A 288358-nucleotide genomic window follows, 5' to 3' on the forward strand; every position below is an offset into this window, starting at 1 on the left:
ATCTATGCTAGATCTGTGACTTCAGTGTTTGATGTTGGCATCTGTGGCATTACACACCTGTTGAGTGTAGCTGGCGGTCACAGTAGAATGTTGTTGGTAATGCATGTGGTGATTAAGATCTTTGCTTTTCAGTATTGTTGCTGCTGCAGGACTAGCAGGAGTTAAAAGCGGTAATGCTTCATTAGAGCCACTTAAGTGAGCAACATGGCTGTGATACATAGTGAGTAGACTTTAGTGGTTAGGAACCATTTTTACAATATTTATTATCATCTACTATGTTTTAAGGACTTCTGCATTTGTGCTGATTTCTAATACTGTTTGGCTTAACCCGTACAGGTCAGTCAGCTCACATTTTGTTGTGTTATAGTTGGGGGATTCATCTGTCCCCACCAGGCATGAGTCTTATGTAAACATATGGTGAGAGACAGCTACTGCCTCAAGGCTCCTTATCCTGTAAAGGGAATGTGAACATGAGTGTTTGTAGGATTCATACCTAAACTAAAAATGAGGCGAAGTGAAAAAATTGAACAGTTGCAGCAGCAGAGTGGCAGGCTTATTGATGTGAGGTCTCCATTACAGGTTTTTGTCCCTGAGACAGTTGGCGTCCAAAGCAGCAGGGAGGAGTTAATGTGAAAATTCATTTATTTCCCTTCTGGCTGCTTTGTACCACTTAGTGTTAGGAATCAGGAGATGCTGCAGTTCTTTCTGGTTTAGGGAAGTTCCTAAACAGCGTGAAACCAGCATAGCCAGCTCATGCAGCTGGGGTTTGCCTTTAGCATATGTTGGGGGCAGCATTTGGGTAAACAATCCCCATGTACATCTGCAGCATTTCATGCTCCAGTAATTCCTACCCCGGGGTGATGATCTTTAAGATTTTTTTTTTTTGTGTGTGTGTGTTTTTTACTGATTGTAGAAGCTGGAGTAGCCTAAGGTCTCAGGATTCACTGAGTCACCTTCTTCCACCAGCATACAAAATTCAGACTTGCTTAGATGTGACCTCATGCACGTATACACTGGTGTCTAGGCTGACCTCTGTCAGGAAGTGTAGGCTAGATGGATTGTCATTCTGTGTGTCAGCCCTCTCACATTTGTAGAATAGACCCTGTATTCCCATTATATTTGTTCCTCATATTTTAGCATTGTCTTATTTTAATTATTTGTACCTTGAAAATTAAGCGCTATTGTTGTTTCAAACCTGGAATTGTTTTTATTTTTGCTTTTTCAGTTATGTCCTGTCTTGGTAGCTCTCTAGTTTAATCAGGAAATACAGTATATTTGACAGATGAACTGTGTCAGCAGGCTGTAAGTTAAATGCCAAGGGGGACTTGAGCCTTCAAGGATGCACCAGTATATTTTCTGGGAGACTATAGATCTTCTTGAAACCTTCACATTTTATGTAAGCAGAAAAGCATAACTCTTCTAAACAAAAGCCTTTTTGGAGACAATGGCAATGTTGTTATGCCTGTGATCTTACCCTATGTTAGTGATAGACATACCACAGATACAGAGTAGCTAGGCAAGCTGTTTTTGTGATGCATTTTCAGAAGCAACTGTGTTTTGAGTCCTTTAGGTTATAACATTTAAGATAATCTAGGTGTAGCCTAGATTACCCCTGTAGGGTGCAGGTATTTGTAGAGTTTAGCCAGAGCTTGCCCATTTTTCAACTGTGCTAGAAGCCTGGCTAAGTGCTGGCACGTCACGTTTGCCTCCAGATTGCACGTCATCCAGTGTCCTCGAGCTGACAATAATATAGAAATGTAGAGTCAAGCCATTGGATGGTATGATAGGTCCTTCTGAAATACTTGCAGGTGATACATATTAGAATTTGTCTGAAGATGATACTGCCCTGTAAACTGTATTTTCTATTTATGAAATAGAAATGGTGATGTGCTAGAAAAACTTGTGGGCTGTGAAAAGCATGTCATGTGGCTGTATTTGCCATGTTTTAATTTCAGTGCTAAAAAAAGAGCATGCGCAGTTAGTTTATGTAATGAATCAAAACAATATTCTCCACAATGCAGGTCAGGATTTTTTTTTTTTCAGAGGATTATTCAAAAATTACTTAGGTTTCTTCTTGCAGGAAAAGGATGAGCTTTTGTACAGTGCAGTCCCACAGCTGTAATCCACCTTGTTGCTGTGCCCAGTTTACATCTCCCTTTCTGTTGGGCTCTGCAACCTTCCCTGCTGATTTCTGCGTGCATGGTTGGCTTCATCACTGCTCATCTGCTGAAGATTGACTGACATGCTTTACAGTCCTGTATGCCGGGAGAGTTGCTAGCTTAATTTGGTGACAAATCACCCTCAACAGAAAGATCTATTCAGACGTCATTCCTAGGACTAACCCCTAACAATATCTTTGATCTTTAAAGTTCCAAGTGACTGGATTCCTAATTCACCCAGTTACACATTCATTGCCAGATGGAGCAGTGTACTTCCTGAAAGCGTTATGTGCTGCACAGCAGGAGGTGCATGCAAGCGGAACTGCTATAACAATACTAATGATGATCATTCTAGTGATGGGCTGTGTCTGCACTCCAGTGATTTATACTGTTGTTGTAAAGGAAAAAAGTCTGGTCCACAATGTTCAGGAAAAACTCTGCTGGAATGCCCCTAACAATCAGCTTCTAGTGAAAAATGCAGAACAGATTTTAGTCTATCATCCCAGTAAATACAGTCTTCTCTTTTTTTGTATCCCTTATCCTTTACAGTTTCATGAGAATATGGAGTTGCATCTGGTTCATGCTAGGGATTAGCTAGAGCTGTGAATGTGAACTGCTTAGGTGTAACAAGTTACCTAGAATTAGGATAAACTTTCATGGTTGCTCTACTTCTAACGCTTTTTGTTCCAAGTACTGTTATAAAACAGTTGTGAAAAATAGGTAGTAGTTCTGGCTGTAGTTAACAGCTGTCTCTTCAGGCTGTGAGTTAAGTAGCATCATCAGGGTTTAATGAAGTGAGCTTCAAGATTGCTTAAAGGTTACTGGAAGAATGTAGGACAAAGGCACAGTATAACAGCTTTGGAAATCCAGAATCGGTGCATGCCATAAGTAGATGTTTGTCTGTGTTGTCTCTCAGCTGAGTAAGGTTCAGTGGCTGATTTCCATCTCCTTGGAGTTGAGTAACAGTATTTATTTCTGCAGGAATACCATTGGGATACCAACTTCTGAATTCTCTGGAAAAAAAAAAAAAGTGTGCTATGGGGGAAACCTTGCATTATGCCCCTGGGACAGAGTTTGCCTGTGGTGCAACAGTGGCGAGCTGTGATCACTTCGCAATCATCTTGGAAAAGGTGCAGACCAGAGGCCCTGCATTCGATCCCTTGGCTCACTGCTATGAGGACCAACTCACATGAAGATGAGGATGGCATGAGGATACTGATAATAATTTTTTTTTTTTTTTTTTTTTTTTTTTGTACCAAGTTAAAACCCACAGGAGGCTGAAGGGAGGTAAGACTCTACCCTGAGAAGTTCTGGCAGGAGGCTGCTGCTTTCTGTAACTGTCTCAGAAATACAAGTGGGGAATTCAAAGTACAAGACAGATGAACAAAGAAAGCAACAGAGTGGAACTAGTAACAGCCCCAGGGAAAACCAGAACAGACAGGGAAGAGTGTTACAAAGTGCTCATCAAATTTACATGCAAATAGTAATGCTAACATTGTCCATGATTAACTCCTCACTTGACTGAATCCTGTCTGGATGAAAATGTATAGATTTAAAGTTATGTTTATGTCACCTGACACTGAGGGGACAGACAGGTTCTTCTAGGGATCCTTGGCAGAATGATGATGACACTAAGTTGTAGTTACAATTAAAGCTTTATTTTCGTAACAGGATTTTATGATTAGTATAGCACAGAATGTGTGATTAGAATGGCACAGGATTTCTCCAAGCAGAATCAATGTAGTACAATTTATAAGTGGCATAATACAGAATTTCTAATACAACTTAACTTACCATTTCTAATCACGTGGTCCCTCTGCAGATCGGGTTGGATCTTAATATCTGGTTTGCTGTATCAACATAACAATCATAACCTAGAGTCAAAAATCGTATAAAAGAATACGAGTCACTCCGTCCATCCTCAGAGGAAGCAGATGATGGTGGAGGTGTCCCTGGCCACTGCAGGGTCCTGGTCTCACTGTCCAGCAGCAGTTCTGGTCCAAGTTTCCCCTTAGGACTTGTAACTGCTTGGTTTTACAGACAGTGCTCTGGGTGCTGTTACGCTTTCCTGTTCTGTGGCAGGGTCATCGACAACACCGGCTTGGCCGGGTGCCTGGAACCTTGAAGGCGGTGGGGAGGGGTTGAAGAAATCTGTTTGGTTTGTCTACTTGGTGCACAGGACCTTCAGGGCCTGAAAATGGGGAGAAAGGGAACAAATACGTGACCTGCTTGGTCCCAGAGAATGACTGCTGGCCTTAAAAATGGCATTATGCTAACATTAGTTATGCTAATGACATTACCAGGGTTTGGGAGCAGGAGGTACTGGTCACAGTTCCTTTAGGAATTGCTTTACAAACGGCATCTTAACTTCTAATCAAATATTAACAATCTATTTATCGTTACTCTTCACTCTCTTTGTTGGTTCAGTTTCTATCTCAGCCATTGCCTAACTGTGAGAAAGCAGAATTTCTCTGAGCAATTATAAAGTGGATATGTAATATCTTGTTTTCTCCTTGGTAGAATTATTTCACACCTATATTATTGCCCTCTATGGACAGAGCTGCCTGCTGCTTTAGCTTTCTTTTACCTCCCTGCCAGACAGAAAGCCTGTCTGTCTTGCACTGTAAGGCTTCTACACTGTTGCAGCCAGTAGTAGCTGTAAATGAATGTTAATTCGTTGTACCCACTGCACTGCAGACTATTCATTTGTTGTGTACTCCCTCTGTTAAATAGATCAGAATACCCTGCAAAGTCAAACATGAATGAATGAAACAAAGACTTAGTGCAGCTCTGAAGCATTTGGCTGTTACTACTCCATGAAACTCTGCTAGGCAGTCTTTGTGAGGCAGAGTTCATGACATCTGTGATTACATGCTCCACATTTGAGTTTGGCAAAAATAATTTAATTGGGAAAAGCAACTTGTTTGCCAACACTCTGAAATACAGTATGCTGTCATTCAAGTTCAAATGTAAAATATTTTATTAACATTCCCATAAGAAATTACATTGGCAAGAGCTTTTGGTACAAAGTTTGGAGAGAATAAACTTGGAGTTAAGATTTTCGCTGCAGAATTTTCAAACTCTTTTGGTCTTGTGAATGCCATGGCAAGGAAACACTGCTGCCTGCAGACCTGTGGGTGTTGTTCAAAGGCAACTCCTAGCGTCTTCTCCCTGCCATCAGAGGCTACAAAAATCGTTCACTAAAAATCAGCTGGCTGACATTTCAAAACACTTATCCTTGCTGAATCAGGGGCTTTACAATTTTTACCACTATAAACAAAGAAAACTGAATACTGAGAAATATTTACACCAAGAGAAACAAAAATTCATTGTTGTGCCTCAGAGAAACACAAAGTATGTGGAGTGAAGCATGCTGTTAATATTGCATAATCAACAGTTGTCTGTGCTTTCTTGACAGTGATTTTTTTTCCAGTGAGTAAAGATTTTTTTTTTGCATAGATTCCCCCCCCTGCCAGTTTGCTAACTCTGGCTAAGTTTTCCTCAGGGTGTCTGAATCATAGTTTATGAAATACTGCTGGCTGTTCCCTGCAGGGCCCTTCACAAGAGCCACAGAAAACTTCATGTTCATTGCCTTAGCAGCATAACGTTGTGCTATGGAAAGGGCTCTTAATGTAGGAAAGAGCTTCTGAAAGCTGACCATCCTCACCTTTGTACTTGCTTTTGTGGGATGTGTGGTAATGACTATCTGACAATTGCTTGAAATTCTACAGCAAAACGATGGAAGAAATTTTACATTTTGCTGTCTTAATCTATGTTCCTCTATTTCAGTATCTTCCCATATAATCAAAAAATGCATTTTCTAGAATACATTTTCAGGCAATAGTTAATAATTAGTCAGTTTATTTCCTATATATTAACTCAGTGCTGACTGAAGTTCAAGACAAAATACAAAGCAGATATTGAAGGTTCATAATTTAGAACAAGTACTTTCCTGCAACACAGATGATAAAGGAAATTCTGTTCCTTATGCGTACTTATATAGCATGTCTATACATAAGATGTCTTAAAAATTAATCAGAAATGGCTCAGGTTATGATATTTAATGAAAACCTTTCAGAGGTTAATTCTGACCTGATTTATACCTTCTATACACCACAGAAGTTTTCAGTACAGTTAGAGGGAAATTTGTCCGGAAATTCAGATTTAATCCATGTATGTTTGCATTTTTTTTTTTTTCATACCATTTTCCCCTGTTGTATATTGAGTCACTTTGAAATAACAAAGTTAGCATTTTGAACTTCTGATTTCTCTGGCTCTGACTCAAAGAACCAGACTGGATTATTCCCCAGTCTTCTAGTACCTTTTGTCAGGATCAGAGTGCATGTACTTTGTGTATGGAACGACTGTCAAATAGAAAAACTAAACACGGTGGAGACGCTATGCTAGGAATACAGTAACTTACCTGTCTCCACTCATGTCTTGTGCACTCGAGGTGCAGAGTAAATCGGAGGTTGCGCTCGCTACCCAAGGACTGGGGGAGAAAGGCGGGCACTGGGGTTGTACGTACGTGAATGGAGGCGAGACCTCTAGTGGACACAAGGGAGAAATGCTTAATGGCAACACCTGAACACCGCGGCGGGGATCCATCCACAGGTCCTGTGCAGGAAAAGCTGCTGCAGTCTCTTTCCAACTGTCATGTGCCCCATCACTCCGTATAGTTTTGATTAAGTGCAGGGGTCCCAGAAAATCAGTTAACCTTACCTGATTTTTCAATTAATTTCAAAATCATAATTGCTTCTCTAGCTGAACAGCTACACTGGAACATTCCCCCAACTGGGGGATGAGAGGCTGGAGAGCAGCCCCCTGGAAAGAGATCTGGGGGTTCGGGTTGATGGCAAGTTGAACACGAGTCACCAGTGTGCCCCGGCAGCCAAAAGGGCCAACCGTGTCCTGGGGTGCATGGAGCACAGCATCGCTAGCCGGTCGAGGGAGGTGATTGTCCCACTTGACACTGCGCTGGTGCAGCCCCACCTCCAGTACTGTGGGCAGTTCTGGGTGCCTCAGTATAAGAAGGACATCAAATTGTTAGAGCCTGTCTAGAGGAGGGTGACCTAGATGGTGAAAGGTCTCAAGAGCAAGACTCAGGAGGAACAGCTGAGGTCACTTGGTTTGCTCAGCTTGGAGAAGAGAAGGCTGAGAGGTGACCCCATCGCAGCCTACAGTTTCCTCATGGGGGGGCAGTGGAGGGGAAGGTGCTGGTCTCCTCTTTCTGGTGACCAGCGATAGGACACAAGGAGACGGAATGAAGCTGCATCAGGGGAAGTTCAGACTGGGCATTAGGAAAAAGGTTCTTCACTGAATGGGTGGTTGGTCACTGGAACAGGCTCCCCAGGGAAGTGGTCAAGGCACCGACCCTGTCAGAGTTCAAGGAGCATCTGGATGATGCTCCTAGTCATGTGGTTTAGTGTTCGGTAGTCCTGTGAGGAGCAGGGAGTTGGGCATGATGATCCTTATGGGTCCCTTCCAACTTGAGATACTCTGTGATTCTGTGATCCAAAGGACCATGCTTTGGCTGAAGGAGGCTCTGGCTTCTCTTCCCATACAGCTGACATCTGCTTTCAGCCACTGCAGGGAAGCTATTTAGGAGCTAGAATTCTGCACTTGGAATGAGGCTTCCTTACAGCAGAGAAATTTCTACCTAGGACACTCTGGCCTAGTTGTTTCAGGACTACAACTGGAAGACAGAGGTAGGTGGAAAGAAATCAGGTAGGAATTAAACTACTATCATCAAAGTCCTTCAGTTTATTACCAACCTCTTAAAAACTGGACAAAGCCAAAAGCTGACAGTAATATTAACTGGGGATCTTGAAAACAATCACACATGGTGCACATTTTGGTATAATTAACAGTAAAGACATCCATCTTCCATAGTGACATACCTCAATATCTAAACAAATTTCTTCCTGTGACTATGTATCAATGATGTGATGAAGTAGGACACTTGGCACAGTGCCACCCACTGCACTCAGGATAAACATTTAGATGGTCAAAACTGGTTTTATTTACAAAGTTTTTCATGCACAACAGCTGACTTTTTCTAAAATTATATAAAATATCTAGGAAAAGGATGACATCGCATACTTGTGTGAACAATGAAAGAAGAGGAAGAATATTAAAAAGCTTAACTAAAAACAGCAAATAGTTGGACTGAGGTTAAAGTTACAAAACAACGAAGCCTTGTCACTGATTACAGGGCTAAAAAGTAGTTCAAATCTCCAAGCCAAGAACTGACACCTGCAGAAGAGCCAACCATTACTCCTTGATATTTTGAAGTAGCCTTAATAAGTGAGACTCAATAACCTGTTGAACTAAAGCAGAGAAAAAAAATCAGGTTAATCAGTGTTCAACATTTTTTCACATTTTTAGGGTTGTACTATTTTTTCCTGGCAGATGCTGCTTGTCCTGTACAATCATTTAATAAAAACCAGACAGGAATAAATTCACTCTGGGAAGAGAGTTTGCATCCCTTCAGAAAATGAAAGCCTCATATAATGCAAAACCAATACACCCAGTAAGGCAGATGATGGTTTTTGGAGGTGATGATCTGTTTGCTGGTTTGAATAGGCAGATAGATAGCATATGGAAAGCAAATTTTTAGGCCTGTAAGTGCAAAGCAGGCAAAAACGCTTATTAGAAGCTACTTTTGTGGAATGTTTTGAGATTGAACTCTTGAAGTAGTCCTACATCTAGACACTTGTGAAGTTACTGGCCCCACCCATAAGCACAGGGCTCTGCTTGGAGAAGCTACACGTGCAGTGCTGGGCTTATCTTTTGATTCAGTTCATTTCTGTAAAGGCAGACATTTCACAGCTTTCAAAATGAAGGCAGCATGAGGGAAAACCAATGAAGAGTCCCTCCTTTGCCTCTGTTTGCCAGAGCCAAGTAAGGTAGCCTAATTCACTCATCTTGGCACTACTATTGTCTGCCTCCAAGACAAACTAGAGTTAGAGCTAGTCTGACAGGGAAGAAGGTTTTGCAAACTGCATCACATCATGCCAATCAACAAAGCGCCAAGGTGAGGAGTTCAGGAGGGCTGCAGGCCTCTTATCATTGTCCAGTGCAACACACACTCCTTTGTACAGGGTGGGGGAGCAGCTCAGCTCCCCTTATCTGGATCATGGCTGCATCAGCATGACACACCATTATTTGTGCCCACACACGCAGATTCAGGTCAGTAACACTTTCTTACCACATACCTGGCTTTCTGAGACAGGGACGGAAACTACTACCCATTTTGGGCTGATAAATTTAGGTGTATTAAGACTCGTACGATAGTGTTCTTCTTACAGCTGCAAAACCTCTACTAGGCCATTACAGCAGCTACATAAACAAGGAGCAGTAAAAACAAAAATAAAAAAAACTTATATTTGCAATACTCACCACTCCGATAGCCCAAGGCTACAGCCAAATCCATGGAATTATAGCCAGCATCTGTTTCGATAGTTGGATCAGCACCACTTTCTATGTAAAACAGGAGAAGAAACTCGTATGTCTGACAGTGAGAACTAATAGTACATTATTACTGATAATTCAGTTTGGACAGTCTGCTTACCAAGGAGAATTTTTACACATTTCACATGGTTCCCATGTACCGCATATAGTAGAGGTGTGCCTCCATTCTGCAAAAGTGGAGAACAGCCTTAGACACTTAATGATTGAGCAGTCTGCTTAACACACTAGTATACTTCTATGTATCAGTAAGAGACTTCACAGGTTTTATAAAAATGAGGTTCCGTTTTGGTTCTTCACAACTGCCATCTTGTTTTGTCTACTGTTTAGACTGTAAGCTCACCCTTCTACAAGGACTCAGCATTAGTCTCATTCTCTTACCAGGAAGTCAGAACTAGTAGGGCCAACTTCTCTTATCCTATGGAAGTTTTGAAAGTCTCAGATATTTCAGAAAAGGTAGAACAACTTTCAAACCCAAGCCAGTGCTGTGCCTTGTTTCAAATTTCTGACCAAAGTACCCTCTGACATAAATTCAAGCTAGAGTCTTACCCAGTCATACTCGTTGACATCAACTCCACAGTCAAGCAGCATTTTGACAATATCTGTGTATCCTTTACTGCAAGCCAGTGAGAGGGCACTTTCTCGCCCCTTCCCCAAAATCTGAGGATCTGCACCCTGAAATAGTAATAAAAAATGAAATTAACCATGCTTTTTTTTTTTTTTAATGTGAGGTTTTATGCAGGACTTAACTTTAAAACTTTTAAGTGTATAGCAGCATTGACAAATTTAGGAAGGTAAATTGAACTAAAAAGTAAATCAATTTAAAACGAAGTGTGTTTTTTTTCCTTACGTTCTGGAGGAGAAATTCCACTACTGCTATCTGCCCATGAGCCGCAGCCCACATCAGAGGGGTAAATCCTTCTTCATCTTTATGATTGATTACGTTTTCTGTTTAAAGAAAAGTATGCAACTTAGTAATCTCTTTCACTAATGCACTGTATGAGCTGGAAATGTGCTGACATATCCATGGTGAATGGACTGAGGTACCAGTGTGTCCTAACAGTCATTCTCAACTTTAAAAAAATTCTATCCCAATGGTGGTGCAAATATCTTTGTCCAAGAAAGAAAAACACATCCAACTCACCAAAGTAAAATCTAAGATTTGTTTTTTTTTTTTTTTTTTTTTTTTTTTTAGCGCTATAAATCAAGCTCTGTTTTTACTCAGAAATGTTACAAGTTGTCTGTAATCTGGGCTTTATCTCTGGAAAGAAGAGAAGGGCTGCATGAAAAATAAAGATGTACAGTATAATACAGAATGTACCAAGTGGGTGGTTTTGTTTTTTTTTTTTTCAACCAAGTGAGCCACACAGTCTTGTAAAGAATTAGCTTGTAAAGCAATATATATAGTATAACTCTGTTCTCCCCAAAGTTCATGTAATCAATAGGGTGTTTTGTGTAAACAATTAAGGTTTACTGATAGCGCAGCTGGAAGGAAAAAGAACTTTTTAAACAATTGGCTGACTGAAATAATTGAGTTGGAATTTTTTTTTAATATCTAAGCACTTAAAAAAATCGCATGCTTATCATAGCACCACAATATGCATTTTTAACTGTTACTGACACTCCAGAACCAATTTGCTTTCCATCTACATGGCTCATTACAAAGTATGTAGACTCAGCAACTCATTACCTGCCTTCCAGTAAGCATTTCAACAAAGATGCACTGAAAGCATGGCTGATTACTCATAGTACAGTAAGAATATACTATTAACGGTAGTCAATTCAGTACATTATGTGGAGTTGAAATTTTGTATATGTATTATGGACACACAAATATCACACTAAAGACTACGACGCAACTCAGAATGAGTAGCACTATTATTTTGCAGGTGTGAGCTATGGCTTAAATTACCAGCATATAGCTCTATATGTTGATTGATTAAATAGAATTGGAAAGCCACCATTAACAGAAATGTGTTTTAAATTAAAAAGATAATTAAAAAAAAAAATTAATTCTTCTGATAAAACTAACTGGTTCTCCCTTCTCATTTCCATGGATTACCTATACAGCTGGGGAGCAGGGGGAGGAAGGGATTTACCTACAACTCCCAGTAACACTAATGTTTAATTTAAAACCCAAATCATAACAATGGTGAATAAAACACTCATGTGAAACAATAGTCCACATCTGCAAAGAACAGATACTTCAAATATCCTTCAATCTGTACCAGAATCAAGGATTTCTTTTTTAATACAGCTTTGGGGAAAAAGTCAAGCACAACAGGGTATAAATGCCCCAAAGAAAAAAGGAAGGCATTTTACCTCCATCTGTCTCACCTTGTTCAATACGTGTGGCCAGATATAACATTTCTCCCTGAGCAGCCAGCTGATGAACTGATAAAGCTGCAAAAAGGGAAGCAAAATGTGTTAAGACACTGCAGTTTTCATTCTGGTCTATTTGGAGCTGGGCATAACATGTCCATTGGCTTGAGCAGTACAGAACCTGGATTTGAGAGTGTAGATAGGTTTCATCTTACACTCTGAACAGGAATCACTATCTTAAAAATGGAAAAGTTTCCAAAGCTTTTCATAGGTTTAGGCAATTTTTTAACCAATGTAGAAAGCAAAGATACTTCCTGAAGTGGCTTTTTACAAGGCAACATGCTCTCTTCTCTGATGCTTGGTCAGCACCCCAAGATCACATTAAGAACATTTATCAAATGAAAGTAAGCATCTTTTGATAAATTAAGGCTGTGTAGTTTAAAAATGACATCTAAGAGATCACATGCCATGAGGAGACCTGTCATGCTGCTCAATAAAGCCCATAGCATGACTCTCACTCGCTACAATGTGGAATAGATCAGACATTACAAAACTATACACAACATGACATCTACAGGGGAAGAAAGAGATTGTGTTTGTTTTTTATTTTTACTAAAAAGTAGCAAGCATTAAAACCAGAATAATTCTTAAGAGATTATGAAGGAAAAAAATCTCTGATCCCACAGTAAACTCTGCACAGGTGCATGGTTTTGATAATTACAACTTGGAGCAGGTCTGAAAGGTGCTCGGGAGGGAATATATAACAAATTATCCACATTATATAATAACAAAATTAGCTAATGATTACCTAATATATAAATTTCATTGTCCTTTTCCTATACACTACATGAAAGCTTGATTTTCTTTTCAGAAAGACTGTGTATTTTGTTCAGAGGCCTATGCTGCAGCTCCAGATTAATTTTTCCCATGCAAGTGGCCTTTTTTTTTAAGCATTGGACTTATGATTTATTAAGGAAATAATTTATAGATGAATTAAATTACAGAGAATTAATTTATAAAGAAAATACTTTACAATTAAGAAAAACAAAACCCCATAAATAATACTGCCTTCTTGACTTTGAAGATCTGTGACAATCATGACATTTGCAGTAGTCTGTAGCACTTACCAATCATCTAATTTTAATAAATTTTACAAGATACACAAATTCTGAAAACAAATACATGAAGTATATTAACTTAAAGCTTAGAAATTATTAGAAAAATCTTTACCTATATTTTTTAAATCAAGAATTGGATCCTCTATGGAAAATACACTTCAGTTATGAATTCAATACAGCAGGTGGATTACTGTTTTATGGCTGGAACCATGTGAAATTAGACAAGACCACCTCAGTGTTTTCTTCCTATATTAAAGTTCATTACAACACCAAAGAAAAAATCCGAAAAATCTTCCAAGCATCTAACATACAGTTCACAAAATAATTATTAACAGTAAGACAGAAGGATACTTACAGTTTACAAGCAGAGGTGTTGTAGAGACTTCGTTTCCCCTGTGTTTGTTAGTTAGGGTAGTTGATTGTTTTATTGGTGAGAAATGCTTAGTAGTTGATGGAGTATAAACATGTCTTACTTGGATACCAGGGGAAGGAGAAGTGTGGATGTTGCATTCAGCTACATTGAACAGAGAAAAAAGACAGGATTTTAGCACTAGTAAGAGCATTAAAAGCAAGCCACAGATTCTAAGTCGAACTAGAAAGCTCCAGTATCACAAGATCTTTAAAATCCACGTTAAGTAAGCTTTGTGACATGTGCTTTTTCTACTGTGTATTGTGAGAGTTGAATAAAGGTCTGTATTCATTTCTAGCATAAAACAATGCTGCTATCTTACACATTCAGTATGGCGTAATGTCACCCAGAGACAAGCTGGTGTCTAAATGAGGTAAGGCTTTGTCTAGATTTTCAACACGCCTGGCATGGATTTATCAGGCAGGACAGCTCCATTTAGCCTGTCATATCCTTAACAACACTCTCCAGCACAGTAACATGATGCAGCTCTGGTCAGCCATGCAGTCAGGTAACTGCTCAGCTGATCCTTTTGCCTACTCCCTAACCAGTCCACTGCATGGGTGGAGATGACCTTCACTAATTTTCTTCACCAGGACTTTTTCCACTCCGTTGGATAAAATTGTAACTGCATTATGAATGCCTTAAGAATACGTATCCAGGAGGAAGAGAGCTATTCCACACTAACTTACATAAAATGCGAAGCAGGTCACCAGTTAGAATTCAAGAAGTCATTCAGTGCTGCTGTGTTTGTTTGTACTAACTTTTCTACCTATCAGAATCTAATGGCATTTTATTACAGAACAGGTATATGTTATCTTTGCTTCTAATTCTCAAAAGTAGCTTTTGGTTTTGAGAAGTAGCTGAGAAGCCAAGTAATTTTTAAGAAGCTAACTGATTAAATGCTGGAAAGACATACTGAAGGATTAAACTCCATTACCGACTAAATTGATTTGACACCAGCGTGCGCTAGTAGTTAATAACTGGAAGCTAATTAACATGTACACCGAATTTACACTGCACAAATTCAAGGAGAGAATCAATTAAAAAAAGCAGAGGGTAATCGGATGAAAATGAAATTACATTTTGTTGCCAATCAAATAGCTACAGCGGACTTGATTAAATTAAGACACCCACCAGGGACTTTTTACCTGCGGTCCCTTGATCCACATGACTACTTCTAAAGGGTTCACAAATGCTACCTAAGAAAAACAACCCTATCGCTGATGGGTCTAAATTTGCTGTTCAGGTCTGCAGCTCCACTAGTAAGCACTTAGGGCCTGCAAATCAAAAAAGTTTGAAAAATTACAATGGCTGAACTGCAGCCAAACAGTACAAATCAGAGAAACCATCAAAATCCATAATAGGTCTGTGTTTATATTTGTTACAGGAAACGGGTCAAATTTAACCTCATGAAAAGGTACATCACTAACAGTCTGAAATATGACGGGGAGCACTGGAAACCACAATTGTTAAGGGAAAACAGATGGAAGTCCTAATTCTGTTCTCTATCGATATGCTCAACCATAAAAAAAGCACACATCAATTCTGATGAAGCTGCCCAATAATGGCTGGAGATTAGCTGCAGGGATGCAAAAAATGGAGCAACGTTCACTTTCAAGCAGCGTGAAGCTGAATTGGCAAGCCAATCCCTACAACAACTACAGGCTTTGTACAGCCATATTGATAAAACAAAGTCAACTGCATGACTCATGTTATTTTGTCATCATACTAGTGAAAAGCTAAAACATGCTGCAGAAAGCTACTGAAGTTGAAATGATCATATAGTGCTTTCAGCAGTGTTTTGTAAAGATACATACATTCAACAGCGCGTAGCATGTTGTAGGACATGCTATGCAAAAGAAGTAAGCTTGTTTTCATAATCAGCATCAGCTCTTATTAAATTAGAGACTTTTTGTGCTGTTACTTTTTCAGTTAAAAACCCCATAATTGAAAATGTGATTTAAAAAATAATCTTGGGGGAAACTAATTTCACATTAATAATTCTTTAAGCATATAATAAAAATGTTAAGAGGAACAAATCTTAGAAAACTATTAATGATTAACACACATGTAAGGCAGAGGCTTTTTTTTAAAAACAGAACAGCTTAACAGGATGACACAGTCCACACGTAACAATTTGTACCATAAAGTTCAACCTTTAAATAAGACAGATGCCACTTCAAGGTCAGAGTTAACTTGGTCTTGAATATTTTTACTGTCCTCCTCATTCAAAGATTTCACAAATCGCGAGCAGACGTTCATATCAAATCTATTGGGCAAAATGAATTTCATTCCCATGGCGACACTCTGAGCTGGGCCTTCCTCTGTGCTAGAGTCAAGCTGATGCTCCACTTTAATGTCCACCATGGGTGGAAGGCTGTAGCTAGTGGTACATTCTTCCACAATTAACTGGGCCCCAACATCTAAGTTTGTTGAAGATGCCATGGCTTCAGTCATGTAAAACTTTTACGCAGAATGTTTCTTCATAGTTTCTAGCCACGAGCAGTCCTGGCCAACCACGCTGTATCTAAAGAGATCCGGATGTTTGAACAACCTGCAACTGAACACATGTAACATATGTTAGCAACATTCTGGTGAAGCAATGCATAAAAATACACCAAACTTGGCTTCCTTTAAGCTTAAGGCATTTGGTTTTGATAGTCAAAACCTTGGTGAAATACCAGTCTTACTGCTGTCACAAGCTATTGGCCAAATGCTCTGTTTAAGTTTTACCACAGGGATACTTGAGCCAAATTCCCTAATGAAGCCACTAGGAGTTTCATCTAAAGGACGTTTCAGAATATTAGGTGGGTTTCAGCAAAAAAACCACCGCAATGAACCATGTGCATACCGAGCCAGGAACAAGCTATAAGAAGAAGGTGACTTTATTTTCTAAAAACATTAGACTTCAAGAAAACGTTAAAGTGACTTTATGTCCTTTTACGATTCTAAGTCCTTTCGTGACCCGAGTAAAATCAATGGCTTCTACCATACGCGTAGGAAAACGACAACTCCCTTTTAGACCGGTGACAGTACAGCATCCCAGAACACCCCGGGCTTTCTGACAGCACCGCGGGAAGCCCAACGTCCGGCCGGGCCGGGCCCCGCGGCCGCGCCTGGCGGGCGGAGCGGCGCGGCGCGGCCCGGCAGCCCCGGGCGCCCCTGGAGCCCTCCCCCCGCCCCGCAGGCCGCCGACTCCGGGACGAAAGGCCCGAAGGCAGGCTGCGGCGGCCATGCCGCCCTACCACCGGCGCCGGAGAGCATCCGCCGCCCGGCAACCCCTCCGGCAGCGTGGGCCGGCGGCGCGGCTCGGCTCCGCCGCCGCCTCCAGCTCACCTCAGCGCCGCCGCTCTGTCCGCTGGCGAGGAGGGGGAAGTGACGCCCTACCGCCCCGCCGCGGCGGCGATTGGCTGGGGAGGGTCGCCGCCCGATGACGTATGCCCACCCGCGCACCTGGAGGAAGGCGTGGGGCTCGCCATAGCGGTGGTGGGGTCCCACGTGGTCCCGGCTCCTCGGAGGCGGCGGCGACCGGCCAGGCCCTCCCCGAGCTCCTTCCGCAGAGCCCCTCGCCTGGTCAGGCCCGGAGGCGGGAGCACGACTAGGCGGCGGCGGCGGCGGCGGCCCGGTCCGGTCCTTCGCCTCGGCCGGCGGCCCCTACCGCTGGTGGGCCATGGCAACCTACAAACCGGTGGTGGTCCAGGCGTTCCCCAAGCTCGGGGAGAGGATCACGAAGGACACGGCGTACTGGCGGGGCTACAAGGTAGGCGGCAGCCCTGCGCGGCGCGGGGGGCTTGGGTCCCACCAGCCCGCGCGGGTCTCGGCTAGAAGCGGTTCCTCAAGGGCGCCCCGAGACCCGTTGGGCGGCTTGCTGGGACAGGAGGCTGGCTCGGGCCCCAGATTGGCCCAGCAGGCGTAGTTACTGTCCTGGAGTGTGGTTTTGGTGTTTGGTTGTTTGCGTTTGGTTTGGTTTTTTTTTTTTTTTTTTCCTCCTCCGTGCGACTAATCAAAGTATTTTTAAACGTGCGTGAGTGAGTAAGGTGGCTTTTTTTACTCAAAACACATAATTAATGGGCCGATTACGATGGGTGAATTGGAAAAAGAAAATCGTAAGAGCAGAAGTAGCCTGGCAGAAGAGAAACTCAGTAGGATGTAGTTAAAAAGTGATTTGGTTCTAAATGGAGAAAATGGTGAGCTCTCTGTAGGAGGAATAGGTTTTGTTTGCTGTGTTCCATTTTTGATGGTGTGGTTAGGTGTATTTAATGGTCTTTATCACAATTGTTTTAGACACCTGTTCAGATAAAGGAATTTGGTGCAATAAATACAATCGACTTCTCCCCGGTTCCTCCATATAACTATGCTGTCACAGCCTCCTCAAGGGTAAGTGGCTTTTCTGAGCTTTTTATGTTCTTGTCCCTCAGCTGGTATCATATGAGCGAACTTGATGTCTTCTTGTTTTGCTAGATCCACATTTATGGTCGTTACTCCCAGGAACCAATCAAAACGTTTTCTCGCTTCAAAGATGCTGCTTATTGTGCCACATACCGAGATGATGGCAACCTGCTTGTTGCTGGCAGTGAGGAAGGTAGCATTCACCTCTTTGATGTTAGTGGAAGAGCACCTCTGAGACAATTTGATGGCCATACTAAGTAAGACAGTGTTGGTTTTTTCTTTGCAGGCTTAAGCTTGTTTGCTGTATTTATATATGTCTGCTTTGCATGTTGCTGAAAATCTGAATGATACTGGTCTATGTTGCTTGCCACTGTCTCATGTAGATCTTACAGAAAAGTAGATTTTTAAATTGAATTCAAAGGTGGAGTGATTTTTAAAAAAAGTTCTAAATATGAATTGAGTACATGGAAGAATAAATACGTCTTCTAATTCAGGTAGGTGTCTGTTAATATGTTGTGTAGACATAGTCTTGTGACTGCATGGCACTGATAAGCACATTTTATTTGGTGCTGGCAGGAAAAGAGTTCTAAAAAGTGGCTAAACAAAAACAGTGAAGAAATACGCTAGGAAGAGCAGGCATCCATTAAAAAAGCAAGACAGAAAAAGTGCATGGTGGTGGGGCTAGGCTGGGGAAGGAGTTAGAAGAAGAGTTCTGATGGTGACGATGAGGAGAAGACAATGATAATGCTTAGATTAAACAGGTTGCTGTGCTATGAAAGACCAGTAAGTGTTTTATTGATCCAGAACAGCAACAAACCCTCCTTCACTGGAAAGCATACCGGCAGGACTTCAGAGTGTTGAGGTCTGTGTTCGTAGATCGGGTGTTATCTTATGTCCTAACCACTAGGTGAACCGTAATAAGATTTATGGTATCTCTTTTCTGTCAAAGTCATTCTTTGTTGGGGTGTTACGATGATAATACAGATTTAAGTAGTGATTTTAAAGGACATGAAGAATATCCCATCCAGGCGTACTTAAAATTCACTATTATAAATTTTTTCTAATGGACAGTGCTAGTATACAGACCTCTAAGTAACAAATGCAGAATTTATAGCTTTTGAATGAGAATCTAGTAGACCTGTAAACCCTTTAAGGCAGATCATATCAGTGCTTAGGTAAGCGTCTGGCAGCATGACCCCTTTCTGGCTGGAAATACAAAAACTAAAGTGTTTTTAACCTCTAAATTGAGGCTTTGTAACTTCCAACAGTAAATGCTTTGAACTTCTAAGTTAGAGAGAATACTTTAATAAGCTTTTCATACAGACTAACTCTTCTGGAAACAAGTATATGTTTTGACTTTGGATATTGTGGACTTTGGTTTCTAGACCTGTTCATGTAGTGGGCTTCCTGTCTGATAAATACCGAGTATTTTCTGGTGGTGATGATTATTCATCAAATTTGTGGGATATTGCGAGTGCTACAGAAATCGTCTCATACAGTGAACATACTGACTATGTGAGATGTGGCTGTGCAAGTAAAGTGAACGCGGATGTCTTTATAACAGGTTTGATTTTATTTTTTATATATGCTTCTTTTGGATTGAATTGAAGAAATATGCAGAAAGATAGTTTTTGATAGATTAGGATCTTGTTTCTTATGTTTTAAACATGGAGGATCTGTCTTCCTACTCAGTGCCTGTTTTGTTGTTTCCTTTTTGCTTGCTTTTTAAGCTTAACACTGATGTTTGCAGGGAAACTCGTGAGTGAACTAATTTTTAACATCTTTTTGCTTTAGCCTGTTAGGGTTAATAGGACTGTTCTTACTGGCCTTTGAAAGTTTTAAGAAAATCCTGTGAATGTAGCCTTTAGTTGAGATTGACTGAAGTGTTTTATCAGGTTTCTGGAGGAGGACACTAGTGTTCCATTGTGGTTTGTACAGCCCAAAACTGGCAGACTCAGAAATGAAAGGTTGTGTGAGAAGTTACCTGAAACCAGTTGCTTTTGGTTTTCCTAGCAGTAGCTTTCTATTAAGCTGTGGTAGATTCCTATGAAAAACCTAGTATTTCTTCAGGGGGCGCAAGAGACTAGGTTTCATCAGGTTGCCTGATATTTATTGTTATAAACACACTTGATTAATGGAAGGGAAATAAAATTAAGACAAATTACTTTTAAGGCCTGGCTTGTTGCTAGGGCCAGGATTAGAAGACTTAGGCTGCCTGAAGGCTGTAAATTAACCAAGGTAAACCACAAGGGGTTCTAAGTGTATTGTTTAAAACTGTTTCTGTTTAGCAGCAGCTCCTTTAGATTGTAGGACGTGGCTGTTTTAGTTCTTGAAATAATTGGCATTATGAAACTGAAAATATATACGGTTGTGTTTGCAGGTTCCTATGATCACACTGTGAAACTGTTCGATGCACGGACAAAAAGTAGTGTCATGACAATAGAACATGGCCAGCCCGTGGAGAGTGTGCTTCTGTTCCCTTCTGGTGGGCTTCTAGTATCTGCAGGTACTTCAATAAAATGAAATTTCTGTGGCTCTAATTTGTGAAATACTTCGGCTGCTTCTTTCTTGTCTGGTGTTTTCATTTGGTAATGAAGTGGTGAGTGATGTAACAGCTGGATTTCTCAAAGATCTTCTTTAGGAATCTGTGTTGATCTGGAGGGTGAAGGTAGGGGTCTTTTTGTCTCTGATTTGATTTTCTCGTAGTTGGTCCAAAGAAAAAAAAAGACATTTTTAGTGTCAAGATACAGATTTTAATTAGACCAGTGCTAAAGTGAAGGAATGAACCTACTTAAGTTTTGAAGAGATGGGACTGTACCATTTTTTTTTTTTTTTTTTAATGACAAGGTTTTTTTAGTCTCTTCTTGCCATTTCATCAGAAGTCCTGTAACCCAGTGGTATTTAGATTTTTTTTTTTTTTTTGGTAAGGACTATGTTGAATCATTCAGCTGTGTCTGCAGAAAGGCCTAAAAAAGAGCAGGCCTGTAATGTGTCTTGTCACAGGAGATAGTCCTAATGAATGGGGATGGTGAGTAGGTACAGAAAACTGTGTTGCAAAGGAGGCACTGTATCACTCTGAAAAATTCTCCAGAGAAGTGTGAATGTGTACGTATGTCAAGCTGTTTTGTGTGCTTCCTTCTTACAGGAGGTCGATATGTCAAAGTTTGGGACGTACTAAAAGGCGGACAATTACTAGTTTCACTTAAAAATCACCATAAAACCGTAACTTGTTTATGCCTGAACAGCTCTGGACAGAGGTTACTGTCAGGATCCCTGGACAGGTTAGTATATTTTGAGGCTTTGTTGTGATTTAAATTTTTTAGGACTTTTTTCTCTTGAAAGTTATTATACATCACTGTGAATCTGTGCATGTTTTTTAGGCTTAAACAGTTCTAACTGTTAGCGATATAACTTACTTGAAAACATGTTTTGTGGCCAAGGTACATTCTGCAATACGCATTAACCTTTTCCTCTTACTAGCCTGAATGTCAGTAAGGGTTGCATGTGCCATTTGGGAATGCGTATGGGGAACTTCTGAATAAGCATTCATTTTTCTGAATCTCTAAACTGACCTTTACAGTCTCCATAAAGTAGCTATTCTTAAGTTTACATTAATACAGTTTAAATAACTGAAAGTGTATTAGTAGTCGCCTTTAGAAAGCCTGGTTTTTGTGTCTCTGTGCTGTTGCTTTTTGTACCCAAGCTGCAATATGTCCTCCTTGCTTTTTTGTTTGGGTTGAGTTGCTGAGTTCTGATTCTCAATCTGTTGTCTCTGAGACATTAGAAATATGAAGTGGTCTGAAATGACAGTGGTCTGTTTTCTTGCTCCTTCCCTCCCTTCTGTACTTTCTAGGCTTCCTCAGGCTTTATGATTACAAAGTATAAGCTGAAGGATCACACTAGCTGTGCAGCTGTTTGTCAGTCAGTGCTCACAAAACTAAAGTTCATACTTGTAAGATAATGTTTTGTTTTCCTGTTTGTTAAGTATTTTGTACCTTCAGCCAAATCATTAAAGAGCAGCCGGATACAAGAATGTCTATGGATTTACTTCCAGAAATTGCCAATAGATCTTACATTTAAAATTTAAGGACAAATTTGAAGAAATGCTGTCTTAGTTTTTCCTAATAAGCATTGCTGAAGGCAGAAAGTCACTACATCTGCCTTCAGTTTCTTCTTCTGTCCTTGCCCCATTTTCATCTTTTTTGGGTAAGGGTAATCCTTCCTTGACTTTTGTGTACCTTTTAACAGAACTTTTCTCTTGCAGGAGAGGTAATAACTAAGAAGCTCAGTGGTAGTCTGAAGAATGCTTTGTATAAATGCCCAGTTTCCTTAAATGATCCATAGAAGTTGAGGGTGATGAAATTCCTGTAAAGTGTCTACAGTAGGGCATTTGTAATGAGATTTTAATCATTACTCTTCTGTATAGGCATGTGAAGATTTACAGTACTACATCCTACAAAGTAGTCCACAGCTTTAACTATGCAACATCCATCCTCAGTCTTGCATTGTCGGTAAGTACATTAGAAATCTTTCTAGGCAAGGTAATTACTGGTACCTTTTTATATAAGTCACTGAAGTAATTAATTTTTTATTTCATTGCTATTGGATGTTTCAGAAGAACGCTGTACAGAGTAGGATGACTGAATATATTCTTTCTGAGTAAAAAATTGTCATGGTTTATTCCAGCAACTAAGCACCACACAGCTGCTCACTCACTGCCCCCCACCCAGTGGGATGGGGGGAAAGAATCGGAAGGAAAAAGGTAAAACTCATGGGTTGAGATAAGAACAGTTTAATAGAACAGAAAGGAAGAAACTAATAATAATAACAATAATGAAATTACAACGCTAATAAAAGGATTGGAATATACAAAACAAGTCATGCACAATGCAATTGCTCACTGCTTGCTGAATGATGCCCAGTTAGTTCCCAAGCAGTGATCCCCTGCTCCCGCCGATTCCAGTTTATACAGTAGGCATGACATCACATTATATGGAATACCCCTCTGGCCAGTTTGGGTTGGCTGTCCTGGCTGTGTCCCCTCCCAGCCTTCTTGCTGGCTGGGCATGAGAAGCTGGAAAATCCTTGACTTGTAAGTCAAGTTAAGTAGTATAAACACTACTTAGCAACAACTGATAACGTCAGTGTTATCAACATTCTTATACTGAATCCAAACCCTAACACTATACCAGCTACTAGAAAGAAAATTAACTCTACCCCAGCCAAAACCAGGACAAAAATGCATTAAGAGGTTTTAAGCATAATACATTTAGATACCAGATGTTACCTGATTAGATCTGTACAAAATCATGTGTTTATCAAGGACAGTCTATATGGCAGGGAAAGTATTCAGTTTAGAAGGGAAGTTTTGACTTTAAGAAGATTGTACTCATCTTTTGCCTTTCGGGAACCTTGTGACTCCTCTTGTGTGGCAGTGATAAAAAAAAGTAGTTCATTTGTTGAGAAATTTAGAATAGGGTGAACTTGTCGTAAAGGTTGTTGGTGACAGGTTGGTCTGAGGAAGAAAAGAGGAGAGGGCATGAGGTATGAGCATAAACAGATTTGTTTGCCAAGGCATGTGTCTTACTGTCTTGGAAACAGAAAACAAAGACTCTCATTTCTGTGAAACATTTGAGTTCCAATGGATAAGCTGAAACCAGGACAAGAAGTTAACTCATCAGAGTGTAGTTTCTGTGTAATTCAAAGAACTTCTCTACATAAACATGCTCAGTCTCTCCTTGACCTTGGACAAACTTTTAACCTTCACTAGATTGCTTGACAAGGAGTTCTACATTTCTGCTGCTTTTTTTGTGAAGAATTGCCTCCTTTTGTTCCATTGGAACCTTCATTACCTTCATTTGGTGCCCCAAAACGAGACATTGACCAGCTGATCTCCATCCATACCTGTCATAATTCTGTAGGCTTTTATCATATCCCTCCTCCGTTGTCTTTTTTTCCCGTGCTGAAGGGTTGTGTCTCAAATCAAGTCTATCTTTGATTGTCTTTTGGGTTTTTTGATTCTTTTATTCTGAATCTGCTACTGTTTTTTGAGAATAACTCAAATAGGATTTAAGATGTGGGTAGACAATGGATTTATTGAGTGGCATAATGACTTTCTAGTTTTCATCTCTTCTGTAGTAATTCCTGACGCTTTTTATTTATTTATTTTTTCTTACCAACAGTTGAGCATTCAGATAATGTTTAATGTTTTCATAGAATTATCTTTTAATAGTAACAGGTCACAACTCACTATTTTATATGTGAAGTCAGTGTTTTTCTCCGGGGCATTATTTAAAATTATAACCTTTAGTATCAAATACATGCAACGTTTGTTATGTACATGAAATTTATATCAGTGACTGGTATTTTGAGCAACCTTCATTTGTTTCTCAAAATTCTGCTGTTCCACGATAGCTTTCTCGTAGGTGGTGTTCGTGACTGCTGTATGGCATGTAATAGCCAAAGGCACTTGTACACCATTGAAAAAACCAAAACCTGTCATAGATTATACTTGCAGAAGGATGTTAATGCGTATTTGAGCTTGCTTCACTAGTCAGGCTGTAGTCCCTCTAGGTATTTCTTAAAGGTTTATTAGATGGATAATGTTGCTTACGATCATAGCCTTGACGCTGTCCCTGTTTTGAACAAGGTATTTTACCATGGGACCTTGTAGAGATGCCTTCCAACTTAAGTTATTCTATAATGCTGTGATTAGAGCCATATCATGAAGCATAAAAATTTAAAAATCTGCATGGTAGGAGCATGCATCATCAAATAAATCACTAGATTCCTAACTCTGTGATTTCTTCATTTTAGCCTGAAGATGAAACCATAGTTGTAGGCATGACCAATGGGGTGCTAAGTGTTAAACACAAAAAACCTGAAGAAAGGAAAGAAAAGTCTCAAAAGAAGAGACAACCAGCATATAGAACCTATGTGAAAGGAAGAACTTACATGCCAAAACAGGTATAGCATGGTGAGAAAATGTATACTGAAGCACTCCTCAAAATTTGGGGTTTTTTTTGAGTGTGCTAAGTTGAAGAAAGGGAAGGGAGGGAAGGTAGAAAGACATATAAGCTTGTTCATGGTAGTACATCTAAGCCACTGTGTGTGTGTGTGTGTCTGTCTGATTCTGAACTTGTCTTTCAATTCTAGGAAGATTTCTGTGTCAGTAAACCTGTAAAACGTGTTTTGAGGAAATACGACAAGCTGCTGAAGAGCTTTCAGTCTTCCAAGGCCCTTGATGCGGTACTGGAGGTAAGGCATTGTTTTTTGTCTCATCTGAGTTGTGTGCTGTCGTGTGATGTGGGTTTTTTCTGTATGTCAAACCAATTTTATTTCAGTGTATAGCTAGAAAGGAATCAAACTTGTGTGGGTTCCGTTTTGATTTTGCTGGTAGCAGGCCTGTTTTGTGTGTAAAGATGTTGCTTTGGTACTAAACTCTTCTTACATATGTCCAGCCACCCATCAGGCTTTATACTCCTGAAGTTACGGTTGCAGTCATGCAGGAACTACATCGCAGAGGAACACTGAGGAGTGCGCTTGCTGGCCGAGACGAGAAGCAAATTAATCTCCTTCTTACCTTTGTGGCAAGGTATTATTTTAACCTGAGTTCTCTCTGACTGTTTTGAGACCTGTATTTCTTAATAGCTTTTGCCAGAGTCTCAACAGATCACACGTGGAACACTGGTACTCTTGAATCACGTGCCTTCTGCTTTCTGATATCAAAGTCTGGGATAGTACTGAAAGCGTTTACTTGATAGTGCAGAACAATTTTGCTGGTAGTATGAGAGAGTATATTTTACTTCTTTGCCAGACATTCTACCCTTAGTTTATTATTTTCTGTCTCCTTGATTAAACTCGTGTCTTCATGTACCTGCTGCTTTTGCCAGTTCTCCAACCCCCTCCCTCCCTCCCTGAAAGGAGGAGGGTAAATACCACATATGTAGCTTTTTTTGACTTGCATCTCTGCTGTTCTGTGATGTCTTTTCATGAAGAAACAATTGTCTGTACACCTGTATGAGAAAGCTGCTTGTTGGTGGGAGGAGTGCAGTTAGCAAAACCAGTAAAATTGGGATGTCTTCTAATTTTGCAGGCGTGTGATTGAGCCTAGATTTACTCCTGTACTGGTGACTGTTGCAGATATGATCACTGGTAAGTACAACACAAAGAAAGATTCTCAAAGCCATATAACTAGCTTGGAAGTAAGGTAAAAAGTGTTACAATTTTAAGAAACTAAACCTTTATGGGTTGGTTTGTAAGTATGAACTCAGTGTCAAGGGAATGATCCAAAAAGAGATATTGCCAGATAACTTTGACCGCAGACAGTATCTGATTTGTACTAGCTGCAGGAAGCTCCTCATGGTCTCTTAAGTTTCTTGACACTTCATGTTTCTATACTTATATAGTACAAGTAACTTCTGCTTCTCCAGTGAGGTAAAAATAGTATTTGAGGTCATAAAAACTGCTTCTGTTAGTTTGACTTACTGTTACTATGAGTACATACCAATAATTAACAGTTTTCAGAACACTGTTAAAGTTGTCTTATTTGTCCACAGTGTTGGACTTGTACCAGACTCCTTAAATGGATCTCTAACTAGCTAATATAATTTTCATGTTTTTATAGATATGTGGATTCTTAAGTGACTTTTTTTCTTTACAGACATTTATCAGCCTGTGGTTGGGCAGTCAGCGATTGTTGATAGACAATTCTTGAGACTTCAGGAAGCCATAGGAAAAGAGATTGACTATCAAGAGGAACTACTAGAAGTTTTGGGAATGATGGATACACTGTTTGCTACTTTCACCGAGAGAAGAGCTACTTACCTAGAAGAGAACAAAAGTAATGGTCTTACAGAGACCATTGAAACAAATATAAATAACTGACTGACAACCATCGCAACAAATTGTCACAAAAATAGTGTGGACTTGAAATACACGGCCTGTTTTCCTGGTAACTTGTTATAATAGTGACTTCTAAAATAAGCCCCTCTGTGTTGAAGTTCTGTCTTCCAAACTGTGTTTCTGAATAGGCTGAATTGCTGAAGATAGAGGAAGAAGGATGTTCTCCAAGATTTTTCCATGCCATATTTTTCAAACAATTGAATTTTAAAGTTTTATTCCAAAGCTATGTAACTTTTAAAGAGTGTTTTGTGCATCCAGTACTAAGTCATTACTTGAATTACAGAAACAGTCAAAAATTTCCAGTTTTTGTTTACCAGAACACGTACTTGGACATCGGAATAGTACTACATATGCATTTGATAAAACTTGACTACATTGTGTTTTCTCTCCCTGCTTCATCTCCATTTCAGATTTCTATGAATGCATAGGAAACAGCAAAATGACTCAAGAAAACAAGTGCATGCTTATGTATATTGAAAAATTTGTTACTTTCATTTTTTAAATGGTGCATATACATTTATGAATTATAATTCTCTGGAAAATAGATAATTCTTACTTCTAAATGGAAATGAATTCAAATCATATTAATGTAATGAGTAAGTAAACTGTACTCCAGTGAGAAAATCCTCAGTTAAGTGTAACAACTCAATTTTTGTGTAATTCTATCACTTTCAATGTACAGTCTGCATTGTTACAAGTATGTATTTGAATGCTGGGGTAATGGTTTATTTTAACTTCAAGCAGTGCTGGAGAAGGATGGTATACTTTGGAAAGATGGGTGTACCTATCATGGTTTAAGCCCAGCTGGCAACAAAGCACCACGAAGCTGCTCACTCCTCCCTTGTCGAATGAGGAGGAAATACAAAGAAAAGCTCGTGGGTCGAGACAAGGACACGGCGGGATCACTCACCACTTACGGTTATGGGCAAAAGACAGGCTCAACTGGGGGGGAAAAATACAAAGTCAATTTAATTTACTACCAATCAAATCAAAACAAGGATAATGACAAATAAAACCAAATCTTAAAAACACCTTCTCCTCACCCCTCCTTTCTTGCCCAGGCTCAACTCCACTCCTGATTTTCTCTGCCTCCTCCCCGCAGCAGCGCAGGGGGATGGGGAATGGGGGTTGTGGTCAGTTTGTCACACGTTCTCTCTGCTGCTCCTTCCTCAGGGGCAGGACTGCTCACTCGTTCCCTGCTCTACCGTGGGGTCACTCCCACAGGAGACAGTTCTGTGTGAACTTCTCTGGCATGGGTTCTTTCTGTGGGCTGCAGTCCTTCAGTCACAGACTGCTTCAGTGCAGGCTTTCCCACGGATTCATGGCCATCTTCAGGGACATCCCCCTGCTCTGGGGTGGGCTCCTCCCCAGGCTGCAGGTGGGCATCTCTTCTCCCTCTGCCCTCCATGGGCTGGGGGGGACAGCCTGCTGTCTCACCACGGGCTGCAGGGGCATCCCCTCCTCTGATGCATCTCCTCCCCTCCTTCCTCACTGAGCTTGCTGTCTGCAGAGGGGTTTCTCTCACATCCCACTCCCCTCTCTGCTGCAGGTTTCCCTTCTTAAATCTGTTGTACCAGAGGCGTTACTGTAGTCATGTTTGAGTTACAGCCTCGCCATGGTGATACTGATCAATTCAGGGTTAAACATGATAACGTTGTCCTTTAAGGAGGACCCGTACTTGATAGCTTCACTATGCAAGCCTGATTATTTTGTATAAACTAGGCATGTGTGAGAGACTGAGAGTTAATGTCTCAAACATTGTGGTGGGGCAAGTTCTGCTTAAAGACAAACCCTGCACAACAAGGAACCAAGGTGAAAAGCCCATCAGCTCAGACGTCAGCAACAGGAGGGGGAGGGCGTGCTGGAGGGTGCGCAGCTCCCTGTTCTGATAAGCTGTTCTGATACAAAGATCAAGCAATGGCCACATCTGCAGGGAAGGAGAAGTTACTCCACAAATGACCCCCAAGCCAAAAGGCTCACAAACTGCTCATTAGCCTGACGGGTTCGGGTGCCCGCCCGAAGGAGGGGCAAGGATGATAAAAGGACACAAACTGAAGCCCTGGGCGTGCAAGCGCACCGGGAACTGGACCCCTCGGCTGACTGAACCAACGCTGGACCCAGGACTGGTGAAATCTTTCTCTCTTCCTTTTTCTCTCTCTGTCTTCTTCTCTCTTTCCTTTTCCACAATCCCTACACCTCATCCGTTTCAAGATATAAACCATTGACCAAGTCTGAGACTAAGAGTAGATCCAGCCGCCCCTAGACCCTTCTCTGAGGAGGAGTCTGGAAAGCAAGGGGGTCTGCTCTGAACCTCGTGACTCAACGGGAGGGATCTCCTTATTCCCTGAATTGATGTATATGGTTACCCTGGGTTACACGGTTTACAGAAGTAGTCTTACGCCAATTCCTGTTGTGAGAAACCCTGCCACCTACTACCACACCTCCCCAGTTCAGCTTGGTTCTCTCATGAATAAAATCTTTAACTGATTGTTTGGTGTCGTTTGACCTTAATTTAGCCGGAGGGAATTTTGAATTAAACACGACTCCCTGGTCTGTCCAGTCTGGGTCGTGACAGCATGCTTTGCTAACTATTGTGCCATTGAAGAGGGAACTAAAGACTGATAAAAGGAAACATCCTGCTCCAGAAGGCACTGAAGGCTGGATGACTGCTAAAGAAGCAGGAACTAAGGAAAAGAGAAAGGTGGCAGGTGGAGATCGTGACCTCCAACTTAATTCAAGGTTGGAAGAATTTGACCCCCACACCTGCAAGGAGTATGTGTGCTAATTTACACAGCAAGCGAGGGTAATTTAAATGTAACTGGCCAACAGTAGATGAGATGGTGGCTACTAACCGACGAATGTAAAGTTAGGCGGGATTTTACTGATCATGTAACAGAATAAACACATTATTCTTTAGTGGTGTGTGCCAGCTTTGTGGCATTACCACTTGGCACCCATATATATGCAGACACGAACAAATACCTCAGCTCTGTGTGTAAGATTGGCTTGTTGCACACACCGGGTATTGAGCCCCAGTTGTGGGACAACACTACCGCCGTCGCTGATGGGCTCGGCCTTGGCCAGAGGCGGGTCCGACTTGGAGCTGGGGAAGCTTCTAGCAGCTTCTCACAGGAGCCACCCCTGCAGCACCTCCACCACTACCAAAACCCCGCCACACAAACCCAAAATAGTGCCAAAGGCTGCTCAGTGCATGTAGGATGACAGTAGGGTAGAACTTTGTCCTTAACCTGTTTTCTGTGACTTGCATTTTCACCAGGCCTGGAATTTATTTGAGATACAATAGGAATTTCCTGCAAAAGGAATTTGCTCAATGTGGCAGTGAAAGATGGGTATCAGTGGTAAAAATAACTTGAGCTATTTTGCAAGTTCTACCTAAAATCTTAATCTTTGACTGAAAAGTGTGGAGCAGTATCTGGTCTGCCCTTAACTTAATATGTGAGCAATATATGTTCCTGGCTACAGGGATTTGCTGGATTTGAAGACTTAGGATGATAATAGGTAATAATGAGGAGCATGTTCATGCAAACTCTAAACCTTTAGTTTCCTTGCTGCTTACTTTACTATTTTTATTTTATTTCTGCTAATAGACCTGAACTTTCTTTTATGTTTTAGGACATCTGTGTGCTACTTCTAATTGTGTGACTTAATCAGGCAATATCTCTTAGGAGGCTTCACACAAAATGAGTTTTCGGGGCAGGTGAGGCTCTTCCTACAGCCTCTTTTTTCCATGACCCTTCAGTAGTGCTTGGAGTTGAAGGTGGACATTTCTCTTGGCAGCCTAGTGTTGTATGGCTTGAGAACCACTGACCTTGACATCAAACATATTCTTAGTTCTTACTGACAATATTCATGTCTAAAGTACGTATCTGTTGTAGTGCCTCAAAGTTTGTTGTGTGGCTAGCAGAACCATAGGAAGAAGTTAGATTAAAATAGCAGAATAGTTTGATCTAAATTGGAGAGGTATGGATTTGATGGATGGGCTGTTTGGTGGATGAGGAATTGGTTGTATGGTTGCATCCAGAGGGTAGTGGTCAATGGCTCAATGTCAGATGGAGATTGGTGACAAGTGGTGTCCCTCAGGGGTCAGTATTGGGACCAGCACTGTTTAATATCTTCATCAGTGACAGACAGTGGGATCGAGTGCACCCTGAGCAAATTTCCAGATGACACCAAGCTGAGTGGTGTGGTGGACATGCCTGAGGGATGGGATGCCATTCAGAGGGACCTGGACAAGTTCGAGAAGTGGGCTTATATGAACTTCATGAGGTTCAACAAGGCCAAGTGCAAGGTCCTGCACATGGGTCGGGGCAATCCCAAGCACAAATACAGGCTGGGCAATGAGTGGATTGAGAGAAGCCTGCAGAGGACTTGGGGGTGTTGGCTGACGAGCTCAACATGACCCAGCAATGTGTGCTTGCAGCCCAGAAAGCCAACTGTATCCTGGGCTGCATCAAAAGAAGCATGGCCAGCAGGTCGAGGGAAGTGATTCTGCCCCTCTGCTCCGCTCTGGTGAGACCCCACCTGGAGTACTGTGTCCAGCTCTGGAGTCTTCAGCACAGGAAAGACATGGACCTGTTGGAGCAGGTCCAGAGAAGGGCCACAAAGATGATCAGAGGGATGGAACACCTCTCCTGCGAAGACAGGCTGCGAGAGTTGGGGTTGTTCAGCCTGGAGAAGAGAAGGCTCTGGGGAGACCTTATTACAGCCTTCCAGTACTTAAAGGGGGCATATAAGAAAGATGGGGACAGACTTTTCAACAGGTCCTGTTGTGATAGGAAAGGGGTAATGGTTTTAAGCTGAAAGAGGGTAGATTCAGACTAGATATAAGGAAGAAATTTTCTATGATGAGGGTGGTGTTTCACTGGAAAAGGTTGCCCAGAGAGGTGGTAGAAGCTCCATCCCTGGAAACATTCAAGGTCAGGTTGGATGGGGCTCTGAGCAACCTGATCTAGTTGAAGATGTCCCTGCTCTTTGCAGAGGGGGTTGGACTAGATGACCTTTAAAGGTCCCTACCAACCCAAACCATTCTATGATTCTGTGATCTTACGGTAATTTGATTTATGATGACATTTACCATTCATGTTATTCTACCAAGTGAATTTGCCAAGGTAGAGCTGGAAGCAGGTGTGGGATATCTACACAAATGGAAATCTGGTCAAAATGTGGAAAAACAAATGCTATTTCAGATCTGAATTTCTAACAAGACTACTAAAATGAAATTTTGAAGACTTTTGTCTGACTGGCCAACTGATTTTCTGCTACTTGAGTAGAAGCAACCAGTTGTATTATGAGTTCTACTGATTCACTGCCTCTGTGTTGAAAGATAGTATTTGTTCAGGTGACACCTAGTTTGCTTGCCAGACTTGTCTGTTCTTTGTGTCTCTGCGCTTGTCTGTTATGAGAATTAATATTGTTTCTTTTTTTTCCATTTAGTAAGATTTTTTTCATTATTGCAAGTTTTTCTTCAGTACCTACATAATGAAGTTACAGAGGAGCCAGAATAAGATACTGTTGTTACCACTGTGGTGCCTGTTGTTCATGTAATGATTGTATTTAATTCTAATATTAACATAAAACTTCAAATTTTGGCTTTTTAATAGGCTGCTGGTTCAATAAAATAGTAGGAAAAAAAGTTCTTTCTGGTAACAGTCTGCAGTGGTTTCTCTGTGCTGGTGAATGTTTAAAATGCATTACCGCAGTGCCAAACATGCATATTTTTGTTTTACAGGTGAAGATTGAATTTGTTTATATGAAAATGTAACTATTTTTCCAGCAGTGCATTACCTTATGCCCCAGAATCTAATATTTTGAAGCATTAAAATGGGATATTGTGAACTAAAATAGTTAAAATAGTGCATTCGGTTGGAGGGAATGTAATGCTGGGTGTCCTGTTTGGGGAGATGATATTCTTTATTCTATATTTTCTGCTTATATAGACAAGTGGGGATTTATTGCACGCAGCATCTTCCTTGACTCCTAGATCATTTGGGAATTACTAGGTTGATTTGTCTTTGAAATATAGTTGTTAAATTACCTTTTCCCAGAGCAGATAGTTACAGACAAAAAGCATGTCTGTTACTTTTTTGATGTTGTTTTTATAGGAAGCATTTTTGCAGCTGTTTACTGGAAAGAGGGAACACCTCCCCACCCCTGAATATTGTTTTGCACCAGGAACACAGTTAACATGGAGGGTTTCCAGAAAAGAGGCTTCTCTAATCAAATGCAACCAGAAATAGACTGGATTTCAAAAAGAATAGTAAATTTAGCACTTCTCTTTCCTGTGTCCAGCCACCCAAATTACATGGGAGGAAGGGATAGAAGAGCTGGTTGGTCACTTGGTTGATTTTACCAAGCCTTCAACTGAACTTTCCTCAGGAAACGCACTGATCTTTTTTCCCTGGACTAATTCTGCTAATGAGTGAAACTTTTATTGCTAGATAAAAGCATTGTTTCAAAAATGACAAACTCAAACAAACATAAAAAGGAGAATCAGAGATAACAGTGGTCCATTGGTTGATGAGATTGGTCACCTCACAATGGGGATGTAGACAAAGTGGAGGCGTTTAATGCCTTCGTCTCTGTCGTCAACACTGATGATGGGCACTGGGATCCCTGGAGCCCTGTGTTGGAAGACTGTGACTAGGGGGATACTAAATTCTCAGCTGACCCTGAGCTTCTTTGAGGCTTGCTTCTCCAGCTGGATGTGTATAAATCTATGGGGCCTAATGAGCTTCATCCCAGGGTACTGAAAGAACTGGTGGATGTCATCATGGGACCTCTCTCCATTATTTTTCAATGGTCTTGGGAGTCTGGAGACATCCTGGTCAACCGGAAACTGGCAAATGTCCCAATTTCAAGAAGGGAAAGAAGGAAGACCCTGGTAATTACAGGCCAGTCAGTCTCGCTTCAGTGCCAGGTAAAATTATGGAGAAGGTTATTCTGGGAGTTACTGAGAAACACTTGAGATAAACACAGTCATTGGTCATAGCTAGCACAGATTCACAAGGGGAAAGTTTAGCTTAACCATCTTAATCTCCTTTTATGACAAGGTCATCCATCTAGTTGACCAAAGGAAGCCAGTAGCTGTGGTATTTTTGGATTTTAGCGAAGCTTTTGATACTGTCTCTCACAGTATCCTTCTGCATAAACTGTCCAGCACACAGCTAGGCAAGTCCATAATACATTGGGTAAGCAACTGGCTGATGGGTCAGGCTCAAAGAGTTATAGTAAATGGGGTTACCTCAGGCCAGTCAGCAGGGGGGTTCCCCAGGGCTCAGTTTTAGGGCCAGTTCTCTTCAATGTTTTTATAAATGATCTGGACACAGGAATTGAATGTACATTAAGTAAGTTTGCTGACGATACTAAACTAGGAGGAGCTGTGGACTCCCTTGAGGGCAGAGAGGCCTTACAGAGAGATCTGGATAGACTAGAGAGTTGGGCAATCACCAGCCATATGAAATTTAACAAGAGAAAATGCCAGATTCTCCACCTGGGATGGGGTAATCCTGGTTATTCGTACTAATTGGGGGATGAGAGGCTGGAGAGCAGCCCCCTGGAAAGAGATCTGGGGGTTCGGGTTGATGGCAAGTTGAACACGAGTCACCAGTGTGCCCCGGCAGCCAAAAGGGCCAACCGTGTCCTGGGGTGCATGGAGCACAGCATCGCTAGCCAGTTGAGGGAGGTGATTGTCCCACTTGACACTGCGCTGGTGCAGCCCCACCTCAAGTACTGTGGGCAGTTCTGGGTGCCTCAGTATAAGAAGGACATCAAATTGTTAGAGCCTGTCTAGAGGAGGGTGACCTAGATGGTGAAAGGTCTCAAGAGCAAGACTCAGGAGGAACAGCTGAGGTCACTTGGTTTGCTCAGCTTGGAGAAGAGAAGGCTGAGAGGTGACCCCATCGCAGCCTACAGTTTCCTCACGGGGGGGGCAGTGGAGGGGAAGGTGCTGGTCTCCTCTTTCTGGTGACCAGCGATAGGACACAAGGAGACGGAATGAAGCTGCATCAGGGGAAGTTCAGACTGGGCATTAGGAAAAAGGTTCTTCACTGAATGGATGGTTGGTCACTGGAACAGGCTCCCCAGGGAAGTGGTCGTGGCACTGACCCTGTCAGAGTTCAAGGAGCATCTGGATGATGCTCCTAGTCGTGTGGTTTAGTGTTAGGTAGTCCTGCGAGGAGCAGGGAGTTGGATGCGATGATCCTTATGGGACCCTTCCAACTTGAGATATTCTATGATCCTACGAAAAAAATCTGCAGTTTGAGTGCAACCATGTATTGTGTGTGTGTGTGTACTTCATATTTGGATTCAGAAAACCAATGTTACCTCCATTACCTTGTTAAGGATTACTGAAGACAAAGAACATGTGATCAGACCGTGGCTCTGAAGATGACTCCCTCAGATTTAACTAGCTGGACGAGAACAAGGTCTGTAATGGAGTTCTGGAGAACTCACTTCCTTGCATGCTCTCTCTGGGAAGTTGTTCTGACCCTTTCTGTTCTTTGGAAGGCAAAATGTGGTCTCATCAGCAGTTGCACCCAGCTGATTTTGTTCCTCTCTGCATGAGTAATTCTTGGGTTTCTGTCACTAATATACATTGAGAAAAAGAGGATGCTCCCTTCAGTGTGAGTGAGAGGCAGTAGTTCCACATTACATTTGGCAGAAGTGGAGTGCTAACATAACCACAGGGGCATTAAATTGTCAACCCGGTCTTTGCCTTCCTGCTCAGGGATTTGGATGTGTGGGAGTGGAGGGGAAGGATGGCTACTAGATGAGCTCCCAAACCTCAAGTATTTTGTGAATTATGATGCTGTTTCCCCAGCTGAAGGGGAACTTAGGATCTGGTAGGTTTGTTGCATCACCATCTGAATTTACAAAAAGATGTTAAAGCTGCTTTTATGAGAAACTGTTATACACACCTCTATTTTTTCCTGCATATCTTTCACTATCAAATGAACTGAAAATAGACGATGATTAGCTCTGGCTCTTGGAGATGTGGATTGGTCAGGTATTGGGTTTCAGCTAGTATTGCTGGCTTTCTCTGTACTTCTGACTAAAAATTGTTTTGTCCCTTATTACACCTTAGACATGTTCTTTTTGTTGCACTGTAGTTGAAGCGGTTCCATTTAAAGACTTGGTGTTTGGTAATGAAAGGCTTCTGAAACTGAAACAGTTTTATTTAATAGACACAGTTGTTCTTAGATGTTTACAAAATTTACTACAGTCTTCCGTGTAAATTAAAATAATGGGATATACTTTTTTCCGTCCTGAATAGAACACTTTCTCGTTGTTTGCCATCATTATCTGCCACTTGTACAATGTCATAAAGTGCATTTGCTTGCTCTCAAGTAATGCAGGGCTATTGAGTGACCACTTGATAAGTAATTTCACAACCCTATGTTTGTTTCACCATTTATAAAATAGCAGAAGTTTGTAATTTTAATGCAGTAAGTTTTGACACCTGCATACAGAAAGACAAGCAGGACAGGGAATGGAGTGTGCTTGTTCTCCTATTTAGCATTATTAGCTGCACCTAGTGTTTGATAACCCATTCAGAATTTCAGTGATGAAGTCATACGTAGCATCTCTGAGGTGGCTTTTTTATAGATTGTGTATGTTCACTTTCTAACACAATTTAAAGACTAACTTCCAGGTGAGTGAGGACATGACTCATTGCAAAGGAAACTTTTTGGTGATCACATGGAAAGGGGCAGTTACCTGGAGCCCAAACTTAGGTGTGTGTCATGACCTGAAAAGTCTACGTGTCCTGCGGGTGCACAGAGATCGCAACGGTGGGTTTGCAGGATTTCTTAACACCCAAGCACATGGAGGCTAAATTTCTTTACTGTTTTACAGATTACTACAAACCACCAGCAATAAAGCAAGTATACTTGTGGTTAGTAAAGTAAGTAGATACCTATTACAAGTTCCTACAAAATTACTACCAGGAAAGCGAATAAACATTACATCAGTCACAGCCATCAATATTAATAGCAATCAATAACAAAGCAAGTATATATTTCAGTATTACAGGCTATTGCAAAATTACCACTAGTAAAGCAGCACATACACTTAAGATTAATTACTTACATGCACAAATATAAACTGATCACAGGGTTGGGGCCAATGAAACAGATCCCAAAAGTGCGACCAGTCGACAACGGACAATGTCTTGCTTCAAAGATAATCTGTGTCACGGAGTTTGGAGGCAGTCAGACATCCCCAGTGAGGGTCTGATCTGTCTAGGAGATCTCATAGAAAAGAGTGCGTGCATGGGAAGTTATCATAGAGAGAGGCTTCATTTTGGGTAAAAAGCAAGTCATTTTTGTATTGCAGAGGCATAAGGGGGCGTAGGACACCACCACATGGGACAGCCAATAGATAATGATATTTTCTGTTTTCTCGGACCAATTTTTATTTTTGCAGCTTGTTTTCCTGGTCTTTCAGTTAGAAGATCCAACTGCATTTACCAATTCCTACTTTCGCAGGATTCTTTCCTGTTTTTTCCAGATTATTTTTCACCTTTGCAGATGATAAGTTGCTGTTACATTTCCTTGTTTTTGTGCATATTGAGAGTATCTCAGGATGTCTCCAGTTTCTTGGTGCCCAGCTGCACTTCAAATATGTGTGCCTCAAGGATGCTCTGGTTCCCAGGCTGGCAGGCACTTCCTTGGTCAGTATTTTAGCAGTATCTTCTTCTGTTCTGTGTTTTTCTCCTTCTAACTGGGTCATTGTCGCTGCTCCCATCGGGGTGCCAACAGCATATGAAATAAGGCAGCTTGGGTTAGGTTTTTGAAGTTTACTTGATATAATAAATATAGATATTTTAAATAAACTTGTCTTGCCAAATAAGAGAAAATACGATATTTGAATGCAAAATTTGTGCTCAATTTTTTTTTGTCGCAGAAAATATTCAAGTTCCTGAGTAGTTTTGCTAGTGTGCATTGCTACCCTTTAGTGGAAGGGGCTGAATGATATTATTTGTGAAGATGCACTGATAATGGCAGTTGCTAAAAGGATGCTATACAAAACATAAAGAATTTGACAGAGAAAACAGTAAAATGTGAAGAGAATGAGCAATGCTGTGGAAGTGTAATACTGAAGTGACTAATAAAGCAAGCAATTTCTGATTGATTGATTGATTGATTGATGTGGCAGGAAGTGCTGGGAAAAGGAAGGATATAAAAGAAGATGGAAATATTCTTCCTGTGTATGTACCAGACTGAGTTCTCCCATCACTTAGTGCATGAGCCGTCACAAGAGAGTTGTTCCAATTCTATCACTGTCTCAAGGTATGTGCTTACTCCAGCCTTCCTCAAGTGAAGTAGGTTCCTACTTACAGATTGGTCACTTTTATTTAATCACTTATGGAATTCTGGAGTGGACACTACATAAATCAGTTCATGTGCTTGCAACAGTAAACAGAAACATTACATGCCTAAAATCTGAAGTTTTGATGCAGAATAGGTTTCTTGGTGCTTTCTGATCATTTAGCCTTCTGCCAAAGATTTCTGATTTGGGTTTCAATTCTCATGAGTTGACTAAGTGTGAGTGGGCTGTGTTAGGAAAAATTTTAAACATTAAAGCAGGCTGGAGACATCACTTACTTAAAAAACCCAAGCAAACAAAGAAATAAAACATACCCCTTCATAGATTCAAAAATTTTTTCTGACCCTGCCCAGACAAAGCAACCTCCTTATATTGTGGAAGTCCGTCTGTGTGGTGAATTTGGCATTGCTATTGCCAGCAAAAAGCCATTGTTAGTCTTCAGACTTTCACGTCTCTGCATTTAAAAGCAAAAAAAAAAAAAGGGGGGGGGGTTGTAATGGTTCTACCAACGCTTGTGCAACAGAAGAAAATCTTGCCAGATATTTGATTTTGATTTGTGTACCTAGTTGAGCTCAGAGTTTGTGCGAAGGTTACAGTTGCAACACTGAGCTGAAACATTTTCAGTGGCTCTGGATAACCGCAGTCTACTTTGCACTGACATTCCATGGTTGGAGCCTGTAATCTAAACTACTGAAATACTGCAACACAAAGACATCAGAGGTTTTAAGGGAAAACATCAGATTTTATAGATACTGCAGTTTATGATTTAAATGACATATTTTGTAGCTACAGAGCAAATTTTCAGCAAAGATCAGACACATTTTACACTTGAAAAACAGGCAAAACCAAAGAAATAAAAAACCCGCCCATATGTAGTTTTCAGTACTTCTCCATTTACAATCCCCTTTAAAAATGAAGGAAAAGACATATAGAAAATGTCAAAACATTGTGTTGTAAAAAGTTTTGAGCATAAGTTGTGATTTTAATCCTTACCTATGTAGCTATTTGTAGCTGCGATGACATATTCTGATGGAAGATGATTTAAAGTGGCTTGTCTTTGGTTTTTTTAATGTCTTCAATGAGAGTTACTTTGCTTTCTGGAGCTTACTGTACCATGACTTCTAACACCACTTTTGGTCTTCAGGCAAGGATTATTTCAGTGTTTTTCTTATTTTAGTAAGCATTTATTAAAACTGTAATTTCAGAAGTTCACTTGGAGAAATTTATCCAAGCTGTGTCACTTGGGGGGCAGAGGGCATGAGAAGAAGAGGAGTAGGAGGGGTAGTAATAAGTAAGTACTAAGAAAGTAGTAGTCATAGAATCATAGAATCATTTAGGTTGGAAAAGACCTTCAAGATCATCAAGTCCACCCATCATCCATGCCTGCTAAACCATGTTCTGGAGTACCTTGTGTACGCACTTTTTTAATACCTCCAGGGATGGTGACTCAACCACTTCCCTGGGCAGCCTACTCCAATGCCTGACAACCCTCTCAGTAAAGAAATTTTTCCTTATATCTAACCTAAATCTCCCTTGCCGCAACTTGAGGCCATTTCCTCTTGTCCTATCTCCAGCCACCTGACAGAAGAGACCAGCACCCACCTCACTACAACCCCCCTTCAGGCAGTTGTACAGAGCGATAAGGTCTCCCCTCAGCCTCCTTTTCTCCAAGGCTAAACAGCCCCAGTTCCCTCAGCCGCTCCTCATAAGACTTGTGCTCCAGGCCCCTCACCAGCTCTGTTGCCCTTCTCTGGACACGCTCCAGCACCTCAGTTTCTTTCCTGTAGTGAGGGGCCCAAAACTGAACACAGTACTCGAGGTGCAACCTCACCAGTGCTGAGTATAGGGGGACAATCACCTCCCTGCTCCTGCTGGCCACCCTATTTCTGATGCAGGCCAGGATGCCGTTGGCCTTCTTGGCCACCTGGGCACACTGCTGGCTCCTATTCAGCCGGCTGTCGACCAGCACCCCCAGGTCCTTTTCTGCCGGGCAGCTTTCCAGCCACTCTTCCCCAAGCCTGTAGTGTTGCATTGGGTTGTTGTGACCCAAGTGCAGGACCTGGCACTTGGCCATGTTGAACTTCATACAATTGGCCTTGGACCATCGATTCAGCCTGTCCAGATCTCTCTGTAGATCCTTCCTACCCTCAGGCAGATCGACCCTGCCTCCCAACTTGGTGTCGTCTGTGAACTTGCTGAGGGTGCACTCAATCCCCTCGTCCAAACCATTGATAAAGATATTAAACAGAACGGGACCCAACACCGAGCCCTGGGGAACACCACTTGTGACCCACCACCAACTGGATTTCACCCCATTCACCACAACCCTCTGGGCTCGTCCATCCAGCCAGTTTTTCACTCAGTGAAGAGTACACTTGTCCAAGCCATAAGATGCCAGCTTCTCAAGGAGTATGCCGTGAGAGACAGTGTCAAAGGCCTTGCTGAAGTCCAGGTAGACAACATCCACAGCCTTTCCCTCATCCACTAGGGGGGTCAACTGGTCATAGAAGGAGATCAGGTTGGTCAAGCAGGACCTGCCTTTCGTAAACCCATCCTGACTCGGCCTGATCCCCTGCTTGTCCTGGACTTGCCATGTGAGTGCTCTCAAGACAAACTGTTCCATCATCTTTGATGCCAGGATGTCCTATGCAATCTGAAGACAGACTCTGAAACCTATGTGGTTTTTTTTTCCTTTGATATTTGAATGTGGTCTAGCGAAACTCACTTGTCATATTGCATGCATAGACCCAACACGTACAAAAAGCTTACCTAAATCCTTGTTTGCATGATAGAAATGCAGGAGGTGGTTTCCTCTGGAATTGAGGTCTCAGTCAGCATCTTAGGGTCATACTACATAGTGTTGGAAATTATATAAATTAAATTACAACCTTTAACTAGTTATTTTCATAACTCTTTCAATTAGGAAAATCTGGAATTTAAATCCTGAGGGTCTATAGCTGCTGCAGATGCACTTAGGCTTGTCTTTTTTTTTCTTGGGTAATATGCAGTTGGATAGCTTGCTATATTAAGTGGTAAGTGAATAGAGCAACTGAAGTAAAGCAATCGCTATGTCTGCTTCCAGTGAAGCATGGCGGGGTTGGGTGTAGAGGAAAGGTCCTGTAAGATTGTTGCAAGCCACCCCTAACCTGGCTGCACCCCAACAACCTATATCTCTTATTTTTCCTCCTTGCAAATTTAACTTTCCAACGTCCGATTGCACACAATACACAAAGGTGTATTACCTTTGCAATTGCAGAATTGTGGCCTTGTTCTGACAAGTACAGCACAGAAAGTCCCTGCTTCCTTGTACTCTGCGCAGATGTTTGCCTGTTTGATAAGCCGCCCAAAGCAAACCAATGAAAAGTTTCCAATTTTAGAGACGGGCACACACCATGTGAAAACATGAAACTCTTGCTGAAGCACAAGGGTTGGTGATGGTGTTTTACCAGCTTTTCTCTCCTTCAAGGTGTACCTTAATGACCTGTGCTCTATTGCAGCAGTCTAATAGACTTCCTTTTTAAAAGTGCTGGTGAAACTATCATGTGTTTAGATGGGTAAAGGTAAGTGAACTAGAGTTTATTTGTGTTAAGAACATCTGGTAAGAAGACAATAACTGAGAAGATTGAATTTTTGATTATGAAGCATGAGTCAGGTTGTGATCTTGTGCTTTTAACTAGGAGCTTTCAGTGTATTTACCAGCTCGGTTACAGCTTTTCTATTAGATGAATATGCAACACGTAGGCCTTCGAATATCAGCTAAGGAAAATGTCAGTCTGAATTGTGTTGCTGTTTCCTATGGACAATTTTTTTAAACTATCAGCATGGATTATTAAAGTTAATGTGTTTACTATTCTCATTGTAGGTGGTTTTCAGTTTAAAAGTCAGGACCTGCAAGTAGAATCATAGAATCGTAGAATCACTTAGGTTGGAAAAGACCTTTAAGATCATCGAGTCCAACCATCAACCATGCCCACTAAACCATGTCCTGAAGCACTCCATCTACTCTTTTTTCGAATACCTCCAGAGATGGTGACTCAACCACTTCCCTGGGCAGCCTATTCCAATGTCTGACAACCCTAAGTATCCTTGTGTGTATGGGAAAAGAGCACAGGATGAAAAAGAGATATGGGAACAGGGCATGCTTTCATCTCAGATGATACTCTTGGAGGACTTGGATAACATTTTTTCCTATTTGCTTAGTCAGTTTTAAGCTGGTAGCAATGCTCAATAAGCTGATACTTAGACCCTGCTTAAGCTCTAATTCTGGACTGAACTGATCCAGCTCTCTTATGTTTTCTCTTCCTCTGATTATCTTTATTCTCCTCTGTTTCCCAGATATTTGGGATACTAAGGAAGTACATGCCTTCCTAGTGTTCCAGCCACTGCTTCACAGTAAAACACTAATTCTTCTGTGCCTTGCTTACAGCACTTGGGTAAACTTTTTTCAGGCCCTCAGCATTGTGCTAAAATGCTGCTGTTACAGAGAGACTATGCTGTTCATCTACAGCAAACAGGACGTGAATTAGGTTCCAGTGCAGCGAGAGGGAGCTTGGTCAGTGTTCCTGCCCCCACTCTGGTCCTCAGCGCTACATCTTCAGTGCTCCACCGTCCTTACTAGTGAACCAGGTTGTCAGAACAGGCTTAGGGAGTCATAACACCGTTACAGGGTGATTTTAAGAATAGCTCATGTGTGGTGTACGTGTAGCAGCTGAAAAGGCAAAACATGGTGTGGTCTGTCGGCGTCCAGCGACTGGGCAGCAGCGTGATCAACCAGCCCCCGGCGCGGCCAGCGCCCTGCTGGCTGCTGCGGGCTCCGGCACCGCGGCCGGACGGGCGGGGGAGGAGGGGAGCCCTCCGGCTGCGGTGCGGGAGTGCCGGGGGGCTGCCCAGGCCCCGCCCGCCCCGCCGGCGGGCTCGCCCCTGCCGCCTGCAGCCGCGCTCCGGCCGGGAGAGGGCAGCGCTCACCTCCGAAAGGCGCTGGGGGCCGGTGCTCCCCCTCTCGGGGCCGGGGCGCCTCGGCGGCCGCGCAGGGCTCCCCGCGCGGGTCCCGCCTTCCCTCCCTGCCCCGTCGAGAAAGCGCCGGCTACCGCGGCCGCTGGGCCGGGCCTGCCACCCGCGGCTGCCTCGTCCCCGGCGGGGACGGGCTGCCGCCCCCGGGCCTCTCCCCGGGAGCCGGGCACCCGCCCGCCCCCGCCGCGCCCGGGGCCATCACAGCGCGGCTTTGTCCGTTCCCTGGTGCCGCGGGCTGCCGGGGCCCGGGGGCGGCGCATCCGCGGGGCCGGGCGCGCCCCGCCGGCGGCTGGGCAGCGCCGCCTCCTCCCCCGGCAGCGCGGGCGGCGGCGAGCCTCGGCCGGGACGCCCCGCTTAGGTAGGTAGGTAGGTAAGGCGGCCGCTGCCCTCGGGGCGGAGGGGGGGGAGCCCGGCCCGCGGCACCTGCTGCCCGGCAGCCCCGCGGGGCGGGTGGGCGCCGGGGCCGCTGGGCTGGGCGGGGGGCGGCGGCGGCGGCGGCGGGTCGCCGGCTCCCTTCTCCGGGGCGCGACGTGAAGTCCCGGGGAGCGGCGGCGGCGTTCTGCCGGCTGAGACGCGGTCCCGGCGCCGCCGTGCGAGGTGCGCTCGGGCGGGCTCCGCTCGTGTCCGCGGGAAACGTTTCCCGTGGGCTGTCAGTTACCTTCCGAAGTCCCAGAAGTGGGGAGAGGGAGGATTTTTTTTTCTTTTGCATATATATATATATATATATGTCCGTGTCGTGTCCCCCCCCCCGCGGTTGTTCATTATTTTGCCATAAGAGCCGCTCGTAGTTTTTTCAGTTCTTGGCCCTAAGTGGACAAGGAGTGTGGTTTTAATCATGAAAGTGCTTGCCTTTCTCAGCCGGAGCAAAAGAAGTTTTTAACTTATTTAAACTCCTTTAACAACCGAAGAATTTAAAGGAAATGAAAACTTTTCTAATGGTCAAATTCTGAGAAACAGCTTTCGGAGCAGTTCTTGGTAGCGTTTTGTTGGGACACTGGTGTGTGCAGCTTAGCGTTGCGCCTGTTTTCAACCTGCACGGTGATTCTTATACAGAAAAAAAGCTTCTAAAATCCTTCTTCGTTTTTATGGACTTACTTCTGCCTCTGTATTTGGTCCTATACATAAATGGAGGTAGTTCTTCTCATAAGTCACTATAAGGCACGTGAATGTGATGAAAAGCCTGACAGACAACAGAAGCTTTTTCCTTTGTAGAGATAATTTGCTCTCTACCACACTTGGTGGAAATAGGATTTGAGGAGGCATTTGAGTAAGAGGGATTTTTCCACGTAGGTAAAAAATGAACTGTATTCTATGACTTCGGCCTGAAAAATTGGCAGGACAAAATCTGGTGAAAAGATTTGAGAACTTAAGTGCTGTTCTTTTTCCAAAGTGGTGTTTGAATATTGAGTGCAACAAAGGAAGTGATGGTGTAGATGTATCTTAATAATAATCTACCAGGAAACTCATCTGGCCTTCTCAGTTGACTTGTAAATTAGACATTTCTGCCAGCGTTTTATTACGTAATATCAGGGAGGAGTATTCTTTTTCTTGATCTAAAACTGCTGCTGTTATTCAGAAGTTCCCATTGTCTCCCCTGAGAATAGTTCCGTTGTGGGGCCGTTTCAGAAGGGTATGGTGTGTGAAATGGCCCGACATTGTTATGATCTGAGTAACACCTTGAACGAGAATTTGCACCAGGATATAGGAAGGATAGCCTATGACTAATACAGTGACTCAGAAGATCCAGTTCCAGTTTTTGACTTTGCCAGCCAAGAAACAGCTCTCTGCATGGCCACACATCAGTCATTCGGCACCTGCATATCTCGATTTCCCATTTATAGATGGGGCATATTGTAATCTCAGGACAGGAGCATACATTCTGTGTGTCTTCTACAAAAAAGTCTTTTAGGTTCTAAGGTGCTACCTAGAACAGCAAGCAGAATTTGTATTGCCATGCATATTTGTGCCCAAGTATTGAAGCTACAGAAGTCTTCATTTGCACCAGGAGTTTTCACAGTTTTTGACTGGAGCACTCCTTTTTTTCTTTTCTGAATTGGCTTGGCTATTACTACATCTCTAGCTTCTTCTCACCCCCTGTCTCAGGAATATTTTTGGAATTTTCCTCAATGTCTGCTGAAATTCTTAAAAAAGACAGAATTTTCAAAAATTTACAGATTTTCCTACTGACTAACCGAGCTGTGTGAGTTGTACCTTTCTGGCTCGGCATCACTAAGACAAGCGGGTACCGCTAGACTACATTAATAATTCGAAGAGGGTTGTGAGGTGGAATAGTTGCCCTTCTCAATGGAAGCTGCGTCTATCAATATCAGAATTAGATATAATGACTTTTGGTATCAAAAATTTGTTGCTCTTAATGGCTGTAGAGTTTGTTGTGCTGTTCTAGCTGTTCGTGAAGGTGGAATGCAAATTGCAAAAGTGTTTTTAAACACACAGTATATTCCCTAACTTTGCTCGTTAGTTATAGCAGTTTGGTGGATGGCCAAGCCTGAGTAATGATGAAGCGTTACAGGTAGCACTGGAGCATGCATTTGCATGCATTTGTAGAACCAAATGTTTCCAGTCCACTTCTTTGCTACCTTGTCAGTAAACTGTATACAATTATGCTGTATGAACTCTTTAAAGAGTTTGCTTTTGCTCTGGTCTCATGGCTTCATAGTGCCTAAACTAGGGAGTAGTAAATTCTAAAACCCATTAAAAAAATTCTTCATTAGAAAGCTACTATCTCTGTCAAAATGGGCATTAAAAGGAGTAGGGGAGGTGAGACAACTCTCTGGCAATGGTATTAAACAGATTTTATTTTGTTTTAGTGACCTTACATATACATCTGCTTTTATTTTTGTCCTTCAGTAGTGTATAACCCACATTTCACATTTCTAAGGTTTCTAAAATCTAGAGCCCCATTTTATTTTTAGTTGAAATGAAAATGCTACGTTAAAAATGATAATACAGGAATGCATAAAGAATACATGTTGCCAGCCTCAGGAGCAGGCTTCCGTCTAAGAGACATTTTTCTAGAGTTGTTTTTGTGTTTTAAAACCCAAATCTATTTTTAAAAGGTTAAAAAATGTGACACTTTTTTGGAGATTCTTTAAATATTTTCCCTGCTAAGGAGCACAAAATGGCTGTGGCTTCAACAAATTAAAGAGATATTGATAGCCATGAATGGGGTGATGTTTTCTGGAGGAAGATTTAAGTTTCTTTTTGTCTCAAATTGTTGAAAAGAGAGCTATTTTAAAAGGCATTTAGCTGCATTGCTTCTGTTCACTTGCTTCAAGAGCAACTACTGTGTGGTGAAGTAATCAACACTAGTGCAAGCCGCTTCATTATAAATTTAATAGGCAAGGGTTTATTTTACGTCTCAGTTTGAATATTGTTAGAAGGCGGTAAACGGATGTGCTTGCGAAGCTGCTAGCTGAGGGTTTTGCTGTGTCTTCTCCCTATCCCCCATCCTCTAGATGTTCAGGAGAGGCATATGTGAAAATGAAAGATCATGTCAAAAACCTTGGTTGTAAAGGTGTAAAACTCTGACTTTGGGAATGTAGTCTTTATTACGTGTGTATTTTCAGCTTGCTACTTTTCTCCTTTCATTTATTTCTTCCAAGGTCTTTGAATCAGATCCACAGCAAGGATCTGCATGTAAAAGAATATTCTGTACCATATTAGACCTGATCGCTGTTCAGCGTGGTTCCTGGTGCTTGAGAAGCTGTGAGTGAGCCTTTACGCATACATACGTAACGTAACTCAGATGGAATCTGTAAATTCAAAAATATGGTTTGGTTCAGTTGCTGTGCTTGTTGAGAGGAAGCAGTGGGATGAACATTATTAATGGAAGCTGGCTGGTCTGTGAGCACCACACTGGAATCTCACTGTTTTTGAAGACTATTAAGATCTGAGAAATATAAACACAGTATGTACAATAATTCATATCCATCTTGGAGGCTGTCCTGTGGGCTGATGTAGCACCTACCTCCCATAGACTATTGCATGATAAGAAGTAATAAAACGGTGATAATGATGACGTGTAACACAGTCACCCAGTGGATGAGAGCTCGGTAGAAGACCTCTTAATGTGCAAGTGCTGCCAGACTTTCACAATGCACAAGACATTTTGCTTAGACAAAGATGTTAGATTTTAAAGCATCACAAATGATGCTCTGGGGATTCCTGCCTACCTTCCAGTGGCCTCTGGGTGAGAGGCACCCTTGCTTTCCTGTTGCTCCAGTTGATCAGAAATAAAGATTTAATGTGCTTGTCTTGATGGTGGTAATACAACTGTAATTTTCCGTGTTTTATAGACGTGAGTTTCAATGTGACCATCACCAAAAAGAAACAGAATTAAAAAAGGAAGAATTTCATTCCAAGGCATCTGCAAAGCATCATTAGGGGTTTATTTACATAGCTTGACAGTTTTGACATTCAGTCAGTTGCTTTACAATTCATGAAACAGCAGTAGTGATATGTGGCACAGAGGTGTGGGGTTATGGTCTGAAAGGAGGATGTAGGGGGACAGAGTCCAAAGACCTCATGTTTTGTTATCTTTGAACTGATAGATGGAAGAGAAGCATGATATATATATTTTATACCACTGCTTATACTTTGCAGCCATTTGCAAGGCTTGCACAGACTGTGGTCTGGTGCTGCTTAGTGAGCCATGGAGGCTCATTATGGCACAGTGGAGCCCTGAGTTAAGTGAAGTCCATACGAGCGGCTGCTGGATCACAGTGCAGCATCAAAGCCAGAGTCCTGTCTTCACCTTCACTATGTCTTTCTCCCACAGTTATATGCTTTATTTACAGGTAAGAGGAAAAAGTCAAGTTGTGAGTTGTAAGCCAGGTTGCTGTAGGATCAGGAAGTGTCCTTTTGTGTTTAGGAAAATGCTGATGATACACAGTAGGTGCTAGGACAGACAAATAGTAGTCACAGTGTTGGCTGAAGGGTCACCTTGTCAACCAGTAGAAATGCCTTTCTGCTGAGATTTAGATAATGCTTTCCCTTATCTAACTTCTTTGGTGTGTACAGAGTAAAAAATTTTGATAACTGATGTCTTTTCCATTGAAATGCAGTTAAGTCAATACCCAATGGTTTTTATTTTCCATCGGTTTATTTCCTTATTGTGGTCCTTCTAACAATACGTCTTGATAACTGGGGAAACCATGCTATAAAATGCTAAAATTTGTAATGTTGAAAGAAACTGGATATATGAGAGTCCCATAATTGGCAACCAATAAATAAAATACTGGGTGAGGAAAAGTGTTGGAGGGATTATTGAAATGTCTTGCATCTTTGATGAAATGCAAAATACTTGTTGATGTTCCTCTCAATAACTTGAGCTGGTCAGGAGTCTGGCAATAGCATTTGACACTAGATTTAAGGGGAGATTGTAGATTAAAAAAAAGTTAATTTTACAATTTTTTTCAAGATTTTTTGTTCTTTTTTTGTATGTTTACCTCTACTTGACTGAAACATATGCTGCAAGTTTCTCCAGTTTGCAGCACATCACACTAAATGCTTCTAGTAAATTAACTGCTAAACTGGATGCTGAGAAGGGTTTTTTTCTGTGTATAGATGAATCCTGCTACTGCTGACCTTGGCGTGAGCTCAGTATTTGTGGGCAGTGCCTGAAACTGGACCTGTTTGTCTGTTAGATGCCCGTCCTGCTGGTTTCTGTATCAGAGGCACAGATGTCGGAGGAAGAGATCAGGTGTTGCTCTGTGAAATGATGTGTATTCATGATGTCAGGCAGCTTGACCCTCCCCTTGCTGTGCAGGGTAGGACTGCTCCTCAGCACCCCAGAGCGGTTGTCTACATGGCATCTCTTGGGCGCTGGGGACCCTGCTTTCTGCGGAGCTGAGCAGCAGTTTGCTGCACAGAGGAGGTGAGTGGTGGGGTGCATGTGATAGTGTCTCCTTCAGCCCCTCACTCTGAAACGGAGGTTGCACAAGACCTGTCCCGTAGCCAGAGCTGAGTATTTCCTCCCTACGTGCATCCTCTTCTTCCTGCCCCTCCCAGCCACTTCCAGCAGCTAAGCTGAGTTACTGTAAGCCCCAGATGGAGGAAAGACGTGAGCCATTCACGTAAACCTTTATTCTAAACAAGCAGCACTCTTGAGAGTGTGAGAAAAGCAGGAGAGGTCACTTACTGCTGTGGGTTGACATTTATGGGTTCTTCTGCAGGAAGCAAAAAGAGTACCATTGGGCACACCTTTGTATCCAGGAAACACCAGTATAAGCTGGTTTGTCAGGGGAGTGTATGTTGAAAGTACTGATGGTATTTCAACAAGGGTCTAGTCAGTGCTGCATGGAAAACATTGATTGTTTCTGATGAGCTAAATCTTCAGGTTATTTATCCACTCAGGATCCATTTTGAGTTAGGTACTTAGTATTTCCAAATTCCCAGGGGATCCACGGTGTGACACAAGCAAAGGGTGAAGGGAGATGAAGTCAGGATGGCATCATCTCTCCAATAAATTGTGTTTGTATTATCCAATACCAAAGGGGGTTGTTGTATTGGTGGCGCAATGATAATCCCCCAAAGGAAGGGCTAAATTATGCCTTCGTGTGCACGCTTGCAGTAGAATAGGTAGACTAGACTGGATACCTCACTTTCTCATCCTTACCACGGAGGAAGATGTTGAGATATGTCTCTTGAGGCTCTGGAGGTCAAGATAGTCATGTGAAAGAAGTAACCAGGAGTAGGTCTTACTCTGTTGGCATGGCATAATGATTTGAATATACTCATATTTTCTTGCAGAGGAGATGGTGGAGTTTAGTTTGGATGTGTTTCTTTAAAGAGGGAAAACCATTGCAGGTGAAGGGATTTTATACAGCAGAATAGAGCAATGTTGTAAAACAGCTGGCTGGCATGTCTCTCATTTCAGCCAGCCATGAAGAGATGCCCTGTATATATATGTAATCTGTGTGTGGCAGTAATTGTGAGTTGGTGACAGGTCTGGGATAGAAGTTAACGTGCTTCATCTGTTCTCTAAGGTGACACTTGTGAAAAGCTCCACCTTAAAATACTCCTTGTGGAATTAGTGTTTTAGTTTCTTAATTTCTCTTGTAACCCTGTTTTCTTCTGTACAAACAGCACTGTGCTTCCCATGCTGCTGCTCTTAAGGTTGGGTTTGGGATGCTGCTGCTGGAAACTGCAGAGCTTTGTCTCTGTCAAAGCGAGATGCCTTGGAGTCAGCTGCGGGATACCTCCTCCCTCCACCCCCTCTGTCTGAGTCTCGCTGCTGACTAGCCTGGCTGGATTAGTGTTTGCCTTGATACTCTTTTCTTACAATATGAAAGGGTTTTGGTTAGTTTTTTTTTTGGCTGAACATTTGTGGCCAGTGATTTTGTAAAGGGTTTTACCTTCTGTTTTAAAGTTATACTGAAGTCAAACCGCAAGAATGTAGGTAGTCGTGAATGTAGGTGAATTGACAGGCACCAGGAGATGAGTATTAACAAACTCGTGATTTAAAAGGAGTGTGTGCTGGGGTGGTGGGTGGGTGGGTCATTTTTGGTTTTGATTGAAGCTGTGCATTTAATTTCTGCAGTTTGTAGGCAGGGAACTTCTCAAATCCTATCTGACTCATAGCAGGCTGTACCTATGCATTAACAAGCAGTGGGCTGCACACTGTGTTGTTCTTGGAAACTGTTCAGCTGTAAAAACAAGGCCACATCTCAGCTGAGACAGCCTGCTCTTAAGAAAGACTCTCTTTTTACATAGCCTGTTTCAGCAAGTAGAAGACTTGTGTGTAGTTGTTGAGCCCACCTTATTGTTTTAAAGATGTGCAGTTGCTTCTGGTATGCTTCTATTAGTTGACAGGAATATTATGTTTACAGTACGAATTTTGAGGATGTAGTGAGTTTGAAATATAATAATAGAAATCAGAGTTGCTGTGATGACTGTAATTATAGTAATTCCAGTGATGACTTGTATCAGTAGCTTGCTGTTTAGGGTATCTAAGGCAGCCTGCCTTGGGGATATCTTCCATGAAGTTGCTAAACAGCCAGCACCAGACACTTGGGATATTGGTGTGGAGTAAAAGTTGCTACAACTATACCTCAAGGTCAAATTCTGTTTTTTGCCTCTAGAGGTAAGAAATGCTGCAATTCCCACTACTTCATTTGCTGCAACTACAAATGTCTTAGTGGCTAGGCTCAGCCTGACCTGTTTTGTTTACTGTGTATATTGTGTAAAAAGCACATAGCATGTTAACTAGGACGAGCTACCCCTTCTCCAGCCTTACATGGGCATCATTACACCAGCATTTCCTCATTCTGGGGAAATTTGGGGCAACTGGATAGCTGATAAGATTAATATCCTTTTTTTTCCCTAATTCTGGAAGATGTCACTTAGTTTGCAGACATGAATGGGGTATAATGATATCAATGCCTCCTGATGGGTATGTAATAATGCCACTGGTTTATTTTGTTTCTAGATGCTGTGACAATGGAGTTGAGCTGCACTGAAGTACCTCTTTATGTAAGTTCTACACCACCAGGCTTCTGCCTGGAGAGTTTCTTTCTTTTGGGTAACAGCTCATTCAGAAGCAGGGTGAATGAAACCAAAACCCATTCTCTGGTTGTCTTGAGGCTGTTGAATGTTGCTATCTGATGCAGGCATGTGTGCGGATGATGGTTTTCAGTACTGTGGCTCAGTTCTCCGAAGTAAGTTTAAAATTATTGCCCTTTATAATCATTATTTTCTTCTCCTTCAGTAGTCTCAATTGAGTTTTCAAAAGCAGAGTTAGCGCCTGTGAAGAGACACCGCTCACTCTCTCTTTCACACAGTTTATGGCTGTTTTTTCCCTATAAGATTCCAAATTACCATTCTCTCCACTTCCTCAAAGCAGGAAATTGTATGTTCTGTCAAAAAATGACTAAGTTGAAGTTTGTCATCAAATGGAATTTTTCCTTCAAAACCTGAAGTGATTGCTTAAAATAGGTGAACTCAGAGTTCAAAACCAGGTGGTAACAGGAGTGAGGACATGCATTAGATAAACTTAATTTACTTGGTGCCTTTACTGGGTTGCAAGTATGAGGACTAAAACTTGGGCAGTCTAGTCATTATTATTAATAAACTATGGTTGTCTTTTTTGACTTGTTCTGCTGTGGTTTGCAATGAGAATGACAGTAGCAGGGGTACGTGAATGTTGATGTCTAGGAGGGTAGTGGGTGGACAATGAGTGGTTTTCAAAAGGGTGGTAAAAGGTGAAACAAAGACAGAAACAAAACAATTATCTGCTTATTGTGAAGAGACAGGGATGGAAATGGAGTACAAATAATCTGTATCCTGGAGTATTAAAGGAACATAGCATTGCTAATGCACCAGCACAAGTTTTCATTGTATTGGTCAGTTTGGGAGTGGGAACCTCAGGCTCGCAAAAATCAGATGCAGTATCTTTAAAGGCAGTGTGGGGGGGGAGGGATTTGTGAGGTGTGCTCATGTGATATTGGTTGTGTTGTGCAAGGTTTTAAAAACAAATTTTTACAGAAAGAATAATCAAGGACATGGTGCTAATAGATAAAATTCAACATGGTTTTATCATAGGTGGCTGTGTCGGACTGATCTGGCATCTTTGCATGATAAGATAACTAACCACTTAGAGAAGGACAGTGCAATGGGTTTAATCCAAGTTGTTAAAAATGAGACATTTGATGCTGTGTCTCACAGGAAATTCTTATGGAAGATAAAGAAGGTGGAGATGAATATAAGGAGATAAGGATATATGGAGACTGCAAGTACAGTTATTAGTGTAGAGAGAAAGATATTACAAGTGATACCTCTTAAGGATCATACTTAGGGCCGGTTCTGTTTAATATTTTGATTATAACCCTGCGAGCCAGATGTAGGCTTGTGAAATTTGTGTAAATCTGTGGACATCATAATATTGGGAGATGTTGGTTAGTACTGAGGAGAATTCAGTTATTACGTGGGAAGATTGCATTTTCCCACCTTTTATTTACTCCAGTGTATTGGTTTTGTTGGCAAGGTTTTGGTAGCGGGGGGGGTTACAGGGGTGGCTTCTGTAAGAAGCTGCTAGAAGCTTCCCCTGTGTTCAAGAGAAAGCCAATACCAGCTCTGAGACGGACCCGCCGCCGGCCAAGGCCGAGCCAATCAGCGATAGCGGTAACGCCTCTGTGATAACATTTTTAAGAAGGAAAAAAAAGTTGGGACAGGCAGATTCGGCAGCCGGAGAGAGGAGTGAGAACATGTAAGAGAAACAACTCTGCGGACACCAAGGTCAGTGAAGAAGGAGGGGGAGGAGATGCTCCAGGTGCCGGAGCAGAGATTCCCCTGCGGCCCGTGGTGAAGACCATGGTGAGGCAGGCTGTCCCCCTGCAGCCCATGGAGGTCTGTAGTGTAGCAGATATCCACCTGTAGCCCGTGGAGGACCCCACGCCGGAGCAGGTGGGTGCCCGAAGGAGGCTGTGACCCCGTGGGAACCCTGCGCTGGAGCAGGTTCCTGGCAGGACCTGCGGATCTGTGGAGAGAGGAGCCCACGGAGCAGGTTTTCTGGCAGGACTTGTGACCCCGTGGGGGACCCACGCTGGAGCAGTGTGCTCCTGAAGGACTGCACACCGTGGAAAGGACCCATGCTGGAGCAGTTCGTGAAGAACTGCAGCCCATGGGAAGGGCCCACGTTGGAGAAGTTTGTGGAGGACTGTCTCCCGTGGGTGGGACCCCACGTTGGAGCAGGGAAGAGTGTGATGAGTCCTGCCCCTGAGGAGGATGAAGCGGCAGAAAACAACGTGTGATGAACTGACCGTAAACCCCATTCCCCGTCCCCCTGTGCCGCTGGGGGGGGTTGGTAGAGAATCCGGGAGTGAAGTTGTGCCCGGGAAGAAGGGAGGGGTGGAGGGAAGGTGTTCTGAGATTTGGTTTTATTTCTCATTACCCTACTCTGGTTGATTTGTAATAAAGTGAGTTAATTTCCCCAAGTTGAGTCTGTTTTGCCCGTGAGGGTAAGTGATGAGTGATATCTCTCCTGTCCTTATCTCGACCCACAAGCTCTTTGTTATATTTTCTCTCCCCTATCCAGCTGAGGAGGGGGAGTGATAGAACGGCTTTGGTGGGTACCTGGCAACCAGCCAGGGTCAACCCATCTCATCCAGTTAATAAGAGCATGGTACAAAGCATTTGGGGACTAACAGTGATACATCTGTTATGAACTAGGGGCTCATCAGATGGAGGCAGAGAGGGCTTGGGGTGTGTTAGTCACTTGTACAGTGGTGGTTGTGAGAACGTGATTTTAGTTGGGAACATTTGCCCTAAGCTTTGCACAAGTGAAAGCCTGTACCGGACCTGAGCGTTGGAAACTTGCTGGTTGTGGTCCGCAGCGTCTCACCAACCCAAATGGGTAAGTCCCAGAGGGGTCTCCTAACTTGCTAACAACCCGATGAGAGTGGTTTGGATTGCCCTTAGGCGGTCAACAACTTGTTTTCTTATGGGTGGAGCTGGTGGGGGTGGTGTCTTTCTTCTGGGTCTCCTGTGTCCTAGCAAGCCTGAGGATAGTGGTGAAACATGGACTTCCAGAGACTTGGCAGCTGGAGTACCTGGGGTGAGTTTCCCAGAAACTGGGACTGTAGTAAGTAATATTTTAACAGCGTCTTGTATTTTGTGTAGGTGAGTGTGTGTGTTTGTGGGAATGAGGGTATGTAAAGTTTTCAGGGCTTCTGCAGGGAATGGGAAGGGGCTATGTGAACACCCTAAGGTGAGTGAGAAAGGTTCAAATTTGTCTCTCAACTCCCATCAAAAACTTCGGAAGGTCTTGGCAGACCTTATACTGATCATCTGAGGTTGATGTAGTTGCTCTGGTGAGTTACTGTCTGAAGTGTTGCAGCTTCACAATCTTGCCCGGCACAGTATTGTTCCTAATCTGGGTACTTCTCAGTGCATCTGGGAAGATCAAAGAGGTCTGTCCATCTTGAAAAAGTCCTTGAGTCAAGGCATTTCTTTTCTCTTAGTTGGTTCCAATTACTTCATCAGTTCTGGAAATTCTTTCCAACTGCTCCTGCTTTATTTGCATGACTTTGCTGGAGAGCACAATCAAATCAGCATTTAAATTAGATGTGAGAGTCCTTTCGGATTGTGCAGTTCCTGAGACTGTTTTCATTAAGCAGTTCTCTGGCTAGCTGAGCTTATCTAAAATCTGTTGAATCTTCATCCATAAGCAGGGATAGAGAAAGCATCTCTTGGGAAGACTGAGGGAACATGACAAATATTTGCATTGCAGTGAATTCAGGTATTTCTCTGATGTGTTCTAGTCCCTTTTAAAGGGCACAATGGAACTATGGAATATCGTGTCATGGCAATTGCATATGGTTCACATGCAACTTTAAAAATGTCAGCATACGGTCATAACACATTATTTTCCGCAGGAAAAGTGGAAGTTGTCAAAAGATAGGAAGTAGTCCCTTCTTTCCAGCCTCTATAAAAGCATAGGTTTTTGTTCTTTGAGGGGGAGATCTACTGTATGCTGGGTCCAAAATTAGGATGCTTTTCATACTGTATTTAAACACGCTTAGCATCTATATTGAGTGGATTTTACACTCTTCTTTATTCCAAGAATGTCTGTCTGAGAGGCTTGTACTTCACATCAAATTATCTGAGAATAACTGCAGTTCTGTGTTTATAATTTTTAAAGATTATATGCAAGGTACTTTGTTGACTTGCTGTACGTGAGCAGCTGTAACACAGCTGGAGGATGCATCCATAAAGTGCTGTTACTTCAACTGCCACACTTCGTCAGTTACTGAATTTCTTTGCAAATCTAAAATAGTATGTGTAATCTGGTCGGCCGAGTGACAGCTGTTTCTTTTTTGTTACAGAAGAGGGAATGCATTCAGAAAGCTCAAGGACCTTGCTGGGTAATATAATTTTTTTTGTGAAATATAATTTAAAAATACTCTATGAAATTACTCCATTTAAAAAATACATTATTTTGATACACTTCTCTTTATATGTAATTTTTGTGGCAGCAGTACATTAAAATCTAATTACAACAGACATAAATGTCATGGTTTAAAAAATAAATGGTAATGAAACAGAAAATTAAGTATTTGATGCAGATGCTTTTCAGTTAATTTGAGGAGCCTGTTTCCGCCTTCTAGACAGCAAAATACTGTTAACCACATCATAAAATTACTCCATATAAGCCATTCTAATTTTCAGAATTGACTAGCCAAGGATAAACTGAAACATCATACATGTTGTCTCTTCTTTCAGTGCTAATAATACATTGTTTAAGTAAATAGAACTTGAATTTAATTAGCTTTTGCCGTCCTAAATTATGCTTTTTTAACTGATACAAATAAAATTATATTTATCCAGTTCTTTCTGTAAGGAGAGTGGCAAGCTGAGCCTTTTCATTTCACAGTGTACGAAGCACAGTATATGGAATAAGACCATGCTGTCTTCAGGAAGCCACTGGCTTCATTGTACATGGAAAAAAGACTATCCATGAAAGATAAAAAGCAAAATACTTGATGAAGCACTCTTCAGATATTAAAGAATTTATGTATGGCAGTTGTTTTCTCCTATTGAAAGCAGTTTCTAGTGTGGAAAAACCAATCTCTGTCATGGAAAATCCTTCTTTTTTAATGGTAGGTGACTGTTTTTTGTTTTTTAGTTTTAAATAAATGTTATTGATTACCAACATTGACCTTTAACATTGGCAAAGAAGTATCTCGCTGCCCTGGGACAAACATACTGTGGGAGTAGTCAAATCTCAAGAGCAGAAAATAAGTGATCTCAGAAGTTTGTAAATTATTCTCTGCTGAGAGCCTGATGAATGTTTCCTGTGGGAGCAGCAGAGAGAAGTAAAGAGATGCTGAGCCACGGAGGACATCCAGAGCAGTTCCCTGTAGACATCAGAGGGGCTGTATCTCCTAAGGAGATGATGCTGGAGGTTGCGTGTCAATTTTGTCTTTCCAAAGGAGTATTTGGGTATTAATTCTCCAGGAAGAGGGACAAACATGGGCTCCCAGCTTCGACACTCAGGATCTCCTGGAAAATAAAACTTTCACTTGGTCCTACACTGTATGTTGCTTACTATTCTCAAAATGCACTTTCCTAAGATACCACATGCTCCTGCCTACAACCACTGGAGTTGGCTAAAAGTGCTTGAGGTCAAAGCTTAATTAACTTCTCTTGTATTCTGCTACACCAGGTCTTTCCCTCTTAAGTGTCTCTGCTGGTTTGTTCTTGTTTGGGGTTGGGTTTTGTTTCTGACACTGTTACAGCTTCTTTGGTGAAGTGTAGGTGTGAAGGAGGAGGGATGCTTATGTATTCACTGTTTAATACCAGTGTACTGAAGTATTCCTACAAGTGGTGAGGGTTCAGCAGACTTTCCTCTGACTGGGTTGGGAAGAGCTGAGAGCAAGATGTAGCACAGGGCTGCTCACAGCCACAGAGCATCTGAGTGTCTGGAGACTCTCCCATCTTGGATAAGCTTGGTGATAGTCTTTGCCTGGGCTGGGTCTGCAGAGTGCCAAGCATGTCAAGTTTTCTAGGGTTTCTTTTTCCTGGACTTTTTTCTGTCCAGTATGTTTCCTCCTGGTGGTCTTTATGGAGTTTGCACGGTCATGCCTGTTCTTTGCTTGTCTGGCTGTTTGTTTGTTTGGGTTGGTGATTTGCTCTGGGCGATGTGATATTGGCTTAATGCTTTCTATTTTAGGCGCCTGTGTTTTCCATCACTGCAATAATGTCAGTGCCTGGTGATCTTTGTGTGCACCATTCCTTGCAATGCTCTTTTGTAGTCAGGAGATGTTGTTTAACTTCATTTACAAAGAAGGTCTGAAGTGACATAAGTGCAGCAATGTGCCGAAAATGTTAGAAAGGTGTGGTGAAACACACTCCTGTCCAGGTTTCTCAGATCCTAACATAGGATGCTAGGATGGGGCAGCATCCTTCCTCTGTAACCTGTTTAGAAGTTAAATATGTCTGTAGTGGAAGTGGAAACTGCTTCTAATGCAGCTTGCTCATGGCATGTCCCATCAGGGGATGTGCATCCCATGGGATGCAGGTGCATCCCATCTCATGGTTCCAAAGAAAGGAGTGCAGCTGCTTTAGATGGAGGTGCACTGAGTCTGCATTCACAGCCATCTCCCCTCCGAGAATAAATGGAAGGCAGAGGAACCACGTCTCAACCTTTGTCCCCTCATCCTGCAGAGAAGCGAGAGGTACTGAGGCTAAGGGCTGTTCCCATGAGGGTTTGGAGCACTCGAGGCAGCGTGTCCTGAATTCATATGCTAGTTCACATGCATGTACAAACCTGGGCCACATCTGCGCCAGCATTTCCCTTCACCGTTACACTGCTGGAACTCAGCCTTGGTAGCAGTGAAGGAGGAGGAGCAAATGCAGCCCGGTGGCCGTGGCTGGCCTTCCAGGTGGACTTACTCTGAGCAAGATGAGATGACAGTGTAGCTTCCCCGCTGCCTCCACATTAACTGCTGGCCCAAGAGGTTGACTCTCTTAATAGAGAGTAGGCATCCAAAAGTGGAAATAAATGCTGGTGTGTGCAAGACAGTCTGGCAGCTTTTTTATCATGTGCAATATACCTGTACCCTGTCCCTACAAAGGCATGTCTGTATTACAGCCTCAGTTAATTATCCCTTGGATCCATGCTGTTTTATTTCCTTCTGTCCGTAAGTAACAATTTTGAAGTTCTTTTGAGCTTTTGTTACTTTTTCAGAGGATATACCCTCCCTCCAGGAGTTTTTGGGCAAACACCTGGGCTACAGCCAGGTTCATTAGCATCTTCACTGTTTTCTTAATCTGTGATCTTGTGGTTCCTCAAGGATGACCTGGCATAATTCCTTGGGACCCAGTTGAAAACACAACTGCTTATTCACAGGTACCTTGGCCATAGAAGGTATGTGAGTAGGGGGAACAGAGAGGAGAAAGTGGAATAAAGGACATATTTCATACCCAAGGGGTGCAGACAACAAGAGCAAATTCCTGGACTGATTTTTAAGGTTCTTCAAACCAAAGCCTGCTGTACTAATGGACAATTTAACTACCTGTATTTCTATAGGTGAGAAATGTGATGAAACAGAATTAATTCTAAAATGTTTTAGTTCACAAATAAGCTCACTTCATTATTCAGTAAAATAAAGGACAAGCCAGTAGGCACTGCCACAGGAGTGAAGCAAGGGAGCTCTGTCCAGCCAGCTGCCAAGGGCTGTCCTGCCTTGCCCCATTGCTGGCTTTCATGCTCCTGCATTGAATTAGCCGTGGTACTGTTGTACCGTCTGCACACCCGACAGCAGTGGCATGGAAGGGGAAAAATAATTAAAGAGGTTCGTAATGGACATTTGCACAAACTACTTCCAGGCCAGTTTCAGAATATGCATGCAGTTCTACAGTGGAGGAAATTAAAGACCAAAATTTCACATTAGGAGTCAAAGTCCTGTTGAAAAGATCAGAAAGCAAAGGGTGGCAGAAAGTTCAATCTGAAAAGAGGATTTTAATTCATATCCAGGGATTGGATTAATTTGGTACTCTGTCAGCAACTTCTAGTTGTCTGGTCTGGTTTTACCTCAAATGTGGGAGTTTTCCAAAGTGCACTGTGTTGGTTGATGTTGCTCCAGCTGAAGGCAATGGTGCGCTCTGATATTCACACAATCCTCAACACTTCTGAAATTTTCAGTTCTGCGATGAGGCCCATGCAAAAGGTGACTAAATAAACAGGGTTTAATTTGTACTCTGGCAGTGTGTCCGGGAATAATTTGAGCACGTATGCTGGAAAATGTTCAGAAGTACATAGGCAGAGGGACTCTGAAACTACTTGGTGAGACAGTTAAAAAGTCATGAATCACCTTGTTTGGCAGGAAGAAATTCCAAATTTTTTTTTCTAAAGTATGTTATTTGTATGGCTAGTTAGATCTAGAGGGACAAATGAGCTGCAATTGTTACCTTCAATGCATGGGTTTCATGTGCATGAGAAGTGGGAAACGGAACTAACAGAAATAATTCAACAATGTAATTCTATTTTCTAAATGGTTGAAGTGAATTTCAAACTGGTACATGATTCCACAGTGCTTTTGCATGATATGAGCAGGAAGTGGCAGTAGGACTTACATATTGATACCGAAGTGAGTAGTTGATCGTCTACCTTGCCAAGCTGTGTGCCTTCCCAGTTCCTCCATGCTGAACTAAGAAGAGTTGAGGTAGGAGGAGGGGTAGAAAGGGTTAGAGATTTCCATGGTGGGATACAACTTTTGGGTTTTCCGCTCTTGCCATGTGTTCGGTGTCTTCTAGCCAGCACTATGTGGAAAAAAGCCAGTTTCTAGCCCATCTTGCCCATCCTGTGTTTCCATGTTCTTTGCTGTTACGGTAGAGTTGGCCATATCCTGGGCTTGTCTGTGTGTTTGGCTAGGCTGGTACCACTGTCTTGTTTAGATGGTGATTTCAAAACACAAAAGAGAAATGTGGTTTAAAATGTAAATGTGTACTGGGCTTCCAGCATTTGCTAATGCATGGAGCTGTGTTCACTGGCCTGATCCAGCGCTGGCTGGAGTCATGAGTGTTTTGTTGTTGACACCCTGTGGGATCCTGGTCAGGTCTGTCATGGGTGGCTTGCATGGGGGCTCACAGAAGAGTGTGCACAGGCTGGCCTGTGTTTGGGTGCAAAGTTGCTGTCAGAATGAGACTGAGGAAATACATGTGAAAGAATGGGATCTATTTTAAAAGATAGGAAGGAAAAGAGTGGGTACTTCAAAGCATGTCCATCAGCAGTGAGATCATTTTTTGTTCCTATGGTGTATTATTTTTCCTCCATTTTTTGTTTTCCTGTTCACTCCTTAGACTGGGATTTTTCTGGGCAGGGACTTTGCGCTTACATGTATTTGTGTAGTGTCTGCAACAGTAGAGTTGTGACTGATGTCACATAGGACATGAGAAAATAAGTAATCTGATTTGTATATTGTAAATCAAGTCAACTGAAAGAGGTAACTCCTTTTTTTTAGTTAACAGTTACATGTCAGAATGGATGTTCATTTTCTATGAATATGCCTTATTGCAGAAGTTTTCTGACCTGTGTATGTGAACAGTTCATTCCCAAGCTTCTTAATTCCTCTGTATGATTTTATGCACCAACATAAATTGTGTTGCCATTGACAGCAAAACACTGAATGATATTTTTAACGACAGACTGGCAAGAATGTTAATACGTGTTTTGGCACTGTGTAATGCTTGAAAAGATTTGTTTTTTTCCTTCTTCTTCTTCCTTCTCCCCGGCCCCCCTTCTTTCTGATAAAGGCACCCAGGATATATTTATGTCTATCCAGCAGTTCAAGAGTTAGAAGATATCCCATTCTCCACAAGTATTGATTACTTTGCCGTATGGGAGACTGAAAACTTTTCTCTACCTTATCTGTTGTCACAGTTCGGTTGTGCACTAAACACAGCTTTAAGACAGCTGGTGACAAGTTAAAGAAAAGAGTGACCATGTGATGCAAAGTGCTGATGTGCTATAAACTTGCTCTTTGGTTCAGATTGTTTAAAAACATTGGTAGATTAATTCTGCACTAGCAGCCAGATCAGGTATCATCACTTTTCCTTCTGCTGACATACAGCAGGCATAAAAAGCACAAAGCCAGCATAAGCTCTGTATTGTGTGCTCTCATTAATTCAACAAAAATGAGATTGTGTGCCCAGGTCTGGTGTGGGTCAGGTTAGTGTGGCTGGGTGTTGTTCATGGTGACGCGTAAATGGTCTTGCTGCCAGCTGTACCTTTAAATGAGAGATCAGTGTTGCCAGCCTGTGCTGAGGAAGAAATTAGTGGATGCTTTCATTCTGTTCATCTTTATGATTTGTGGAGTCATTGCGGGGTTTATTGCTCTTGGCTGAGTTCCTGCGGCCACCTACTTGTGATCATATAAAGTGTCTGAGCTTCTGCATTTGGCACTAGAATATATTTCTGAAATGGCTAGTTGTTCAAGGTATACTGTATTTGTGTGCCTTTTGTTCTCCCATTATGAGTTAATCCCTTCAGTACCGTAGTTGTTCCTTTGCCCTGCCATCACCGTGTATACCAGTACAGCAGTGCAGCGTGAAAGCTTTATGTGACAGCTGCATGGCAGCATTATGCTTTTTTGACCGCCTCCTTGCTGCATGCCATGATGTTTGTTTGTGGCCTAAAATTGTGCCAGGCTTCCCTTGCAGCCTTGGTGAACCATAAGCTCCTGCTGTCTTTGTGCTTGACATCTTTTTGGGGATAGTGCTTTGCAGCAGGGATGAAAGCAATGCAAGCTGGAAGAGCTGACAGAAGCTAAATGAAGAGCAAAGGGCTGACTGAGAGGGTGCAACAGTAGAAACAGGACTGAGGAAGGTAATCTTCTGTGGTAAGATGATGCTGTAGAAAATAAGGACCTGGAAAGCATCTGGGCATATTGCATGTGCACTGAATGAAATGCATCAATATGTCTAATATGTGTTTCTTTTTGAAGTGGATAACATTAGAGGCAACTTAGCAGTGCAGAGCACCAGAGACTTGCAGACATATCTATGTCATTACCTGTTACTGGGTTCCTTCTTTTTAGTGGAATTCTGTTTGGTTTTGCAGCAAATAAGCAGTATTTTAGATGCCTGCTTTTTTTTTTTTTCCTAGTTCTGTTGGATTCTAATTCTTTTTCCTGGGGCCAAATCTCGCAGTTCTCAACAAGAAGCTTGTTCTTCTGCCTGTGCCTGTGAAGAGAGTGAGCCTGTGTTGAGGCTAGCGAGGAGGCAGAAGGTGTAGCTTATTTTGAGGCATCAGCTTTGGGAAAATGCCAGTGTATGCAATTTGAGAAACACCCAATACAGCAGATGTCCTTCACTTTGTCACCAAGGGAGGAGTATTGCAATAAGCTTGACTGAAAACCCACAAGGTTTAAGGCTGATCTGATATTAAAACCCAACAAAATAAAACACAACCCTTCAACTGTCCTCCTCTTCAAAACAAACAAACAAAAATAATCCAGCTCCAAAGTCATCAACAGGCTAGAGCTCAGCTTGTGCATGAAAACAGCTGTACAGAAATGGAGGCTGTGCTGAATTATTTAGTGTGGCCTTCTGGCACGTTGCTGGCCATTCTGTATCACTCAGCTACAGTGTTATCAAGGCCAAAGACTTGTTAGGCCCTTAAAAAAGCCAAAATATGTACTAGCTGCGGAAGGTGGCAGAGGGCAGGCAGGGAATTGTTTGGGTGGGAAGAAGTTCCCAGCACTGTGGGTTAGGTGACTGTGCAGGGGGTGCTTTCAGAACAGGGTGGACAAACCCTGTCTTTGAGGAAGAACTTGGGCAGCATTGATCCTGCCTTGAGCCAGGGGAGTCAGCTAGTTAACGTCGCAGGATCTCTTCCGTTCGTCTTGTTCTTTTTCGCTTGGAGTGTACTTTTGTCATTGGTTTGGATGTAACAGAATGCTTAATTTTTTTCCAGTTTATTTGGGCTACTTAGCAGTCAAAAATGGTGGCAATAGCTTCCACCAACACTTACGCTTCCTTTTAAAAAGGCACTGCATCTAAACCAAAATGATGAACTTGCTGATATTTCCTATCAAAAGAGGGCTGCTTGTCAGTCTTCATTAGGAAATTTCTCTGTTAGTGCTTTTCTCTTCAAGCTTGTGCTGGGACCTTGCTAGAAGCATCCTTCAGATTATATTCTGGGACGTGAGTGGTCACTGAACCCTTTTTTCTCACTCTTTTGACAAGAACGGAGAGCTGCCTCAGCTGCTAGTTGTCGGGCTTCCCTTGTGCTGTCTTGCCTTAAGCAAATGTGGGGGAGATGCTTCTTACTTGTGCCCAGAGGTGTCTGCTCAAACGGTTCCTCTGCATTTCTCACAAAGCTGCCTCACTCTGAAGAAGTACCTACAAATACTTGGTGCGTAAAGCTGATGTTGTTTGGAGAATCTGCCATGGCACGTTTCCTGCATGCAGGCAGTGTCTTGGGCACAGGCGTAGAGGCTGAAGACTGGCATTTTACCTGGTGCGCATGAGTGAGGTTCTTGGGGTCCTGGCGGACTTTTGCAGTGTAAACCGGCAGAGGACCAGCTCTTGTCAAAGCAACCGTACGTGCATATTTAATTTTTATAAAAATCTACATGTAGGCTTTTGGGCATGACCATATCATCACATACCTTGTCTCCCGTCTGTACATGGAATTATGGTTGTTCTGTTACCCTGAATAGAAAAGAAATTAATTCTACTCAGTTGCTTCTTCTCTTAAGTTATTAATTGGGGACCCCCCCTCCCCATTTTTGTTTAAGATGTATATAGTTAGAAAATTAATGTTACAGAGAAATGTTGATCTTTTATCTCCTATTTTGTTTTTCAGTTTATTACTCCTTTCCTTCCCTGGGTTTAATTGCTGTTTCATTGTGTGTTTAGCCTTGAATCCCATTGCATTCCATTGTTAAACAAGTCCATGACAACGCTTACTGCAATGTGTCGACAAGAACTGTCTGGTGGATGTTATAAAAATATCACTGAACATTAGAAAGGCATATTTATATCTTTGTCCTTGTTATTAATGATTTGAGTATGGTTGTTTTGTGTTTATTTACAGTTTTCCTAGTGCTTTTTTAGCATCTTTTGAGTAGGATTGTTCGTAGCTGCAGCTAAGTTGCAGCAAAGGTCATTGAAACTGTATGGCTGCTCAGGGAGAGTATCTTGCCACTGTTCTTGTCTAAGCACAAGTAAAATATGTTTAAACAATTCAACTTAAAATATAAAGATTTTCTGAAGTGCGTCTTTTGAACAGTGAAGAAATAATTATGTTAAATTGTAGTGGCTAGTGGCAGCTAGAGGAAACATAGCAGTGGCACCATAGAGGAAAAAAAGCCCCGTTATTGCCAGCAATACTTGGGGATTCGCATTTACTTTGAGATGTTGGGACTTGCATTTTGGGAACACCGAAGCCTTTTTTTTTACCCCTGCACATAGATATTTTTCTTAGAGCATGTAATTACAAACATGATGTCTGTTTGTACCATTATATTTACAGATGGTATCTTTGAAAACGCTGGATAAAACATTCTTTCTCAAGCTATTGTGTTGTTTATACAGTTTGGTAAAGACATTTTTAGTGTACTTTAGAATGCATTATTTTTATGGTAAAAGGCTGTTGGGAAAATAGATTTATCCAGGCTGCGTATGCAAGGATAGGGACCAATCGTTGAAGTTTGAGTGTTAGTCAGCGTAATGGCCTGGATCTGGAAGCCCACTAAAGGTCTTTTTGTGTTGCAGCTGTTTTGCTGGGGCAGGTTGCTGGTGAAATAGATGGTGTTACCTAAATGAATCCAAAGTGGAAGAAGCTCGGTTCAGATTGAGGGCCAGTTATTTATTAGGGCTCAGGGTGACTTGCAGCAGAGTAGGCATCAGGCACACTGGAAGTGCCATGGTCGCTCCTTCAGCCTGTCCTGCCTGCCTGGATGCCGCTGTGCGTCAGCTGTGAGGGTTTGCTACCTCCCTTCCCCTCTTCTGGTGGGGACCCTGCCCCAGTCCCTCGCTGGCATGCAGAAGGGGGTCAGACCGTGGCTGGAGGTGGGAGCTCTTCTCCTGAGGCTGTGGGGAGTCTGGTCTTTGCTGCTCCCTACCTGGGATGTGGGGCTCAGGGGACCCTGCTGCTCCGTGCCTGACCTGGTCAACAATCAAGCACCCTAGAGAAACCAGAGGAAAACATACATCTGAAAAACCTGTTTGGTTACACTGAAGGAGTGCGTAGACCTATAAATCCTGTTAAAAACACAAACCTTCCTCATGCCCTTCTTGGTGCCGGAGCCAGGGCAGTGTTTTCACTGGTAGTAAAAGCTGTGCTTTCCTTTATGGATCCCAGAGAGGTCAAAGCTGCCAAGCACTTGTTCAGCTACAGGTTTAATGCGTTTAAGGTTGGTGTCTTTCTTAATGCCCCTGTAGCTGCAGCCTTCTCTCCCTAGTCCTCCTGCATGCTCTTTTGTTTTTTATTTCAAGGATTGCAGTGATAATCCTGGCTGTCATTAAATCAGTGGCAAAACTCCTCCTGGCTTCGATGGACTGAGGGTTTCTCCCATGCTCATCTGTACAATTTCTGGTATCTTTCTGCAGTCAAAGGTGCTCATATGGCTGCCTGAAGTTCTCTGCTGTTACAGGTCTGGATGGTGTTTAAGGGATCTCCAGTTCCCATGTGTCCCTGTGGTGGTTCGATAGAGTTGAGTACTTGTTTTGAGCCACTCAGGTCTAAGTCTAAGTAAGATAATGGCTGGCTGGTCTCACTAAGTGTCCTTTGACTTTAAAATTTGCTTCCACTCCAAGTCCATCAGAATCAACCCTGTGAACTTGAGGGCAAGGACTTCCCCAGCATCTACCTGAGAAACCAGCTGTGACCAGGGGCTGTGTTGACTTGCCAAGACAGTGAAGTGGCACATCCTTCCCCATGCTTTGGTTGAATGGGGATTGAACTATCTGAGGTCCACAGAGACCCTGAGAAGCATGCTTCAGCATACCTACACATAGAAATAAACCTGTAAATCCTTGTTACGTTTTTCCAAGTTCATGAGGATATAAGTAAGCTTGTTAGGGAGAGGAAGGAGTGGGAGAGAGGTTGAACTGTCATTAGACAAATGAACTTGTGAAAATAGTGTCAAAGACACCTAGCAACTGGTGGATTGTCAGGAATCTGGCCCGGCAAAGTCCTCTCGCAGCTGCCCTGTATTCAGGCCACTTGGCTGGTTTTCCAAAGATGAGGCGCCTGTGTGACTTATCTAGTTTGGGTTTTGGTACCTAGAGGATAAGTGTTAAGCCTAAATTGGTTCTGTATTTAGAAATGCAGAAGAAATAAGCCAGTTGGGATGTGTTTCCAGCTTCAGTGTCTGGAATGAGCTCAGAACAAACATTGCTCTGTAGGAGCACGATGTCCCCATTTCAGGTAGTGCGTATATCATAAATTATTTCTGTTGTTTTTGCTCTTTTGTACTGATATGTGAATTACGGCTTAATTACCTACTTTTAAATGCTGATAACTGTAATTGTAGTCTCTTCATGCTTTAGTGATAGACCAGCGTCAGAGGTTTTTTGCAGATTTGAGAAGGTGCTTTGGTTGTGCCTTGCAGAATGGGGTGGGAAGCAGTGGAGAAGTGCTTTTCTCAGATGTGGTGAGAGTGATGCTGCAAAAATGTTTCCTGTGAGTATAAATTTCTCATGGAACTCCTGGAAATGTGTTTCACTGTTGTTTACCTACACTATTTAATTGTTGTGGTAGTCTAGTGGATATATGTTTTGACTGAGAGACTGGATTGAGCACTTGGACTCTGCCAAGAAGAAGCTCTGTTACAAAAGAGGTAGCATATCCCCAAAATCTCTGGCAAGGCCTTGTGAAGCAGAGGGGCATTGCTTTGGTGGACGAATACATCGCTGAGGCTCATAGCAAGATCCAGCCCAATTCTTTCCTTTCTGTGTGTCTTGCTAGGAAAGGAGGAAGAGGATGGAGCTGGAATTGTTGCCACTTCTGTCGCTCTCTGAGTTCATTTGTTTGCAGAAGAAAGATCTGTTCAGGTAGTTCCTGCTGCAACCTGCTCTCTGGGCTGGGCTGGGCTTGCTTGAGGGAGCCAGGAAATAAATGCCTCTGCAGGGAATGGGTATAATGGAAAGATATAAATTATCCCTCAGATTTAAGCTAATAAAATAAACCCTTTTCTTAAAGGGCTAATGTACGGCTTCTGCGTTTCTGCCTAAGTGAGCTTATTTTGTGTGTGCAAAGAAGCTGATAGAGATCAAGTTCGTGCATATTTCTGAAGCTCTGTTGCACTTTTCTGACACTGAGCTTTAACAATTGCTACCACACATAGTAATCCAAAGTAGAATAGAACAGAATAGAATGGAATAGAATAGGATAGAATAGAATAGAATATTTCAGTTGGAAGGGACCTACAACAATCATCTAGTCCAACTGCCCAGCCACTTCAGGGCTAACCAAAAGTTAAAGCATGTTATTAAGGGCATTGTCCCAATGCCTCTTAAACACTGACAGGCCTGGGGCATTGACCACCTTTCTAGGAAGCCTGTTCCAGTGTTTGGCCAAAGTAGTTGTGGCACTGAAATTTTGTTTTATTTACAAGGTATATATTTTTCAACACTTTGTATATTAATCTTTCCAGGCTGTTCTTATATGGCCTGGGAGGCCCTAAATTTTTTTTTGGTTTTGCCTCTAATAAGGTTCTCTGCATCAGTCTTTTCCCCAGACCTTCATGTGACAAATGCTGGGGTGTATCATCCTTGTGAGAAATTTTTGGCCCAAAGCTCTTCAATGTCTTGATCAAAGTTGTGGAAGAAATGTACAGTCATTGCTAGTAAGGTTGGCAGCTCTCAGTAAAATGGTGGATTGCGTGTGTGCAGCGCTGATAGCATGATAAAGTCAATGCCCTTGAGTGATCTGCATTCAAATGCAGCTAAAGGCAAGGTCATACATTCAAAAACAGAGTGCAAAGAACTCTGCAAAGAACTAAATAAGCTGGCAGACTTTTCTCTCATCTCCTCTTCCTCTTCTCCACCCTGAAAGGCTGCATTTTCGTCCGGCTTGGGAGCTGGATGAATCCTTCTGCCTTTTCTAGCTGCAGAGTCTGGAAGAGGCTCACAACATGCATCCCTTTCTCCAAGTATTTTTCTACCTAGGAGTTTTCTAGAATGGACTGCAAGGTGATCTTTGTTTGAAGAAAAAAAAAAATCAAATAGTTCCGATAACAAAGTTGGCTTCACACAGAGGAAATGAACAGTGTGCTAATTACAGTGCTGTCTCACTGCAGCTTGCTTCACAGCTGTGAAAAGGAATGGGAAAGGTCCCTTGATGTGTGCATAGACATACACAGGGACACCTCTTGTGGCAACAATAAAAGCATCCTCAGAGTTCAGTGGTATTTTTGTTTTCATGTGTGTAATGAACAGGCCTCTGCCAGCAATGTTTGGAGGGAAGTGCAAGTGGTCATAAGAGTGGGAAAGACTGGTCTGCCAAATACAGACATTTGTGCCAGCAGTGCAAATGGATTGTGGGTGCAGCCATCTCCATCAGTCACATTTGTTTGTGATATTGTCTAGCTGCATTACAGTATCTTTTTTTTATTAGTGCATATATATGTATAAGGATGTAGATTGTATGTGTGCTACATATGCAACATATTGTCTAATAATTATATTAACTGTATGATAACTATATTAAAATGTAAAAAAAAGATTTTGCAAATGTAGGAAAGGAATTGATGAAACATAGTATAAGGTTCTTCTTTCTAGTTTCACTCTGTCCTATGAACTCCATTTCTTTAGCAGCCTATAGATCCCTAATGCTTTTATTGGAAGTGCTGCTTTACATTCAAACCTGGCATTAAATAGATGTAATTCTGTGCTAAGGGAACACTGTGCTGAAGGAAGAGGTACTTAAATAATCGGGTTTAAATGTAGTATTAGATACATTGTGAACAGTCATGGTGTTCCCTTCAGTACAAATGATTTTATTTTTTTCATGTCTTTTCCAAAGGGTGGCTAGCATATCTTACCTTATAAAGATCAAAGTTTCCATGCAGGTTGGTATTAAAATGTCTCTGAAGTACAGTAAGTATGCCTTCCAAAACACAGGCTAAGATAGGCTCTGCCATGTGTAGATCTGAAGCCAGGGAGAAGGCTGTAGCTCCGAGGAGAGGATGAGGGGGGCAGAAGGGCTAATGTGTGGTGGAAGAGGAGTTGTTGTGTGAGAGGGCAGGCAGCAGTGCGGCTGGCACGGGGCATGGCCGCATGGGACAAGTGTTGTGCAAAGCAGTGGAGGGACTGGAAGGGATGAAAGTGGAGGGGTGAACTCCAGCAGTAGTAGGACGCAATTGTAAAAGATTTTCAGGTGGTGAGAAGGGGAGATGACATAAGTGCAGCAAGGGTATTTTGAAGAGGAGTAGGTGAGAAAAGACACTTTGAAGCTAGAGCAAAAGGCATTTGTGGTGGCCCGAACAGCAAACTGATGCATGTTTTAGTAGTGGCAGCAAGGAAGGTGATGACGGAATTGAGCAACATGAAATGAGAACATCTGAAGACAGGATGGATGGTGAGGGCAAATGGGAAGTGCTAGAGGTGATGATAGGAGCTTGTCCTTTGTGAAAGGACATGTGCTTCTCATGCCAAGTGTGGTAACCATCCAGCACCAAAAGTGTAGCTTAATATTCCCCTGTGAAAGTTACTTACTCTGTTATCTTTGATTCCTCTCTAGTAATATAGCATTTAACCCTCTTTTTGGATCACATGGGATTTTCCAAATCAATCACTTAATTGTTCAGCCAGATATAAGCGAGCTGCCATTTTGCCTTCCTTCTGCAAAATCTTTGCTTAAGTTACCAGCAATTTCTTATTCTGGAGGGTTGTAAGGAGTGGGTTATGAAAAACCTGCTCTTATCATATACACATGAGCTTTCCACTCCATCTCTTCCCCTCTTGTTTTTTTCCTTCACTCATTATAAGACAAGGAGTTGTGAAATTCTCCCCCATGCCTGCACGTTATGCAGTGTGATCAGTTTAAGATATTCCTCTGTCCTTACTGAGTCTAAATTAACATCTTTAAAAAAGGAGCAGTATAAGCCAACGGCTACAATTTGAGCTTGATTTTTTTTTTATTCCCCAAGAGTAGGCCTTTGAAATGGGAAATGTTGGTAGAAAATATCTCCCTTGTTTCACGTAGTTAGTGCAACAAAACCATGAAAGCTGGCTAGCTATGTAGTCCCTCAGCCTTAGGGGTCCAGAGGCTATACAGGTGGTTTGGGAGTTGTGGCCACAAGTGCCCATGTGGAAGAAATTCTGCTGTGCTCCTGTGCACCAGGCTGCTGTCAGCTAAGCACCTACTGGAGCAGTCTGTGGAGTGTCTTCAGGGATTTATCCTGTTCCTATCTCTACAAAATAGCCATCCATAGTATTACTCAACAGACAAAAAGGGCTATTCACAACTAACATAGAAAGATTTTTTAAAAAAGGAGATTAATAACAACAATAACAATAATAATAAATTTAGGATGTAACCATGCACAGCACAAACAGAAATAGGAGAAAACTCTTGGCCGTTATAATAACACTTCAGGCTACTAAAAAGAGGTGCGTTATCAGTTTCTGGGGATGACGGGCATGTTTGCTTTCGATACTGGACTCCTAATGTTGTTTACATCTATCCTTAGAGGAACAATCCTGTCTAAGGAAGATTTTGTGCCTGAAACTAGCCTTTGCCTCTTCACCCCTAGTTCAGTAGACCCGTCTGTATTTAAGAGGAAAACAAACGCAGGATTCACATCGTTACGAGTGATGAGAAAGATGTCCTTGGGGAAGGCAGGTGACGATGTGATATTGTGGCGTGCGGCAAGAGTCTCACTGCAGTAAAGTGTATGTTTGCCATATAATGAACAAGGGAAAGAGCAAGGTCCTTGTCAGGACAGTCAGGGACATAACTGTGGCTTTCAACCATGGAAATTTCTGTGCTACCGTGTTGTGCTTTGGTGCAGGTTTTTACCAGACTTGTTTATGGAGCCGGTGGAGTTAGTGCTGTGGTAACTGTTTTGAATAGAGGCAGGGCAGGCATCGTTTGGAAGCGTGAATGGCTGAGATATTCTTCTGCAGTGTGTTTTCCAGAAAACACCATTTCTGCCAGATATTGGGGCAATTCTGTCTTATTTAGAACAACTCTGGCAGCCAGGGACTGTGGTGGAGCATGCTGTCCTCCTCTTTGAGGAAATGCAACTTCATCTAAATTTCCTCCCTCAGACATGTCAGACATTTGTTATTGTTTGCTGCTTCTCAGATCCCTTTCCTGTTGTTCTTTGAAGCTATTGTATGACAGATTTTTCTTGGCTAGTTGCTTTCTATTTACTATAAAGAAATCCATGATCAGATATCTGAGAACTAGTATTCTTTGAAACCAGCATAGGCAGTTGTAGAGTTACATCAGTGCTTTTGTTTTGTAAACCGAGTCTAAGATAATTTCAATCACTTTTGAATTTTTAGATTTTTCTAACACAAAGCATGCTTTTGTAAATAGCAAAATACTCAGGTTCACTGACTTGCTTATTCTGAAGCATTTTAAACAAAAAGTCAGTTATATTTGTGTGGGTCAGAATGAAAGGAATTCGTTGAAAGACATTATTTAAAAGGCAGTTTTTTAAATCACCTTTGCTTGTGCAGGCATAAAACCAGTGTTACTTTCTAAGTGGAAGTAGAAAACTGCAGATTTGTCATTGGATCATAGCCTCTGTATAGTAGAGTTGAAAAGGTTATAATAAACTTGCATCTGAAGTAAGTATCAGTGGGTTTGTTGGAGATGAGAAACTTACTGGATGTTTCTGAAAGCACCTTCATTTTTCAGGGACAGGTGACTATACATGCAAAATTTGACAAAGACATTTACCTCCCAGAGGACGCCGAGTTTTACGTTGTTTATGATGGATCCCTGAAGAGGCACATAATGTTTGCTGAGCGAGTTAGTGACAATGCTCTTCAGTCCCTTGTTCCAGGTGAGCGTTAACTCCTGTTTACATTTGTCATCTCTTTGCTATACCCCACCCCCATTTCAAAGCTGGGCTCAACTGGACGTTTTGGTATAACTCTGTTTTATGGCTCTGTAATGGAGGAAAAGCAGGAATTGAATGATGACCTTTAGAATCCAGGCTGAGTTTGACTGACCATAGGTGATCCTGCTTTTCGTAGCAATCCACAGCAGCACAGTATCAGGCGCAGACAGTGTTACTGGGCTTGCATAGTTGGGTGTGCATTAAAGTGCAATCTTCAGGGATGGCATAATATTTAATGTGAATTAATTCTATGCCACAACTGTTTGCCTCCAGGCATCCTAACACCTCAGAAGTCATGTTTTTTTGTCTGAGCTCTCCCTGGGTGCAGCAGTCAGCGTGGCATGCAAGGCCCTCCTGGTGGAGATGTGTGATGCTTGGAGCTCTGCTGGAGGAGCGCACGGTGCAGAAGTGTCAGGGGTTCAAGGGGTGCCTCGCTGCAGACGGGGGATTTGTGTTGCCTCCCAGCCGGCTCTCTGCCTTGGCATTGTTGCCCTCGTGGATGTAAGATAAACCCTGGTTGTCACCTCTATTGTGTGCTTTGTGACCTTTTCATTTGTGTGAGTAGGTGGCTATAGACACGATGTACCTGTGCAATAGGATCTGCTTGTTATTTGTGCTTGTTTTCTAAAAGGGATTTAAAGTCTGAAAATAGCTGCTGAGTATAAAAAGGGAAAGTTCGCTGCTGTTACATGGTGACTCCTTTGATCCTGTAAATGGTAAATGATTGTCATGGATTACAACTGGAGAAAATGCAGTTTTGAGGCCTGAAATTACACTGTTAAATGATTGCTTCTGGGCTAGGAATAAAAACAGGAGGCTATAGGCAACATTTAATCCTCTGCCTGTTCCTAACAGAAGCCATGAACAAATGAAAATGAAGTGTGAGGTTAAAATATAGCCCTGCTGATGTTAGTGTTGTTTTGTAATGGCCAAATTAAACATGAGGGAATGCAGAGCACTTTAAAAACAACTGCAGATGTGGTAGGTACATGCTTTCTTCTGCAGTTACTAGACTGCATATATACTTGTATTTCTTAAGCGATATTTTGGAAAATTTAGATTTGCATCCATAGTACGTCATGGTTAACTCTCCATTGAGAGGGACAGCTTACACCTGTTTTAGATGTATGACATCCACCCTCACTTAGATCGCAAAGGAGGAGGAGGAGGAATGCACAAAGTACTTAAGAGGTTTGAGAGACAAACTCCCTTGGACTTTGAGGGTCCCAGCTGTAAGTTAGAGAATTGATACTGCATTTAATCAAGTCTGTCAAAAGCATGAAGCATGCATTAGTTAAAAGCTTCTGGGTTTTGGCCTACATGGAGACAATGGGTAAGTACAAAATGGGTGTTAATACATAGATATATTACTAGAGTTTGTGTTGCAGGCCACTCTACCACTCTTTTCATGAGCATCTCATTTTTCTTAGTTCTTATCCAAGAACCTTCAGGCTTTTGATTTGTGGGATTTCATCCTGATGTGGCTACCTCTTCTTTCCATTGTGGTTAAAGAACCTTGACCTAGAAAGACTGGTTGTTGAATTAATTGTGTTAGTATAATTGGAAGGACTAGCAGTTCACAGTCTGGCTGAATCCAAGTTCATCACCAGAAATGGTTGGTGGATGCACTATGACAAATAGATGTAATTAGAGGGAAGAATGAAATAATTCTGGATGAGTAGTCACAGCTTTTAGATGCAGGGGGAGGGAAATGAGGAAAAACTAATGTATTTTCTGAACATAGGTAATGCTAGTGATTAATTTACATTGTAATTATAGGCCATGGATGCCAAGAAACAGTTTCTGTCTCTGTGTTAATGTACACAAGGGGATACTCACCTGTGGTCCTCGGCAGCTGTCCTGTCACTTACAGAGAGAATCTGTCTTGCAAGTTGTCTCGGTTTCTGGTTGATCACGCAAAATGTGTCACTGCCACTAGTCACAAGATGTTGCTGGATAAGTTTGGGCTGAGGATAAAAGATCTGCAGTCCCTGGATAATGATTTGATGATGGCTGTTGCTCATGAAGAATTGCCATCGACCTGGAACATCCTTGGAAGCTCCTCAGAAGGTGGTAAGGTTTTATTTTAAGTTGGAAAGCTTTTAATAGTGGTTTGGTGCACAGTTCAGAGCATAGTACCTCACCGTTTTATCCCAGGTTCTCAACCCTTGCGCTTTATTTTGTGGTTAAGATGAAAAATTGTTCAAGTATGAGAAGCGTAATCCGAGATTTGGTTTGAGCCCAGAGGTTTAAAAAGCATAATAATGGTTATTGTAACTCAGTCTCTCCAGAAGCCTTTTCTGCCTTGACTCACTGTGAATACAGTTCTTTATTTATAAATAGACTCTGTCTTTGCAAGATTAAAGAGCTGTCTGTTTAAAAAAAGCAAGAATTGCAGCAGTGAAGTATTGCTGCCATGATTCCAACCAAGTGAGATATTTCAATTACGCAGACAAAAAGCAGATGGTCATAAAACAGAAGAATGTGTTACTGTAGGCACTCTGATGTATAGAATAAACATAATTTTTATCACGGTTCTGTCAGTGTTTATGCTTTATTTATGACTGTGATCATTCTTTGGGGAGAATATCATTAAACAAGTTTTGTGGCTTTTTTTTATTGTAGAGGAAGTCGGATGAAGATATACATGAAACTTTACATTAGGGTATGCCATTGAAAAATTTTGTAACAAAATCGGGTGAAATTTTCCTGGTTTCATTGCAAACAGAAAACTAGTTGGGTTTTGGTGAAGTGTATAATTTTTTTTGCAGACCCAGCTGATTTATAGCTGAGGTTGGAAATAGTGTTAAACTTGATGGCTTCACATGTTTTTCATTGAAAATTTGGTATTTTTGGCTGTTTTTCTTTTAGTACTTTAAATTGCTAAAAATTGGAGGACAGGCAGTTTCCATATGAGCCAAACTGAAAGAGACATTCAGGCAAGCTTTTGGGAAGTAAAACCACAGCACTTAGCGAATTTCTTTGGGTGAGGGCTTTTTTCCTGTCTTAAATCTTTCTAATTCTTAATGACAGATAGCTTGAAGTCTGCTACTGCCTTGGTCAGGAGAAGGATGGGATGGTTTTTGTCTGTCTGTTGTAAACAGCTCTTTCAAGAGATGTAAAAACAAATACCAAGTATCATTCAAATATTGGCTAGACAGGAGAGAATAAAAAAAAAAAAAGCTGTTACTTGTTTCATTTTGGTGTGTAGTAAATATTTGTTCACATAACTCAACTGCTGGAATGGCTGCTGGATCTTGGCAATGAAGACCTTGATTTAAAGCCTGAAGAAATCAGCTGTAGTTTTGTTCACAGACTTGGCTAAGCCTTTCATCAAAACTGGTTGAAGCCCAACCCAGAAGCCTCAGCAGGATACCAACAGTACTGAGAGATGCTGAGGCAAAGCCAACTGGGTACCTGCTTGCTTAAAACATGGGGAGGTTTGTGCTGGCTGTGTTGTGGGTCCAGAGGGTCAGAGATCAGCTTAGCTGGTACCAGATTAAGCTCTGTCAGGGCAGCTGCTATCCAAATAGCAGAATTACTTCATTTTTTAGTTACGCTCATTGTTAATTTTCAGGTGTACTGCAACATTTATATGGAAGAGAGTATGTTGCCCTATGAGACTTTCATAGGACTTGTATTTTATTGTTTCTGTGTCTTTTTCATACTTTGTTCACTTTTCAGATTTAAATATTACACATAAATGAAATTTGAATACAGCAGAAAAGCAGGGACCTGTGCTCCTGTCACTATACAAAGTCTTTGTGAACGTTTGAAATGTTAGATGAGCATGTCTTGAGCATGCTGCATTAGTGGTTGCCTCATGGGCACTGTTGCACTGAAGAGGTGACATCTACCTTTGTACCCCAGCCATTGCTCTTAAATAAGCCTGGGATTTTTCCCCTTGTTTCTGAATAAAACAAAAGCCGATCTAAATTCCTGGGGCCTGGTAGTTTTGCTCATGCACAGTGAGGAGCTCTCAGTGCAGTCCTGCCTGGGCAGTGCTTACTGGCCATCCTTGTTGAGTGGGGGGCTCCTGAAAGCTTTTCAAGCAACTTCTCCTTCAGCCCAAGGGACATCAGTCATTCCCTTTGTCTCTCTCTGAGGTCCGGGCTTGGGCTGGGCCTAACATCTATTTTGGTATCCTCTAAGCAGTTTGTATAATTTTTCTTTGGCTCCTGTATCCTTTCTCTCTCCTTTCTGAAAATACAGTTTTGATTCTTCTTACAGCCATATTCTCCTTTCACCTGACCCTGAGAAGCACTGACTCATGTTGCTTCCTCGTGCGGTCCCCACCCCTGTGTTTTTGTCCCCAAAGGCAAGAGGCCAAGCACAGCCCAGGATTGCATGTGGCTGAGGGGGCCCTGTGCATGCGGGGGAAGGAGAGGGAGGGAGAAGGGGATGGACTGGGGCAGGAGGGCTTCAGGTCTCAGCATAGGTGAGAAGAGGAGGAGAAGGTTCTTCATCTTCCACCATGAGGTGATAAAGGGTTGTCCCAGCACTCTGTTTCTTCCCCACACTGCAAAAGATCAAAATGGTTGAGAAACAGGGAATTGATGACGATTTAGAAAGAGGACGAGACCTTCTTTCCCTACCTGCTGTCCCTGCAACTCCTTGCCCCAAGGGTCTGAGGGTGTCTTGACCCTTGACAGTGTCAGGATGTTCTTAATAGTATTGGTGTTGTGAAAGGTGTGGGTGCTATCATCTGTCACTAGTTAGGACCTCATGCTTGTGAGATTCTGTCAGTTTTCAGAGCTGCTGGGCTATTTTTACTGGAAAAAAATTACTTTTGAGTGACACGTTGCTGGAGAAGATTATTGCACCATCTGGTGTTTTTGGACCTCATTCATTTTTATGAGGATTTAGAAACATATGGGTTGATGGAAAGATAGAAGAATAATTTATTCGTAGGAGTTTTGGTATTTGGAAAAAGTGTTTGCATTCTCTTTATAAGGTACAAAACCAATTGGGTAAAGAGAGAGCCTGGATTGTTTAGGGAGCATTGCAAATAATTCAGGAATTTAGTGCAGTTGCACAGGTCAGGACTTGTTAACCACATTATTTAAAGTTCAACAAAAGAAACAAGAAAGCAAGAACCTTATGGTAATCCTCACTTGTAATAAGTGCCTGTGTGACAACCACGTCAGGAGCTGCTCACTCACACAAACTGGTCAGATGTTCAGATCACCTGGTCCACAAGCAGTTAGCTGCTAGAGGAAACTGAGGACCCAACAGAGGTGCTATGCTTAGACGTCTGTTTGTTGATGGGTTTGAAGAAAGGGGAAGGAGGGATAGGGAGGAGGGAGAGAGAGAAGCTGATTTTCTTCTTGATTGCACCTTCATAAAGGATATTTTCCGTCTGAAAATTGGATTGTTCAACTTACGGAGATCATCGATATTAAATATAAAGCCAAATACCTTGTTAGAGCTGCTCGAAAAAAAAAAAAAAGGAGAATCTTCCCATAGTTTTTCAGTTTACCAAAAAAAAAGAAAGATGGAGTGGTTTAATCTGGATGAGAAAGATTATTCCAAGTAACATTTCCTCTTTTAGTACCCTCAGATTAGGGCAGTCTTTTAGGACTGGCAGTCCCCAGGCACCATCAGGCATAGGTTCAGTATCTTCACTGCAACTTTTTTGTCCTTGACACACTCAGGCTTACATCCCTTGGCTGTTGGAGGGGGAGTGGGAGCACAGGAGTGTGGACCTTGCAAGGGGTCTGCCTTACATACAGGAGGCTGAGGGCATCTCAGTTTCTGGTTCTTTTAAGGGCATTCCTGGGAGGCTGAGTTCAGGTTGTCTGAGTAACTTAACTGTACTGGTAATCAAACAAGAAGAGTTGCTGCTGGCTTTGCCACTATTTACAGTTATTTTCAAGAGGAAGAGTGCTCTTTTAGGTTTAAGGCTATTAGTAGAAGCAATAAAATTATAGCTGAATTATGAAAATTAATTGTGGATCATAGGGAAGGGAACAGTGTCTATACTTGTTTAATTCCCTTTCATGAAGAAGGAGAATTTCTGTTGTATTTCATAAATGCTTCATAATTGTTTTCTAGGAAAGGGTCTTTTGGAGTGAACCGAATTACCCAACCTTTCTGCTTTATAGTCTGCCTTTGGGGAACACTCTTCTATTTTCTGTGGCACTTTGACTTTATTGCCCTCTCCCTGCCCTTTTCTTTGTAAATCCTGTTACTGTTTCCACTTGGCATTAAGAACATTCCTGCTAAGCTGCACCAGTTCAAACCTGGCTGATGCATGTCATATTTTTGATCTAAATTAAAGAAGATTCTGTCTGTGTCTATTCCTCAGTTGGAATTTTAGATTCCTTTTTTCCTGCAGAAGGAAAGGGAGAGGGAGGGAAAGTGCCTGGTCTCCTTCATGGAATTAGGAGAACACTGGGAACAGCAGATAAATATTTCTAGGTGTGGTGAGATTTGTGAGGAGAGGTAATATTTTTTGGTCAGAGATTTTATAGGGGTTAGAGAAACAGACAGTTCTTTGGCTCTGTAGGGGTTTGCCCCTTTGGAAACTGCACAGGGCAGAGGGAGGAGGATGCTTGCTTGGGTGTCGGGAAGCAGGAGTGTCTTCCAGTGCCCGCTTCTGACCAAGAAACCTGCGGCATGGGGCAAGATATTGGCAAGCATGCTTCAACCTGTGGGTCCCCAGCAAGCGTCTGATCCTCATCTCCTCGTCAGTGGTACTAATAGCAGAGGGGAGATGTTTGAGATCCCCCTGACCATGAAGGGGCTTTTTGGGAAAAGCCCCAAGCACATGGAGGAGATGGTGATATGCAGAGTGACAGTAGAGCAAGTATTGTAAGAGATACAAGAGATTAAGTTTCCTATTTAAGGCAATATATAAGTAGTGGGGCTCAGAAGCCTGCTCTGCTGCTGGAGAGACCAGGTAGGAAGCTATGGTCTGACCCGGACCCCAACCTTGAGTCGCCGCTGGACTGGAGAACCGTTCTCTGCTCCTGGCTGAGAGGGTGTCCCTGCCTGGTGTTGAGCACTCCGGTGGTGCTCAGTAAACAAGTGTCTTAAACCAAACAGCTTGAAGCAGTGTTTGGCTGCAGTACAAAAGGATGAGGAATATTCCTCTGATAATAGAAACCATCTCCTGTAGTGTTTTGCATCTTTGTTGGGGTCACCCATGCAGTAAAGTCAACTGAAGCTTCACCTGACAGCGTAGGTGGTGGCACCATATGCAGCCTTTACCACATGGGGCTGGTGGATGGGATCCTTCTCTAACCCTCCTGCTGCTAAAACTGCTGGGGCGAGGCTCCTTGAAGTCCATCTTTGCAATGGAGCTTAACCTTCCGTCATCTCTTCCTTTTCTTCTGCAGTATTGATGCCAGCCTCTGGGTGTTAGTTGATAAATGTATGATGAATAGGGGAACTAATTAAAGAAAAGGGGGATGTTCCAGATATTCGGTAAGTGGAAAGGGGAGATGTCACCACAGCCCTGCCCGCAGATGGGCTGTCATGTACCTGACTTCGTGCATTGTGACCACTGTCTATTCAGAGAACCACTTGTGTGTATTTTTGCAGCAGTAGGGTGCACTGAAGATGGCTTTATAAACAATCTCATACCTAATGGAAAAATGAAAAAATGAACAGTAATGCATAAAAGTATGAAGCCAGGAAAAACTGGAATTTGTCAGCCAGTTTTGATGTCTCCCCCTGCTTTTCAAGTCACAAGTCTTGAGGTTTTTAGTCTCCTTCCAGGAAATGAATGAGATTCATAGCCCTGAAAGGGCTTAGTCAGTTCTGTCAGAGGGAAGTACTTGTTTTTAGTTTATTGTTTTGGACATAGGAAGGGATTCAGGTGCAAGGAAGAACAAAAGGATTTATTTAATGTTTTAAACAGACTGTGTTTGGCTCAGCTCTGTGTAACTCAGTCTTTTGGCTGCAGAATCGGGATGCAATGCAAAACAACATCCTGATAGTGCATATCTTTTACAGTACCACCTGCCTTGCAGTAGCTGACCCTGTATGAATCAGCCAGCAGTGCGTCTTTCAGATCTTAGGAATTGTCGGTTTTATGTCTTAATGGAAAATGTTACCTTATACCATTTCAATATTAATATGTTGAAGAAGCCTTGTGTTTTTCATTTTTCCCTCATCTTCTTGTTTGCAGCTGAATGCAGTTGAATTAATTATGTTGTTTTTTTCACAACATTTTTTTTATTTCTTGATGGTTTTCTTTTTGTCTTGTTTGTTTGTGTCCTCATGTGTCACCCCCCCCCCCCCCATTTTGCCACATTTGAAACCTTCCGCAAGGGAAAGGGAAAAGAAAGTGAAAAGTGTGGGAAAATACCATTGGTTCTGTCACAGTGAGGAGCTGTAAGAGGAGGTGGTGAAAGAGGAGAACTGAAACTGGAAATAGTTCTTAAGAGAAAAAATGTTAAACCTCATTTGTTTCAGAATTATCCTTTTAGTGCAAATTTTTCTTTTTCGGCAGATCTATTTAAAAAGCTTATTATCAGTCATCGTGTCTTTTTTGTTTTTTTTTTTTTTTTGTTTTGATATTGCTGACCCTGGAATAGAACCACAGCAGAATTTGGATGGAAGGGGTCCCTGGAAGTGGCCTGGTCCTACCCTCCACTTGGAGTTGGGTCAGGTTGCTTAGAGTCAGGTTTTGAGCACCTCCAAGACAGAGAGTTTGTAACCCCTTTGGGTGACCTGTCCCAGTGTTTGACCATCCTCGTGGTGAAAAATAGTTTCCTTGTATTGAAAGAACATATTTACCTTTCCGTTTATCCTTCCAACTTTACAATTTGTATTTCAGATTTTAGTATCATGAGGCTATTAGTAATTGCTTTATGTCATCAGATTCTGCTCACTCCTGGGCAAGCTAGGTGGGACTAGTAAGAGGACAGTAGCCCACCAAACACATAGTCTATAGAGGTGAAGGATGGGGAGGAATGCAAGTGCTGTTTCTAAGTGCATCAGGGGTGAAAAAAAGTGGAGCTGCCGGGTGGTTCTGCTACAATGTGCATTCAGGCTAGCCATGAAGAAATTTAGCTTAAGGTTGGATGAAGGTTGTTAGGTTGGCAGATAAAAATTAGTTACAAGAATATTTGTAGTGAGATAATAAAAGTTACTATTGTAGATGGTATTCTAAGACCACAAAGATTAATTACTGTTTATTAGTTATTTTTAAAACTAGGTTCTTTTGTAGCAGACTTACTCATACTGCATTGTTTTTAAGGTTTGGTCGCCAAAAGAGTAACTTTATTTGCAGCAGTGTTGGAGCAGAGAGAGAAGGCTATCCTCTTGTTCGGGAAGGTTTCCTAAGGGCTCTCTTTTTGCTGAGTGGGAAAGTCCTAATCTTACTTTGCCGAGAGCAAGTTTATCTGGCTTCTTTACAGTGTTACAATATACATTGAAACCCAGTGGCCCTAGGCCAAAGTTTTAATCAGAGGATGGAGTTCAGGGTAAAGTTTGCCTTTTTATTTCTGTGTTTTTAATCTGAGGGTTGGGGTGTGGTTAGTATTTAATCAGATGCTTAGTGTGCTTATGTCCTGGTTTTGGCTGGGATAGGTTAATTTTCTTCCTAGTAGCTGGTGTAGTGCTATGTTTTGGATTTAGTGTGAGAGTAATGTTGATAACACACTGATGTTTTCAGTTGTTGTGAAGCAGTGCTTATACTAAGTCAAGGATTTTCCAGCTTCTCATGCCCAGCCAGCAAGAAGGCTGGGGGAGGCACAAGAAGCTGGGAGGGGACACAGCCAGGGCAGCTGACCCAAACTGGCCAGAGGGGCATTCCATAAAATGTGACGTCATGTCCAGTATATAAACTGGGGGGAGTTGGCCTGGGGGGCGGATTGCTGCTTGGGAACTAATTGGGCATCGGTCAGCGAGTGGTGAACAATTGCATTGTGCATCACTTGTTTTGTATATTCCAATCCTTTTATTAGTAGTATTGTCATTTTATTATTGTTATTATTATCATTATTAGTTTCTTCCTTTCTGTTCTATTAAACTGTTCTTATCTCAACCCACGAGTTTTACTTTTTTTTTCCCCAATTCTTTCACCTGTCCCACTGGGTGGAGGGCAGTGAGTGAGTGGCTGTGTGGTGCTTACTTGCTGGCTCGGGTTAAACCATGACAGCTTAATACTGGTTGATATATTTGCATGTGTTTTAATTAGATGGACTTCTTTGCTGGCTGGTTATTAACACTGTATATAGAAAAAATAGTCTAGTTGGAAACATCCAAAGAATCCACTTTGATGTCTAAACTGGGACTTTAGCAGAATTTAAGTACTCCAGACCAAGGAGCAATTCTGAAAACTAATTTTTTAGTGAACATTTTAACCTGGAAATGCATAATGTTTGTTCAGCGGCTGTGTTTTGGACCACAGCATTTCCTGGGTGTCTAAACTGGAAATCCCTGGCACCAGACAAGGGAGTGCTGGTGCCTGGCATCCAGCAGTGCTCCATTGGGGTCCAGACTGGTGGCATGGCCTTGAGTCTGCCAAAGTCCTTGTGGGGAAGGCTGTCTGAAGTTACAGAAATACCAATGGGGCCAGTGCAAAGCACAGATGATGTTATCAATCTCTATTCATAAACATAGCTAGGGAGAGGGAAGATACAGGCACACATTTTTGTACTGTGTCTGAATGGTTAGGGCATTCTCCAAGCAAGGGAGACACCCGGGCTCTCAGCATCAGTTTTCACATCTGATGACAGTCTAATGAGAAATGCATCCATGTCCAAACAGCAGAGACTTATCCCAGCTGATTTTTGCGTTGTCGTCAGTCTGCTGCTTTCTTGGTCTTCTGCCCAGCATCCCTTGGATTTCCTTCTGCACCATGACCCATTTTCAATTACTCTGCAATGGAGGGGGCAGGGCATGCTCCCACCGGGTGAATGATCAGAGGAAGATTGAAGATGTGTGTGGGTTCAAATCCCATCTGGCTGAGGAGGAAGTTGAACTGAGGTCTCCCATTTTTGAAGTGGCACATCAGCCATTGTTTCCACTGTCTCTGGATGGGTTTTGGGAAGCCTGAGCCCTGCTCATTTAAATGTTCCTTCATAGAAGAAGGTCTCAGATCCAGGCAGACCAAGGTGTTTGATGAATAGTGCTTGGTTGGGCTTTGAATGTGTGGGTTGGAGTCAGATCCTCATGCCTCTGTATTCCCTGTGGGCTGACTTCAGCCAGACACTCACTCACTGTGTTTTGCTCTTGTGAGACCCCACCTGGAGTCCTGCATCCAGCTCTGAAGTCAGCACAAGAAAGACATGGACCTGTTGGACCAGGTCCAGAGGAGGGCCACAAAAATGATCATAGGGATGGAACACCTCTCCTGTGAGCCTGGAAAAGAGAGGGCTCCGGGGAGACCTTATTGTGGCCTTTCAATATATAAAGGGCACTTATAAGAAAGGCAGAGAAAGACTTTTTATCAGGGCCTATAGCAAGAGAACAAGAGGCAACAATTTTAAACTGAAAGAGGGTATATTTGGATTGGATATAAGGAAGAAGTTTTCTATGATGAGGGTGGTGGGACACTGGAACACGTTGCCCAGAGAAGTTGTGGATGTCCCGTTACTGGAAGTGTTCAAAGTCAGGTTGGATGGGGCTTTGAGCAGGCTGATCTAGTGAAAGATGTCCCTGCCTATGGCAGGGGGGTTGAACTAGGTGATCTTTAAAGGTCCCTTCCAACCCAAGCCATTCTATGGTTCCATATCGCTGTTTAGCAAAGCAGTTCTGCAAATGCTTGAGTTGGATTCAGTGGACTTAAAAGTTGCATGTACTTGAAAACTTTGAAACGTATATGCCTTCTCGCTTAATAAGATATGTCAACACTATAATTCATACAAGTAATGATTAATGTTGGTAACTAAAATGCAGCAATGATCATTGTCTCACAGTGACTGAAATTAGAAATATTTTGCAGACCTTTGAGGAAAAAAACCCATAGTTCATTACTTTCCTCTGGAGCCTAGGATCCTGCAGCAGATCCTGTGTCCAGCTGGACACATTTTTGCCTAGAATCTGAAATGGGGAGACCTAGAAACAATTTTATTGCCCAAAACCTGGGGAGAAAATAAGTGTTGCATGGGCAGGTTAATATACCAGGTCACATGTAGGCTAACCACAAGTAAGAGGGAAGTTTGAAGATGAATTTTTTTAAAAATAATGACATGTGACATTTTATAGGTGTGTTCTAGAAATACTTAGGTACATACTGTGTATCTGTTTAATGATATTCTGCTTTAAATAATGCCCCCTGCATCTTGTTAATGTGCCTGCTTCTGTTAGAACTGCAGTGAAATAAAGGTTTCAGATACTACATGCAGGTTTGCTGGCTGTTACAGTGCTAGAGTCTGTGTCCTGAAGCTCCCTTTTACTCTGGTGTCTGGAATTTGTTTCATTTATTGAAGGAAGCTTGACCTGGTTTTCTGGGATTTGACTCTGTCTGAAAGTTTTGGTTCCACTTGAAACAGAAAGGTAAAAAGGCTGGATGTGTTGCCACCAAATACTCAGAGCAAAAACTGGTCACCAGTGGAGATCCCGCAGTAATTTTCCCTGTGGAGCAGTAGAGCAAGTTCCTTAGGTTTCTTGCCATTCTGGCTTTATGAGATGGGGAGATACAGGTTTCTTTAATATTATAACATATCCAAGTCCAACATTTTCAAAGGAGGCTAATGATTTTGGCTGCCAGCTCTCAGGATCTTCCAAAAGGTCCAGCTTTGCAGAAGGCAACTGTTCTGTTAAGATGTCTGGAGAGGATGTACTCAGCTGAGACATGACAGTAGCCTTCAGTTATGGAAAAGGAAGCTGCAAAGGGAAGGGAATGAAGTGGTTTTCGTGCCTGTTTCAGATGGGACAAGAAGAAGCAGTCTTGTACTGAGAAAGGGTGAGCTAGGTTAGGCATTTCAAATCTTTGTAACTGTGAAGGTAAAATTATCCCTTGTGTAGATTGCCTACGGAGGTTATGAAAACCTCTCATCATTGGAAGGTTTTTAGAACAGATGAGACAAACATCTGTCAGGAGCAATTTAGGATGAGCCGATACTAACTTAAGGGAAGGGGTGGATTAGAGACCTCTTGAGGACTCTTCAAGGTTGGGGTTTTTTTGATGATTCTATAAAATAAATATTCCTGAGACTTTCAGAGGGAGTACTTAAACAGAATAGGAGTCAGCCATGAGCCATTGTATTTGCTTGTAACTATATGATACCTTTGCTCAATGCATAAGTGTTTCTGAAAAATGTGTTTATTAGCTTTTTGGCTACATAACTGCTCTCTCTGCTGGGGGATTGCTTTCCAAGCTTTTACAAGACAGTTTTCCAATTGCTTTTACAAGACATTTTTATCTTCTAAATATTGATGCAGACAGGAAATTTGGCAGCAATTTACTGTTGATTTTAACTCTATTATTTACACAAATGTGTGCATGTACCTACATATGCTTCAGGAGCTTCACCTTTCCTTTGCAACTGGAGTGTGTAATTTTCAATAATGTGTTCTGAACTGGTTGGGTAACAGAGAATAAAAGTCCATTGTATCAGGATAATAAATTCCAATGGAATTTCATAAATCACTGGAAACCTAATAGATTTCAGCCAGTTGTTCTGAGAGCTGTAGAGTAACTGCCCTTAAATACTTGACCCTTGTGAAAGTACCCTTATATTTAACTTCATACCAAAATATCAGTGTAAGGAACTGGTTGAGTGGCACTTGAGCTTAATTTTATTTATTGCCTTTAAATTGCAGAGGTTTTGTGTTTAAGAGTGTACGTAGACAGATAAACCCTTCTTTGAATAAAGGCCAGGGAAGGTCTGGAGGGGAGAATCAGCATCTAGTGATTAAGTGATCGTTATGTACTCTTTTATTTTAAGCTTCATCCCGCTGAGCTTGATGATTATGTGCTGAAAAGTGGAGAGGATGTATTGGCAGGTGAGGTCACCTTTCTGAAAAGAGAGACACAAGAATTATCCTCTAAATTTTACCCACATGTGAGTTAGCTGACGGCTCACTGTGCTTCTAAGGATCTCTTACTGTGCTGATAAGTAGCCTGCCTTGAAAAATCACACACTTTTTTTTTTTTTTTTTTTTTTTAAATTTATATACTTGGCCATGCTGCCAGGTGTTTTGTGTTGCTGAGGCAATGCAAAGCAGCTGGAAAATTGCCTCTTAACTACCTTCTGCAGTATAGTGGGGCATCTCTTGTGCTTAATGCTGCTATACCATATATAAAGAGAGAAATACTGAGATTATCTCATTCAAACTGTTTTCTTTGACTGCTGAAATTAGATGGTATTTGGATATCCTAGTTTAGCTCCACAGATGCAAGTAAATAACTCTGTTGATTTCAGTGAAATATGGATTCTGCCAAAGTACTTTTGTAGGTCTGAACCTTAGCTGTGATATTTCTGCAGATGACAACAAGTTTCTTTTGATGCTTCCTAGCCAATAAAATGCTGAGTTTTGTTGCTGATTATTTTGTTTGTTTGCTGTGTTTTTTCAGAGCTGAAACATAAAGAAACTCTTCTCCACCTTGTAATGAAATTGGGGTTGGTTAAGCTTTCCCAGTTCTTAGCAGCCCAGCCTGGAGGGTCATCAGCATTAGCATTACCTAATGAGGATGGAGCAACACCATTAGATTTGGCTTTACAAAACGGGCACTCCAAACTTGTTGAGGTCTTCACAAAGTGAGTATAACGGTTTGTTGCTTCCTCTGAAAAAATTCTATCAGTTAAGGGATATGGGGAGTACTGTCATTTTTCTCAAGAGTTGCATATTTTGTCTTGGTTTCTGTTGCTTTTTGCCATTATTACCATTTTAAGTGGTAAACTTGTATTTACAATTAATGGAAGTTTATGATTTGCATCCTTCATTATATTTGCAAGTCAATTAATAGTCAGTTAAGTGACAGAAGACCAGCTGCACCATCAGGTACCTCTCCCAGCACTATTGCAGCTGAATCCCAACACATTACCAGCAAGTAAAGACATCCCTTGAAATATATATAGAGAAATATTTACTTATAAACAGAACCATAGGACCTGACTTTCACAAAACCTCAGCAGACTTTGTGTCCCCTGTAAAGCTCAGATTTGAATGAATAAGGGAGAGCCAGCACCAAAGCCAGTGCTATGAGCCTATTTTGCTGGAGAGCTGCCACACTGACTTAAAGGGCAAGTGCTTTCTGGCATCTTTTAGCTGTCTGGAGTTTCCTCTGTACGGACCTGAGGAGCTGCGTGGTGTGTATGTGTCTTGGGGTACCAAATGTTTAGCATCAGATGCCCCTTCTCAATGTTGGCTTTTCTTTGCAAATAGAAATAGGCGAGAATTGGGTTACATTTTTATTTTGGCATGTGTCTCTTTCCGTTCTGGCTCCATGCGGTGTATAGTTTATGTGAGACTTATCCGTACTTCAGTTTGAAAAAAAAATACTTACAACACCGGTACGGTACATTATGTTATGAATGTCTCATTTGTTTGTAAAGTCCAAACAATGCTGTATTCCCTTGAGATACTTTCTGTTTTTCACTGTCGTGGGATAACAAACCTGCTAGCTGCCAGTCATGTCCTACTGCTATATATGGCAACATTGACAGGAAAAGGTACTATTGCTAATTTACAGCAATACGGAGAAATAGGTGTTGTCACGGCTTGCTCTTTCTGGCTTATTTTACTAGCGAGTAACCATCTAGAGCTGACATTCTTCCCCCCCCCCCCCCGCCCCCACCATGGCTAGAAGTAGCTGCATGTTCTTAGGCCTGAATGGAGTCATTGGTAAGTATTTGTTTGCCCAGCTGTGTTTTCAGTGGATGTTTCAGATTTTCTGCCTCCGGTTTTTGCAGCGGGTGCATTGGGATCCCGATGGGCCGTGCCGAAGGCGAGCAGGAAGCTCACTACGGCTGTGCTTTTGTTCTACCTGTGTGCGGAGCATCTGCTTTGCTTTAAAGAGCGTGTTGTTCCAGTTTCCAGGGCAGTCGCTCACCTGACATTTCAAGAGCGGAGATCAGCGAGGGTGCTTGTGTGCAGTTTGTTCATTCATCAGGAGCTCTGACTCTGACATTTAGCCACACCGCACAGCACTTGCTGGAGTCGGACATTAAGCTCTTCAGAAAATACTTCTGGGACAGACCTCTTCTTTACCAGGTAGGTACCTATCTAGCTCAGGGCACTGTCACAGATTTTCTTCAATAATTTCCAGCTATAGACTCTTCAGGCTGGATTTGTTTTTCTTGAGTAGCCTTTTAGTTTAAGCTGCCTGCCTCATTAATGGCCAGCGTAATTGCAGGATTACTGTTGTAGGCTTCTACTTTTTGTAAGTGTAGCACATTGTACATGTGAAGCTGGAGGATAAGAGATGTTGAGAACTTTATCAAAGCCTCCTTTACCTCCCAAGTTGTTTTGGAATCACTGGGCACTCTACAGAGAATATCTTTCCCTGAAATCTCTGTCTTTAATTGCACATATTTAATTAACATATTAAATATTTAATTTAGTTCCATTCTTTCATCTAGTAGTGTAATGCCTGGGAGCCTTTATCAAGAGCCAACCCCAGTCTATTATTTATAGCAGAAATACAGAGTACAGACTTTTGCTATAGAGTTTAGTTATGGTGTAGTAGGTCTTATTTTACTATAAGGTGTCTGGAGCACTGCTGTGATTTTCTTCAGGACATCTCTCAATTTCAGTAAAGTAAGGAGGAGAACACTCGAAAGCACAAGTTCTTTAATAGCAATGCAGGTGCTCACTTATGTTTTTAGATTGAGACTGTGTGACTATATAAAACTAGCAAACTAAAGCCACACTGAAAATAGGCTTTTCTCTTTTTCTGGTCTTAAAATTCAGCTTTTCTTTTCCATGCTTAACTTCAGGTTTCCTTATTTGTGCACTGATTTTCCTTGAGTTATCTTTATTGCATTCTTTATGTTTTTTTTAACTTTGAACGTGACCCGTGTGTTATGTTTAACACAAAAACTTAATGTGTGATGTATTGTATAGTCCTTATGTATAATCTCATGTAACTACACTGCCAAGATTTTGATTTGTTCCAATACGAAGAAGTTATTCTGTGTTTGTAGCTTGCAGAATACCTACAATTTCTGTGTGGCTATTCCATGGAAACAATCGTAAACCCAATAGCAAAACCAAGACGGTAGTGAAGAATGCATTGTTATTTACATCACTGGCTTTTTCTTGCACTCATCAAATCCTTGTTCTTCTTTCAGTCTTTGAAATGAAAAAAAGGAAGTGTGGTATGTTAGATGTTTGTATGGCTTTCAGGGACAAAGACTCTTAAAGGCTGCAAAATTCTGCACTTGATATTTTCAGGAAAAAGCCTACTACCCGTCATCTGTGGGTTTCCCTTTTGCTCATTCCTCTGGTTGCAGCAGTCCAGAACCTCCATTGTGGGGACCCGCTGCCCAGTATCAGTGTTGCACTACTTTTAATAAAACAGAAATAAGCCAGAATAACTGGGAAGGTCACATGGTTTAGTTCACTTCCTATACACCAGTTATCATCCTGAAGTGTATGTGGAGGGATGATCAAACTGTCATGTTTAGACTATGTGTTATGTCCAAAAGGTAAGGTACAATTAATTTTCTTTCTGTTGCAAACAAGGACTTGCAGCCATTAGCTGGATCCAAAGCATAAGGTGGGCATTAGAGATTTCACGATACATAGTCTTTTTAAAATAGAGGTAGAATTTATTGCTGTACTGGAGTATTCAGCTCATCTGCAGCAGACTAAGACTGTACATCTAGTTTATTGTATCTTGAGACTGCATAAATGACCACTCTGCTATGTTAGGCTTGGGTCAGAAAGACGTGTACGAAGGAAAAGGAGCTTCTCTCAGTTATGGTGGCATGCAGCATTGGATTTGTGTGTGTGAAATGGATGACTTAGAGAGCAGCACAAACTATTTTTGCATTCATGCAAGAAATCCCTATCTTTCTCAAGTATGTTCTTCAGTCCCTTGTCTGTGGGTTCTTTTAGTCCCTTAACTATTCCTTACAATCCTAAAAGAGTAATGGAAAAATTAAAACAAACAAGTTGTCGGTAAGCTGGAGTTACCCATACAGGAGCCATGCCTTTACTGGAAACCTTCAGGGGCCCTGCAGTTCAAAAAGTTTTTGTGGCTCTGCTAGGCGATACAAAGGACAGATTTCTGAAGATGATGAGGAAAAGCATGGAATTGCTGGAACTCTCTGCAACCTCCTTGGGGCAGAAACTGCTGGGGTGGTAGCAGCACCCATCAGTGAGGCCGCGTAGTTCATTGTGCACTCCCAGCAGAGCCCTAAGCAGTGTGGGGATGTGATCCGTTTGGCTGTCTCAGTTGCTGGAGGCAGCACAGGCGGTGCAGGGGAGAGGTCCTCCGAGAGAGGAAAAGAAATCCAGGAACTAATAGACACATGTGAAGTGGTGTCAGGGTAATAAGGAAAAAGAAAGGCCAAACCAAATAATCCAAAATGAATAAGATAATTTCCAATAATTTAAGTATTTTTGTTGCCTGGTGGTGGACAGATTTAGTGGTTTCCCTGGGAGGAATTGGCTTATTTCTGCCTGATAGATATGGGAGTAGGCAAGTGTCTCGCGCACCAACAGACAAGCAGAGAAAAATGCAGCTAGCCCCACCGAGGCAGGGGATATAGCTAGCTTGACAGCTGCATGGCTTTCAAATCAGTTTGGCTGCAATATTCAGCCCAGAGTCATCTCTGAAGTTTTCTTTCGTATTCAGGTTACCATGCCTTTTCTCTGTTTGCTGCTCTGGTAGGTGGCAAATACACAGGCAACCTAATTAGAGGGAAGGACTAGAAGCAAGCAGTGTTGTGGATGAAACTATGCAAAAGGAGACATTTTCTCCTCCACCCCTTTTGCTTATAATCTTTGAACATAACTGCTAAAATAAGGGACTGGATCTTAGCCTTGTCTTCCTTTTGAACAGGAGTGATATAGTCAGCGAGTGTGTCTGAGCGAGGGGTCAGCTTGGGCCAGGGACCATGGATGTGGAGAGGGAGCGGCTTCTCCCTTCCAGTCTGGGTTTACCATGTAGTCAGTGTTTTGTCCTGGTTTAGGCTCTTTGTATTGCCTATCTGTCAAAATTACTCACTTTATAGGGATGCTTTCAAGGTTAACTAGGCTTCTGAACGGAGCTGTAGGGCAAAGCTGCTGTGCTGCTTTTCTCATAGAGAAGGAGTTTATAAACAATGAAGTAAGAATGTTAAATCTGATCCTTAGATTCCTTATGTAAGGTAAGCAGGAGGTAATTTGTCTCTGTAGTTGAAAATATTTTATCAATTTCCCTCTTGAGGAATTGGTATCAGTTTCCTCTGGAGGGTAACCGATAAAATACTCTGTGGAATTTCTGTCGATCATTTCAGTATTGCTTACAACACATCTGTTTGCTATTCTTTGATATTGTTTTTGAGTTTTCAGGTAAATGTCATGGGCATCAAATACAGTTACTGTCATTTTGATTTTTTTTTTTTTTTATAGAGTATTAATTCAAACCAAGTTGAGACAGTGGAAGGTCCAAAAATGCTCTGCAGTACAGCAAGCTCTGTAGAAGGTACAGTTTTTTATTCCATAATGTTGCAGTCTTAAAAAGCTCTGGAAAGTTGGCACAGATTCATACACTATTTATTTATTCAGGAAGATCACATGTTTCATATGACATTAGAGACGTGTAAGTAGACAACAGTGGAATAGGCAAGTCATACACTACAAGAGTTGTGTAAATTGTGATACTCCCTATAGAGCATCGGTTTTCCAATGTCAGACTGAAATTGTTCACAAAATATGATAGCATTTATAGTGACTGGAAAAGCCTTAATTAATTTTATTGTAAGAGCCAGAAAAATGTCAGAAGATTCCAGGAGAGGGCAGTGTTTAACTGAATGAACACTCCAGCCTGCAAATTCCAGTAAAGCCAAATAACTCAAGCTACAGAAGATAGGAGCAGAGTAACATTTTGTATGAATAGTTTTGGGATCCAGCCCGGAGTTCTTAATGTGGCAAACTTCCCATGTGTTTCAGTTAGACATTCAATATTTTGGTGAGCGGTTTACCTCTGTAAGGGTTGTGGGACTGTGCTTGCTGATGGGAATGCTTTTTCATTACCAAAATACATCCCTGTGTACCTCGGAGCAAGCATCTCTTAGAGCTGAAAAGAAAATCACAGAAAAAGGTCATTCTTCAGTATCAGAAGTATGACACTTTGGGTGTTTACATATGATTGTTAGGAATTTATTAAAAGTTTTCATCAGTTGGCCCTTTGCTTATGTGGCTGGTGCTGTATATTTGGATGAAGCAGCAAGCTGAAGACTGTGACTTCTGCAAGAGGCTTGGTCTTGCTCAGTGGCTGTGCTGGAGGCAGCCCTACTGAGGGCAGCAGAAGTGTGAGCACCTGCATAAACTGCCGACAGGATCAGGACCAGACTGAGAGAGAGGAAAGGGACTGCAGTTCCAGATGGCATCAGCTAGTAACTTTAAGTGAATGGATAAAATGGGGACACAGTCATCGTGTAGCTGGTGTTTAAACATGTAGGCTGCCATTGTTAGTGCTGGAGAAAGAGTTTTATACCCAACTTCTCCAGCAGTGTTCAGGCAACAAGTATTTACATTGGAAGTTAAAATTGCAGAGAAATGATAAGCAGTTGTTAGCAGTTGCAAACTAAGCATCTGTTACTGTAAGTATAAGTGGCAATTCACCATACAAGGTTTGTGCTTGACTTCAGTGACACAGTGTGCAAACGCATTGACTCTGGGTATTCATCTGAGTGCTGTACTCTGACCAGCCTGATCTTTATGCTGCTCCTCAGGGACAGAAAGTGAATATCCTGGATTGGTGGCACTACATGTGGCAGTAGCTTGGGCAATACAACTTCTAGGTGATGATTACTTTGATATTTTTCACTAAAAGCAGTTTTAATTCAGGCTGACTTGGCACAAGCAGATAACAGACATTAGTGGATATTGATTACCCAGAGAGAGAATCACCAGTTTGGGATGTCTAGTCTCATTTTGGATCTGATTGTAAAGCTTCTCGTTCTCTTTTTACACCAAAGATACTTGGCATAGATGTTGGCATAGGCAGACCTACCTATTTGTGTTTTCAGTGAAGCTATACGCTTTTGTGCCTTTATGCATGAGAGTTATTTTATGCCTGTTTTTTTGAAAAAAATCTCATTTCAGTTCAACAGCAAGAAAAGTATGCCATGTTTTGGTAGTATCCAGGACCTATACAAACAAATTGTAGTAATCAAGCTTGCACATTTTACACTCTGTGTTATCTACTTGTAGACATGAGGAGCCTGTAACTATTGTTTGTATGTTGATGGGCAGCAAAGTTTTTTAACCTTCTTGGGTTTTGATAGTGTCATTGGTTACCATATTTCTATAAATGAGACTTTTTTTTTTTTTTTTGGCCTCTTTTGCTAACCCCCACCAAATCTCGATACTGAAAAATCTTGAATGATCATTACTGGTGACTAGTAGCCTGCCTTACACTCTCCATTTGCCAGCATTCAGGAGACCAAAAGAACTTTTTTCAAGACTGAGTTAAAACTGTTGCTGCTAGAAGCAGAAATGGTATGAAATGATTGTCAGAGTACTTTTTACTACATTCTCAGTTCCATTTAGTGAACTCCTTTATAAAGTGACTGCTAAGCTCAGGACGTTAATTTTGTGCATTCATGTCATGAAAGAATCTCCCTCAGATTTTAAAACTGCTGCCATTCCAAGAAGCAGTAACTACACACTTCTGGGTGGGCCTAAAGTCAAGATCAACAGACCTTTAAAACACAATGCTGTAAGAAGCCCTGAGCTGTTATTGAGTAGAGGTTGCTATAGCAGTATGTTGCTTCTTGTGAAATGCAATCATACGAAAGCAGTGGGTCAGTGTAAGGTGATGCTACTATCTTAGCAGTGGATCTCCCATAGCAACTTAATTAAATTCAAATACATGGAGTGATACATTATCCAGTGAGGATGCAGAACAAAAGGTGAAATAGATGGTATTTTGGCTAATTCAGTAGTTTGTGCTTTTTTTCTGTTTTCTGACCTTGAAATTCCATGCCCATGAGTTGACTGAATACTGTTATCTGGAGGATAAACCATGTGCTTCTACAGAATATTAGGTATAGAGCAAGCAGCTTTTTATTTCTGAGAACTGTGAGACTGAATAATAATAACGCCAACTGCATGGCAATACTGTAAAAAATATCTTCCCACTGAAGCTTTTAAAGTAAGTTTCTGCAGTTACAGTTACAGAAGAAATAGTCTGTTCCTTCTAGCTGAAAGATGATGCCTGGGATGCTTTGATGGCACTAGCGATTTTGTGCTCTGTGATTGCACTGTTAGATGCAAGGGGAGGTATACATGTGACTGCTGCAGAAGGTTAATTAAAGAAGGTGGATTAATTAAAAATCAATGATCAAGATACTGATCAGCACGGACCCAGTCCTGACTCCTGCCAGTGTCTGGGGACACTGCTGAGGTCAGGGAGAACAGGTGCACTGATTGCAGTGAGCCCATAATTGCGTCCCAGAACTTCATCTTACAGAGACTGCAGGTTAGGGTTGTCATTGTTGAAGACTGTGCGATTTAGATAATAGGCAGCTGTCTTTGAATTGTTTTTCCAAAGATCTATTGATACAGCTCTTTTTTTAAAAACTTGAGTATAGACTTTGTGCAATGCCAAGAAAGGACAGAGGTCCCAAAACCCCACATTCCTCAAGGCAGTCCCCCAAAGCACCCTGTGCTGGCTGCTGAGTCATACTTAGTTTAACTATTTGCTGGAGCTGGAGAATGGAGGGGGATTTGCGTATCTGAGAAGAGATGTGAAAGATTTAATATAAAATGAAATATATTTACTACCATAACTCTGGCTAAATAATAATTATTATTTAAAATATATTTACTAAATAATAACATTCCTGGAAGCCTGAGTGATGCTGATGTTCATTTGCATTCCTATAGCCAGATTACTCCTCTTTGCTGTTTCACAATAGTCCCTGAGGCTGCATTTGGGCAAAACTTGCAAAGCGTGGTCCTTGTTTTGCATGTGCTGTGTCCTTCCCCACAGCCCTGGGAAGAAACCATAAAAAAGAAAAAAAAAGACTGACAGAATTGAAGTTATTTTTTACTTTTTGGAGTGAAAATGCAAGGTCTAATTTCATAAGATGCACAAAGCCCCTGCAGAAGGAAAGCAGAGCCCAGCTGCTCTGCAGAGTTGGTGTGAGGCACGGTACTAGAACTGTGGATTTTCTGAGCATGTGGGGTTAATCTGCAGCTGGCTGACAAATCGCTGTGCTTGCCTAGCCTGAACATAACTGTGACAATAACATAGCACTTGTTGTGCATCCAGCTCGCACGCTGCCCACGGGAACGCTGCTGTGGGGAGATGCATGGGCTGCCCATGTCCATTGTTCTGGTTTGCCTGCCTGTTTGCCCGCTCCTTGTGTCCCCCCCTCCTATTCGAAAAAGGAGAGAGACCAGCAGCAGTAACCAAAGCAGACCCAAACTGAATTTGCTTGTTATTAAAGGCAGGAATCTTTGTTTTTACAGGTCCTGTGAACTTGGCATCTGATGAATTGTGCCAGGATGATATGAAGGTAAAGATTTCTCCTTATACAAATAGTTAAGCTTCATTTAGGTTGAGAAGCAGCAACCTCTGCTTGGCTATCTGAGTCCCTCCTAGAGCTAACAAGTAAATAAGGTGACTAATGCCTGCCAGACAACATTTCCTGCCTGTTCCTATCCTGGGGGAATAGTTACGTGTATAGATGATTATTATTTGACAGAACTTGTTATGTGGTTGTGGGCTGGAAAGCTGGGTTGGAGAAGCAAGCTCTGCTTTTGAACCAGAAAGCTCCTGTGTTTGTGGTGAACCTTAGTGCCTTCAGGGAGCTTGCAGCTCAGCTGCTAGTTTGGGGGGAGCACAACCTGTCTCGCACAAACTTCATCCTTGAGATGGCATGATTCATTACATCTGAGGAGTTGGTCTCTGAGAGAGACCTTGTGGGTAACTGAGTCCTTAACTGGACTTAACTGGGAAAAATGCTTGATGTAAAAAATAAGGCAGTTCCCATTGTCTTCTACATGGAGGTATCTAACAGCTTTTGGGTGGGACCAATATTTGTGAGAAGTCCCATTACGGATAGTCAGTTCTATTTGATCTCTAGTCTTATATTCTGCTATTTATTTATATGTCTTTGTTTATAAAACCAGAAAATCTGTCTCAGTGGTTTTTTTATCACCTTTTAAAGGAGGAGCTTGATTATTAGCTCAGCTGGGTATGAAGCTAAAATAATGATTTAGGTTGAGAGAAACAAAACCTGGTAAAATCTGGCAAATCTGGTAAAGGTGGTATCTTCTCAATAGTCAATGACTCTTGATTTTTTTTTTTTTTTTAATAACATTCGAATTTAGTGGAATGTTGTTGGACTGCCACTTTTGTTAGGTCATTATTATAAAAGTGATGACCTCTTTAGTTTTGTTTTTTTTAATTGCCAGCTGTGCGGAAGATTGACCATTTGTTTCAGATTCACATGTTGCTATTGTAATCTATGTCATCTCAGAATTATACCTCTGCAATATGCATGCATTTTGGAGTCTATGTTGAAAATATATGTTGGGACAGAGTGTTGCAGCTCACGAGTCTTGCTGGGGGGAAAGGGTTCTGGTACCACATTGACTGTCTCTTGTTTTGATCTAGCAGAAAGGCTGTAGTTGACTATATAAAGAATGAACTGACCTTTGATATTTCTACAGGTGTGAACAGCTCAGGCTTTGGAGAAGGAGGCATCTTAGACATATATTGCTCTTTCCTTCAAAACACTGTATATTGACTAGTCAGGGCACAGTTAAACTTTGTAAGAGAAGAGCAGGCTGAAAACTGGAGTTTTTATGAAAAGTGAGATATGGTTTTGTCATTTCTTTGATTGTGTTTAGAGTTTGAGTCCATAGGGTTCACGTGCATATCTTGGAGCCTGAGTGGCATGCCGTATCTGTTGCATTTATTAAAATGGCTAAAATTAAGTGACTGCTGCTCGATAGTGTTTGAAGTAAATTCTGAAAGCCTATAGCACAGCTTGCAACTAAGCACAAATGCAACTATTTGTCTTCAAAGATATAGCTCAAATTTTCTGTTTCTAGCCTTTCCGAGACTCTGTGGTTCCTTCTAAAGAAAATGAAGATCATGTCCTGTTGAGCATAGGTAAGAAATAATTAATCATTTTGAATTCCCCAAAGCCATTGAGATACACTGTGATGACAAATACACACAAGGTAGTTTCTTTAAAAGAGGTGAAGGTCATTGACATTGCAGCCTAGCTTGGCAGAAGATCAATGTTATATCTGTGTCAGAGAGGGAACCTCTTTCAAAGCGTCTCTCATATAGATAGGTGGTGTATCCAACAGTATCATGATACCCTAGGATTTTTCAGTAGTATGTTAACTGTTGTAGGAGCAACATTCTTGAAAACAATTTCTAATAGAGCCAATATATGTGACTGAAGATGAAATGAAGCATGTAGAAATCTTTAGATACTGCAGCGGTGAGTGAGTTATGGGGCTGTTAGGACAATATAGCAGGTTGCAGTAGACAGTACATTTAGAGACTGAAACTCAAATGGAAAGGTGAGTATTTTCAAGTTCGGGGAAAGCTCCAAGAACAACATGCAAACATGGGCTCAGGCAAAGCACAGCAAGGCGGAAAAAAAGACAACGAGTAACTAAGCTCTGCCAGTGGGAGCTGCTGTGCCAGGCAGAGAGCGCCAGGCTGGCATCACTTGCCTGTGGTCCAGCGATGAGCTCAGAAAGAGCAGCCCAGATGGTGGCATTCAGACAGCCCATATGCAAACTTTGTTGGCTGCAAAATGAAGAGTCACTCTGTGTGTGTGGAAAGGGAGAGGATATACGTGCATGAATGGGCACAGTATATTTTAGAGGGAAATGAGCTGATGTAAACTCAGAGACACAGTTGTAAGATAAGAAGCTGGCAGATGATTTTAATAATCTCTCATTAAAATCATCATCTAGTTATCTATTTTTCTAGTCATTGTTATGCCAAATGCCTGTACTTCAACCATTTAATCATGTTTGTCTCACTCTCCCATCCAAGGAGTATGGTAGCTGCATAAGGGAATTGGGAGTAGTAGCAAAAATACTGGTATTCATAGTTATCCTGACTTTAGTGCTTTTGAGCATAGGATAGTGTAGCAGTCCTTGCCTTGCTGAAAAATGCAGTGCATGTACATGAGATGTTAGTGCCTGTATGATCAAATCTGTTTTGTCAAGCAAGACTGAAGTATTGGAGTGTATGTCAGCGTAGGAGGGTGTGGAGCCATTGGGGAGTGATTATGGTTTGCTGATCTGAAGCCACATCTGCTGCAGTCTCTGCTCCAGTTATACCATCTGGAGGGAACATAAGGTAGCTTAAAAGCTGACAGAATGGAAGTTCTCCACCCTGAAATTATAGCTGATATTTCTTTTTCTGACCCCTGAAATGCCTTTTCCTTCTAAGGCATCATTTGCACAGCGCTGGTTGTGACAGCTGGAATAGGAGCCAGGCGCTCTGGCTTCAGACCAGCTCAGTCTCCTCTAGGATGCTTGGATGGGCAGCTGCAGCAGATCCTGAGTCCTCTGCAGGGAGCAAGCAAGCGACTTTGGCCATAGTTCATACTGTTAGGAGTGGCAGAGTGTATATTCTTAGAGGAGCTTTTGGGTGAAAAAAAAATGGTGAATTTGCATACAATTTCGAACAAGATTTGCTTAAAATTTGATTTGAATGTATTTTCTTAGGCATCTTATGTATGTATAAAGTAAAATTATAAATATTGATATAAATGTGTAGGTGTGCATATATCTGTACATATACAAGTGTATATAAATACTTTTTGTCCTAAGCACAGGCTCAGCTCTTATTAAACCAAGAAAAATTCCCTGTTGTACCTCTTACCTGAAAAAAAACCAGCCCACTTGCTCTTCCCTAAATTCTAATTACCTTGTAGTACATTTAAGAAGTTGACTTGTTTGTGGAGAAGCTGCAGCGAAATCGGGTCTGCTTGTATTAGAAGTATGACACCATAACTGAGAATTTGGTTGCCCTATGTACGGACTGGAGCATGGACTCACTGCCGGCTGCACCGTGGGCTCTCCTTGCCCATCTCCCAGTTACATATTCAAGTTGGCTGAAACGCTCGTAACATAGACATCCAATGGGATTTTGCCATTGACTTCAGCAGGGCCTGGGGGGCTTCCAGTCAGCACTGCATGTGAGATCTGATGGGGCTGAAGTGCAGGCTGGGGAGTGAGTGGGCTATCAGGCGTGCAATAAAAGGTGGAAGTGGGGAGGGATGAGGAAGGATGGAAATAGAGTTTGGTGACAACCAGAAATTTATAAGTTGACTTAAGCTGGTTTTGTTGGTTTATTTTAATGTAAAAATCCGTGTATGTTCTAACCTGACTAATATAACCATATTGCTAACTATTGTAGTTTTATTACCATGGATTCTTTTAAATTACTTTTTAAAAAATTGTTTGCTTGGGAATGTTGTTAAACAGTGATGTTTTTGGCAGTAAAAGCACACAGTGGGGAATAAGGAGAGAAATGGAAATGGTTGTCAGTGGGGGAGAGCAAGAGGGAAAACAGCTAAGGGGGTTGAGTGAAGAAGAATGAATAGAAATGAGCAAACTCTGGAATCTCACTAGGAAGTTGGATGCATAAATCAAAGAGGACTTCTAAGAGCGAGAATGTGAGTGCTCTTTGAATGGGTACAAATTGCCCCACTTCCACATCTCACTTCTTTTTCCATGTGGTTCTTGCTTTTAGACACCTTTACCAAAAATCAGTCTCATCATGGAATGGTTTGCGTTGGAAGGGACCTTTGAAGAAGCGTTGGCTCCTGGAAGGGGTCTGCTGTTCCTGCTCTCTGTTTTATTCCCCAGCCTGCCCTTTCAAGCATATTGAGTATTTTGGCTCTTTCCCCACACCCAACAAAGTTTTGGGAGTATCTTTGCAGGGATGCTCACAACAGTCAGTTGGATGCTAAGAGGGTACCAACTGTCCTTGCTCCCTGTCTTCTTCATCTTTGGGCTGGGACCTGGTTGCCTTAGGCACTGTTTGAGTCTTGTAGTTCAGTTTTGAGAATTCAGTTCAATTTTTTTCTCAAGAGGCTTCTTGTCCTCCAGGATTGCTGGAGAGCCCCTGGGGTCCCACCGCTGTGAGTGTCAGGGTGGGGGTGGCCCGATAAGAAGCCACATAAACTAGAGATGATGGTTCTTGCATTTGCCATATTCAAGAATTGAAGGAATAGAAGTAAACTGTGGGGCACAACAGGATGTTAGACCAGGCTGAATAGGGGGTTGTATGGAGACTCCCAAGTTCAGTGCTAGTCACACCTGCCACTCTTCTTCCCCTTCTCTCTGTCTCCCCTGGAAATTGTTAGAGATCTGTTTTGTGGTTGGGGGCAGGGGAGGGGGGAAGAAAATACTTTTATTTTCACTGAAAGAAAACACACTGGAAAGATTGAGAGACAAAAACAGTATCCAGCTGGGGAGAGTGCATGAAAGAAACAAAATGGAAAGCAACAAAAAAAGAGACTTTTTTTCCTTTCAATATTAAGCATATGTATTATTGCCAGGCATTGTCATCCTCAGAGTCAGCAATGCTGTACATTTTGGGAGGGGGTTTAGGAGGTGACAGCTGAATGCTGTTACTGTTGGGCATGTGACAGTGTTAGCTGGGCATGTGTTTTTAAACATTTATAAATCCTTCCTGTTTTGCATAGCTGGTTTGGAAAGAGGATGTTCACAAGGCCATTTATACAGCTGCAAAAGTTTCTTTTTTCCAATAAGAAAAATCTAACCCCCAGTTTTTCTTCCAAGGAAATATAGCTTTTTTTTCCCTAAACTTCAGGAAGGCAGGATGATGTTAATTTTTCAAAATATTTTCCCTGCTCTCCTAGTTACAGTGCCAATGACCTAGTGGTGTCTGTCTCATCTATTCTGTTTGCTCTGCTGGCAGTGAAAAAGTTCTGCAAGCCACGTTTTGCACTTCAAGAGATAAAAATACTGATGCCAAATTTTTGGCAGTACACTGTATGTGACCAGGCAGCTACAAAACATTTTTAGTAGACTCTGCCCTTTGATTTTCATGGTTCCGCAGAAGTCCCAGTTTAACCACAGATCAGTTTAAGGAACAGAACATAATGATCTTCTTCTCTGTGTAAACCAGTAGGGCTGCACTGTAATCTGCAGAAAAATCTGGTTTCAATGTTTCTGTTTTGTTCTTGTTTGGTAAGACTTAAAAAGGTGGGTTGTTTTAAGATAGAAAATAGCACTGTCCTTCTGTCTGGAGTCCTGCCTTTGCGCAGTTTTTGTTAGGTCTGTAAAATGATTAATTTTTCTACTTATTGCAGTCACACATCTTTCGCTCCTTTTTTAGTGTTCATTTGCTTTTGGTTTTTGGTGGGCAGCATGTTTGCATTTGAAGTGTTTTGACACTGGAACTACAGGAAATAATTTAATGGTTATTGATACATAAAAGTGAAAGTTACATGTTAAGTGTTGCCTATTTGAGACAGTTACAAGAGTCCAGTGATTAAGACTATATAGATCTTTTCTGTTTGTGGTCATTTTTATCTTTTCCTGGCAGCTTTCAATCTTACCTTTTGCTTATGTATGCGTTAAGAGAGGTTGGGTGATCCAGCCGTAGCATTTCTAGTCCAGGAGCTGCAGACCTTTGCTTCAGTGTCTCTCCTTAACGGATTTACAGTAGGACCTTGGGCATGTCACTTATCTTTTCCCCGTGTCTCAGTTTTTCACATGAAACAAGGAACACCATAGAGAGTGAGGTGAGAAAGAGGCACTGCAATACTTGGGTGATTGGAGATGTGCAAATACTCAAACTGGTTGTGCCGAAGAAGTTCTGAAAGGTCAGTTTGTGGTAAAGGAGGCTTTTTTAAAAACTCATTTTTAGTTGAAAGGTAGGTGGTCTGAAAATTGCAGAGAAAAATAATAGCTGAAGAAAACTGCAGCGTTATTGCTGCAGCTAATGACTGTGGCAATTGCACTCTGCCCTTTTTTACTGCAGCTTTCAGAGATCTTTATGTTGCTGCTTCTACTTTTGCAAAACCTTTACAGGGTTCCTTGCACCTTGCAGAAGAGAGACTTAGCTTGGGGTTGATCTGTCAGAGTTCTGCCAGAAACAACCTTTAAACAACAATTAAACATGTCAGTAGTTTATTTCAGTAGATAAAACATATTCTCATTTGTTTGGAGTGTCTATAAACAGCTAAATATCGAAGACTGCAGAATAGTTGAGAGCTACAGAAGATGTAGGAAGTAAAGTCTTCCTGGGATGTGAGTCTGGACTGAGCTTAATTAAAAAGCCATGGACAAATCTGGAAGAAGCAGCGTTAGGCACTAAAACAAGCTTGTTCTTGTTTCTTGGAGTTTCCTCCACTCTTGATTCTCTGAGACATCATAATTCAAGTTAACCTCAAAAGGAAGACAGAAAGAAAAATGAACAAGTTACAAACATGTGCTGTCTGGCTTCCCAGAACTTCTCCTCCTCCTCTGCCTAAAATCCAAAACAAATTTGCTCAACAAAGTAATCCTTCAAAAGAGGCTTTTTTTCCCTGATGTTTAAATAAGCTCTTTTGGCTGTCTTCTGCCTGGTCTCATTTCACGCTAACATAAATAAACAATCTGGGATATATCTGATGTCAAGTTACTCTTTAAATGTGAAATATAATCCAGAAATACATTGTGAAGAAAACAGTCATAGTCTTGCAAGTGCACATATGAACACATTTCTCAGCTTTCTTCCTCCTTGAGAGGCAGCCCTTCCCTTGAAGTCTTCCCTGGAACATGGAAAAATGGATTTTTTAACAAGATGGGTCTTTGGTGAACTTTTTGGCGGTGCAGGCTGCCAGTGTAAGTGTAGACTCAACAACCAAGTCATTGGCGAAACTTCAGTAGAAGCGAGGTCCAAGTCAAACTTGGGTTTGCTTTCATGTGAGGCCATGTGCGCTCTCCGTGTTGCCGGGGCTCACGCAGGCCTCCATGGAACTGAACCCAGGAAGAGATTTTTATTGACTCTAGCCCTTAGTTCTCAAGCTTTTGCAAATAAAATCAAGGGAGCTTTTCATCAGGGTGCGGGACAAAAAGCAATGAGCTTTCTGTCTGCATTTGTACTGCATATTCCAGCTAGTCTTTTGATGTGAATAGATACTGGACAAGGAGAGCATTTAGGCAAATTATCTCTTTATGTACTTTGTTGGAAGTACTTAGTGGTTGTTTCAAGAGTCAGGGCATACCGACCGCTGTCACGTGAAAGTAGTATTAATGGGTTTGTTATCCTAAATTGAGCTTGTTATCCTAAACCACATCAGGTGAATGGTGTGGTGAAAAAAGGAAAAAAAAATACAAATCTGCAATCAGTCATGAACCAGACATCAGAAAGGTCTGAGTCAGAGGAATGCTGTGAAATCCTGACAGCAGGACAGTGAACTGGACAACACGAAGCGTTTGGGACAAAGCCTGAGATAATGCAGTGTGCATGCCCACTGGCTCTTTGGGCCTACGTTGAGTGAGGATTGGGCAGAGGTCATGTTTTTGCCTCAGTTTTGTAAAAACTCTGAGCCCTTCTTCATCCCAGTCTTGTGGGTGTTCTCCAAGGATCTTGCAGTACTAGTATAGTTCATGCAAATCTGTTTCTCTTAAATTTTGAAAGGTACATTGCTTTTTTAGATTATCAGAGAAGCAAGATTTAAGTACCAGCACTTACAAACAGTTGCTTTTCAAAAGAGGTAAGTATTGCTAATAGCTCTTTGAAGGATAATGCCTCATTCATTGACTATCACGAACATGATATTTTAGCATGAAAGTGTTATTCTCATTACAGCTGTTCTAACTGTAGTTGTCACCCTGGTTTCAAAGAAAATATTAAAAGGACAGCATTAAATATTAATTTCATAAATCACATTGTAATTAGGAATATACCTGCAGGGGAATAGTGAGGAGTTAGGCATAAATTCAGACGGCACAGTCACCTCTCAGTTTGGATGGTTTGCAGCAGCACTGTGATTCCATGTGCCCTGTCTGGGGGTGGTAAAAGGATATATCCGTGAGGAAGTAAATGCAGTGGAGCATAAAAACTCTTGGACTGGCAGTCTAGCTTAAAGCAATCCAGAAACTGGTGCACACAAACTGACTCTGCTTCTCTTGCAGCCTGCCATCACTGTGCACTGTTTCAGTAAACTTGAGGGCCTGTAGAATGGCATTTTTGGAGATGGGTAGGGTGGCCTGCTGCTCTCTGTAGTGTGTGTTCATTTCCAGGCTAGTGTCCAAGAAACTGCACAAATAAGTCAATGAAAAATTGACCCCAATTTATAGTACTGTATTGTTCTTTTGTACTTTTCATTAATATTTCTGGTATCTGTCTACACAGCATCTATAAGAGACACTTGTTACAGAAAAGGGGTCTCTAGTGTGAGTGGGTTTCATCATCAGCTGTTTGAATGGAAGAGTGGAGAACACCTGCATGAGGGGAGGCGTGAGTGGGAGGTTTGGGGTCTGGGGGGGGGTCAGGGCCATTTAATCTCATGTCAGAATGGGCCTAGGTTTGACACCTGAATTTACCCAGGACTACGCTTTTCTGGGAGGACAAAATCTGCCGCTTTAAACTGCTAGTGGGAGGAAGAGGCTCCGCGATGCTGAGCACTGATTATCTTTCACCCTGTTGAAATCTGTGGCTTCATTAGAGTTGAAATGGTGGACAGCAGGTATATTTGGAATGGAAACTCTCCGTTCTTGCAGTGCAAGAAACTCTCCGTTCCTCCTTCCCCTGCCCTGCTCCTTGCCCTTCCTAGCCCTGTCCTCCTGGGGGTGATGTGGGATGGGGAGCCTGCCGCAGAGCACTAGTGAGAGAGATGGGATCCACCAAACACTGTCATATGTCGGGCAGTGATGATGGCCTGCCTGGACCTTTTGGGATCCACTGCTGAACAGTTTAAATCCCAAACTGCAGTGTTACTTGTGGGAGGCCTCTGTTCACAAAATATGGAAATAAATGGGCCAGTTCCCTAAACTGAATGCGTGAATGACCCATCAGAAATTTAGCAATAAGGAAGATCATAAAAACAAGGTGGGAGGTCATCTACCAAGATCTTAAGGATCTGGGCTTGGTTCTGTGTTTTTCAATGATTGGTTCATCAATGATTTGGGGAAGGGAGAGTGGGAGAATAGTGATGTGGCAAAGTTTTTCTGACTATTCCAGTATAAACTTTTGTAAGAAAGACCCAGATCTTTGGTAGAGAAGAGAGTTAGTAAAAATAACGTGTGTGACAAGGCATCCTATGAGACCTGTGAGGCTGTTGCCGACATCAGTATGCACAGCCATCATGTCATCATTGTGGGTAGGTGGAAGGTCTTAAGAGTTGGTGGGTACTTGGTGTCTGGGATCTGGTTGGTAGCATTTTGCTTTTAATTGCCTTTAATTCACATTTGCTGAGTTTTCAACACAGTTGTTAAGTCTAATGTAGGGTAATGCAGATATTTTGTCTGTGTACATTGGCTGATCCTCTCTATGGGAAGATGTGCTCTAATTAGTAAAAACAATGGAGTGAAGAAGGTGGGAAAGCCATGTGTGCCTGTGGGTCACAGAGGCTGGTGGAGAAGATCACCTAGCCCTTTCTACTCCATCTTTCCTTGTCAGAGCCTTCTCTGCAGCTTTGGGAAATGATTGCAGGCTCTGCTGGTCCTGGGGCAGAACCAAGCTGGAAGGAATGAACTTCATCCCTAATTTCAGGGGAGACTCTGCCCAGAGCAAACTGGGCAGGGAATTTTTGGCAGAGCCATTGTTCAGGCAGCTCTTCTCTCACCTGTGTCCAACAGTGACCCTCTCCAGCCCTGTTTCTGGAGTCGGTAGCCCTGCTTTCCCTCCTATGTACATCCCTTCTCCATCTAGGGAGGGGGCTGTGGTGGGTTGACCCTGGCTGGACGCCAGGTGCCCACCAAAGCCATTCTATCACTCCCCACCCCCCCAGCTGGACAGGGGAGAGAAAATATAACAAAAGGCTCGTGGGTAGAGATAAGGACAGGGAGAGATCACTTGCCAATTACCGTCACAGGCAAAACAGACTCAACTTGGGGAAAATTAACTCAATTTATTACTGATCAACCAGAGTAGGGTAATGAGAAATAAACCCAAATCTCAGAACACCTTCCCTCCACCGCTCCCTTCTTCCCGGGCACAACTTCACTCCCGGATTCTCTACCTACCCCCCCCCAGCGGCGCAGGGGGACGGGGAATGGGGTTTTTGGTCAGTTCATCACATGTTATCTCTGCCGCTTCATCCTCCTCAGGGGCAGGACTCATCACACTCTTCCTCTGCTCCAGCGTGGGGTCCCTCCCACAGGTGACAGTCCTCCACGAACTTCTCCAACGTGGGTCCTTCCCACGGGCTGCAGTTCTTCATGAACTGCTCCAGCATGGGTCCTTTCCATGGCATGCAGTCTTTCAGGAGCACGCTGCTCCAGCGTGGGTCCCCCGTGGGGTCATAAGTTCTGCCAGAAAACCTGCTCCAGCATGGGCTCCTCTCTCCACAGATCTGCAGGTCCTGCCAGGAGCCTGCTCCAGCGCGGGGTTCCCACGGGGTCACAGCCTCCTTCAGGCATCCACCTGCTCTGGCGTGGGGTCCTCCACGGGCTGCAGGTGGATATCTGCTCCACCGTGGACCTCCATGGGCTGCAGGGGGACAGCCTGCCTCACCATGGTCTTCACCAGGGCTGCAGGGGAATCTCTGCTCCGGCACCTGGAGCACCTCCTCCCCCTCCTTCTTCACTGCCCTGGGTGTCTGTGGGGCTGTTTCTCTTACATGTTCTCACTCCTCTTTCCGGCTGTCGTTTTCTGTCTGTCCCAACTTTTTTTCCCTTCTTAAATATGTTATCCCAGAGGCGCTACCACTATCGCTGATGGGCTCGGCCTTGGCCGGTGGTGGGTCCGTCTTAGAGCCGGCTGGCACTGGCTCTGTCGGACATGGGGGAACGTTCCAGCAGCTTCACACAGAAGCCACCCCTGTAACCACCACCCCCCCCCCCCCCCAAACCTTGCCACACAAACCCAGTACAGGGGCACTGGACCCAGAGGGGTTGTCTCCTGGTCTGCCTGAGAGAGCGAGCTGCCAGCCCATGGTTTAGAGGTGTTTGGGGAGAAGGAGCCCACCCGCTCAGCGCCGTGGGGCTGTGCTGGGGAGGTGACAGTGCCATTCCACAGAGACTGCGGATGCTGGTGACATTCCTCTGCTTCCTTCCGTCTTGCCACGAGCCACGGGAATGGTCAGACAATAGACAATAGACTGTAATATCTCTCAAAAACATATCATACGGATGTGTTTTGGCAAGCACTGGATGAAAGAATTTAAGGTATTACATTATTTATCAAAAGCATTAGCCTTAGGTAATGCACACAAAACCCCCATTTGTTCTTTATCTTCACATCTATACCTTGTTACACATAATTGAAAACAATTTTTCAGTGGAGAGTAAGGTTAATACTTTTCAGCTAGAAAGCACCTTTTATCTCATGAGCTGCCAGATCTCTGTGCCAGCTGCATGCAAATGCCCCACTTTGGAAACAAAGAGTGGCAGGTGAAAAGTGCGTTGGATCATCCCACAAAGTGCAAGGATGGGGAAGAAAAATATTTTTAGCCAGACTTTAAGGCAAGGCCCTTCTTTGTGGCAAAAACCAGCATGAGGTCTTTCATGCCTGCATAAAGGAGTTTTACAAACTAGAAAAAAATAATCTTTCACAAGGCCCGAACACAGCAAATAACGTGAGTGATACTCAATTACCCCTTCAGAAATAAGGGTTAAGGTTGATAATTTATCTGCGCTTTCAGACTGCCATTGACAAATTCCCGTGCAAGATCCTATTCAAGGGGAGATTGCAGCAAGTGGGTGAAAAGCCTAAGAACTTGGCCAAGAAACAGAGGATAAATGGTAGGAGTACATGATCAGGTTTTTATCACAGCAGAAATTTAGTAGCTGGATTCTCCAAATGTTATGTAATAGGGCTGCTGTTGAAAAATTATTTAACAATCCTTAATTACTCATTTGTATTAGAAGGTCTAAATGAAAGCTGCTAGTTTAAAGGAGGGAGCAGGCAATAACTGAGCAGTCAGGGAAAACATTTATGCAGCGTACAGAGGTCATTCAGGACAGTAAATGTCTCGGCATGTAAGGTATTTTAATGCCATTAAATACATTGGCTGCATTTCCGCATTGTGAGTGTTTTGTTCGGTTCTAGTTATTCCTCCCTGGACTAAACAGAAGTCTAGGAAGACCAATGGGAGTGAGTAAGTGTATTTTAGTTGAATGTATAAGTGAAAAAAGCCAGATTTGGTCAATTTACGGAAAAGATGCACAAATGGAGATCTCACAGAAGTAAGCAAAATTTACCGTTTCTCATAAAGTAGAACGAAGGAATAATTGCTAAAATCAGAAGGTGAGAAATTTTAAAGCCAGTGTAAAACAGCTTGCTCTAAATGTAAATTGCTGTTCGCCCATGGAGTGCTGCCTTTTGTACACATCTGAAACTAAGACTTTATGGCGGTTGGCGTTAAATACATCCGCTGAGTGAGAGAGCACACTCGGGTAGGGAAAATTGCTGCACAAAGAGGAAATCTTTTGTGTTGGAGCAGTTGGGAAGACATTTCCTAAGCGAGCAACTTATCCAACAAATATGCTCTGTCCTTTCCTTTTCTTTCAAACCGTGGCCACGATGGGAGACAGGCAAGCGCCCTGGATGGTGTGCAGGTGGGAAGGTGTACGTCAACGCCTGCATTCCCGTATGCCCAGGGGATTTATCAGTGCAATTTGAACCTGACATTCCAGGGAGTGAAGGTATTTTGAAGTGGATGCTTAAAGCATGGATTTATATCCTCTCTGTATTTTCAGTCATCCATTGTCTGTTGTAATTCCCTGGGGCTGTTAATTATATATATAAATCAAACAAAGTCTATGGGAGTGTCTAATATTTAAAGTGAAAGTCTAAGGCTTCCAGCATCTGGGGCAAATTATTCTTTTCAGGCCTAACAAAGCTGGCAGAACTTCAGTTAAGGGAAGGGCAGAACAATGATGTGTTTCAACTGTGTTTTATGTAATTTGTGCACTTTATGAAGTGCTTGTATAATAATTACTTTATCCCTCAAAACCTGATAGATATTTTTCTAATGGGTTTTGAATTAAATTTGCATTTGAATTACATTATTTTCTTTCAACAAATACATTGTTATCTCAGACTGAAACGTGGATTGAGGAATCACTTGAAACATAATACAGAAGTAGCGCTGCAGACCTCAGCAGCCTGAAAAATAATTGAAGTGAAGTAAGGAATGTTAACAAGCTTGTCATCATCTTCCAAAAACTGACATTTAAGCTGATCCACATTCCCTCTCCTCCTTTATGTGGAATACAAAAACACATACATTGTGGGGTAACGAAAACAAATGTTTGGTGGAGTTGGTTAAGAAACGGTGGACATGTTATTTTTGTATTAGCTCTTGTATAGCCACATTCGAGCGTGTTTAAAAAAAATGTAGTTTCTGTAGTGTAAAGATGTTGGGGGAAGGGATAATGAGTTCCTACTGAATACTAATTGCCTACGAGTTGTTCTGGGAGACTGTATAAGAATGGAGGATTTGTTGTAAATTAGTCACTAGCTGTATTGTGCATTGCTGTGAGGTTAGACCAGAGCTGTAAGGGTGCCAGCTTTACAAAACCCTTACGATTCGCTGTCTAACTTGGTGACTGTGTGAAGGAGAAAATACTATTCAGACTAACTATTATTGGAAGGAGAGCTCCTCTAATGACAGTGTAATCTTGCTTTATAACACTTAAGCTTTAAGCTCATTTAGGCTAGAAAGATGGGAGCGACAGATTTTGAGTAGGTTATCGCTGCTTTTCCAGCTGCAACATCCCAAGGTCTGCCAAAGTTGTAAATGCTGAGAGGAGGGGTATTGCTCTGCAGTAATATAGGGTCCAGCAGATTGATTAATGCTCTTAGCTTACTGTCACTCTTTGGCTTCTTTAATTCCAGCATTTTGCCTGTCCTTAATTTGAGAGTCCTTGTAAACCCCACTTTTAACATGGAAACAAAGCTTTGAAAAAGCCTGCAATAGTTTGTTTACTTTTGAGAAGTATTTTCTCATTCCTTACTTGGCTCCTATTGTTCTCATTTACATCAAAATGGAAAGGTGAGTTAATGATTCATTGGCACACAGTGACCTTTCAAATAGCTTTGGACCACGATGCAACAGCTCCACTCGAAGCTCTCATATTTTAACCTCCTTGCTTCTGCCTTAATATTTGCAGCCTGAGCTGTCTACATGCCTGGACGCCTGAAGAGAGCAAACATTTACAGCTTCTCCCTCCCCTGTGTTTAGTGGGCAATTTGATCCTTCTTTGTCCATTCCTTTATTTTACATCACTCTTAGACTTGACTTGCTATTGAGAACAACAAAGTGCAACTTTGGGAATCGACTGTCTGTTTATTTAGCACAAAAATGGACTCAGACTCTGATTCACCTTTTAATTACTCTTGGCCTTCCTTACCTAAAATGAGGATTCGAAGAAGGGCATCCAAACCAGGTAGAAAAAGCTGTCTTCTTTTAAATGACTCTCACTTAATAGCTCTGCCTCCTTTTATTGTCTGGTTGTGTGCAGGTGGCTATAAACAGCTAGCGTGAGGTGGATTTTCTTTCTATCAAAAGTCTACCTCACTGTTAGTTATGCTTTTGTAGATAACGGTGTTGGAATTTGTTAAGTAAGAAGAAAGTGTTTTCTCCAAATGATGTACTGTTCTTTAAAATTGTTTTTATGTCTTTACTCTCTTAGGGCTTTTTTTTTTTCTTCTGGTTGCATGTGTAGCTCTCACTCAGCAGCTCTGACACCCTGGGAGCTGCACGGCACAGCAGTGGCTGCAGAAAGCTCTGCTGGTTACAGTTGTTTTCATTTAGGGACAACTTGGTAGTTCAAATATGCCTCAAAACCTAACAGGATTTTTTTTTTTTTAATTGTGTACAAAAATCTTACCAGAATGAAGAGGGAAATCTTTTGCTTTCTGTAAAACAAAGCGAAAGAGCCAGTTACTCTCTTTGGTGGCAGGATCAGTTACTGTCTTTGCACAGTTAGACATTGTGCTCCTTTGTGGAGAAGTCTTTGGGAGGTAAGCATTATAAATGTTGTCAGTATGATTAAAAGGGTTTTGAGGAGCTTGAAAGGCACTGACCAGCAAGTTTATGTTAGGAAGAATTATCATTGAAAGCTTTAATGAGGGAAGATAAATTTTTACTACATTTAAAAGGAAAGAAATTAAGAGAATGGCAAAAAATGTAATCTGTGCTTCCTTCCATAAAATTGCTTTTTTCTGTTTCAGAAAGGGGAAAAACCAAATAAGGGACCTAAGATCCATCAGTGTCATTAAAGTCAATGAGCCAGGAGAATTGTGTTTACACAGACTGAGACTTTGACCTAGTTTTAGAGTGAAAAATGTGTACAGAATGCACACTTTAACATGCAGAACACTTTATGAACTTTTTACTTTTATTCATGGGGAAATCTAGTATGTCCCAAGCGCTTAGGAGTTTCTGCAATGTGTATGGAGGCACATGCAATTTGCAAAGAAGTTGAAATGGGTTGGAAGTTGCATCGTGTGTGTTCTTTCCATCTCTCATTAGGACTCGTTTTATCTGTAAATGCTGTAAAGCTGCGCATCCATCCTTGATGGCACTTATGTTGTTATTTATTTTACCTTTAGACAGCTTTTTTTTTTTTAATGCTTCACCTGTCGTAAAGAACTGTATACAGATCTGGTGTTTGCACATTATAGTATTGCATCTTGTTTCCCATCCCTGTTAATAGTATACCAAGACATGTGGCTTGTGTGCACAACTGACCATATATGTGGGGTTGTTGCAGCAAGAAGGTGCTCTTGGGTGCATGTGCATGTTTTAGTGGTAAAGTCCAAGGGTTCACTTGTGCTTGGGGAATTGAAATCCTGGCTGCCCACAGGATGGGAGAAGTGCCTCTGCAAGGGGACAGCAGGCTCGTGATCTACGCTCATGATCTGTGTTTTTTTCTGGTAGTATCCGAACACGGCCGGTTGATCCTGGCACGCAGGTGTGGGGTACGTGCCTTGGAGCTGCATCTCCCTCGTGCGGGAGTTCAGGTCTCAGTGAACAAGAGACTTGTAGTGCCCGGCAGGAAGCGGTGCGGGATTCTTCCTCCCCACCCCAAAAGTCTTGAAGTCATTGTTGTGTACCTGCGCTGGGTGCTCCAGCTGATCTGGGCAATGAAATGTCAGCCTCCTCCCTTCCTCTCCGAACCCACAGGCTGTTGGTTTCCTGGTCTGGGGTTGCTCCCCCTGGGAGGCAGGGGAAGATGTGCGGACCTCCAGTGGGAGAGTCCGAAGCGGAAAGTCTCACACCCTACTTTGCACCATATGCATCAGTGTTTTCAGATTCTAAGTTCCCTGCGTGCCCCAAGGTCAGCTTTTGTCCCTGCTTGGGGACCTCTCAGGCTGGGTGGTGGAGCCTCTGCCCTCCCCCTGAACTTCTGGGACTGGCAGAAGCCAAGCTCAGGTTGCGCACCTTTGGGGCCATGCATTGCAGACTCCCTCCCTCCTGCTGAGGCTGCTGTGCATGGCATAATTAGAGGTTAATTAGGCTCAACAGAGAATGTGAACATGACTGTGTCTTAGTGATTGGGCTGGGGAAGGGATCTGAGTTTTGTTCTTTGCTGCAAGACCCCCAATGGTATTTATTTTGCTGTTTAATGTGAAATGGCCATAAAGCAGGTTTCTTCTCCCCTCCTCTTGTGCTGCATAATCGTACCTGTTCAGAGGCAGTGACTCTCAGAGCCTTTTTGGAAGCTTTAACAACCTTCAGGGGTGCTGAGAATATGCCTCCGACAAGACTGTCCCACTGTGCTGGGAGATGGGAGTTATGCGCCGAGTCCACTTGGGCAGAGGTAGGAATTGAAACCGACTGTCCCATATCTTGGGAAAGTACTTTATCTGTTGTGCTGTTGTATAAAATGAGACACTAACCTATTTCTGTTTGTATATTCATTTGTATAGTAGGCAAGGTGCTTGCTTCAGGGAGGGAGGTCAGGGCTGTGAATCCCATGTTGGAAAGGGATGCTTTCTCGCATCTCACATTTAGGTGACAAAGATCAAAGTCAGTGACTGATGTGTGTTTATTCTTAGTGTTTCTTAGTGGCTACTTTAGGACCACATCTTGAACATGATGGTATAATTTCTAGCATCCAGATGCCTGATCCTCACCATGCAGTATGTAGGAACCGCAGTGCTTTGGTTTCCACTCCATAGATTTAGGACAGTTAAATGTTTGTCTTTATGGCAGCAGCACTTCAAAGCCTCATTTTACCCTCCATGTGATGCTGTTATTATGTACTTGCTTAATTTTGCTGTTATGAGTAGTTGCACCATCTGACTGAAGCACTGAGACACCTGAATTAGGGATGCAGATCCCTCACTGAAACTGGTTGTGTGGTCCACGTCTACAGACGTGCATGTCACTTTGGCTGGCCCCTCACCAGGAACGTGTGGTGGTCTTTCTCCATTTCTGGATTTAGAGGAGTATTTCTGCAGTACTGCATGACCCATGCACTTATCTGTCTGCGTTTTTTGCTGACTTCATAGCTCTCTTACTTCAAGTTATACATTAACCCCTGCTCACGTTGCTGGGGGTAAATGTGATGAGCTGTCTGAAGACTATTCATTGTATCTAGAGAAGGGAATTTGTAATTTCTTTCCTGGCTCTCGGCTTGGTCACGTTGATGTATTTCACTTCTCTTCTGCTGTGTGCTCTCTCATAGAACGTTTTAAGTTTTGATTTTTGTGGAAAAACAGTCAGTGTTATGTTCTTGCCATTTTCCAACACAGGTCATTCAAGGCTATACATTTTCTTACAACAACATAAAGCATGTTTTGAATTATTGCTATGATGATCATGTGATTTTTTAAAGTTAACGTATTTTTATAAGCTTTTGTGCCTGGTAAAATGTGCAGCCTTTGCTGTATAACTTTGATGACAACATTACAGAAGATGTAGAGAACTTTTGCCTACTTATTCATTGGTCAAGGTCTTTTATTTTATCCATGTTTGGAGATTATCCTTCCCAGCACTGCGGCTTTTGTTCACCTACATCTAAATAACGCATACATCTTTCTGGACTGTTTGCCAGGCAGATGGCAGAGAGCCACAGGCTCTGCTAAAGCAGACATTTTATTCTTTTTCGGTGGTCATGGCACAGTATACAGTCAGAGAATGTTCAGCTATGACAGGATGATCAGCTTGGTGAGCTATGCTTGCTGGGTTGTTTCAGTAACAAAGCCAATTTTGCTGTGTTGTATTTGGGTCATTTTTACCTTAGTAAGCATCTTGAAGTCCATTATCGACACCTTTCAGAGCTAAAACTCTTTGGGACACCTGTACTCTCACAAGAAGTGCGAGTTTGCCCTGGCAGTCTTACCTGTCTTCCCATAAGCTGTGCTGAAGTTTTTTGCATCTGCAATGAGAATAAGCATTTTGAATGGGTAGGGGAGGTTTTGGACACGCTTTGTTTGAAAATGCATTTTTTAGATACTCCTCATCTTTCAGGCAAGCACAGCCGTACTACCGGTACCCAGTGCAACACGCTATTACCTGCTGCCATGTTAACCTGGAGGAAGGTCCGCTGATGGTCCCCGTAAGACCGAGATGACTTGTAGGCGGCAAAGCAGGCTGGAGTCAATTAGTGGGGCTGTAGGAATGCAGCGTGTGATGTGGACGTTTGCGACGGTTTTGTCACTTGGCAAACTCTGCGGGCCTGGCCAGTGGAAATAAGTTACTAGCACAGTCAATGTGTAATTAATAATGCTCTCCCCTGCATTCAGCGAAGTCTTTAAATACTTCTCTTGTTACAAAGTTAGTTTGATGTAGTTGTCCCTTTACGCATGTTTGAAATTGGGTGGTGGAGTGGGAGTAAGGAGGTACAGTGGGGTCATATTGCAACGTGAAGCCCAAAATAACCTGCTACCTTTTGTCTGATCATTTAAAACCCCAATGAATATTTATTTAGATGCCTCACCTTTAACAACAGACTGGAGCATTGCCAGAAAAACATAACAGCATTTAGCAGTGATAATCAATAAAGATTTACCAATGGAAAGTACTGCAAATAACATATTCTGATATATCTTGTTGTATTTGCAGCAGCTTTCTTCAGAATTTGTTACTTAGGCTGTTACTCTTTTACAGAATTTTAAAATAATGTAAAATGTGGTATTAGAAGTTGCTATATAAATAAAAATGTGAAGTAATAAGGGCATTTTGTTGTTTCTGGCTCGGGACATGTAATTCATAGTGCAGTCCATTAACTGACTGTAGAGGGCCCAGCAGCAGGGACTGGGAATGTGTCTCCATAGGCTCAGGTTTATGCCATGATTGGGGAATCCCCAACGCATGGGCTGCTTTTCAGGTGTATGTATTGAACCTTTGCAGCCTAGCACTGGAGCCAGCTACTGCCCTTGCCAGTTGTACCCAGTGGGTTTATATATGAGAGGGAGCGTGCGCTGGGGAAGGTAATAAGCATACAAGAAGCAATGGAGAGCCTGACTCTTTTTTTTCTTCCTGGTTGTTGGTTTGAGACCACCCCTCGGAAAGCTTTACTTGCCACAAGAAAGTACTGCCAGTTTTGCCAAATCTCATTTCCATATGATTTTAGCTGCCAAAGTCTGATGAACTGCTGTAGAAAACAATGCTTTTATACTATTTATAAACAAAGGCTTTGGGATCTTGGCCGACATAAAGAAATGGCTTGTAGCTTTAGCAATTCTCAAGGTGGCAGTCACTAAAATCATGTTAAAATTCCTGCAGGAGCAAGAAGCAAAATGAGAAGCGTCAGGATGTTTCAATGGTATGAGATCCCGCAAGGCCTGCCAGGACTAGAAACCAAATAATTCATAGTGTGCCTTTTCTAAATGGGAATTTCCAGTTTTCTCTAAGTATAGAGCTTACTGTTCTTGGGCTTTATGAGATAGCATCTTAAAATTAAATAAAAGCTGTGGTGTAGCACTGCAGTTTTGGCAGTCGTCCGGGACTTTTTTTCCAAAGAAACAAATGCCTCAGACCTTGACAAGTGTAGTTTCTAATCCAGTGCCATCTCTTCATTATAACTTTTCTTGCAATCTGATGGTCATAGGCATCTTGAATGGGGCTTTAAGCAACCTGATCTAGTGAAACATGTCCTTGCCCATGGGAGGGGGGTTGGACTAGGTGATCTTTGAAGTTCCCTTCCAACACAAACCATGCTGTATGATTCTGTGATCTTCCAAAAGTAGTTACATTGCTTTAGGAATATAGTGTGGGGAAGGTCTTTAGTGGTATATTTTCCTTTCCACCTTTGAAAAAAAAAATTGCTGATACAGATTAAGAAGGATTTTGTGCATAATTTTCAATAACAGACAAACTGTAATTAAGTTTATTGAGAGTTTTGATTTTGGGTATTTTGCTGGGTATGATACTTTATCACATAATTTTTATGCTAGTTTATCTCAGTTCACTTCCAATGGCACTACTTGACTTATAGCATCTTAAAATAAGGAAAATTACATTACAACTGTGATATTTTTTTTTCAGCCTGTTTTCACACAGTCTAGAACAAGACTGGTTTCCACTTTGTCAAATTTTGCTCCTTTTACAATCAGAAGATAGTATGAGGCCTTGACTGCTGGCTCAAATGCTGGATTGGTGCATGCTCTTCATACTTATAAGCAGCTTTAAGAGAAGTGGGCCTGCAGGATAGACAGTGTTTCTGTAGCACTCGGTTAGGTTTTCTGCTGCTCAAAGCCATGAAATAGTCAGCCCATGCAGCTTTTTGTAATATTTGCAGTCATGAACACACTATTGAAAACTAAACTCTGAACTTCTGTTAATGATTTCTGGTGAAACTGATAATTTCTCATTTCAGTACCAAAAGCAGATCAGATGCAGTCTTCATCCCAAACATCTTGTTCATGGGTCAAATCTTGATTGATTGCTGTGACCCTGTAAAGGCACTATCAGTGGTATTTTATTTATATCCCTCTCACGATTTTGTTACTGTTTTTTGTTTTAAGAACAGTAATCTGCTTTATTGGTTTAAGATTAGTATTTATGTTGCTCCTAGTAGGTAGAATGCTTTAGGAGAGTCATTATTTGACAGCAATTGAACAGTATTCTGTTCATATAATGCATCAGATGGTAGGTATTTAATGTGTAGGCCAGAATCATGCATACTTCATCCCAGCCCATAAATCTTGTCCTATGTACTTCTGCAACCACAGATCTCTGCAAAGTTCTATCTTAGGTGGAAAATAGAAGGTTTTGCTAACAAAGATACAGGAACACTTATTTTTAAGTAATGTGAATGATTCTGTGGTACCTTTTAGAGTCTTGTCAACTATAGGCTTCTTGGAACATATAGCAAATGTTAGGCAATTACAAAATAGGCAGATTTTTGAGTGGCCACACAAATATTACTCAAAAATCCCAAGATTTGGTGCTTAATGTTTAACTTTGCCATTTTTATGACCATATATATACATGAGAAGAAGATGGTTTGAGATTTAATGGCATATTTTCCACAATTTCTTTTTTCCAGAGCCGAGACAGTCTACCCTTGATGTTCTCAGGAAACTCAAGGCTCCACCTACTTTGTTTGCTGCAACCAGACTTTCTGCCATGCTGAGTGGAAGTGGTGAAGTATATGCAAACTGCATGGTAGTAGATCAAGTAAGCTTATGTTTGAACTTTTGGCAAATTTTTCATCGTCTTCTGTTGAAGTAACTTATTTGTGTGATAGTAGGGTCTTCTGGATCTGTCAGCAGTAGTGTGTGGCCAATTAGTAAAGCTTTAAAATAAAAACAGTAATACCTTACTCTTCTCAGCTATATTTTGTAACCCATTTATGAGGTCCCTTTTAATAGATTCAGTTGATGATAGGAATTGTTCTCCCTAGCCTGTAGGGAGAACTCTAAGACAGCTCTTACTCTCTTTTCTGTGTGTTTGTGAGCTAAATGGTATTTGCTTCTTTCTAAGAGACATTAACACAATGTAACTTGCTCATGTGCGTTTCAGATTTTCTGCATTCTATGTACATTCACAAAAGAGCCAAATTTGCTGATGCTGGCTGATTTCAGAAGTTAATTATAAGCTCATAGCTAAGCTTATAGGCTCAATAAAAATGAGATATTGATGAAAAAGTGAAGTTGATGTCCTACAACTGGCATGGAGCATTCTGATACTGGAGATCCTGACTTAATATTCATGTTTCTGATTTATTTGTCACCAGCACTGGAGATGATCCAGAGTGTCCAGGCCAAATTATATTTTACATCACCATGTTGCACCTGAAATCCCTACCCCATGGTCACACTCAGATATCATAATTTGGGCAGGGAGGACTAGCCCAACTCTTGTGTATAGTGGTTGTGTGTAGGTAAACAGTCACCAAATTCTGGTGGCAAGTAGCTATGTTTCAGTGATGGTTGAAGTGATTTATTTATTTGTAACCTGCTGTGGGCTCGGCCTGGGGTGAAAGTTGGAATGTAGGAGTAAGAAATGGTCAGATCATCATGCTAGAAGGCGGCTGAGATTTTACAAGTGTGATTTCTGCCCCGCCCCCCCCCCCCGCCTTTGTTTTTTTTTTCCATTCCCTGAAACACTTCAGCCACTGCATTCACTGCAGATCCAACTCGTTGTGACAGCTGAGATGGAAGTTTCAGTCAGAGGCCAGAATGTTCAAAATGCTCCTAAGGTTACTGAGAGATGCATGAAATAATAACCTAGGAGTGAGCAACTAGCAGGGGACTATATAGGCAACCTGTGAACCCTTGATTTTAACAATATCCGGGTTGGAAGGACAGAGCTGCAGAAGTGCAGCTCCATTACAAATGCAGATGTTAACCTGAGTATATTGCTGAGGGGTCCTTCAGCTTGGATTACTTACCTTTGCTCAGTACGTAGCCACATTCAGCTTTGTTAAATTGCTGATTGGGGCCAAATTCTCCTTAAGCCCCACGCAGCAGGAGCTGGAGCGGCTGCCGGAGGAGGTCCCTCTGGTGCTGAGGGGAGATACTGCCCAGGCAGGAGTAACTTTGAAGGGAGGGACAGCTGCGTAAGACTTGGGAGAAGCATTTTACCTTCATGCATCTCACCTGCACAACACAACAGAAGCACTTCCAGACTTGCATGCGCCAAATCTTTGAATGCAAATATGGGCTGCTGTAAACGTGCCAGCAGTTCTTTCTGTCTTTTACTATGAGAAACATCATTACGATGGGGATGAAAACACATCTCAAGTGGGGCCAGAGAGGAGGAAGTCAGCAATCTGAAAGACCAGGGGAGATGCTTGCAATTCTTCCTTTCTGCTTGCTTTTATACAGGTGCTTTTTGGAGGTTGAGTGTTTTCACTGGCCATGTGACTTTTCAGTATTATTCAGTGTCTAAATAGACGACAGTAGCATCTAACTAAAAGTCTGACAATAAACTGTGTTTTAGTATCTTCTGCAGAGTTGACAGGAGAATTCAACCTCAGTTGCACAAAGAATTATTTGTTTCCAGGGTCTAAATCCTGATCCCTGTACCTCAGAAAATATAATTCCCAACTCCATTCCTGTCTTTGTGCAAGAGAAGGGGTGCTTCATGCCCATAATTGCTTGATGTCTAAAAATAAAGATTCCTTTCCCTTCCTCCCCTGGAGAACCTCTGTTCCAGGTCATATATATTTATCTCAAAGCTTAGGAAATCGGTGCTGGAAAATTAAAAGTGCATGATGTGTAGGCTGATTTTTCCAAATTAAATTGCACAAAGTTTGAATTCTCCTCTGTGTGTCTCCCACACTAATGTGTTATGCATATTTTTTGCTCGACTCAAGGATTTTTTTTTTAATAAAAGCTATAAAGATATGAAGTGATACATTGAACGAAAGGTATAAATACGAGTGAGAAATCCATTAGACTTGCAAATACCAATTCATTGCTACTCTAATTATGGAAAAAAGTAATGCAAGGATTAGAATCTCTTAGCCATATAACTTGCCTTCAATTCATGTGCTGTAAAAAGTAATAGGGGAAAAAAAAGGCAAAACATATAACCATAAATCAAATGGCAAACTAATCTGGTCCTTGTTCCCCTGACAATATATCTTGTTACTGCCTCTTACCAGCATTCATTTTTTCTCTGCAGGCTGGAGATTTAAAGGCTAGCTATGTTCATGGAGATGGAGTCAGCAGTGAAACATGTCTGAATCCCACCAACTCAATCCCGATGTCTAAGAGCTCTTCGTCTCCCTCCCTTGAGGAGAATGACCAATATATATATGATCCAAATGAAGGAAATCAAAGGCCAGTGAAGAATGGAGAAAATGCAGGTTTAATACATACTGCTTCACCTTCTGATCCATATGGAGCAGATTCATACCTTCCATTCAAAAGCCATGGTTTTATTAAGGATCGGGGCCAACTTTATGCTGATGTGAAAAAAAGAAGGTATGGAATTGACCTGATGATAAGGCCAGAATCAGGATTATTTATGATAACCTTTTATTTCAAAAGATGAAGCAGAATCTGGAGTAATAATTATTACTACTGAGGTAAAATCACTGATATTTAAATTGTCCTAATGATCTGTTTTCATAAAATAGTTATGAAGACATTTTTAACAAATAAAAGGTGTCCTCCAAGTAAATTAATTTTTAATGCAAATTTATACTTTTATACCTTTTCTTCTTGTATGTATTCTCTAAAAAAAAAGAATCAGCTGTTCGCCGTAAGAGTTTCCGTTATGGCATTTTTGTCAGGAACAAGAATTTCACCCTAGTTTTCCTCAGTTATATTTTCCCTTAAGAAGATATTCCAAAATCTGTTGAACTCTCTGGGAATCTTTCCATTCTTTGCACTGGCCTGTAGAAAGACCAACTTATTCCTGATGGCATATATTTTTTAACCACAAAAGACGAAGAGTACAGCTCGCATTTCTGATAGGTTCAGACTGTTTTCTGCTCTTTTGCTGGTACACAAGGTTTGCTGCCAGCGGAGCCAGTTGTCTGAGGACCCTCCTCCGGATGGCTTTAGGTTATGCTGGGAACTGGTTGGCTTCAGGAATGCAGAGAGCTTCAAAGATGAAACTATGTATTTTTTTTTAACAATTAGTAAATTTCCTTGATAAAAAGCCTCTGCTGCTTCTATGGATACAAGAGACATGAAATCGTTTCCTTCATGTACAGGAGGAAGTTTGAATCTGTCTCCCACATTTCAAGAGTGTTTGGACTAGTTGGAGGTAGGGCATCAGACCTATGTGAAAACAGTAAGGAAGCAGTAGTGTCTGTCCGTTGTTGATTGAAGTGGGCAATAACATTTTCTCTACCCTAATTTTGAGTTTCTTATGCAACTATAAAGTTCCACTAGGAGGAGTCTTTTAACACAGATAAGACAACAAGCGTCAGACTGAGTTGTTCTTTCCCAAACCTTTTATTTTTGCTAGCTACGGGGATATCATGTAGATTACTATAAACAACCTTCTGCCTCTCTGTTATAAACATTTTTCTCCTATATATTTTTAGATATTTCCACCTTTTTTAAGACCTAGGTCAGGTACCTATATGTGAGCTTTAAGAGCTTATATGATTTTTCAGAGAGATGTGATTGACCTTAATATGTCAACTGTAAGTGATCCAAATATTACACATAAAATAAGACTATCAGTATGTAATTCCATCAGCATCTTCCTTGAAGTATCTGAGGTGATGTGGCAAGTTACTTAGCAGATCTTTAAACCAGCTTTTTATGTCAGAAAAATTCCCCAGGTAAGTTACCCCCAGTAAGACATGTATGCTTGTCTGTTAACATAGACACGTATTGCTTTTCTGATTTTAAAATGTGAGAGTAACTGATAATGCAGTTAAATAACTTGTTTCTGAGATGTCACATGGGCTATTACTAGGAAACATTGCAAAAGATGGTCTCCAGAAGTGTAATGAGGAAGTAGTTTTGGACAGTATCGATAGATTTGGCCTTTGACAAAGTGAATTGTAGTGGTGTGTGAAGGAATTGTTGTGCTATTATTCATGGTAGGAACTCTGCTATTTAGAAATACCACACATAATTTAAAGTTTTATGTTGTAAGGCTGGAATGTTATGGCAAGCAGTCAACCGTTCCTTCCAGTCACTCTGATGAAGAGACCATGAACTTGCTCTTGCAGCTAACGGGACCCATTCTGGGAAACCCTGGTACTGCTGAGAAACCTTACTGCACTCTTCTGCTTGTGAACCCTTGCCAATCAAATAGTCTCTAGGTGTTTGAAATACTGATTTAGCCAGAGTTTTTTCAGTTTATAGTCCTATATGTTTTTTATCTTTTGAAATGAATTTCATGAACTCAGACCCTCCTTCGTCTCTCTTGTTAGTTTTCTCTTCCATCCTCCATCAAGTCACAGATGTAGAAAAAAGATGTCTGTGAATAGCCACATCATGTCTTTCAAATAGACACCCAATATCCATATATACCCACATATCTTAATACTGAAATCTGAGCTAGTTGTCTCAGTTCTCCTTATCATCTGTATAGGGAAGCAGGTACCTGTGTGGAACAAAACATTTCATTTTAAGGGAGATGCTGAACATGGGTCTGAAAATCATCCTGCAGAAGTGGCTGACTGTGGTGGGAGTCTGCATGATCATGGGTGATGCAAATGTCTGTATTGCAGATCCACAAGGTTGGGTCAGATGAGTCCTGTACAGTGTGACTGAGTACCTTGACCAGGTGACTGCAAACCTGAGAGGGGACTCAGAACATGACTTACCTGACATAATCGTGGTGGTTTGTGTTGTCATTGATCAGATGATACAGCAGTATCTTTGCTTGTTGCATTAAGGTTGGGATGGATCGTTACTAGAATTCATGGGAATTAAAGACTTCATTGTCTGCTTCAGTTCAAGTCTCGATGACCTTGAAGTAGACGGTGGAAGTGGAGGTGTTTCGGACAGATCCCACATTCACTACCCTCCCCTCGGCTCTTCAGAGGCCATGACTTGTAGCAGAGATGGATTGGACTTATCTACCAGTCTGCAGCCCAAGGTATTTGATACTATCTTGGTTTGCATTGTTTTCCTTTTAAGTAAATCACTGAAAACATGTGAGAAACATCTGAATCTTAAGGGGAAAAATGAGTTTCCAGTTGGCCATGCTAGTCCCTCTGGAGAGCAACACCCACAGTGCTGTGGTGGACCTGGAGCTCCCCAGTTGTGGCCGGGCTTGGCAGAAGCCATGGGAAGAGTCCATCAGAGATTCGATTCAGCTTTGAAAAAAGCATCGTTTATCAGAAGCGTTTCGAAGGAAATATCTTTCTTGGGTTCAGTGAATCAGCATTTTCTAACCAAGATATGTTTAGTGAGGAAATGTTTAACCAGCTGTAATTATGTGAAAGGGTAAGAGCTTTGTAAAGTATAAAACCAGCCTGCTGCCTGTTTTAAAACAATTGCTAGACTCGGGAAAATTCAGCTGGGTTTTGTGCATTGACCAGTGCAAATCTTTCCTCTTCATTATGGTTTTCTAAATTATCCTGTCTACATTCATTTTCATTAGACCATGGTGCCATTTCTGAATCTTTAGACACATACATAGAGTTATTTTTTGTTTGTAGAGATTCTTTATGTTTTTGTTAGACAGACTTCTTGCCACTGTAGAGCTTTATCTGATCTTCAGCAAATGTTTGCATGAAGGGAGAAAAAGAGTCCAGCACAAACACTGAATTTTGTTAGGGCTACTTTAAAAAACAATAAGGTAAGTTGTTTAGGAGTAGTCTCCTAATGTAAATGTAAATGATGTATCAAAAATCAGGGGGTTTCCTTTCAAGCCTGATCATTGACATATTTGGGGATCAGAAAATCTTTTCACACACAATAAAAAAAATGCAGACAGAAAAGGTAAAGAGGCTAACTCCCTTCTTTGGAAACTCTGACAGGCAGGGCGTTAGTCTCCATGAAATATTCTTGGGGTATTAAAGTACTAAGATTAATGGCTTCCTTGGTAAAGGAAGATAGCTTGGTCATCAGATATAATGGCCAACAACACTGTTTGGATGGTGCTTGCCACCGAACTTGAGAGGAATGTAAGCTTTCTCTTAGTCTAAGTCTCTTGCACCCACAAATTATTTCCTGTAATATACAAAAAATTATCACGGTGGAAGTATGACAGACTTCCTTAGAGTTCATATGAAATTGTCGAAAATTGTACTTCAACTTAAAGGTTTAATGAGGCCAAGACAATGTATGCGTGTGGTCAGCTGTCTTTCTTTCAGGAATTCTGTCACTGATTTATTTTGTTTCTGTTGCTGATGTATTTCAAAAGAACACAAGTTTTCATTTGCTGCAATTTTTTGTAGGAATGCACAGTGTCTGGGATTCGGTCACGCTCCTATTCCTGCTCCTCGCCCAAAGGTTTATTAGGAAGACCTTGCATTCCTCGAGACTTTGCAGTTGGGGATTTCAATGAAGGTCAGTGCTCTGGCTTTGCACCTGCACAGCCTCATGCCATGCCTGCCTGCTTCAGGCCCAGCGCTGATGGCTTTACTCAGGCCTCTCCTGTACACAGACCTCGCCAATGCACGTGAAAGCAGGGTTCGGTTGCCTTCAGGTACCCCTACCATCGTTCCTCGCTCTTCTCCCATCTGCTGCCCTGTTATGCCCTCCCCTGATACAGCAGCTGGTCCTTGGGAGGGCACACAAACTGGGAGAGCGTTAGTCAGGAAAAGTAACATAGGCAAGGGCAGTAATCTTCTTTTTGGAAGATCCTTACTCCAGCCTCCTGCTGGGTGCCTGGCAGAGACCGTGAGGAAGCTCAGGATGACACAGAAGAGGTGTCAGAGGGCGGATAGCCCCGGTTTCCTGTAGATCCCGGGAAATCCCTGAAACATGGATGGGCTATTGTCATCTCCACAGGCTGGGGAGCAGAACCCACCCTCTCCATCAAGTGGAGTCAGAGATGTCTCTGCAAGAAGCTTGTAATTTTTTACGAATTGTTTCTAACGTGCTTTATTTCATAGTTTCATATTTAGAAGACAACCCACACTTTTTGCAATGAAAGTGTGGGTTATATTTGAAAACCATGCAAAGTGTGAAATACATATACTGTGCTTTTCATATAGATCACATAACTTAAAACCCACTTGCATTTCAAGAGACTTGGCCTCTGTCCCTATAACCTTGTCCACTGCCACACTGTTGGCTTGTCTCTCCCTCTAGTATACCTTTAGCTTTCCACTAGTCCTGAGCAAGAGGCAGGACATGCGAGTTACCATGATGCAGATGGGTTGGACACCCAGAGGGGTGGTAGATGCCCCATCCCTGGAAACATTCAAGGTCAGGTTCGACAGGGCTTTGAGCAACCTGATCAAGTGAAAGATGTTTGTGCCCATGGCAGGGCGGTTGGATGGAGTGATCTTGAAGGTTGCTTCCAACCCAAATCATTTTGTGATTCTGTGATACAGAATGTGAAAACACACAAAAGTTGTGGAAATGTTATCGTTAACTTTGAAACCAGCTAACAAATTCAAAAGCTGTTGGGAAGCTGAGATGGGCAAAGCAGATGGGCAGACATGCAGTGACTGCAGACATCTTCTTTCCTTAGGAAACTGTGTTAAGCAGTGCAGCAAATAACTTGTTTGTCATTATTCAAATGCACTTTGTGAATGTCCCCTTGTAAGGACGAGTATGTACTGCAGCCTGCAGTAGGCAGCTGTGCTGTATTTTTCCACATCACTTAATGTATTTGTAACCATTTGTATCCAACTGATTAGGTGGAAAACAAGGCAGAAGAAAAAGATGGCAATGTCACAGAAGTAAAGGGTGGCAGATCAGCAAAGCCGTGAGGCGTGTGCTGAAAGTTGAAACAGAATTCCTTTGACCTTGCAGCTACGGGACTGTTGGTGTCACAGCCCGTTAAGCTTCGTCCAGACACCGTTACCTGCACTGAGCTGGTCTGGACTCGGGCCCATGTCCTGTTCATTCTCTCTCCCCTTCCTCCTGGGACAGTCAGTGCTGGACCTGTACCTGTCTTGTGGAGAAGGTGGAAACCCTTTCCTGTCCCCGCTTTGGAAACAGCTGTTCTGCGGCCTGTACTGCAGATGCGGTGGGCTGCTGGGGTGGGGGGGTGGTCTGCTGAGGTTCCTGCTGGCGCTTCCCTAGCACCTCGTGCCTCGTCCCTTCCTTGCCAGCATTTTGCAAGGATGGGAGCATTGAACAGAGCGTTTGGCAGCTGGCAGTGGTGATGACTCTGTGAGGTAGGCACGGCTGCACTCGCTTTAAGCAATTGCATCTGGGTACAGGACTAGCTCAAGAGCTTGGTCCGAGAAGCTAGGTCAGATAGTTAATCCCGACCTCTGTGGGCTGTAGTGGGATTGTGTCTGGGTCTGTGCAGGTGTCTGTGCACTGAAAACCTGCCCCTTCCCCTCTGCCTAGCTGCCACCACTTTGGACATCTTGCTCAGGGCTTAGCTATGCAAGAGGGGGGCACAGCTGACCTGGTACGTTGCAACGGTTGTAAGCCAAAGCAGCTGAATGCAGGATGGCAACAGGATGGTCTTTTTTGCACAAAGTACGAGAGAAAAATGGGAGATTGCCATCCATTTCTGGTGGAAGCTTTTCAGTACGCTCAGGTTTAAAACAACTACCTGGTTTTATTCGAGAAGGCATTACCAGGCTGTAACAGTAAAGGATTTGTCCCTGCTCTGTAGATGGTGTGCTCACGAACAGTGGTCGATCCCTCCTTCAGGCTCTTTCACTCTCTAAGTCAGTGTCTCTGCTCCACCCTTGTAGTAAGTACCTCAATGCCAACCCCACGCTGCTGTTTTGCATGAGGCTGTCTTCATCTCCCATGGGTACCTGGCCTTCGTTTCTTCCGAAAGCATCCTGCGGCACAAGTTGTGCCTGGAAACTAACGGAAATGCCCTTTTAGTCTTGCTGCTGCTTTGGTAAATATTCTAGCTCTCACTAACTTGAAGTCTATGTTTGTCTGAAGATATGCTGATTCAGCGAAGTGTGTTTACGTTTGCATCTAACTTTAAAGAAGGCATAGTCTGATGCTTTGACTTAGGCAGGTGTTTTAAGTATCTTTCTGAACCATACCTGTGGTAGCTTTGCAAAAAAATGTCTGGAAAATGGACAAATGCCTGCAAAATGGCTTCTAATTTGGAAATGGTAGAGTGGTCTTTATTGTTTGTTGGGTTTTTTTTGTTTGTTTGTTTGTTTGGTTTTTTTATAAAACAGCCCAACTGAATGATTTATCTTTTATTTTGCTTTTTAGACAGTTTGTTGAAGAGTATCTCCTTGAGTCCTCTCTACTGTTTCTAGGATGTAAACTTGTAACATTACACATCCTGTGCAGTACTTAGGCTAGTAATATTCTTCCTTATGTAGAGGGATTTAAAATTTTTTAATACTATAGATAAAGCTGCGTAAGATGGGTAATTGCAAATGTTAGAAGAATGTCATTAAGATATTTTACAACAAATTATGTAAAAAGCAAAATGAAGTGTGAATCATTCAAGTCGGGATTGTTAAGAAAAACAAAATAAATATTTTCTGTTATTCTTAAAAATAGACTGTTTGCAGAGACTGGCATTCACTGATACCTATCTCCATTCTGGCGGATTCTGTCAACTAAACAAAGCTTAGTAGGCAGTGGTCTTACCCTAGGAAAAGCTGCTTCTAATGTATATATGTTTTGGCTTTCCTAAATTTCAAACGACGTTGCAAGCCCGTAATGACAAGCTTATGGCCTGGTGGAGGTGCTGCGTTTCAAATAAACCTGACAACCTTGCAGTCTGAGTGCCTGATAACTGTTTATGTCTTGCAGAGCGAGCGTACAGTCTGCCTGAGCAGTCCCGAGAGAAAAGGTATGGGTACTTGCGGCACCCGCGCTTTGGGGTGCCGGGAGCAGGTCTGTGCAAGAATGCCATCTAGGGAGCAGAGCGGGGAAGAGGCCTGGGCACCCCTGGCAGCGGGATTTTTAGCAGCAGTTTAGGGGAGCGCACCCTGCCCAGGGGATCTGTAAGCCCACACTTAAACCTTGTGCTGAGCTCAGCCCAGCTTGCTCTGTGCTGCAGCGGGGATTTGCTGTGCACCATTGCGGGACGTGCGCGGTAGGGGCGTGCTCCTATCCACTGTAGGAACGTCCAAAACACCATAATAAAAGCAAGGAGGCTTTTGATATCAACAGTGACCTAGGCAAGCTTGTAACACGTTGCACGTTCGGAGAAGCCCACAGGCTAGTGTTACTCCTTTTACGTAAAGAGGGATTGCAGTCTTTTTAATAACATTGGCTAAACCCACAATAAAACAGGTAATTGTAAATGTTAGGTGAAACAAGCACCATCCAGATTCTGCTCTGTCTTAAGGGGCTGTTCACACCGGAATGAGGGTTTTTCACGGGTCTCTGTTTTAGGATTCAGGAGGAGGAATGGAATAAATATACTGTACCCTCAAAAAATGAGTCTGAAAAATGTAAAGTGAGTCGGACTTTCAGCTTTCTGATGAACAGAATGACCAGCACACGGAATAAGTGCAAGGTAATTTGGGATTTATGTCTATATTATTATGTATAATTATGTCACTGTAATTAAATGAGTTATAGATGAGGATCTAAATTTTTATGTAAAGATAAGTTCTTGTTTTTTACAAACCCACATAAGTAATAGGAAGAAACTTTTATCTTTATTTTTTAATTTTAAAACATATGCAGGATACCCTGAAATGGCCTTCATATTAAAAACCAGCTTTCCTTTTAAACAGTAGCCTTAGCTGAACAATATCAAGTATTTCCCTTGCCATTTTTTTGGATGTTATTAATAGTCTCATTTGGTGATTCAGCCAAAGTTTAAATGTATGACTTGCCTTTAAGAAATAATCTTCTTTGTTAAATAAAATTAAGAGGTATGGGCCTGTTCTTGCAATTACTCTCAATAAGGAATTGAGTCTGTAACTTCTACATTGGCATGTAATCAGTTGAATTTGCCTTATTTGAAGTTAATGGGACTTCTTGCATGATTAAGCACCGCTTAGTGTTACTGAGGCCTGCACAGTCAAACATACATACTATGGAAGGTAGATTAGAACATTTGTGGTTTAATTTTGAAACATCTGAAATTTAGATTAACAGCATCAATTAGCAGCTTGAGAGATGGAATTGGACTACAGGATCTTTCCAGCTGCCTTTTCGGCAGTTTTGCAGGCTTTCTTCACAGTACTACGCACTCCTGTGCCCCAGGATATCCTGACGTACATGGATGTGAAGATGGTTGGCTGAGGCGGTATCTTCAAAAGTGGCAGAACTGGCTGTGAACATGTATGTCTGGTCCAGTAGCCATAGATTAGCCTGTGTCTGTGTGGTCTCCTAAAGAATAACTACCAGGGCTGCTTGGAGAAATGTATATTCACACCATCAGGAGTACTGTAAAAATAGGCAGAATTTATTAAATTCATTACACACGTTAAAAATAGGTTATTTCTAATGTCTTCTAAGATCTAAAGACAAGTCCAAAATTACAGAACTGCAGCTTTAACAGCAGAGGCACGAGTTTGCATGTATGCCTCAGGGAGATGTAGGCATTAATATTTGTGTGTGCAGCAAGTCAATAACACTTCTCAAATTTTATTTTTTGGCCCTTCCCTTTTTGCAGCTTTATAAATGTATTTCTGCCAGTCTTCCTTGATAATGCTTGCTGGCTTAGCTGCCAGTGAAAGCAATGCCTGCATCATTTTAGGACTTCAGCAATGTTGGATGCAATAATATAGTATACTGTTACAAGTCTTCCAGGACAGGCAATAAATGTTTTAGAATCATTTGCTCTTAAAAGGGAATGTTTTAGTGTTTTTAAGATTGAATCGCTTTATCTTCTTTTCTAATGTTGTGCCCCCCCCCCCCTTTTTTTTTTTTTCTTTTTTCTTGCCTCTGCTGTTGGGGATGAAGACAAAAAATAAAGATACCAAAGATAAAGAGAAACTGAACAGGCACAATTTTACAAATGGGACTTTCTCAGGAGTTATCCCATGTATGGCTTGTGAAAAGGCCCTCCTAGGAAAGGAGTCACTACAGTGCTCTTGTAAGTAGTTGCTGGCTTTCGCATGTGAACTTACAGTGCTCCGAATCCTGCTTTGAGATCCTGGTTCAGTGTTTTGTTTCAAAAAGAAACCTTGCCTAAATTTGGATGTACCTCCTTTATGTAATGAGCTGAGGTTGGCAAGGGAGAGGGAGGAAGGATGGCAGGTAACAGCATCAGAAGGGAGGACAGCCATCTCCTAGCCCCTAGCACATTAGACAAAAACTTCTTTCTAGCCGGGGGCTATAACATCAAAGCATCCTCACGGCTACTTTAGTAAGTGGACCTGAAGAAGGGAAAAAGGTGAAGCCTCAGAGTAACATTTTCTGCAGGCTGGGGACCCTGTTCGATGCCAGGCTTTGAAACGTGCCTTCTCTTTCAGACTGCAACATGATTGTGCATAAGAGCTGCAAGGAGTGTTCTCCTGTGTGCACCAAGGTAACCTCCTATACCGCACCGTTCTTACTAGAGCGTATCTGCTTTCTAAGGGGTCTGGAAACATCATGAAGGAAAAAAGAAAGTATACACAGCCTGTCCAGACCCAGTGTCTTTATGCAAAGGGCTGCGAGGGTGTCAAAATGTCTAATACGAGCAACAGAGGGAGCACTGTGCTTGAACAGTAATTTTTAGAAGAGGGTCAGAAATTAGTTTAAAGAGATATTTCTGGTTTTGAAGAGTTGCAAGCTCAAATTGTGAAATGGTGTGCCTGGAGGTATGCAAAAGTGATTAAAAAGAAAAGCTCCTCAAAACCACAGATAGCCCCTCGTGTAGAAGAGGGGATCCTGTATGTCTGGACTAATGGAAAGAAGAGATGGAAGGGACTTGGAGAGGGGACCTAGTCCATCTCCTCACCCTTAGGCAGCCTCACTTCTAGGTAACAGTTTGGGCAGATGTTTATCTGACCTGTTCTGGAAAATCTCTGGAGGAGGGGACTCCACAGGCTGCCTAGGCAGTCACTCCCAGTGTTCAGCTGCCACTGCAGACAGGGCAAAATCAGTGCTAGAGCTGATGGATACTCCTTTATTTTAAGTAGGAATACATGCATGATGAGGTTATCATTACAAAGACATAATTTTCAAAACCAGATGTGCAAGGCTTCTGCCCTCATGGAACAAAATGGGACTTGTAGAGAAGTGTGCCACAGTGATACAGGTCATTTTTGCAGTTAGTGGAGTGTGTCTTTCTGGTGTAGCTGGGTTTTGCATCAGGGTGGCTTGCAGGGAGAACATGTTTCCATACAGACTCTTCAGCATAAACAAGCCTTAAACTGCACATAAATCAGGTGTTTTTATTTATTTTGGTTATAGCTGTCACATCATAGACCTGCACAAATTTCTGGGCAACTTTAGGACATTAGGACAGCTGAACTGGCAGTTTTAATTACTGGGGCTAGTGGGTTATTTGTCAAGCGGAGACAAGAGCCGCCACCGCCCCCAACTTATCTCAACAAGAATGAGCAGCAGAAAATGTTCGCTGACCCACCTCACGTGAAATGCATGCCTAAGCATGGAAGGCTTTTACTACAGGTTTTGCAAAAGTTCGCTTTGGAAGGGGGGTCAATTCTGCCTCTGATACCCAGGCTTCCTCACGTAGTGCCCTGCCACAAATGCTTCAAGCTTATTTGAATATAAAGCCCTCAATGGGAACTCCTTTTCTTGCAGCCTCAACAGGCAATATTCATATAATGAAAGCAGAATGCTGTAGCTCAGTGACTCGGTTTAGAATAAACAGATTCGGTTTTGTGTTGTAGTACAAATGATATCATTTTACTTTGAATATTGTTATCTACCAATAACTAGTAACTTGGATTTATTAGTTATTGGTATAAATTAGGACCATAATTTAGGAGCACTTTCTTGAAGCCCTTTTTTGTGACGATATATGGAAGTGAGTTACTGACTTGACTGTTCAGTGTGTTATCAGCTATGATTTCATTGCAATTTCATAAAATTCTTCTTTTTTCAGAAATCCCAGGAGAGGTATCATAATAAAAACAAACCCCAAGCTGGTGTTACAAGTAAGTTAGGAGGTGTAAACCTAGCACTTCTAAGTTAAGCCTTGGTTAAAAATCACGGGACAGACAACATGAACTTTCCTGTATCATTTGTCGTTTCTAGTTTTTGTTTCAGTAAGAAAGTGTGTGTGTCTCTAATACAAGTAGGATTTTTTGAAGAAAATACTGTTGATTTAACTCATCTTCTACTAAAATGAGTGGGAGTTTTACTATGTTTTGTTTTCAGTGAGAATGAAAATCAAAAGTAGTCATTTCTGTCTCGTGCTTTTGAGTATGTCATTTACCATATGCACATACATTTGGGTCTGCTATGTTCAGGTTGCAGTGTTAGACATACTCCACATTGTTTGTCAAAATGTTGTGTTGTGCTTTGCCTCACAGATTCCCTGCCTGGAGACATTTCACAGATGGTGCTCTCCCCGGTGCATTCTTCCTCTGTGCCTGTCGGATTGTCTGCTGGAAGGAGGGAAGCCTCGCCACAGCCCCACTTCTTGTCCAAAAGTGTCCCTAGTGCCAGTTTTGAAAGGTAGACGGCAGCTGCCAGGGGACTATGCTAAATAGACCATTCAGCATTTCTAGGAAAATTGAAACCATTAAATAAATGTGGGATTTTTTTTTTTTTCTGCTGTAGAAGACCTACACTGTTTTCTGAACAAGACTCTGAGACTAGCACCTGGAGGCCCAAGTCACGGTCTGAAGAGATGTTACAAGCATTAGGGACCTTTTCTTCAATGGATTCTTTTATGATGGAAGGTGACAATTATTGCACAGATGTTGCATTTTATAACCTGTATTGGATAGTGCAAAATAGAAGAACTCCTTAGTTGATATAGGAAGCCACTTCATCTGCTAAACGAAGAGCACTTAATGATATTAGTATCTGGCAAGCTTCTCTGTTGTGAAGCCACTGCCAATGTTTGCAGAAGCCTTGTCTAAAGTTCATCTCTGTGATGTGTTCCCCTTACTATATAAATAGATTTGCATGTGCAAAGGTATTTCCCTTACTGTTCGTATGCCTGGTGTTAATGAGATACACATTTTGTCATAGATGATGTGGATTTGTCTCAGTGGACTGATCTCCGCACAGATGCACAAGAGTTTGAGGCAGAGTCCTGGAGTCTTGTTGTGGATCCAGTGTTCTGTAGCAAGCAAGAAAAGGATGTCATCAAGAGGCAGGATGTCATTTTTGGTCAGTATTTCAAAGCATCGTGTAGCTTTAAAAACAATTTGGTGTAGAAAATAGAGAGGGAACCTACATGTTTTATGTCCAGAAGAATGAATGCTTCAACTCAGAATAATAAGAAGGTTCAAAGAACATTTTTGTCACAAATTACAATGTGTCCTAGAGCTAAGGAAATGGTGAGTAGCGACTACCAGGACATGTCTGCCCTGTTCACAGAACGGTTGAGGTTGGAAGGGACCTCATCCAATCCCCAGCTCAAGCAGTTGCAACCCCAGCTTGTTCAGTGGGGTACAGTTGAGAGAACTGTGCCAGAACCAGACAAATTAAGTCTTCCTACTGACATAATCTATTAGGTTTGAGGCTCACACAGAAAATATGTTTATGACTGTATATTTGCATATTGCTGAAGTCTATCTTATAAGTTGTGCAAAATGTTCAGGTGATTACTATACTATGCTGTTTTCTTTTATACTGCAGAGCTGATGCAAACAGAAGTGCATCACATCCATACCCTGTTCATTATGTCTGAAATATTCAGGAAAGGGATGAAGGAAGAACTGCAGCTGGACCACAGCACAGTAGACAGAATATTCCCCTGCTTAGATGAGCTACTGGAGATGCACAGGCAATTCTTCTGCAGAATGAAGGAGAGACGGCAGGAATCATGTAAGGCAGGGAGCGAACGTAATTTTGTCATCAGCAGAATTGGAGACATCCTTGTGCAGCAGGTAGACGCATCAGCTCTTTTAATCCTTTATGTACTCAAGGTTCCCAAGTTAAACAATGTATTGATGTCAAAAACTTTTGTGGGCAAGAACAGGGCTATGGTTGCCTCATAAAATTCAAAGACTGTCCCCTCCAGATGGTTGCAGGGTGAAGTAGCAATGAGAGGAGATAATTTCTGACAGATAACTGTGATGAACTTGGGATGAACTTATACCTATATGGTACAGGTGATGAGGAAAGTGATGAACTTGGTCCTGCTCACAGTAGAAGGCCGCTGCCATCATGCCATGGACTGCAAAAAATGGAAGCAATGGATTCACTTTTTTAACAGCTGAGCAGAGGTGTGAAAAATTGCCTGATGATGGAAAAGAAACTACCTGTTCATTTCTTGTAGCAATCTGGCATGGTGCATCTCAAGTTGCTGCTCACTAGAGAAGGGGTGGTCACAGTGTGTTTATGGTGGTTGCAGAACAGTAACTGCTCGCTGGTCACACTTCAGTTCCTTGCAATCAGGAGAGTGTGGCTTTTCACCTTTGGTCAGTCAGTTTTCACTCCACTGAAATAAAGAAGCTGAACCGTTATCTTGTCTAGAAGCAGTGTGGAGATCAGACAAATGCAAATAAGTCTCAAAGGGATTGTGATTGCAAAGAGGTGAATTACAGTAATTGTTCTAGCTGTTATTGACAAGACTGTAGTGGAGGTTGCCTCTCTCCAGCCTACGTTCCTCTTCTTGCTCCTAAAAAACAGCTAGCCAGTTTTCATTCTGTAGTGACAGGCCCTGTTAGTGAAATTCAGAGAACTTGAGAAACAAGTAGCATAGAAGTTCTGTATTTGTACAAAATACATTAATTAAGTGTATACACTTTCCTGTTAGGCACAATGTTGAGCACAATTCACTTATTAATTTCTTCAGTTTTCAGAGGAAAATGCAACTAAAATGAAGAAAATATACGGAGAGTTTTGCAGCCATCAAAAAGAAGCTGTTAATCTCTTTAAAGAGTTGCAACAAAACAAGAAGTTCCAGAATTTTATTAAAGTAAGTTTAATAAAAAGTTGGATCGTGATCACTATTGACAAAATACTCAGGAAAAAGATACGTAGCTTTTACTTAGATTAGGATTGAAATTATATTCAGTAACTCGCTTTTAATAGCTAATAAAAATGGCAAAGTTTTTTCCTCCTTAACCAGTGAGCTGATAAATTACATTTTTCTTTCAAAATTTAGAAAGCTTTGGCATCCAGTATGTATTACACACACGTTCCTGTTATAGTACACCTCATCCCTCAGGGCAGCAACTGTTCTTGGGGCTGGTTCAGATAACCCAGCATTTTGTTTTAGCTTATTCTAGTGCATTTAGATCATATTTCTTATTAGTCAACTGGTGGTTTAATACGCATTTACTACTTAAGGTATATATTTGTATCTGTGCAGCTAAGAAATAGTAACCTGTTGGCGCGACGCCGAGGAATCCCTGAGTGCATTTTGCTCGTCACCCAGCGAATCACCAAATACCCTGTTCTGGTTGAAAGGATATTGCAATACTCAAAAGGTGAATAAAAGCTAAAGTGTTGCTTCATATCTGGAATTCTAGCGCGTTTCTAACCTAAGGAATATGCATTGCTACAGTATAACAAAAGATGAAATTCACTGCTCTGTGGAGAACCAGGGCAACGTAAATATCTAATGTTCAGGCAAACATCACCTAAACAGGGTGTCTGGTGTATGTAGTCTTTGTCAAGGCTGGGCTGCGAAGGTTTCCAATATTCCAGCCGGGTGAGCCACGGAAGTCCAGAAGAGCATACTTGTTTTAGGAAAAGATCTTGACTAGAGGATGTGAACTAATTCAGGCATGCATCTGCACCTTCTTTGAAATTAATTCTGGAGTCTTGTAAATAGGGCTAGGCAAACATTTCATAAGTTACTCTCCAGTTTTTCAAACAAAGCTTGAATGACCTCTGGAATTTCATAGAGCATTTAGAAATACTAATAACTTACAGATACTGCCCCCAAATGGGCAATAAATGAGCGTTATAGAAAGTTCCATATCCAAATGCAAACACTTTGTGCTTGCAATCCTGCTTCAAGGTTGTTTTTTTTTACTTAGCCAGAAGAGTAATATACTATATGATTTACTTAGCCAGTTAAATTTTTAAGTGCTAACAGCTCATAAATATGTCAGAAACTATTCCATGTGTTGTTCTAATGAATAAATCTGAGGTACATGTCATCTTTTAATAGGCAAGTAAAATAAAAGTAGATGCCTCTTAACTTAAAATGACGTATTTATCAATTTAAGCTTTGCATCATGTTGATTGTTCCCAGAAAGTAAGGAATGATATCTTCTCCTGAATATGCTGACTACTATCATGTTGGGTTTTTTTTGTTTGTTTTATACAGAAGGAACAGAAGAACATAAAGACCTGTGCAAAGCCCTTCGTCTAATTAAGGACATGATTGCAGCAGTAGATTTGAAAGTGAATGAATATGAGAAAAAGCAAAAGCTGTTGGAAATTCTCAGTAGAACTGAAAACAAAACATATACAAAGCTGAAAAATGGCCATGTCTTTAGGAAGCAAGACTTGATGAGGAAAGAGAGGATGATACTTCATGAAGGTTTAGTGTACTGGAAGACAGCGACTGGTCGTTTCAAAGGTATTCCATCTGAGCAGTAAAGTCCTTTAACTCTTTATTTGCTAGTAACATATGAAGATTGGTTGCTTTAAGAATGAAAATACTTTATTATGCTGTTTTGCAAACATTAATTTCTGAGGTAATGGTATTGAGAATATGCCACTAACTGCTGGAAGAGTTGATCCAGAAGCTGCCATGGCTTGTGGGTAATCCACTGTAGGAAGACAAGTTCACATACAAAGCTGTCAGCTGCATTTCTTCTTCCAGTTCCCTCCTTTTAGTTCATCGATTTGCAGTTTCATCCCATAACATAGAGTCTTGACTTACACATTTATATTGTTTACAGTGCTGGCCATTGAAAATAATGCATGAAAAATCACATGCTATTCTTCAGTGGTACTAGGACATCCACAGTGTAAAAGAAAATCTGAAGCCACATTTGGCTGGAGCCTCATTTTTACGTGCAAGCCCAGAATTTGATTTTTGGTGTTAATCACATGTAGGGGTTGGGTTTTTTTGGAGCTTACTAATATTTGCTGTAAAACTTTATAAAGCTATATGTTCATCGTTATTCCAGAAATACTTTTACCAGTGTAATAGTGTGCTGTATATGTTACAGCATAGGCAAAATAAAATTTATGTGGGATGGTCTTTACCAGGTTGCCTGTGAGTGGCTTGGGGAAGCTGTACTGACATTAGAGTGAGGATTTCTTCTTTCCCTGGGCCAGTGCTCCAGCATGGTGCTGCAGGAGGGTAGATGGCAGAAAGTGTGGTCGTTCCTGGGAGATGCAAAGTGATGACGTGCAGTTGCTTCATGCAAACCGTAGGCTAATCCAGATATTTCCTGTTTAGTTTACTGTAGGATTCTGTGGGATATTTATTGATCAAGGCTTCTCTCCTTTTAAAGATAAAAGAGGAAATTAACTATAATTGTAATAACTTTAATTAAAAAACATTATTTTCCTTTTCTCACTTTAAGAGACATTAGCTCTGCTTCTAACTGATGTACTACTGTTCTTACAAGAAAAAGATCAAAAATACATCTTTGCAGCTGTTGTAAGTATATTACCAGATGTTTGAATATACACATTGGATTTTTATTTGTATATTTCTTGAAAATTAGGTTCTTTTCTAGGTTATTCCCACATAATGTTTTTTTTTTTTTTCCCTGAACTCCTGGTAGTGTATTCAGAAAAGTAATATGCCAGTATATGGAAAATTAAGTTTATTTTCAAGATTAAGTAATTTTTTTAGGAAGACGGATGAAAATAACAGAATGCTATTTTTAGTGTCAAACCTCATCTGATTATGAAGGCGGGAAGTAGAGCAGGCTCTTTCAATTATCTAAAATAAATCTTAACTTCTGGTTCTGTAAAACAAAACAGAAGAATAATTTTAACTCCAAATGTAGTAGTAAACACACATAATATGCATGAAAGGTCATGGAGAGAAGTTCCCAAACTATATAAATATAAACATTATATGAATACTGTGCTTCAGTATCATTGAGCCTCTGGTATTTACTTTTTAGCACATACCCAGTGCTTTACTTGTTCATAAATACTATAATGTATTTTTAAAAATAGTTTAAAAAGATGTCCAAATACTCAAAACTTGCAGCCTCTTACACCTGGTGAGAACATACGTAGTCTTACTATACCAGGACTAGAATTAGTCCAATTCATTGGAAAATCGTGCTCTGCTGAAAGTGTGATGTTTTGTAAGAGAGTCATTTATTATTTGCGTGTGCTGTGACTGTTTCCCCCAGGACCAGAAGCCTTCCGTTATCTCCCTTCAGAGGCTTATAGTAAGAGAAGTGGCTAACGAAGAAAGGGGTATGTTCCTGATCAGCGCTTCATCTGCAGGGCCTGAGATGTATGAGGTTCATACCAACTCCAAAGAGGAACGTAACAACTGGATGAGGCATATTCAAGATGCAGTGGAAAGGTAGAGGAAAAGGCTTTTGGTTTTCATCCTGGCAGTCCAAAGCAGATGGGAGGTTGGTTGGATATCTGTGGCAGCGTACTGTCTGTTCTGCATTGCGCTGAATACATCCTGTGAGGTTGGGTTTTCCTCTGAGCTCAGGATTCACAGACCCCAAAACCTCACCATCACTTCAGCCAAACTTCCCGTGTTACTTCTGGTTTCCCACTGAATCAGCAGACCCTTCCCACTCCCCATTCAGTGCCCTTACCAGCCATTGTAAGTTTCCCTCACCTTTGCTTTTGGCACTGGATGCTTTCCAGAGTGCTGCAGGTGTCCATACAACCATTTTGGGGAAATCCCCGATCATGCCTGTTATCTTCGTGTCAGCTCCTTATGAATGGCAGGGAAAACATTGCTCCTTATGGGGCCCAAACTTATGCTTAGCACAGCAAACCTGTATGAGGGCCAACCACCCATTTGCTGCACGATGCAGCCTTGCCAGAATTAAAAGGAGTTCTTCAGTCTGGTTTATGTCCAGTTACTGCTTTCTAAAGAAGCAGACAAATGGCATGCTTCTGGATTGTAGCAAAAGTTGATGCTAATGTTGTGTTCTGTTTATTATGAATGCAACACTGTATTGAAGATGAATATATGATGTGCAGATTTTGCTTTATTCACCTTTGTCTTTCATCTTTGAAGTTGTCCAGAGGAAGAAGAAGAAGGAAAAATGAGTGAATCTGATGAGGACAGACGTATTGCTGAGGCGAAAGCATCCAGAATTCAGAAATGTCAAGGTGTGGTACCTTTCCTGGCACTCAGAGCTCCTGCCTCCTGAGTTCAGGATGAATGAATCATGCGCCCATACTGGCTGGTGCTTTCAGAGTGGCTCAATAGGCAGAGTCACAGCAGAGAAACCTGGGGTGATCTGATGGTATAATGTGAGTTTATTGAAAGAGAACCTTTTTTTCCGAAACATTTTATACTTTTGCTACATTACCGTGAGTAAAAAAGAAGAAGAAAAATGAATGCTTTCAGAATAAACACTGAATTTCCCAGATTAGCATCAGGGGCAGGTAGTTCCACGTTTGTGGAAATACCTCAAATCTTCAGTAATTGTGTGGCTTTGCGCTTGTTTATGGCATTTCATCCTTTGCTGCTGTTATTTTTATCTGAAAATGTAGCTGATAGGGATAAATTCTGCTTCCTTGGTTCCTCTACACCTAAATTCCACATCTTTATACTTCTGCAAGGAGAGAAATTCCAGCAATGTCCTTCCTGTTGAGACCCACAGGGAAGGGCACCCTCTGCTGAGAGTAGGTGTTCTTCTTTGACGTTGAGGCACTGAATCAGCACATCTTTTGGTTGTCTGAGCCAAGTGCTTTTCCAGCATTGATCACTGTGAGTGCAACACCTCATCAGGGCACTGGCCTGACTCTCTGCCAGGGTCTCTGCCCGCTTTCTTTAGGACAGACTATGGGATGAATTTGGTTCCTGACCACTTAAAAAAGGCCTAGCTCGAGCTAGCAATGTCTGTGTGGCGTAAGGATTAGAAGGTTGAATGGAGAACATGCTTTGCCTGTAGGATAAAAAATATTAATGCAGTGTTCAATTTTTGTTGACAGAATTACTGAGTAACCAGGACCAGCAGATCTGTAGTTATTTGGAAGAGAAGTTGCATATCTATGCAGAACTGGGAGATATGAGTGGGTTTGAGGATGTTCATGTAGAACCTCACCTCCTTGTCAAACCTGATTCTGGAGAAACTCCACAGGCTGCTTCACTGCTGGCAGCAGCACTCAAAGAAGGTGAGTTTGCATGGGAAGAGTGGACTGGTGGCCCTTCACATGGGCAGATAATTCAAGGTAACAAAGTACAGCTGTGTTTGTTGCCATGTGCTGCTGTTCTGTCAAGTCTCAAGAACTGGCAGTGTCAAAACTTGGCAAAGGGCATTGAAGAGAAGTCTCTCAAGTTTATGCTTGTCAGATGCACGAGATGGTACCTGCCAGACTGTGAGATAAGGGCTATGTTTAGTGCATAACATCATATGTAAGCAGGCAGGGACATGGTGTTAGGTTGCACCTAAGGATTGTTTCCTTAGCTGTCCTCCCTGCAGTACAGCCCTGTGAAGCAGATCACAGGATGCAGTACGATACTGCATCTGGTCCCAGACCTTCACCTACCTTGGTTGATTTGATGATGGATCAAAATCATGTAAGGTCATATACAGACCAAACTGTAGATCATCCTGGCAGATCTGCCCAGAAACACCTGCCAGAATTGCTGTAGGAGCTGTGTTTTTTCTGCATACTATCTAACAGAGAGGTGATAGCCTTGTGCTACCTACAGTGCTGTCCTCCAAAGGAAGGAGGGGAATGGTATTTGTGGATACCTCACCTGGTTGGAAGTTCAGCTAAACTCAGCTGGAAAGAGTCCTGGTAAACAGCTATATCCAGCATGGGCTGTATGCTTTTTGAGAAGGACTACAAGATTTTAGCATCACCTAAATTGAGAACTGTGGGCTAATAACCACATTTCAACTGATAAAAGTAGCGAAGGTTGGTCTCCATCATCATTATGAAGTCACAGAGCATTTTATTGATAAAATTGATAAAACTTGGGTAGGGAATATGTCAGTGATGCAATAGTAAATGTCATTTTAGCTAAAATGGCAGCCTATACTTACACACCTTATTCTGCACACTTTTAATTTTAACTTTCTCTCATGCTAATGTTGATGATGTCTTGAATTTCAGGACTCTTCAGCACACTGTAAGGAATTTACAATTGCTTACACTGTAGGCCATTTCTGGGGATCATTTTCCAGAACAGAAAAATAAGTCCCTAAGCTAATAGCAGACTCTATAGGAATAAAGCATTGCTCACAGTGGAGAAGGATAGAATTAGGGAGTGCTTAAGCAAATTGGCTATACACAAATCCATGAGATGAGATGGGATAAATCCAAGGCTGCTCAGGGACCCTCATTGTGAGGCTGCTTTCTATCATCTTTGAAAGATCACAGTGATCAGGAGAGGTTCTTGATGACTTGAAGAAGGCAAGCATCACACTCCTCTTCAAGAAAGAATATATAGGGAACTACAAAATAGTCAGGCTCACTGCCATCTCTGAGATGGTGATAGAGCAAATCGTCCTGGAAGCCATTTCCAAGAACATGAAGGACAAGAAGGTGACTGGGAACAGCCAACATGGATTCATCAAGGGCTGGTGTTGGTGTCTGACCAACCTGATGGGTTTTATGATGAGAGGAGAGCATGTTGTTTACCTTGACATCTGCAAGGCCTTCAATGCTGTCTGCGCTGGCTGTAGCATCCTTACAGCTGAATTGGTGAGATGCAGACTGCATAACTGGGCAGAAAATTGGCTGGACTGCTGGGCTGAAACGATTGTAATCAGTGATATGATGTCCACCTGACAACATGTTATTAGGGGATTCCCGTAGGGATGGATCCTGAGACAACTACTGTTCAACATATTTATTAATGAAGTTAACCAAGGGATTGAGTACACTCTTAGCAAATTCATGGCTGTCAGCAAATGAAGTGGAGTGATCAATGTGCTGGAGAGACCTCTACAAATTGGGAAAATGGGCTAAGAGAAACCTCTAGAAGTTCAACAAAGACAAGTGCAAAGTCCTGCATCTGGGATGGAGTAATCCCATGTTTTGGTACAGGCTGGACACTGACTAGATAGAAAATATCTTTGCAGAAGTGAACCTGGGAGTCCTACTCAACAGCAGGTTGACCATGAGGCAGCAATGTGCCCTTGTGGCAAAGAAGGCCAACTACCTCCCAGGCTGCTGCATTAGGAGTAGAGTTGCCAGCAGGTTGAGGGAGGTGATCCTTCCTCTACTCACCCCTGCTGAGTCCTATATGGAGTGATGTGACCAGTGCTGGGCTCCCCTGGACAAGAGAGACATTGACAAACTGGAGCAAATCCAGCGAAGGGCACCAAGGTGACTAGGGGGCTGTCACCTTGGCCAAGGTGACATCTGAGGAGAGGCTGAGATAGTTGGTCTGTTCAGCCTTGAGAGAAGAAGGCTTCGTGGGATCTCATTCCTGCCTAATAGGAGGATCCAGAGAAGACAGATTTTTTTGCAGAGGCACATGGTGATAGGATGAGAGAGAGGCAAGAGGCACAAGTTGGAACACTGGCAATTCCAGTTAAATGAAAGGAAAAATTATATACCGTGAGGGTGGTCAAAAACCAGAACAGGTTGTCCAGAGAGGCTGTGAAGTCTCCATCTCTGGAGATGTTAAAAGCTTGTCTGTGCAAAGCTCTGAACAACCCAATTTCGTTCGACCAGCTTTGAGCAGGGCATTGGACTAGATGACCTCTGAAAGTCCCCTCCAACCTAAATTATTCTATGATTCTGTGTCATTGATCTATGCATTAAGGAGCTATTTAAGGGGCCTCTGTAATTCTGCATGTTTTCCTCTCTAGTTGAAAGTCTCCATGTTGCTGTAATGACATCACAAGTGAGTGAAACAGACAGATCACCAGAGGAAAGTATTGAGGAATTAAGTGTGAAGCACAGATGTAGTGCCAATGAAATCTTGGAATCTGTTCCTGGTGGTGAGTAAAATTTGATGCTTTTACATATTCAGAGTGCTAAAATAATTGATACTGGATTGGTTTTTTTGGAAATCTTTCTCAGTCTATTCCAGAATCAATAGAAGATAATGTAATAAAAGTTGTCTTTGGGCAAATGCTCAGATAGTGTAAATTGTCATATAACTTCATTGAAGTAAATGGATAGTTTGCCTCCACTGCACCTTTTCTGTAGCACATGCCTGCATTCAGCAATATTGAGTCAGATTTGCATATCTCCATACACTTTCTCATCATTGAGGCTTAGCTCCACAGCAAGTCTGTATTGCAGTATGGGCCATTTCCCAAGTCAGCCGATTTTTGTCAGAAGGCCTGGAAACCAGGATTGACATCCCAATAATTTCAGCTGTAAAAGGTAGCATGGATTTCTTGCAAAAAAAAATGCAAATAAAGTCCTGTAAAAACTATTGCTGCAGAGCATTTTTAGTGATATGGCTATATTTCAAATTTGTGTAAGTGAAACACGACTAATTTTTAAGGTAGGAAAACTTGATTGTTCCACCTGTGCCATCCTGGCTTCCAAATTTGTTTTTCCCCAGCCTAGAATCCATTATGTAACTCCAAATTGTGTAAATCTCCATTTTCAGCATCCTGTGAGTAGCCGTAAAAAAGCGTGCCCTTTGTTTCTCTAGTCAGAATATGCTTTGATACCTTTCTCTTGCATTTTATTGGGGCTTTATTTGTTAAATGCAGAAATAACAGAAGTTGAAGAATCATGTGAAGTTGATCTCAGTGTTGAAAAGGAAATGGCAGATGCCAATCTAGAGGATAAGGTATTGTAACCAGTTTTTCTTCCTGTGTTGCACATAGCACTCTGGGAACTGGGAATGTAAATTCTGTCCAAATTTTTATGGGGTAGCTAAAGACACTTCCAAAACACAAAGCGCAGGATAGGCACATTTCACCCAAATCCAGATGATTCAATTTAGTAGAGGTCACTGCAATTAATAATGAATTTTTAAAAAGCAATCATAAACAATCCAAATGCAGAACGATTTTTCTGCCAGGCTTACAGATCGGTGGGTTGTCATAAAAGCCACAGTGTTTTCGTACCACTTGTATGGGCCACTTAAGTGCCTGGTTCTCTGCTGTCATCATTCAATACATACATCTCTATGGAGCTGACAATAGTATTCCCTCTACTCCCTCCTCCTATTCACAGGATGATGAAAGTCTCCTGCAATGACTGAGACCTCAGCTAATGCAAGAAAGACTTATGCATTGGAAGAACTTCGTCCTGAGAACAAGCACATAAAATAGGATGGATTGTCTTACACCAGCTTGCTTCAGAATTTTGAATTAAAACAAAATGGAGCAATTAGTGAATAGAAGAGAAACTGCCCATTTTTCAAAGTCCTATAACTCATAAGCTACTCTGGGGAAAAAGCAGAATCAAAAGTCAGTTCTGGGCAAAATTAGGAATGGCAAATTTCATGTAGCAGCAAAGTGTTAGAGTAAGAGCAGTATGAATTACCGTGTGGAAATAAAGTGAACTGTAATTGTGGAGTCCTTAGGTGGAGAAACAGGACCACAAAAGGAATAAAGGGGAGAGGCAAGAATAGAAGATACGTGACTTGAAATGGAAAGCAAAGTTTGCTAGAAAAGGAGATACTTAGCATACTGTCTTTGCATCAGATCTGAAAGAGGGCTTGTGTGCCTGAAACCTTGGGGCTTTTTTTTCTAGCTATTTCTGGAAGACTCCTGCTAATACACTAATCTGCCTATAACCTTGCCTCATGTTCAGCTTTAGGTGATCTTACCAGACTGCTGTGTTAGAAGGGATTAGGTAGAAGAGTGTGTGTGGAAAAAATGGGATGAAAACGAAAGTCCAAGTGAGGGAGCACAGAAGCTAGGTGAGGGGAAATCAAATAACCTAATAGAGTATAGAGGGGCTCAAATCTAGCCCATTAAAAGTTCCGGTAGCTCCACATAAAAACATTTCCATTGGGGTTATAGGAAGATAGAGCGAGGCTTTTCTCAGAGGTGCACACCAAAACGATGAGCATCCAAGTTTACAGGTTGCAGCAAGGGAAATTCTGACTGTATGTAAGGAAAAAAAACTAATCACCATGAGGGGGATCAACCAGGAGCAGGTTGTCCAGAGAGATTGTGGGGTCTCCATCCTTGGAGGTTTCCCACATTTGACTGGAGAAGGCCCTGAGCACTTTGAAGCTAGCCCTAATTTGGGCTGCAGGTGGGCTAGAGGCATCTGCAGCAAACTCCTCCACCCTAAGTTACTCTTCTGGTCTGGCCTGCTGTTTGGGCAAGACTCATGGCACATCTTACCACGTCAGAATTAGACTTACCAGGAGGTGGCAGAACGAGCAAACAAAACCGGCGAGGCAAGGGCTTTCAAGGGCAGAGGATGTTCTGCCCGCCTTCGGTCGCCGGGTGTGCATTCCTGGGGTGGTGGGGTGGCAGCACCGGGCTCAGGCCAGCTAGCCTGGGAAACCGAGAGCCGGACAGCCGGAGCAAAAGCCCCCAGCTCGGGGCTTAGACGCTGACCAAGCATCAGAAGGAAGAGTGTTGCCTGTGCAACACGTGGCGTCTCAAGCAGGCAGCTGTGAGAGGTGGTCTCCATCTCGTCCCCCCTGCTCCTGCCTCGTAATTGCATCTCCGGGGGATTGTCTGAGGCGCTGTGCACGCAGCCTGCCCTGGGATCTGACCGTCCTCATCTCCGCTGCTGCTCATCACTCTGAACCAAGGTGCTAGGGAAGAGTGGCAGGGAGGTGGTGGTGGCCTGCAGCACAGGTTAAACTGCTGAATATATTTGCTTCGGACCTAGCTGGACTTACAGGGCTTGTGCTGAAGCTGTAGCGGTGCAGCTGCAATGCTGCTGTCACCCTGGCTAGCTCGACTAAACCTGCCTTGGGCTCATCCCCCAGCGCTCAAGTGGTGCTGCAGTGAGGAGACCACAGGCGCTTGGGGCGGCCACTTGCTACCCCTTGGCCATGCCACAGCCAGCTAAGCCTTCAATCCCCCTGTACAACTCCTTTATTAAATTAAAAAGGGCTTCAAAACCTGAAAGAAACCCCATTCTTGTTCAGCATGCAGGCTCTCCTCTTCCTCACCCTGCCAGCATCTCCTTCTCTCTCAGCCCTGCTCTTTCTCCTTGCCCACTGCTCATCTTGGCTGCCTAGCAAAGGGAAAGTGGAGCTCCCTTGTGTTAGTCCTTGTGTTGCACTGAGGCATCCGTGCAAGGTCTTCTGCTTCTCACAGCAGAGCCGAGCAGTTATGTGGCTCTTGGGTGCAGTGAGAAGCGGAGGAGGCGGTGAGGACGTGGAGAGGGAATGGAGGGAAATACCAAACAGAGATAACGAGAGAGAGAGAGAAGTGGAAGAAATGCTGCAGCCGGTGCTCCCTTTCCCCCTAGCTTGTCTGTGTTGAGCCGTGTTTCGGGGCCTGGCCTTTTTAGTCTTCATTTTCAGTTATTGCAGCTAAATGGAGCAGCTGCTTTGCTCTCTGTGGTGGAAAGTGAGACTCAGTAGAGAACTTAGGAAAATCGGAGAGAGAGAGAGCAAATACTCCCCAAACCCTCCTCTGCTCCTCTGAAAAAAAAAAAAAAAAAAGAAAAATCATACTGGAAGTCTTTTCAGTGTAGCCTCAGAAGGGATTGTATTTTATTTCTCCACCATTTCACCTTATCTTTCTCAGAGGAGCTGTTCTTCATGCTGAAGGGATTACGGGTGGCTTCACCCCATAAATTTAGAAAGCTTCTTAGGAAAATGGAGCAGGGTGGAAAGTGTGAAGGGGCTGAGCCTTGCTGCAGTGGACAATAGTATCCACGCTGGTGCACTTTGCAGAGTATAGGGGGCACGCAGCCTTTGCTCAGCACCTCACAGCACATATAAGGCATTCACTGTAACCCACTGACGTGACTTCTGCTAGCTTCTTGCTACATTAATGTCACTGTTTTTGAAGAGTCTTGTACTGTTTCATCCTACTATAAGTGATCTAAACCCACTGTGCTGTATACACAGAAGTTTGATTGCTGTATTTCAAAACTGTCAAGTAAACAAAGAATGAATGGAAATGTCTTTTCTTGTGTAGCATTAGTCATGAGAGGATTAAAATTGTGGATGAAATATTTTTATTTTTACAGTTGTGCTTAGAATCTCTAGTGATTTCCACGGAAACGCCAGTGTTGATGAACTATTAGTCTTCGTAGGTTATTGCTTGTTTTTTCACATACCCACAAAAAGGTTTGACTCAGCACTGCATATATGAGTGATATGAATGTCTCCGCTAGTTTAAAAAAAAATAAATTACCTAGATGATATAATTCTAAAGTTAAAACCTACTTTTTAAAGCAACATGTGTTTATTTTAGGGAGGAAGTATGAGTTTCCCAGGATCTACAGGGACAGAGGTGAGTTTATTTAAACCCCAGACAGAATGTAGTAACTATTTAGTTAACAGTGGTCAAACCTTTGAAAATCCTTCTCTTTTATTTTCTAGATTGTACAAACAATCCAGAACTTAACCCGTCTCTTGTACAGCATACAGGTGACTACTCCTCTGCTAACTTTGTAGAGTAATTAGTCTTAATAATTTACTTCCTAACGTTTGTTTTCATCTTGCCCTACTTTTAGACATCATGTCAGTGGATACTTATCTCTACCGACTGTTGCATAAGTTGTCATATAATATATTTTTATTCTACATCAGTGGTAGGTTTCTTTTAAGAACTGAATAATGCTTGCTTGCTTGGAGATCAATTCCCCCCCCCCCCCCCCCCCCCCCCCCCAAATTCTAGGGGGAAAGTAAAATGATGGCTTTAACAGAACTGATGTAATTTCATGTACAGATTTCTAAAATTATAGTTCAAAATATTGAAAAATTTTAGTATTTTGTTTAGAAAATTCTCCTGGCTATTAGTAAACGGTGCGTCTGCCACTTACATAGCAAACTCAACTCAATTTAGATATTTCAATCTCAATTAATTATTGCGTATGTTCTGTAGAGCCTTACTCTGAAGTTTTTGCCTCTTCCATGCTAACTTTGAATGTTTTAACTTATTTTTTCTTATTTAGGTGCAGTTTTATAGTTTTATTTTCAAATATTTCATTTGAGTATGTTTAATTTTTAGACTCTCTTGACATTAGCATATTTCGTAATAATCCTGGAAACCTTGGGCTTAGAAGTTAAGTGGATTGAAACAATGCAAAAGCAAAATAAAAAGCTTGTAATTCAGGCAAAATTTTTGAAAAATTGAAAAACAAATAGCTTAACACCAGAGGGGCAGTAAAGTAAGGCTTGGGATCGTGCCTTAATCATTCAGACCATGAATTGGCTGTATAGGTGCAGAGAAACAAGCAGGGGATCCTGTCCTTGCCCTGTTTAGAAATCACTGGAACTGACCCAATACTGGAGGAAGAGCCAAGAAAAGTGGGGACTGCACATTGCAGAAAGTTAAAAACTCTTTCTGGGGTGGACAGCATGGGGTAACAGGGCTGTGGGAATTCTCTGGGAATGTCTGCTGAAGTAGATTCCCGTGCCAGCTCTTGAAGATAGGCTGAGCAATAAGTGCCTCAGCAGATCTAGGGCTTTCTTGCTTTTCTTTCTTCTTAATCCCAGCTATTTATTTTTGTGTTATTGGAGGATGTCACAATCTTTAATGCAAACAATGTCACAACATCCTTGTGAAGGACGGAATATAGTGCGCTCAGTTGTAAAATAAACTACTGAAACATCAAAACTGAAATCATTACTATACTGCAGATTTCTGCCAGCACAGGTATCTTGGTCAGGTGCATGTAGCAGTATGGTCCTGGTGACATGGCTCTGTTGGCAGGTGCCTGTAGGACTGATATTAGTAGGACTGCACTGTTGCCAGTTAGCAAGGAGAGCCTTAGGGTTGGAGTGAGTTGTGCTGGAAACAGTACAGTTTTATCTGTATAAGCCACGTCTGTGTTAGGAATACTTTGTTGAGTGTAGCATTCCCAGTACCTTAATGCCCTCTTTAACATGAAAAATAATTTTTCCTCTGTGTCTTAACATCCTCTGACAGAACAGGACCCCAGCTGTAACTGAAGTGCATATGCACAGCTGTAACGTAAACATATATAATAATGCTAAGTGTAAACCAGAAGCTGTGTTAAAAGTGTTTGAAATGGTTGAGTGCTTTTAGAAACATGTCTTGGTAAAGGCATGAACACAGCATTTTCTCTACTTCCATGAGGAATAACCTCCTCAAAAGCATTTAGTGCTGATATTATGTGAGGTTGAAGTATTTGCGTACAATGCTTCTATGTAAAAATACAGAAATGGATTAATGCTAATATTTCAGCATTTGTGTCTGATTTTGTTGTGGTGTCTAGGCAGCACTAGCTATCCAGGACAGCCACAGAGAGCTCCGTAGGTTGCTCCTGCAAGAGAATGAGAAGACTGGTCGGGGCCATGGTTCTCGGCTAAACCTCCTTCTGGAACAAGAAAAATGCCAGAATCTGGAAAAACAAAGGGTGGAGCTGGCCAACATACACAAGCTGAAGCAGCAGTTTCAGCAAGAGCAGCAGCGGTGGCTACGTGAATGTGACCAGCGGCAGCGGGAGCAGGAGGCAAGGGAGGGCCAGCTGGGGCAGCGGGATAGGGAGTGCGGGTGCCAGGAGGAGCTGCTGGAAAGGAGCCGACAGGGACTGGCGCTGCAGCTGCAGGAGTACCAGCAGAGCTTGGAGAGGCTCCAGGAGGGCCAGAAAATGGTGGAGAGAGAAAGAGACAGTGTGAAAATGCAGAAGAAGCTGCTCTGGCACTGGAAGCACGGTCAACAAAGTAGCCTGTTGTCATCCACAGGGAGCTATGAGGTGTGTGGTTCCCCACCATAATTATATCCCCGACTGCAGACCTAGAGAGACCTTCCTTGATGAACAGACTAGTACATCTGGGTTTTGTTGGTTGGCAACGTAATGAGTGAGCATGTGGGAAGCTGAGGCTCAGGCATATCCAAGGGCTTTGTTTGAACCTCATGAAGTTTAACCAGGGGAAGTGCAAAGTCCTGCCCCTAGGAAGGAACAACCCCATGCATCAGTATATGCTGGGGGCCACCCAGCTGGAAAGCAGCTTTGCGGAAAAGGACCTGTGGGTCCTGGTGGACACCATAAGCCAACAATGTGCCCTGGCCACAAAGAAGGCTAATGGTCTCCTGGGCTTCATTAGGCAAAGTGTTGCTAGTAGGTCAAGGGAGGTGATCCTTCCCCTCTACTCTGGCCACACCTGGAGTGCTGTGTCCAGTTCTGGCTCCCCAGTACAAGAGACACATAGAGCTACGGGGTGTGGGGGGTGGAGAGGGTTGAGCGGAGCGAGGCAGAGGTGGGTGTCCACTGAAGGGCCACAAAAATGTTTGAGGGACTGGGGCATCTCTCCTATGAGGAGAGGCTGAGACTGTTCAGCCTGGAGAAGAAAAGGCTCGTGGGGGTCTTATTAACGTATGTAAATACCTAAATGGAGGGAGTAAAAAGGATGGAGCCAGGCTCTTTCCAGTGGTGCCCAGTGACAGGCCCAGAGGCAATGGGCACAAACTGAAACGCAGGAGGTTCCCTCTGAACATCAGGAAACACTTTTTTTCCTGTGAGCATGACCGAGCAGGAGCAGGTTACCCAGGGAGGTTGTGGAGTGTCTATTGTTGGAGATATTCAAAAGCCATCTGGACGTGGTCCTGGGCAACTTGCTGTGGGTGGCCCTGCTTGAGCAGAGGGGTTGGATCAGATGACCTCCAGAGGTCCCTTCTAGTCTCAACCATTCTGTGATTTTAAGCTGGGTGCCCTACAGAAGCCAAACTCAGATGGATGGGTATTAAATTGAAGAGATGGAAATTGTGAGAATCTGTGTTATATTCTGCTTTGCTGCTGTGTTTGCGAGATACATTGTGTGTCCTGCCTCTTGTAGGAAGGCTAAATTATTGTAATGCTTGACACATAGAAAGCTTTTAGTGAAGTCTTTGGCTGCTGTCCTTGTTCCTGGACAACAGCACTGTCTTCAGTGAGAAAAAGTGGCTGCTCCAGGGGTGAGAAGCTCCAGGCTCCTGTGAACCCCACGTGTCAGGCCTTCCCCTGAAAGGAGCAGCTCCTTAGGGGAAGAGGTTGGTGTGTGACTCCATCGCTGACAGTATAATTCCTTGGAGATGGTCATTATTAGGGGATGCAATTTAAAGTGGCTCTGAAGCTGCTTAAGCATTTAATACTAAAAATGATTAAGTTTTTGTTGAGGGTGAAGGATAGAGGCTGACTCTGAACTCAACTGTCTGGTGCTCACCTGCCAGTTGGGACCTGGCTTCTAGTGCCTGCCTCGGTGAGTATGGTCTTGATTTCCATTACTGTTCTCTAAAGCACCTGAAAATCAAAACATTTTTGCCTGGCTTTTGCATATATTGAAAGCTCACTGACCCAAACAGCTTTTTTTTCCGCTCAGGTTTTCGTTTTCACAGGAAAATCTGTAGAGCCTTTCTTTAGGCCATCACCTCCCTAGTTTTTCAGCTGGCAACTGACCCATAACAGGCAGTGACCATTCGGTGTCTAAGCCTGTGCCTGCATGAGGGGGTGAAGGATTGGCCTCTGACCTCCCCCTTTTCATCTGGCTTTTGTGAACACTGTGTGAACATGACTTATCCATATATGCTTGCCCAGCCCAAACAAGGAAGACACTTCTTACTAGTATAGCTTGCAGTACAATTTTGACTTGTTTTGCATTGCTTAAGAAGTGGATGGTAAAACCAAAACTGAACTTGCCTGTCAGTTTTAATGGATGGGACTTCTGAAGTCTTTTGAGGAGAGGAAGTTGAAGAATGATAGCCTGATGCAGGGATGGCTGGAATTGCACAGGCGGCGAGGCAAAATAATGAAATGCTGAGTGTCAAAGAGTAGTAGTTCTTAATCTAATATTTCATGTGTAAGACTACTTGTATTTTTATTTCAAGTAAACTGCATGGCTTTGGATGCATTCCAGGCCTTGGGATCATCTTTGTCCTGCGTTTTCCACTACCGTAATCCCTGCAGCAGCAGGGCTGGCTGGGTGGTTGCCAGTCAGCCAGTATTCCCAGCCCAGTGTTTTCACCATTACACTGAACCTAGCTTGTTTTGGATGACCAAACATTGCAGTAACTCACACTGCTACTGCTGCTTTTTTTGTGAGCTCAGCCTTGATAAACACCTTCAGGCAGAGAGTCTTTGCAGGAGTTGCATTTTCAGCCCCTGGGAGCCACGGTGGCTTGCTGAATGCTGTTTGCCATCCCCAATTTGACTGCTGCAGTCCTGTTCTCTATGATTACCTGTCTACGTGAGGTACAGTGTTATTTTTGGATTGCAGTGTACATAGATTTATATATGTGAAGTGGCACCTCATTGAGCCATGGGGCAAAATATTAACCCCCGAAAAGGAGTCAGCAATGCTCAGTGCATCCCAGGTAGTAACCCTTTGTTATTTGCTATTTTGCAATTATTAATGAGTTTTCCTGTGTTTTGAGGGGAGCTAAGGCAAAATGTACTAGTTTATAACTGTTTATTCCTGAAAGCACATCCAATTTAACATGTTCTGAGGTTAACTTCTGGGAAATGAGGTGACTGTTTGCTATGAATCCCCATTCTGTCTGGCAGTTAATTTTATGTATCCTGGTATAAGGATTCTTCAGGACGATGCTCGTAGTCATATGGTTTAGCTCTAGGTGGTCCTGTAAGGAGCAGGGAGTTGGACTTCATGATTCTTATGGGTCTCTTTCAACTTGAGATATTCTGTGATTCTGTGGTTGTGGTGCTGGACAAAAGTGAAAATGCTGTTCTCTGGGTTTTTTCCCCCCTTCTGCAGATAATGGGACATAATCAATTGGACAGCTTACATGGCAAGAATACATTCTACTTAAATGAAGCTGTTGTGTATGTGTCTCTAAGCAGTCTCAACAGATCAGATTCTTCTCTCGTTTATGAGGATGGTGTGTATGGGCTGAACATCTCAAATTCTGATAGAGCAAGGACTAGTGAAAATCAGGTGGACCTCAAAGTGGACACTTCTTGTCAGCCAGCATTAACCAGTGCACTGTGGAAATCCACTGGTCCTTACCAGCAGATGTCTTTTTCCAGCAAAACCAACAAGGATGCCTTTAATAATGGTAATTAACACTTTATTTAATTAACAAGTAGTATGGGCTGTTTGGCACCTCTCAGAATGAATAGTCCCAGGAATGAAGATGGTGGAAGCAATAGATTTTGCTAAAACAATTGCATGCCACTTTGCAAGCTTGCTGAGGGTAGGTGAGAAAATGAGGAGAACAGAAATACAGAAAACTTTAAAAAGGCCAGAAAAATCCTGTTTGTGTTTGTATACCAGTACTCAGAATGTTGTTCCCTCCAAATCCTTTCCCAATGCTTTTTTACTTGGGTTTGTTTTTTTTGCGAGCTGAAGTCACTCTTACTGTTTTGAGTGCATTTTATTGGCTGTTTTAGAACATACGTGCATTACTTGATGATTTCTAATTAGAATAACTTTTGATTTACCATCTTAAAGTGATAATCAGTGGTCAAACACCCTCTTCTTGAAATGAAAGTATCTTGAAAGACTCCATAGTTTTGGAAAGAAAATTACATCACTTTTAAGGGATAATGTAATATCTGACACTAAGTTTCCATGTTAGTAAAAATAGCTCTTACTGCATTACCTTTCTTTATTCTTGTATTTTACCAGAACCCCCAAAGATACATAGATTACATGGCAGTTATTGATGGTGATTACCAAAATGAGTGGAAGAGGCCACCTATCTGAGCACTGCATTGCATTGAAAATTCCCTGAAGAACTTAAAAATACACTAATGAGAAACTCTAAACTATCTGGGTTTTATTTCTCATGTTGCACAATCCTGGTTTTGATCTGATTTGGTGTCTGCATTCTTTGATTATTGTGAGAGTTGTAGAGCAGCATGTAAAAACACAGCAGCTAAAAGTCTTAGGGGACAATGGTGTGCTTTTAGTGTAATAGATTAAGTAATCTGGTGGGATTTTCCTGCACAGTTGTGAAATTCAGGTGAGACATGGCAAGTCAACACTGCAGCAGTGCCCAAGCTCCCATTTTTCTGCAGCTGGCAGTGCAGGATGACTTCTCTCCTAACATCAGCTGCATGCAGGTCAGGTCATGGCAAAGACCAGTGAGCAGCGGGATCAGAAGTTGAAAACATACACAGGTACAATGGTTTTTAACTGTCTTAGGTCAAACCTTGAAGTTGTTCAAATAAAAAGTCCTTGATTAAGGAACCTGCTGCTTAGTACTCCTTGTAATGTATTAAGCAGGCATCCACTACAGCCTTAATAGTCCTTGGTACATGGATTGCCAAAATAGCATTTTATAATCAAAGGTAGGGCAGGCTAGCCTCATCACGACAATCAGCAAACCAAGCTGATTAGTAAAAGAGATTAATATTTCTAAAAATGCCTAAACAATTAGCCTGGTGAAACTTGTTCTAGTTTGACTGAAGTTGTCATTTTAGTAATAGGTTAGCTAAGGTAGCGCAAATTTGAAAAGGAACACATATGTGGGTTTAAACCTCTCAAAAGTGGATTAGCTTGCACTGGCAAACATTCAGATGCAAGCTAACCAGGATACTTTCTACTGAGCCCACATGAGAGTGTCTGGTTTAATTAAACTGCCTTGTACCAGTTTAATTGCACTGATTCTAAGATAAGCTGGTGGAGCTTCAGTATGTAAAGATGCCCTTCACCTACAATGGGCCAGCTTTGTGTTCAGTGGCTGTCACTGCATCTTGTGTAAACATCCTTATCTTGCCCTGGTAGTGGGGCACCCGTGCAGTCGCAGCAACATGGGGACCAGCACTGGCTACAAAGTCTGCCCAAGAGGTAGGGTAAGAGGCTAGTGTGAGTCTCTCTGGCTATGTCATGTCTGTAAAACCTGCAGTTACTGCCTTGACTGAGTCACAAGGTGCCTTTGGCAAAGCAGTGCAGCAAATCCTTGCAGCATCCTGATGGTGCGGATGGTGCTGCGTAGCCCCCTGGCGTGTTGCTGGAGCAGGCAGGGCTGACAGACTCCCCCAGAGAGATATGCCATCACATTCCACAGTCACATTTGTGACTTGAAGGGTGACAAGCATTCTGTGCTCTGATCATGCAGTGCATGAGCCTGCACAATTCACACTTGCTTCTGTCATGCATCAGGAGCCCACTGTATGGGGAGTGGGTAATGAGAAGAACACCAAACTTCCCCCTGGAAGACAGATGGCATCTGAAGCCCCAGCAAATGGCTCTGCACATGGAAATGAAATAAATCTCTTGTTCCTAAGCAATGTGAATCAAGCTGAGCAGTATGAAAGTTTCATACAAGGAAGCCGATTTCCTTTTTTTTGGGGTTGTGGGGTGTTGTTTTTTTTTTTTTTGGCTATGCTTTTTCCCCAAAGAGTTGAGCAGAGTTTAAGAAGGTCTCTAACATTGTGCCTCCATTTCCTGACACCTCTGCAGGATATAGTCAGTTCCGATCACTGTGAAGGAAAACCAACAGAGATGCAATGAGAGAAAGACTAGAAAGAATTTTAAAGTTATCTGAAACTTAATATTTTCATGTGGATGAATGTTTCATGACATTTTACTGCATTTTTCAACCAGCTCTATGTATAAAGTCTCATAACCGTCTTTCAAAAAATATTCCTAAGTAATAAGTCAAAAGAGAACTAAGAAACAAATACTGACTATAGTTTACTGGAAATAGCCACATACCAGATACATGGCCAGATCTTGCATATAGTAAGTTTTGTGTGTACATAAAAGGAATTTCTGTGTTTTGATTAATTCTCCTAGAATTATTAGGCATCTTGTAAGAAGTCTGGCCTGTCAAAAAAACCTTAAATTATTTAATGAGAAGCACCACCTGAACATGTTGTCAAGGAGTTAATCATGCTGCATTCTACTGTATGTTAAGTACTATGCAATTTAGCTTCATAAATACACTCAGATGGAAACGGCTACATTCCTCCAGTGCATAATTTTCCATTCATATTTTCTAAGGTAAGACATATGTCTCTTCACATAGCTAGCATCATGAGTATATATCATTGTTTTATGTGTATGGGAGGGAACTTTACTAAAGACCTTGGGGCAAGTTCCCACAAAGCTGAAACTGGCACAAGTACACTCGCTAGAAAAGGTGTGTCAGTCAACAGGAGGAAAATATGATTGAAAGAAAAATGTGTTAATGCTTTACACTAATGGTTATGAAATTATCTGCATGAAAGAAGACAAGTACTTTGGCTAATTAGGAATCAGGGGAAGTATAGGTTTTGTGTCAGACTAGACTGAGAATTGAATAAATTACTCTTGCATTTAATTGACATGTCAGGTTAACTAGCTGAAGTGATGCCTAAGGATTTACCTATGGATTCACCTCTTTGATTTCAGGAATCAGTGCATTTTTAATTCTTTTAAGCTTTGAAGTGAATAGCATTGTTCACTGGTATTGCCTTTCATTTTTTTTATTCAGATGTTGTAGCTACAGGAATAGAGTTGAAAAGTGATAGATCTGGAAAACTGCACTGAAACTTGATGGTGGGAGATTTTTTTTCCCCAGACATTTGCAGTGTTAGCATGAAAAATCTTTATGCATGATGGAGTGAAAAATATAATTTAAATCTTTATGGGGAACATAGAAAAACCTGTGATCTCCATAAACAGCCAAATGCAAAACAGGAAGCAAAAGTGGGGCTCTTTGATTAATGTGATTTTAATCTTTTTTTAAAGGACAGAAATTTGTACATGTATGCATATAAGCAAGTGAGATAGCTTTATTTTGGCAAAATAATCTGTTTATAGTGGTTTTCATCAAAGAAAGTGGTTTCCAGAGATGTAAAATATTTAATTTGCAATAGAAAAAGCAAAAACCCCAGAAACAATGAGTAGTATCCTATAACTCCATTTTTTCCCCTTATTCTTTATAAGAAATTACTTTCCTATTCCTTAAGGTGGATTGTGCTAATGGTGATTGCGCTGTTGAACCTGTTGTTAAAACTGTAGATCAGATTCATTTGTTTTAGTTTCCCATTGGTTATTGAGATGAGGTTTAGAACAACATGTTATTTTTTGGCTACCTTAACATCAGCTGTGGCCTAATGAGATTGTGTAAGAGTACCTGCATATGTTTCCATCAGGGAGGTTGAGGATGGCGCTGTATGGGCCTGGCTCTTCTCTCATATTTGTGTGAGATGAATTTGTTGCAGTCAGAAGAGGTGTACAATGTAAAGCTGATGCAAGTGTGGTAAAAACAGGTGAAATACGCTTTGCACTACAGTGTTAAACAGCCATCTGAAGATGTACAAGCTGTTTCCCCCTGGTTCCAAGTCAGCACAGGATTTTGGCAAGGGGTGAAGCTCAGTAACTCAGGGCCTTATTCAAATAAGCATAGCTACTGCTGCCAGCACTGGAGGTGGTTAATGGGATCCCATATTGAGGACTTTGTTGAATAAGATCGCTTTCATCACTAGGAACCTGTTAAATAATGACTAGCTCCCACAAACAAAGTCTTCACAGTTCTGCATATGTGACTGTTGTGAGTTAATTCCTGTACTATTGCTGCTGTATGAACTCCTTCTGAGTATATCTGACCTGTTCGTCTTCTGAGCTGGAACGTAATTGTGCCCCATAGAGCACACGCTTTACATGTCTCCTGTTTAAACAGCATCCTTCATAGCCGACAGCAGGCCAACCTCCTACCATCTGCGGAGTGGCATGTGAAGATGCTTTTCTGCCTATTTTGAGTTTTTCTAGTGTGTTTCACAATATTTTTAATAGTGCTGTTTTTTCACTGTTTGCCCTGCACAGTGAGTGAATTCATTCTGTTGCTCTTTCACTTGAGAAGAGGGAAGGAGGGAAATCTTTTCAAAGTAGGGGATGACATGACTGTGGAGCTGCCAGTTTGTCAGAGAGCCTCCTGAGCAGATGTGATATTTTGAGCTACTTTAAACTTTCTGTCTTTTTTAATTGAGTAGATGCCAAATTGAGAACATGCACTTAATTCCAAATTGCCCTTTATGCGTTCAACATATTCCTTCTACTCTTAGCATGGATGGCTGCATGGATGTGCACAGAGCCCATTCAGTGCTCAACATAAGTTATAATGAGAATAAAACGAAATGGAGATATAAGAATATGAAGTTGAGTAACATCAGCACCTGCATCTCCCAAGTTCAAAATCACATTGATTTATTAGAACAAGTAAGATCTTACTTTTAACTCTGCAACAGATAACAGCAAATTTGCCTCCTCTTGATACCACAGAGCACTGAGTTTTGTGCTCTGCCATAAGACATCAGTGTCTGTGGGATACTTGGTAGAAGTGAATCACAGGGGAAGTATTTTTTTCCTCTTGGGAATAACACTGCCATTTGTTTAAAGCAGATGGCAAAAGGGATTAAATCACATGGCAGAGTGATACTAAAGTGAAAAATATGTCATTATATGTTATCTGCAATTAGTATATTTCAAGTAATGCTTTTCAGCTTTGCAGCACTAGGATTTGTAGTTCTGTTACTAATTTTCTCCTCTCAAAACACTTTTTCTCATTTCTGAACATAACCACAGTAGATGCAGCAGTATTACATAACCTTTTAATTAAGGCAGTTAATGATGTGCTGGTTTTATTTTGTATGCTTAATGTAAGTACCGAATTTCCTGTGTAATGCCTGTCTGATTTTATTCTTTCTAATATCTACTCATTTAGAGCTCATTCATTAGGAGAGAAGTTTAAAATAGTGCACATCTTTAAGGTGATGAATGGAGGGAAGAGATTGTCCATCCCTGTCTTTTGAGGTACCCCTGGTGTTGGTGTAAATCTGCACACCATACTCAGGTTTTCATTGCCTGCAGACTTCTTAAATGACAACAGGACGATGGCCAAATCTTTCTCCTTTTTCCTCATATTTACAGTTCCTGCAACTTCAGTGCACTGGTTTTTGAAGTCAGTGGAATTACTGGCACCAATGAAACTGGAATGGTTTGGCCCGTATCTCTTACATGCAGATCTGTTCTTTACTTAGGTGAGGTTGTTCCAATAGATATGGGTTTTAGGGAAGTGGAAGGAGAGAAAGGATCATGATTCGAAGCAGAAGACCCTGGACAGGGGGTCTTTTGCCAGACAACTGGTTTGTAGTGAAGCAGCTCCAGCTCAGGGTTGTGCAGAGCTGTGACTTTGGCAGCAAGTCCGCAGGGAAAGAGGTGATCTCTCAGGAAAAGCAGTCACAAAACAAAGAGTCTTGCTAATTGTTGTTTGATGTCAGGAAGATTCCTTGGGAGGTCCGTGCTTTCCTCAGGTAATGTGATCTGTGGGTGGAGACCTGGTTGCGTGCCCTGCTTTAGTACATTAAAATTGTTTTGTATACGTTTTATAATGGAGTTAGAGCCTGAAATAGATGCACAAGTATGAATAAATAATGCATCCTAATGGCTGGGAGAAGCTGTTTATGAATGATCACATTTTGCAAGATACTGAGTATGCAAACACACCCTGTAAAATCATGTAGCTGAATCACCAAGTGTATCTGGCTTATTTTGAAAAGTACAATCTCATTTTAATTATTTAGTATAATACTTTACATATTCCAGGAAATGGCCTGTAGCATGTTTTGTAAAAGTAATGAAGTCTTAGTAATATGAAACCTCCTCAGCAGCATCTGCTGTTAAATATTTATTGAGAAACTGGGGAGGATTGTCTGTCTTTTACTGGCATTCATCACAGGAGCACCCAATTGCCTTCCACATAAATTATATTGGCCATAGCCAAACTACTAGAGGAGATTTTGTGAAGTATCTTGTTCTGCCTCCCCAGATGCTATAGAAAACTTTCCTTTGGGTGTAAATTTTTGGTGGGGCAGTAGAGGGGAGGAGTGTTGGTGCTGGTTTGGAAGTTGGTTTTAGTTTAATCGAATAGCAAGACTTCCAACAGTCACTTGCCAAGATTCCTTAAGCATCTCTTGGAAGTTTGATCTAGAGCTGGAATGTAAATGATACAAAAGTAAATGCGATTTGGCTGTATTCGTTTAGGGTCTGCCATAGAAAAATAAAAGAAATCCATGTGCCTTTAAAAGTAATTGAATATATTCCATGTTAAAGAATACATGACAGACAGGGAAAGTAGTATATTTGGCAAGGATGAAAAGAGATTTTTTTTTTTTCTTCTTTTAATTGAGATTGAGAATTGCATGATAGTTGTTGCTGACAGCAGGAACTGCAGAGAAGCTGTCTCCTATACAGAAGAACTTGCCATTACAGCACAGCGGCAATGGGAAGCGGATGATGGTCTAAGAAAGGCTTCTGCATTAAACACAGACAGTTTTGAACTGAAGGTGAAAATGAATGCAGGACGGTGTTTTAAAACATAGCATCACTTTTTTTCTGCTGTGGGGAAGCAGCCTGCTCTCTGGAGTGGTGGGATGGGACTGGTGCAGAGCTGGAGTGCATGAAGCGAGGGAGTGGGAAGGCAGCGGAGGGAGTCGGACCAAAGCAGAGCCACGGTTTACAGAGGTGCAGCTGCGGGACTAGAGATGAAGACAACTGGTAGTAGAGGCAAGGTAGAAGGAGGTGGTGATGAATTTGGGCTTAAGGGTAAGGTCAGCGTTGCCCATAGTGGAGAGAAGTGGGAGCAGAAGCAAGGAAAGTGGATCCAAGTACATTCTGTGCACTCAAGGAAAGCACTTGGCTGAAGGGATGGAGGCACATGCTTATTTCATAATTGTCCTTTTTTCTGGCTTTGATGTACAGTTTTCCCCTTAGCTTTTATGCACACTGTTTTCACAGCAGTTATATATTCACAGAACAATTAGCAAACAATTAAAAAGGGCATCTATTTCAAAATATTCGATCACACCCTGAAATTTCTTATGGTTACAATGCAAAACTTGGGGAATGTGCAACTTTTCAGTTTTTGCTGGTTTTTTCAATGACTGCAAGAAGAAAACATCAGTGCACATGCTTTGTGCCAACCTGAAAAAAAGTGGAGAAAAATGGCTGTGCTAATACTCAAACTGCAGTCAAAATTTAGCAACTATTTCCCTGTGTTTTGAGCTCAGGGGAGAACAAGTATCTCTGTGACTATCAGATAAGAAGCTTCTCTCAGATGCTCACTTTTATAGTACTGCCCATATTTTTTCCTGCATTAATCAACAAGCAGCAGCTTCTATTAAAGGGTAAGATTAGCATGTAATTGATTTGAAACAGGTCCTTTGCCTTATTTTTTGCTTCTGCAGCAGTTCTATATATTGGCTTAGTATTCCTCTGCCACTTACTTTGAGTTTTGATGTCATCAGCTTTTATGAGTAAGAAGTGATGGATCTGGCCTGGCTTTAGGAAACTACCATACAAACCCAAGGTGCTTAGGAGGACACTTGAGAGTGTTTTATAAATGATCTCCCCCTTTTGGCTTTTGTTACAGAGTTGTGCCCTTCTGCTACTCAAGAAAATGTTTGCCAAAGTCCAGAGCACTCTCCTTTGTGTTGCACCTGAAAGACTGGCCAAAAGCTGGGGACTAAACCAATTGTTTGCCAAGGTCTTTGATTTAATGTTTATTTCAAAGCAAAATTGTAGTTAAAAAAACCCAGCCAACCAAAACCATCCCTAAAATATGAAGCGAAGTTAATCAGCACAATAATGTCTGTCTGTGGTAACAGAGAGCTCAAAAGAATAGTTTTGATGTGTAAATGTCCCCTTTTGTTTCAAAGGGAGTGAGTTCATGTGCCAGAGACATTGTTTTTTCAAGGTTAACGCTAACTGTTTCTCTCTTCAGGAGGGAGGGAGAGGAAGCTTCACTGCAGTGTTTTACACGCGGGGTGCAAATTGGGATGGTGGGCAAGGGAGTTGTGGGGATATACTGGCTGGCGGCAGAAAGAGGGGCTGGTTTCATCGTCTGCCGAGTCTTTGGAAATGCTGCTTGGGTCTGTAACTTTATGGGATTTCTGTTTCTCCAGCAAGCGTTCAAGCAGGAGCGTTAGCCACTGACCGCAGTTTGTTTTGACTTCAGCCCGCTGGCCAAATGCCTTCTGCAGATTATGGGCCGGGGGGAGACAGTTGCAGCCGCTTCAGATAGACCCATATTAGACACCTGAACGAAGAGGCTGCAGGATTTTCCCCGAGCTTTCCCGCTGTGATGGTCAGCGGACAGGCGAGTCACCCCTGGCCCTGGAGAGGTGCCCTGCATGGCACGGCGGGCACGCTGCTGCGTGCTGGGTGGAGCAGCAGCCCCACGCCGGCAGCTGGTCATGTTCCTTGTGATCCTTTGTAGGAAGGGTGTTCCTGGGGTTTTATGGTTATTTTCTCTTGATCATTTGAGTGCAGCTGTGTTTAATGAGCTGGAAAAGAAGTAGGTCAATAAAACATGTGTTCGTTGTTAGCAGAATACCTGTTGGACCATGTGTGTGTCTGTAATTGACCATCTAAAGCTTCAAAGCTTAGCACAAAGACAATTTAATAGGGAATTCATACCTAAATAAATTAATATTAAGCAGAAGCAGGCAGCTGGCAGGCAGTATGCCCTGCCAAGGTGAGACTGTGGGTATTTAATGCACAGACAAGTTATGATTTCAAGTCAGACCTATTTTTAAGTCTCTCTTATTGATATGTATTAAAAACCAGCATGCCAAAAATAGTTTAAAATCCATGTGCTTTAAAGCCAACACAACTGATAACATAGCTGTGTAAGTAGGTTAAAATTTTAAATTATTTCAACCTAGAGGCATGCTATGAACTTGATGTTAAAGTGGTATCACTGGCAATGTCTGAGCTTGAGATATTTTAAAAATCTTTCCTTTGATAACACCAGCGTTAGAAATAGTATGATTACTGGGCTTTAATAAAAGAAGAGATGGCTGCATCATCACATGACTCCAAAACCTGGAGCTTTAAGACGGGTATCAGATAAATTAGTTGGAACCATTATGGAGCTTTGTGATAAAGCAGTTCTAGTGGAATAAACATAAATTTTGTCTTAGCCAAGAATTTGGTCCAAATTCTCTAGACCAATCTTCTCTAAAAAATTACGAGGCAAAGCCTGAAAACTGAATTGCACTGTTTTACCTAAGCCAACAACTAAACAAAGAACAGAGGCATGCAGATTAATGACATTTCCAGTAATTTTACCATGATAAAAAAATCCAAAGTACAGATGTGAAGAAGAGTTATGTTTCAGACCTTATTCATCATAGACTTTGAATTATTTCTGTCCTCTGTCTTGTAACAAAAAAAGCACCAAAACCTGATGAGACTAATTAACATAGGATCTGTTATGATCTAATTGTTCATCTGCTTTTTGTGAAAAGACTTCTTATTCATGAAGGTGCTTGTTTGCCTAAGAAATGCAGCTGCTGCTTTTTCACAGGGTTGGGCTGGTTAAAAGTAAATGGCAGCATTAAAATTCTCAGATTGATTTCCTGCCTTATTCAGTCAGCTGGGAAATGGATTAGGCTATTTCCTTGGTAGCTTCAGGGTCAAAATATTTTTCCCAGTGTTTTGAGACCTGGTACCACATTCAGTTCCTGCTGTGAAATCAGATTTACTGAGGGGCGAAGGCCTGTTTTTTTCCGTGGTATTTGGGACCTCGGCTCCCAGTCAAACTGCTCAGAATTGTCCTCAGATCCTCAAAGCTTATAGATGCCTTTTCTGTACAAAGTGGTCTGAACCTGCACAGCAGCAGCAGTATCCTGGCTGTTCCAGGGACCCAGTGGGTCCGGTGCTGCTGTGTGGCGTTCCCTTTCTCCCACCAACCACCAGCTCCATAAACAACTGAACCACTGGTATGGAAAAATCCATCTCAAATTGGGTAAGTCTTAGTAGGCACTAAAAAAATCAATCATGACCAGGAGGAAAGGGAGAGGGGCCTGGAGTTCCCTGGGGAATTGTCTGTCCGTAATGAATCTGCATGGAAACCACTGGGAGCATCATTAGAGACAAAGAGGTGCTGTGGAATTTGCTGGTGGGGACTTTCTGTGGAGCTCATGGGAGTTAGGCTGCCGTTTACTGTTGAAGTGTAATGGCAAATGAGAGCCTGTTGCCCTTGAATTCCTTTGAATATCCCAGACCCAATAGACTTAGCACTGTTTTTTAGGTGTCTGCTTGTGCTTTGCATTATGCATGAGTGCCAGCGGGGGGATTAAATACAGCAGCTCTGCCATTTCAAATAGCTTTGGCCTGAAGTTGATGTGTCGGCTGTCAGTCCAGATGAACTTGGTATAAAAACTGGTACCAGTTATTATAAATAAATGGTAAAACCAAAACCTAACTCTGCATGTTATTTTCAGAGGAGTAATTGTTTTGAGAATCTTTAACATATTTGTTGCTAAAAGTGGCATAAATTTCTCTTCGTTTAATGAAATTTCATTTTGTAAAGAGGGCCAACATGTGACACAGATCTCTGAAAGTCACAGCAAATGAATTCAGTGTTTACATGCAGTTTCTACAAAATCCATGTGGTGAGTTCTCCCCAAACTCCCCCCCGCCCCCTGCCTTTTCCGAGGGGGAACAGCTGGGAAGGAAAAAAACCCCAAGTATCTAACCCGGCCTGCTGTCAGAGCTGACCCAGCTTTAAGGAGGAGTTTGAATCAGAGGCCTCCTAAGATCCCTTCCAATTTGAATTATCCTGTGATGCTGTGAAATTAGAGTTAGAGCTGAAGGAGGAAAACTAAGGACTTTCTATTAAAACCGCAGGGACTTAAGAGGGCTTTTTTGCCTGGAGTGTTTCCTACTGCCTTGATAATGTCTTCCTATCCTTCCCATAATCGTCACCATGGGCACTGCAGGCTTACCTGAAGAGCTCTGATCCTCTGGGGGGAGAGGAGGGGTGAAGGAGAAAATCTGTGGCATTTATTTGATGTGGAAGTGCTTACATCCTATGACAACAGATGGAAGGTGAGAATCAGTGTGACTAATGAGTTGTTTACTTGGCTATTGTATTCTGCCCCCCCGCCCCAGGAGCATGGGCTCTGTGTGTTTTGGTATGTATTGATCTCAGATTCCTGCAAATGCCATTGCTTTGTGCTTCACCTTCCGAGCAGTTTATGCAGTGCCACTAATCCTGTCTCTTAGTGCTACAGGAAGGGTAGGGTATGGTAGTTAGGATGCAGAATGCCACTTTTTTTCATTTCCTGTACAACATTAGCATGTTTTTAGCCAGGAGCTGTCATTTCTCCTAGTTTGGACCCAGACCCCATTTGGAGAACGGAGGTGTCCTTAAAAACTCCTGTGAAAGCTGGCCCCACGCACTGCAGGCCTGCAGTCTGCTGTTATTGTTGTATATAGGTTGCCTAGAAAAGTATTTTTATTTTGGGGGAGTGTCTCTCTGGAGTTTCCTGATATCTATCCTCATAGTACCAGAGCTAAACTCACAGAGAACGGGGCGGGGGGGGGGAATTGGATTTGTTTTTAATGTGGGATTTGGCAGTATGGGTCTGTGTGCATGAGACAATTTGTGATTTTTTCCAGAATTTGTTAGAAACAGCCTCTAACCCCTTTTGAGAAAATTGGTGGGGGAGACAACAGGGAATGCCTGAGTTTTCTTTATTTAATGAAATGGTCTCAGCTTAGATAAAAAGGAGGAGGAGCTGGGCTTAAGTGGTATTTTGTGCTGTGGTGTGGCACTGCTGGGCTGAACAGGCTACACGGCCCCAAAACGTTGAAGTGCTGTCACAGATCACCAAATACTTGGTCTCCAGCCTCAAGCCAATCCCTCTTTGCTGTGGAGTTTGACCAGCCCAACATTGAAAAAGTGGATTTTTCTGGTCAGCTGTGCAGTTCTTATCTAGGGTATACATGGTGCAGCTGCGGATCTGGCTCTTTAGAAGAGAGTTACCTGGAGTGTTGTAGGAGAAATAAATTTTGCATAACTGAGAAGCAGGTAGAGGGTGTTTCAGTTTGCACATAAACTCCAGGGGCCAGGGTGCGATGACATGCCAACAGCCCTTGGCCGCTGCAGAAGTTGGAGGGAGTGGGGAGCTGGGAGTCTCACAGAATACCTCATAGAAGGGTCTGAGCTACAGCTCAGCTTTGTTAAAGCTTTGGAAATACGGGAATATTTTGTGCACTTACATAAATATGAAGGAAAAATTGTGTTCCTTAGGTGTAAATGAGCAAGAGGAAGGCTGTGGCCAGGTACAGTCACTTTGCCTGTCCTTTCTGTACAAGGGGTGCAGGAGCAAGACAGCGGGCAGAGCCCAGCCCAGGCAGGAGGGGTGCAGGCAGAGGCAGTGGGAGCAGTTTTGCTGGGTACTAGTCTGGTGGGTGCGCTGTTGAGCTGAACACAGCCTGCCCGAGCATCACTCGACAGGTTGGAAGGGAGGAGAGGAAAGGGTAAGTAAATGCTGAATTTAAAGAAAGGGAATAATACAAAACTCATTTTGTGGCTGATGTTGGCAGGTGAGTTCCAATCGCAACGAAGGAGGCTCATAAAAGGCCGATGGTCCTTATTTACCTGGCTCGTGGTCCATACTGAGTTCTGTCAGTCATAGTGCAGCAGAGAACGGGGCTGGGGAGGTTCCCATGGGTGCCTCACCTGCCTGGGGAGCATGGGAGAACTTCCCAGCCATCGCTTTCGGTAGCAGCCCCCTTCACCAGCCTTCCTCTGCCTTGCTGTCTGCATGGATAATTCCTTTTTTTTTTTTTTTTTTTTTTTGAGCTTCCTCAGCTCTCAGAGTTCTTTAGTAGACTGCAGCTGATGCTTTCAAGGCTTGTTGCGGAGGTTTCTTCCCTGTTCTGGGAGAGCATTTAAAGAGGGGGATTTCTCCCACCATTCTTCTGCGTGGGGCCAAGGGCAGCCGGTTTCCCCGTGCTGCTCAGGGGGCTCAGGAGAGGCTTCTTGGTAGCTATCAGTGCTCTGCATAGCAAGAACTGGTACTGGCTGGCGGATTGGTCCCCTTTCCCCACTTTCCCTTCACCTGAGGCTGTTATTACCAATTCTGGCAGTTCTTCCACCCTCCCCAAGCAGCCACTTTCAGGATGCATCATGCTGCTGCCTGCGATACCTGCTGGTCTCCTGGCTTGGCTGCTTCCAGCATGGCACCTGGTAGGGAGAGATCAGGCACCCTCCCCACCAGCAGGCTGAGTATGTCAGCCCAGGGACACATTCTGCTTTTATTAGGCAGAGCCTGTGTTGAGTGCCACCTGAAGCACAGCCAAAACCAGCCCCTTCCCTCCTCAGTTGGATTAAGCACAACCTTTCCAGCCTGAGAAGCCACTCATCACCCCAGCAGCAGCTGGGCTCTCACCTCCTGGGTGTTCTTCTGCTGTTCAGGTTCTCTGGATGCAACAGAATTTGGGGGGAAAAAATAAAAAAAAAAAGAATAAAAAAAGCAGCTAAACTAGTGGTAAATCATTTGTTTAGATAGTGACAGAATCTGATTTGTTTTTCCAGAACGCTGACAGTTTCCACTGCTCAGCTCTGCTGCTTAGAGTTGTAACAGTTAATGAGAAATGGTTTGGAAACAGCTACTGTTTTAATTGGTGAAGCAATTACTGTTTAGTTTTGATGGTGGCAAATAACTGCATGTAAGGTGTTTCTCTTTTCTGGTTTTTTTCAAATTTGTAATTAGGCTTCTCCAATTATGTACTTCATAAACTTTGGAAACAGATCTTTCAAATAAGTGCTTACTGCCTGATATTCTTATGCACATAACTTTGTTAAGGTGAATAGACTCACAGGACTTAAAAGGAATATTAATGTGGGTAGAATTACCCCAAAATATAAGTGTTTAGAGGTTCAGGACCTTTCACTGGTAGGGCTCTTTTATTAAATAAATAAAACTGAAGTATCCAATTTACATAAAGAAAAGCAGACGTAGGATATTTCTGGTTTCTTCTGTTGCTGCAAATTGTAATCTTTTTCTAATATGGGTATCAAAAAGAAGTAAATGCAAAAGCGGTCTTTAATGAAGCAGGGCTGTTTGAGTAAGTTAGGAAGTCAAATCCTGCTGTGTTACGTATTGCAAAGAACTTGCTGCAATCAAGACTTACTCTGGATTTTCACCAAGACCAAAACTTGATGCTTTAATTCCAGGGTAAAACAGTAAAAGGAAGGGAATGTGGGATTAATTTTCTTAACATCCTGTGTCATCCCATTATGACCAAGCACCACTTGTGTATACATACCTTGCCCCTGCCACTGACCCTGCAGTCTCAGCAGCAGGTATAACATGTATGTGGCTTATGCTGGGAGCCAAAGCCCAAAAGCCTGTTTGCTCCCCCCAGCTGTATGAATATCAAAGAGGAGAAGATGCTGAAGGCAGAGGCAGCGATTTGGTGTGTTCCCATGTGCCCATCGCATAATCATCTCCCACCGCCCCACACACCCCGTGGTGGGGAGCAGCCGGGGAGCCTACGCTTTGCAGGGTGCCAGCAAGCTTGGTTTGCCTTAAACCCCTGCCTCAGCGAACAAGGCTGGCGAAAGCCACATGTGCCAGGGGAATGGCAAATGTGGGCAGGTGTCATTTTAAATTGCCGCCAGTTAGAGCGACATGGTGTGTAAAAAAACAAATATCTCCTTTATAATAGATTTTCGTTGCACATTTGTGTGAGAAGGGGTAGGGACCAGAGCAGGCATGAAATGTCTTTTTAGCTCTCTGTATGAATGAACAAGGCTCAAAGGACCCCAGTGCTGGGTTTGCTTACTTCTGGGGCTACCCATGCTGTGGGAGGGGTGCCAAGCTCCCCTTCTTCCTGCAGAGTCCTTTTTGCAGAGGGTAACCCTCCTGATGTAAGAGCAGAGATCGTTCTGGGCAAGATTACAGTGAGAAGTATTGCAGCTTGTCCATTGCAGACTTTTCTCTTCCCTAGGTACAAGGATACACGCTCCCTTGTTATGCGGTTTGTTTTTATGGTAAAAAGTGCTTTGCAGAAATACAGCTGTAGAAAAGCCAACTACTAAGGTGTAGTTCCTGAGGGTCTGAAGTGGTACAGAAAGCTGATGAGGGAGAAGACCCAACCGAGGTTATTTTTAAGTAGTGCATAGATCATTCCAAAAGCCTTCAGAGCTCAATGCTGGAAAACAAGTACATGATTCTCTGCATTTGCAGGAGAAAACTGGAAAGATAACAAATGAAGATCCTTAATAATTTCTTAGTGTTTGGGTGCAAGTATTATCTCCATGTCACGCCTAAAGGATTGAGACAAGAATAGAGTAGGTAGTTTGTGCAAATAAACACAGATGAACTTGGCAGAAAAAGCTGAATGGTTATGCATCTGTTACAGACTGCAAGTGCCAGTCAATTAGACTTCTAACTGGGTTTACTCAGTTAATTCTTTTTCATCCGTAAAAGGAAGGCTTGCAAATAAAATTCTGTGTAATGGTGGAAACTGTATTAATTTTACAATTGTATTATTACTAATAAAGGTACTAATTATGTGCTGTATGTTTCTCTCCAGCCCAACTCTGACAGCATTTATGCCTTTCCGTTATTGTATGTCTGGTTAATGAAGTATGGGTATAAATTTCTTTTGTTAAAATAGTGACAGTGATCATCCCTTGGATGACAGTGGACAGACTTGAACAGATTTCAGTAAAATTGGGTAAGGTATCTCTCACTAGGCTGTAGTATCATTTGTAATACAGCAGTGTGTTCCTTTCTAGACAGATGCAGCAAACTAGAAAATGGTGCTAATGAAAAGTCAGAATTTGCTCTTTACGATGGCACGGGCATAGCAGAAGATGCATTGTCACATGCACTTCTCTTGTGCATTACAGATCTGAATGCATCGCAGACCCAGGGTCCCCAAACAAGCATTCCAAACGAGGGATCCATCCAGCCACCACAGGTAGATGCACTGCTGCTGAACCACCAGCCTGAGAGCCTCCAAGATGTGGGAAGTGGAGGCAGAGTAGAAGAGAAGATTGTTTACCTCTGATGGCTCATTGTGTAATCTCAGCAGCACTTTGGAAATACAATTGTGTTTGCTTTTCTAAATGTCCATAGTTGCTCTCTGTATGACCAAATGGCTTTAAGGATAGTATTTAATATTCAGTGCAAGATTTTCCCCATGATAAATATAACACTTAAGTTATTTTGAAGCCTTTGTTTTATAATCTTTAATTTATGACATGATTTCAAATGCTTTGCAAGAAGCAATGGGTAGCAGGGGACACATAACATTTTGGAATTGTAAATATGCCACCAAGAGCTGTGAAAGCTAGTGTTGATTTTCTCTTGAGTTGTCTTTCTAAAAGGGCAAGCTAAGAGAGATGCACCTGCTATTTAAGATTTGAGAGTATGGATCAGTAATCTTCTAACAGTTGTGAGAAAAGAGCAATGTGAGAATGATGGCTATAGTCTTCACTGAAATGTGCTATGTAACCTTATCTGTTGGGTCGTTTTCCTTATCCCCTGGCTCAGGAACTGCTCAGAAGAGGATGTTTTTTATGGTCTCAACAAAATTGCATAATTGTAAGTGTTTGTTCATGTCCCAAAGCTTATCATAATTTTGGTACTACTGCCAGTTTCTGTGCAGAGGTGCTGTAAATCAGTTTGTTATTGTATTATAACTGTACCTCATTTCAGTAAGTGCCCTTACACATTAAAATTTACCAGATGAAACCACCTCACTGGTCAAAAGAAAAGAAAGGGGAAAAATAGTAGGCTTTAAGTTAATTGAACCCTTCCGAAACTTTGCTGCTTTCCTGTGTAGGAGCCAGCTAGCTTCCTGCTTTCAGGTTCACGGCATCATCTGTGCATTAGGTAGTAGGAAACCAGAACCTGTTTCATGCCTTCTTGTCTTTCAGAAATATTTGTACACTTCTGTCAAATTGAATAAAAGTTCTGTGCATTTCTGCAAAACTGTAACTTTGATTCATTGTCAGGTCCTCCAAAGAAGTTTGAAAACAGGAGGGGGAAAAAAAAAAAAAAAAAATCTCCTTTCCTGGTTTGCATTGTGCCCTGCTGTGGGTGTGCCTGCCTTGGTCCAGCGCAGCCAAAGCTGTGCTCCAGGCACCTGAGCTGGCAAAACCAAGGATGTGCCTATTCGAGCAGGCACGGGCAGCCCTCTGGACTGGCCAGATGCTGCTTAGCATGGCCAACAGGATCACCAGCGGTGCAGCAGGAATGCAGCTGTACAGCTCCTGGATAGGAGCTGCCTCACATCTGCCCAGCTCATGGGGCAGAGAAGTGCAGGATTGCCCGTGCCCGTTTGCCTGTGTACACCCCAAGCATCACGTGGTCTCCATTTTACCCTAAGCTTGCATTGTGCAAAATCTCTTGCGGGGGGTGGAGTTTTAGATAGTAGATGTTTGTCAGCAAGGGTTTCCTGATGTGGAGGATTCTCCTCCAGGGACTGGTGTGCTAATGGGAATATTCAAAAGCAGAGCTTTCTGAGTTGCATCTTACTGGGCTACCAGACTAGATGTTCATTTGGTATCTTGGGCTAACAACTGAGCAACTGACCTTCTCAATGAGCAGGACCTGATTCCCAGCTGATATTAACTGGTGTGCCAATATTATCAGGGAAAGATTGGGCCTGCAGATATATTTTCCGGTTTCTATTTCCAGTCTTCAAGACTCCTGCTCACCTGACACCACCTTAATATGTCTCATTATAAGAGAGAAAACGTTTTTAGAATTTCTGGAAATGTTTTACCTTCTTTATTTTTCACAGTTAGACTAAAATTAAAATGGAAATCCAACCTCTCTTAAAGGTCCTACAGTAAGGATGGTCTACAGCCTCTCTATTTTACCAGTCAGCAATGGATTCAGGGTTGCCATCTGGGCAGCTTTTTGGCAAATATCTGAATAGCCAGACCAGTTTCTTGGGATGCAGTATGTCCCAGGGTATATGCATTGCCCAGGGACCAGCAGGAAATCGGGAAAAACTGAGTAGCTTTCTCCACAATTACTCTCTCTGCATTTTATTATGCCTTTGCTGAAACATCTGGTACTGGTTACTGTCAAATCCAAGCTGCTGGATGGATAGCTGTTGCCCCAGCCTGGTGTGGGAATTCCTGTGTAAGCGTCTTGCCACTGGGAGAGGAAGAGAGGATGCTGCTTCTCTCATCAGTTTTAATTGATGGTCTGGGAGTCGAAAAGTGGCTGGCTGGGACTTCAGCTGTTGTGCAAATTCCTTGAGTCCCCTAACATCAGGCAGCATCTTATTTTGCTCACCTGTGTTTACAGTAAAACTTCTGGCACTTGAGGAACGCAAAGGCAGGAAACAGGTGGCCTCTACATTTAGGTATTTTAATTGTAGAAAATATTTAAACTATAGGCCAGTATGGTCTCGGCAGGTGCTCTTTATAACAAGATGTATTATGCACCCCTGAACTCTGTCCATTATTTAGGCATTTCTTAATACTTAGCAGAATTTAAATGCAGCCCCAATGAGACTCAGCCATTTTAGCAGGTTGCATTTTCAGTCATTGTTAGGCATATATTAATGATTTGTCTTGGTTTTTAATTAGAAAAAAATATTCAGAAGTTCTCTGTTTCACCTTTATTACATTGTTTTGAAGTGGGCTTATTCACAAGGCCTGTTGTTTTTATTTTTAACTCATCCCATATATTGTGTTTTCTTTTTGCCATGCTTTTCAAGGCATCTTGCCTCTGAAAGCTCAAAATCGAATTTAGTCATTCATTTCAATGTTTAAATTAAAGGAGAAGTTGCTGTACCACAATTCCTCTCTGCACCAGGCTAGGCTTTCTCTTTGTTTTTTCTTTTTTTAACTTTCTTCCCTCATTTAACAAAGGAGGGGGTTTTTTTACTGTAGTACCTAGACTTTGTCCAGCATTTTCTCCTTAACGTTGTTGTATGCTAGTGAAGCTGTCATATCTAATGACTTTGACAGATTTTTAAGGGAAACTTGCAAAAAGCTTTTTTCAGCAAATATGTAAAAATGGTAAAGAAGGAATTAATGAAGGGCTCAAGCTTACAGTGGGCTGGATCCAGAATCTTGGATTTATGCATTCAGTCGTTTACAGAATGAGGCCAGAATAAAGCAAATGCTTCACTTGGCTGCTGTTTTGAGTATTAGGGTAAACAACACAGCTACATTTTGAAGAGATTTTTCACAAAGCTCGTCCGTGTAACTTTCAAATGACTAAATTAAATACAGATTAGGCTCTCAGCAAAACTCCCCAAAGATTGTTTACTAAAGTGATCAAAAAAAAAAAAATCTGTTAATGTTTGCCTTGTAAGGGACATGAATCATTTTACTTAGAGTGCCCTGTGGGCTGCATTAATTTATATGCCACCCATTTAGGTTAAAAAAGCGAGTAAGATTTTTCACTGCTTCTTAGTCAAGTAGGTGAAAATTCTGTGATAATATACCATAGTGCTGGTAAAATCATAATCATGGTGGTGTTCATTCAGAGAAAAGCAAAGAGGCTGTGCTGCGGTAAGTAACGTATAGAACTTGCTCTGACTGAATTTTGAAAGCAGACTTGCAGATGAGGCAGTTTTCCTTATGCATTTGATGACAAATGGGGAAATAGCGTGACCGCTCAGATACCTTCTAATGATTATTCTGTTTGAAAAGAATTGCAACCCCAAATCCTTCCCATCCAAAGCCTTCACTGTGCCCAGTTTGTATTAGAGAGGCTCCCTTTGGCAGAATGGTGTGAAACCAGAGTGTTTCATTTCTTCAATATAAAGGAAAAACCTCAAAGGATAACCTTGCTGGCATTAATCTAAAGTGTTCTCATTAATACAACCCTTTGCTCTGCAAAACTGCCTCAGACAATAAACTACTCGGCTTCTTGTAGCAGAGCACCAAAGACTAAGAGGACTGTGGAGGAAGTGTTTTGTGGGCCATGGTGTTGGAATGGTCCAGGTACATCATCTGGGAATGTCAATTTTTTTCACTGCCATGTAGAGCAGTGTTGGCAGCAGCTCTGTCCAAGTCAGTTGTTGGCTCCCAAATTCCCAGAGAGCTATGTTTCCTATCCTGAGGATCAGCTATGCAGAAGTTTCTTCCTCTTCTCCTCGCTCGCTCAGGCTCAGGCTCAGGCTCAAGATAAGGATGTTCCCACCCCTTACATGGGAGGGCTCTGCCATAGGAGGGTCTGCAGCACATGCTGAATGCTGAGGTTGGGTCTTGAAATATCCTGGGTGGAGACAAGGAAGAGAGAAAAAAGCATGAAAAAGGCACTCTGGTTATAGAGAAGGCAGGAAGAGTGTCCCCTAACATAGGATGTTTTCTAGGTTCCTTCATGGAACAAGCTTTTTTATTCTGAGAAAAAAAATCAGTAATTATTACACTAGTTATTGTTTGTTAGACTGGTAATCTGAGAACTGGTTAGATGCCATATTTTTTAAATCCAGTACCAGGTGGAGCGAGGATCAGATATTTATGAAAGTGACAGTAAAGCATGCAAGTTGAAACAAAGAATTTCTCCTATGGAGGCTGCTTAACAGACCCAAGGGAACTTTCTTATCAGCTTTCTTTAAAACTGCCAAACCATGCCTACAGGAGCTGTGTAGAGGTGTGACCATTTCACTAACCCAGGTTAACACTGCTAACAGCAAAGCCCTGCACAGATGAACAATCCCATGAACAGAAGACGGCTTGTCAAGACCAGCATGAGTCCCCTGCCCTCCTATGCAAGTGAACAAATGGGACGCCTGCATTCCCTGTGTTCAGCTCAAGCTGTAGACCTACTTCTGCTCCTCTTGAGTAGTGCAAGAAACATGAGAAATTGGTGTCACTCCTGGTTAAAGTAATGCCTCACTTGAAATTAAAATTTTCCTCTTTTCCTACATGCACATAGTTGTCCTAGCACTGCTGAATAAATGCTCCAACAAGCCATTGTAGGTCAATTATAAACTCATCAAATCAAGACCAATCCAGATACAAAGGCAGCCAAGAGGACAAAAATAGCTTGAAGAGCGCTGACTGAGCATCTCCTGCTTTCAGTCAGCAGAGAGTAACCATTCTCATTCTCTCAGGCCCCTCTCCAGCTTTTGATGCTATTGACTACGTGCTAATAATGTCTTGTATGTGTAAGGACCAAGGTTTCAGAGTGATGTACTCAAATTGTCAGTGAGAAGGAAAGCATCAGAAGGGATGAAATTGCCTCTCTGGTGATGTTGCTTTCCTTTGCAGAGTCCCATGTGACCACATGTGGTCTGATTTTAAACCTGTGTGCAGCCACCAGGTGAACTGACAAGGTGGCATGGACTTCATAAAATTATCTCCAAGTGCCTGATACTTGATTAATATCAAAACAGCTTGTATCTCAGTGAAGGCTGGACACTGTCGATGCTGCAGGCAAAGGAAGGACTTTGAGGATCCAAAGCTAAGGTGTGGCCTCCTTTGAAGCACACATCAAATCAGTCATTCACTTTGAGATCTGGCAATGCCTCTAGATGCCCTATGGACAGAAAAAGCTGGCATATAGCTGTATCTGTGGGTAAGATTCCCTTCCTTCTTCCAGATAGTTTGAAGACTCTGTCGCACCATGGAAATGATGTTCTGGCCTCAGCGGATCTTCATATGGTATCTAGACTACAGCCATGCAAATTGTCTGGCCAGTAAGTCATGAGACTGTAGGAAATCCTGTTGCTGCTGTTGAACACTATGGAACATGTCTTAAGCATATCAGACTACCTTCCAGTTGCTGCCCAGGCTTTCTATAGGAAGATTTATCAAGATAATTTTCTTTAGTTTTAAGTCCTCAGTAAACGTCTAAAGCTCCAGACTAGAGGGCATGGTTGATATTTCTCTATGTCTGGCACAGCAGAATTTTTTACCATCAGGTGAAACTTGGGGGTACAGGTGGCAAAGCTTGCTTGTGGCTGATCCACGGAGAGGGATTGAACTCCCTGAGAAACTTCAAGTGCTTGCTAATGTTGCAGGTGAGCTACAAGGTGTGTTCCTCCAGATGGCCCTTAACAGGAACAGTGGGTGCAGAGGGAAGGGTTCCAGCTCTGGGGCTGGTACATGGCTGTCAGCTGGATGGTGCTGGCAGCTTGGTAATCCAGAAAACCTAGCTGTGGGAGGACCAAGCCATTCAGTGCTGCTGAAGCTCCTGCCACAGGTCGTGCTGGGAGCCGGCTGTGTGTTCAACCTTGCTTTGCCACACAGTGGAGTGCTGGGGCCCCAGGAGAGCCCATGCACCAGTCAGGTCACCCCTCTGCCTGGCTTTGATCCCTCCAGTACCTATCTTGAAGTTGAATGGTTGTGTGCAGGTTGTGAGAGGTGGCTTACAGCCCTGGGAAACCATTCTTGGCATGTGAAATGAATGGTGAGTGCTGAAGGGTATTTCACAATATGAAGTAATTATTGACAAAGGGTAGGGCGCATCTGCTGTTTTACTGGAAATCTTGGTTTGCACAGCAGAAAGGGTTCCATTTCTAATTCTGACTCCAGCTGTTCTCGTTTGATTTACAGCATAATTCTTCAAAGAGATCAGGATAACAACCTTCAAGGGCAATATATCAGCATTGCATGAGACCGCCAAAAAAGGGGAAGCAGTTTAATTTATTTGTAAGGGGCTAGTCACTTTTGCTTGTCCCGCAGGCAGGACTGTGTTGGAGTCTCATGAACTAAAAACCCCATGAGATGGCTGGGGCTCCAACATGTTTCTTGACTATTCTGAACATGACTAACAGAGCATGGTTTACAGACATCAAACTCAAAATATTCTTCCTTGTGGGAAATTGGCAGCTCAGGACATCTGGGCAATGGAAATTCCCCAGAATGCAGTCCTTCCATCTATAATTTCAATTAAATGTAACTCAATTAATGCTCACCACTTAATTTCCTGATTACCTTCTGATAAGCAGAAACATTTCCCTAAATGTTGCTCAGATATTTCCAACCTATTATTTCTACAACTTCTGTCAGTGATGCTGGGGTAATTACAGAGATGGGCCTGAACAAAAAAGAGATCTGAAGGCTGTCAGATATTTGGAACACACAAACCTGAATCCAAGCTTGAAAGACTCAGACAAAATGCTCCACACAATGTTTTTCAAATTCAGATTATGAACTGTCAGACAAAGTGATAGAGACTCAAAAATAAGTGATTGGGGAAATAAACAGCATAAGGAATAGTGGAAACTGCTTCTTCTGTAGAGTGTTCAGGGAGTTACTGATGAAAAAAATCCATATAGGCATTCTACAAAATTACATTATTATAACAATAATTTGTTATTATTTGATTGGGGGTTTTGTTAACTGGGCTTTAGTATATAATTAAATTACTGGGTAGCTCTAGTGCTGAAAGTGAAGCTGAATATGATGGACTGGGTTTAATATGGTGCAGGAATTCACTAGCCAGTTCGGAGGAAGGATTATCTCCATCCATGGAAAGGTTTTTCATGGACCGAGGAGCCACAACGGGCAGAGCAGCTGTGTAAGATTTCATTGTCTGGTCCCGTTGGAGCTGCTAAACTCTCCTGGGGGTGCCAGGTCTTGCCTCTAGGTCCATCACTATGCTGTGATCACCCCCCCAGCAGAAAACCAGGATGCTCTGGGCCCTTTCCAGTAGGCATCTGGCCAGGGTTCTTCTCCCCAAGGGTGGAGGTGTGAGCATGCGGCCCACAAGTCTGGTCCATGGTGGTGAGGATGGTTTCTCCATGCTTCCAGTGTCTCCTCTATGCTAAAACAGGGATTTCTTCTGTATTGCAGAGTAGCTGTGTACTACCATATCAGACAAGCAGTTTCTCATATATTTGGTGCTCTCTGTTATGTTGCCATTTCAGCTACTCTTAAAAGACATTTGACAAGAATATGAAGTAGTGCCTTCTGAAATGCAACATCTCTGTGAAAATTAAAAATTAATTTAAATTTTTACAAAGCAACAAGGTTCAAGTATGGTTATAATAACTAACAACATGTGTGTTGTTTAATCTTCAAAGCAAATTTTACCTTTAGAGGTCCATAATTTACTCAATAAATATTGTTCCTCTTACTTCAAAAAGAAGCAATAATTAGATTATCCCCGGACTCAGATTAACATTTAATTTGTACATGCCTTCAGAGCAACATAGTTGTCTGCATACAATAGCAAAATAATTCTTTTCAACTCTGTGCGTATGCTGTCAGTGTTTAAAGTTGTAACTTAATGTCCAGAGGAAAGATATGGCAGTGTATGAGATGCAAACACTCAGAGGCTTTCCAAGCCAACATGCCCTCCATCCACTTGTCACTGGTGCACAGTCATGGCCTGAAGCCGCCTGTTCCTGCCTCCTCCGCACCTGCTGCTATACCCAAATCCTTTCTTGAGTCACTTGTCACTTTTTTTTTTTTTTTTTACACAGGGATAATTTGTGGGTTTACAGGATGATAACTGGCGGGTGTGATTCTGGCCCCATGCAGCACCCTGCTCCAGCCCCACCAAGGGAGCCTGGCCTGGAGGTACGGGGCTCCTCTGCCGGCCCCTTCCCACAGCCGTCCCTGGGGAAGGGGCTTGCTGGGCACGGGCACGTGTGAGGTGGAAAACAACAGGGACAGCTCATGCTTCCCTCTTTGAAGCTGGCCTAAGAGGTTTTATCCAAACAGCCTCCCAGTGCCATGCTGCTTATGGGAGAGGCTGCACTGGCCATGGGTTTCTCCTGGCCTTTGGCCATCAGGACTGCCTTCGCCGGGGGGCTGAGATGCGCTTTTCATTCCAGGGAAGCAGGGGGTCCTGCCACCTGGCTGGCAGAGCAGACTGACACCATCGTGGTGGCAACGTCCAGTCAGGTGCCTCATTCAATGTAGGTACAGTGTGGCTGAAAACCGAGTATGGGGGCCCCTTGCCCACCCAACAACTGAAATAAGCAGCTCTTCCATTAGCTGTAACAGCCGTTGTTACTCCAGCCTCCATTAAGATTTAAATAATGGGGATCACACCTTGCCAAAATGTGCTTGGAGCCTGAGCCTAAGCTGATAAGATAGCAGAACTAGAGAGGTAGGAAATAAACTGAGAAAATACCTTTTTGCTGTTGATATTTTCATAATTGCCTTTATGACATGCGTTGCAGGTGCAGCACTGCAAAATATTCCTATTCATTTTCTGAAGCCCGAGAGTTTCTTTTAAACATAAAAAATTGGTAATGGCCTTCTTTCTAGGCTTTGAAAAATAGCGTGTCTGCTTTAATGTGACTTAGCTTGAACTCCATTATACATTTTAATGAGGTAATGCATGAAGAGGGGTCAAGTAGAGCAAGGACCCATTCTGTTCCCATCAACACTGACACCACATTGCTAATGCAGAAGTAATTCTGTGGCCATAATTTGAATAAAATATGTAGCGTAAGATGCTCTATTGAATATTCCAAGTCAGGGGAGTCTGTTGAGCAACGTTGCCATAGGGACCACAAGAAGGTTGGATTAATTAAGGCCTGAGCAGATGCTATGGAGTATGTATTGTCATTTGTGCTTTCTGCTTGTAATTAACATGCGTTTGTGTAGGGGTGAGAAACAACGGAAGAGAGAGATACCCACCTTAATTTGTGTGTGACAGCTTTTCAGGTAAACTGAATTATTGGTATATGAAAGGTGATGCCTCTACACATGCTAAAATTACATATTAAAAAAGAAAGAAAAAAGGAACTATCAAAATCAGCATCTAGCTGGTTCATTATGTTTCACATGAAAATGCCGGAATCAAAGACACAAGCTTCCCTCCTTGTTCCTACAAAATTCAGGAATTCAGAAAAGCAGGTTCACCTGTGAAATAGATTAAGATTAAAGAGCAGCATTTAATGTTAACTAGAAAGCTCAAACATATCATAGCTTTTGGGGACATTTACATGCATACATAAATTTATGCATGCAAAGAGAGAGGGGATAGCTTATACACATGCATGTGCATGTAAAGTTTATGCCTCCTTGCTGTTTTATTGATGTCTCTTGGGTACTGCTGAGCTCAAAGGAAGCACTGAAACATCTTTTCACATCCCTTTCCTCTCCCTGTGCTCAATGAGCATTTGCTCTATTGCTATAGCAGGGCTTGAGATCTTTAAGACAGCACTGAATTCTTCCCTCTTTGCATAACTGTGAGGGAGTAGTACCCACTTCTCTACTGGTGCTTCAGCACATGCCCTGAGATTCACAATGAAGGTTTTTTTGGACATAAGGGACCACACATAGGGGCAGCACCCTCCAAAGAGGGAGGTGGACTTGGTGGTGGGCGTCTGCTTTTCCACTGCCACTCCTGTTCTCCCTCCATCTTCACATGGGGAGGTGGGCAGTCCCAAATTTTCAAAGCCTCACCCAAAAACAAGAGGGAGGAAAAAAGTCATAAGCTATCCCATGGAAAAAACATTACCTGAACTTGGTCTTTTGAGTCTTTAAGAAGTGGGAATACAGTACTCTGGAGCAGCTGTGGCTGATTTGTGAATAACTGGTTGCATTGGGACTGCAGCTGCCTGAAAAAGAAATGCAAAAAGTGCTCACAGTGTTTTCTAAGAGCATTTCATTGAAGAGAAATCAGCTTCTCAGAACTGCACACATTTTCTACAGTGAAGGAAAAGTCATTGCAGTGTTTCTAGGTGAAATTTTGCAAAAGCCCAACAGCTCCATGTTTTAAGAGGACAAGTGTCCAGCATTTCTTGATTAGAAAATGTGTTCCTACCACTCCTAGTAGTAAGACATTTCATCTAAAGAGGTAGAGGGCAAGAGCAAGGATATTAACTTGCTGAATGATATTAAATAAAATATTTCTGTGGCACAATTCCCATCCTGGATCCTGTTTTTAAAAATTATTTTCTAAGCACTTTTGGCAAAATTTCATACCCAAGTCTGCTGATCATATAACACTCAGGTACTTGAAATACTTATTTTTTTAAATAGAATTATTTGTACTGTAAAACTCTCTGAATTGTCTGTGTGGCTGAGGAATGAAAAGTGATGGATGTTTTTTTCCAGATCGCGAGAAATAACAGCCAGTCTAATGAATGCTGAAGTATGTTTCTTTTCCAGGTGCTCAATCCTCTCTTTCTCCAATTTGCCTGCTAAATCTGTTGCATTTTCCGCTCGTTTCTTAATATTCAAGGATTATCTCAGATGCTCTCTTGGGAAATGTGGCTTCCTTAGGTTTATGGAAATAATTAGAAAAGATTACAGCCTGCTTTTTGAATAAGTCTAGATTTATTTCTGTTTTTCTTGTTGCTAATGAGAGGCTTGCTTGTTCTTACTTTGATTTAGAAAACTTTTCTGCAGAAAGAAAAGTACAATCTAATCCACAATGTGAAAAAATAAATCTTTGAGAAAAAGTTGAAAAATCAACAGAAATGGCTGAATGGTTTTGATCAAATGAATATGCTTAAATTAAACATAGATAACCTTTTAAATAGAAAGGACTGAAATAGATTGGCAGTATTGATTCAGCTACCGTGTCACTAGGAAAAGTCAGAAATTAAATGAACCATCTAGCAGGAGTATTCCCAGATTTGTGATGAAACTTAAGTGAATTTAGTTCAAGTATATTTACTCTTGCCTTTGCCCCAATCCTGAACCTGTAAGCAAATGAAACCTGTACCATTTCTATAAGTACATGTAGACTTGTCTCTTTAGACACGTAGAACAGTTTCATCCAGAGCATACTTTCCTAATATACTAGTCCAGACTTTCCTTATACAAATAGTTTCTGAACACATGTATTTAGTTACCAGATACTTGATTTCAATGGCAATTTAGATGCTTTCTCAGTTTTAGGTAGATTCCCAAATACTGTTTTGCCCCTGGTCCCTGCTTCGTGGTTCTGGGGTTTGTATGTTGTTGGCTGATCTTACAGTTATTTACCATCTTCTTCTGTCAAGAACTATTTTTCCCTTTCATTAGTAATACACAGAGAAATGTTGCTATGTTTTTGTATTTACATGAAAGCCTTCCTACAATTCCTTATTAGATCACCTTCACGTACCATTCTCCCTTCCTGGCACTCAAATTAATCTTTATTTTCCCTGAGGTCCTTAATTGTCTTCCTTAATGAAATGATAACTGAATGATAACTGTTGAAATGATCTTTTGTATCTGAAGTTTCTTGGAATATGCCTACACCAACCAACACCATTAAGAGCCTTCAGCTACGTATAAATCAACTAGCTGGGACACTAGACAAAAATGTAGCTGTGATAACCTCAAACCCCACATGTGCTAAACTCCTTGGCAGGGAGAATGACCTGTCGTGAGTGCCATGCAGGTGTGTCTGAAGTATTTGTGGTATCCAAGCTAACTTGCTGAAATAGAGCATGGGCATTGTTAAGGCATTTTGCATCTTCCACGTCAAAAAAGCCCAGGGCTTTCTCAGGAGTTGTTTGGTGCTAAAACTATTGAATAGAGCAGGGATAGGCATTCATGTTCTCTATTTATACCTTAATTTCTCTCCCTAGCACTTTACTACTGAATGTATGATTTGACTTCTTTAGCAAGTCTTTTGATACAGCCTTCCCTATGACTCCTGAAACCAAATTGAGCAGGGTATTTGTCAATAATTAAAAAGTCTTGTATCTGAGCTGGAGTAATGCTACACAACAGCAGAGGCTGGAATCTGGGACATCCATACCCAAGGGACCTGGAGACCCAGAAAAGCAGTGGTGGGCCCCAGTGGACAAGTTTTTCTGAGTCAGCAATGTACCCTTACAGTGGGGAAGGCAGAGCTGCAAATTCAGTGCTATTAGCAAAAGCATAGCCAGCAGATCAAGGGAGGCACTTAATTCACTCCATTGGGTACTTGTGAGACTCTTTCAAGGATACCATGTCCAGCTTGGGGGCCCAGCACCAGACAATTATTGGAAACTGGAGTTTGGGGGTCCAGAGTAGGATGGAGTGGATGCCATACAAGGAGATTCTAAGGCAATCACGATGGCTTGGTCCATGGAAGAGAGAGCTGAGCTGGGATCTTACTGCTGCCTTCACCTGCCTAATGGTGGATATAGAGGAAAAGAAGTCAGACTTCTCTTAGAGTTGCTCAGTGAAAGGACAGGAGGCAGCAGATGCGAATAGCAGCAAGGGCTGTTCCTACTGCATTTAAAGGAAAAACTCTTCACCATGGCTGGGGACACATGCTGGGACAGGTTGTGCAGAGAGACTGTGGCATCTCCATCCTTGGATATTTTCAAAATGTATCTAGCCAAGACCCTGAAAAACCTGACTTAACCAGGAGTTAGACCTGCTTTGAGAAGGAGGTTGGACCAGCTACTTCTAGAGATCTCCTTCAACTTAAATTACTCTCTGATTTTGTAAGAATTACTATTATATCTATCCTGTCTCATCCCATCTACCAGCATATAAAAGCTTTATTGTCTGCATTGCTCCACTAGAGCTTGGTGTTTCATTTGGATTTTACCACCTCCTTCATTCTGATTCTGACTTAGAAACCATATAGCAGATACTTACTGCTGTGAACAGACAAGTTTCTGCTCTTATTTCAAGTTCCACACTCTGCAATTACACAGAATTATTTTCTATCAATACAGTTCTAGTGGTCACCATTCTTTACCCTGGATTTTATTACACACTCACTGCTTTCTGTAGGGGACAGTATGTAACTGTGTTACCTTAAGTATAGCACTGAAAAGCAGTTTTGCTTCTCTGGATTGTTTTGTTTCACCTTTAGATTAGCTGATCTTCTGCAGGTGGTAGGTTCAGGAGATGGGCTGGAATATTTTTCTTAAAATATTCTTCTTGGACTGAAGAACAACACAAGCCTTGGCTTCACATGCTGTCTAGAAATAATACCTAAGGCTACCAAGGATCTGAACCATAATGAACATCAGTCCACATTGTTTCAGTTGTTTATCAAAGCTACAGAATAAAATCTTAGCTAACATAGAATTTGCTGCTGAAAGCCTGTGATCTTAATAGGTATTTTTGCACAGAAGCTATGATACATACTCAAAGCAATTTGTGTCTTTTTTTTATCATTTAAATCCTACTAATTTTTTTAAAACACAGAGGATTGAATTTCAAGTTCTTTCACTTGCACTGATGCGTAGTTTGAGGTTATGTGGGGTTTTCTATAAGCTTTTTAAGAAACCCATTTAAATGAAGGGTAAGACTTCCACTGGCTTTAATGAGCTCAGGACAAATGCCCATGTGAGTGTTTGGGAAAGGTGCCAGCCAGACATGAGGTGTCCCTTTATTTACAAGGGACAGAAGCACTAGTAGTGCAAAAGCCATTGCTACACCACATAGTGTGTCACCCATGGGGGTGACAAAGAGGATAAGGGCATTGGGTCCTCCTTCCATTGACCTCAGTGGGGCTGCCCAGGACTGCCTCCCACAGCCACGGCTCAGGGGGAGGCAAGCAGCTGCCTCCCAGGAGCGGCATGGAGACCCCCAGGTCCCATCCAGAGCTGGCAGAAGGGGAGGAATCGTATAGTTTAATGACCAGCTGGCAGAGTGTGAGGCATTTCTTTCTCAAGGAGGTTAAAGCATTTGGCCATCACTGCTGGGGCTGGTTCAGAAAGGCAGAGCCTGAGAGCTGGATCTAGCACCGTGCTGCAAAAGGAATGCCAGATCCTTCATGCTGAGTGTTAAGACAGCTTCTAGGGAGAAATTTTTTAGACTCCTTCTGCCACAGCGTGCACCTTCTACACTGGGAGTTAAGCATTGTGAGATGCTGCTGAGGGTCAGGGCATGCCAGCAAAGACTCCAGAATTTGGGTACTGCACTGTTCTTAGCTGATGGTTTAAGGATAGGCTGTAGGAATGGATGCGGCTGATTAGTAAATAATAGCAGAGAGGAAATAATAAGCTTTCTGACAGATTGAGAGCAATTAGTAAAATTTCTTGGAAAATCAAATCACCTCTGATATTCCTTGGTATGAAAAGCAGGATGTCAGGGCTGTGGTGACCTGAGATGGTGTACTATTAGATATTTTCAATATGTTTTTTCTCATTAATCATGAAAGTTGGCAGTTTTTTTCAGCCTTGCTAAAGGCGAGAGCAAAGGCTGAGGGGGGCATGTCTGGCATCTGTCACATCTGAGGATGATGTACCCATTTGTTCAGTTTCTTAAATGTCACTGCTTCTTTTGATATTCTAGTATGAGGATCTGAATGCCATTCCCTGTTGACAGCCAGTAAAAATTATTTGGAAAACAAAAGCGAACGACAAACTTTAAAGATTCATGGGAGTCTGGCCAACATAGCTGCACACCTCTCTGCTCCAAGCCCAAGTGGATTAAAGATGTGATAAAGGGAGAAAGTTGGGAAACTGGTTTAGTGATGGGGTGTCATTCAACAGTCCATGTGCTAGAGGGAAATGAGGGATCTCATGTTTTCAGTCTTCCTGTGGCTGCAGAAGGGTAGGGAAGGGAGCCGTCTGCCTCATTCCTGGCTCATTCTGGCCGTTCCTCGTGTGACCCTTCTCCCACCACCAGTGCTCTCTGCCTGCGGGAAATAGGGGGTGTGATCAATCCCCCTTCAGGTTGCAGGGTTACCTGGACATCTTGCTGCAAAGACAAACTGGGTGCAACTGCAGGAGCAAGGGAAGCTCATTTCCATTTTATGGCTGGGAGTTGAGGAAGCACTGATTTACTAAACCAAGCAGTGACAAAATTTCCAACAGCACCCATGACCAATCTCAGAGGCCTGGTCATATTCATCATATGGCCATACAGCCAATCCTTCCTAAGTACAGAGACATTGGGAGGCCGTGAATGCTGTATGCTAGAAAAGCAAGTGCCCAGGAAAGTTGTAATGGAGTTCCTGAGGCCACCGAAGGGCTAGCAGCCAGGAATTCCTCTATATGGATTTCCCAAGACTCTCCTATCAGCCTGATCACAGCTTAGCTCTTTGGCATGCCAGACTGCAGCAATTTTTCAGGAAGAACAGAGATAAGGTACTCTCTGGGAAACAATGAATTCAAAGTCCAGACTGAGGAAGTGCAGCTGTGTCCTTTCACAAAAACAGGTGCATTTTACTTATATAGAGGGAATACATATAAACCCCCCCTCAAAATCAAGGAAAAAAGCAGGCTCACAGCCAACATCAAGCATCCTGTACATCTACCAGCTGCAAGGGTTTTAACCTGCTGTTTGCAGAAGAGGACTGATGCTTCTGCTTGTAAGTGTTCACCGCTCAGCTAATTCAGATCAGCATTGCACTGGATCAGCTGGACCTGCTGGCAGAGAGGGGGGCATGAAAATTCAGATGCATTGCTCTATCTATCTATCAATGTCTAAACACGTCTGTATTTGCTTGTCTGACCATATTTCACTAAGCAGCTATGGGACCAGAGTCTTGATTATGCTGGTATAAGCCCATAACTGTATCTTTGACCTCAGTGAGTTTATACCCATCTACATCTCTGGAGTTGAGAGTGAGATTTTTGTCCCACTAATTTGCCACTTCTCAAGCTACCTCCTGTCACCCCATGTGGAAGACATGAAATAGTAGACTAGTATTTCTGCCATGCTGCTCTCCCTCAGTAAGATATCGCTTGGGGAATTTATGTCAGGCTGCGGAAAAAAAATTAACAATAATTGTTTCTGTTTCAGCAGTTCTTAGTTTTGTTGCCTTTGAACAGTGTCTGGAAACAAATACCTTTCTTCTTTATTTTCCTCTTGGGACTGTCAGTAGATCTGCTTTCAGGTGCTTTAATGAGAAACAAGCCTCCGTTGACAATGTTTAAAGAACATGAATAATTGCTTGAGTCGAGGGCTGCAGCATGCCTCCATCTCATACCTAGAAAAGCAGGAGTCAGGGGCAGGACTGTGCCCTCTCAGCAGTGGGGCTGATCCTGTGTGCAAAAAAAGCCCAAACATCTCCCCCTACACCACCCCAAGCTCTAAGCTGTGGCACTGCAAACAGGCAACTACTGCCCTGTTCGGGTCCCATCCCCACAATCTTCTTTTGCAGATTTGCCACCTGGATGTTTCTTTGCCTTGCAGACTTCGAGCTGCAGCTGCATTCTGAATGTTCAGGGGAGGGTGCGCCAGGCACTTTGCAGCAGCCTAGCCGCAGGGAAGTGAAAAGCAGCTTAAAAATCCTGTCTGCACAGAGAGAAGACAGGGTCCTTGGTGCTTCCAGCTCAGCTGAAAGGCAGGAGGGGAGGCTCAGATCAAGGGCTACAAGTCTACATGGGTTCAGGGATGAGCTGAGTAAGCTCGTGGTCCTTCCTCACCAGCATGTGAGGCTGTGTTTCTGCTCAGGGCTGGGACCCCCTGGCTGTGGGATCATTTCTGTTTGCTAAAGCAGGGTTTGGCACAGCCCTACAAATAAGTACCATGGCAGCAAAGAAGCCTAGCAGGTTTGCCCTTCTCATCAGGGTAACTTAAGAGACTAAAAAATCCTGGAAAATACTAACTGTAATTTGATGATCATAGAGCCTTCAGGACATCTCTTCGCTACTCTTGCTTTGTTGATGCATGATTTTCTCAATTTCCCTGAGGCGGAGGAGATCCTGTGAGAGCCTTAGGAAGGGTTCTCAATGATTCAGAGGCCTCTTTCCTCCAGCAATCAACTCCTCTGAATCCATAACAAAGATTTTCCACACACCAGAAGCCAAGGCAAAAGTGCTGGGATGTGTTGGCAGGGCTTGAACATTTTCTGACCCATCTCCTCTCAGTGCGCATGCCTGCCCCGCACCTTGGCATTTTCTTTCCATATGGGTGAGCACTCTTTAAATCCATTTGTCAGTTTTCCCCGTCTCATGACAACATGGCAAAATGGCTTAGTGCTTGTATTTGATTGCTGGCCTAGAAAATGAATGGCTGGTTGTGATGCTGCTGGGTTAAAACTGTGGCCTCAGATTGTCAGCAGAAACGTTGACACCCATTTCCATAGGGACCAAGTCTTTGCCATTGCCTGAAAGAGAGTGATAAATCTTTGAGCTGGGTCTGATCGGCTCCTGGTTTTGCAAATCAGCTTCCAGCCCCTCAAGCCAGGCCAGGTTTGTTCCAGGCTGGGGAAGTAAGTGTCCCTCTCTGTGCTATGTTGGGAGCTGGAACTGAATCAGAGCAGCACTTCCCAAGCAAGAGGAACTCCCAAATGAGGTGGATAGATTGAGAAAATTGTAATCCCCCCTGAAAAAATTGTAGAGAGACAGGTTTAGGGCAAAAATCTCCGTTTAGTGCTCTGCACATGGTTAAGTCATTGTAAGGTACCAGGACACGAGTCTTTACTTTTACCATAACTCTGTTTAGTTTTCTTAGGGCCAGTCGGAAACACTGTAGTTGTTGTCACCACACATATTCTGCTTCAGGGAAAAAAAAAAGAAGCAGTAAGTCTGCAAGGATTTGCTGTTATTCACATTCGAATACTGGATGGACAGCATAATATGGTGCTTAAAATGAATCACCTTGGCCAGCTTGAATTGGGGAAATGTGCTGAAAAAAGGGGCTACTGAAAGGGCAATATTTTCTCTTTTGCCATACTGGCACTTACAGCTGTGGAAAAGCAGGGACTCTTATGAGGGAAATGCAAAGGCTGAGAGCTGGCATGAAGTGAGCAGGGGATAAAAACCCAAAGCATTGGGTCTGAGGGAAAGGTGTGGCCAATACACTGTGCGTCTCAGTTATGCTGGATTAATTTACCCTAGTGTCTTATTGCATAGTATTTTAAAATTGGAAATTATATTGCAAATGCTGCTGAAGAAGGCAGTAGGTTGTTTGGAGCCACCTATCAAATTTGCTTCATTCACAGGGCATTCATTAAGACCTAGGCCTGCAGTAGTGCTTCTTAGATACTTATATCTGATTCATTCACCTGGTTGTATCATACAGAGTTATTTACACTTTTGGGAAGAGAGTGCGCTGTCTGTAAAACATGCCACATCAGACTGGTAAGATTTTACATTAATTCTCTTCTTTCATTGCAGATGGACTGCAGAAAGCTCAGAAATCAAATCCTTGAATATATATATTATTTCTGTATGAATTATATCCCCTGTAAATGCTATGGCATGCTTACAAAGCTTTGATTACTCATCCCACCCCAAGCTGAGAAACTGCTGATCCCCACAGAAAAAAGGGAAGACTTTGAAGTCTACCAACATTGGCATGTCATGGAGTGAATGAACCTGAAAGAGAAGTGCAAGCCCTTACTTCTGATACAGTAGGAACCTGGCAAGTTCCTACAGATTTTTACTCCTGGATGACATCAGTTTCTCCCTGGCAACTTGCAGCTTGTCTAGCACTGCAAGATAAATATAGGCATGCCATGCAGTGCTAGGACTGTGCTCATCATCTCTGAAAGCGTCTTCCTGTTTTCCTGTTCGCAGTCCAGGAAATCAGCAAACTGCAGAGCAGATGATGTATGAACCTGCAAGGGCAGATCTGCAACCAGTGTGTATTGGCGTATCTCCCACATAGTGGAGACAGAATTTATGCTGATTTATACCCTTTGAGACTCTAGCCCAAGGTAATGGCATGTTCCCTTCTGACTTCAATAGGAGCAGGCGCTGGTGTCGGGACCAAGGCTTCCTTCCACTAGAGGAAAAACACAGCTGGAGCATGAAGTCCAAGGGAGAGAAACCTCAAAAGATGCCTCAACAGCAGTGGTTAGATTTAAACACTGTGCACACCTTTAATGTTCCTAAGAGCCAGGTTTCAGATGTGTAAGTGCATTTTTTGTCTGATGCCAAGAAAACAGATGTGAGAGTTATTTCCTAATAGCCACAGGCAGCGTCACATGACTAATTCAGCATCTCCCAAAACTGGGTGCCTGCCTAGGCGTGTGATGAAAAGGTGGGAGGAAATCGTCTGGGTATGTACATTCCTTGTGGTAAAGCAAATTTAGCTCAGCAAAGCCCATGACTAACAAATACCAAGCACTCAAGATCTTAGATTATAAAAGCACAACACCTTGAAACCTGTTGATAAGCTTTTACAAAGCTCATAAAATGTGGATGAAAAAGGAACATTATAGGGCTCAGAAAGAAAATTTCATGTTGGCCATGTTGGCCAATAGGTGTGTACCTTAGATGTTCTGTTTTGGGATTAAGCCATAGAAAAATCCCTCTTAGAGAGTAACTACATTCTGCCATTCTAACTGGTCTAAGTAGTAATGCTAAAAATAAGTAACCAGCTTCTCTCTGTAGGTTATTCTCTGTTTTGTAATTGCCCTGAAACTGATGTGAGAGTATCTGATGGTACCGCCTGCTGGCATGGAACTCCGGGAGGAGATCACACTCAGAACAAACTACCTCATAGACCATTAAACTAATTTTTTTCATTTTAAGAAAATGTCTTAACACTAATGATAGAACTAGAACATCTTCCTCTGATTGCCTTGTAATTTGTCATCCCCTAATTACCCAGGGAGGTACATCCTTCAGGGAATGGTCCTGCTGCCTTGTCAACTTTCTGTGGTACCATGTACAGCTCTGCTGTTGGCTGCCTTCTTGTTTCTCCCTATCTCTTATCTCTGAGAAGTCCTAGCCAGGAACATAAATTTAACCCTGTCAGCTCTGCAATGTTTCCTGAGCTACGTCTGTGCTGCAGAACCACGTCCTTCAGTCCAAGCTAAAATTTTGGCTAGACTTCTTTAAAATTCTTTTTTTCCATGTTGTCCTGCAAAGACACAACAGTTTCTAGGTTGCCAGTGGGCCACAACCAGTGTATGTGATATTGACCAACACTGTCTTCTTGTTTCTCTGTACCCAGCACCTATTTCAATGTCTCTTGTCTCTTGTTTTTATATGTGGCTTGCCCAGTCTTTGGGATAAGGCTTGCCTGTGCCAGCTGTGCCCAGCAAATGGCTCTTGTTTCAAGATTGCAGCTTATAAGTGCTACAATAATACAAATAGCAAACAACCATAGAGTAATATTAACAATGCAGTTGAAGTGTGTGTATCTAATTTGTATGTCAAACTCACACTGGAAAGTTTGTTGATCTATATTTATGTAAAAGACAAGGTACTTTTCACTAAAACTCATTCCTGAAAAGCCTAGTCTATACAATGTGTTATATTATGCTCACAGGCGTATGGGCAAAAATATCTCACCTTAATGCAAGAGTAAAGTTAAATGCTTTCACTTTGCTTTTTTTCATTGTGCAATAAAAATGAGACATATATTCTCAAATCAAAAATACACCTGATACAATCTGGCAGACCCACACAAATAGCTGATAAAAACATGGCAGTGGCTTCAGTATTTTTCACTGATAATAGACTAAAAAATCAGGTTCCTGTAATGTCTTTCAGTCAGCTAGCTGTTGAACTGCCTGTGGTGTAGAGCTGTGCTATCTTTTTTTTTTTTTTTTAATTTACTTTTTAGTTATATCACTTAAGCTATGTAAGTCCCACTTGAGAGGCAAATGGAAAAGGCAGGCTAAGAAGTCCCACCCATGTCTGGAGACTGTGGCTTTTTAGGCAAAGATGCAGTTAATATGCCAGGACTAATGTGGCAATTTGGGGAGCCCCTTTATACAGCTGGTGGATCCTGACAGGTACAATGAGATTTTTGCCCCAGGAATTGCTGTACTTGTCACTGCCTAAGTAACCTGCACAGACAGGCAAGCTGGGCCAGGTCCGCACCAAGCCAGAGGTGATGGTGTGAACTCTGTCTTTACCTACAGACAGTGAAGGGCTTGGGGACGGTGCTTTTGCCAAAGCTGGGGAGAAGTGGCCCTTCCTGTTGTCTGAAGGACTGGAGAAAATGAAAGATTACCAACCTCAAGACAAAGAGAGGCAAACTAAAAAGTATCACTGGGAGTGACACAGGGGAAGCTATGGACAGAGGCAGGTGTGGGCTTGGTGACCGTGCAAACTTGGCTTAGGGTATCATTCTAAGCTGGAGAAGTCAGACTCTGGTAGAGTCCCAGGGATCTCTGAGGAGAGAGTAGCTGGGCTGGGGGATTTTACTCTTAAGGGGTATACAATTTTTTCTAATGACATCTGATCTCTTGTGGTTTATTTTGTAAGGAAACACAACAGTGTCTTTACACCATCTCTGCAAAGGCTATTTATATCTGCATGTCTGCTTGCTCCTCTCTGTCCAAGGCTTCATAAAGATACTTTGCAGGATGGAAGATTCAGCCTTTTGGGAGAGGATGTGCTTACACTCAAGAGCCAGGATTGCACCTGAGGAACAGAGTATAGGAAAGGGGCTGCTGGGCAGAATTTGCACTGTTGTCATATTCCAGAGGCCCCAGGGTTAAAAGACAGGTGCCTAGACATGGACTAGACCCCGGATGCCCACAGATCCCCTGGGAAACAGGGGTTGGATCTCCTAGTAGTTAGGTGATGAGCATTAAGGACATTTGGACAGATACTATCACAGCTGCCTCATTCCTTGCAAAGCTGAGTTGTTACCAGTCTCATTATAAAAGTGGCTGCTTCAGGAGCACGCACAGTTTTATGCCATTTAAATAAGCAAACTGTCATTTGAAAGCAATTGTAGCTGCTTGTGTTCTTGCCCTTCCACACCATTGCATATCCAGTTACCACTGTAATGTGGTAATGTGCACAAGTCAAGTGGTCATTTGTGAAGAAACAGACTGTGCTGCTGTTCAGCAGCTGTCATCAGCTAGTTGTATCTTGCAAGAGAGGGGAGACCGAAAAAAAAAGCTTGTCAAAGGAGAGAGGTGAATGTGGCATTAACATCCTCCATGATTCCCTTTCCTGTCTTTCCTCTTGGGGCCATCTCCTCAGAGCTGTCATGTCAGCATGGATGCTCTGCAGAGGACTATAGGGTGGTCTTCTGGGTCCTTCCCAGCTCATAGCCCTCCATACCCTTCTCGGAGCCCTGACGAGGGAGGCAGCTCTTCTGCAAAATATCCAAACGAGTTAGTTAGTGCCTTCTCTCTTAAGTCCCTTTTAAAATACATTCATAGGTGATAGAACAATAACTCACACATGTTTGTTGTAACCCTGATGGTCTAAGCAGGGCTCAGGAGAGATAATACAATGAGGTTGCCTTGCAGGAGACTTTCAAGTGAATAATAATTTTGATTAAACACAGAGATCACATCCCACTGGGTTTTACCAGTAAGTCTATTTTAATCCTGAAAAAGAATAAATCCATAGAGAAGCCTGTAAGTGTAACCAGTACCATTTGTTGTATCTTGGTCCAGAAGCATGTCATTCTTTTTAAAGGAGATGCCTTTATTTTGGATCAAAACTCAGAGGTTTCTTTTAAAAGTACTGCAGTGCCCTTGTTTAGGTAGCAGTTTTTTTTCACGCAGTGTGTTTCATCATTTCCATTCTCATGCATCATTTTTCAAATCTTCCCTGATGAAATTACCACAGCTTTAGGGGTCCTGAAGAAATGAGAGTAATCACTCACTGTAATTAAATGTTTCATATTTTATTAGACACTGCATGCAATATGCAGCATGGCGATCTCATACGAAGCCTGCCATATCTTTATATATCTCTCTCATACACCTGATTGAATCAGTTGGGGCAAAGATTTATTTCCCTCACAACTTTTGTGTTGCAGAGATGATGCATTGTATTGTGCTAGGGAGCCTTTGTCATCCAAACTGGCAGCTGCCAAGAATGGCCTCATCTGTGTCTGAGCATGAGGGAAAGGAAGATAACACAAAGTCATCTTGTATTAGCAATGGACATCTCTTCTTACTAAGATGGAGGTAATAAAAAAGGACTGAGGAGAGGCCCACAAAAGTGCAGACCTTTGCAGTGCATCCTGCTATGGCCAGTAGTTTTCAGTCGAAGCTCTGAACAGCTCTAAAAGGGAGCTTTTTTTTCCTCATCCAGGGCTCAATCAACCAGGCCAGGCTAAACGATTATAATTGTCCATGTAAGTCTCAGAAAGTTGTCAAGAAGTTAGGAGTTTGGCATTAAATTGTATCACGGGGAGGACTTTGTGGTCTCAGCTTTCAAAAGCTGAGGTGTCATTAGTGAACTTATGGGGGTACTTTGGATGGCAATTTTCACTACTGAAACATCAATTATTAAGAAGCCTGAAAGAACTAGCTCAGGAATAAACTGAGTAAGTGCCCACAACCAGCAACTCATAAAGAAAGGAGAGAAAGCGATGCTAGCTATAAACGCCTCATCTCCTCTGTTGATCCTGAAGGACCTGCTCAGGAGTTGCTGGGAAGTGATGCTGTTGTTCCAGAGGGAATGAGGTTCTTTCCCATGTTTACTTATCTCTTTGGGTGTATTCTTTGATTTCCAGATCTATTTTTCTTTAACTCCTGGGTAGAAAATAAAAATGGAGAAACACTGTAAGAGCCATGTGAAACGTATTTATTGAAACCCTGATCTCCAGAGAGAGATAGAGGAAATGATGCAAGCCTCCCTGTTAAAAAAAAAAAGAATAATTTAGTAAGTTGCAACAGAGCAGGAAGTTCAACAACAAAAAAAAAAAAAAAAAAAAAAAAGGGAGCCACAAGTATGAAATTCAGAATGAAAACAAAGAAACCACATGAAATACTTATTCTAGCACCGAAGAAGAAATAAAAAGGAGAAGAACAACCATAAAGGAGATATATTAAAAATGACCTTAAACATAATGTTGAATCTGTACCACTGCACTAGGTTGCTTGGGACCTGTATTTTGAGACATCAGCACATTAAGCTCCGGATATTGCCTTGGAAACCTGAGCTAGCGTTGTGTACTTGGACAACTGTGTCCACATCATTGCTCCTGAGGTCCAGTGTGCGCTAGGAAGAGGGTGAGCATTTTCCTCTTTGTGCGCTGCTGAAGTTCTCGGTCCTTCTTTGCAGCAAAGGAGACAGTCATCATTTAATTGCAGGGGACTGCTTGAGTTGCAGGTTGCCAGTATCATTAACAAGCTGGTTTCCCATGATACTAAATAGTGTAGTCTTGAGTACAGGGCTGAACTGGGAAGCAGGGAACCTGCCTACTCTACCCAGGCATGCCCTTGTCCTGTTGCATGACTACGGGCACATTGTGCCACCTCCTTAACAGGATACATGTTATTATTGTGCTACACATGAAACACACAGAGACATATATAAATCTGTTTGTGTGTATGTGTGTAGTATATGTGTATGAATGCATGAAGTGTTATATTTTTGGCCTTCTTGATGCTTAAAGCAAGCTGATTGTATTAATGGAAAACCAAATTACGTAGTCAATTTTAATTTTTATTTTAAACTTAGTAGCTCTCTTGAGATGAGCAATACTCAGGAGGCACCACACAGCTACAGGACATGTCCTAGATATTGCAGATCTCAGCAGCCATCATCAGATCATGCTCTCCTGCAGCCCTGATCCACAGTCCTGCCTGTGCTAGTGCCAGCTGGAGGGGATGCCACGCTCCAGTGAGGCGGCACTGGGGCTCATCCGTGCCGCCATGCCGGGGTGCAGCAGAGAACAGAGTGCAGTTACCTCTATTGCTCACTCCCTCACAGGTTTTTCACCCAGAGTGAGCTGTTGAAAAGGTCTTTCCCAAGTAAGAAATCCCATTTCCAAAGCCAGTTCCATAATCAGACAGGGGAAAAAATAATCAGTTGCTTCACAGCCAAGGTGTGCACATGCCATTGTCACCGCCAGCAAATCCACCCTAGGCAGAGATGAGGACTCGTGTTGGGAAAGTTGCTGGCTCAGCGGGTAGTGACAAAATGCTAGTTTTAACCGTTCATCCTTTTTTGGAGCATTTGAAAAATATATTGTGGGCAGATGTCTCATTTGTGTGAGACTGTTTTAATAAAGTCTAGAGCTTTGCAGCTCTCCCTCTCTGCTTCGCTGAGCAGGCTGAGACCCAGTCTGGCACATGTTTCTTTCTGTGAGACAAGCACCTAAACCCAGGATATTGTATTGGAAACCTGAGCTGCCTTATACAGCAACCCTATATAATGCTTTCCAGAAGAATAAAAGAGCAGCAATAGTGAGGCTGTACAAATAATATGATGAATGCATGTGCATTTTTCCTCCATGTTGGTATCACAACACATGCACAGACAAGTAACTGTGCTAAAGCACATTATGAAGGTTGCTATATCAATTAATCAAAATGTAGGAAATGCCAGAATGAAGATTGCCTGTACGCTCTTACCTCTGTTACTCTCATACTTTATGCAGCATGCGCAGTTTTAAGAAGATCACATATTAATTTTCTGATATACCTATGCCTCATTAAGTGCACAGGGCAGATGAGTTCCTTTAGTGAGCAATTATTCAGTGCTTTATTCCATCCTTGTGATTTAATATGAGGTTTTATACCTTATTTATTACTCATCCCTATAAATCCTGCTGTGAGGATGAAGTTATTAACTGCTTTATAGGCTTTTCTCTGGTACTTACCATTATGAAGCCTGAATGTTTCACAAACAATATCGAATATATCCTCCCACTAGCTTTGTAGGATGATGGTGAAGAGTTATCTCCATCTTAGAGCTGGCAAGCTGAAGCACAGAATGATTAGGATCAGAAGTATTCCTTAAGTTTAGACACTTATTTTTGAGTATAAGGGACACTAGACTATTTATAGCCAGACTTTTTATATTGTTATTGGAAGAACATTTGTTTCACCCTTGAGGTTGGTCTGTCTTGCACACTGGATGCTGTTGAAAAAAACAGATTGTGACTATGTACCTGAAGTTTGTATTACACTGTAGTTGCTGCCCAGATGTCAACAGGGTGTTCCTAACAGTCCATTGCTTTTGGGTTAGGTTTCTTTTTGGTCCCCTTAGGTGAAAGATGAAATTTTTTATAGCTAGTAGAGGATGATCAGTGAGCATTTACAGCTTAGGGCTTAGACCCTGAGTCACTCATCCCGTCTCCACTTTGGAGTCAGGGCTTTTTCCCCATACTAAAACTCCAGTCTCTCCCTTTGAGCTTCTCATGCCGGCTCTGTCTTTGCTCAGTCTACCAATACTGATGCAGCCTACAAATGTAGCCAAGAAAAAATACCTAAGCAAGAAAAACACTGTTAAAAGGCAGCATTGGCATGAGAACAAATAGCTACAAACTTCCCACAAAGACATTTAGGCTGTAATTTAAAGGAAGATGCTTAAACATCAGAGAAATACGCAGTGGTCTCCAGAGTGGTCTCCGGTGGTCTCTACCCAGAGAATGGGCGAAGAAAGGTACTTTTAAGATGCAGGTGAGTGAGATCCCAGATGAGCAAGGATATATGTGGTGCCTCCAAGAGCTGGGGTCCCTTTCACTCCTGTGGACACTTGTCCCTTGCTCCTGCCTTAGCAGCAGCAAGTTCCTTGGTCTGATCAAGTCCTTTCCATCCCAAGCAGGGTGAGGGGAGGTGCTGAGGTGCATGTAGCACAGCTGGGTGGAGATCAGCTTTTTCGTCTTGTATCTAGTGTTCTAAGTCCCTGGTCATGGCAGGCAAAAGGGAGAGCTTTTTTCCCCTGCTGGATTTGGTCACTCAGCCACTGAAGGTGGATAGACAGGAGACCCAAGAGCTCTGCAGGTGTGAACACACCACGATGTGTACAGGGCAGGTGTTGCTTAAATAGTCATCAGGATTTCAATTGATAAAATCAAGGTCACCACTCAGTAGGGGTGATTTTTTAAAGTCACAAGCTGGGCAAATTTGGGAATGATTTCACAGCATGGCAGAAGGCAGATGTGTAGCGTGAAAGCAGTCTTATTCACTTGTGAAATCTTTCCCAAAGGTGACAGAACATATTGAGATGCTCAGAGCAAAGGTGTCAAGAGTATTTTTTTAACAAAGACAAAGCAACATATCTTCCCTTGTTCTGTAATTTTAAGTGCCTGAACTACAACTAACTACAACAATTTCTACAACTGCATAAAGCAATACAGCAGAAAACTGATGCAAACATCTGGCAGATGTAAATGTCAGTCCAGGCAGTCAACATTTTGTGTATAAGGAACTGAAAACAGAGTCTTACAATAGGAAGTGTCTGGTAACATTAAGAATGGGTGGAGCTACCAGCCCTACCTGTAATATTTAATTTCACTGCTCCGAAGCATGTTGTAAGTGCTCTGTGTCCTTGCTGCATGTCCTGTCATGTTGTTACACACCAGGAAGCTCCCTCATTCTCTGTATGATCAAGACACTGAAATGGGGATACACAGCTGTTTTTCATTTTTGGGGTGTAGTCTGGCTACTGGGTTCACCAGCTGTGCACTGGATCGTACCTGTATGTGTACAGAAGGAAATGTGTGTGCACGTGTGTGGATGTAGGTACATGTGAGCATGTGTGTGTATGCATGCACGTGTGCAAGGATGTTGGAGATACTTACTACATGACTGATTTCACTTCAGAGCTATGACTGTGTCCTGGCATTCAACAACAAGTTTCAGAGCAGAGGCTTTCACCCCGCTGCCCTACTCCCCAGTAAGGATGTGCCCCTTGCTGCTTGGGGCAGCAGCTCCACGGTGCCCCCCTCACCAAAGGTGGGGGCATGGCCTTAGGGTCTATATATTTCCTCCAGGCAAGGACGCACTGCATGGCCAAAACAGCAGTGCACTGCATGTGGCAGAGCCCGTCTCCATGCCAACTACTGTTTAGCCAGTGGAGAGAATTGCCAAGGGAGAGGAGCAGCTGGACCACACTTTGGCATCACAGCACCTGCATCAGAGATGCTGAGATGTGGAAATCCTGCCCATGGGCTGCAGCAAAGAGAGGCAGGACAGCAACATCATTCAAAGAAGTGCAGGTTCACTGCCAAGCTGAGGACATGGGTTATGTGCATCAGTGGGTTCTTGTTTGTCCAGTTGCCGGGTGAAGGATGAGCCCCAGTGCCTGCCTCCATGGCCCCAGCTTTCATTTGGATCTGGAGGGCAGGAGCAGCCACTCTGCAGGTCTGGGGCAGGAGTTGTGGGGTGCAGCAGCCACAGCGCGGGGGGGCTGAGGAGCTGCTGGGCAGGCAGAGCATCACCATGCGAGTGAGTCCCTGCAACGTGGCGGTGCCTCAGGCTTTCAGGCACACTGTAGAAACCATCTCTAAGTGTGATCCCACCTTTAAATGACAAACTTGCTGAGACCCAACTGGCAGGGACATTCACACAGGAAGGGAGATATTGAATACTTTCTTCACAGAGGTATGAACCCTCATTTCCCACATCTCAGGAGACTGTCCCAGCTGATGTCCCTACTCTAGGCTATAGGAAAACTGATGGCACCCTCCTCTTCCCTGAGGCTGGTGCTGCTGCAAGGCGAAGAAACCAAGCTTCACCTGGTGCGCAAAAGAAGAGCAACGTGGCGAGGACTCAGGGAAGGGAAAATACCAGCCTCTGTTGCCAACATTGCTTCTATGTTTCATCAATGGTTGGTCAATGTAAAATGCAGGAATAATGCAAATTTTGCTTAATTTGTACTTAATTAAACTGCACTTAATTAAACTGCACCCCTAAATCCTTTCACTGGATCCGGCTCTGAGTCATATTGCAGACACTGACCAGGTAGTGACCGGGAGAGGAGTCTTTGACAAAATCCTCTAAATGCCTTTTTAAGATAAAAATCAATTTCTTTCTACAAGCAGAGTAAATTACTGGGCTTTGTTCCTGGCACAGTAAATATAAAAATAGCCTGGCCATAGTCTCAATCTATAAACCTAAGGCAAATGAGAAAAAGAATTGCTTTAAAGTAGATTTTTTTTATAAAGCATCTACTTGGGATGGCCTGAAATGAGAAGGAATTGCTTTATCTAATCTTGCCAGGAAAAGCATTTCAGCACAGAGGAGTATGAAAGTGAATACTTGACTCTCCTTGGAGGCCAGTTTCTATATGGGGTCAGGCAGAAAGACAGCACCTGATGATGGCTGAAGATAAATCCAGGATAAAACATGGAAGCTGACTGAGAGTTCAGGCTTTGTGGTTTATACTTGAGCCTTATCACCGCTGAAAGAAAATTGAAGTGATTATATAGTACTTTGAACTTAATGGAAAGAAGAAAGATAGTGAATGGTTGATTACCTCTCTTCTTGAAGTCATTCAAGTACAGGCCATTGCCCATTAAACTGTTGCCAGGGCAGCATTAGCTGGCAGCTGGATAGCTCAGGATCCTCTCTCTAGCCTTCCCTGGTAAAGGTTAACCATATCATCTCACTTGCCTTCGTCCTCAGAGCAGGCCAGAGCAAAAAGAACTGCAGGAGGTTTCAGTCCTTCTCCGTTGCCTTCAGCCTGTGTCCAGAGCAGGCTGCAATGAAAACAGTGGGATGCTTGGGCTCCCATGGGGATGGGACGTCCTGATTCACAGGGACATAAGAACAACTCTCCTACACTTCTGTAAAACAAGTTGCAAGCTCCAACTCCACAAAAGTTCCTTAAGAGTAAAATTACCAAGAATGACTGCTTTTTTTAGGATACTCTCACACAGCATTAAGACCTGACTCATGATTGTGAATGCTCCTGCTTGGCAGGATACAGCTTGTAAGGGAACAGCCAGAGACATGTGTGTGCTGGGTGCCCTGAGGTGCTGCAGGAAGGTGTGTGGTTGGGACCTGATGTGAGGACACGGCTAGGAAAAGGTGGCGAATTTTAGCCACTGCTAAGAATAAAATAAGTTGTCACACAAGTTACATAGCCATCATCAATTCAGATCAAATGGGCTACAAACTTGCCTATGGTGGAACTTTAAAAGTCATAATGAAACTGTAGTAGAGCAGAGACACAGCAGAAAAAATACTGGGATTATAGTGACATTGTGACTGTGATTAAATCACTGCACCTTCCTTTTTCAGGTTGACCCTGTAGGGTCAGCTCAATGCCTAATAATGGCATCTGTCATCAGCATTAATTATGTAACTGCAGAAAATGCTGCAGCTGGTCATGAGGTGTCCTCCATGGCTCTGCAGAAGGATTGTACCTGTCCACAGAAAAATGTTATCCTTCTGGGGGAAAACAAAACTGAAGCTTGTGTTGGACTCCATGTCACTAAGAGCAAAAGCGCTCAGGGTCCAAATGATGGGGTATAGAATAACTCTGTGCTGAAACAAGGAGAGCACTAGTGCTAAAGGTGATGCCTAGACATGTATCAGAGCTTATCATGAGCAACAACAGTGAAGATTTGAGCCTGTCGTTCACAAAGAGCAAGTGTGAATGCACTCATTTTCACTCAAGAAGCTAAAAAGTAGTTTTGATCTTGCTAACATTGGGTTGTATTGTTTGTAAAAGACTTGATCTGGAGCTGATCTACCAGTCAGCAAAGTCCTTTTGCCTCCTGTTTCAAAAGAAGGGCACAAAAGACACTTGCACTACATTTCATTCCAAAAATAGCTAAAATCAGGGAGCCAGTGAGAACTTTATTATTCTTCCACTGCAGAAATTTATCAAAAAGAGAGAGAATGCTGGCCTGTATATAGGACAATTCCAAGTTTAGCCACAGGAATCAGGCACTTTTATGCTAATCCAACCAACCAGGAAGATGCAGAAGAGGCAAAATTCCTCTTCATTCAGAAATAGAAAAATCACTTCCAAGAGGTACATTCTTGGTCTGCTCCCATTAATACTGAGATAAATGGGCATTTCTTTGGCAGAATAGTGTCTGGGAACTGTTTAGGTACACTAACACTCTCTTTGTAGGGACTGCGATACCATTTTTTTTGCATGTTTACAATGTGGCTAGGTTGTTGCATGTTTCTTACTGAATTCGATGAGTGGCATAAGCTAAAACTTAGTTTCAGCCTATGAGAACAGCCTACCCTTACCTCAGAGCAACACCACCAGTGTCTCATAGTCGTAATCCCCAGAAAGGCTCCATCTCCTTCCTCTGCCCTCTGCATCCCCCCTAGTCCTCCTTTCTCAACTCCTTGCTGCGTCCCAACAGCAGATAGCTGGGGGGCTTGGAGTTCAGGTGAAATGTGCCAGCTGGTGGAGGAATTGGTGCCCTGAAAGCTTGCCATCACTGAAGAAAGTAATCTCCTCTAAGTAGCTACTGATTTCAGCAAAACTAGGAATTAAGACCTTCTGTCCCTCTGTCAAATGTGATTGCAACTGGCAGTGAGCTCAAAAGCTCAGAGGAAAGATGGCCCAAGAGAAAGGTAGCAAAATCTTGCTTTCTTAGGACATTGGTGGAATAGGGATAAAAATAACCGGTTTGCCTGCTCTTCAGTTGCAAGCTATCAAATGCAGGCATACATCTTGATTTTTAGTTTTGAAAAGACGGCAGTTCTTTTAAAAAGGTGGAAAAGAAATATATATATGTGCATGTGTATGCATAAGCACATAGGAAAAAATGGTGGAATAACTTCAAAACTGTTTAGACAGTGAAGATAAAGAACAAGCTTTCTGGAGGCAAGCTCGAACTAGTCATAGTGTCAAGTCCTAGTTAGAATTTTTTCTGGACTTTATGGAAAAGATGATGCAGATCTACATCCACATTCAAATGCCCTAATTCAGTAATGAACTCAATGTGGCTCACAGAGCCTGACAGCCTTGATGTGTAGAAAACCTCATGTTTCACCCCAGACCGAAGCTAAAAGTCACAACACTAAGACTGTGGCTCCTTTCTCATGTTGACATTCTTGGTCTTACAGTCACACTTGCAATTCCAGAAAACATTCACAGATCTTGACTCCTAAAAGCCAATACTTACTATCCCTTCTGAAAAAAATCAGTTGTTTGTGAAACTGCCACAGCCCTGGGCTCCGTTCAGTTAAGCAATGTGTTGTAAATACCAGAGGTGTTTCAGGGTATTGTTCATGTAGCAAGAGCTTCACCTTGGCACAAGAGTCAGAGGAGCACAAAAGCTCTGTTGCTTAAAACAAACTCAAAAGTACTGCAGGGTGAAAAGTTGAAGAAGGAGAGGTGGAAGATGCTTCTTCCTTCTCTGATGGCAGCTTTGCAATGCCAGGTATATCTGTGCCCACACAGAAAGGATTGTGGCTAATCTCTTCCCATCCTGAGTGTTGGGTCAGACTCCCCACAGTATGAAAGCTCTGAAGCTGGTACCAGAATTTCCAGCTTAAGTGCTGCTGAGACTTTGCTATTGCTTTTCCCTATTGAGTGTTTTGAGGTGGTCTTTTTTCAATCAAACTCTGTACTCAAAAGCTCCCTGCTGCCTTGGAAAGTGGCCATGCTTCCCACCCTATCCCATCCCACCCCACCTCAGTGGAAGCCTGCAGAGGCTGCCTATGTGTAGCTTGTACCAGAGGTGTGCGTAGGCAGTGGAGTCACTTGCTGGGGATGTTTCAGTGCGGTGGTCCCATGTGCCCAAAAGGTTGGTTTTAGCTGCATCTTCCCCAGGACTGCTGCATCCGTGCTGTGTCCAGCACAACCTGGGGCAGCCAGGGCTGCCCTCTGGATGCAGAGTAGGCACAACCCCCCATAATTCTCCCTCTTAGCATTTTCCTTGTTAACGTACTTCAGCTCCTTCTAAATCATTGATGTGTCCAACAAGCTCAGAATTATTTGGCAATAAGGAGTTAGCTTGGCTTACCTGCTTCTTTATATTTGACTTATTCCCGGACCTGCAGGACTCTGTTTATCTACACATGCAGAGCCCTGTTACACAAATGCAAACAGGAAAATGAGTAGGTGTGTGGTAAGTGAACTTCTGCACCAAACTGGCATTCCTAATTATTTTGTCAAGTCGTTTCCCAATGGGAGGATAATGGAAAGCAAAGCATTAAAGTTAATGAAAAAATTCAGGTTGAGAAATCAAGCCTTGAAACAGGAAAGATATTCCTGAAGTGAATGTTGCCAGCTGTAGAACAACGATAATCTCTGTGGTCTTGCTACAAGTTGATGATAAACACTTCTCACAGAAAGTAGAAAGATAAGTGGGATAGAATTCTTTCTGCAGTGGGATCTCTGATTTGGAAGATTTCCTGGGATTTTAATGCTCTATTTTTTAATCTTAATAGTAGTTGTTTACTTTTATTTTTCTGCTGTTTTAAGGGAAGAAGGAGGGAAAGGAACATCTGAACTACTTGGCGCTTATAACACATACGTTCCATTGGCTTCATCTGATCACAAAGGCTACAGCCTCCGCCAACTGCGCCAGGAGAGCTTGTAAATTTTCTAAGTTAAATGAAGAGATTAGGTTTGCTGAACATGCAAAAATCTGTCATCTTTGCCAATGGAGCTATTAAACACTTTGATCCACAGCTGTTTGGCCTGAAGTCTCTCACAGGCAAGCTGATCTTAATTCTCCATCCTGCATTTTGCCAGGTGCCATTCCCAAAAGCATCTGAATCCCAGAGGAGCCAAAGTCCCCGTGACTTGGATCTTTGTGTGCTAAGGTCTGTATGGTGAGATTTGTCCCACCTGGTGTTAGCTGTCAGACACAGGGTATTTCATCTGAGCTGGGCATGCAGCTCTCCCTGTAACCAGCAGAGATACTGTGAAGACGGCAGGCTGGTCTGCCTCAGTGTGGGACGAGCACACCAGGCAGGAGTGCTGAACCACCTGTCTCCTTTCACTAATCCTGGGGGCACCTGAAGAACTAGCTTCCACTTGATGCCCCATGTTGATCAGGTGAGATGAATTCCACCCAAAGGGCTAACCCAGATGATGGACAGATAAGCTGCCCAGATGGGCAGCCATTTCAACACCCGTGTGTGTCTGGGATTCACTAGCTGTGTGTCTTTACATGTAAGTTCTTTGAGGGATGTGATCCAAGCCTCATTTCACCACATGGTCTTATGCATAAGGACACATGTATTTCTCTCCCAGGTCTTCTAAGGAATTATCATCTGTTTGTAACAAAGATCACACAACAGGTTGCATTCCTGTCTTCAGGAAAGGGCAAACTGTTTACTTTAATTACCATTTATTCCAGTTTCTTGAAGGAACAAGGCTCATGCTGTTTGCTCTGTCTATCTTCCTGCCAGTCAAGTCCTCTTAATAAGCTGCATTCCCTCTTGCTTGCTCCCTCCACAGCCTCACAAATATTAAGTTTTCAGATGCCCAGTGGCATGGCTTTAATTCAAAAGGTGGACTCTGTCTGTACCCCAGACTCGCCTAAAACTTACAGGTTAGGATGCTCTCTTATAAAATGTAGAAAAATAAGGGTTTGAGGTTTCCAGGCTGAGGAGGGTACTCAGCCTACCTCACCCATTGCCTGGATCAGTACTTTAGACATTGAGCTGTTATGTCAAAAATGCCCTAAAAGTCTCCCTACCTCAGTTTCTTAGAATAAGAAAACACACCCTTGCATCTAGCCCTTAATGTAGGATTCATGCCTCCCTCCTTTAGCCCTCTATAAGACAGGCATCTCATTACCTGTACCTAGAGGGATGTTTTAGGTACCTAAATCCAGGTATGATGACAGATTTCAAAGCAACCTCTCTGATTACTGGATCCTTTTATCTTAAGGGTGTCTCTTGATCCCTTCCCAGGTGTGATAGGTGAGGAAGTCCAAACTCAGTAGAAAACGGGAGATGCCTTACCAGAGATGGAGATAGTCACCATCATGTATACACCTTCCCTCAGGTTGGTACCACCCCACAGATTTTTGAGGAAACTAGGACTAGAAGATGAGCACTGATCCCTAGGAAGGCATATGTGCAAGGATACCTGTTTTTTGAACCCAAAATGCACATCGGGCTATAACCTCTACCTAACCAAGACGTCAGTATTTCAAGCACACTAGAACCCTTGATTTGCTAAGCAAGTCAAACTCTCCCAGTCTCTTGACACAGAGTAGGATTTTTCATCTTACCTCCTCCACATTAATTTCTCTCTCCTGAATGTGGGTTACCAGTCTTGTTCTCAATATTCCAGGTAACACTGATTAGTGTGCTGTGCAAGGCTGTGAACACTTCGTTACATCTACTGGAAGTACTTTCCCTAACAAAGCCTAGGATGACATTTGCATTTTGTACAGCTGTATCACCCTGGTGACTCATAGTAAATCCTGTAAGTGAATAAAACTCCCTGTTCTTTCTCCTTCTCTGTCACCTCCCCAGACTCCTGCAGAAATGTAGTAGTGAATCCCCTGGGTGAATCCCCAGACTACTGCAGAAATCCTCCTGTTAGATATAAAAGCATGATCTTGAAAAAGGTGTTAAATTTCACACTACTACTATTATTCCAGACTTGCAGGTTATTTGTTTCTACCTGTACCATATTCAGATATCTTTCTGTGCCAAGTTGTGTCCTGCAAGCGGCTAATGAGCAAATTTTGTTAACATGCACCTGCTTTTTCAACCATAGGCCTTGATGGAGACAGCTGAAAAGATCTCGGTTCCCCTGGGAAATGCTACAAGTTCTTCAGCACAACCAGTTGCCATCTCCCTTTAAAGCCATTTCCTACTTTCTTGCTACAGTTTGTGTGCTTTTCCTTTTTCCCCCCTCCATTTTAACTAATGATTTCCTATATCACGAGTGCTTCTCTGATGTTCAGACAGCTTCGCTCAGCTGCAATTACCTTCCTTAAAGCAATCAATCAGCTATCTTGCAAGGGAAGGCATTAGGCTGGCCTGGTACCCTCCAGCTGGCAGGCCCAGGCTGTTGTTCTTTCTTTGATTTTTCATTATTCATCACATCATTAATTATTCCTTTCCTTTAAAATTCACCCCATACTCTTGCATACTATTACAATCAAGCCAATGTGCCTTTAGATGCAAGTTCACTTTCTTAATTAGAGTTACTATATTTACTGTTCTCAAGTCACGTGGATCCCTCTCCTTCATGGCTTGACAAAATTACTTGGAGTGGCTGCCAGGTCTCCGAGCGTCCTGCAGTGAGGGATCTGCTCCCCGCTGGCTGAATGCACATCCAGCTCTCAGAGTTTTGCTTCTCCCCCAAAGAGGTATTTTCAATTTCCTGACACTCATCCCATATCTGTCCTCCTTTTCTCCAGATTTTAATGTTCTTACAGAAAACCAAAGCTGAGTTTCATTTAGTATTTTCACACACCTACGCCAGCCCTAATCCTCTCAGTATAAAAACATAACTTCTTTTCTCCTCTAAAATCTTTGTGTTTCAATAGCTAAATAACTTTTTACGATTTCCTTTTATTATTACTATTTAATTTCCTCTGCAAACTTCTAACTCGGTTTGACTTTTGGCAATGTTTACCCCAGCCCTGTGCTTCCTGGCCTCCAAAATGAAGTTTTCTTTGCTGATTAGCTCTTTCCTCCTTTCCAAATGGAGGCTGCGCTGGACTTTCTAAGATGGTTCTCCATCCATTTCGGTCTCTTGCCCCTTCCTGCAAGTTTTCATCCTTTCCTTGTAATGAATTCCAGAGAGCTCCTTGCAGCTTTTATTGAAAATAAATTATAGGTCTCCTTCAGTTGAAGTACCGTACAACTCTTTGGCCTGACTGGCCTCACCAATCAGCTCACCTTCTAAAATCTGTGCTTTCAAAACTGAAAATCTGACTTGTTTTTGTATATGCCTCTGTTTCATCTAAAATGAATCAGCTCAGTTTGGCTAAAGGCTCAGTTTAGCTCTGAAATTAATGTTAGTCTTTCCACTGGCTCTAGAAACTTGGATCTGTCCTTTTTAAATGTTCTCCAGGGCTGAGGGTGTAAACACAGTATTATGGGCCACGGCTTCAGCTGGTTTAAATTGCTAAAGCTCTGCTGGACTCTGGCCAGTCAAGTGGAGTCTCCCTTGTCTAAGAAGCTGAAGTTTTCATCAAAGTATTTTGGAAGCAACTACAGTCTCTTAAATTACTAAGAAAAGAGATATTTTTGCCATCTTTCCACAGATGAAACTGCAATAAAATCTATGTTCTCACACTGTTTATAGTAGACTCCAAATTAATTTACTGTACCTGTCATAATATATTATCAATGCCTTCCATGTGCATTACCTCATTTGAGAGCCTCTTCTTGTTGTGTATAGCAAATGGCAGGGAAAATTTAATGTGATACAAATAACCTTTGGATTGACTTAACTCTGCATGCCCAGACTCTTCTAGTCCTCCTACTTGCACTGATTGCAAGTTAGCATTCAGACAGCGGCAGCAGTAACGAGAGAGACCAGTGCCAGTCTTCAAAATCTCCAGTGAGTTAAGCAGAGCAGGCTACAAAGGGGCCAGAGGCTAGTTACCATATCAAAGTTTGACTAAGTGGTAGCACACTGAATTGGACAGCAAGATTACACAGTCTGAGAGTGTTAGATCCTCATTGCTTCTTCCCCTCCATTTTTCTCTACCACATCTGTATCACTGGGCACATCTAAAGACACACCAGAGGAGAGAAGAGCAGGACAGAGAAGTCAAAAGGACTGTAGCACAAATAAGATGTGCCAGTTGCCTCCAAGGGCATTTTGTATCTTAGGGTGAAATAATGTATTTCTGTAAGGTTAAGGGTGAAATTGTTCAACGCAAACTAGTAATGACAAAGCTCATAATGGCTTTCTGCCACCCACCACCCAATGTTAATATTGCCTGATAGTGTGCTGTTACTCATTCAGTAATAATACAGTGTTAGCTGGTCCTGAATAGCTGCAGACACTTGACATGCTTTGAAGTATTTGCATGGGTAGCTCCTCTGTACCGGGATTTAAACAAAGGGAGGCACGAATTCCAGCATTCAACTTGTCCTTTCCTTCCTGCATCTCCCAACTTATACCTGCTCTAAAATACATACCAACCTTATCACGGGCTGCTTGGTTCATTACAATAGGTAGGCTAAGAGAGCAAACACAGGTTTCAGTGATTACCTGCCCATTACAGGAACACAGGTCTGCAAACAGTAGCCTAAGAATAAGCCACTTCTTTTTTGACAGGTATTATAGCCTACTGAGGAAAACAAACCAGCCCTCTTTCTATTTTTAACTGTCTGATTGACACAGTGCCCACTTCAGACTGACTGCAAGCCCGGCTGTTGGATACTGTGCTGATGGAGAGGGGGAATGCTCACACCTCTGACTGATGTGGGGCAGGAGGAGGGAAGTGGAGGCAGCAGCGTGGGGAGGAAAACAGAGGCAAAGATACGTCCCTCGAAGGCAGGGGCAGCCCTTTCAGTGGTGGATACCTGCTCAAGCTCTTTGCATGCTTCACAATAACATCACTGTAGCCGTGGATGAACTGAGGCTGAGCTGAAGAGAAATGCCTGAGTCCGAAAATGTGTCCATTTTGCTTTTTTAGTTCCCTTCAAATCGTTCCTTTCTTAAGGTATTGAATCCGGTTCAGTGTTAGGCTAGCACAACTCAAAACACTTGGACCACTCCAACACTAAGCTAAACTCAGCAGTCGAGTAATTGGTCCATCGCCTCTTAGCGTATGCTGTCTCCCTGAGGCACAGGTCACACATAGTTTTCTAAACATTGAAAACTCTCAAAATAATGTCACCAAAACTCAAACACTTGCTGATCCTCTGTAGTTTATACTGCACTCATTTCTGACATGGAGTGTAGATTATTATTAGCCTTAAAGAGCAAACAAAAAAACCCCTCACACCCTCTTTCTGTCTTATGTGCAAAGCATTGTTTCCACTTTGGAGGAAAAATCAAAGTCCCAGATGCATGCACACAAAGGCAAAAAAAGTCATTGTAGTTTATAGTTGTGTTATAGCAGTTGTTTTCAGCTGTTGTTTTTTGCTTTTTTTAAGTGAGGGCACAGACACCTATATAGCATATTTTAGCCTGCTGACATGGTCTTACTTTTCTTCATTGCCTACTGCAGACTCTGTAGAGGAATCCCACAGATTCCCTGGGGTCTCTGGGGTCCTCAGTTTTAAAAAAAACCCACTACACTATGCAGCAACACAGAGCTGAGGCTTCAATGCAGTGTGGTGCTGGAATCTGTTATTGCAGCAATGTTAGAAAGTTGAATTCTAATCTCTTTGTTTGGGGACAACCTTATTTAAAAGCTGAGAAGGCTATTGTAGTTTGAAGTTAAGGTTTTTCCTTTCTTCACCAGGAGACACTGGGGGAAAGTGGAGCAAGTGATATCATTAAGTCTTATTGAACCTAGATAATTTAGGATAGTGGAAAAGTCTGACAAAATCTATTGCTTAATGTGTTGGGTTTATGAGCTTGGCTACATGAGGTATTTGGGGGACTGTTAGTGTGTAAAACATGAAAGTAGGAATTTAAAAGCCTAACAGCTATTTCTATGCTTGTGTTGAACCTGCGTTTCTTCTCTCCTATGCCATGTAATCTGCATATAGTTTAATGCATGTAATATTTATGCATATTCTATAGTATACATAGAGTTTCATCTGATGATATGCTGCCATTTAGCTTAATCCGATTTGGAAGGGCCAGCAGAAGAGACTGGAGCTAGTACTGTGCTGGCTGTCCCCCACCAACTATCATGCATTTTCCCCACTACTTTTCAGCCAGAACAAATACATCAGTTCTGCATTTTCCCACATTGGTGCCAGCTGCGGTGTCAGAGAAACATGCAGCTCTCAAGGAGAACAAGTGCATCTCCAAGGCTGGAGGCTCACCAGGCAACTATGGCTGGACAGTGCTACCCTGAAAGCTTTGGGGAAGGGTGTCCCCTCCCACCCGCTGTGGGAGGCAGTGAGCCCACAGGGCCTGCTGGCGCTCTCGGCAGAGGCTGGGTGGAGTATGCAGCGAGTCCTGGCTAGCTGACTCCTGTCATCTCCTGCCCATGAGCAACTTCCCAACTGTCCTTTCCCCTCAAACGATTGCTTACAGTTTGCAAAGACATGAAAATGTTGGTATGCTTCTCACACGGTCAGCAAACAGCCTTCCTTGTTTTACAGTTCACACTCAGAAGTGGAGTGGGAACAAGTCACTGCAGTGTAAGGCAGGGTGTGAGCTTGCAGTGAGTGCATCAGCTGTGCTGGGGAAATGCTGCATGCTTTTGCCTGGTGGGTCTCTAAAATATGGGAGGTAGCTTCTCACACTGAGGAACAGGGCGCTTCTTTGTATGTCATGATGTGGGGACTGGAAAGCTGCCTGCAAGCTCATCTGGCCACGACGGCAGTCTGAAGCCTTGCAATCAGTCTCTGATGTCCTTTATTGTCCTTTTCCTACAGCTTGCTGTGTTGCTGTCATTGTGCTTTTTACACAAATGGTCCCGGTGTGAATTTCATTGTGGAAACTTCCAGCTATCAGGCTTGATCTTGATTGTTGTCTCAAATTGATATGCAGTGCCTCATTTTAATCAGCATCTATTGCTAGAGGGTTTTTTAAAGAATGAACAAGTATTTAGATGCAGGCGTTCACTCACTTGTAGAATAATTTATCTGATAAAGATTTGGCTTGATATTTTATGTCCTTCTTCCTCATGAGGAAGAGTATTACAACTGTAAAATTTGCCATGTGCCTACTCCCAGTGTAGAAAACACAGCATCTGAAAGCAGTAATAAACCAACTTTTCCTATCCATCTCGTTAATGGCCTAGTGTTTATTTTTTTAACAAGCCAATAATAATGCTTAATCAGATCCATAGTTCCCAAGCTGGAAACTGCAGTTAGTATCAGTGATGATTGTTCTCAGACTGTTGTCATGTATTTGTCCCTCCAGCTCACCACTAGAAATGAGAGCTGATCTCACAGCATTGAGGCCAGGTTTAAAACCTGACATGATGTTACTTTTTGCTGTGATTGGGCCTGGCTGGTTAATCCCACTGGTGCTGATGAGATGTCAGACACTGCAAAATGAAGGATTCACATATATCTACTGCTGTTAACTCTTCAGTGGGATGTCGTCTATGGAAGGAGTGGAAGAACTCCTGTGCTGAAGTGATTATTACTCTGCTGGACCAGTATCTGTGACTGCCTGAGAGCAGTTTACACTCACGGGGCCATATGAGGATCTCACTGCCGTGTAAATCGTGTCTGCTTTGAAGTCAAGGAAATTCCATTAGCAGGGAACAAGTGTGAGATCAGAATCAAACACCAAACAGTTGTGATCTTCCTACTGCTAAGAGGCAAGCATAGGGATTTTATTTTTCAGAGGTTGCTGCTGTGCAAGCTGACATGTTTGCTTTGCATAATTATGCTTGACTACAGCCATACCCAGGGAAGGGAGTGGTGAAGTTCAGTGCAGGCACATACATACAAAAGCCGAGGGCAGGCGCCTGCAGAATATTGATAACAGAATAATGCTGGTTGGCAGAAGAGTGAATGTGTAGCAGCAAATCTCTGAATCTCATTCACATGCACTTTGAAGGCCATTGGCACGGCGGGTTATGGAAATGCAAAGTATTATTACTCTACGGCTCCCATTTGCTTCCTCCTGGCTTGGTCTTTCAGACCAAACACTGCACATGTTCCAAAGTATCTACCTCAAGAAAAGAAATGCAGCATGAAGGCAGGGGTCACCTTTTTACATTTTATTCATATATGAATTGTGAGAGAAAACGTATTGCATGAGGGTACACAAGGGAGGATCAAAGTCACAGCAGCAAAGCCTGGGACTCAGCATGGAAAGGTCAAGTACAGTGCTGTCTGAACAGCCCATTTAAAAACCAGCAGCTCTAGGATGGTCAGAAGCCTCCTTACCCATCACCGAGTAGCTAAGCTTGAATCCTCCGCCACCTTGTTCCAGCCCAGACAGCTCCTGGCAGGTTTTCTTCCTTTACACCCGCTGTGGGAGACAGGAGCACTTCAGGCCAAGACAGCATATTTTCTGGACATTTTATAACTCTGCTCCAGGGATCCCCAGTTCCTGATTGCTCTTCTCCCTTTCCTTAGCCATCCTGTCAAATTTGAAAGCTTGGAAATTTGAGGAAGAGCTTTGTTCTGTCTGCCCATATTTTTTTCTCATTTCTTCTCCCCAGAAACTCAAGAAAACGAAATGCTGAGCTCCTCTCCCTTTTCAGTTGACCAGTGCCAATGCAAACACCAGGTAATGGCTTCCTCAGCTGGAGCTCCTCCATCTCGGCAGAGCTGCGGCTGCTCGCTGATGCTCCCCTGTGGGGAGGGACCTCTCCGTTTGTGGGATGCTGGTAAAGCCGTTAGGAGTACCACGTGCACCTCACTTTAACTCCCCACAAATAGTTTTTCTGTCAACATGGGCAGTGGATATAGGTTAGATCACCTTCTAGATTGCTCCAGGGCTCAGGCCAAAATAGCCTGTTTCAAGAATCATTTGACTGTAAAGAGCTTTTTAAATATCCTTTCTTTTCCCTGGGCTTTGCTGGGGGGCAGAGACTGTCCTTCAAGCTGAAGCACCTGCTCCAGGAATTAAGAATGGAGATCTTTATTTTATCCCAGTAGTGTGATGTAGGATTGAGGTTGTCATGCTAAAATTGGCTCTTTTTTTCTGGTATTATGCTCTAGAGCTCCTTATGTTTTCTCACTGCTAAAAACCCCAGTTGTTCTGAACCCTACAGTGGGCATCCTGCTGGTGTGGGTACATGCCATTGCTACGTCTGGTCCAGCCCCGGTGTCGTGGTTTAAGCCCAGCTGGCAACAAAGCACCACGAAGCTGCTCGCTCACTCCTCCCCCCCTGGTGGGATGAGAAGAAAGAATAGAAATGAGAATAGAAAGAAAAGCTTGTGGGTCAAGACAAGGACAGGGAGGGATCACTCACCAGTTCTGGTCATGGGCAGAAGACAGACTCGACTTGGGGAAAAAAACGAAAATCAATTTAATTTTCTACCAATCAAATAAAAACAAGGATAATGAGAAGTAAACCCAAATCTTAAAACACCTTCCCCCCCCACCTCCCTCCTTCCCACGCTTAACTCCACTCCCAATTTTCTCTACCTCCTCCCCCCAGCAGCGAAGGGGGATGGGGAATGGGGTTGGGGTCAGTTCATCACACGTTGTCTCTGCTGCTCCTTCCTCCTCAGGGGGAGGACTCCTCACTCTTCCCCTGCTCCAGCGTGGGGTCCCTCCCACTGGACACAGTTCTCCGTGAACTTCTCCAACATAAGTCCTTTCCGCGGGCAGATCTTCAGTCACAGACTGCTCCAGCACAGGCTTTCCTATGGAGTCACGGCCATCTTGGGGGACATGCCCCTGCTCTGGGGTGGGGTCCTCCCCAGGCTGCAGGTGGGCATCTGCTCCCCCGCTCCCCTCCACGGGCTGGGGGGGGACAGCCTGCTGTCTCACCACGGGCTGCAGGGGCATCCCCTCCTCCGGCACACCTCCTCCCCTCCTTCCTCACTGACCTCGCTGTCTGCAGAGGGGTTTCTCTCACATCCCACTCCCCTCCCCCACTACAGGTTCCCCTTCTTAAATCTGTTCTCCCAGAGGCACTGCCACCATCGCTGATGGGCTCAGCCTTGGCCAGAGGTGGGTTTGACTTGAAGCCAGGGAAGCTTCTAGCAGCTTCTCACAGGAGCCACCCCTGCAGCCCCTCCCCTGTTACCAAAACCCCGCCACACAAACCCAAAACATCTGGGGAGGCTGAGGAAGTCCCAGCACCCGCCAGGGCTGGGGGCCCCGTGCAAAGGGCAGCCCACAGCCCTGCAGCTGCGGCCAGTTGTAAGGCTTCTGCCTTCCCCATTTTGCAGCTTTTATAGCCAGTGAGAGGCGGTGGGTTGCCTTGCTAGGAGTCAGTAGAAATACTGAAGGGGCTGTAGGATGTTAACAGCAGTGTACGGTGTGAAAAATGAGACCGATAAACACACTCGCAAACCCTGTGGTGCTTCAGTGTCATTTTGACTTTGAAATGGGTGATGTTCCCAGCCAGGCACCGGCAGCTCTGCCGCTGTCCTGCCACCCACCAGAGGTGAGGACAGGCGGAGGGACGGCGGGTCTTGGCATGGCCTGCAACGGGGGTCTCACCCATCCGGGCTGGCAGCTTTTCTCTCCCGGCTCCATGCAGCAACTTTTATTAGGGAAAGAGCTGCTGGTACAGTGCTAAGGATCTCCCTTTATTTACTGGCCAAAGGCTTTGTTTTGTAGAAGCCACAGTGAGAAAGCAACAGGTCATGTTGAAAGAGAAACTGAACAAAAATGATGGGTTGTATTGAATTTGGCACCAACTTGCAGCGCTTGCCAGGAGGAGGGATTGCAGGGGTTGGCTGTCATTTTGTCTCATTTTCTTGAAGCATGGCACTGTGTAAATGATTGAAGGAGGAGGTATTGACTTGCTCCTGCTGTCACCAGCCTGAAATATTAGGCCAGTGAGAGGGCTCTCACTGCAATTTACGATGCCTCAAAAGGTGATCAAAAGATGATTAAAAAAACTCCAACAACAAATCAGAGGAAAGGGAAGACTAGCTGCTTGAGAGGCAGGCAGTCTCTTTGTACCCATCTCCCTCCTTACAGTCAGACAAATACCACAATCTGACTGTGACTCCTAGACAAATAGGTATGTTTATCTGCAGAACTCAGCTTTCGTTATGCAGGATTTTTGTATTTTTTTCAACCCAGAAAGTTTGCTTTCTATGACCCTAGTGATCTGACACACTGGTGAGAAAGGTTTTGCCTTTAGCAAAAGAGTTTCTTTTGATCAAACTGGAAGTCGTCTGTGTCAGCCCATTCCCATCCAGTATTTTCACCATCCCACACACAGCCTTGATGGCAAAAGGAGAGCTTCAGAGTGTCCTGCTTCTCCCAATTCATCCATTTGCATGGAAGTTCCCAGGTATCTCACAACTACTTGGTTTTTCAACTGCGAGGAGTCTTTCTAGCTAGTATGAGTGATAATGGCAACAACACTGGCACTTTCACAAATGGAATGACATTGAAAAAGTAAAATCCACTATCCAAACTACTTGCAGTGAAATCGATTTCCTAGAATTAAAACACAAGATGATCTGCAGGCATGCAGATAAAGATGGGATTTTAATGATATCCACTATGATTTGCATTAGAGATAATAATGAACTCCTGCTCCTAATGAGTCAGGTACAATTTTCACTTGGTGAAATTATCTGTCCTTTTGTACCCGCATTATGAGAAAATGCACAGCAAATGCCATGAGGGAGATCTGCTTCCTGTACTGCAGAGATCCCAGGAGAGGTCCTCACACATCAGCGACAGAACAGAGAGAATAAACCCAACTGTACTTTTGCTTTGTGTTACTAGCTACAGCAGTTTGACATAGATTGTCTTTTCTTTGAACTCTTTCCGAATAAAATCAGATTCTTCCCCCAAACGTGAGAGTCAAGTGTCTTCAATACAAGACAGCACAAATTTCAGGACAGTGTCAAATCATAGTATTGTGTGCTTTTACACAGATCAGTGGTTCCCAAAATTGCTGGATGAAGAATCAGAATTCCTCCAAGGTCATGAGACATTTTCATCATTAAACCACCACAGCTGTGGTTCTGTGGACCAGCTGCAGACCACCTGTGTTAACCCTATAGCATGTAAAAATCTTTGTCTCCACTTCCATAATTGAATAAGGGACAATATTTACCTTCTGCACGTACCTTGTGAGTGTTGTAAAAATTATTCATCCTCACATTGTGCATCACTTTGGAAACTGAGATGCTATGTCCACATAGGAAATACTTGAGTACTACAGTTATTTTTCACATAAGACAGATTTGGACAATATTTTTAATGGTAGAGCTTAATATGTCATACAATGGAGAAGGTGAGTTGAGGTTCATGGAAAACTGTGCTGCTTCCTCTAAGGGTTCAGGACCTGAGAGTGGGAACTGTAGAAAAACAGAGTGAGGGAGTATGAATGGAGCAAGTACAGGTCAAGTGTAATCTTTCTTTACAGACACTGTCTGCTGAGGACTACAGTAGGCATTGATTCCCAACCATTATTTTGAGCAGCACAGTTTACACTATTTTGTGAAACATTACTTAGATTATAGAACACTTGGAGCAGCAAACACCCTTGTGCTGTACCGAGAGCGCTGTGCGGCCCAGCAGGGTGCCTTCTCCTTGTTTTGACTCCCTAACGACCACTGCAAGTCAAACACATCAAATTATGATAATCATAATAGGATATGGCAGAAGTAGCAAATCTTGTAAAATTCTTTCTATCAGGCTATTTTACTGGAACTAATTTTTAAATCAGCTGTTTAGAGCTGAAAGGCATGAAATATCAATTTCATTCCTTTAATTTGAAGATTTCAAAGGAAAAGTTATTGCAGTGCAGCCAAGGTTGTAAATATCCAGCATGAACTTTCCTAGAGAGGTTACAACATGTAGGGGAGGCTTCCTTCCAGAAAGTAACATGGCATTTCTCTCTCCCAAATGGGACACAGGGAAGGGTGGATAATTGCTCTCCTAAAGGTTGTAATCACAGTGAGACTGGGACCTAAATATTTACCTTGTGCTTGTCATTTTCCAACAATCAGCTAACCCTGTAGGGTCAGGATTGATTATTTTTTGCATATGTGTGCAGGAGGAAGTGAACATGGGGAAGAATTTTGTCCTTGCACTTACATCTGTAAGGTTGCCCGCAGCCGCAGCTTTGGTATACCCAAGGCCTGAACCCTGATGGCCCTTCTAAATACAAAAATCCATGCCATACCCCAGAATTTTTTGCATTGGCTGTAGGATATGCTTAGTGGAAAAGGTAGCATATAAAAGATAGTTCAGAAGCTCATTTAATTCTGCATTAGTAATATCATTGCTCAATCCTGCTGGAGGGCTACAGATCCTGTGCAAGCTCCTATTTCTATGTAGGCACATGCCTTTAAGGGACAACACCAGTTTTTCATCAAAGCTTTCCATATTTGTAAATAGTTATTCTGCTGAAGCCAGTATAAATAAGGTTCCAGCCATTAAGTTCTACCTGGAAATTTTCACTTTAAATTGCCATCCTAAATTCTCATACGGGTGTATAAGTGACCAGCCTGGGAAACTGCTGAGCAACCAGCAGCTCACATGGGATAACAGCGGTTCACATGGGATGTGATCTGATCTGTGCTGTGAAATCAATTGCAATCTTGCAGCTGCAGTACCATCTGGAAAACACACAAGGATAAACTACTAGCGGCTCTTCCATTTTGCTTCAGTATTTGGAGAAGTTCAAAAAGGTCATCTTCCTTGTGGTGCTGGAAGTGACAGTATTTCCATCTGGGGTCAGGGGATGGGGTCAGGGGATAGGGTCATGAGAAGCAATGGCTCCTAAGTTGCAGTGACATTTCCCTGTCCCCAAAGTCAGGTGACTGATACTATTTAAAAGCCAATTTACAGGTGAGCAATGCCATGGTAATGCTTTAGGTACATGGAGAAGTGAGACATGGGTGTGTTTTCCTTTGTTCTATTAATAAACAAGGAATAGCTTTGAATTAAACATTTCCTCATACTGTGAGCAATGCCATGAAGAAGCTATGCTGCTGGCCAACCTTAAACATCAAAGTGAAGGTGTCTTACCTTAATTGGCAGGTAAAACAGCAGGTGACGAGATGCTGCCTGCTTTGAAGATAACGATTGAAAATCATAGCTCTTTGTGTCAAGCCAACACCCTTTGCTTTACCTCCTCATGACTCTGGTTGAGACGCCAAAAGAGAAGGGTAGGAAGGAGCCTTGTGCTCTGACAGCTACATCTGAAGAACATCCCATCCTTCTGCCTCTGGAAGATGAGGAGGATGCCGTGCAGTTAATATTGGAACTACATGGAGGCAAGTTCATCTCTCCCGCCTTAGGCTTTGGGTTGCTCTAAAGGCATAAGCTGTTTGTTTCCCCAGGGAGGAAAAACACGGAGCACTTTTATGTTTTATGACAGGAGGCTATTCTGTACTTTCTTACGAATGCACAGCTTAACCGAGAGGCAACTGGGATGCATTAAACCCAGAGGGAGAGATTTTAAAGATAGGTGAACAAAGCTGACCCTCTACATGCAATTTTCTGAAGAATTAACTATTGATAATGAGTTATGATCATCACTGGCAGGATTAGCCATCGATTACAAGAGAAATAACTATTGATACGTAGTGCGTTATCCATGGAAAGCCCATGCCCTTTATTTACTTTGGATTTAATTTATCTCACCTCCAAAAAATGCAATCAGAATTCTTCCTACTCTTTGGGCATTTGATTTCAGCTTTCTGCAACACTGTTATGACTAGCAGGTAGATACTGCAGCTTCCAAGCAGGCTCACACACATCTGAACTATCATAATCCCTAAAGTAGAAACATTTCAAAGATTAGTAGAAGTTATCTTCAAAGGGTAAACAAGGAAAAGGACTGTCTTGAGGCACTGAACAGCACTTTCGCTGGAGTAGGATTTTAGTGCTCAAGATTGCTTTGAAAAGCAAACCTTTATTTTTTTAATTCTAGCTGTACTTTACAGAGTAACACAAAATGAAGGTTTTAGATTTGTGTTTTCAGGCATAGCTTGTTCCATGTGATGCACTTTTGCTGCAGAGTTGTTAGCATCAATTATTGTACAGAAATTTTGGCTGGACATGCTAATGCTTTCCAGTTGCACACATGTCCCATTAAGGATCTGATTCAGTTATGAGGACAGGGCAAACACTTGCATTAACACCAGTTCAAGTGAAGTGTCTTATACTTAGTTCTTATACTGTCACCCTAAGAACTAGGTAAACATGTGAGAAGATATTCTAGTAACTTGTTACGTGGAATTTAACAGGTGAGAGGTACCTATGTTTATTTTAAAAACAGATCCTGCAGGCAACATGTGGAGTACTTCTGAAAATATTGTCTGATCTTCACTTGTGCAGACCCTCAGATCCCACATGCAGGCTTCTCATGTTAATGCCTTCCACAGGCTCTGGTTTAGAGGTCAGGTTATAAAGGCATGTTGTTAGTTTACTTGCACAGTCTCTGCAGAGCAGCTGAATCTGCATCAGAGCCTGAAATGAGTGATGTAAATGATCACACTGTGTCAACTGTGTTGGGAAATTTAAACAAAAGTTTTCTAGAAAGAAAAATATATATTTATTTTGCTTTTTACTTTCCATTACAAATTTGTAGTGATTTGTCAATGCTGTTTATTTTAACTGCTGACTGAGTCCTTGAGACTGAAATATTCTTTGCAAGCCTGGAATAGTGAGAGCAGCAGCACAAATCTAAATCATGACAATGTCCAGTAGTTTACTTGATTTATACAAGCTATGTGGCATTTACAGCACATGTAAGAAGAAGAGGCTTGCTCCGAGGTAACCTAAAGCTGCTTTTGACTTACAGTGGATCTGTATGGTCAGACCAAAGGTTGTTGTATAAAAAGTTACAGAGTAATTCATATTGAAACAAGGCAGAGATGAATACAGGAGGAAAAGACATAGCTGATTAAGAAATCTAATGTCCATGTAATTATGGTTCTTGCCAAACTGAGATGTCCTAAAAGAGTATCTCCAGCGATACTTCTTTGCTCACTTACTGGATTAACATAACTAAAAAGCAAAGAAGAGGAAAATAGTAATAGAAAAAACTTAGTGGTTCTTTAGGCCTGCACAAGATCTTGCTTTGTCTGGTAGTACTAACCTACCTGAAAGTGAGAATGTATGGCTGTCACCCTCATACAACAAGGTTTGGTTTTCAATTTCAGTGAAACGCATCTTATGGTTTCTTACACAAAGTTGAGCCCGGGAGAATTACATATGACTGCTGTACCTGATGGCAGTCCTCTGGGGACTCTTTCACAATTAGATACATTTTCAAATGAACTCAGGCAAAGAAATAAGTTAATTTGCTGATATTCTGCAATGCCCTTCTTGAAATAAATTGAACAGATGCCACTCTAGGGTCTGAGTTTTATTAATTGCTTTATCAAGCATGGTTTTCTTTTAAAAATATACTCTCTGCATTGGCCTGCTGACCCTGGGAATTCAAACCTTATTATTCCAGTTTAAATACTTGCCAGTGCTTAGACAGTTAACAAAGCTACAGCCTGTCCCAGCTGAACACCAGATTCCCTGGGGAATCCAATCAGGCTACTTTATTCTGGTCTTTTTAAAAGTCAGGTCAAATAGCTGTTTCAATTGTAATGATCTCCATGTGAATTCTGGTTTTGGTAGCAGTTGCTGATATCCTCTTAGCTTCCAGACAGACACACTAATTGCATATCTTCTGTCATATGCAGTGCAATGCTGCTGCTGCTGATGGTGATTTTTTACTCACATCCAAACTTTCAATTGGGTAAACAAAATAAATATGATAACCATGAGCTGTGCTACTTTGGTGAAACTGATACCTAGTCTCCTGCTACATTTACTTGAAATTTTAAGACTTGTGACTGGACAGGTGGTTAAAAGCTGCTGTATATATCCAGAAGCTGCAGTTTGGAAAGATCCAGAAGGAGCTCTTGAGTCTTTTCAGCTGCAATTTCCCTAGGCATGGTGTGAAGAGCAATGTCATGGAAGGATTCCAGTATGGCTATAGCAACCTTTAAGAGCCTCTCAACAGAATGTAGGGGTGAGAAAGCTTTTCATTCTTCTTTTTTTAGTATTAGTTATTTGATTATTTTTTTACATCACTCCATCCTACCCTTTCAGCCAGCCAGCATGTAATGGAGGATGAGTGGCAAGGGGGCATTCAGAGTCTGAGAGTTTTCACTCACTAGGTCAACATTACAGCCCTGAAAACAGGAGTAATCTATTTAAGTCCCTATGGTTATGCCTGCTCCCAGCAAGGTTAAAATTTGTTCACTTTTAAAAAATTATCTAGCTGTCTCTTACAATATTTCCTTTAGCATTTGTCACCATAGTAACATTCTGCTAGATGGGAGTCTAATCTTCTGCAAACAATAAGAATAGCTGCCTTTCTTTACTCAAAAATTCTGCAATTTAAATATAATTCCAGCAATATAATTCCTTCTGAAAGGGTAAAAATAGATATACTTTTCTCTTTTTGCTTTTTCATTGTACTTTGTCTAAATTTTTTCCGGAATAACTATTCTCTTACCTCTTCAAAGGAGTAATTTCACTAGGCCTGTTTGGTTGATTTTTATCCCAAATCTTTAAAACAATGGCAATACACATCTGCTTTAAATTAAGTAGTTGCTTATATGCTTCACTGAACCAGGTCCTAAATAAGACTGATCATGGTTAAAGACCTACTGGAGGAAAACGGTAGGTGTGTAGTTCTCCTCAGGCAGATTTTGTAAGAGTACATAGCACAGTAAGCTGGAGGACAGTTGTGCATCCCCAAGAGACCACTCCTCAGCAGAAACTGGCACCTGAAGAGTTAGGTACTGGCCGTTACTGTACTGGGGACATTTATGCTACTAAGATATTTGCTGCATTCACCTGTTTGGAAGGAAAGATCCAGAGCATTCAATGGTTACTTTAAACAGCTGTGCCTAGTTGCATACCAAGATTTGGAAGGCACTAACTTTACTGGTAATGAAATGCCTCATTTGAGGAACAGTGTTACCATTATCCTTGATGTTCCAGAGAATATATCTAGCCAATGACATAGAGACTTACACTGAGACCATTGAGAGTGTTGATAATAAATTTATCTAGGAATGTATATGCTGAGTGTTTTCCCAACTCACGGTGCTGCTATACCTTACTTGGAGTGAATTCAGTGTAATTCAAGAAATGTGGACAGAGGGCAAAATATATTGTAATGTTCCATTGTTTCATTTACCGTGACCTCATAGATGTTTAATGTGCTGAAGGGCCATAAAAAAAAAAGTCTCATACAGGAGGGTATCTTGAGGGGCTTTCTAAGACTGAGTCAGTGTCTGTTAAATGTAATTCCTGCTGCCAAGGTACATCAGCACCGGCACTGGAAGGCCCCAGTCCTTCCCTCCCAGTGCAGTGCAGCCATACCCTACATCTCCTGTGATGGTTAGTGGGCACTGGCTGATGCCTGCCATTCCTTCAGCCAACACATATACTTGCTACACCTCCCCTTTCAGCCCTGGTGCTGCAGACCATGCTGTTCAGAAAACTCAGAGGTCTTGATTCACTGTAATACATGACCTAAATATAGACAGGGTCATAATCTCAGCTTTTCAGATGGGGCCATTGCATACTCTATATGCCCCTGTTTCCACCTACCAAAGGTCTATAGCTCAGGATCCAGGGGTAGGAGGAGTGCAGTGCATCCTGCTAGCCATCTGTGGTACAAGCTGTGTCTTGTCTCTTATAGTATTTTACACAAGTGTTCTACTTGTGCCACTGTTAAAGAAGAAAAAAGAAAAAGAAAAAGAAAAAAACAGAGAGAATTAAATAGTTCCTTGTCTTAGTACCAGCATACAAATGAATTTTGGCTTCCAAGTTAGCCAGTTTGGGAGCAGCAGAATAGTCTGGACATTCATTTTAGCAGTCATGGATTTCTGCCCTGAAGACTTTGTTCAAATTAAAGCAACTTACTTCTCACCCAACCGTCTGTGCTGAATAATAGTGGCAGATGGAGAGAGGAAAAATCTGGATTTTTCTGCTTTCAAGGAACCACAAAAGTTAATGAGGTAATGTTAATTGTTCTGTGACTGTAACTGGAAAGATGTCTCTGCACAGCAAGTACGTTGCTTCCTCTTTCTCTTGAGGGTGAAGAGAATAGGGTATGAAAGAAATGCAACTGAGTCATTATGTTAGGGTGTGATAAATCAGATATTCCCGTGCAAAATTATACACTGGAGTAGGAGGCAAGGAGCAATTTTACTTTTATTTGTTCCTATTAGAATAGTAGTAGCACTGTAAATGCTGCTTGAATTATAAAAATGTCTCACATTCCAAGAAAAAAGTTTTTTTCAGATGACATTAGTACATTTTAGCTCTTTTTAAAAGTAATTAAGACACGTCAGAGTATCGGTGACATAAAATCCAGTTCTCTGCCCAGTTTTCACTTGGAGCAATTTATCTATGCAGTGCAGTATTCTAGCCAAACACAGCAGTGACTGTTATTTCATGACAAAAATCCTCATTTTGGTAACCATTTTGCTGTCCCTGCTTTTTACCATGGGTCTGTGAGATACAGGCCTTTATCTTCGCTAAGGATCCGACAAAACTCATGATACGATAAATAATTAAGACTGATGGGTATGGGCAAGTAACATTTCCTTCTACATTTCATCATTTTCAGATCTCTTTGGAGGCATGGTGTTTTATAATGGATGAAGCTTTCACCATTAATAAGCATTTTCTCTGTTGTTTCCTAAAGAGCCATTCACTAGATTAACAAAACAACAGTTACGAGCTAATAAAGGTTTTCTCAGCTCCACTTGAGAGAAGGACATGTTAATGTCCCCAGGCAAAATGCCATTGAAACCCTAATGTCAGAGCTGGTCACAAAGACTTTGACCTGTAATTGTGTCCAGAGAGTTCAAAAGCCTGAGAGTTTGCAGGGGAGGAGAGGAGAGCAGATTTGCCAGAGCATTCACGGCCTGCAATTAGGGATGGGTTTTCAACAGAGCGAGCAGGCACCCACCAGCTCCTGATTGCTCTCAGTGGGAGCTTCTGAAAAGCCTCCCTCCAAATGCTTTGGCGAGCGAGCGGGCGCTGAAGGTGAATTTTGGAGACCTAAGGCTTGACTGCCATTCTCACGTGTGCCTGTGGTGGCCCCCCACAGCTCCCCAGGAGATACCGGGAAACCAAATTAAGGATGAGAAAAGTAGCTCCTTCCTCTCTGTGTGCAGCCATAAAGAATAATGGCCCTGTGTGTTTCGGTTTCCTCAGTGCTAAAGGTTACACGGCATTTCTTATCACCTGGGGATTTAAATCCTGGGGGTTAAGACCAACGGTTCCCATGGAATAAGCTCTGACTGGAATTTGCATCCAAAATTCAAACCAAATGGAACATTAGTAATATTTTAGCATACATTTAGGCTAATGATCCTGCAGTCCTTTACTATACACAATAATTTCATCATGAAAATGCAGTCAATTCCAGCATAAAATATGGCACTACTGCAATAGTACAGATGATTTTAGAAAAAAACAGGCTTAAACACAAAGGCAGAAGGAAGGTTGAGAGAAACTGGTGCTCAGTTATAGTTTAGTTTGAACACTTCTACTTGCACTGCAGGAACCATGCAAAATGACTACAAGTAAACAGAGCTTTTGTGCTACTTTTTGTGAAAGCTGACATATCCAAAAGCTGTCTTCACTAGCCCCCATGCAGAGATAATGGTCCAATATAAACCTCAAGAAGAGACACCTATTAAATTACTTCCTGCAGTAAGAAACCTAATGCAACTGGGTCTGTGTTTTGCCACTGTTCCTTGTAAGTGCTACTTATTTTTCTAAGGCTCTGTCCCTTTCTCTGTCTCTTAAAATTACAGTTGGTACAGACACATCAAACTTCACTTCTCCTATTTGTATTTTCTTTATCTTGCTAGCTGGACTCATGCTTCTTTTGTTGAGGGAGAAGTGCATTGTTAAAACTGCAGACTTTTTTCTTGTGTAAATTGCAGCACTGAAGAAAGGTCTGTTGAGTGGTTTCTTTCATTGTACTGCTTGCTGCCTCTGAGCTTGACAGATAAATCTGGCCTCCCAGCAGCCAGCTCTAGTTGGGATACATTTTTGTCCCATTGCTGTGCATTTTTTGTGGCATGCAAGTCTGGAGCAATTGCAGTTCATCTCAACAGCAGACTGCTAGAAGTAGAGGCATTACAAATACAAATCATATTTTGTGGGGTTCCCCATCTGTAATGTTTCCAAGACATGCCTTGAAAAATGTTATTCTCTCTTAGACAGACAGATAATGCAGGCAACCACCTTCTGATAGGCTTTCGAGATTTTGGACAGTGCAGTGCCTGTTCTTCATTCACAGATTAGTTAATCAGCATTGTGTCTCAGTAGCTACAGTTGGGTATTTAGAATTACGATCTACAGTTTAGCAATCTACTAAAAGTGATAGAAGGGGAAGATGCATGTATTAATATGAAAAAGTTACAGACATTTCTGAGTGCAGAATGTTACAAACTTGCAGCAGTCAGTTCAAGGATTTGCATTCAACCACACGTGCTCTAGCTTGTAGCAAAATCCTTTCTGTGGATGTGAATTTTGAGGAAACAAAATGTTGAATCTTGGTGATGATGTGCACTGAAAAACAAAGCCATAAGTAAGAACAAGTTTCATATTTTCCAATTCTGTCTTGGGAAGTGGTAAAAGTGGTCATGGTCCAGCATGCTGCAGTGCAGACCATGTGCAGAAGTCTTGACAATGAAAAGTTTGCATAAAACTTCATATTAACAAATATTCTAAGTGCAAACCCAAGCTTGGATGCAGGTTTCATTTTCCCTTTAGATTCTTTCCACTCTAAAAGGCTCTGGAAATTTTTACCCCCATCCTCTGCACCTCCAGTCTCTGCGTCTAACGCACACAAACGACTTTCCTAGGATTTGCCAGTAATGACAACAGAGCGTATTTTCTGTGGCGTGCCAGATGGTGCTTGTGAAGACCAGACATGCAGGAGGTTCCTAATTAAAGCTTTAAACCTAGGGATGAGAAATGGCAGGTGCAGTGTGGTGGGTGCCCAGATAGTGGACACACAGGCAGGCTGCATTACAACCTTTTTGAGAGCACCCTCACACTCATCCTCGGGGAACTCATAATGACAAGAGGCAGTTAATTTAAAGCTAATTCAGAAATCTCTATCCAGTCTTCACACAATAAAACAAGGTGCCAGACCTCAGCTGCTGTTTGCATCCTGACAGGAAGAAAATGGCCAGAATGGGGCTGCAAAAGCTGCCACCTCATTCTCACCCCAGGCAAACAAAGCAACACAACCCTTGAATGTTTATGGTTTCAGCAGCACTTCAGCCCATAAATAAGAACGGCCGAGGGGGAGTGCCTGTGGCTAGGAATAGAAATGAAGCCTGTAGCTCTGTAAAGGCTGTTTCTTCAGCAGCAAGACCTCGAAGAGCCAAGGGGGTAAGCGTGCGCAGCGCTCTGAATGGGTGCCCCCCAGGACAGGTTGATGCCAGCCCCCCCCGTAGGTAGGAGGGACCCCTGGAACCACTCTCTAGGGCACTACAATTCCCTCATCTGCTGAAAGCCTTGGGTTTTATCCTGGCCCTGCTGTCCTCTGACACCTTTCCTAGTTTTTCCATGGTGAACAGTGCTACATTAAGGACTTCTGCTCCCAATGCTTGATGTTTCAAGGCAGCAGAGAAGGAGAGGTACTTGCACCAGCTTATAAAACACAATGACCATTAAATCCTGCAAAACCAATGTCAGCATTTCCACTGTAAAGCCAGTGCCTACAATGAGTGTTACCACAAGCAGCTGGAGGGGAGATACCAGCAGAAAGTACAGTGTCTCTATAGCCAGAAGCACTCAGCTGGTTTTGGCTGCCCAGACATTCCTCACAACTGCTGCTTTGCCTTGCTGCAGAGCAGGTAGCTGGCTGTTGACTGCAGGTCTTGACCTGTATCGCTGACATCTGGGGCAGCTCTTATGACACTGAATATGTTGGTCCTGCTCTTCTACAACACTGTACTCCCAAGCACCAGGAGGGCTCTTGGTCCTCAGCCTCACACCAGGGATCAGTTTACCTCTTCAGTTTGTAGCAGTTGATCCTCTGGAAATCCAAGTTGTCCATGAAAGCCCAGCTGGGACAGGTGGCAGGAATCAAAGGGAAAACAGCTCAGGGACTGGTGCTGAATCCATACCCCTATAAGCTGAGATTATGAGCTCCAGGGGGACTCATTGAGGGGAAGGTTGTTTAGAGGCATGTAAATCTTTGCTCGTATCACAGTTTAGTTTATGACCCCATATAGACTCACTATGTCCTTCCCGGGTCTCTGGTCTGCCAGTGAATTTCTTTCCTTCTTAGCCTTTCCTCAGTTCTGCCCAAAGTCACCATCCCTCACCAGTTTTGAACAAACTTTCACATTTGTTAGATTATTCTTAACAGATAGTATATGTACTAGAAGAATTTCCATATCCTCATGAATTGCTAGTTTCTCAGTCCTGTATGCAAACACCAATTTGCCTAAAGGCCTCAACTTTCAGGGAGAGGTTGCCCATTGACTCCCAAACACATGGGGAAAATGTAAGGCAAAAGGGACTTTTGTCACAATTTTTGGAAGGCATGACAAAATCTGAGCTATGTCTCTACCTTGTGCTATGGAGCACTCACAACTGCTGGACCCTGGGTGTAGCTGAGCTAAATCACCAGTGCTTACTATAGCAGAGAAACTGCTCTGTGTAACTGCTTCCCCTGGCCTGACTGAGGGGGTAGCTCCTTATTAATTAAAGTTGGTTTAAGAGATCCCCACCTTTTCCTGCCTCTGGATGCTCATTCCGATCCCTAAATAACACTTAGCCTCACTCCCTGCTGGGCCAGTGATACTGTGGGACTATGTTTGATGCCAGGTCAGGGATTCAGGCTGAATCTCCCAACCCCCTTTTTGTTTGTTTGTTTTGGAAAACACAACATGGAGCAACACTTTGAGAGCAGGATTTTTCTCTTTCTGGGGACGCCAAATGTTTCTGACTTGTGTGCAAGTCCCAGCTACTGCACACAGATAAAAGGACTGGAATTGCTCGAGCTTCATCTGCTTTCATTGGCTGCAGAACTGACCCTCTGCTCCCACCAAAGTTACGGTCTGGACACCAAGTGTTTTATGAACTGTGAGGAGTAATCCAAGAAGTAGGTGAACGTACTCCCATCCTCATTTTCCCCAGACTCATTCTTTGGCTAATGCTGCAACATTATAGAATTATGGGTGACCTATAAATATATATTACCACAGATACTCCTGCATAAGTGGACTGTAAAATATGCTATAGCAAATTGTAACATTTATTAAATTGAGCAAGAGAGAGGAATAGCTTCATTTCTTGGAAGCTTGGAAATCCTTAAGAACATGATGGAGAGGATTTGCAATGCAAGTAGATTCATAAAATCCCTATTCCTATTCTAACAGAGGAAGGTAAATTAGCCATGAAAGCAATATCACAGACCTGAAAAAGAGCCTGTCTCATCAGAGAGCTGTGGAAATGAACAGCAAACTCATCTGCAGGGTGCAGAAAGTTTGAGATTAGTTCAGCAGAACAGGAAGATTTAATTAAAGACATATACAAACCAAATTGTAAAGCATGTATTATTCTGCTTTTGAAGAGCTTGGGAAAGAGCCATTAGCAGAAGGTGGGAAAGAAGGTGTGAGAGTTGGGGAACAGCAAGGACTTTCAGTCAGTGGCAATGCTGAGGGTTGATTACTCCTCCAGGGAAGGCTGAGACGGCTGAGAAGGGTGGAGGCAATTTAGGTTGTAAGAGGGCAACCGAGGTAAAGGAGCCTGTTCTTACCTGAATTTTACATTTATCACTGTTACTGTAGAGCCAACCCAGGTCTCTCAAGGCTGAAGAAAAGAACCCACAGGGGCATGTGGCAGAAGGCAGCAGAATAGTATTTGGCTCCAAGAACACAAAAAGGTCAAGGGTTGTATTTCTTAGTTATTGAAATGCAAGTTCATTTGTTTCAGCCCAGTCAAGAGAAGTATTTGTGCCCTACAGTTCAAGGAACTGATTTGTGCATTCAGAGAACACAAAAATTAGCTGTTAAACTTTCCTGGTCTGCTAGGATCTGGTTGTGAAGTGATTTGCAATCATGTTTTTCTGGACACTAATGTTATAACTGCTGTGACAGCATTTCAATGACGTCCATACATGGAATATGCAGAGGGATCAATCCCTCATTTTGTGCAGTTTTACTAGTAATATTTTAAAATGCTAAATTCAGCAGACCTTCATTAGTAGAAGCTCAGCTGTTTCCTAAAAGGAATGGCACCTTCAACCCCTCTAGCTACAAGAACCAAAGCAAGCACCCTGCCATTGAATGTTCCTCCAAATTTCCTGTGAGTGAAGGGGCAGCGTGTGCCAGCTCAGCTACATTTCAGGATGCAATTCTTCTTGGCCCCTGCCAGCTTTACTGGTTGTTTAGCAGCAGGAATGGCCCGTAGGTTATTGCAATTTTGTCCCTTCCAGAGAGCTGACAGGAGCTTGGTGAAGGACACTGCTGCCAGTTCTTGCATAGGAAGCAGTGTGTGTGGGGAGCCTGCTTGTGCAAAGCCTTCCTCATTCTGCAATGAGTTGCTAGCTAAGATTACTAATGCAGGTCAAGTCATCCTTCAGATGTCATTCTCATTCAGGAAGAAAAGAACTATGTAGCTGCTTTATTAGTGAGGAAAGAAAATGCTTGATGGTAGCCAAGATAGAAATCTTTTTGGAGTGAAAAGAGATTTCTCATTTCAGAAACAAAAACTCACAGCTATTTGTTTGTGCTGTGAAGAACAACCCACCCAGAACAGAAAGCAGAGCATTTAAATGCAATGTCAAGAACACAATGGCTATAGAAAATGAAATGTCGTATACCTGAGTCAAAGTACTGAATGTGAGTAAAGGACTGAATAGCTTACTGGTGGGGAAGTTAGCTGTTTTTGTGGTTTGCTGTTGGTTGGTTTTTAGTTTTCCCCCCCTTCCACTCAGGAAGGCAAATTGGCTTTCTGAACATTTTCATCTTCCAAGTGTGTTGGTCCCCAGTAATTTTAGCTTATCCAATATGTAAAAGGTTTTGTTCCCAATCTGTTATGTTATCTTGCTGTCACTGCTTTCAGTTCAACAGATTTTACTTTTTTAAGCCTGGCAGATCAAAATGGGCTGTGTTTTGTCTGGCTGCTAGAGTTCACCTTAAGTTGATGTTAATAGTTGTTGTAAAATTGAGGTGTCTGTGTGTATATGCATGAATGCAAATGAGATCAGGAAGAATAAATATACAGACAGATCAAAAAATGCAGGATCTTTTTGGACACGACTCAGAGGAAGCTAGGGGGAATTTGAACTGATGATTAACGATTTGTGGAGATGGTGCACCATGTGTCAAGCAGAGGAATTGTAGAAAGGGAGTAAAGTTACAGTATCAGTCTCTGTAAGTAGCTGGCACATATTGGAAAGGAGAAGAATTTATGCCAGCCTTGTGGGCATGGTCTGCCCCAAAAGGCATCAGGAAATGCTGATTTCCTTCTGGGCAAGTCCCAGCTACTCTGCTTAGGGCTGGCATCATGCCCAAGGGCAAACACCTTCTGCAGGGTTACAGGAGGAGCAGGAAGGAAGGCAGCAAGCTGGGCATGGAAATACCCACCAAACACTCATTGAAAAAGCATGGTTTGGTGCTCTATTCACCCTCACCATCCTCCTCCTGCTCCTTCTCTTTCATTCTGTTTGACACAATCACCTCCAGCCTCAGGCTTATCTCACATCAAAACAGAGTCCTGCTCCAAATGAGTTCAGTTTCAGCAGCTTCATTGTCTTATGTGCTTGAAGACATTAGAATTTCCTGTCAATGTGGGTGCTGCGAGAAATTTTCTTTGGCTTTTTTTCTAAACTTGTAATTAAGATGGCATAGAGGTTCTTTGTAAAAAGGCTGTTTTCAAGATTCTCAGCAGATGAACAATGGAAATGGTACAGATGGTGCCCTGCAGACTTTGGTTCTTGCAGTATTCTAGGAATTCAAGACTATGCACTGTCTATATATGGCCCTTTTTTATTTCCAGATGCTCTTGTGAAAAGTTACACACAAGCAAAAAATTACAATCCTAGTAAATACAGATATAGGCTTATTTTTTGGTAAAATGTTTTCTAACAGTGCAATATGCATTTTCACTTATTCTGATGTGTCCATTTATTTTTTGTGTGTTGCACATCAGAACTGACTACTTTCTGATCAGAAGACCTCAACTGAAATATCATACCTTGTACTACTTTTTGTCCACCATCAGGTAAAAAGATTATTAAGGCGACCATCACGACACAAAAACATAATTAATAAAATCTGCCACTTCCCATCATCAGTAAGATTAAAAAAAATCCATTATGCTGTCATTACAATGAGAAAATAAAACCTGCCTGAGGTTTCACAGCAAAACAGATTCAGAGAGTATTTGGAAATGGCTGAAATAGATGGTTGGAGAGAGAAATTAGAACATTAATGAATATCATAGTAAAAGTCTGTGAGATAGGGTGGAGTAATGTCCTAAAATAGGACTGGAAAACATTTCTTTTCCTCTTCAACATTAGGCAGCATTTGAATGAGACTTTGTGCAAGGTTGGTGTAGCTCAGAGCTCAGATTTGAATTCACACTAAGGCCTAATCCTGTCAAAATTTCAAAATCTGTTGTCATATTTCATCCCAAAATAAAAATGCCAGAGAAATTGTTGAATTTGTGAGAACTCTGCCATGTTGAGAAGTAGAAAGCTTCTTATGCTTCCTTCCATTTTGGTCTGTATCTAAATGAGAGACATACAAAAAGATTAAACTGAAGCCATAAACTCAGGATTTTCTGACCCTGATCCAGGCATATTGTTGTGGGGGTAAACTGTATGGAATGAGCATTTAAAACCTGGTATATTGGATTTGCTTGCTGAAGAAAACTGGGACAGCTGTGAAGTTCAGAACTGCATCTGGATTTTGTCCAAATCAAACTTTTTCTGGCTGGTGTGGATCAGAACATTCTTTGAGGTTAAAAGAGTTCTTTCTTTTCACAAAATACTATATAGGTACTAAAATGCATATGTCTATGCATATTTATGCATATAAAGAAATAATAACAGACATACAGACATTAATGGGATTTCATATAGGATATTAATTTCAGCCATAATTACTAAATAAATTAAGCCTATTTCTTACACTTTTAAAATATTGCCCTTCCTTATACAGCAATTTAAAAAAAAATTAACTCCTAGCCCAGGATAGAGCTCGTAACAGTGAACCAAACAACAGTGCTGCTGGGTGCCACAGAGAAGTGCTTAGGGAGGAAGGTCTCAAAAAATTAACGCCAAGCTTCACGTGGCTACACAAATATAACCATCGAGCTGTGACACACAGAGCCTATATTGTTACTTATAAGGAAACTCTGGTGTTTTCACACTTTATTTCCCTCAACTTTTGATGTAGGCAGAACAATAACCTCCACACAGCTATATAATTGGTTTCACCAGAAGCTCTGAGGGCAATGTCATCTCTTAATGACACTCAACTATTAGTTCAATGATGTTATCATAAAATTAATTACAATCCCTACGAGATGCCCTTAACGTTAATTTTAATGGCTGTCGTATTGATTGGCTATTGAACTCCTCATTGTGCTGGTTCACCAAGGTCTCAGCCTGACTCTATGCAGAGCGTTTTTGCCCTGGGCTAGCTGCCAATCTACAAGACAAGGCACCTTGAAAAGGTCAGGGCTACCAAAGGCTGACCAAGGGTGTACTGCCTTTAACTCAACTGAAACAGGACTTCATTAGGACAAATAATATGTTTGCTGAATTTCTTTTCATGAGGCAGTTATTTAGCTGATGATGAGTAAATTCAGGAGACAGGCTGTCTGTTCTTACCCCTTGTAGGGATTAACACTGAAATTTCATGGCTTGACAAAAAAAACAGTGAGCAAGGGAGCAAGAGGAGTGCTGGCTAGAGGAAGTAAAGGCAGAAAGCATGTTCCCAATCATTGGGCCCCATAACCAGACTTCTTCAAGGAGCAAAGTGCTTGCAGGTCCCTTTTTCTTCAATAGCAAGTGTCTCTGAAATGGAAAGGAAAGCACATGAACATGCTTTTCAATGTGTCAGGCATCGGGTGCAACCACACTGTGAAATGGAGGACGGTTGAAAAGGACTGGCACTGGGGAAGACTGAGTGGGCAGGGAAAATGCTGGGGGAGCACAGGACAGCATGGCATGGTGCAGGCACAGCTGTGCAGGACTGGTGCTCACTAGCTTTGTCGGTCTGGAGTTCAGGTAACAAGCCTTAATTTTTGGAAGGCTTTATCAGCTTGGGCCATTGCTGGGCTAACGGCCTCCTCACCTGAGCTGGTGTTGAAGGAAGAGCTCTGGCATCTCCACTTCTCATGCAGGCATCTGCCTGTGCTCCCGGGCACAGCCTGGCCCTGGTGTCTCAATGCCTGGCCTCTGCCTCCCTGCTGGAAAGCACTGGCTTTTTGTGCCTCAGTGGGCAGTGCCTTGGTATCACCTCTGCATGGGGTTACGTTTACCTCCTCTACACTGGACACTGATACTCAAGGGCAAATAGCAGAGCATTATGTCCAAATTTTTTTGTCTTCAGGACCACACATTAATAAGATTAATCTGTCAGTTAAAAGCTATCCTATGCTTTCTATCTCAGCTCTGTACAGTATCTGGGGTGTTTTCCACATTATAATTTCAAGCACCTTCTTCACACAAAATTCCCATTCTAGCCACAGCATATCCTATCATCAGATTGCTTCACAGAAAACTCCATATGACCCTCCAACTGTTAAAAACAGGAAAAGAGTTTATCTCTTTGTACATAGTCCCTCAGTGCTCTGATTTTCCATTACTACTAGGGGTTGTCTTTCACAGTCTGCTGGAAGTTTCTGAACGAGCAGAAGACCACAGCCAACCTGAAAGCCAAACAGAAGCAGATGCCTACTTGATTATACGTGCTGATGGCTGTCAATAGCCGTTTGTCCATGGATTTAGCTATTTAGCTGAGGGACCTTGCAGGGTCACTTGGGCCAAAAGAGTGGGTACAGAAGGCACCTGAGTGAGAGGCTGCAAGGAGAGGGGGAGCAGGGGAGGTTCTTGGGGCTGCCACAGCAGGGCAAGGTGCACCGTTCCAGGTGGAGGGGATGTGGCAGAAGAGGATTTGCTCAGTGCCAGGAAGGAAACAAGGGCTGTGTGTGTGTGGGTGGGTGCAGAGGTGGAAGGGAACAAGTCACACATATCCTGTGCCAGGAAATAATTTCATCCTTTTCCTGGAGCAGCAAAATTCAAATTTTTCTGTGGTTCAGAGACACTGGAGCCCTCCCTAGTAGTGTAATATAATTCAGTGACAGCAGGCTGAGAGTGAGGTCTAGCTATGACAGCAGGACAGCCAAGTGTCATCTTTCCTTTGTTGGTGCTATTGGTATGTCAAAGAAGTTTATGACAGCTACTGGTCTCATTTGCAGGAAGGCAAGATGAGAGTTAGGAAGTTATTTTTGTAGCAATCCAAGCAAAACAGAAAAGGACATCTGCTTGGTTGCCCTTCCCTAGTATGCAGTGGTCATAATGAACAGCATGGGGTTTCTATTCATCCCTGCATTTCTGAACTTTGACCTTCATTTCATTCTGTATGGAGAGTCCCCGCTGCTCATTTTTCTCTTTACTGTTGTGGCATTTTTTTCCCTAAAATTAGAATATTAATTGAAATCTGAATTAGAATCTGATTGCAATCTAAATTGAATAGGGAGCTGTGACTTTCCAGTTTTCTGCAATCATAAAATGACATGGCTGAGAGCTCTAAATCTAATTGTGTGGGGATTTTTTTTTTTTAAATCTCTTCCTGCTTGTGCACTTGGTTTTGTGTTCTAATAAGCCCAAACTCAGGAGGTATTTCTAATCAAAAAGCTAGAATTTCATGTCTGATTATGGATGTATGTTTGTAAGAAGAAATAATCTGGGAAACAACTGGGGTTGGAGAAGCATTTCTAAATGATATGTATCTAATTTCTCCCAGCTGATAACATTTTCAGCATTTCTTGGGTCTATTAGTTTTGTATTCGGTGCACAGTTTCAAACTCCAGTGGCCCGAGAGAATACGTTACTGTTCCTACAGCAGAGCAATAAAAATGTCAGCAGTGGGTTTGATATTCAGTACTATAAACAGTGCTTCATGAGAAAGCCCCAGTGATACCGGGCTTGTTCCAGGCACCAATTTGGTGAATCCTACCTGTTTTTAAACACACATGTAGTTCTACTAATTTTATGGAGAAAAATGTACTGGAGAAAATCCATAGGAAGGCCCTCAACAGTGTTAAAATGAGGACTCATTTTTGAGCAGCTGCTGCATTTTGTAAGGTGTGAAAGTTACTTTACAAAGCCTCCCTTATATATGCTTTCAGTTTTGTAGCCTGATCTGGACAGCACGGTGTTCGTGACAAAGTTCCTCTTGATTTCATGGGTAGCAGATGACAGTTTAGGTCCTCATCTGAAGTTCTTGGAAAAAGCTTTTGTTGGCTTCAGTGGGTAGACCAAGACTGATCCTCCTTTGCTTTGGTCTTTTAACTGAGGTGCCTATTTTGGGTGTTTGGTGACTTTCAATTCTCTCTTTGAGCAATAGCAAATGCACCTCTGGAGGCTGCCCGAGCCTGCAGCTGAGATAAATACCCTTCCATCAATACCTGCTTCTCTTGCCTGGGATGGCCAGGCCAGCTGTGTGCCTTACTTAGGTGCCTTGGTTTGTGCACACAACTCCAGGCTGAGTGTGGATCTCACATGGGAATCACCAGCTTCACTTGCTATTGAGTCAGGGAACCCAGGGACTTTGGCAATTTAAAAGGGATGTACAGAGTCCTCCTGGAAGAAGCCATGCTTGATTTCTGAAGTGGGTACAATGATGATTACTCAGAGAGGTTCTTCATTAATTTTTGAGCTATAAGCTTGGGAAAAAAATTACCATTGCCTAATGGCACAGACAATATCCTTGTATCAAGGAAAATTGTCAGTTCCTTGTCACTTGTATGCAAATATGCTGTACTCTTATTTTGCCTCATTACAAAAAAAATTATTAAAAATAGATCTGTATAAAAATATTCTTGGGGCACTGTCTGCATCAGGTGAGAGTCTCAATTCATGCAGACTACAAAGCCACAGAGCTACCTGCCAGTGGAGGTGGAGTCAAAGTCGTTTCTTTGCAGAGCAAGCCTGCTGGTGGTCACAGGCTTTGTCCTGCACAGTTGCTGTTCCATACAGCTCTAAATTGACTGCTTTAGGCAAAGGTCACATTGTGGTATCAATTACTGGCTACTACCTGGAAAATTTAATTTCATGCCCTGCAGTGGGTCTGCTTTCTTCTCTATTATGATTGGCAACTGTTTCCCTGTTGGTAACTAGAATAGCTCATTTACTTGAAGTGATTAAAACCCAGAAGCTCACTGATTTGGAAGGGCAGCTTTGGGTTGCTAGCATAACCCAGAGAGCTCTTGCACAAATGCATTCACATGAATAGAACAAAAGCTACTTCTTGCCCTTTACAAGGCCTCTTAAGAAATTGTATTGTTTGTGATTTGTGTCACACCAATCCATTCCTTGTCCTCCAGTTGATGTTTAGCTAATGCACTGGGTGTGTTTCCTGCAGGTTAATTGTACTAAATGAAAACCAGAGGAAATTAGTGAACTAAGAAGTGCCTAATTTTAGATAACAAGACATCAAAGTCTTATTAAAGTTACTTATTTTTTAACCTAAACACTTTTGCTTGAAGCTCAATTGTCAAATCTTTTCTGTCTTTTAGAAGCCTCTGAGGAGCTTCTTAAACAGCTGGTTTGCATTTTAACAGATCTTAGTGCTATTTCCAAGATCCGGAAAACGGGGCCTTTTATTTATTCTCAGAAATTGTTTCCTTCCCAAAGGATATGTTATGTCATTGATTTTAAAGTGGAACTAATAATGAAAGGATTTCTGCTAGAAAATTGTTTATGTAATATAGGTAGTGGCAGGGATTAAAAATAGGCACACAGGAGTGAATCCAATCCTTCTCCATGTGTCTAGAAGATAGAATCACAGAATTATAGAATGGTTTGGGTTGCAAGGGACCTTAAAGATCATCTAGTTCCAACACCCCTGCCATGGGCAGGGACAACTTCCACTAGACCAGGTTGCTCAAAGCTCCATCCAGCTTGGCCTTGAACACTTCCAAGGATGGGGCATCCACAGCTTCTCTGGGCAACCTGTTCCAGTGCCTCACCACCCTCACAGTGAAGAACTTCTTCCTGACTTCTAATCTAAACCCACCCTCTTTCAGTTTAAATCCATTACCTCTTGTGCTATCACTACAGTCCCTTGTAAAAAGTCCCTCTCCGGCTTTCTTATAGGCCCCCTTCAGGTACTGGAAGGCTGCTATAAGGTGTCCCCAGAGCCTTCTCTTCTCCAGGCTGAACAACCCCAACTCTCTCAGCCTGTCTCATAGAAGAAGTGCTCCAGCCCTCTGATCATCTTTGTGGCCCTCCTCTGTACTCGCTCCAACAGGTCCACATCCTTCTTATGTTGGGTTTATGTTTTTCCTTATGTGTTTACTTGAGATATGAAAAGCTGTTCCAGCTTCATGAGGAGAAAGGATTTAAAAGAAAATATCTGTGAAGAATATAAGGAATTACTAACTATTATTTAGGTGAAGAGAGGCTTATTTTAAAATAATTAGTGGTTACTATGACAATGGAGTTTTGCTGCTCCAAGTACTCCAGGACTCTCACAGTTCAGATTAAAGACAGTTCAAACAACTATAGCATGGTGATTGGACTGGCAGTTGGCAGTCTGGAGGAGCACTGCAGAGGCCTTCTTCAGAGGACACGTATTTTAGTATAACATGAAAAAACTAAACACTGTTTGAAAAGTATTTATGCTAGATAGAAACACTCCTGTAGTGGCAGCAGGATCAGAAGCTTTTGATAAGGCAGCAAGTTGGAGTTTGGCTAACTAAAGGATACGAGACACTGTATCGAGACACCGGGTTGTGGGACCCAGTGTTTCTTTACTAGCTGCCAAGAGGTTCTGCTTGTCTTTGAATTCAGATCAAGTTGTCTAATCACTTCCCATGCGCTTTTTCATCCTACTTGCCTGTGGTACTGCTGGAGTGGTCAGTGTTGCACCACAGGTAAAGTTTACTAAGTAGGGGATGTATACCTACCCCAGGAACTTTACAATACAGAGATCTGGACATCACTAAAACTCTTGAAGAAGGCCTGGGAGATCCAAAGTAAAATTTCTTTTAAAAACATTTTCAGTACAAAGTACCACAGAGAAAGGAATGAACAAGGAATCCAACTCTACACATCATCTCTTTTCTTAGAAGTGTACTGCTTCAAAGGGTAACTCAGCTGCTAGCACCAGATCCTGAAGCTCTCCAGTGGCATGTTGAAGGCTAGTGATGATCACCTTCTGTTTCATAAGCCTGCACACTTGTCCATAGTAAGTCTCCAGAGGAAGCAGTAACACCTAGGTCTCCACAGTCCTTTGGATATTTGTTTTGGTGCCTACCCATATAGGGCTTAACTTTGGGCTTTTAGTTTTGTAAGCCTGGCCCAGAATCATCACCCTCAGTAGCAGCCATGAAGCAGCTCCAAGGCAAGGAATGATGAGAGTAGATCGAGCTTTACATTTCCTCCTCTGCCCGTAGGTTACAGCAGGTAGACTCCATACTGGCCATGTGCCAGCAAGGCTGTGCTCTGCCTGTGGCCCTCTCCAGCCCTGCTTCCAGAGGCAGGGGATGCAGGTGTGCATACTGTCAGCCTTCACATGGCAGAAGTTATGGAGCTTACTGTCTACTCAGGTTCTCTCCAAGACACAAGATTTCAGGGCAGATGACCAAGCATTTTTACGCTCGAGATAAAAACAACAACTGTAAGTCAAGTGGTAGTCTAAATGCTAATATGAAGGACATATGTTTATCCTTCAAAAACAATGACATTTTTCACGTTTGAAAGTACATATGCATGTATGTGTTTTGTTGGATGGCAGCCGAAATCCACCTTTTGCCTTATTTGTTTTTTTAACTTCTTAATGAGATTGGAAATATGTCTGGCACACACCTGTTACAAATAGTTTTACTTAGGATAATAAGTTAATATTGGCTACTAAAGCACTGAGCTGCCAGAGCCAGCCTTTGCTGGTAGGAATGTAATGAGTTGCTAGTGGTTTGGCATTGCAGGATCATAGACAGCCTGGAAGAAATTTGCAGGTCTCAGAGAAATGCCATAGCTCTGGCCCCAAGAAGGTGAGGTAATTCTCCCTTCTTATTCCTTTTGGGGAGGCCACCCTTCTGTCATTTCCAGGAGTTATTCTCATCCAGTAATGCTTGCCATTTTGTGTTACTTTGCAGTCAGTGTACAGCTGGAAGGTATCTACTCTGGCAAAGCCAGAGCACTACTGCTCACAAAGCAATTTGGCAGTTTCACCACGGATGGTTACTCACTTCCAAACTGTGAAGCATCCCTAGAGCTACCTAAACTGCCAGTGTGCAGTGACTGAGATACACTGCCTCAAAAAATAACAGGATGTATAACAATATAATTTAAGTACAATGCATTAAACTGCATTTATTTACTGTAGATGGTCAAAGAACAGAGATGTAAAGCAGGTCCCAAAGTGTATTTAGCTTTTAAATCCTTGGTGCAGCATGTGCCACATCTCATTAAAGATTTAAAGAAACAGATGCTTTTCGTTTTCTCCGTGGGATGAAATGACTTAGACTTCCTGCAAAGTGTGGGCCAATACTTTGGGAACACTCAGCTTCTCTAACACTTCATAAATGTCACCAAAGCAAATGTCTGCAAACCTGTGGGCACCTGCCAATCACTCCCTGATGTTTCTCCTCATCTTAACTTTTATATGGATTAATAGGGAAACCTCCAACAAAATTCTAGCACGTAAACCTTTTTGAAAGAATTCAAACATGAACTATAAATTCAGTACTTTGCTGCTGTTGAGAATTTCTAGTATCATAAATCCAGCTTCACATCTGGAAATGGGTTCTTCAAAGTTCATTGGTTATTCATCTAAGGAGAGGTCTCCAGTGGCACAGAGGGGATTTAGGCACTGGGTAGGAAGTAAGTACCCAATTCCCTTTTGTGTCTTTGAAAACTTTTTCCCACTGATGCCTCTGATGAAAAGAATTGGAATAGCAGGCCTTACCACATGCACTCTGTTAGGATACTCCAGGCACTCCCTATATTTTTAACATCCTAGGAAGAACTTCAGGTGGAAAAGGAATTCTTGGATTGTGTGTCCTAAATATTTAGAGAAGAACAAGGATTGTGTTTATTTCCAGGGGAAGGCAGTACAATACTTTAGCAATTTCTTTCAATTCTAGTCCTGTTCAGAGTCTCCTAACTCAAGAGTAGGTATTGACAGGCATCCTGCAGTTTTATTTTTTCCAGTCCTTATTTTGCCTTGTCTTTCTGCCCCCTCTGAAAGTCAAGACCCACAGCTGGAGGAAATAAAATGGCTATATTGCAGTGCTTTAAAATTAGCATGGTTCAATTTCAGCTCAGAACTAATAGACCTCTCTGCAGAAGGCATTGAAGCTTTTGCTCTGTGCATCTGTCTCTCTTATAATGGAAAGAACATAAGCAGCTGCCCTATTGAAAAAAATCAGAAAAATCCACCACCTACCTCTTCCCTGCACTCAGCAGCTAGTGTTCATCCTAGGTTGGTAATGAAAGGTGATTCCATACCCTCAGCATCACATTATCAAGTAGCTTCAGGTTGTCCTTAATCACCTTATTATTTTTCTCTTTCAAACTTTAGATTAAATGATTTAACAATGCCCATATGATTTCCCCATAAAGACTATGGAATTGGTGTCCATATGCTGTAAGTTAGGACACACCAGAATGGGAAAGTTGAACATACTCATTCCTCTGCAGCAGTAACAACCATCTCCCTTCCCTCCCCCTTTTCCTCTGCCCTTCGCCAAATCCTCTTCTCCAAAACCACATAACCATATGGCCACGGTTATAAAACATCAAGGCCTCAGTCACAATAGCAATCCCAATAAAAAAGCCAAGGTAGAAGCCTTCACAAGGCTTAACCTTCGTTTACAGCTGATCCCTGGAGTGTCTAGCTCTGCAGCTTTTAAACACTGCTCATATCCCCCATAAAAAATGTTTCCTATTTAAATAAGAAAAGATTTACTACATGAACATCCTTCTCCCACACCCCTGGATTACACCTCTCCAGGGACAAAACACCAATTGCGCTGGGTAAAACACCTGCCTTATTAATACCGTTCATCAAGAAACAGTGCTGAAGAGCCTGACAGCATGCAAAAACCTGGCCCCTCTTTATAGCTGAAAGAGTCCCTGCTGGGCCAAGCAGACTTTAGCTAGGAGGAGCAGGTGCCTCTCCCCCAGACAATGCTTTTTTGCCTTAGGATAGCACAAGCCCGGGGAGATGCACTGCTCAGAGAGCCGGTATCCCCCCTCACACCGTGCTGGTGCCAGCAATGCCAGCTGAAAGCATCACCAGCTCTGAGGAAGTCCCGAGAGCTCTGTCTGATGGGGCAACATGGGCTCATCCTCCCAGTCCAGACGGTCCGGATTAAGGAGGCTCATTAGCATCCTGCAGCCGCACTGCCCTCTATCCCAGGCAGGGCAGCAGCCTTCCTCAGGCAGGCCAGAGTGGCACTGCTGACTTACTCTGTTAAGGCTAGACCATATGTCTGGTCTGCACTAAGCCTGGCTAAGCATATGCTATGTCTGTGTTAGAGGGTGTTTCGGGCCAGCCAGCATTTTCTTCTGCCATGGGCTCCCTCTGTTACTGGTACACCGATGGAGTTAAATATTACAGTGCTTAAGACGCCCATATGGTTTATATGGCACAAATCCTTGTTCCAGGCTGCCTGGAGAGAAAGGCAGACAATTATATTTTCAAGGTGTGCTTTGTATCAGCTTGGGCTAGAAACGGATATTATATCCTAAACACTATTGAAAGCTAAAATTAGACTGCTGTGCATCTGAAGGAGCTGGGGTCCTGTGAAGAGCATTTACAGCACCTTTACTTTAATCCGGGTCTAAGCACAAAGAGGGACCTCCAAAAGTATCAGGAGGACTGTAGAAAATCTGTGGTTTTAGATGTCAGCACGAAACTTTGTCTCTACTGAGGCTTACTCACTACTGCTTTAGAAGACTAGTTGTCCATTAAAAATACATTTTAATGATCCAGTGTCTTTTTTCATTGTATTGACGATTATATAGTTCAGTCTACAAAATCCTCTGGAAAGACGTGACATGATTCAGTAAAAATCTAGCTGTAGTTGCAGACCTATTTCGAAAACTTCCAGCAATGAAGCTCACCAGTACAGCTATAATCTTCCCCCTCATTCCCTTTACTGTAGGCAGCTTCTGCTATTTCTGCACCGCAGTAGCATTTGCTGACATTTCCATGGGGATGTCATATATTAGGTAGCACTCCAGGCTTTGGTTAGCAATACATGATACATCTTGAAGCAGTTAAATTCCTCATGCCATTTTGGAGTTAAAACCCTGTTTCATTTAAAAGCTGGACTCCTGGCTGGTAACTTGTCTGGAATAGTGGGTGGCAGGTCAGTGCAATTTGAAATGGCCAGGACAGAGTAGGAAACCATGAAAAATGGAGCAATTACACTGCAGGTCAAGGTTTGTTATAGGGTGGCATGGTTTCAATTTGGCACTGAAGCATGGCAACAAGGCTACTAGGCATGTTCGTGCATTTTTGTTATCTGCCATTTGCAAGCAAGCAATATTTAAGGATGGGGAAGGGGGAAAATGTAGGAGGCCAATACAGCTATGTTGAAGGGCTAGCTGCTTACAAGGCCTTTTTTTTTTTTTTTTTTTTTTTTTTTAAGGAAACCATTGTTAACCTGAAGTTCAGAATAAAAACATCCATATGAAAGTCTCAGAACTGTGAGCTGTTTGCCAAACTATAGATCAAAGGTGCTTGAACGGATTGATACAATTTTTTTTGGAAAATAAAAAATGCACATCTGGCCTGAGCATTGGTCTGCCAAGTTTTAGCCTAATGAACTTTGAAACCAGCCTCCTACTAGCAGTCCTCTAGACCAAGGTTTCTAGTAGAGTTGCTGGACAGTCGTTTATAGCCAAAAGGCACTTGTATAATGACAATGTTCTGTGCTAGCACCTAATTGACAGACTCTTGATGCAGTGTTGTTTTGTGCTAATGAAACTGGTTTTAATTTGTCCCCCATCATTTATCAGCTGGCACATGAAGCCTGAATGTTAAAATTTTATCGCATCAGAACAAGTTAATGTGGCCGTAAGTCCAGCTGTGGAACACACATCAACAGCAATCTGTTTACACAGCACAGCTCTTCACATATTGTACCATTCATTTTGCTTTATGATCCAGACCTAAAATTGGTTGAAAACTTAAAAAAAAGTTTTTGCTGAAGCTGGTGTTTGTTGAAAACACCCTTTTGTTCTGCACTTTCCTGATTGCCAGATGGGAGGAACTCTGACAGTCTGAAAGAAATGAAAGATTCTTGCTACACTCAGCCCACAGAGCTGAAGCCCACAGAGCCAGACTCTCATGAAGAAAGAAGTATTTCCTGCCACGACTAAAGTGCAAAGCATATTAAATAAACCCATTTAAAAAATCATTCACCCTTTGAATCTCCTCTTGAAACTAGATTTCCTGATGAGATGTAGTGGCAGTCATGACAAAAGGAGCTTGGAAAAAACTGTTGATACTAGCTGACACTTGCAAAAGTTCAACCAGAAATGGAGCATTTATGTGCACAAAGTTTCTTTACCACCAAGCAGTTGAATATGTACACGTCCAATAATCTATTTGGCAAATGCCCCTTGTGTGGACCAGCAAAGCTTCTTTGGAAATGTATTTAACTCAAAACCACTTATCTGAACTCTGGTGAACTTCAAGTGAGAAGGTAATTAAGACTCAGCACCATTTGTTTTGGACCCAGAGGGTTGATAGCACACACTGAATCTCTATCATTAAATGATTTATCTTATTGCTTCCCCACCATTATTAAGGCTGGAAACATCTTCCTCCTGGCTCATTTGATACTAGAACTCTGTATACTCCCAGCTAATCATATTCCTGAATTCAGAGAAGTTAAAACTATCCTGATTCAATTTAGACACTTAGTTTAAGACAAGATGACAAGCACTTAAGACTCCATCAGTTGTACTTTCCAGATTTCCACTGACTCTAAAGACCAGATCCCCTCAGTCAGATTCCCTGATGGATCCCAGGTCAGGTGCAGATCTTTGTATCTGGAGACATTGGTATGAATGAATTGCACCCAAGGGATTCCCATCCACTGCCACTGGTACATGATCCCCACAGTGCATGGTCCTTGGGTTGACAGGCAGGATGCACCTCTGACAAACAGATTCCTTGAGTACATCCACCCTTCTCAGAGCTCCAGCACTGTAGTAATTAACTCCCTCAGAGATTCACACCTTACCCTCCATTGATAGACCTATGTCTTAGGGTTTAAGAGTTCACAGACAGAAGGATTGGGGAACGGGATAATGCTGTGTTCTCCTAGAAGCACTGTGCACTGAAAGCATTGCACGTTGTTCCTGCCAACTATTTAGAGCTTGTTGATAGCGTAACATGATGCTGAGTCTGTGCAAGAGAGAAGCCAGGATGTAAGTACTATAAAGGAAGCTAAAGTACTGCATCCTGGCATGCAAAATGCAGGCACACCATTCATGTTTTACAGCCACAGCCTTTGCAAAGTGCTGGGTATCTAAGTGAGTCACAGACCTTTATACTGGCACTGGCACTACAGTGTATTCTGGCTAGTGGCCTGCTGGCCAGATCCTGTTCAGGTGGTGTTTTCATCCAGTGTACTACCTTTTCATGAGAGAAAACAGAAAACAAATATCCAGACAGCAAATGCATGTGGGTGGAAATGTTGAAATATCTACACTCTTTCTCAGTGTAGATAACACAGCAGAGAATGGCTCAGAGGTGCTGTTTCTACTTTTTTAACCCAAAAGGAGAAAGGAAGAGAAAAGGAGTATTAGGAAACGGGTCCAAAACCTGTTATAGTTATACTGTCCTGACTACAGTAAAGAATTTATGATAGTGATTTCCAGGTTTTAAAAGATTTCAGCAGAACTGATTCAATGAAACAAATACTGTAACTTAAGCCAATGGCATTCTTGTACAAACCCCTTTTGTTAATAAATTTTTTTCTTTTCTGAAATGCTGTTGCCCTGATTCAGGGTTTGTGCACCCCAGTGCTAACATCCACATTTTAATATTTATGCTCTTGCCTTTAAATCAATTTTAAAACCAGCAACACAACTGAGCTCCCTGGGCAGAGCCCTATGGGAACACATTTTCCAAATCTCTGTTTGGGAGGTAGACGCACAAATCTTGTTTACAGGTAATGGGATTTGTGCTCTCTCTGTTACACACAGAGAACTATGCCTGGCAAACTACATTTCTGTTGAGGCAAAATAAATGAGTTTCGTGATCAGTTGAAGTGACAGTGATGCAACAGCAGGCTATGGTTAGAATAATTCACACCCTTTACATCTGTCTCCAGAGAATTATATTAAAAATAAAAATATTTGTCTCCTTTTATCAAAGTTATAAAGTTGTGTGGGTACCAGATGACCAAATACATGTAAAAAGGAAAAAAAATAAAAATTAAAAGTTGTCCTAAAGAGATAAAGAATACAGTCCTGCTGCAGGCATGTCCATCTTAGAATAGCTAACATATTAGCATCAGACAGCAGCGTTTCCTCCTCTATATATTGGTGCTTACTGTGCTGAATGGTAATCTCTGTTCTTTGCTATCACTTTGAGTATTGCTAACCGCAAGATACTCCTGGGCAAGACAGTGGGTGCAAACGGAAAACAACCTGTTCACATCAGGTATAAAATCTTCCTTGTTCTATAAGGATCTACAACAACGGGCTCCTTTCAGCATCAGTCACTCAACAGATTTTACATTTATGTTACAGAGATATACGTATAAATATTGCAATAGAAATTACAGAAATCTGAATGGCCATATCTTGCTATATATTGGAGAGTATAACCTACAGTTTCAATTGAGTCTACACCCCACCATGAGTACCAAATATCTGTGGAACTTCCTCAAAGAACTTACTGTTGCCCAACTGATAAGAGAGGCAGATCCTCTGTAGGTGCAGACTAGAGGGAAATGGAGCAATGATGATCTGAAAATCTGCCTGCACAATTTTTCTAACCATTATAAAAAAGAATGATAGCAAAATGAGGGCTGGCAAGAGTGGTTTCATTTTTGGAAACACTTATGAACAGCTGTAGCAAGAAGCAACAACATATTCTTAAAGGGAAAACTGTTCCTATCTTTCAACAAATATTATATCTGAATGCGTTGAAATCAAGCAACTGCAACAACTGTGACCATAATTTTCCAACTAGTGCTGAACTAGTTCATGCCCACAGAGCACTGACCTGTTTAAAATCATCTCCATTTAAACTTCTACTCAAAATGTCTCCTGAGAATGTAGACAACCAGTGGATGCAAGAAGGGTCTTGAATGATCTCTCACTCTTCCAGTCCTCACCTTCTCCAGCCCTCACTCTCAACTGGGTCATTCCCAACCCTTGCTGTGTTGTGTCTGATCCAGTTTGGAAGCCACCTGTGGTCCAGACCTGCTATTTTTTAATTATCTGTAAAGCAACATGCAGACCTCTGGCTTTTTATCAAGAACAATTAGACAGTTGCATAAACTGACCACCTGGCATTTTAAGGAGTAGCAAGAGATTTAGAATTGGAAGTATACCATTTGCTTTTAGGCAGTCTCTTGCCTGCACTGCTGCTGATATCAACCTTAAAATTTATAGTGACACTGTTCACAGCAGAAGGCAGTTATCAATGCTTTCCAGAGCTTTAGGAGGAATTGCACCAGCCTGTCTTGGAGACACAGACCTCCCTTAATGAATGTGTTGAGGCTCTGGAATCCCCTGCCTCAGCGTTGACTCTACAGAGGTGTTGTCCATTCCTTGCTAGCAAGGACCCCCACAATTTCCTGGTGTGGAGAGGAAGGAACTACATTTCCACCTCCTTCTTGCATCATTTTGGGAACCTGTCTAGTACAAGATGCATGTGTGGGTGGTGGGGGGTGCAGCATGGTTGGGGACAAAGGGTACATCTCAGCTTTCTCCTCTCTCACCTACAGAGCATGGTGTCATTCCTTCATGTTTCAAGTGTCTTTGAAAAAGCTGGTGAGATGGAAGTGTTTGCTACTCTGCAAGGATGTACAAGGCACTGGAAATACCTGCTTCAGGAAATTCCACCTTGTGTCTATAAAATGAGCATCTCCCCAGACGAACTCCCCATAAATATCTGGAAAATGTCACCATCAACTTACAGTTAAGTCAAGACGTGAACCTTGGCTGACCCGCTTGTGTAGTTCCCTGTAATCCCTCACTTCCTCACAAAGCTGGGTGAATGCTCTGAGAAATCCACGGACCTCTTGGTTAATCATAAATCCACTGGGCTGTTAGTTTGGGGGATTTGAGGAACAGATTTCAGGAAGTAGTGAGGAATAATGATGCTCTGGGATGTTTCATCTTTTTCCATCCACAAAAGAGTTTACACATGTTGTCTGTGACTTCCCCAGTGGATTTGAATTTCCTCCTTGGAAGGAACTGACCTCTCTCAGTGTTTAATTTTTGAGTGATATTAATCAAAATTGTATTTTAAATGATAGTGCTCCATAATGTGAGAATTACCTTATCTCCAATAAGGAAATAGGCTGTCCATACAAATAAAAGTCAGATCTACTTAAGAAGTAGGCCAGTAGATCTATATTCTTGTCTGCAGCATTATTATACCCTTTCATTTTGTCTTCTGACACATTCTTTTCTATACTTCCAAGCTACAAATGGCTGGCTTGATGTGAATCATGTGGGAAATCCAGAAAGATATACAAGGATGGACATACTGTGACACTGCACACATTGGTGTCAGAAGTGTTCACACATTTAGCCCATGGTTACCTGCTGTTTGCAACCATCTTAGGGCTCCGGGTACTCTGTTTGTTAAAGGACCCAGCTTGTTTTGTTTGAAGGTTTGTTAACATGCTGTGGCACTTTCAGGCATGTATTTGATCAAAACGCAGACAGGGAGAGTGTGAGATTGTGTCTTTTCAAAAGATGTCTAGACAGCAAGAGAAGGACAGTGCAGACAAGGAGAGTGTGAGATTGTGTCTTTTCAAAAGATGTCTAGACAGCAAGAGAAGGACAGTGCAGAGAGTCTGAGGTGGCTTTAAATTAACTGGTTAGAAGCTGCCTTGTCACAGCAGCTCAGAGCTCAGCTCAGCATAGTTTACTCTGCTAAAGAGCAATAATAATAACAATAATAATAATAATCTGAAATTGTATTCACTTCCCCAAAGGCTCTCTGAATTATTTGCATCTGATTCAGTATAATTTTGGTCAATAGACACTTTCTCACCACCTTCCGGAGAGCAGGGTCGAGCAGTGCAATGGCAACACTGGGGAAGGACTTCTCCCTTCAGCGTTCACAGCTAATTAGAAAGGATCTGCTGCAACATTTCATCCCTGCGCTGAGGCAGGATTATTTCTGGGGAACAGCAACTGAGTGGTCCTGCCAAAATCACACATCTGCGGTGCTAGAATTGTCTGGGGCCTCCTCTAGAGCTCAGGAGAGGGTAACACATGCAATAAATGATGTGGAGAATAACAGATAGATGACAACTGACTGCAGAAACACAAAGGGATGTGCTAAAGGAATATCTATCATGCTTCTCACTTAATGAGGTTATAACAAGAAGCAATGGATTTAAGATGCAGCTGGGAAAATCTGTCATTATTATTGGCCAGCATTTACAAAGCTCAGTGGTTAATGCTAAGCTCCTAAATCTACTTTCAGGTATTTAGAGAAAAATTGTTCAGGTTTTCAAAGGTGGTGAAAAGTTGCCTTTCCAGCCCTCCTTTTCTACTGCACCAAGCACAAATCAGCCTAATCAGAAAACTTTCAAAACCATCAAAATCTTCATCTCCTACAGACATTTCTCTCCTTTACACTGGTAATACGCTGCTTGTTCTGTCAACGTTGTCTCATTAAAGGAAACACCTGGGCCAAATCTTTTTTTGGACAGCTCCTGCTTGCTTCCGCAGTGCTGTCCGAAGCAGGAGCATCGGCACGTGGTGACACGACTGGCTCTGCTCTACCATTAAATTGCACTGTGAGACACACTAAAACCGAGGGCTGTAAAACTCCCTCCTTTATAAAACCATATCCTATAACCATGTGTGTACAATTAGCGTGTGCTGCCAGGTTGTTAGGAACACTAAGCAAACAGAGAGGAAAGTTGCATTTTGGACCCAGCCAGGAGGAGAGTAAGATCCATGGGTGTATAAATTAAAAAGACATTCTGAGGTAACACAACCCCACACAAGCATAAATCCGGTGGGTTTGTCCGATGTAAACTCTGCTGGGCAGCCTTCGCTCCAGATCATACTGAGCAGGGAGGCCTGTAAATAAAGAGCTGCTTTTTTTTGCAAAAGGTGGATGAATCTTCTCCTCAGGCTGCATCCTGACATGGCAGCCAGGTGGGTACATGCTTGAATGTGAGGGGAGAACACTTCTTGACTGAAAGAATCCTCTTGTTCCATCGGTATGTGGCCCGAATCTAGATTATAACACACATGAAGAAGTTGGTACTACCATCCAGTAAAAGTAATGAGATTTATTCATAGCATAAGCTACAAGGGGGACTTATTTGCAGAACTGGTAAACTGGAGGGCACTGCTTTCATCTGCTGGGGTGAACGGTCCCACCCCTGGTATCACAAATGGCTCTTCAGCCCTTTGTGTATCCCAAGATTGGAGTGACTCATGTTTGTGGATTTCCTTTGTCACAACTGAGGTGAAACAACACCAGGGGAGTTCAACAACAATCAACATTTATTCAACCAAGCTAACCTTGCCCAAGTACAAGTGAACTTATCAATATGAACCTTGCATCATCTCATTAAGCTGCTGCTTGAAAGGAGAAGGGACATATAGAAAAAGAAACAGGAAAAAGGAACGTGAAACTACATCAGTAAACTGTACAACTTGTGCTAACCATATGTAAGCCTTACTTATTTGGGGATCAATTCAGAGAATAAAATAAGGACAGCCCTCCCATTGAGTCACGAGGTTCAGACTGGACCCCCTTACTTTCTAGACTCCTTCTCAAAGAGGAGCCCGGGAGTGGCTGGATCCACTCCTAGTCCTAGACTTGGTCAGTAGTTTATGTTCAAAAGGATGAGGTGTAGGGACTGTGGGAAAAAGAGAGAGAGGGGTGGGCGGGGGGGGGGGGGCAGGGAGAAAGAGAGAAGAAAAGGATTTCATCAGTCCTGGGTCCAGCATTGGTTCAGCCAGTCTAGAGATCCAGTTCTGGAGGGCATGCACCAAGAACTTGTCCTCCCTTCTTTTATACCTAAAGGGTCTGCCCCCGTAGGTGGGGATTTGCTGTCATTGAGCAAGCACAGTGTGAGCTCAGGAACGTTCCAGACATTAGTCGGTGGTCTCGACATGCACAGTTCACATTCCTGGGATTCTCTGGAAATGGGTCGATGGGCTTGGGTGGCCATCGGGGAGTTGCTTCTCCTTCCCTGCAAGCATGACCTCTATCTGTCCTTTCCTTCCAGCGCATACATCATGCTTCTTCTCATGGTCACTTAAGATAAGGAACTGCAGCTTTGGAGAAGTGTGGTCCCACCCCCTGTGGGGCCTTCTCCTCCGGCCACATTTTCCTGTTCACACAACTCGAGCACTTTTACAGAGGCTGTCTTCTCCACCAAAGTTCTTTAATGAACGTTTGAAACATCAGCTCTAATTTGTCAAACTGTCACACCCTTGTGGCCTCCACTAATGCCAGGAAAGGTGCCCACTGCTTCTTTATGGCCTCTGGGTGAAGAGGTCACGGACCTGTACCCTTGTGCTGCTCTCTTCAGTTGGCTTGCTTTTGTCTGGCTCTACCTGAGAGGTCATAACCCTCATTCGAGGGCCTAGGTGATGCCCAGGAAATGGTGAAGGCTGTTTTCCTTTCCTATGCCCAGACCAAACCCCAAACCTGATGGCTCACCGCTGCCTGGGATGAGGGCTGCCCCAGGGCAGAAGGGGAGCAGCCCTTGGGAAGGCCCCACGGCATGGGGGATGGCCGCAGGTTGGAGTCTGAGGCAAAAACACAGGGTGGGAGTGGTGTGCACAGCCCTGGTGCTTGCCAGGAAACCAGGCTGAAAAAACCCATAGCCAACAACTCTCACATGTCCCCTCCAGTGTAAATCCAATTGCTTTTAATTTTTTCAGATGCCTGTGCGTGCCTGTCCTTCCTTCCCACTGTTTTAAATGCGGCCTGTTGTTTTCCACAGCTTCTGGGCTGCTGCGGTCAGAGGGGAAGCAGCATTTTCCAGACGCAGCAGGAGCTGGAGGTCCTGGGGAGGTGACATGTCCTCTCCTCCCTTGACTCCCCTGCCAAGATTGTCCCACTGGTAGCACTTGGGTTTCCTCCCAACAGTATGTGCATCCCCGCTACCGCCTCTGCTCTCCCTTTTGGGGAGGAGCTGTAAGGGAGCACAGCCTGTGTCCTGAGTCATACCTCACTGGCAGAGTGTTGTGTACGTGGAGAAAATGCTGGATATCGGGAGCTCATGAGATTGAGGTTATATTCCTTGTTCAGTTTCTCATGAGACTCTGGGCCAGATAGCAATGGTCTGAAGGCTTTTACGAGCTTGAAGATACTCATCTATGCTGAGAAAAATGCCTGGCTAGGGACTTCTGGAGAATCTCACCAGGAAACTATCAGCCACTTTAGGGGCTGAAATGCCTTTTTAAATGCCAGTCTTTAGGTCTCTGTGCTTCAGTGCCTTTTACAAGGATGATTGCAGCAATGGTTGTAAAACCCTCAGATGCTCTGTAATGAAAGCCATGTAAATGGAGCAGTCTAACTTTGTTCCCTTACATCGCCCAACATAAGGAAAGTAGGAAGCTTTTTTTTTTAAATTTTGGACAAGCTGAATTTCCTTGCTGTAAAAGGCCTGATTTGTATGAAGGGCTCCGGGTACCAAACAGAGCTGGAGAAAGGTCCCAGAACCCAAACCTGTGGTGCTTCTGCAGACCCCATGCCCAAACAAGTGAACCAAACAATGTGCAAGTTATGTTGTCTCCACCCATCTGACCATCCATCACCTCTTCCAGAGCCAGGCATAGGAGCAAGGTGCTCCCATGCTGGGAAATTCCCACCTTGCCTATTGGGAATTACTCCATAATCTGCTAACAAAAACCCCATCGTCTTCCTCCCTCTGTCCATGCAGAGCATAACAGCCTGCATCTGCCGGCAGCTGCTGGCAGAAGTCAATGCTGAAGATCAAAGCAATCGGTGTGAGCTCAAACACAACATACGTATCTGTGAGAAATCTGTGTGTATTGGCCGGCTGCCTCAAGTGATTCCTTACTTTTAGGTAATTTTCTTTGCAGTCCTGACGTTTAGCGCCTACTAGATAGGTACAAGGAAAATCTATGTGATAATTGCAAAGTGTTGCAGTGACTTTATGTAACAAAACAAATGTAAAAGCAGTTTTGCTCACAGAATTAAATTATATTTTCTTATTTATAATCACATTTTTATTGAAGGAACAAATACCTGGCTTTAGTATCCTGTTCAGTCTAGCCTTTCATTTTACCAGCCTCATTAATCGATTTTAATAAGGGTGCTATAAAAAAGGAAAATTCTGTTTATAGAGATGAATATAAACACAGAAAGATAGGAAAACATATACCTACTTTGGTCTTGAAGTATGAAAATGTACTATCTTAAGCAACATATTTACTAAAAGCAGACAAAGGACAAGCAAGTGTTTATTGCTTCTATCAGCACTAATGCAGGGTCCTTTTGGTTATTTCTTTAATCCAAACAGCTTCCTGGTAGATCCAAGATGTGAGGCCTTTCTGTAATGACTTGGCAAGAGAAAGGGTCCAGAACTTCTCTGCAAACACAATTAAGTTGTCAAAGACAAGTCCCATATTTGAATTAAAACTATAAATCTTTCATCTGCACTTACTCTACATCAAATAGCAGGAAAAGAGGCCCTCCCATGTAACAGTCTTAATTACCAGAGCACTGCAGCCTTTGAGCATGACAGAGCCAATGATAGCTGACCTTGTGCTCCAGCCCCAGAACAGGATCAATGTGATGAATGGGAATCCCTGCCTGAAATATCACAGCAAAAGGAACAGCCTCAGATGGCAAATTAAGTGCCTAACACATTGTTGGGGCTACACAAATATATAATAATGCCCTTTGCTTTGATCCGCTTATACTGGAATGAGCAGTATGTTGAAGGATTCAGTGTAAACACGTCAAGCTTTGCCTAGTAATGATGAGCCCTTGCCACCTCCTTTCCCACACAAATGCACGGCAGGGCAGTGGCTTTTCCCCTTTCAGATGCCACTGCTAGTTCTGTTGCACTTGGAGTAGGAGAGATAGCTGCTGTGACTTTGTTAGGGTTTTCATTAATACCCCCACATAATTCCCCATGGCCCAGAGTAGGCAACATAACTGTGGATCTCCAGGGAGAACAGGAGTTATGAGGCTTCATTTTCCTTTTCACAGTACTTGAGTAGCAGGTGAGTCAAATGTCATGGCAGTTAGGTGTTCGGTTACCTTAAAGCAGCAGTGCCCATGCTGTGTAGTATGGGTGGTGAGCGGCCCTTGAGGTCCACAGTGGGGTTTTCTCTTAAATTTTGAATGTTTTCAGCTCAAGGTTTGTGAAGAAGGGCCATGGAAGTCCATGACAAACACTTACAGTAGTTTGTTGGCCCAAAACTTGGCAAATGAATACCTCAAGGCAGGGCCACATTTCCTGGGGTCATCTCTGAAACAACTACATTTTAGGATGGGGCTGTGTTGTGGTTTAACCCCAGCCAGTGACTAAGCTCCATGCAGCCGCTCACTCACTCCCCCTGCCCCCTCATTGGGATGGGGGAGAGAATCAGGAAAAAAAAAGTAAAACTCGTGGGTTGAGATAAGAACAGTTTAATAGAACAGAAAGGAAGAAATTAATAATGATAATAATAACAATAATAAAATGACAATGATAATAATAAAAGGATTGGAATATACAAGTGATGCACAATGCAATTGCTCACCAGCCACCAAATGATGCCCAGTTAGTTCCCAAGCGGCGATTCCTCCCAGCCCCACTCCCACTCAGTTTATATACTGGCCATGACTTCACATGGTATGGAATACCCCTTTGGCCAGTTTGGGTCAGCTGCCCTGGCTGTGTCCCCTCCCAACTTCTTGTGCCCCTCCAGCCTTCTTGCTGGCTGGGCATGAGAAGCTGAAAAATCCTTGATTTTGTCTAAACATTGGTTAGCAACAACTGAAAATGTCAGTGCGTTGTCAACTTTATTGTCATACTGAACCCAAAACATAGCACTATACCAGTTACTAGGAAGATGATTAACTCTATCCTAGCCGAAGCTAGGACAGGCTGTCACATCTTCTGGTGTACTGATGCAACCTTTTTGTCCTTCTGAGACAGTTCTGAAACTCCTTGTCTCTAATCGCTATATTGACTGCTACTGAACATTTCCTTCCTGACCTTACTTTTATTTTATATCTTAAGGCTTCACAGTGTATTCCCTCCACTAATGGGTCTTGCTAGCTCAGTTATTGACCCTTACATGCAGAAGGTACCTTGCTGTTTGACTAGTAGTATCAGTTATGAAGGAGGAGCTGCATATGCCCTGTAGAAGAACACATCTCAGGTATGGCATATCACATATAAAGCATAAAATGTTTTAATTGAAAATACATAGAAATGCCCTTTCCTTTTTTTCCTTTTTTCTGCAAAAACCCTTCACAGGAAGGGTATCATGAATTTGCATTTTTGGTATCATAAAGCTACAAAAATCTGCTTGTGAAAAAGTTCTGTAGCAAATATTTTACCTGGTAGTGAATTCTTCAAACAGTGTTTTCCAGAGCAAAGTCCAGAGTGTGAACAAAAAAATTTCTTAGCACAGAATGTATTTGTGCAGGTAAATTTAAGCTACACTTAAATATCACAATCTTATTGTGTTAGGTTTCTGTGATAAAGAGAATACACTATCTTGTATTATATAAAAACATATCTGTGTGTATATATGTATGCATATATGTGCTTGTCTTTCTATATTTATATTTGTTACATTTCACAAAGAAATAAGTCTGCATTTAGTCTTATGCACGGTAGTGATTATGCTTGCCACAAAAGCATTTGAAATTCCCAACAAATGCGCATTAAAGCAATAAGGAAAATAAAGAACATTAACCCTGGAGAAAAATTATTTGAGGCATATTTTGAATCTGCAAGGCTGCCAGGTTACACCCACAGGCACTACCCCTATGTCAAAAGGGAACTATTCAGCCTAAGAGCAGACAGGAGCAAAAAAAAAAAAAAAAAAAAAAGTCATGGTGAAGTCTGTGCTGTCAGATCTGCATCCTTCACATATTCCTTGGGAGGTGCTCTGTTCACCTGCCATGTGTTTAGGCAGTGGTGGGTAGGGGGTTGTTGGTTGCCCCAGAGCTGTCCTGGAGGGAGGCATCTCATGATGGATGTTGCATGTCTATAGCCAGAGGTTAAAAGTGCAGGAGAGACTGTGAGATTCAAAGGGTATAGCCAGACCTACTTGCTTTGAGGAAAAATGATGTGACTGTGTTTTGGGGTTATAGACAGACCAGGCTTTCCCCTCCAGTGCAATTAGTGGACATGCTTCATTAGCTTGACAAGCAGAAGGGTGTGGTGGGAATGCAAAAACCCTGATGGGAACTTAGCCTTCCTGAATGCCTGGGAGGCCTGCCACTGACTTTATCACAGGCTGGATTTCACCCTGTAAGCTTGTATTCTCTTGATACAGAATATGAATAATAAGGATGGGAATGGAGTATACATAACCACATATTGCCAAAAAGGGACACAATCCTATTTAAAGCAATCCACTTCTGGCAGGAGAACAGTTACTATGGAATTTAAAACAGGAAGCTGTATAATTAACTGCACATTTCCGAGCAATATCATGCTAAATACAACAAAAATACAGCATGAAATAAGTGGCCCAGATCCTCAGGATATAAATGAGTAGAAACCCAATTTACTCTAGTGCCCCAATGGAACAATGTACGTTCATATTAACTCAAGTAATTGCTGTATGCCCTACCCATGCAGCATTTGCAGGACATAAAAGTTGCCCTGCTAGGCACAGCTTCACTCTCATCTGTATTGTGAAGGATATTTTGTATTTTGTCTTTCTATAGGCTTTCCCCAATATTTAAGATTTAAGGGCTGAAACAACAGAAGAAGAGTAACTCTACTCTGAAAGCAACTGGCAAAGAAATCCTTAGAGAGAATGACTGTGACTGAAACTGTAAAGCATAAACAGTCTTCTAGCATCCCTCAAAATCTGTGTATGGACATGTTTTTCTTGCACTTCTTGTCCACACTGCCTCTGTACACCGGTTAGCAGGGTCTGCCTGTTGTGCATGGACATGATGAACATTGAATTTGTATATGTTAAATGACGTTGCTTGTGTACACAAACAGTTACTAAGTGGAAACTGAACTCTCTGGGGAGATCATCCCCAAATCTGTGTGCACTCAATTATGAAGAGGTTTGAGATATCAGTCAGCCCCAGCGGAGCTTCTGTGCAGCATATTTACCCAGGACTCTTCAATGACAGGTGCATTAGGAATATTTCTAGGGTTATGAATATGCATGTGTCTGTATTTGCAAATATTTGGAGCTGCCATGTATATAAATCATCTGCATTATGTACATTTTATGAGGATGAAAGTGTTCTCCAACATAAAGGAAATTTCTCTCCCAGCTGTAGCTCTGAGCTTTCTAATGTATTTTGCACAGTATATAGAATTCTTTCACACAGATTGCTAGTGAGCTGTCATCCTTGTTTTCTGTTTGCCTTAGGGAAAAATACTCGAGTAGCTGTAATTATTAAAGGTTACAATTGCTCCACAGGGTATGAAAAATGGTAGTGGTGAGGCTGGACACTGAAAAGTTACAGAGAGGATGTGAGATAAGGAAATCTGAGAGGACTGTACAAAGAGGGACTGGCACTCATAAAAGGGCAGGCTTCGCTGCTGTTTAAGCACAGTCTGCACTTCTCTTTAGTTTCCACGTGAAAGGGTATTATTAACAAAGAAACTGGAGAAGCGTTAATTTGTTTGTTATTTAAACCCTCCCCTATGCAAGCCCACACGTGCTAAGTGTTTGAACAGGGGCCAAGACTCTAATCCAGGCACCCCTCCCTGGGCAGCATGGGACAAGCAGGAGGCCATGCTCGTGGGGCAGCAGACCTTGGTTCCCCTCTCCTCCTCCCCTCCTTGGAGCAGCTGGCCAGGCTGCAGACACCAGCTCTGCCTCCAGTCACACCGATGTGCCAGTAGCAGGCTTGTGCTAATCCAGCTTGCATGGGCTGAAAAGTTGAGGGACAACCTAACACTACCAGCTTGCTGGATGGGTGTCAGGGCCCAGGAGTTTCCAGCTGCCACAGGTAGCAGCGACCAGCAGACAGAAATGGGAGCTGGGGTCAGGTTGTAGAAAGAGGATGTGCAACCACAGATGGGATGAACAGCTCTGAGGAATTCAAAGCCCTCTGCTAGAGTATTGAAAGGGTATTTACTAAAATAATGTATCCGAAAGCCAAGATGTAGCAAGGCTGCAGTTCAGGCTGCCTAAAAAGCCTTCAAAAGGCAGGAAGAGGGTACTCTGTCTTGTGTGAACAGCAGACACACGGCGTGGAGACCCAGTCATCAGCAGTCATGGCAGGCAGAGCATGAACTCCAGCAAATATGGGGTCTGGCCTATGCTGAAGTAACCTATTCCCTAGGAGTGAAAAGACTGGAACAAACATAAAAGCAATGATTTTCACAAAGCTCCAACCAAATTCTTTGGAGGTGGGGAGTAGGAGGGAGAGGGGTTAAAAAATAATCCCATTTTAGTTATCTTTTTCTTAAAACTGGCTATGACTGAAATTGGAAACCCAGACACACCATCACAAGGCTATTACTATGATGTTTCCATTTGCAACAGAAGGTAGACGCCTTATAGAGATAGGATTGTGTGCACGCAATTTCCAGCCTATTCTGTATGCTCAAGAGATACTTACAATTTGGCTGCACATCAGAAAAGCAGTCACGCTGTACAAGAAAACCTTTTAAGTTTCACTCAGCACTGTATACTGTTGCATTCAGTGCCCCGGGTAGAGGTTTTATTAGAGCTACATACTTAGTGAAGCAAAGTTTGCCTTGCCTCTTGTCTTTCACTGTGTTTGTAGTCAAAAAGGCATCGGGCAGCCAGCAGAAGCTCTGCCCTCCTGTGCTCCTGGGGACAAGTTCTTTTCCTGGTTCCCCAAGTTGCAGCTGTTAAAGATCAAGTCTGAGCAGGAAACTGTGAATTCAACACTGAAAGGCCTTTTACTGCAAGCATTTCTTGGGCTTCTCTTTGACTTCTGATGGAGTTCACGTTTTCAAAAGGATATTGTCTGTAAATTAGAAAATGGGTAAGGCTCACTCAGTCACTCTTAGTCACTCCAACTTCTACAGCCACACCAAGCAACTGCAGAAACCGTGCTGGCTGATAGAAAACTTAGTGAGTAAAGGAAAAATGAAAAGTTACCTGGCTCTGTATTAAAACAGATGAGTTATACCGGCAGCCTGCTTTGGCTCTGTTCTTAGTGAGACCCATCTGTTCTGAGGAAGCTGAGAACGTTTCAAGTAAAAGCACTTGTAATCTCAAAAACTCCTTTACACTTTTAGGGCAAAATGTCAGATCTTACTTCAACAGATCTCTGTCTCTAGAGTCAAAACTTGAGTCTATCTACAGGACATTAGTCATTTCATACCAAATGCCCATAACTCAGCAATTTCCACGCAAAACAATTGATTAGATGCAATTGGATCCAGGTGGAATGGGCAGATCACCTGTGATTTCCCTTTTCCATTACTTTTTGCTTATTGAATTTCTTTTAGAAAATAAAATACTGTTTGGTACTTAAACAAACCTTCAGCTACAGCTGGTAGTTAGATTTGGGAACAGATGATAAAAATGTGATATGGTCCCTGTTTCAGTTGACAGTGTCTGAAAACTATTCAAAGAGATATGGATTTGTATTCTGATGTTAAGTTAATATGATTTACAGTGTTATATTTCTAATAGCAATTGGATCTTGGGTGCCATCTAAGCAATTAGATACTATCTAATAAGAGCATGGTAGTCTCAACACTCATGGCAGTATGCCAAGAAGGAGTCTTGTCTGGTCTGCAAGAGTAAGTTCAGTAGATGGTTGCTCCAAGGTTTTCCATCAGGACATGAAGAGTAAGGATTCTTTTTCTTCCTTAAGCAAAGAAGGAAGAAATCAATATGGGAAAGTTGTAAAAGAGGAAAAGGAAATACTTCATAAAAAGTGAAAGATGAGAAAATTGGAAATTACTAAACTTGCCTAGTGGCCATTCCCACCAAAGTCTTAGAATGGCATCTGCTGGTCTTGCTGGAGCTGGCTCCAAGCTCACACTGCTCAGGGCTACAGTAGTGAAGCTCTACAGCAGCTGAGCCCTTAACACAGGAAACAGCTTTTAACACTAGCAGGAATTGAAACAGAGGAGCTAAAGCAAGCTGAAGGGCTTTTGGTAAAAATACAAGGTGTAGGCCCATGAATGAGTCACTGCAAGGTGAATTAGAAGGTGAACTTACAGCGTATCTGCTGATCCACTGTAATTGCTTGTGTACCAGCGTTTAGTCCTTAAACATGAGGGAGGCATGCTTCTCTTCATCTGAAAGATAAGCAACCTGCAATTATCTTTCACTGTGGAATAAATGCCCACATGCTGGCAGTTAATGGGGGTCATTCTGATGCTCTGTTCATGCAGTCTCTTTTTACCCCTACAAACTGTGAATGTGTCTGTACCCATAATCTGGCCATATCCCTGTGCTGAGCCTTCAAGATATTCTAGTCTTTTATACTGCAAAGTTACAGTTCCCAGCCTGTTATGTCCCCTCAGCTTGTTCTGAATTAACTAATCCATTAACTGTGCATTAAGAGAGCAGGGAAGGCCTAGGGGTGCTCATTAAAGTAGCCCCTTTATAAACAGTGTCCCACTAGGCACCACAAGGCACTGACTATTTCCCAGGTAAATTTGTTTCAGCTCCCCAGAGGACAGAAAGTAGAGCCCTTTGAACAGAGTAACCTTCTTTCTCAACAGGCCAAGAGCTTCCATGGCCTGGGAGAGAGGGTGAGGTGGGAGCTGTGCTTTTGGCAGACCCTTTCAGGCTTCATCCCTTAGCTTTCTGCTAAGCAATGGGGGCTGGCAGGGAAGCAGGATGAAAGCAAAGGGCGCTCTCTGCACCTACCACAAGCCACTCTACAGCTTCTGTGAGTATGTCCCCAACCCTTGCTCCCCAGATGCTCTCTTACCTGTTTTGTTTTTTTTTCCCTCTTGCTGCAAAACAGATGGAAAATAAGCTATAAGAGCAACTCTTTCCCTGTGAGTGAATGCTGTGTATTGAAACACAGGCCCTTCCTCCTTTGCTGAACAATGGCTAAATTCACAGGTTCTCTGCAGCTAAAAATGTATCCCGAAAGAGATTTTTACTTTTTCACTTGAAGCAAAGGTCATAGGTTAAACCAAAATGACATAATCCAAACACAGAAAGATTTATTTCCAATAAGTCTCAAGTCTCAGGAACTTGTTTGTAGCAGGCTATCAAATGCAGGACACAAGGTGGGCTCATTACATCAGCACAGGACACCTGAAATGGACTGATGTGAAACCCAAAAATTGGTAGTGAAGGACTTTTACCCAGAAATATCTCATGTGTTTAGATTCCATCTTCAAAATGTGTCACATGCACTACAAAAGCTCAGCAGGTCCTAAAAACAACATTCAATCATTAGACAGAAAATTTATTCTTCTTTAAAACAAGAACATGGATTAGAGTGACCAAGCAGCTTGCTAAAAGACAAAACATCGTTCTTGCCCAAACAACTTGTTCCTCTATGCACTGTGAGCCAAATCATGAGCTCCTTTCCTGGACCCTGCACAAGTCCCTCCTGAAAACCCATCCCAGGATTAATTCAATCACTTGCACAATTAATACTGTGAAATCCCAAAGAAAATTAATATTAACTTTCCAAAATACAGCCACTATGCTTTTCAGAGAGTGACGGGATCTCTATTCCTACAAAAGACTTGCTTTTCTCAGTGTCTGCATAAAAAGTCAGGGTTTGGCAGTTTTAGAGTATACAAGGGCTCAATTGCTCACTGTTGTTCTGAACTTAAACACTGTAGTAGGTGCATAAATCTGCCTGAAGCATCACACTAGTCTGAGTGTCTTCACACCCTGACCTCTTCCTACACAGCTACTTCAACTGAGACAGATAACAGAATATCTAAACTAACTCCTAGTCAGCTTAGAAAAGTTGCCCTTTTCCTTCTGAGCAAAAGCCTGTTCTTATCTGACAGTGTTGCATTGCTGACAATGCACTTTCTGAGAAGTGTTTTCTATTTTGAGTGAAGATGTCAGGCTCATTTCCAACAGATTTTTTTTTTCTACTCTCTCTCTCCTTCTGACTGTTCTAATTCTGTGAATCTGTCTGGTTTAGTCATACCTCTTGGTGGGAAGACCTCTGAGGAGCTGAGCCTCTGGCTTGGGAGTTCCTACCCCCCCTGCCCCCAGCTTGTTATCCCACCAAAACTCTGTGAAGATTCTGCTGTACTCTGTTGTTTACCGCAGGAGAACAGAGCTTGTTGCTTAATTACTGCTTCCAGGAAAAAGTCTTTCATTACTGTTTAATTTACAATAGCATTTCTGTGACAGAGCTCCTACAATCATAGAATATGCAATATGAACAAAAGGATAATAAAAACCAAGCACTAAATTCCCACCTGAAATACAAAGTAACTTCTGCATCACACTGACATTTATGTCTACCACAACAAGCTGGAAAATGGAGACCAGAGTCTCTGGCTCTCCTGCTGTGATGTTGTTGTGGCAGGACTGCCTGACAGAATAAAATAAAGAACTGAAAATTCACATCTCATATAAAACCATGCCATTACTTATCATTCTGCATTTCAGCATATTGCCTTGCCTGAGTGTGAAGGAACAGGTATATAATGCAGGAAAGGGTTATATAAATGTGTATCCTTACAGGCCTATGGAAAGATAGGATTATCCAGATGTATAGGCATGGATAAGTAATTTGCCTAGAAGCAAAGTAATTTAAAAATGATGGACATAGTAGGATTCAAAATAGGCACACACATGGATTAGAGGGCTAGATTTTTTCCATGTGAACAGTAAGGAAATATTGTTTGTTCTTCATCTTTTGAAAGAGATGAACTTTCACTGGAGACTGAAGCTGAGATTTGGGAACTTGTGGTCATTAAGGGTCTCATGGTGATCTATCACATGCAGAGCCTGGCTGAGCCAAAAGCCTGCTATCAGCTTGAGTAATTCACTTTGGACTGACTAAAATTCCCACTGCAACTTCAAATGGAGGTCTTGGATATCCTCCTCTCACATCAGTATGAATGCTCATTATGTTAGGGAAGAATGAAGAGAATTTTTTTTTTAAATTTTATTCTAGGTATCACTGGCTACATGAGGTCAAGAGTCCTGGTTTTAGTTATGGGTTTTTTTGTAAAAGCAGACTGCAAAGCAAGGAAATGTCAGAGCTGGATTTCACTATGAACAGTGAATGAAAGTTCAGAGTGGCTCAGATACAAGGTTTTATCTTTATAACAGTGTGCAAACCAGCTTTGAAAAAATTAGTGCCTTAGCAATCTTAGAATTAGAAATAATTCAGATCTTGATCCTTTTTAACCCAAATCATCAAAGCTTGAACCAACAAATGGGACATTTTAAAGAACAGCAAGGACTTCGGACATGGTAAACCTGTAAGTGGTATTAAAGACAGTAAGATCAGAGTGCAACACAGGGAAGAAAAAGTTATGTGAAATTCAGGAAGTGTTTCTTCAGGTTCAGATGCAGTGCCACAAACTTTAAAATATGCTTGCTCCTTATGTCCAGTAAATTAAGAAATTATGATAGCCCATTTCATACCACAACTACTTCTGGTCATAACTAGCAAGTGCCAAGATACGTAACAATGAAAAAAAAGTGGTAAAAATTTTCAGAGATCTGTTTCAGCTCTTCAGGAAACTTCAGTTTTATTTTGAGATAGAGACGAAAAAGTGGAAAACAATCTTACCTGAACTTCATCTTAGCACACTGGCCTCATTTAAAGAGCACTCTACTGCAAAATGGCTGCCCGCCACAGTTTATTGTTTGGGCTCAAACAGAAAATCTGAAACATTGAAATAATAACTAGGCCCTCAGATGGTCGGTCCTCTAATAAGTCTAAAAAAGCCAGGGATGGGAGAACAATAGTCTGTTTGGTCAAAACTGAAAGCTGTAATATTTCTACAGCTCTTTCTAGATGCCCATCTCCTTCATGGCAAGCTCATGTGCTGTTGACAGCAGTCTGTTTCCAAACAAGTTATAACCAGCACCTTTGAGGGACAGCCTGTATCTGAAGAAGAAATGGAGATCAATTTGCAATGCATAAATATGAAGTTCAAAATAATCAGTAATCTGAAACTGCCAACCAAGTATTTAAGTTATTAAGCTCATCCGAACAACTGTTCCCTCTTTTTAAGGGAATGTAATGTTAAAACAGAGAAGTAACCTGAAACTGAGAGTCTTTGTTGATGATGTAGAATCTTAGATTTTGGAAGGTAAACTATTTTTTTTTTTTTGAAAGAAGGCCAACAGGTTTTTGTTCACCTAAAGCATTTAATGTCAGGGGCATTGCACTTTCCAAGCCCTTATAGGGTAATATTTATCTTGTCTGATAGGATTGAATTACTTAAAATGTATGTTTTGGAACTGAACACTACAGTAACACAATACTGTCATGCTATGTTGATCCATATATCCAGCATATAATGTGAATTTACCTAATCTAAGGTTTTTAATATAAAATTCAGGAAGTTTGAGTACACATACCCAGATTTAACTAGATTCAATGTAAATTGTGCCATATGTTACACATCAGAGTCAAATTCATGAGAATAGGGTGAGAGTGGAAAACCCATTTTATTGAACTGTTTCTTTGAATATCTGTGCTGAAAGAAGCTTATGTTATCAATGATCCAGCAGCTAGGGCACCCAACAGAAATAAGTCCATTTTTCCATGAGTAAATAGCTCTTTATAAGAACAGAACAATTGCAACAGAAAAGGTGAGGGGTTCACCCCTTCCTGTCCCCAGTGGCCCGAGGCATGGCCTCCTGACTAACAGGAGACCTGGACCCTGGTCCTGAGTGGGTTCTTTGACTCAGAGGTCTCTTACACTCCAGCTAGAGAGCAGAAGCTGAAGCTTGAAGCTGACATGTAAAAAAAAATAATGGGTCAAGTCTAATCAAAGAGGCCCTTCATGTGTCTTAGAGTTTTCTCAGTTATACAGTGTCTAATTTGTGCTTATGCCTGTTATATTAATTTACTACTCCCATCCTTTTTCTAACCAATTCGTATGTTAAACTAAAACAACACAGACTTTATATACAGGAAGGCCCTTTAATTTACATAGGATTAGCCAGAACGTAAGCCAACCTGAAATGTGGTCCAGTGTCTTTTATAGCACTTCTTACAAGGCTTCCTGAATTTTCTTGAAATTCTAGTAGGCCATGCATTTACTTATGTAGATGGCATGGAGAATATCAAAGGAATGTATTAGTCACACTGACTCTGGCCTAAACAGGAGTGAAAACACAGGATAAAACCAGAAAAGCAAATGGTAGGACACAGAAATAATGACTAACTTGGCCAAGGATCCCATCCTTCCAAGTTCACCTTCCTTTTATCTTTTAAGCTATGAAACCTCATGAGTTGGAGTATTTACTAGCATTACTTCTAATCTTGTACGCTTAAAGGTTTACAAGACATTGAATATCAATTAAGTTTATGTACAGGTGTAACACCTTTGCTCATTGCTTCCACTTGAACCCTTCAGTTCACAGAAACCACAAAATGCATGTACCTAGTTTATTTGCATATTATTTTAATCACAGTAATGTCAGGATCTGGACCCAGTTTTCACAGAAACTGCTTATATGCTTTTGTCAAGCAATCACTTCTCTAAAAAACTCGTAGTACAGATAAGCAACACAGCATGTTTTTCACATTCTTGATATCTTTCTTTCTTTTGCAGTGAACTGTTCATACAAAGTTTGCATAGATAAACCAATTTGCCAAAAGTAGTGTGTACAATTTAAAAAAAAAAAAGACTGAATTTGATATGGCTTACAAATAGTTTATGGACAGAAAGGAAGGTGAAATACACTTTTGTGGAATCATTTTTGCATTCAGCTCCTCTTCATACAGACTTGCATGGCTGCTGGCAGAGATTCAGCACCAAATGTTAATTTCTAACTACCGTAAATTACTTTGAAGATGTTTTTCTAAAAGATTGTATGCTATCACACTTACTGTATTTCCTATTTCTCACTAGGCTGACTTAATTTTACTTGCAGTGAGCTTCAAGCTGTGGTTTATGTTGCCTTCAGACTTAGGAAACCAATTGCCTCAAACTGAATTATCGAAAAACAAAGTATTGTAAATTCCAAGTGAACATTTGCAATTGTTTTCTTTTTATTAGCTGCACAAACCTGTTATTCCCCTGGCACTCAAATAGTTTGTAATGGGCTGCTGGATGTACTTGTTAATGCATTCACTCTCAGCTTAAGCAATGTTCTTCAGCAAATCCAATAGATGAAACATTAAAAATAAACAGAAAAGGCCTTCGATAGCATTGACTTGGGGCTCATATAAAAACAATTTGGATACTTCAGGCTGGAAACAAGCACTTTGTTACAGAAGCTGATCGTTCCCTGCTGTAACTCATGCTAGCAATTTCTTTCAGATGTGTCCTCACTTGAACATTCTCCTCAATCATATTGCAACTCCATGGAGCCCGTATTTCCTCCTGAAAGGTGTCTCTTTGACACACTGTCATGCATTAGGTATCAGGAAAGTAGTCAAAATCATGTGGTTTACATATGCTTATAATGGTATGCCCCAAGTGTGTCAGCTGGTACCATCTGCAGTGCCTGGAGCAGTGTCTGGGAGACTCTGACAACTCAATTGCAGGCTGGAGGTTTTGAAAAACAGTGGATAATTACTATTCCCGCTTAGGCAAGAGGACTCCTATGTGCAGCATTTTAGAGGCCACATCTGTTACAACTATTACTAAGTCTCTGCCAATCATCAATATTACAATAAAAATAGTCATCAATCTGGATAAAAATCACCATTTCTTTTCAGTTCCAGCCCACTGATCTGATCAAGTTGTAACTAATAAATTGATGCTCTGTCACCCTTTTCTTTTGTGTGATTTTCTTTGTACTCTGATTGTTTTTGGAAGCCAGGCAGGATCCTGCCCCAAACAAATACCTGGCAGTAAAATAAGAGGGCAAGAAAGAGAGCTGTAGTTACTCTTGCAGAGAGAGTTGGTTATTTGAGAAAAATATTGAATTCTGAAATCCTAGTTCAAGAATTTTCCGTAAAGCCACTGCTAGCAGCTAAGCCTGGTTTTTACTTATCATGAGTAAGATCTGGGCTCTTAATTATCAGGCTGATAATGGCTAGTTTGCATTTTTAGAACAAGTATAGGTTGTTACCTAACTTAAAATGGAGAAAAATATTGCAGGAGCTTTTGCTCAGATGAGTTGCCTGTGTTTTGACTGTACAAACTCAAGGCTGATTTTAATCAGCTTCATTTTACCCTAACCTAAGACCTTACTGACCATTCACACGTCTGGGGTCTTTCTTAGTGCTAAGCATGAGATTTGACAATCTGTGCCATTCTTCACACTTTTTGTCCAGTACTAGTATGTGGAGTATCCACATACTGGATATGTGGATATATACATATCAAGTATATATCACTTGATACTGTGAGTACCAGAAGACAAACCCCAAATATTCTTACTGTGAAAATTTAAATATTGGATATGATATGGATTTCTTCCCAGCTGGTTAGCTGGTCCTGCATTTTATGTTAGGCCTACCAGAAATAACATGACAAAGCTAAGTTTCCAATCAGCAGAAATGAAATCTGAGCTCTTGGGACCATGAAAGAAGGTGCATCTTGAAATGGCCAGTGATGGAAAACATGCAAGGGAACTTCTTACATGATATGATTCTGCCTTGCCTCAAAACTGGTAATTCCTGAAGGAAAGTCTTCAGTGCCATATCAGATATCTTAAAACAATGGTTGCTGCAGTGTTCCAAGTTTTGTTTTCTTCGTACAGTCTAACAACAGACATAACAACAGATAAATATCAAGACAAATTTGTTAATATTGCATTATTGGCAGACAAAAAAAGATCACTTTACATTGGAATGCTGAGCTCCTGCCAACCGCCAACAAGTGGATAGCTCTGTTTTAGAACTTACTGCTAATGGGAAAAAATATGTGCTGCACAAAAATAGAAATAGTCTAAAGGCATTTGAAAAGGTTTAGGTTCCGTTCTAAGAGTCCTCGAAAATCAGCCCTGCTGACAGAATTTGAAAAATAGAGCTTGTGTAAAGGCAGTGGCATTTAATTTTTTTGTAGTCCTTTACATCTCTGCAGTGCTCTGTGAAAAGGAACCACACGAAGCTGGTAAATATTAGTCTAACTTGGAGATGGAGAAGCAATTTCATACAAGGAAGGAGTGGCTTACCCAATGCCACCCAGAAGATGGTCAGATACGAAAAATGATGGGTTTGGAAGAGACAACATAAAGTAGCAGGGCTGGTTTGAGAAGTATAAGGGTCTGAGATGGAAGATTAGTTTCAATGTATATAATTAAAGGCTGAAAACTATTTAAATATGCCTTTACAGATGAAAAATGTTACAACAATATATTTTTTATGTTGCTGCAAATATTTTTGGGCACTGAATAGGAGGCCTTAAATGCAGAGAAACTCTTAATACTGTGTGGATCAGGTAAGGGCTGAGATTTATGCTCACGATGCTTCCAAGAAGCCTGACCCTGTCAGGTTGCTGATGGTGGTCAGGCAGACAACAGACTTGGGCTTTGTGGACCTCTATTTAAGCAAGGATCTAGGAGGTTTGCTGAATTTATGTAAGACTGATGTTGGAAAGTGAAGAAGGACTCTGGAAAGGCTGCGTTATTGCCCCCTCCCCATGGGGGTCCATTCCTCTGTTTAGGGAAGGAGACTGTCCACCTTCCAGCTCACAACATGCTTTTTACAGCATGTCCACTGAATTTCAGTCCTTGTGTGATGGTGGCCTTCATGGAAGGGGTGCCATGACTAAAACACAGCACTTCATGTGCTTCTTGCTCTAGGGTTCCCTTCATTTCCTTAAGTTGGTTTTCTGTATCAACTTATAGGCAGGCCTGTGGGTTAGGCGCACTCACCATAAAGATGATGATCACACACCTAATGCAGGTGCCTGCATGTACAAAAAGGAATAAGCTCATTTCCCTGTCTTTGTGAGGTCACTGGTAAGACTGTGACATGGGTACCGTATAAATGCTTTTCCGTACGAGCCTTTTCCATGGTATGCATGCACACACACACACACACACACAGAGGAAACTGGTGAAATAGACGCATTTTACAGCAACAAATGTATGGTCTGAATCATGAAGGGCCTGAGCCCACCTCTTCCTTGGGTTCTTCAGCCAGCAGACTGGAACAGCTCTCAGAGTGATCTTATCATATAGAGTGAGTAAGAATACATCTTATAATTTATTAGGTTTTGACTGCTTTTTTGTTTTGTTTTCTTCAAGCCACTGAGGTGGAAAAAAGGAAACAAAAGGCAGATTTTGATTGATCTGGTAAATATGGATGTGGCTGGAGCCAAGAAGAATACATTAGAGAAGTGATTAATGGCCTTGATTATGGTGAGTGTAGTGAGAACACTGGCTTTCGCTGTGGCTGTAGACTGCAGCTCACTATTCCCCCACTGTCTGGTACAGCTTGTGGTTTTTTTTCTAAACAAGGCTGCAGAGACAAATAACAATAGAATTGTGATCATACTGATTTTGCTAATGGTCAGTTGGCGTTTGCACTGTCAAATTCTTCTATCAAAGACCCATCTTTACTGGAGTTCAACATACTCACATGGTGGATCCAAATGGCAATACTGATTTGACCATATTTGTTTTTTTAAATTGCTCCAGAAAAAAAGGTGAGATAAATTTCTATGGTTACAAAGGAAGACATTTTCTGATCCACTGTTATTACAAAATTTGATTTGCTTTAAATTTGCCTGCTTTACCATTTCCTTTGGGTTTTCAGCTAACAGGACTCTAATACAATAGTTTAAAACAACCTCCTGCATGTATCTGGACATGTCTCACCATAATCAAAATACTTGTCTAATGCTGGAGCTCTGTACCATAGGAGAGTATTGCTGCATGACAGGAATTCTCCCGTGGGAGTCTTAGGCCAGTGAATGCAGCAGACTGGAGAATACTGTCTATCTCAGACAAATTAATATGTCTAGCATATACACAGCAAGTGAAGGTCCCAGGCAGGCAGACTAGATGGGGAAAAGAAAGCACAAAGGTGACAATAACAAGAATAGCAATAGGAAGGCATATGGATGGCTCTTTTCATTGTTTTTCTTCACTCCCTTGAATGCCAGAAGTGCCAGAAGGAGGTGGCTGTAGGAGCAGCTTTGGTGAGGACAGGGAAAGAGGGGATGGAGGCTTTTGTGGAACAAGGCAGCTAACCAGCGTGACTGAGTGGAATTGACAGGATAGAGAAACTAGGTTAAATTTAGCAAAAGGAGCTGCACAGCAGAAGATCTTCAAGACTCAGACATTAGATCTCTTTAGAGAGCACTGAGGAAACAGGCCAACATGCAGAAAGGCAGATGCCACAGCCAGAATAAGAAAGATGGCTTTGGCTGCAATGTCCTGACAGCCCAGAAAAGGGAGAAAGCTGTCCTGTGAGGAAGACTGCAGTGCTGAAGGGTAAAGTGATTAGGTGTGTGTGAGTGGTTTGGCTGCAGGGATGGAAAGGCAAGGCTAGATGGCTAAAATGCTGTAGCAGGTGTGGCTCATTTACTCCATCCTCTCACAGGAGGTGGGTTGGGAATCCACAGAAAAGGATTGAAGCTCAGTGGGGTAAGGACAGTCAAACAGACTGCAGGAGGTTTACACCAGATGTTGCGTTGTGCTGTTTCTTTTGCTGCCGGTGAAGGACACCCACAGGGAAGGAGTCATTTGGGATATTTATCAGACTGGGAGCACTACGTCAAAGACTTTGTAGAGACTCAGCTAATTCACTAGGCTTGTCCACCTCCTTCATCCTGTTCATGCAATGTCACATTCACTGCATTGTTGTGCAGAATAAGCTCCTCATTATTTGTGCAGAACATGTACAAGTTAACCCTGCAGTGGGGTAGTAGGTATCTGACATTTGCACCTAATTGCTGTGACCTGATACTTGTGTAACTAGAGGATGAAAATGCTTTGCTTTATCTGAAGTGGATTTTCCATGTAATGACCATATAACTAAATTAGAGATGGCTAAACTTGCTGAGATTTAATATGAGCTCATAGCAAAAAAATGTGTTTAAATAAACTTTATGTTCAGATAGGCCTTGACAACCAGCAAAAATGCTATTTCTCATTCTTTGCTAAGATATGATCTCATTACACGTGAACAATCACTGCAACACATGCAGAAAATGGCATAAGAAAACCCCCTTTCTGATATTATCTCTGGTTGTCAAGTGTTAGATGCAAGGCTAATGAGCTTTGATCCAAGTGCCAACCAATTTAATTCTCCCCATTATCTTGGCTGAATAGGGATATTTATTAGGTTTCCCCACACGTGCTCTCTGTGGCACAAAGGCAGTGAATCATTCTTACGCCACAATAACAAAGCTAGGCTTGACTCTATCCACCAAGGACCAAAGCTCTGATTCTTGCTCTGCAGGAAAAACTCAGAAAATAGCATTGATCCCAAAAGTAGGTGTCCAGGGAGGGCCACACCCAAGGGTCCACGTGGCATTCTGGTTCACAGAGGGAAAGAAACTTGACTTACTGAGGCTACTAGCATTGCTGCTACGAGTCTGGTTTTGTTCTGGTGAGAAGGAAGGTGAAGTGAAACCCAACCTTACCTTTGGATCATGATTTTTTTTTTTCTAGGTATGGAACTAACACCTTAGGCAAGGCTGCCCTGTGATCCATGCTGCAGATTCATTACCTCTAGCAGCAGTTTCTATTGCACTGTGCTGATGATGTGCACAGACCTATCACTTATGGGAAATCGAAGCAGGTGGTGCAATCCAAGTCCAAAGGGAGCAAAAAAGGGGAGAGGACACTGTTACCCAGGGCCACCCAGAAAGAAGAGCCAGAAATGGCTTGTGTGCCCCAAGACCTTCTTCTGAGAGATTGGAGAGGATCTCATCTCAGGAGGTTATGAATCATCCTAATTAATACAGAGTATCAGGCTCAGCTGATCTGTCTCAGGCCTCCCCAAATACTTGTGCCTGCTGAAAATTAGTATCTGCAGTGCATGAGTTCATGGGGATACAGGAGCAGGTTCATGGCGGAAGTAAGAATCTCAATGCAGTTCTTAGTAACTGGTGCGGTTGCTAACTTTTACTCAGCTGGCTTGTAATTTTGGTTTTATAAAAGTGGGCATGGTAAGAGTGGGAGTCCAGGACACAAAAAATAAACTGACCTTCCCTTACTTGAACCTCTGTATTTTTGTTATTCTTCACAGAGTGATGTGATGTCTTGGGGATGGAATGCCAACCTTGAATGTTTCTTCTTTTCTCAGCTTCTGTCAACTGTGTTTCCTTAACATTATTTCAAGATCATTTAGGTATTTAATTCATTAGATTGCAAAATCCTGCTAGTATAGCAGGGCATTTCCCAAGCCATTAGACATGTCTGTGTGTAAGTTCACACTCATCTGATGTGCCAGCTACAATTCACAATGATAAAGGTTTATTGGAGACTTTTCAAATATATTCCATTAATCAGATTCAAGGCACAATCTTTCTCAGCCTGTCTCAAATAGACTTTACAAACAGCATGTACCATGCAGCATTGTTCTCCACCAGGTAGGACACATCTGATATAAAAAAAAAGCTCATCAGTAAACCATGCTTTTACAAATGTTCCTCTACTATACTGAAGAGATAAAAAGCAGACTGTAGGGTTTTCAGAACCAGCCCATCCCAGGTTACAGTCTCTAGCCTCCACATTTTCACAGTATTTCATGAAGTTTTATCAGTACATTATGACTTAATCAATCTGACCTTTAGTAAGAGGCATAAAGCTAAAAGCCTGTGTAATTCTTCAACAATTAATCAGAGCAAATCAAAGGAAAGGACTTTTCAAAAAGAAAGAGACAGAATAACAAATTGTAACAGGCCAAATACAGAAGAATCAGATAATTTTTCACCTGTGAAATTCCCCTGGAGGAGGCAGGTTAAAGAATTACCCAGCCATTGAGGGAAAGGCACCGTATCTTTCCGCATACTTAAGATCTTTCTAAGACCACAGACTAGACACCTTTTTAATATCCTAAGCTTGCCAGCAGGTCTAATGTCTTCAATACTGAAATATTGTTTTAGAAAAACAAAACAGAAACAACAACAACAAAAAACAAAAGCAGAGGATTCTACAGCTTGCTCATTAATTTCATGAGACTTGTCACTTTCCAGTTGCTTAGGCTTTTGTATGGAGACAGGGAGGAGACTCAATCGTCTCTCATCCATCCTTATCAGACTGTAGGCAAACCTGCCAAGTTTTGGTCACTGAAAGGAGTCAGATTTGAAAAATGCACTCTCTGAGTGATGGTTCAAATTTTCCATTTAAATGTACTGTGAATCTTCAGAGTTTTATGTGAGACTGCTTCAGATTGCAGGAAACTCAAGCCAAAAATGGGGAGACACACTGAAACTCAGTGAGACTTGGCAGTGCATTGACTCTGCTGGGGCAGGAACAAAGGCTCTGCTAAGAGCATATGCTATCTATTAAACTTTGTTCTTTGTGTGTGTAGACAGAGAGCAGGAGAGAGTGACAGAGGTAAGAACTCCAACTCTCTCTTCTTGATTTCAGACAAAGCTTTTGCCCAGATTATCTGATAGCTACAGGAGTCTGGAGAGAGCTAGACATTTTGGAGAATCAGTTCACAAAGCAAAGTTCTAATTGGGTGTTCCCTCTGCTTTACAGGAAACTTATTCATTGACCACAATCTAAACAAATTCATTACAGCATACATGAAAGCAGGCACTATTGCAGCAATTGTCTGCTTTGTTATTGATGAAGAAACCTCATTTTTTAAAGCCAGGAAATCTTTTATTGTTAGGAGACAGAAGATGTTTCCAATTAAGCAGTTCACCTGCATCCTAGAAATGTATGGGTAACCTAAATGGGAATTACAATGATTCCTCAGATCCTCCATGAAAATTATAATGGGTATGCAAAGCCCTGGGAAAAAGCCATTGAGCTCAACAGTACTACAGCCAAGGATGTCCAACAAGAAAGGGGATTTGACCCAGTGTTCTTTTCTCAGGGATTAAAGTCCTCTCTCCAACTGTCAAACAAAAAAAAGTTTAAGATACATGTGACAAAAGTGAAAAAGCAAGCATCATTTTGAAAAGAAAACCTTAAAGCCTGACCTAGTAGGAGGTAGTGGTAAAACCACCTCCGATTTCAGTATCGCCAAGATTTCACCCTTAGTTTCAGAGGGTTACGGCTTAAACAGTGGGGTAGTAAGGCTGATCTTAAGTTTCAGAGGGTTACGGCTTAAACAGTGGGGTAGTAAGGCTGGTCTTAGCCTGCCTGATCAGTCCCTGAAAAGCCTCCTTTCCTCACCCTTGTCCCCTGGCCTTTTGAGAAGCATTACAGACACCAGTATAGCTACAAGAAAACTGGAAGGAGTGGTTGATACACCAGAGGGTTGTGCTGCCATCCAGAGGGACCTTGACAGGCTGGAGAAATGACCTGACAGAAACCTCATAAGGTTCACCATGGGGAAGTGCGAAGTACTGCACCTGAGGAAGAATAACCCCATGTACCAGTACACGCTGGGGACCAACTATCTGGAAAGCAGCTGTGTAGAAAAGGCCCTGGGGATTCTGGTGGACAATAAGTTGCCCACTAGCCACCAATGCACCCTTGCAGCAAAGAAGACCAACAGCATCCTGGGCTGAATTAGGAGAAGGATTGCCACCAGGTCGAGGGAGGTCATCCTTCCCATCTACTCAGCACTGGTGAGACTTATCTGGAGTACTGTGTTGGGTGCTGGGCTCCCCAGGATGAGAGAGGCATGGAACTACTGAAGCAAGTCCAGTAAATGGCCACTAAGACTAGGGTTAAGAGACTGGAGCATCTGATATACAAAGGAAGGCTGGGAGAGCTAGGAATGTTCTGCCTGGAGAAGAAAAGGCTCAGGAGGTGCCTTATCGATATCAATAAACATCTGATAAGGGGAGTAAAGAAGATGGAGCAGATTCTTATCAGTGGTGCCCTGTAACAACATAAGAGGCAGGAAAATCTATTTTAACAGAAGAAAAATACTACTCTGAGGTAGTCAAACACTGGAACAGGTTTCCCAGAGAGGCTGTGAGTTTCCATCTTTAGAGGTATTCAAAAAGTGACTTAGAATCATAGAATCATAGAGTCATAGAATGGCTTGTGTTGGAAGGGACTGTTAAAGGTCATACACAGTGTTTCACACCCCTCATAGTAAAAAATTTCTTCCTTACACCTACTCTGAATCTACCCTCTTTTAGTTTAAAACCATTACCCCTTGTCCTATTGCAACAGGCCGTACTAAAAATTCTTGACATGGTGCTGGGCAACCTGCTTTCAGTTGTCCTGCTTTAGCACAGGGGTTGGACTAGATGATCTCCAAAGGTCCTTTCCAAACTCAACCATTTTATGAACCCTTGCCAATTCAGTAGCTGCATCACTACTACCACATGCAGGCATCTCTGGGCTTGCTTGTCCAAGAGGCTGAGCAACTGACTCATGATTTTCTCTTGTAAAACGCTGACTTTTGGGAAAAGAGTTCTGCCAGGTGGTAAATTGTGTAGACCAGACAGGAAGAAGTTCAATATAGCTATTGAGCTGTGAAGTAAATTGTGACAGATAGTCCAGAGTGCCTGGAGAACTATTGTCCTATTTCTCTGGCAAAATTTCTGATCTTTGAAATATGATTTCCACACTGAAGTGAAAATGAAACTGCTGACTGTGTGCACAGGCATTCTGTGGTACCGTGAGCTACTGGGGACATGGGAGATGATACCCCTTGATTTGTGTTGGAATTAGAATGAAATGCTGCATCTCAGGCAGATCAAGGACTTGGATTTGGCCTCCTGTAGACCATAGCAATACTCTGGAGAACCCAGGTAGAAAGCATTTAATTTGGCATTTTATAAATTTTCCAGACAGAAGTTTTATGGAAACATTTCCCAAAATATCATTTTGTTGGGGAAAAAAATTCCAAGCAGTTCCAGTTAACATATAATTGTACCTCAGAAAAGGATATGATAAGATTGACAAGCAGCTGTTTAACTTCCTGTCTGGAGCAAGACAAAAGATAGACATCATCTCCAGTTATTGAACAAAAGTACTCCACCAGCACATCATCAAGAAATGCTTCTAGGTTTTTAATATAAACAAGTGTGTGTAGTTTATACAAGGACGTCAGACATGGTAAAGTGATCTTGAACAATTACTTGCTGCACTACATCTGCTAGAAATTTTTGTCCTTACTCACTTAGAAAACTCTGAGGATTCATCTCCACAGATGTCTGCTCTCAGTAGAGTACTTCAGCCCACATAACTCTCTATGCAGCCAAGTCTAGATAAGGCTACCATGCATCCAGCTTTTCCAGATGTGTCTCCCTTTTCTATTCAGAAATTATGTTTTTCTCTATTTTTTTGGATGCGTGGTTGGATCACAGGCTACCATACAGCTGAAAATCCTGGAAACTGAGCCTACTGCCTATGTTGCATGGATAGCCTATCAGTTATTTCCCCAAGCGGGACAGACACACTAAGAGCAATGCCTCTAGAGAGCACAGGACTCACCATGCACATCCACAGGTGTTTCTGCCATGGGAATCCCAGATTCCTTGGTACCTCAGTTTCTTCCAGTGCCTTAGTTATGTTGCTTGTATAAGGCGCACGTCTCACTATTCTCCACCACAGCATGTAGTGGGAACACAGCTGCCTTCAATGTGGGAACTGATGTGGCCTATTCATTATGGTACCCTGCTTCAAAGCGTGCCTAAATTCTTCTCAGAATAATTGCTTATAGAGGATATTAAGAGTATAACCTGCCCATAGGGGTAAATTTGTCCTTAACACTGTCATTTGGTTTATGCCTCATATCACACAGATGTAAGCCCTTTCCTATTTCTTCAACAAAATCTTGCCATTCCCATTGCTCATGTAGATGTCTAACTCATCCATTATACATTATATAAATGGGGTTGTTTTATTGGTTGTAAATGTCTTGTTATTCAGTTTCATGTCCCCATGCTTTTGTTTTGTGGGAAAGGTAATCTTCCTTATGGCATTAATTATTTTGTACACTTCTGTCATGCTGTCACTTCTTTTTCCTCTCTAATCTAAGCATCTCTACATTTTCCACACTTTCTTTACATAAAAAAAAAAAAAAAAACTGAACCCAAACACATTTCTATTCCTCTAACCATTTTTTGTCATGTATTTCCCTGGACCATTAGTATTTCTGCAGTATTGTTTTCAAGCTGGGTGACCAGGAAGGAATAGAGAGGACATGTAACTGGTTTATATAATTATATTATATTATTTTCAATATTGTTTTCTATGCCTTTCCTGCTACAGACTATCAGTTTGCCAACACTTTTGCTACACACACAGCATATGGTTTGGCTAAGATGTGTGCTGTGACACTTTTTCTTCTGTATGGTTGTGATTAATTTAGAGCCAAGAAATATGTCATTCTGATTTTTCCTTCCAACTTGCATTAATTTGCCTTTGTCTGCAAGGAATTTAATCTACCGTCAAGCCACCTAGCTTCGTCTACTCCAGCAGAAGTTCCTCACAGACTTGTCTCACTTGGACTATCTTATCTATGTCAATGTCATTTCCAAAACTTTCCTCCTTACTGTGTCACTTGTTTTCTAAAATCATTCCTAGTGAGGCTCTTTTCTTTCTTGAAAAGCAGAAATTTTGTCCCTATTTCACAGTTTCTTTGAAATTTTTGGAATTAGCAGAAGCACCCCATGCAGTGCCACAGACACAGTAACTTAGTGTGACAGCCTTTTTCCTGAAGATAGAGTGAAAGAGAAACAACAGTCAGCACAAATTAAGCAATTGTGATACATTAACAAACCTTATCTTGCTTCAGCCCCTGGAGTTTTAGACTCTGGTGCTGGTTTTCTCATGAGGATGAGAATTTTCCCACCCTGTTCCTCAAAACACAGGGGAAGATCTTGTTCCCCCAGCAGGAGAGAGACTGCAGGGTCTGGAAACAAGCTCACACAGGATTGCCAGGAAGTATGTTACTCTCAGAGCTACAAAGTCTACAGGATTATTGTGAATGTGGCAGTATTAAATCTAAAGAGACTAGTGTTTTATATTGCAAAGAGGAAATGTGGACACAGAGAAACTCAGAGACTGATTGCAGAGATGCAGAAACGAAAGACAAAGCCATACGTGGTGATAAGCAAGGGTGAGACTGGTGAGAGAGGAAGGGAAGCTACCGATCACTTGCATTTTACAGGTCCAGCTGGGCTTGCTCCCTTCTGAGACATGCAGCTGGAGTCTCTCTATTTCCTTGATTTTGATTTGCCTAAATGAGAAGTGATAAGATGGCTTTGTCCCTCCCAGTGTGAGCAGTCCATCCTACAGCTCACTCACGTAGTCTAGAAGGTGAAAGGGGAGGCAATCCCAAAGCAAGCTGCAGCTCCCGGCACTGCTCCACTACCCCGAGCTCCTCTCCAGGCTCTGACTGTTCACACTAGCCTTTGTCTCTGTCTGTCAAGAGTTCAGGTACTACTGCTCCAGGTGGGTATTCCCAAATAGGACTGGCCAGACAGCAACAGGGCTAGTTAAGGAACAAGTCTTTGCATGGGTGTGGTAAGGAGCAGCACAGACCTGATCTTTTTATTCCATGTGATGAATAAAATATACATTGCCATTCAGGTCTCCAGGATAATCTCTGATTTTAGCGAAGTCTTGGTTAGGATTTTTCAAATTACATGCTATAACCTGTCATTGGAGTAAATTCTGAAAAGCTTTTAGACTTCAGCAAAGTTGCTTATTGCTGAACATTATGATAATCTACCCATTGCAAACATTATTGCTAGAAGTTCAGTCATATAATTCCTTAATTCCTTTAAATTTCTGGATGTCTCCAGCCTCACCCTGGAGACTTTACTGCTATTTCACATTTCTTCCATTTTACATTTTGATCTCTCAGACTCTGGCATATATTGTAACTTTGTTACTTGGAAAAGAGTAGGTATTTCCCTTGTATATCAGTGATTGACTTTAGCAAATGTTTTATCAGAGTTAGCATGAAAACAGAAAAATTGCAGTATCCAAATACTGTGATCATTTGCCTCTGCTCAAACCACTTTAGCATCTGGGAGTAAAATATGTCTCTGTGTAATCTGTTTCCCATTGTGGTTTTAAAGGTCTGCAACATTTTTATAGGCTCAAGGACCAAAGTAACTCAAAACTAAACTGTGTTGGCTCACCCTGGGGTAACCCCTATAAATGACAAACAAATCAGCATTTCACAGTTAAAAAACAACACCAAGTGTTCTACAAAATCCCCCAGAAGTTTACTGCAGTGATGCTAACAATGCTAGACATTAAGGCAAGGAATTTCCTTTTTGCATTTCAAGAGAAAAAACACCACAGCTGTTTCTCAGTGGATTCCCAGCCAAGTTGAAAAGGTCACTGACCCAGCCATGATGTAACACCAAATACTGCAAATGGTGAGTCCCCCAACCAACATTTCTCCAGAGCACTATCCAACAATAATTTTCACCCCTCAAAAAAAGTATTTATCTAGTGCACCTCTTGCACTAAAACTTAACCAAAAAAGGGTAGCAAGAGTCTTTGCTATTCTACTAGTTGAACTGTCTGCGTCAAATGTTTGTTAACAGACTGGTAGGAATAGGGAAAATCTGTTCCTGAAACTGATGTGCATTACCTTTAAGTCCTGGGAAGTGTGAATGGTTAATGAAAATACTATCTCAGCCTCAGCACTCGTTGTATAATCTATGGTGTGCTTGATTAGAAACTGCAAGGGTAGTAATTTCATATTCCCAGCAAAACATCAAAGTTGCTACATAGCCTAAACAGGAAAGGCACAAGCCAGGGGCCAGAGGAGCTTTGATGCTGTGACTCACATGATGGGGCAGTAATGGAGGCCCCATAAGTGAATGCACGGGCAAAAACCTGTGTGCAGGTCACCCTCTCCCCCCCAGTGGGGTGGGAGCTGCACTGGGTGGCCCAGGCAGCATTCTCATTTGCAAGATGCTGGGGAAAACTGGAGGCCAGGGAGGGTCCAAGCAGCAGGGGAAAGGTTACTGGGACAGCCGACCCCATTTGCACAGGCATCGCCCCATCTGCACTGGACTGGCACCAGAAAGAACCCATGGAGAAGCAGCTTACCGGGAGGGGAAGCACCCGGGAAGCAGTGCTGGGGGCTGACGGGAGGGGGCAACCAGGGTGACCGGGAATGCCTCCTTCAACAGGACAGTGAAGAAAAGCAGTCATGTGCAGTTATTTCCCCTTGTTTACTAGGAAGTGAGAAAATATGACTATTGTTCACAGAATGAACGTTTCCCAACAGATTTTCTCTTTTTAGCATGTATTCATTTATACAGCTGGCATTTTGAAGGGTTAAATTATTGCATCCCTGGGTGGGCATCTACAGCCACGCATAAGATTACCTGGGACCTGCTCTTAGCTGTATGGCTAGATTCAAGCTGTTCAAGTCATTTAACCTTACCTCATGCTTATCCTTAACTATTGCATGTGATAGTTTCTACTTCTGCAGCACTGCTCCTCCACATACCCAGGCACAGCAATTTTTGGGGGGTAGTAGCAGGTGGGTGAGCAGGCATGCTTCAGAACCCACTGCAATATGCCAGCATGCATAGAAGAGGGAGAAAACAGCCACCTTCATAAAAGAATGGCTGGCTCTGGAAAGGATAGTGCCCAACTGACCATGTTGTCATTGATAGTAGCAAAGCAAAACAGACATTATAATGTCCACATTTGCACATAGGGAGGAAGGCAAAATGTAAACCAAACTATATTTGCTGTCTTGAAGGGTTATTTCCAAATGTTCCCTTGCCGCTGCAAGCTAAACAAACTTTGTGTACCTTTGCACTTACTTCTTTTATTTCAAGTACATTCACATTGACTCTCCTTCCTTACTCAAATTACAAAAGATTTTGAGGAGCAAGTGTGTGTTGGTAAACAGAACATCAAAAGCAAAAAGAAAAGAAGTACTTCTGTTGCACTTAATCTGCTGCACTTAATCTGCCCTTCCTCTGTGTCCAAAGCACCTAGCTTGCACAGAACACAGCTTTACAGGGCAGATGGCATTTTTTATCGTCCTGCTCATTTATGATGAATGAAGAAAGTCAGAAAGGAGTTTGTCTGCAAAATTTTTGCATTAGAAACCCACACCTTTTTTCCTGTGTAAACACTATAGAGGTGGAAAGTCAGTGAGGGCACACTATAAAGACAGAATTGAAAAAAAGATCTAGAGAGATGTTTAAAGGGAAAAATGTCTTTCATATTTAGCTGGCTGTGAATGTCAATCTTATTTTTGACTGAATTTGGGAATTCAGAACCTGTTTACACTGCCCACTGCAGTGCTGAGCAGAGATGCCAAAATAGGTATCAGCAGCCTGTCTAGGTACCAGTTGTGATAAAGCTCTGCTGACACAACACAAACACACCTATGGGGATCTTCTCAGACCAATGCAGGGTAGAGGCAGAAGACTTTGCACCTGTGCATGCCTGCATGCGTAAAGACAACCCAAGTTACTCAAGTGCTTCGGACATGATATCCTTAATTTCTGGAAAGCACTATATATAGATATATGCATTTACACAGGGAATGTCCAGTAACTCACAAAGCTCTGCAGAAAGAGGATAATTTTTAATATTTAGGTCACCTACTTGTTAACTCAGGTAGAAAACTATGGAATAAAAACCATCCACATGAAAATAAAAGTTAAAACCAAACTGAAATACACTTTCAGGCCCTTATTACGTATGTCAGAAAAAACAACACACAATTCCAGTGGGGAAAAAAAAATCAATTTCATGTCATTTAAGTGACTAACTTGTCACTTCATTGTGAAATTGGATTTTTTTCTGTTTGCTAGCTGCCCTCCTTTCTCAGGTACTTAGCTTTTCTAAAGTTTACCTTTCCCACAGTTTGTCCATTAATAAACCTTGCTTAGTGACTGATTAGGAGCCACTTTGTCGTCATTCATGTTTCTGGATTTGAAGCTGGGAATCTAAAAGGAATCTACACAGATAATCCCCATCACATTTTACTCCATTCTAATAACCAATTAAAGAAGGAAAGACCACTAGATTCCCTTTCTTTTTTTAAAAATTTTGCATGCTATAGACAATAACAATGGAATAGAAATACGTCACATTCTGAGAAATAGCAAGATCAATTGTTTCTTTTTTCAGATGGAATAAAATTTTGGAATAAACACAGTCACTTTTCAAAAATATCCCTGCTTCACAGGGAAAATAAGTTTTGTGATTAGCAGTCTCACTTCAAACACTGATATTTGATCTTATTAGCATCAAGGAAACATGGTGGGATGGCTGCTATGACTGGAGTGTTTGAATGGAAGGATACAGGCTCTTTAGGAAGGACAGGCAGGGCAGATGAGGAGGGGGTGTCTTCCTCTGTCAGTGACCAGCTGGAGTACATGGAGCTCTGCCTGGGGATGGATGAGGAGCTGACTGAGACCTTATGGGTCAGGATTAAAGGGAGGGCAGGGACTGGTGACATTATAGTGGGGGTCTACTGCAGGCCACCCAACCAGGAAGACGGAGTGGATGAGGGCCTCTATAGACACATAGGAGCAGCCTCACGTTCACAAACCCTGGTCCTTATGGGGGAATTCAACCACCCTGACATTTGTTGGAGGGACAACACAGGAGGGCATCAGCAATCCAGGAGGTTCCTGGAATGTATTGATGATAACTTCCTTCTCCAAGTGATGGAGGAGCAAACAAGGAGAGGTGCTGTGCTGGACCTTGTTCTTACCAACAAGGAGGGGCTGGTAGGGAACGTGAAGCTCAAGGGCAGCCTTGGCTGCAGTGACCGTGAAATGGTGGAGTTCAAGATCCTTAGGGCAGCGAGGAGGGCACACAGCAAGCTTGCTACCCTAGACTTCAGGAGAGCAGACTTTGGCCTCTTCAGGGATCAGCTTGGTAGAGAACCATGGGATAAAGCCCTGGAGGGAAGAGGGGCCCAAGAAAGCTGGTTAATATTCAAGGGTCACCTCCTCCAAGCTCAGGAGTGATGCATCCCAACAAAGAGGAAGTTGAGCAAAAACACCAGGAGGCCTGCATGGATGAAGAAAATGCTCCTGGACAAACTCAAACACAAAAAGGAAGCCTACAAAGGGGGGAAACAAGGACAGGTACCCTGGAAGGAATACAGAGAAATTGTCTGAGCAACCAGGGATCAGGTTAGGAAAGCTAAAGCCCTGACAGAATTAAATCTGGTCAGGCACATCAAGGGCAACAAGAAATGCTTCTATAGGTATGTTGGTGATAAGAGGAAGACCAGGGAAAATGTGGGCCCTCTCCCGAAGGAAACAGGAGACCTGGTTACCTGGGACATGGAGAAGGCTGAGGTACTCAATGACTTTTTTGCCTCAGTCTTCACCAGCAAGCGCTCCAGCCACACCACAGAAGTCACAGAAGGCAAAGGCAGGGACTGGGAGAGTGAAGAACCACCCACTGTAGGAGAAGATCAGGTTTGAGAACATCTAAGGAACCTGAAGGTGCACATGTCCATGGGACCAGAAAGAGATGCATCTGTGGGTCCTGAGGGAACTGACGGATGAAGTGGCTAAGCCACTATCCACCATATTTGAGAAGTCATGGCAGTCTGGGGAAGGTCACAGTGACTGGAAAAGGGGAAACATAACCCCCATTTTTGAAAAAAGGAAAAAAGGAAGACCCAGAGCACAACAGGCCAATCAGTCTCACTTCTGTACCTGGCAAGATCATGGAGCAGATAGATCCTCCTGGAAACTATGCTAAGGCACATGGAAAATAAGGACGTGATTGGTGACAGCCAACATGGCTTCACTAAGGGCAAATCATGCCTGACAAATTGGGTGGTCTTCTACGATGGGGTTACAGCATTGGTAGATAAGGGAAGAGCAACTGGTGTCATCTGCCTGGACTTGTGCAAAGCATTTGACACTATCCCACATGACATCCTTGTCTCTAAATTGGAGAGACATAGATTTGATGGATGGACCACTTGGTGGGTAAGGAATTGGCTGGATGGTCACACTCAGAGGGTTGCTGTCAACGGCTCGATGCCCAAGTGGAGAGTAGTGACGAGTAGCATTCCTCAGGGGTCGGTATTGGGACCGGCACTGTTTAACATCTTTGTCAGCGACATAGTGGGATTGAGTGCACCCTCAGCAAGTTCACCGGCAACACCAAGCTGTGTGGTACGGTTGACACACTGGTGGGAAAGGATGCCATCCAAAGGGACCTTGACAGGCTAGAAAGGTGGGCCTGTGTGAACCTCATGAAGTTCAACATGGCCAAGTGCAAGTTCCTGCACCTGGGTCGGTGCAATCCCAAGCACAAATACAGGCTGGGTGATGAGTGGATTGAGAGCAGCCCTGTGAAGAACTTTGGGGTGCTGCTTGACAAGAAACTCAACATGTGCATTTGCAGTCCAGAAAGCCAACCATATCCTGGGCTGCATCAAAAGAAGTGTGACCAGTAGGTTGAGGGAGGTGATTCTCCCCCTCTACTCCACTCTGGTGAGACCCCACCTGGAGTACTGTGTTCAGCTCTGGGGCCCTGTCGCGTCCCAGAGTTGGAGCGACTCAGGTTCGTGGATTTCCTTTGTCAGAATTAAGGTGAAACGACACCAGGGGAGTTCAAACAACAATCAACATTTATTCAACCTAGATAACCTTGCCCAAGTACAAGTGAACTTATCAATATGAACCTTGCAACATGTCGTTAAGCCGCTGTTTGAGAAGAGAAGTATAGAAAAATGAAATGGAAAAGGGAACATGAAACTGTGTCAGAAGGAGAGCCCTCCCGTTGAGTCACGAGGTTCAGAGCAGACCCCCTTGCTTTCTGGACTCCTTCTCAGAGAGGAGCCCAGGGGCGGCTAGGTCCACTCCTAGTCTCAGACTTGGTCAACGGTTTATGTTTAAAAGGATGAGGTGTAGGGACTGTGGAAAAGAGAGAAGAAAAAGAGGGAGGGAGAGAAAGAGAGAAAGAAAGAAAGAAAGAGAGAAGGAAAGGGTTTCACCAGTCCTGGGTCCAGCGTTGGTCCAGCCAGCGTAGAGATCCAGTTCTGGAGGGCGCGCGCTGAGAACTCGTTCTCCCTTCTTTTATAGCGTGTTAGTCGATGGTCTCGACATGCGCAGTCTCATTCCCGGGGTTCTCTGGAATCGGTCGGAGAGCTTGGGGGGGGGGGTTCATCGCAGAGTTGCCTCTCTTTTTCTGCTGGCATGACCGCTTAAGATAGAAGCACAGTCCCATCCTCCGTGGGGCCTCCTCCTCCAGGCGCATATGCTGTGCTCCTTCTCCTGGTCACTTAAGATAAGGAATTGCGGCTTTGGAGAAGCGCGGTCCCACCCTCCGGGGGGCCCTCTCCTCCGGCCACATTGTCCTGTTCACAAAACTCCAGCATTTTTACAGAGGCCGTTTTCTCCACCAAAGTTCTTTAACGAATGTTTGAGACATTGACTATAATTTGTCCGACCGTCACAGGCCCCCAACATAAGAAGGACATGGACCTGTTGGAGCATGTACAGAGGAGGGCCACAAAGATGATCAGAGGGCTGGAGAACTTCTTCTATGAGACAGGCTGAGAGAGTTGAGGCTCTTCAGCCTGGAGAAGAGAAGGGTCTGGGGACACCTTATAGCAGCCTTTCAGTACCTGAAGGGGGCCTATAAGAAAGCTGGAGAGGGACTTTTTACAAGGGACTATAGTGATAGGACAAGGAGTAATGGCTTTAAACTGAAAGAGGGTAGATTTAGATTAGATGTCAGGAAGAAGTTCTTCACTGTGAGGGTGGTGAGGCACTGGAACAGGTTGCCCAGAGAAGCTGTGGATGCCCCATCCCTGGAAGTGTTCAAGGCCAAGTTGGATGGGGCTTTGAGCAACCTGGTCTAGTGGAAGGTGTCCATGCCCATGGCAGGGGTGTTGGAACTAGACGATCTTTAAGGTCCCTTGCAACCCAAACCATTCTATGATTCTATTTACAATTCATGCATTTTTGTAAGCTGTAGGAATGCAGTTGTCCTTTTTCTGCTTCCTGGGCTTAAAATGACTGAAAAGACTTTGAAAGACCCCACCTCTGTTCCAACGTTTCTGGTGGTAGAGGAGAGGCAAGCCTAGAGACATCAATGGAGTTCCCTAGGGCTTTAAAAGGAGCTGACTGGCCTCGCTCTGGCAGTGCATACTGTCACTCAGCCCTGTGAAAAGAGAAAGTCAAAGAAAACTGGTCAGAATTTTTGACAAAGTAGGTTTTTGTGAGAAAAGGCAGCTCCAATAGACTTCCAGCAAGGCCCCAGCAGGTTTCAGGTTTCACCTCTTGAAGTTTATGTCTGTGCAGCATGTGTGCTGCAGAGCAACTCCACCATTATGGTCGTGTAAAATGCCATGATACCCAAGCTAGCTGGAAAGACAATAGCTCTGATAATCAAAGCAGGCAGCCTGCAGCAGCGTCTGGGTTATTAACTGTCCAGCTTGGAGCTCTGTGCTACCATCCACCATGTGACCACTGCTCTAAAGGTTCTAGTGAGCCTGAGCATCTGTGCAGCAGGCAAAGGACATTGCAGGGCTTCCAGTGGCTGCAGCTCTGAAATAACCTTGCTATGGGAGCTATTGAAAGCTGGGATCAATAAGACTCCTAAAACTTCCACGTTTCTTGTTTAGAGCCATCAGATCAGAAATCTTCTAATGTCTGGGAATCATGGCCGAGCTGGAACATTTGACCCTAGGGAATTCCAAGTTAACATTCCTTTTGAAAAGAGACCTTTAGGTGATTTTTAAAAATTTTTTTGGGGGAAATGTTCCTTCCCGCATTCACTTTTTAAGCTAACAATGAATATTTTCCCCCAAGAATATCCATAAAATAGAAACTTTCAACCAAAATTAGTGAAATGTTACCAAATCCATTTTTGATACTATTTACTGTACACAAATTAAAGTCACTGTCAAAGGTTAAGGCTGAGGAATATCCAGTCTTTCTTGCAAAAGTTTTTTCTTTGTTTCCAACACTTGGTATCTCAAAACCACTATCAGGAAAAAGCATTCGTGCCATTTCGGATGCATAATGCCTCTGCGCTATGCAGAGTGCTGAGTGCCAAGAGACTCCAGAACCAGCCTACCAGGAGACGGGAGCCTGAACAGTAGAGAGGTATGAGGAAGATTTGAGACCTTTTATGCTTTTATTTCCTCATTTGCTTTTCAAGCCTCAATCTTTTCAGCAACTGCAACAAAACCCACTCATGCCCACATGTCAACTTTTGCCCTGCATGAAGCTGGAAAAACCCTTCTTGCAATTGTCTCAGTTTCACTCCACTCCTGCTGGAAGACACCTGATGGAAAACCCTGCAGTAGACAAGCCTGCTCGTGGCCCATTGCAGGTCCACGGGGTGCTTCTGCCCATCTGCAAAGTCAGTGAGGCCCCATCCAGCCCTGCTCCGGAGGCAGTGCAGCTGGACATGCCTGGCACTGTCCTTATGTCAATACTTCTTACTCTGTATTAGCATGGCCGTTGTTTCTAAATGTATCTGAAAATGAAATTTCCAGCTCAGATGAACGTCTGTCTGTAGCTGGCCATATCATCACGTCTTCTAAATTTTTCAGCCTCAGACCCATAAAGCAAAGATTTGACAATGACATCCTTTATACCTGCAGGGATTCTAGCAGGCTGAAAGCTTCAGGTACTGCATGAGAACAGGTAGAAAGCCATCTCCAGATTGAAACATGGCAGCCATTTAAGGATACACAGCAGTAGCACAGAATAATTTGGCAAAGGAGGGTGGAAGAAATGCTGCATCCAATTGAAATGGCAGGAACATTTGCAGGTGGGAAGAATGCAATTATCCAAGCTGGAAGCAGGCCAGGATGCCATTCATACTACAGACTTGGCATTTCTCAAAATGAAATAACAGATGTTTTTGTGAACTTCTGTCAGGCATATGTTTTATTAATTAAATCTGTAAGAACTACTCTGCCTTTAGCTCTTTTTTTTT

General features: G+C 42.3%; 3 protein-coding genes and 1 long non-coding RNA gene across 14 annotated transcripts; 2 read left to right on the plus strand and 2 right to left on the minus strand.

Annotated features, from left to right (window-relative positions):
* Positions 1–3795: 3795 nt before the first annotated feature.
* Positions 3796–7178, minus strand: LOC115336679. The gene is made up of 2 exons (XR_003921864.2): positions 6583–7178; positions 3796–4350 (listed from the first exon to the last, which is right to left on the minus strand). It is a non-coding gene; the product is annotated as an uncharacterized LOC115336679 (long non-coding RNA).
* Positions 7179–7899: 721 nt separating this feature from the next.
* ANKRA2 (ankyrin repeat family A member 2) lies at positions 7900–16861 on the minus strand. Its single transcript, XM_030004051.1, has 9 exons — positions 16815–16861; positions 15635–16038; positions 13425–13583; positions 11967–12032; positions 10480–10577; positions 10179–10304; positions 9733–9799; positions 9561–9641; positions 7900–8488 (listed from the first exon to the last, which is right to left on the minus strand). Exons 2-9 carry the CDS (start codon positions 15933–15935, stop codon positions 8433–8435), a joined length of 954 nt encoding a protein of 317 aa, XP_029859911.1. The 5' UTR covers positions 15936–16038; positions 16815–16861; the 3' UTR covers positions 7900–8432.
* Positions 16862–16911: 50 nt separating this feature from the next.
* UTP15 (UTP15 small subunit processome component) lies at positions 16912–27481 on the plus strand. Its single transcript, XM_030005429.1, has 12 exons — positions 16912–17238; positions 17763–17855; positions 17940–18124; positions 19253–19431; positions 20248–20373; positions 21013–21148; positions 22294–22378; positions 24684–24833; positions 25023–25124; positions 25328–25461; positions 25963–26021; positions 26530–27481. Exons 1-12 carry the CDS (start codon positions 17149–17151, stop codon positions 26751–26753), a joined length of 1563 nt encoding a protein of 520 aa, XP_029861289.1. The 5' UTR covers positions 16912–17148; the 3' UTR covers positions 26754–27481.
* A 15815-nt stretch (positions 27482–43296) lies between these two features.
* On the plus strand, positions 43297–171722 carry ARHGEF28 (Rho guanine nucleotide exchange factor 28). Of its 11 annotated transcripts, none has more exons than XM_030004557.1 (37): positions 43297–43485; positions 51577–51620; positions 72469–72616; positions 74453–74746; positions 87150–87333; positions 88609–88789; positions 92138–92210; positions 96209–96255; positions 97799–97859; positions 118355–118485; positions 120940–121241; positions 123684–123828; positions 125135–125246; positions 127483–127563; positions 128604–128643; positions 129192–129315; positions 130716–130848; positions 131228–131283; positions 132811–132862; positions 133241–133385; positions 133491–133612; positions 133908–134048; positions 134520–134770; positions 135682–135804; positions 136201–136318; positions 137167–137421; positions 138380–138456; positions 139169–139347; positions 140026–140120; positions 140949–141131; positions 143786–143917; positions 144647–144726; positions 148283–148321; positions 148411–148458; positions 150273–150752; positions 153745–154045; positions 170636–171722. In XM_030004557.1, the coding sequence occupies exons 2-37, from the start codon at positions 51588–51590 to the stop codon at positions 170794–170796; spliced, it is 5127 nt and encodes a 1708-aa protein (XP_029860417.1). In that variant the 5' UTR covers positions 43297–43485; positions 51577–51587; the 3' UTR covers positions 170797–171722. The 11 variants fall into 11 exon arrangements, with proteins under 11 accessions (XP_029860417.1, XP_029860412.1, XP_029860415.1 ...); XM_030004552.1 differs by having other exon boundaries at positions 43412–43485; positions 74453–74743; XM_030004555.2 differs by lacking the exon at positions 127483–127563 and having other exon boundaries at positions 43412–43485.
* Positions 171723–288358: the final 116636 nt, after the last annotated feature.

Source organism: Aquila chrysaetos, chromosome Z (assembly GCF_900496995.4).
Source record: "Aquila chrysaetos chrysaetos chromosome Z, bAquChr1.4, whole genome shotgun sequence".
NCBI classification, from domain to species: Eukaryota; Metazoa; Chordata; class Aves; order Accipitriformes; family Accipitridae; genus Aquila; species Aquila chrysaetos.

Coding starts and splice junctions, on each gene's coding strand:
- ANKRA2 (XM_030004051.1), bottom strand. CDS start 15,935: ATGACTGAAGCCATGGCATCTTCAACAAACTTAGATGTTGGGGCCCAG. Junction 9,642..9,732: donor ATGTGTAAAAATTCTCCTTG/GTAAGCAGACTG, acceptor TGTTTTACATAG/AAAGTGGTGCTGATCCAACT. Junction 8,489..9,560: donor AGCCTTGGGCTATCGGAGTG/GTGAGTATTGCA, acceptor TCTCTGCTTTAG/TTCAACAGGTTATTGAGTCT.
- UTP15 (XM_030005429.1), top strand. CDS start 17,149: ATGGCAACCTACAAACCGGTGGTGGTCCAGGCGTTCCCCAAGCTCGGG. Junction 25,462..25,962: donor CTTCTTACCTTTGTGGCAAG/GTATTATTTTAA, acceptor CTAATTTTGCAG/GCGTGTGATTGAGCCTAGAT. Junction 26,022..26,529: donor TGTTGCAGATATGATCACTG/GTAAGTACAACA, acceptor TTTTCTTTACAG/ACATTTATCAGCCTGTGGTT.
- ARHGEF28 (XM_030004557.1), top strand. CDS start 51,588: ATGGAGTTGAGCTGCACTGAAGTACCTCTTTAT. Junction 123,829..125,134: donor CTACCAGTCTGCAGCCCAAG/GTATTTGATACT, acceptor AATTTTTTGTAG/GAATGCACAGTGTCTGGGAT. Junction 128,644..129,191: donor GAGCAGTCCCGAGAGAAAAG/GTATGGGTACTT, acceptor TCTCTGTTTTAG/GATTCAGGAGGAGGAATGGA.